The sequence below is a fragment of the Oncorhynchus mykiss genome, chromosome 7 (assembly GCF_057628025.1).
Source record: "Oncorhynchus mykiss isolate SJ-2025 chromosome 7, ASM5762802v1, whole genome shotgun sequence".
Classification (NCBI taxonomy): Eukaryota; Metazoa; Chordata; class Actinopteri; order Salmoniformes; family Salmonidae; genus Oncorhynchus; species Oncorhynchus mykiss.
Genome location: NC_143028.1, coordinates 71564927 through 71809284, shown reverse-complemented (window position 1 = coordinate 71809284; position 244358 = coordinate 71564927). Strand labels below are relative to the sequence as shown.

At 42.5% G+C, this 244358-nt stretch overlaps 9 protein-coding genes and 1 pseudogene across 14 annotated transcripts; 5 read left to right on the top strand and 5 right to left on the bottom strand.

Annotated features, from left to right (window-relative positions):
* Window positions 1–13577: 13577 nt before the first annotated feature.
* LOC110529034 (neuronal acetylcholine receptor subunit alpha-4-like) lies at window positions 13578–22078 on the top strand. The gene is made up of 6 exons (XM_090241891.1): window positions 13578–13706; window positions 14247–14398; window positions 14734–14778; window positions 14882–14991; window positions 19865–21215; window positions 21809–22078. The coding sequence occupies exons 1-6, from the start codon at window positions 13646–13648 to the stop codon at window positions 21944–21946; spliced, it is 1857 nt and encodes a 618-aa protein (XP_090098017.1). The 5' UTR covers window positions 13578–13645; the 3' UTR covers window positions 21947–22078.
* A 179-nt stretch (window positions 22079–22257) lies between these two features.
* Window positions 22258–33195, bottom strand: LOC110528537 (NACHT, LRR and PYD domains-containing protein 3). 2 transcript variants are annotated; one of them, XM_090241890.1, is made up of 12 exons: window positions 33092–33195; window positions 31554–31669; window positions 30688–30827; window positions 30369–30503; window positions 29772–29799; window positions 27442–29208; window positions 26968–27141; window positions 26152–26313; window positions 25895–26068; window positions 24617–24781; window positions 24406–24455; window positions 22258–24235 (listed from the first exon to the last, which is right to left on the bottom strand). In XM_090241890.1, the coding sequence occupies exons 2-12, from the start codon at window positions 31562–31564 to the stop codon at window positions 23586–23588; spliced, it is 3456 nt and encodes a 1151-aa protein (XP_090098016.1). In that variant the 5' UTR covers window positions 31565–31669; window positions 33092–33195; the 3' UTR covers window positions 22258–23585. The 2 variants fall into 2 exon arrangements, with proteins under 2 accessions (XP_090098016.1, XP_090098015.1); XM_090241889.1 differs by having other exon boundaries at window positions 30688–30929; window positions 33092–33184.
* A 10014-nt stretch (window positions 33196–43209) lies between these two features.
* Window positions 43210–49093, top strand: LOC110528536 (ADP-ribosylation factor-related protein 1). Of its 2 annotated transcripts, XM_021610649.3 has the most exons (7): window positions 43210–44383; window positions 44495–44582; window positions 44694–44776; window positions 44916–44997; window positions 45407–45477; window positions 47415–47515; window positions 48025–49093. In XM_021610649.3, the coding sequence occupies exons 1-7, from the start codon at window positions 44291–44293 to the stop codon at window positions 48110–48112; spliced, it is 606 nt and encodes a 201-aa protein (XP_021466324.1). In that variant the 5' UTR covers window positions 43210–44290; the 3' UTR covers window positions 48113–49093. The 2 variants fall into 2 exon arrangements, with proteins under 2 accessions (XP_021466324.1, XP_036840005.1); XM_036984110.2 differs by lacking the exon at window positions 47415–47515 and having other exon boundaries at window positions 43726–44383.
* A 5022-nt stretch (window positions 49094–54115) lies between these two features.
* Window positions 54116–90751, bottom strand: LOC110528534 (3'-5' exoribonuclease HELZ2). Of its 2 annotated transcripts, XR_016497439.1 has the most exons (21): window positions 90233–90751; window positions 72635–73789; window positions 72149–72332; window positions 71528–71635; window positions 70445–70959; window positions 68167–68805; window positions 66634–67432; window positions 66436–66511; window positions 62643–66126; window positions 62205–62290; window positions 61921–62058; window positions 61673–61828; window positions 61401–61545; window positions 60978–61094; window positions 58991–59183; window positions 57554–57606; window positions 56363–56506; window positions 55791–56000; window positions 55539–55695; window positions 55231–55398; window positions 54116–54935 (listed from the first exon to the last, which is right to left on the bottom strand). XR_016497439.1 is itself a non-coding variant. In XM_021610647.3 (20 exons), exons 2-20 carry the CDS (start codon window positions 73633–73635, stop codon window positions 54820–54822), a joined length of 8436 nt encoding a protein of 2811 aa, XP_021466322.2. In that variant the 5' UTR covers window positions 73636–73789; window positions 90233–90751; the 3' UTR covers window positions 54116–54819. The 2 variants fall into 2 exon arrangements, 1 of the variants encoding a protein (XP_021466322.2); XM_021610647.3 differs by lacking the exon at window positions 57554–57606.
* A 348-nt stretch (window positions 90752–91099) lies between these two features.
* On the bottom strand, window positions 91100–110490 carry LOC110528535 (stathmin-3). Its single transcript, XM_021610648.3, has 6 exons — window positions 110370–110490; window positions 109994–110047; window positions 94642–94737; window positions 94139–94314; window positions 93766–93957; window positions 91100–93103 (listed from the first exon to the last, which is right to left on the bottom strand). Exons 1-6 carry the CDS (start codon window positions 110425–110427, stop codon window positions 93044–93046), a joined length of 636 nt encoding a protein of 211 aa, XP_021466323.2. The 5' UTR covers window positions 110428–110490; the 3' UTR covers window positions 91100–93043.
* Window positions 110491–122270: 11780 nt separating this feature from the next.
* Window positions 122271–148233, top strand: helz2a (helicase with zinc finger 2a). 3 transcript variants are annotated; one of them, XM_021610645.3, is made up of 20 exons: window positions 122271–122551; window positions 127897–128515; window positions 130634–130820; window positions 133483–133590; window positions 134435–134946; window positions 135075–135728; window positions 136051–136843; window positions 136959–137034; window positions 137138–140681; window positions 140787–140869; window positions 141781–141921; window positions 142012–142173; window positions 142545–142689; window positions 142904–143020; window positions 143169–143358; window positions 143452–143586; window positions 143774–143986; window positions 144075–144231; window positions 144343–144510; window positions 147638–148233. In XM_021610645.3, the coding sequence occupies exons 2-20, from the start codon at window positions 127917–127919 to the stop codon at window positions 147811–147813; spliced, it is 8160 nt and encodes a 2719-aa protein (XP_021466320.3). In that variant the 5' UTR covers window positions 122271–122551; window positions 127897–127916; the 3' UTR covers window positions 147814–148233. The 3 variants fall into 3 exon arrangements, with proteins under 3 accessions (XP_021466320.3, XP_090098013.1, XP_090098012.1); XM_090241887.1 differs by lacking the exon at window positions 130634–130820 and having other exon boundaries at window positions 122294–122551; XM_090241886.1 differs by lacking the exon at window positions 122271–122551 and having other exon boundaries at window positions 127716–128515.
* Window positions 148234–166029: 17796 nt separating this feature from the next.
* Window positions 166030–178493, top strand: LOC110529033 (serine/threonine-protein kinase 35). Its single transcript, XM_021611174.3, has 3 exons — window positions 166030–167736; window positions 169870–170639; window positions 175825–178493. Exons 1-2 carry the CDS (start codon window positions 167244–167246, stop codon window positions 170589–170591), a joined length of 1215 nt encoding a protein of 404 aa, XP_021466849.1. The 5' UTR covers window positions 166030–167243; the 3' UTR covers window positions 170592–170639; window positions 175825–178493.
* Window positions 178494–196666: 18173 nt separating this feature from the next.
* LOC110528532 (fibronectin type III domain-containing protein 11) lies at window positions 196667–205604 on the top strand. The gene is made up of 2 exons (XM_021610644.3): window positions 196667–196909; window positions 204520–205604. Exon 2 carries the CDS (start codon window positions 204525–204527, stop codon window positions 205515–205517), a length of 993 nt encoding a protein of 330 aa, XP_021466319.2. The 5' UTR covers window positions 196667–196909; window positions 204520–204524; the 3' UTR covers window positions 205518–205604.
* A 19052-nt stretch (window positions 205605–224656) lies between these two features.
* Window positions 224657–226440, bottom strand: LOC110528530 (P2Y purinoceptor 1). The gene has a single exon (XM_021610642.3). It carries the CDS (start codon window positions 226081–226083, stop codon window positions 225064–225066), a length of 1020 nt encoding a protein of 339 aa, XP_021466317.3. The 5' UTR covers window positions 226084–226440; the 3' UTR covers window positions 224657–225063.
* Window positions 226441–229389: 2949 nt separating this feature from the next.
* LOC149982669 (CCN family member 1-like) lies at window positions 229390–242915 on the bottom strand (annotated as a pseudogene).
* Between the last annotated feature and the right edge of the window lie 1443 nt (window positions 242916–244358).

The window sequence follows — 244358 nt, the reverse complement described above, 5'->3', positions numbered from 1 at the left end:
GCCTACTCGCTTTACGCTTGGCTTTGTTTAGCATATTGTATTCATTTCACAGTCACATGGAGTTTGTGACATGCTGAAAGCCTTCCAAAGCTGTTATGAAAAGGTTGGCTATGTTTACATCTCTATGGTTTCAGCCATGATTGTTTTTATGTGTGCTGTGTTTACTGAAGAACTCCATCTTTTGGAAACTGCTTGCCGGCATGTTTTGAACCGCAGTATGCCATGAATATACATTTGATTTATTATGTAGCAAGTCCATGAACATATGGAAAATGTATAATAAACTTTGTTTATCATAAGATTTAGACGTGTTTTAGACTATGTTTTCATTGATTCAATCAATGTGGTTGGGAGTGTAGAATGACTGAATACAGTGAATGGTTCAGCCTATAACTAATCAGACTTCATTTTCATGTTGAAGAGAAGGAAATAAATGTTTTTTTCACAGAACACAAGTTGTTCCAAATTCATCTCATGAAGGTGAGTTTCACCACAACCCAGAATTAGGTAAGATACATGAGGAAGACGGGGCGGTAGGTAGCCTAGTGGTTAGAGCGTTGGACTAGTAACCGAAAGTTTGCAAGATCAAATACCTGAGCTGACAAGGTACAAATTCTGCCCCTGAACAAGGCAGTTAACACACTGTTCCTAGGCCGTCATTGTAAATAAGAATTTGTTCTTAAAACCTGTTGCATCTCTAGGGGCGCTATTTCATTTTTGGATAAAAAACGTTCCCGTTTTAAGCGCGATATTTTGTCACGAAAAGATGCTCGACTATGCATATTCTTGACAGTTTTGGAAAGAAAACACTCTGAAGTTTCAGAATCTGCAAAGATATTGTCTGCAAGTGCCCCAGAACTCATTCTACAGGCGAAACCAAGATGAAACGTCAAACAGGAAATGAGCAGAATTTCTGAAGCTCTGTTTTCTAATGTCTCCTTATATGGCTGTGAATGCGACAGGAATAAGCTTAGACCTTCTGCCGTTTCCCCAAGATGTCGGCAGCATTGTGACGTATTTGTAGGCATATCATTGGAAGATTGACCATAAGAGACTACATTTTCCAAGTGTCCGCCTGGTGTCCTGCGTCGAAATTGGTGCGCAAAGCCAGGTGCAAGTATTTTTCCATTTGATTGAGAGGAGAAACCATGCTTCCACGAACGATATATCATCGAAGAGATATGTGAAAAACACCTTGAGGATTGATTCTAAACAACGTTTGCCATGTTTTCAGTCGATATTATGGAGTTAATTTGGAAAAAAGTTTGCGTTTTGAGGACTGAATTTTCATTTTTTTTTGGTAGCCAAATGTGATGTACAAAACGGAGCTATTTCTAATACACAAAGAATCTTTTTGGAAAAACTGAGCATTTGCTATCTAACTGAGAGTCTCCTCATTGAAAACATCCGAAGTTCTTCAAAGGTAAATTATTTTATTTGAAGGCTTTTATGTTTTTGTTGAAATGTTGCGTGCTGGATGCTAACGCTAATGCTAACGCTAAATGCTACGCTAGCTAGCTACTTTTACACAAATTATTGTTTTCCTATGGTTGAGAAGCATATTTTGAAAATCTGAGATGACAGTGTTGTTTACAAAAGGCTAAGCTTGAGAGATGGCATATTTATTTCATTTCATTTGCCATTTTCATGAATAGTTAACGTTGCGTTATGGTAATGAGCTTGAGTCTGTATTCACGATCCCGGATCCAGGATGGGGAGATCAGAAAGGTTTGTTCTTAACTGACTTGCCTAGTTAAATAAAAAAGACCTCAAGATGTGATACTGACTGGAATAGAATGTAACCATGTACTTGCAGAGCTGAACCACAAGAGGGCTACTGAACACTCATCTGGAACTATTTAGGACTAACTTTTTCATTGCCACCCATTCTGAAACTAACTGCAGCTCTTTGTTAAGTGTTGCAGTCATTTCAGTCGCTGTAGTAGCAGACATGGATAGTGTTGAGTCACCCGCATACATAGACAGCCTGGCTTTACTCAAAGCCAGTGAGTGGCATTTCGTTAGTAAAGATTGAAAAAAGTAAGGGGCCTAAACAGCTGCCCTGGGGAATTCTACCAGGATTATGTCAGAGAGGCTTCCATTAAAGAACACCCTCTGTGTTCTGATAGACAGGTAACTCTTTATCCACAATAAAGCAGGGGTCTAAAGCCATAACCCATACGTTTTTCCAGCAGCAGACTATGGTCAATAATGTCAAAAGTCGCACTGAAGTCTAACAACAGGCCCACAGTCTTTTATTATCAATTTCTCAGTGTTCAGTGTGGTGCTGGTGCCGTGTCCTCGGGGGTTAACCTGGTGCCGTGTCCTCGGGTGTTAACCCGGTGACGTGTCCTCGGGGGTTAAGCTGGTGCCGTGTCCTCGGGGGTTAAGCTGGTGCCGTGTTCTCGGGGGTTAAGCTGGTGCCGTGTCCTCGGGGGTTAAGCTGGTGCCGTGTCCTCGGGGGTTAACCTTTCTGGGATATGTCGGAAGCTAGCGTCCCACTTGGCCAAAAGCCAGGGGAAATGCAGAGCGCCAAATTCAAATAAATTATAAAAATCAAACTTTCATTAAATCACACATGCAAGATCGCAAATTAAAGCTACACTTGTTGTGAATCCAGCCAACATGTCAGATTTCAAAAAGGCTTTTTGGCAAAAGCAAACGATGCTATTATCTGAGGATAGCACCTTCGTAAACAAAGAGAGAAAAGCATATTTCAACCCTGCAGGCGCTGCACAAAACACAGAAATAAAAATATAATTCATGCCTCACCTTTGACAAGCTTCTTTTGTTGGCACTGCAATATGTCCCACAAACATCACAAATGGTCCTTTTGTTCGATTAATTCTGTCGATATATCCAAAATGTCAATTTTTTGGCACGTTTGATCCAGAAAAACACTGGTTCCAACTTGCGCAATGTGACTACAAAATATCTCAAAAGTTACCTGTAAACTTTGCCAAAACATTTGAAACTACTTTTGTAATACAACTTTAGGTATTTTTTAATGTAAATAATCGCTAAAATTGGGGGTATGGCTGGTGCTGTGTCCTCAGGGGTTTGATATAAGAGCCTGTGTTCTCTGGTCTCTAACAGGATCTGAAGGACACCGGGTCCTCACATATGCTGGAGGCACTGCATAAACATACACACACACACACACACACACACACACACACACACACACACACACACACATTATTGAAAAGTGTTTGTGGTCTTACCTCCCCTTTCTCCTAGAAACAAACACACACACACACACAGAAAGACCCACGGACACCCAATTAGATATATAGGACATAAATTAATATTGGGACAAACTCTTATATTACTTATATTATCAGATTTACCATGCCAGTGGTTTCTCTTACAACTACTTTCCATATTGTTCTCTATATCACTGCATACTTATCATGTAAAACTCATTAAGATCTAGGGCTGAAGGAAGAGATATAGTGACAGGCTGGTAATATTTTTCAGATTATTCCCTCAATAGTAATTTACACAGTCAATTGTTATTTGTCAAAATAAAACCTGAAAATTATTATCAATGCATTTAAAGACTGATATATACTGAGTGTACAAAACATTTAGGAACACCTACCTAACATGGACTCTACAAGATGTCAAAAGCATTCCACAGGGATGCTGACACATGTTGAATCCAATGCAATCCAATTCTTTGGGTGGCACCTACTGCCATACCCCGTTCAAAGGCACAAATATGTTGTCTTGCTCATACACCCTCTGAATGGTACACATACACAATTAATGTCTCTATTGTCTCAAGGCTTAAAAATCCTTATTTAACCTGTCTCCTCCCCTTCATCTACACTGGATTCACCTGCTCAGTCTATGCCAAAGAAAGAGCAGGTGTTCCTAATGATAGGAAAGGTAAATATGGGAAAGGTCAAGTCTTTAGGTGAGATCGGTGTTTAGGTGAGATCGGTGTTTAGGTGAGATCGGTGTTTAGGTGAGATTGGTGTTTAGGTGAGATCGGTGTTTAGGTAAGATCGGTGTTTAGGTAAGATCAGTGTTTAGGTAAGATCAGGAGTAAGCCTGCTTGTTCTTGAGACGCAGTACAATGAAGGAAAAACATGTATAGGAGAATACCTATCGGCCCAAACTCTGCAACAGAACACACCATTGTCCTCCAAGGTGAGGTTGTGAATCCACGTAATTCGTGGATTTGGGCCTGGTCTCGGAGAAGCAGTATATCCTTTGCTTCGGACTCATTACAGAAAAAATCTTTGTCCAGTTTGAGATGAGTAATCGCTGTTCAACATATCCAGAAGCTCTTTCCGGTCATAAAAGGTGGTAGCAGCAACATTATGTACAAAATAGGATACAAACAATGCGAAAAAACTCACAAAATAACAGTTTGTTAGGGGTCCGGAAAACCGCAGCCATCCCCTCCGTCGCCATTATCCTCCTCCTCCAGACCTCTCTGATACCACTGCACTCTGTAGTTATTTGTTCCGTTGGGATCACACTTCAAGAGAGCACAGTCACCTCATGAGAATGTCAGGTGCATGGGGTCTAGCTGAACACAGGAAAATAGGTTATATTGTCTTATTAATGTCCTTGAAATGCATTCGTTTCCCCCCCGAGTGATTTGTTGTTAATTAGGGATTGTTACGTTCCCCAGTATCTGTGTTGTTGTGGGTTTGTATGTATATGTGTGTATTTCAGGAAATTGCTTCCTGGATTCCCCCAAGCAGATGATTGGTCGACCCCTTTGCTAATTGGAGCTGACCCTGCCCTCTCCTCAGAGAGCTGTCTGCCATTACAGACTCCTTCTCCAGCTTCTGGGTATGCCCCAGTATTGTTTGGTGTTCAGGGAGAGAGCTTCTGGGTATGCCCCAGTATTGTTTGCTGTTCAGGGAGAGAGCTTCTGGGTATGCTCCAGTATTGTTTGCTGTTCAGGGAGAGTGGCTTGGCTGTTGCTCAGAGAGAGAGCTTCTGGGTATGCCCCAGTATTGTTTGCTGTTCAGGGAGAGTGGCTTGGCTGTTGCTCAGAGAGAGAGCTTCTGGGTATGCCCCAGTATTGTTTGCTGTTCAGGGAGAGAGCTTCTGGGTATGCTCCAACATTGTTTGCTGTTCAGGGAGAGTGGCTTGGCTGTTGCTCAGAGAGAGAGCTTCTGGGTATGCCCCAGTATTGTTTGGTGTTCAGGGAGAGAGCTTCTGGGTATGCCCCAGTATTGTTTGGTGTTCAGGGAGAGAGCTTCTGGGTATGCCCTAGTATTGTTTGGTGTTCAGGGAGAGTGGCTTGGCTGTTGCTCAGAGAGAGAGCTTCTGGGTATGCCCCAGTATTGTTTGGTGTTCAGGGAGAGAGCTTCTGGGTATGCCCCAGTATTGTTTGGTGTTCAGGGAGAGAGCTTCTGGGTATGCCCCAGTATTGTTTGCTGTTCAGGGAGAGTGGCTTGGCTGTTGCTCAGAGAGAGAGCTTCTGGGTATGCCCCAGTATTGTTTGCTGTTCAGGGAGAGAGCTTCTGGGTATGCTCCAACATTGTTTGCTGTTCAGGGAGAGTGGCTTGGCTGTTGCTCAGAGAGAGAGCTTCTGGGTATGCCCCAGTATTGTTTGGTGTTCAGGGAGAGAGCTTCTGGGTATGCCCCAGTATTGTTTGGTGTTCAGGGAGAGAGCTTCTGGGTATGCCCTAGTATTGTTTGGTGTACAGGGAGAGTGGCTTGGCTGTTGCTCAGAGACAGGTTTTGTTAAGTATTTTGTAGCCTCTACTTCTGAGGTGTGTGTGTCAATAGGACGCAGTGTTTTTCATTGAAATTGTTTGTATTTGTCTGTTTCATGTGTTCCTGGAGGGGAAGGGGAAGGCACCTTGGGAGTGCTTAGGCTAGAGGCCTGCGGGCATACATATACCCGTAGTATGTACTCTGTCTATGCACACTAGGTAAGACCTGGACGGACCATCCCCTGTATTTTGTTTAGTGCGCCAGTTGGTGCTAGTTAGATAAGTTGTGGGTAGGTAAGGTAGGAAAGGGGGTTCTTTAACTTTCTTTGCTTTGGTTCCATCAGCCCCTTTCCCCCATATTACCGTGTGAAGGAATAAATTCCCTGTTAATGGTAAAATTCTTTGCCTTTGTCATCCTTACCCGCAATCCCATACCTCTTTTCACTCCATGGGGAGTTGAGTGGCAGGGTGTTACGTTCCCTCCAAGAAGCGTGCGTAACAGGGAGTAATTCGAAGAGGAGCTGGCATTGAGCAAGTACAGTATATGTGCTGTTCACTGCTATTCCCTCTGGACTGAGCGGAGGTTGGTAAAATTATTTTTGTGAATCTTTGATAAACCCATAGCTTCCATGCAAACTGTCCATTCAGTTGTCTTGTGTAGTAAGGTAAAATTACCTTCTCACCCAAACTTGAAAAGATGTTCTGATGTGTCACACAAACTCTTAGCTCTGATCTTTCGAAAGCACGGCATTGCTCATCATCAAAAATAGTAACCTCCATCATCTACTTGAACATCTGAGATATGGATAACTGATGCATTTCTCACTCGCTGGGAGATGTTCCATGGTTCTTATGTACTCTCTATCACAGCTCTTGCACAACTTCTGACCCTCCCTTACTATTGTGAAAGGGAACAGAGATGACTTTATATCAGACCACCAACCACTAGCTCTTTTCTTCCTCTCCTTCATTCTTAGCTAAGTTCTACTATTTGACGTTAGCTGTAAAGCTTTTGGGAAATGCATTTTGATTTATTAGGATCACCATTAGCCGAAGCCAATGGTGACAGCTAGTCGTACTGGGGTCCGACACTTAACAAAAAAGACAGAGACAAAAGCCTTTACAATTGACATATATTTAAAAACATTAACATGTAGTGAGTATGTGTGCATCTATCAGTTACACATACATGTCAGTACATACACACAAGTAGACCACAAAAGGGCAGAGAAGCGCATGAATAAGCAACGGGAGGAGTGTGTAAAAATGCTTACACTGCTGGATCTCAGCTGTTTGGATGACACATTTTTATTATCCTCAACCTAGGGCTCTATTTTTGGCTGGTGCTAAGAAGACGAAAGTTTCAAACGACGTTAGTAAAAACTGACACCCTGGCATTTTCCAGCATTTACGCCAGGTTCGGCAAATAACCTGTCTACCATCACCTGACTTGCGCTGAGGTGGGAGGAGTGGATATATTTATTGTATTTATTGGGATCCCCAATTAGTCGCTGCCTCAGCAACGCTTACTCTTACTGGGATTCAAACAGGAAACAAAACAACAAAGAAAACACATAAAATGCATAACACACATATCGTGCTATTTAATCTTGATATGCCACATCTGTCAGGTGGATGGATTAACTTGGCAAAAGAGAAATTCTCACTTACAGGGATGTAAATACATTTGTGCACAGAATAAGCAATTTGTGTGGGATCTTTTATTTCAGATCATGAAACGGGACCAACACTTCACATGTTGTGTTTATATTTTTGTTCAGTATAATATGACCCCACTATGGAAAGGGGAGACTCTCACGACTCTCTCTCTCTCTCTCTGTTTTTAGTTTTGCTCTACGACCCCCAGAAGTGTCACGGGAGTCATCTGAATGTAACCCATGCAGTGCCTTCCAAAAGTATTCATCCCCCTTGGCATTTTTTCTATTTTGTTTGATGGATTTTTATTTAATCCACATTGGTGAAGTGAAATTTAAAAAATTACTTATTTTAAAAAATTCTAAAGAATAAAAAATGAAAAAGGGGTGTGTGCATATGTATTCACCCCCTTTGATTTGAAACCCCTAAATAAGATCTGGTGCAACCAATTACCTTCAGAAGTCACATAATTAGTTAAATAAAGTCCACCTGTGTGCAATCTAAGTGTCACATGATCTCAGATCTCATATGTTCTGAAAAGCCCCAGAGTCTGCAGCACCACTAAGCAAGGGGCACCACCAAGCAAGCGGCACCATGAAGACCAAACAGGTCAGGAATAAAGTTGTGGAGAAGTACAGATCAGGGTTGGGTTCTAAAAAAAATATCAGAAACTTTGAACATCCCACGGGGCACCATTAAATCCATTATTAAAAAATGGAAAGAATATGGCACCATAACAAACTAGCCAAGAGAGGGCCGCCCATCAAAACTCACGGACCAGGCAAGGAGGGCATTAATCAGAGAGGCAACAAAGAGACCGAAGATAACCCAGAAGGAGCTACGAAGCTCCACAACAGAGATTGGAGTGTCTGTCCATAGGACCACTTTAAGCCGTACACTCCACAGAGCTGGGCTTTACAGAAGAGTGACCAGAAAGAAGCCCATGGCTTAAAGAAAAAAATAAGCAAACACATTTGGTGTTCGCCAAAAGGCAAGTGGGAGACTCACCAAACATATGGAAGAAGGTACTCTGGTCATATGAGACTAAAATTGAGCTTTTTGGCCATCAAGGAAAACGCTATGTCTGGCGCAAACCCAACACCTCTCATCACCCTGAGAAAAGCATCCCCAAAGTGAAGCATGGTGGTGGCAGCATCATGCTGTGGGGATGTTTTTCATCGGCAGGGACTGGGAAACTGGTCAGAATTGAATTAATGACGGATGGCACTAAATACAGGGAACGTCTTAAGGGAAACCTGAGATTTGAGACTGGGACGGAGGTTCACCTTCCAGCAGGACAATGACCCTAAGCATACTGCTAAAGCAACACTCGAGTGGTTGAAGGGGAAACATTTCAATGTCTTGGAATGGCCTAGTCAAAGCCCAGACCTCAATCCAATGGAGAATCTGTGGTATGACTTAAAGATTGCTGTACAGTACACCAGCGGAACCCATCCAATTTGAAGGAGCTGAAGCAGTTTTGCCTTGAAGAATGGGCAGAAATCCCAGTGGCTAGATGTTCCAAGCTTATAGAGACATACCCAAGAGACTTGCAGCGGTAATTGCTGCAAAAGGTAGCTCTACAAAGTATTGACTTTGGGGGGGGGGGGGGGTGAATAGTTATACACGCTCAATTTTTCTGTTTTTTTTGTCTTATTTCTTGTTTGTTTCACAATAAAAAAATAATTTGCATCTTCAAAGTGGTAGTCGAAAAACATTCCACCTCATGAAGCTGGTTGAGAGAATGCCAAGAGTGTGCAAAGCTGTCATCAAGTCAAAGGGTGGCTACTTTGAAGAATCTCAGATGTAAAATATATTTTGATTTGTTTAACACTTCTTTGGTTACTGCATGATTCCGTATGGGTTATTTTATAGTTTTGATGTCTTCACTATTATTCTTCTATTTAGAAAATAGTACAAATAAAGAAATCCCCTTGAAGGAGTAGGTGTGTCCAAATGTTTGACTGGTACTGTATGTAAATGAGATATTTCTATATTTAATTAGCAAAACTTTGCTAAAAATTCTAAACATGGTTTCACTTTGTCATTATGGGCTAATGTGTGTAGATGGGTGAGATTTTTTTTAAATCCATTTTGAATTCAGGCTGTGACACAACAAAATGTGTAAAAAGTCAAGGGGTGTGAATACTTTCTGAAGGCACCATATTTAGCCTCGACACACATTCAACTTGTTTAATCATCAAAACCCAGCCCTTTCGTGCCACCACCAGTTACTGCTCCCATAATTCCGATTGTGAAAACCCAACCTATAGCACTACTGCCAGCACAGATTTACATAATTTATTTGTGTTCGGTGTGTTAAAATGGAGCCCTTAGTGTCTGCATTTTCGTCATGTTATACATTTTGTCCTGCACATTTGAGAATGCAGCTACTCGGGGAAGCCATGTAGTGTAGCTACATGTGTATTTATGTATTTGCATCAGGTATAAATGCTATTAAGAGAAACTGGCAAAAGAATTACAGCTAAATGTCCACGGCTTTGCTAAATTAATAACACCCAATAACACAAAAAACTTGGCCCATTCTTTCACTGTCACCAGGCTTGCTTTCAAATATTTGTTTTCTGTCAAATACATTTAAAATACATTGCATTCTGTGTTGTTGTCAAATGATTAACAATTCTCAGAATTACTTTATGCAGAAATTACCATTCTACATCAACCACAAGCAGCTTGTTTTTTAGATTTGTTAACCCCCCTCCCCCCACCAACACACACACACACACACACATCCACGGTGGTGCAGTGATGCAGAATAGACTAAAACTACATGGCCATCCATGTAGCATCTTAAGCCAATGACCATTGGGAGGCAGAGAGTAAATAAGATGTGGGAAAACAAAGACATACCAACATGAATCATCTGTATACACGTAAATGCACTTTAAATGTATTTATTTTTTTAACACGTATGCACTTGTGACCACTCTGGAAAATACCATCACTCAGTAGGACTTTCAGTCACATGCAGTAGGAAGCCACATTTGCAGTATATATATGACACAAAAGTAACCCACATCTTAAACAAAATGGTCTGTTTTGAACCGAAAATGGTGCACTGACACACTTGCAACATACAGTAAAGCAAATGCTAGATTTTTCTTGATGTGTGTGGGTAGGTGGGGGTTGTTATGAGTGGAACAGCTTAGAGGAAAAGCACTCTAGCGTGTCCTTGGAAGTCAAACTGCCGCTGCTCCCCAGATGCCTTGGTAGAGTGGACTCATCGATATTTTGGTTTCTGCTCTGCTAATTCTGACATCCCATGGGTGGAATGCAGTCTAGTCTTCTAAGAATAAGTATTTCCCCCCCCCTCTCAGGTATTGTTCTGCTTGACTACCCACAGTGTACAAGTGCTAGCATTGACAGTTTGGTTAACTTAAAACCACACTACATGTTCAATTGATATACAGTTGAAGTCTGAAGTTTACATACAGTTATGTTGGAGCCATTAAAACTAGTTTTTCAACCACTCCACAAATTTCTTGTTAACAAACTATAGTTTTGGCAAGTCTGTTAGGACATCTACTTTGTGCATGACACAAGTAATTTTTCAAACAATTGTTTACACTCAGATTATTTCACTTATAATTCACTGTATCCCAATTCCAGTGGGTCAGAAGTTTACATACACTAAGTTGACTGTGCCTTTAAACAGCTTGGAAAATTCCAGAAAATGATGTCGTGGCTTTAGAAGCTTCTGATAGGCTAATTGACATCATTTGAGTCAATTGGAGATGTAAATGTGGATGTATTTCAAGGCCTACCTTCAAACTCAATGCCTCTTTGCTTGACATAATGGGAAAATCAAATGAAATCAGCCAAGACCTCAGAAAGAAAATGGTAGACCTCCACAAGGCTGGATCATCCTTGGGAGCAATTTCCAAATGCCTGAAGGTACCACGTTCATCTGTACAAACAATAGTACGCAAGTATAAACACCATGGAACCACACAGCCATCATACCGCTCAGGAAGGAGACGCATTCTGTCTCCTAGAGATGAATGTACTTTGGTGCGAAAAGTGCAAATCAAACCCAGAACAGCAAAGTTTCTTGTGAAGATGCTGGAGGAAACGGGTACAAAAGTATCTATATCCACAGTAAAATGAGTCCTATATCGACATAACCTGAAAGGCCGCTCAGTAAGGAAGAAGCCAGTGCTCCAAAACTGCCTTAAAGCCAGACTACGGTTTGCAACTAACTACACATGGGGACAAAGATGGTACTTTTTGGAGAAATGTCCTCTGGTCTGATGAAACAAAAATAGAACTGTTTGGCCATAATGACCATTGTTTTGTCTGGAGGAAAAAGGGGGAGGCTTGCAAGCCAAAGAACACCATCCCAACTGTGAAGCACGGGGGTGGCAGCATCATGTTGTGGGGGTGGCAGCATCATGCTGTGGGGGTGCTTTTCTGCCGGAGGGACTGGTGCACTTCACAAAATAGATGGCTACATGAGGAAGGAAAAGTACGTGGATATGTTGAAGCAACATCTCAAGACATTAGTCAGGAAGTTAAAGCTTGGTCACAAATGGGTCTTCCAAATGGACAATGACCCCAAGCATACTTCCAAAGTTGTGGAAAAATGGATTAAGGACAACAAAGTCAAGGTATTGGAGTGGCCATCACAATGCCCTGATCTCAATCCTATAGAACATTTGTGGGCAGAACTGAAAAAGCGTGTGCGAGCAAGGAGGCCTACAAACCTGACTCAGTTACACCAGCTCTGTCAGGAGGAATGGGGCAAACTTCACCCAACTTATTGTGGGAAGCTTGTGGAAAGCTACCCAAAACGTTTGACCCAAGTTAAACAATTTAAAGGCAATGCTGCCAAATACTAATTGAGTGTATGTAAACTTCTGACCCACTGGGAATGTGATTAAAGAAATAAAAGCTGAAATAAATCAATCTCTCTACTATTATTCTGACATTTCAAATTCTTAAAATAATGTGGTCAACCTAACTGACCTAAGACAGGGAATATTTACTAGGATTAAATGTCAGGAATTGTGAAAAACTGAGTTTAAATGTATTTGGCTAAGTTGTATGTAAACATCCGACTTCAACTGTATGTATATATGTTTTGCAATATCCCAAGTATTCTCAATACATTTAAGAATAATACATGTTGAATATTATCAACATTTTCATAATACGTGCCTGTTCTACACAATTCATTTTTCTGAACAAAAAAATGCCCACACTTTCAGTGAAGCGTACAGGTAGGTGCGTGCAGATGTGTTGTTTTCTCGTCCAAACCCAAGAGGTGAAGAATCACCAGGGAAACCAGAGGACATTTCACACTCTCAGGCTGCAGCTAGTGTCACAAAATGGAGGTGTTAGTCATTCTTCCTCTTCTCTGAGAGAAACAAAGCTGCTTTTCCTTATTCATCGGTGATGTTTTCACCTAGAGTTTCGAATTAAATACTTTAGTACGCCACTGTTTTTCTGAGGGAAAGCCTTGGTATACTATAATAATGTATATGCATGACTCCTATCATGACAATAAATCACATGCCTTAACTTAGTGCCATAACTAATTGTTGATGTACAGTAGCAAATTTTTCAGTCTCGATGATCTTGTACACGATGGCAAAGATGGACAAAAAATATATTAAGTTCAACATAAGTTCCATTTTGACCTGGGAAATACATTTGCTGAATACATGATCTAATGTTATATTTTTTTATATACAATTTTCCATGTACTTAAAAAATCTATGTTTTCAAATATGAATATGTATTGTATGGAGAGATAAAACACATTCTAAGGGATGCGTTTTCAATAGATAATGGTACGCATACAATACAGTACAATGTACCAACCCATTTGAAGTGAGAGTGTAAGTGCCTTAGGGTTAAGTGTCCTGGGTTGAAAGAGGACAGGGACTGGCAGCATTTGTCTTGTGTTTGAGTGAAAGGCAGTACCTTCTAAAGAGGACAGAGAGAGACAGGACCATCTGACAGCGTGGTGGCACAAAGGGAAACGGAGGATGGAAGTCCATTTTTTGTGCAACCTGCAGCCAAGGATGTGCTAAAGAGGAGGTTGGATTCCAGAGGAATGTCGTCAGAAACAAATCAACATACAAAAGGGACACGACAACCTTTTGCTCTTTTTTTACGCAGAGCGAAAAGAGATATCAATTGAATCATTTAAGTGCATCATGAAAATGAAGAAAGAGCACAGAAGGTGAACATGTAATTGATTTATGACAACAGTGGACGCAAGCAGATGAAAGAGTTTTCAAATCTGGGTAAAAGAAGAATTTCACATAGTCAAGATAATGTCTTCGGTCAAGTGTTATCCTCTTGTAGGAATTTTAATGTCTCTTCTTCCCTTTCAAGGTCAGTCCCTTTTAAACTAATGTGTTGTTGATATCCTTATGATAATTGTGATGCACACAAATGTATTGTACAAAGTACTTAAAGTTTTAATTAATGTGGATTCCACTTTCAGTCTTGTGTTTAGTATACAGGTCATTTACTGTATAACAATTTAAGAAATCATGCTGCCAAATAGTTGGAGGCATCTACTACATCGTAAGGACTGCTAATGACATTTTGAAGTTTAGAGTACATTTAATCATCTAAATTCAGTAAAATAATAATGTTATTTTATTTGATGATAACAGTATCTGTAGTTAAGTATTTATTTATTTATTATTGGTCACACTTTGGGTTCCTCATACATGGAATCAGCATTTTAGTGTCCTGTTTAAAAGTATATGAACTGCACATGGGTATAAAAAAATATATATATTTATAGGAAATAACCCAATGTGGAAAACAACAGTAATATTTTGGGAACATTTGAGGTTAACTATGATTCTGTTCTATTCTGTTCTATGATGACTTCCTTCCTCCTTTCTCCTCCTCCTCCTCCAGTGTGTAGCCACCCCAGGGTGCGGGCTCAGGCAGAGGACAGGCTACTGAGGACTCTGTTCAGCCATTACAACAAACTGGCACGCCCTGTGGCCAATGTCTCTGATGTGGTGCATGTGCACTTTGGGTTGTCCATTGCCCAGCTCATTGATGTGGTGAGGAGGAAATACAACTTTAAATCCTTCAAAGCCATGCATACGCCTGAGTGCCAAAAATGTTGATTTTAATTGACTAATTATTGTTTGGAGAATACTAATGGTCGATTCAGTCAAATCTGCATTTACACAGTAGCTCTTTTTCTTGAGATCAAATAAAATCAAACAGTGGTTCTGGACTGTACTGTTTGAGTGCATGGTCAGAACTAACACACTTTGAAAACATCGTTATGACAGGGTTCACTGAATCCCAGCCTGTCTATGCAGATACTACAATGAGTAGGTGCATACCATCATCAACCATCTTTATACTGTTTGTCTTTTCTCAAAATCAGGATGAGAAAAATCAAATGATGATCACCAATGTCTGGGTGAAACATGTGAGTCCAATCAAAATGACACAACGTTTCTGTGTCTGAATGATCTATTGTATCTGTAGTGTGATTTGCTCACACTGAGTTTCTATTGGTCTGTTTCCTCCAGGAGTGGAATGACTACAAGCTCTGCTGGAATCCAAAGGAATACGAGAATGTCACCTCCATGCACATCCCATCCCATCTAATCTGGAGACCAGATATAGTTCTTTACAACAAGTATGTAACGTTTTAATGCTAAGTATGCATGCTAAGTATATACTTTGAAACATGTCCTAAATGTTCACCCATATTAAGAAATTACTTACATGATTCCTTACCTTTAAAAGTTGTTTAATAGTTCCCTTCTGTGTTGTGTGTAGAGTACAGGATGGACTTCTGTCTGGATGGATTTTTGTTTTTATATATAGACATAACAGGCATTAGTTGCATGTGTCTAAACTGCCTGATGAATAGTAAGGGAGAACTGAGAGGAAAGTAACACTTTTCTTTTTTCCCCAATTACTCAGATCAATAGAGCTACAGACACAATTTGTTATGTCAAACAAATTATATACAGTGCCTTCGCAAAGTATTCAGGACCGTTGACTTTTTACACATTTTGTTACATTACAGACTTCATCTAAAATGTATTAAATAAAACAAATGATTCAGGAATCTACACACAATACCCCATAATGACAAAGAGAAAACAGGTTCATTTATTTTTCTGCAAATGTATTAAAATAAAAAAACAGGAAAAACTTGTTTACAGAAGATTTCAGACCCTTTGCTATGAGACTCAAAATTGAGCTCAGGTGCATCCTGTTTCCATTGATCATCCTTGAGATGTTTCTACAACTTGATTGGAGTCCACCTGTGCCAAACTGAGCAATTGGGGAAGAAGGGCCTTGGTCAGGGTGGTGACCAATAACCTGATGGTCACACTGACAGAGCTCTAGAGTTCCTTTGTGGAGATGGGGGAACCTTACAGAAGGACAACCATTTCTGCAACAGATGGAAGCCACTTCTCAGTAAAAGGCAAATGACATCCCGCTTGGAGTTTGACAAAAGGCATCTGAAGGACTCTCAGACCATGAGAAACAAGATTCTCTGGTCAAATGAAACCAAGATTGAACTCTTTGGCCTGAATTCCAAGCATCATGTCTGGAGGAAACCTGGCACCATCCCTACCGTGAAGCATGGTGGTGGCAGCATCATGCTGTGGGAATATTTTTCAGCAACAGGGACTGGGAGAATAGTCAGGATCGGGGGAAAGATGAATGGAGCAAAGTACAGAGAAATCCTTGATGAAAACCTGCTCCAGAGCACTCAGGACCTCAGACTGGGGAGAAGGGTGACTTTCCAACAGGACAACGACCCTAAGCACACAGCCAAGACAACACAGGAGAGGCTTCGGGACAAGTGTCTGAATGTCCTTGAGTGGCCCAGCCAGAGCCTGGACTTGAACCCGATCGAACATCACTGGAGAGACCTGAAAATAGCTGTGCAGAGACGCTCCCCATCCAACCTGTCAGAGCTTGAGAGGATCTGCAGAGCAGAATGGGAAAAACTCCCCAAATACAGGTGTGCCAAGCTTGCAGCGTCATACCCAAGAAGACTCAAGTTTGTAATCATTGCCAAAGGTGCTTCAACGAATACTGAGTGAGGGGTCTGAATACTTGTTTTTGCTTTGTCATTATGGGGTATTGTGTGTAGATTGATGAGGGAAAAAAACTATGTACATTTTTTTAGAATAAGGCTGTAACCTAACAAAATGTGGAAAAAGTCAAGGGGTCTCAATACATTCTGAAGGCAATGTATGTCCTCTACCATTATCAACTGTAATTTCATTTCTATTGTAATTGAGTTCAAATTAAATAGACCGAGAACAGAACTACCGCAACGTTACTTTTGTACCTGCCGGCAGGGCGAGAGTAACACAGCCTATTAACCATAATTTTCTCATCTCACTTTACTTTGAATGTTGTAAATGTTTTTCACCATTTTCAATGACTGTTCATGCTTAGCCCTACAAATCTGGTGCTCCAGCTGTCCTTGTCATGCACGCTCCTCGTGTCCTAATAGAATAAACGTCTTCATTCTCTTCATAAACAGCAAAGTCATCATGCATATCACATTTCCATGGCTTGACAGAATTATAAAGATATACATTGAGTGTACAAAACATTAAGAACACCTTCCTAATATTGAGTTGCACCCCCACCATCAATTTGTCGGGGCATGGACTCTACAAGGTGTCGAAAGCATCCACAGGGATGCTGGCCCATGTTGACTCCAATGCTTCCCACAGTTGTATCAAGTTGTCTGGATGTCCTTTGGGTGGTGTACCATTCTTGATAGAAACAGTAAAAAACTGTTGAAACAAAAACCGAGCAGCATTGCAGTTCCTGACACAAACCGTTGCGCCTGGCACCTACTACTATACCCCCTTCAAAGGCACTTAAATATTTTGCCTTGCCCATTCACCCTCTGAATGGCACACATACACAATCCATGTGTCAATTATTTCAAGGCTTAAAAATCATTTTTTAACTTGTCTCCTCCCCTTCATCTACACTGATGAGTGGATTTAACAAGGGACATCAATAAGGGATCATAGCTTTCACCCGGTCAGTCTATGTCATGGAAAGAGCAGGTGTTCTTAATGTTTTGTACACTCAGTGTATATTTTTAACCACTAACCTGTCAATAAAAGCTTATGTGAGAAACTGATCCATCAAGTCAATTGATTAAGGCATAATTCTAATGATGTCTTATATCATTTTCAAACATTCAGTCACTTGTTGATATTTTGCTAACAGCAACATGAACTAGAGGAAACATTGGCCTGAGCTTAATGGTTTTATTTGATTTGATTCTAGGTCATCCGTTTACATTGGGTTACTTTCATCCCACCATCTCTCCTGTAACTTCTCCCAGGCTAACAGCCAAAACCAGCTAGAATGATATTTGAAACCTGTGGTATCATTTAGTCACTAGATTGGTTAAGAAAATTACAAATGTTTGGAACCTTAAACAACTAAACACAACTCTACAACTAAAAACACCTCCCGGGTCCGTTTTTTTACTTACATCAAAACGTTTTGTTGATAACTCGGCGAAACATGGTCAGGTTAGACCGTTTTGTTTTGCAGGGAGGTCCTCCTCCACATTAGGAACATGCTGACTTCACTACGTCATTCTAGCTTCTGTGTTATCTGAGAAAATGGGCACGGTTACTTTCGCCCCTGCTCACCTAAAACAATATAACTCCGTGCCCATAGAGAATATGAATACTCATTTCGTTTGACCAACAGCAATAACAGCATAGCCACAACGCTAACATGCTGGGCTGTATAGCTAGCATAGAATGCTAAAAACAACACAGAGAGCTAGCAGCTCGTGCTCGGTGAACATTCCATTATGACTGTGTACAAATTGAAAATTCTAAACAAACAGAATTCAGACAAAACGTAAGAATAACGTTTACAGGAAACACTTTTCTGTTTTCACTTCTTTTACTGGACATGTAATGATATTGTCACTCTTTTAATGACAGAATTAGCAGAGCAGAAACAATACATACCTTTTCACAAGGTCATCACTAGTTACCACACCAACTCATAAATCCCACCTATTTCCCAGAAATCAGATTTTTTACCTTAACCACACTGCTAACCTTATGCCTAACTTGAATTAAGACCAAAAAACACATTTTTGTTCTCGTGATTTATTACGATATAGACTTTGTGACTGTGGTAACTAGTGGAAACCTTCTCACAAGAGCAGAAGGAAAGAGGAAGTAAAATGGGCAATGCAACAAGTTCACAGGAAATGGACCAAACCATTTTACAGTTCAAAGTTCATATTTTCTTATACCAACTCTTATGATCTTAGATGATAGGTACAGGTAGATTTTAGTATTATACCAACATAGTCATGGAAATATAATATGGCAATACCACAGTAGATCATTATTTCTGAAATAGAATAATCCCTAAAGTGACCTGATTGACCCAGTCCACTTTAAGATCATCCTGCCCAATCAACAGTGCCAGTCAACAATAGCGTTGCATGGGTAAAATCACTGGAGAAGCCAAGCAAGAAAAATTCCATATTACAACCTGTGTTGTGATAATTGCGTTGTTTGCTCTATAACCTGTTAGTTCATATGCCTTGTAACCATGATGTAAGACCTAAGGCCGAGACAATAAGAAGACAGAGTGGCAGAATAAATTCAACCACACCTTTGTTTCATCACAAAACCAGAGAGAAACATCTGTCTGGTGAAGTCCACACAACAAACAGTTACATGACAACAGCATGTTCAAGTAAGTTAATGTTTCCAACATTTTCAAACTACTAAACAACTATTGATTAGAACCATGGAGAGTTACCGCAACTCGCAAATAAAACAAGCCCTGCCTCCACTTTTCCAGCACCATTTCAACATCATCTAATCACCTATGTTAAGTCTACTACAATGACTAAAAGATGGAAGGACCATCCACACCTGAGCTCACTCAGTTTAGCTCAACGCTGATTGGCTATTATTTTAAAATAAAACAAATTCAAGGGAGGCCAAATGCTCGTTGGCTTCCCTTGCAATCTATGCTACTGGCGGCAACATCATAGACATAGATGGGCTACATATACAGAGACAGAGGAGCGCTGTTTCATTCGCTTGGATGCTTTCTCCGGTGAGATATATTCAGCCTCTTGCGAATTGAAGGAAATGTATGAAACACAAAGAGACGAAAGATACATTATTTTGTATATTTTCTTATTTTTTTCAATGTCAATTTTTGGGTGAAGCCTGACTTCACTTGACTTCACTTGGCTTCACTTGGCTTCCATGAATACACTCCACTAAGAGTCTAAGTGTCGTACCCCTGGTATATCCAAATAAAATCATATTTTATTATGTGGCGAACCCACTGCAATTCGACTTCAATAGGACATGCTGCAATACAAACACAATGTTTGTATATATAGCCACAGCCACTCTTTTCTACCATTGAGAGTGGACGGGCAATTTATCTTAATTGTCTAATCTGTCAGGCCATTCCTTAACATATAATCAAGCTCTATCATGCCTTCTTATCTCTAGTGCAGATGGTGATTTCTCCGTGACCCACCTGACCAAGGCCCACCTGTTCCACGACGGGCGCATCAAGTGGGTTCCCCCGGCCATCTACAAGTCCTCCTGCAGCATCGACGTCACCTTCTTCCCTTTCGACCAGCAGAACTGCACCATGAAGTTTGGCTCGTGGACCTACGACCGCTCCAAGATCGACCTAATCAGCATGGCGGGCAATGTGGACCAGATGGACTACTGGGAAAGTGGCGAGTGGGTGCTGGTGGACGCCGTGGGCAACTACAACATCAAGAAGTACGAGTGCTGCCACGAGGTCTACTCTGACATCACCTATTCCTTCATCATCCGAAGACTACCGCTGTTCTACACCATTAATCTGATCGTGCCCTGTCTGCTGATCTCCTGCCTGACTGTCCTGGTGTTCTATCTGCCCTCTGACTGTGGAGAGAAGATCACCCTGTGTATCTCTGTGTTGCTGTCTCTCACCGTCTTCCTCTTGCTTATTACCGAGATCATCCCGTCCACCTCGCTGGTCATCTCGCTCATCGGGGAGTACCTCCTCTTCACCATGATCTTTGTCACCCTTTCCATCAGCATCACCATCTTCGTGCTCAACGTACACCACCGCTCGCCGCGCACGGACACCATGCCCCGCTGGGTGCGCCGCGTCTTCCTGGACGTTGTCCCCGGCTTCCTGTTCATCCGGCGGCCTGCCGCGGTCAAGGACAACAAGAAGAGGCTGGCGGAGGCCATGCAGAAGAGGGCCATGCTATGGGGTGAGCTGGAGGCTGAGCTGGAGGTCCAGGAGATCCTGGCCCGCTCCCCTTCTCTCTTCTTGGGCCGACCCATGGAGGGTTCCCTGCCCCCCAAGCTTCCCCAGCAACAGCAGCAGCCCCTGGACAAGTCCAGCCAGTACTCCATCCTCCCGGAGGAGCCGACCACCTCGTCCCAGCCAGGCTGCTCTCCTCTGTTCCTCCACCCTCTCTTCCCGCCCATGGACAAGCACCACGCGGCCAGGCCCAAGATGCGTTCCCTCAGCTTACAGTACGGCCTGGGTGAGAGGGAGCAGCCCCAGACCAGCATCCGCTGTCGCTCGCGCAGCATCCAGTACTGCTGCCTGCATGAGGAGGTCTCCTCCATGGGTAACGACATGCAGCGGCCTCTCTCTCAGCACCCGTCCCTGATGGAGGAGAGGAAGCAGAGCTGCTCAGCTGTCTGCAAGTATCACTCAGGCCTGGCCAAGGAAGCCAAAGCAATGACCAAGGACCAGCGGCTCCTCGTCTTATCCCCGTCCATGAAGATGGCCATGGAAGGTGTGCAGTACATCGCAGACCACCTCCGTTCGGAGGATATCGACTTCTCTGTAAGCAAGGGTCTCATCATTAACATGTAAACTGAGGAGGCAAATCTATGAGCACAGACCCAGGCCCCTTCAGTTTATCTACAGTATTTGCACTCTGAAAATAGAGAATAGGGTGCGTCAGGGCACCCTCAGTTTTAGCAATTTGTATGCTGAAGATAATATTGTTTATTTCTACGGATAATTATTTAAAATATATCAAAAAAGGTACATGGCACAAAACTCAATCGGGCTTTACAGTTAGGAATGGATACAGTGGATACAGGACTTGGCCGCACAATGCTGCATACTGTATTTCAATGGTGTGGCAGGGTAGCCTAGTGGTTAGAGTGTTGGACTAGTAACCGGAAGGTTGCAAGTTCAAATCCCCGAGCTGTCGTTCTGCCCTGAACAGGCAGTTAACCCACTAGGCCGTCATTGAAAATAAGAATTTGTTCTTAACTGACTTGCCTAGTTATATAAAGGTTAATTTTTTTTATTTTTTAAATGGTGAACAACCTGAACCGTAGGAACACAAATTCTATCAAATTCAATATTTCAACAGTGATTCATTTTGTGTTTGAAGTAACTAAAAACACATTTCTGTCATTATTCAGGTGAAGCAGGAGTGGAAGTACGTGGCTATGGTCCTAGACCGGATCTTTCTGTGGTTGTTCATCTTGGTGTGTCTCCTGGGGACCCTCGGACTCTTCGTCCCTCCCTGGCTGGCTGGAATGATAGACCTATCTGTCTGACTCCAAACACTTCTGAAGCCATTGACCCTATGCACATTCAAGTTGTACAACTGATGAACAACTCACTTGCCACAATTTTGTTCTGCACAACATTAATTACACAAGCATTGTGGAGACACTGCACAATGCTTGTGTAAACATTTGTGTGCAGAAAATATCAGTTGTAAGGACAACCATTGTGTCAAATGCATTGTATATCAGTTGTGCAGACCTGAGTGTGAACAGGGCCATGGAGGATGTGACCAATGGACAGGAAACCTTCTCATTAATTAATTAATTGTGAAATGGCATTTGTAGATAAAAAGTGACACATAATTGTTTTGGCAATGCTTTATTTTCCAGAAGCCAGCAGATGGAGCCAAAGGTCTCTAATGTGAAGGACAGAAGTTACATTGGGATTGTGAAAACATAGCGATAACTGCCAAAATAATGAAAACAATTGAGAAAATGTGGTATACAAAGTATATTGAAAGCAGGTGCTTCCATACAGGTGTGGTTCCTAAGTTAATTAAGCAAATAACATCCCATCATGCTTAGGGTCATGTATAAAAATGCTGGGCAGGCCATTATTTTGGCTACTATGGCTCTGCCCCCATAGAATGACAATGCTCCCATCCACAGGGCATGAGTGGTCACTGAATGGTTTGATGAGCATGAAAATGATTTAAACCATATGCCATGGCTTTTTTAGTCACCAGATCTCAACCCAATTGAACACTTATGGGAGATTCTGGAGCGGGGCCTTGAGACAGGGTTTTCCACCACCATCAACAAAACATCAAATTATGGAATTTCTTGTGGAAGAATGGTGTCTCATCCCTCCAATAGAGTTACACTAGAATCTATGCCAAAGTGCATTGAAGCTGTTGGTGTATGTTGGTGTTCCCTTTATTTCGGCATTTACCTGTACCTGATACTATCCGGAAACAATAGGAATAATAAGCTAATAAAGTTTTATAAAATAATGTTTAAAAACAGCTTTAATAAAGCATTAGAGCATAATTTCTAACAAGATTTAAGCTAGTTTAAAACACAGAGCCTTAGGCTAAGTTTACAAAGGCAGTCCAATTCTAATCATTTGTCCAATTACTGGCAATGTTCTGATTGGTCAAAATATTAAAATTGGGCTGCCTGTGTAAACTCAGCGAAAGTAGCCTAGATGGGACATATTTTAATATCCAAACAAGGAACCTTATTCTTTAACAGAAGAGAACATAGAGGATAGTGGCTCTGTCCGGTAACAGTGGGTGAAAGGTAAATACTGTACATACTCTTGGAAATTAGATCTCAACAATATTCCTCTACTTCTAGCATTAAGTCATTTATACCTGAAACTTACGCCTATTCAATCCAGCTGTGCCCTACAGCAGCTACTATGTTACGTAGGTGGTATTTTCCTAAAGCTGTAAGGTTTAACGTGCTCTTAAATCTTGTTGTAATCAACACACTTTCACGTTTTATCCTCTTTCTCTGTGCTGTAGTGCTGTTGTTTTTTCACTTGCAAGAAAACTAAAATTCACAATGCAGACGTTTTTCCCTTTTGTAAATGTTGTTGTGATTTCTTCAGGGTCACCTTACAATTGAAACATCTACCACAATCATTGTGTCAAATTAGCAATAGAGAAACATTTGTGCTTCTTCAGTTTCTGTAATGGAAAAGATCTTTATGAAGAACTCCTCCAATTAAGGAAATACCACCCATTTCTTGAAATTCTTCCACCGATGGCCTCTTAGCCTCTACAGGATTACTGGCAACCCCAAAAGACACTGAGGAGTTTGTACTCTGGATTCCAAACGCTGGATAGAGGGGCTCAGTGAATGTGGTCTGAAAAGTGTAAAGGTGGGTCATTGTGTCAGAGGAGACCTCATAGAAGGACACAGTTCCAGCAGGATGGTCCAAAAACACTCCTACTCTCTTGTTTTGCTCAGATAGCTTTGGAGGGGAGGTTATTTTAGTGGTTTCATTATTGTAGTCGGCAGAGTCATGGTACTTGGAGCAGGCAAGACACCAGGAATTGCCATTGGATCCAAGCTTACAGACACGACCATTTCCTTTTCTGCTGATTCCTTTATATGCCACTCCTATGACAGTCAAGTGGCCACTCCCCTCTGCCTCCCAGTAATGGCGCCCACTCAGACCCTCTGTACACAGCACCTGTGGACAGTCAAATCTCTCGGGGTGGTCAGGATACAGCTGCTGCTGTCGAACCCCTGTCACCTGTCTGTTTCCTTGAGACAGTGATAGGAGTCTGCTTACTGTGTTTAGGTCTAGAGCGGGCTCACAGGCATCTGTGGATGAAAAGAGGAGGGGAAATAAGCTGGATCAACCCACGGGTGGGATCTGAACTACCTCATCACTAAAGTGTCTTACCTCCACTACATTTAGAGGAATAATGAATGTGTTATTTTAGTACATTGACCAAAATAGATGAGATGTTAAAACAAAGAAACATACATACACTGCTTAAGCAGCTGTGGTTCTATCCAGATCTCTTCATCGTGGTCCACACTGTGGCAGAGGAACAGAGAGTGAGTGAGTGAGTGAGTGACAAGGAATCAAGTAAAGTGTTGCCATTGGAATTACTGAAGGTCAGAATTCAATCTTGTGGTTCAAATAGGAGAGAAATATGCATACAAATGAAAAGATTGGCACAGATTTACTGCACTAACTTGAGATTACAATGGGCCTCGTCCAGTTTAGCAGAAAGAAGCTTCACGCCTGCGTCTCCTGGGTGATTGAAGCTCAGGTCCAACTCTCTCAGGTGAGAGGGGTTTGACCACAGAGCTGAAGCCAGGACAGCACAGCCTTCCTCTGTGACTTTACAGAATGACAGCCTGCAGAGAAAAACAATTTGGGCTTTTACAACATGACTGAGGCTGGTGAGAGCTGAACTATCTTTTCAGAGATACACTACTGTTAAAGCATTTACATCTACATGTTGGTTATTTAGCAGACTGTCATGATCGTCTAATGAATAAATGGACCAAGGCACAGCGTGCATAGAGTTCCACATGTTTAATTCATGAAACTCACCAAAACAATAAAGAACAAAAACGAACGTGACGCTATGCAGTGCACACAAGCAATAATACATAAACAAGATCCCACACCAAACAGGTTGGAAAAGGCTGCCTAAATATGATCCCCAATCAGAGACAACGATAGACAGCTGTCTCTGATTGGGAACCATACCAAGCCAACCTAGAAATAAATAAACTAGAATGCCCACCCTAACCAAAATAGAGAATAAAGGATCTCTAAGGTCAGGGCATGACACAGACACGCTTATCCAGCCAGTGCATTCAAATAGGGTAGTGTAGGTAAGAGAACCACATATCACAGTCATTGTAAGTATAAACTTTCTAAAACGTCTATCAGAGAAATCAGAGCAAGTGAGGAAAGACAAGTGTTAGAGCAAGAAAGACAGTAAGGTGTTTTTATGATCTAGGGCTAGATGACCTCAGAATGACATACGCATAGCTTTGTTTTGGAGGTGTCAAAGGTGGAACTGCGTTAGAGCTGTCAAATCCACAAGCAGCTCGTTGTGTTACCTGATCACAGACACTGCCATTGGATACAACGAAACCACACCTGACTATAATCCGACAAATCCCATGCAGCCGCATTACAAACACTCAAATTAGACTGATGCATAAATCCCCCATCTAAATGAACATGAAAACATGCATTAGCCTCACATCAATGGTTTGACATTGGAGAGTCATTATTTCTAACATCGATAGAGCCGACACTTTCTAGCGCCATTTTGAACATCTAACACAGTAGGGATATAAGAAAGGGACTGGTTTGTGACACAAAAGTGCAGCTGCTCACTGATATGTCACCTCATACTGCAGTTACACCTCCAACGCTGGCTGACGCTGGTTAACGCTCAATCTGATTGAATCCAAGCCATAGTAATGTACAGTATGTTCGTAAATACTGACCTCAGTATCTCTAGTCTACAGTTTTGATGGCCTAGTCCAGCAGAGAGCAACTTCACTCCTGAATCCTGCAGGTCATTGTGACTCAGGTCCAGCTCTCTCAGGTGAGAGGAGGTTGAGCTGAGAGCTATGGCCAACTCTTCACAACAGTCTTCTGTCAGACAACATCGATTCAGCCTAAATGAAAGAAATAATAATATTACAACATACTAGGCAACAAGTAGCCATAAAAAGAGGAAAATCACAAAGTATTGACTGACCTCAGTTTTTCCAGTTTACAGTGTAGGCTCAACAATCCAGCAGCAAGCAGCTTCACTCCATAATCCTTCAGTCTGTTGTAACTCAGGTCCAACTCAATAAGAGATAAGTTAAGAGAGACCAATATTTCACAAGACTCCCCTGTGATGCCACAGCCAGTAAGTCTATAAAGATGTGAGAACATACCATTGAAACAGGCTGGGATGAACTTCCCAAAAACATAAAGATCATCTTTAGCATTAAGATTATTGTTTCGTCCATTTTCTACCAATGTACTTTTAAGATGATCTTAATGCTAATTATGATCAACGAAAACAGAATGCAATGGAGCTTGCTCTGAAAATTAACCTCAAAGGGATTGTTTGGGATATTGGCAACGATGCCCTTTATCTACTTCCCAAGAGTCAGTTGAACTTGTGTAAACCATTTTTATGTCTCTGTGTTCAGTGTGATGGACGTTGCCAACTTGCGTTAGCGCAATTGCTAACTTGCGTTAGCGCAATTGAAACTAGCTTTAGGGCAAGCAAATGCTACTGTAGTTAGCATTGGCCTCTAACTTCCTTTACACTGTACAGTCATATAAATGGTATTCACAAGATTATCTGACTCTGGGGAAGTAGATAAAGTTCCAAACTATGTCTTTAACAAAACAATCCAACAATGTTACAGTTTCTGGTTTTCTTAAAACTTCTTAAAGCATTGTAGGTTAAGGGCTTGTAATTCAGCATTTCACTGTAAGGTCTACACCTGTTGCATTCGGTGCATGTGTCAAATACAATTTGATTTGGTGATATAAAGATGTCTCCAAATGTACTGACCTCAGTGTCTCCAGTTTGCAGTGTGGATCCTCCAGTCCAGCAAAAAGTATAAACTCTCCATCATCAAACAGCTCACTGTTCCTCAGGTCCAACTCTCTCAGAGGTGAGTATGCAGATTGGAGAACGGAGGCCAGTGTGTCACAGACCTGATTTGAAAGAGTACAGCCAGACAGTCTGCAGAAACAGAGAACATATCATTTCAGTCTGATGTTGTGCAGGCCATGGCAAACTGTTAAATCCTATTTTATTTGGTGTCTGCTGAGTAGGATTGGTTCATAATAACTTGATCTCTTGCAACCTGTTGTTCTGATAAAAAAATATAGATATATAAGTGAAATGAAAGCAAACGCACACAAATGGTTAGGGCTATTAGGTCTCTCAGCATACATACATATTATGAAAAATGTGGGCTAGAATTATTCAGATTTCATCATTTTCTGGTATGTGTGAGATTAGTATTGACTGAAGCCTTACATTGCCTTTCTGCAGTTTCTTACAGCTGGGAGCAGTCTGTCATGCCCCTCCTCTGATGTGTTGTATTTCACCAAGTCAAACTCATCCTGCACCTCCTCTGACATCAGAAGCACATAGGCCAGTGCTGAGCAGTCAGCAGGTGACAGTTCTTCTCCAGACTCAAGGAACTTCTGAACGTTCTCCTGAACTGAATTGTCCTTCATCTCAGTCAAACAGAGGAAAAGGTTGATGTACCTTTCAGGTGACACATGATGTGCACCAGGATTCTTGAGGTATTTTCTAATCTCCTCAACAGTCTCTGAGCTGATCTTTGTCTTTGGCAGTAGGCCTTGCAACAATCTCTGATTGGAATCCAGTGTTATGCCAACAAGGAAGCGGAGGAATAGGTCCAGGTGTCCATTTAGACTATTCATGGCTTTGTCCACCATCATCTTCAGCAACTCATGCAAGGGAAGCGCTGCAGAAGTATTCTCCAGGAAAGACTCAAGGGCCTTGATGTTGTTGCTCACACAGCAGTGAAAGACATGCAGTGCAGCAAGGAACTCCTGAAAGGTCAGGTGCACAAAGCAGTACACCTTTGAATACAACCCACACTCTTCTTTCAGGAATTCTGTGCAAAACTCTGAGTATGTTGAGGCTTCACTAACATCAATCCCACAGTTTCTCAGGTCTTCCTCGTCGAATATGATATTGCCCTCTTGCAGCTGTTCAAATGCTAATCGTGCCAGGTTCAAAATGAAGATTTTCTTTGATGCCAAGATCTTCTGTCTATCCCTCTCATTCTGCCCTTGATACTTTTCATTTGCCAGGTTTATCTGAATGACCATGAGGCGAGCGTACATCTCAGTCAGAGTTGTAAGGATCTCTCCTCTCTCATTTCTCTGTTTACAAAACACATCCTCTAGAACCTTTGCAGTGATCCAACAGAAGACTGGTATGTGGCACATGATGTGGAGGCTCCTTGATGTCTTTACATGTGTTATGATTTTGTTGGCTAGTTTCCCTTCACCGAATCTCTTCTTAAAGTATTCTTCTCTCTGCGTGTCAGTGAATCCTCGTACTTCTGAAATCCGGCTGACCAAGTCGCGGGGAATCTGATTTGCTGCTGCTGGTCTGGAGGTTATCCAGAGGAGCGCTTTGGGACACAGAGTCCCCTTGATGAGGTTAGTCAGCAACTCGTCTACTGATGAGATCTGTGTCATATCAAACAGTGTCTCGTTGTTTTGGAAATCCAAGGGAAGTCTGCTTTCATCCAGACCATCAAAGATGAACAGAACTTCACCATCAGTGTAGTTCTTTACATCTTCTATCTCAGAAAGTTCAGGGTGAAAGCCATTTAAAAGTCCATGAAGACTGCATTGTTTTTTAATCAGATTCAGCTCTCTGAAAGGAAGCACAAATATGAAATCTACATCTTGATTGGCTTGTCCTTCTGCCCAGTCGACGATGAACTTTTTCACTGAGACCGTTTTTCCGATTCCAGCGATGCCCTTCGTCAGCACAGTCCTTATGCGTTCCTCTTCTCCATGTGATTGTTTAAAAATGTTATTACAGTCGATAGGGGTGTCTGGTGATGTTTTTCTCCTGGATGTATATTCAATCTGCCGAACCTCATGTTCTTTATTAACCCCTTCACACTCTCCCTGTGTGATGTAGAGCTGTGTGTAAATCCTATTAAGGGGAGTTTGATCTACTGCAGTGCCTTCTAACACCAATGCAAACTTCTTCCTCAGACTGGCTTTGTATGTCTTGAGAATATCATTCGCTAGAATGAAATGTAAACAAAAACATGAAGTTCAAGTTATGAAGTAAAGCACCTTACTCTTATTGTAACCCTCTTTTGAATAAGTTTACTCTGTCACTCAGAAGCCACTCAAAGTCTCAGAACAAACATTCATGTGGAGTATATTGCTCCAGCCAACTGATTCTGAGATTCAAACTTATATCACCATTTTGAATTAACACCAGATCAAAATATATTTATGCTGAGTTGAATGAATTAGATCTGGGGAAAATGCCTAAATCTGTGGTGTTGTTTTTTTGTGCTGTCAAATACCAGGTCGTATGGTACGCCTGGGGCAGGCGTAATGAACTGATGCTCAACTCACTGGAGAAACAAAAGAGAGAAAAGACAGAGACTGAGTTAAAGTAGTCCACCATTCTATTCCTAAAGAGGACAATCATCATTGATATAAGGTGTCAGGAAATTGAATGTGCACAATAAAGTGTATAGGGCCTTACTTTAGTAGTATATAGAACAGTAGCAACACTTGATGGAGAATAGGCAGTAGATAGAATTACAAGAAATACAATGTTTGATGCCTTACCCTTGTTGTGTGGAACAGCTATGTGGGGCTTCTAGAAATAATAAAGAAAAACAATAATTATTGTAGGAATCCTACAGTTCTGAATATGAATTTAAGGAATCCTGGAGTAAGTAAATCAACCGTATGACAACACATCAGCTACCATCTGACCTGGGCAGAGAATAGTTGTAAATACCAACTTTTCAAATACTTACTGTAAGGTAGTCAAATATAGTTTACATAGAGTTTCAACTTAAAGGCAACTTTTTTCTTCGATATTCAAATACAGGTCTCAAAAAAACTAATCATATCTGAACGTATTTTGAATAACTCTCAGAAAACCAAATAATATTTGAAAGTATTTGATTATATGCAAGTTATTTGAAGAAAAAAAATGTATTTGATGGCTGACAAATACGGTATTCCAATAGTTGTAGTCACCTCCAAAGTAACTATTTGTTCCCCAGGGAAAATAGTTACTTTCCACAAAGCATAGTTAAAACTATAGTTATCCCAGGTCTGCACAACACAACACAACATAACATCTGACCTGAGATGTTTCACTAAAACCGGTATCTGTTCATACAGACATCAACTGTGTGAGAATGATAAAGTGTTCACCTGTTTTTGGCACAGTGATGATGATGTCTCTTACAGTAGAGTTGTAGATGAATGGGGCGATGATAGTGCTTCCATCCTGCGCTCTAATGGAGGTTGGGATAGAAACTACTCTATGCTCCTCAACATGCTGGTCTTCTGTTAATTGACAATCAAACAGAACAACATTGGCATAGTGACTTGAAAATTGGTGGTGAACATTCTAATTGCACGTAGATCCAAATGTACTTGGTCAATCATTTTGAGCCTTAAACATTATAAGGATACTTTTTCTTACAAATAAATCGGAAAAATAATCATTATTTTCATAAATGTGTCTTACTTTCTTGGTGTCTAATAACATGTTGTTGTAGTAGGTTCGGTTCAGAATGTGTTCTGGATCTCTTTCCACACTCGGGGCAGCCAGGGTCTCCTGATGGAGCAGGCTGGTCCCTGTAGCTGCCGATGCACTGTCTGCACACTCTGTGTCCACAGTTAAAAGAGACGGGGTCTCTCAGCCCCTGCTCACACACTGAACAGCTGGACTGATGCTCGTTCAGACCTTCCCTCCAGCTCCACTCACCGCTGAGCGAGAGAGAAGAGCTATTCAGTGTGTTTGTGTGTGTGTACTTGTTTTCCTACATTATCAGGACCTCATTGTCCTAACATTTCACCCTAATGTCCTGAAAAGGTAAGAAAACAAGTCAGGACATTTTTCAGGTCCTGAATTTGTTCAAATGCTATTTTAAGCTTTAGGGTTAATTTTAGGTTTTTGGGATTAAGGTTAGGGTTAGATTTAGGGTTAGGTTTAAGGTTAGGGAAAATAGGATTTTTAATGTTCAAGCATTTGTACAGTCCAAAAATTCTGGAATTTCACAAAAACATAGCTTTGTGTGTGAGTGTCATGTGTCTGTCACATGTCGTTATGGCTTCATTGAGGGATGTTGACGCAACATAAAAGACTGAAACAAATAAAAAAAACAGGAAGAACGACCAATTAAGAAAGCTTGTGCCATCCCTCTGCTGTGGCGAAACTGCCTGCTGAGCCAGCACGAGTGTTTAGCAATCAATACCATTAATAGGAAGTCATTGTTTATTTTCATGACAGGCGTCCACACGCAGGGTGTTGTATTGTTGGGAGGTAGAATAAACATGTGTATAAGCCCATGTATCCCCCTCTTCTTCAATACCCATAGGACAAAAACCCACCTGTGTTCCATTACAGCGGATTTTACTCAGCACATGCAGTTGGATCCTTCATCATGGTAGACCTTCAACATCTTTTCAACAATGTCTGTCACGCCTCTTGGGATGGGTGGGAAGTCCTACAGAGTCACAGAAAAACCTGAACCAACTCATCTCCAGGACACCCAGAAGGTCTATAAGGGAGTGTGTCATGTTGACAAGCTGAAACATACACGTTAGCATGGCCACCAGATGAGAACTAAACTCTGTAAAACTGAGACTCATAACCAATTTATTTATCTTTATCTACTCCTATTATTACTTCAGAACTAAAGGGCGCAATTTTGCTCTTTTCAGAACTCACTTTCTATTTACAGAATAAATCCATAGCAGCAACGTTTCGGTCCGGAGCAGTGAGATCTTTATTTTATTATTTCTTACACACAGTGGGACAAACACAGGTGTAAATAAAACTAGTTTTGATGCAGTGGAGCTGTGCCCTTTGCTTTTGTTCTATCAGTTTGGTGAACAAATATGTTGTTTTTCTCTAAAAGGGCAGCACTTATATAGTCATTAGTGCTGTGCACATCCCAGGCTGACTATATTTAAGATGCCTGCCAGATCTCACAACGCCACCACTGTTTTTATAATAGTCACGTTCCAGACAAACTACATTTCAGGCATTACATTGCATTAAACAATGGGCATCAGATTGCTATATCATAAGATGTGGTTAGCTGATATGTTAAATACCAATCCATGCGTTGTGAGATCTGGCAGCTAGGCGTCCGCAATCCAGTCGGCCTGGAACACGGCACTATCTTAAACTGCATTCTCTAGGTATGTGTTATCTACGGATATCTTACATAACATGGACATGTGATAAAAGAACACTTTGTTCGACTGGCCTGGCCTAAAGAGAGGTACGTGCACAGTCTAGCCACATGCTATTAACGTCATGTTGACGGTTGGTATGCAGCCATACCAATATTTCTAGTTTTGTCAAGTGGGCAGCATGAAAGCCTGAGACCCACACTGAAAACAAGTGTTGTATAAAAAAAACATTATTGTGTTATTCTCTATTTGATTTGTCCTTTATTAACTGTACAATTGTTTACTCTAAAAAATAAATGTTTTCTGATCAGTCTCATTGCACAAATACCAATCTGTCTGGATATGTTGAGGTTTATATGTCTCTTCCTGATAAATAACTTGGTTACTGTAAAACTTCTGTCAATCATTAGCCACAGTGGTGAGTAGCCAAATGCATCACAGAAAACAGTTGAACAATTCCTAAGCCGTGACGTCTGGAGCAGTAATACTTTACATCAGAGTAGAGGTATTACTATATCATGTGGACAACAATGAAATGCATTACTGGGCCAATAAGTAATCCCCAAAGCACATTCCAGTCCAACCCGCCACAACAGTATGTGCCCACAACTTCGTTGCCTAGGTCATAGTGAATCCTGTAATATAAAACCAAACATTTTCCCTTTTAAGAAAACAAAAACTAACCAACTGGAAATGTATAGTGATATCATCTGGTCTGTTCTGCTTACCCTCTGTTCGTTTGATGGTTATGATGTGCGATTTTCTTCCTTCTTATTACACCCAAGACCTCCTGAGTCTGACTTTTGGTTTCAGTTATTGTCAGGTTGATATTGACTGTACTTATCAACAGTCCGTCCTTACAAGCGCAAATCTGCATTTATTTTCTCTCTCTCTCTCTCTCTATTTACATTGCCAAAGCAAGTGAAATAGATAATAAGGCCGAGCAAAGATGAATTATAAACAAACAGTCGGTTAAATTCATGGTTAATGCATCATTTTCAGATATATTAAAAGTGATTAAGAGACGAAACAACAATGTCATTGAACCAATTCACTGTCCAGAGATCAGGGCATTCATCAGCAAAGACTGATAGTATTTTGGACAACCAAATTGAAGTCAAAATTATTGATGAAATCGAAGTGTGTCAGCTGTAGGGTGACTTGAGATTCATAATTTACATTTTACCGGTACTACCAGTAGTCTAGGCCAACCGTTAACACCAAGATGGAATGCATTTGAAGTGATGGTGCGCCGCCAAGAACAGCTAGCATGTCCTGCAAAGTACATTACCATTGGCACGCGCACACTAATTTGCGGGGGGGGGTACTGTCACACCCTGACCTGAGAGAGCATTTTTATGTTTTTGAGTAATAAAGAATCATGAACACTTACGACGCTGCGTTTTGTCCATGCCTTCCAACATGAGATGTTACAGAACTACCCACCACCAAAGGACCAAGCAGCGTGGTAAAAAGGACGAGTGGACATGGGAGGAGATCCTGGATGGAAAAGGACTATGGGCGCAGGCTGGAGAGTATCGCTGTCCAAGGGAGGAGATAGAAGCAGCAAGAGCGGAACGACGAAGATATGAGGAATTAGAGGAACGGCGACAACAACGGGAGCCCGAGAGGCAGCCCCCAAAAAATGTTTTTGGGGGACACGGGGTGATTGGTGGTGTCAGGATTTAGATCTGAGCCAACTCCCTGTGCTTACCGTGGGGAGCGTGTGACTGGTCAGGCACCGTGATGTGCAAGGTGTCTCCAGTGAGCATTCACAGGCCGGTGCGCTCTGTGCTAGCGCCCCTCATTTGCCGGGCGAAAGTGGGCGTCCAGCCAGTCCTGTGAGACCTGTTCCGGCTCCACATACGAAGCCTCCAGTGATAATCCATGGCCCGGAGCCTGTAGTGATGATCCATGGCACCAAGCCTCCAGTGATGATCCATGGCATGGAGCTTGTAGTTATGATCCATGACACGAAGCCTCCAGTGATGATCCATGGCCCGTAGCCTGCAGTGAAAATCCAGGGCAAGGAGCCTCCAGCGACTGTCCCCAGTCCGGAGCCTCCAGCGACGGTCCGCAGTCCGGAGCCTCCAGCGATGGTCCGCAGTCTTCAGCAATGAGCTGCAGTCCAGTGCCTCCAGCGGGGGCTCCCAGTCCAGAGCCACCGGCGACGATCTGCAGTCCGGAGCCTCCAGCGGTGGTTCCCAGTTCAGAGCCTCCGGCGATGATTCGCGGTCCGGTTCCACAGAAGCGGAGGGATCAGCGCAGGGAGCGGGGGCTACGTCCCGAACCAGAGCCGCCACTGAGGGTAGATACCCACCCGGACCCTCCCCTATAGGTTCAGGTTTGCGGCCGGGAGTTTTCACCTTTGGGGGGGGTACTGACCACAATCCTCATTCCAGCCCCTTTGGGAGGAAGTACAGAAGTATTTTAACGAATTCACAGCTCAGGTCAACGATCGCAGACATGGGGAGTACTTGTACTTACCTTTTTTGCTATATCAGTTGAGGATTTGCTTGACGCAGTGGAAAAGCGGCTTCCACAAGAAACTAAAATCCCATCAATAGAGTGGATAAGACTGCAGTTTACACCCAAGCATTGCTCTTGTGAGTGGGCCAGTTCTAGCAGCTGCCGACCATGGTTACCACATCAGTAGACTTGTACCATCTATCATGTTGATCCCAGCATCTCCATCTAGTTCATTCTATGATGGGAACGTTCATGTCACTGTCAAGGACAAGGATTTCCAGCCATCCAGCCACCTTCGACACACAGTTGAAAATCTCAGCATCCTCAGAGGAGAGAACTACAGTGAAGATGTGTCTCTCAACAAGTCAATCTTGATCATTCGATCTGATGGTGGGCCAGACCACAGAACTTATGCCTCTGTTCAAGCATTCCACACACTCCTGTTTGTTCAACTGGATCTTGACATGCTTATCGCTTGTAGAACAGCATCAGGTGACAGCTGGGCCAACTCTGCCAAGATAATTAATTCCCTTCTAAACTTGGGGTTTCAGGGAACAGCCCTGGCTAGTTAGAAGATGGAAGAATCAAATGAGAAGCGTGTGAAGAAGTGAGGCACAATGACAAGCCTACATGAAGCAGCCACCAAACAACCAGATATGAAAGAGGCTTTTGAAAAGCGTATGCATCCTGTTGCAGCTCTTGTGATTGGTCGGTTTGAGTGCCTGGAAAGGAACACACATAGAAGTACATCAGCCCACAACACAGGAAGAAATTGCCAATATTTCACAACAATTCAACATCATTGATACAAAAGTTGACATGATGCACGACCTCAGCAGAAAAGGCCTTGACAAGGAACAGTACAAGCAATTCCAGGACATACATTTCAAAATGTCACTATACATGGTACAGATCAATAAATGTGAGGGAGAAGATCCATGCTGGTACTGCTTAATGAATCCTTCATGCTTGCCAGAAGAACAGTTTAAGAAATTAAGGTTTGTGCCCGATCAAACATTGACTTCAGACAGACGTGAGTACCAGACATTTGATTATCTGTACAGCTTGGACACCACTGACAAGGATAGGCCTTCTCTGACGAGAAATATAGAACATGTAAAAAGGAGTGCTGCCATGATCAGTGCAAAGGTGAAAGCCACCATCAACTGTGTTGAATGTGAGAAACCAAGGTGCTTGTATGCCAAAATAAAGCTGTTTAAAGAAGAACAGAAAGCAGTCCCAACGCATTCACATTCTGAGCACACACCTTTGAGGGGCCTCTGTGTTGAGGGTCAGCGAAGTGGAGGTATTGTTTACTAACTTCACCACCTGGAGCGGCCCGTCAGGAAGTCCAGGACCCAGTTGCACAGGGCGGGGCTAATACCCAAGGCCCCAGTTGCACAGGGCGGGGCTAATACCCAAGGCCCCGAGCTTAATGATGAGCTTGGAGGGTACTAGGGTGTTGAAGGCTGAGCTATAGTCAATGAACAGCATTCTTACATAGGTATTCCTCTTGTCCAGATGTGATTGGGCAGTGTGCAGTGCAATGGCGATTGCATCTTCTGTGGATTTATTTGGCCGGTATGCAAATTGAAGTTGGTCTAAGGTGTCAGGTAAGGCAGAAGTGATATGATCCTTAACTAGCCTCTCAAAGCACTTCATGATGATAGAAGTGAGTGCTACGGGGCGAAAGTCATTTAGTTCAGTTACGTTTGCTTTCTTTGGTACAGGAACAATGGTGGGCATCTTGAAGCAAGTGGGGCAGCAGACTGGGATAGGGAGAGATTGAATATGTCCTTAAACACTCCAGCCAACTGGTCTGTGCAAACTCTGAGGACGAGGCTAGGGATGGCGTTTGGGCCGGCAACCTTGCGTGGGTTAACACGTTTAAATGTCTTACTCACGTCGACCGTGGAGAACGAGAGCCGACAGTCTTTGGGAGCGGGCCGCCTCGGTGGCACTGTGTTATCCTCAAAGCGAGCAAGGAAGGTGTTTAGCTTGTCCGGGAGCAAGACATCGGTGTCCACGACGTGGCTGGTTTTCCCTTTGTAATCTGTGATTGTCTGTAGACCCTGCCATATACGTCTCGTGCCTGAGTCGTTGAATTGAGACTCCACATTGTCTCTGTACTGACATCTTATGGAGGGAATAACTACACTGTTTGTATTCAACCATATTCCCAGTCACCTAGCCATGGTTAAATGCAGTGGGTCGCGCTTTCAGTTTTGTGCAAATGCTGCCATCTATCCACGGTTTCTGGGTAGTCACAGTGGGAACAACATCCGCTATACACTTCCTGATGAACTTAGTCACCGTGTCAGTGTATACGTCGATGTTATTCCCAGAGGCTACCTGGAACATATCCCAGTCCGCGGGATCAAAACAATCTTGAAGCATGGATTTCGATTGGTCAGACCAGCTTTGAATAGACCTTAGCACGGGTACTTCCTGTTTGAGTTTCTGCCTATAGGAAGGGATGAGCAAAATGGAGTCATGATCTGATTTGTCAAAGGGAGGGGGGGAGGGCCTTGTGGAAGTTGGAGAAGCGGTGGTCGAGTATTTTAGCAGCACGAGTACTACAGTCAATGTGTTGATATAACTTCGGTTGCGTTTTCCTCAAATTTGCTTTGTTAAAATCCCCAGCTACAATAAAATGCGGCCTCAGTATATGTGGTTTCCAGTTTGCACAAAGTCCAGTGTAGTTCCTTCATGGCCGTCGTGGTATCGGCTTGAGGGGGAATATACACGGCTGTGACTACAACCGAAGAGAATTCTCTTGGGAGGTAATATGGTCGGCATTTGATTGTGAGGTACTCTAGGTTGGGTGAACAAAAGGACTTCAGTTTCTGTACGTTACCACAATCACACCATGAGTATTTAATCATGAAACATGCACCTCGCCTTTCTTCTTCCTGGAGAGTTCTTTATTCCTGTCTGCGCAATGTACTAAGAACCCAGCTGGCTGTATGGACGGGGAAGGTCTATCCGGAGAGAGCCATGATTCCGTGAAACAGAGTATGTTACTGTCCCTGATGTCGCTCTGGAAGGAGATCCTCGCCCTGAGCATATCTACTTTATTGTCCAGAGACTGAACATTAGCAAGTAATATACTCAGAAGCGGTGGATGGTGTGCATGTCTCCTGAGTCGGACTAGAAGTCCACTCCGAATACCTCTTCTCCGCCGCCGGCATCTTGGAGCAGCCTCTGGGTTCAATTAAATTGCCCTGGGGGGTACGAACAAAGGATCGAATTCAGGAAAGTAGTATTCCTGATCGTAATGCTGGTGAGTTATCACCGCTTTGATATCTAAAAGTTATTTCCGGCTGCATTTAATAACACAAAAACAATTCTGGGCTAATAATGTAAGAAAGAACACGCAAAAATGTTTGAGCATAGAGTGAGATTATATTGGAGTGAAGTAGGGAATGTTACTTTTTTTTTTTAAATTATGTTTAAAAATGTATGAATTCCAGAAAGTCAGAACAGCCAGAAGGAGGCAGCCTGTCAAGGCAGGCATCCTGTGAAAGCAAACATCCTGTCTAGGCGAGGAAAGGTGGGTGCTGAGAAAGCACATTCTGAGCGATGGCTGCATAAGGTGTTAACCACTGAATGCATCATCGAAGCAGGTGTTAGCCTCAATGAGTTAGCAGAAAGAGAAATGGAGGGTTTAAAAGAGCCATGAATTTTTGGAGAGGTAAAACTCTTTGAGCTTGCTAGAAGAACCTGTCAAATGCTGGAAGATTTTTCTATAGCTTTTTAAGAATTAAATGACACATATTTTGTTACATTACAGTCTTATTCTAAAATGGATTAAATACAATCAATTCCTCAAATCTACACGCAATATCCCATAATGATACCCCATAAATAACCTATTTACATAAGTATTCAGGCACTTTGCTATGAGATTCGAAATTGAGCTCAGGTGCATCCTGTTTCCATTGAACATCCTTGAGATGTTTCTACAACGTGATTGGAGTCTACCTATGGTAAATTCAATTGATTGGACATGATTTGGAAAGGCAAACAGCAGTCTAAATAATATGTGGTCCATATATGGTCCCACACTTGACAGTGCATGTCAGAGCAAAAACCAAGCCATTGGATCAAAATAATTGTCCGAAGAGCTCCGAGACAGGATTGTATCGAGTCACAGATCTGGGGAAGGGTATCAAAACGTTTCTGCAGCATTGAAGGTCCCCAAGAACACAGTGATCTCCATCATTCCTAAATGGAAGAAGTTTGGACCACCAAGACTCTTCCTAGAGCTGGCCGCCCATCCAAACTGAGCAATTGGGGGAGAAGGACCTTGGTCAGGGAGGTGACCAAGAACCCAATGTTCACTCTGCCAGAGCTCTAGAGTTCCTCTGTGGAGATAGAAAAACCTTCCAGAAGGAAAACCATCTTTGCAACACTCCACCAATCAGGCCTTTATGGTAGAGCGGCCAGACGGAAGCCACTCCTCAGTAAAAGGCACATGACAGCCTGCTTGGAGTTTGCCAAAAGGCACCTCATGACTCTCAGACCATGAAAAACAAGATTCTCTGGTCGGATGAAACCAAGATTGAACTCTTTGGCCTGAATACCAAGCGTCACATCTGGAGGAAACCTGGCACCATCCCTACGGTAAAGCATGGTGGTGACAGAATTATGCTGTGGGGGTGTTTTTCAGAAGCAGGGAATGGGAGACTAATCAAGATCGAGGGAAAGATGAACAGAGCACAGTACAGAGAGATCCTTGGTGAAAACCTGCTCCAGAGTTCTCAGGACTTCAGACTGGGGTGAAGGTTCACCTTCCAACAGGACTACGACCCGAAGCGCACAGCCAAGTCTTTGAATGTCCTTGAGTGGCCCGGCCAGAGCCCGGACATGAACCTGATCAAACATCTCTGGAGAGACCTGAAAAAAGCTGTGCAGCAATGCTCCGCATCCAACCTGACAGAGGTTGAGAGGATCTGCGGAGAAGAATGGGAGAAACTCCACAGATACAGGTGTGCCAAGCTTGTAGTGTCATACCCAAGAAGATTTGAGGCTGTAATCACTGCCATAGTTGCTTCAACAAAGTACTGAGTAACGGGTCTGAATACTTTTTCAATGGGAAAAGTGGGCCATTTTGAGTCTGTAATCGAACCCACAAATGCTGATGCTCCAGATACTCAACTAGTCTAAAGAAGGCCAGTTTTATTACTTCTTTAAACAGCACAACAGTTTTCAGCTGTGCTAACATAATTGCAAAGGGTTTTCTAATGATCAACTAGCCTTTTAAAATTATAAACTTGGATTAGCTAACACAACATGCCATTGGAACACAGGAGTGATGGTTGCTGATAATGGGCCTCTATACACCTATGTACAGTGCCTTGCGAAAGTATTCGGCCCCCTTGAACTTTGCGACCTTTTGCCACATTTCAGGCTTCAAACATAAAGATATAAAACTGTATTTTTTTGTGAAGAATCAACAACAAGTGGGACACAATCATGAAGTGGAACGACATTTATTGGATATTTCAAACTTTTTTAACAAATCAAAAACTGAAAAACTGGGCGTGCAAAATTATTCAGCCCCTTTACTTTCAGTGCAGCAAACTCTCTCCAGAAGTTCAGTGAGGATCTCTGAATGATCCAATGTTGGCCTAAATGACTAATGATGATAAATACAATCCACCTGTGTGTAATCAAGTCTCCGTATAAATGCACCTGCACTGTGATAGTCTCAGAGGTCCGTTAAAAGCGCAGAGAGCATCATGAAGAACAAGGAACACACCAGGCAGGTCCGAGATACTGTTGTGAAGAAGTTTAAAGCCGGATTTGGATACAAAAAGATTTCCCAAGCTTTAAACATCCCAAGGAGCACTGTGCAAGCGATAATATTGAAATGGAAGGAGTATCAGACCACTGCAAATCTACCAAGACCTGGCCGTCCCTCTAAACTTTCAGCTCATTCAAGGAGAAGACTGATCAGAGATGCAGCCAAGAGGCCCATGATCACTCTGGATGAACTGCAGAGATCTACAGCTGAGGTGGGAGACTCTGTCCATAGGACAACAATCAGTCGTATATTGCACAAATCTGGCCTTTATGGAAGAGTGGCAAGAAGAAAGCCATTTCTTAAAGATATCCATATAAAGTGTTGTTTAATGTTTGCCACAAGCCACCTGGGAGACACACCAAACATGTGGAAGAAGGTGCTCTGGTCAGATGAAACCAAAATTGAACTTTTTGGCAACAATGCAAAACGTTATGTTTGGCGTAAAAGCAACACAGCTGAACACACCATCCCCACTGTCAAACATGGTGGTGGCAGCATCATGGTTTGGGCCTACTTTTCTTCAGCAGGGACAGGGAAGATGGTTAAAATTGATGGGAAGATGGATGGAGCCAAATACAGGACCATTCTGGAAGAAAACCTGATGGAGTCTGCAAAAGACCTGAGACTGGGACGGAGATTTGTCTTCCAACAAGACAATGATCCAAAACATAAAGCAAAATCTACAATGGAATGGTTCAAAAAGAAACATATCCAGGTGTTAGAATGGCCAAGTCAAAGTCCAGACCTGAATCCAATCGAGAATCTGTGGAAAGAACTGAAAACTGCTGTTCACAAATGCTCTCCATCCAACCTCACTGAGCTCGAGCTGTTTTGCAAGGAGGAATGGGAAAAAAGTTCAGTCTCTCGATGTGCAAAACTGATAGAGACATACCCCAAGCGACTTACAGCTGTAATCGCAGCAAAAGGTGGCGCTACAAAGTATTAACTTGAAGGGGGCTTGATTAATTTTGCACGCCCAATTTTTCAGTTGTTCCACTTCGTTCCACTTCATGATTGTGTCCCACTTGTTGTTGATTCTTCACAAAAAAATACAGTTTTATATCTTTATGTTTGAAGCCTGAAATGTGGCAAAAGGTCGCAAAGTTCAAGGGGGCCGAATACTTTCGCAAGGCACTGTAGATATTCCATTAAAAATCTACACTGTATTTCTCATCAATTTGATGTTATTTTAATGGACAAAATGTTTTGCTTTTCTTTCAGTAACAAGGACATTTCTAAGTGACCCCAAACTTTTGAATGGTAGTGTATTTTTGTTATTGTACTCAGTTAATATCACCTCATTGATGGAAGTGTGCTGAAGTAGCTCAGCTGAGTTTTTAGATGCCATCTAAGTGACTTTATACAGTTGTAGAACTTGGTAAGACGTTTTTTCTTGTTATTAAATATTGTGCTTCTCATAAAATTATAAAAGACAAAAAATATTTTATTGGCACACCCCGATAAGGGTTTAGTTAAGGGCACTGAAGGGGTCTATCAATTTAATTTACTGTTGATGTTTGCCTGTCATTGATTGGTGATATTGATTTGTGATTGATTGAACTTGGATTTTTTATTGTTTCTGGAATTTTGAATAAACCTGCTTTATTGTTCTGTCACCATGTGCATGTCGATTTACTCTTGGTTTCTGAAATAGACCTGATTAATTGAGTATTTTTTTGCATCTGGTTAATTAGCCTGTTGGGGGCCCGAGTGGCTGGTATAAAGGAACCTAACCTGAGACCCAACTATAGGTACTGAGTGCATTGGTAGGAGTCGTAAGGAGGGGTGTCTCTGGGCTAAAGCCAACCCAGAGGAGGGCGACCCGCTCATAGTGTGCTGAAGAGGAAGCTCTGGCCAGGACGATCCTGAGAAGGTGCCGAGTTTATAGGTTCAGGGTGAAGCACTTAAAATAAGGGTTGTGTTTCATGTAGGCTTACCCTGGCGTGACGTTTTGATAGCAATGTAAATCTCTTGGAAAATGTGACTTATCAACATATTCGGCTATATTTACTTTCAGATTCGAAAATGCTAATTAGCATCAAAGTAGATATCATGCAAGACTACAAATCCCTGCAAGCTCCTGCACGTTCTCTCCGGCTGACACCTTTGTTAACAGGTATCAATGTCAATTTAAACCTTGCACAAGACATTTCACAGAATTGACCATTTAAATGTAAATGTAGCTAATTTATTCATTACTAAAATTAGCTAATTAATCCAGAGATTCTTACCGTTGCCTCGATTCGTCAATCTTGCCCAGATTATTATGGTATTTGGGGGCTCAGTCTAAGTGGTGCAGCAGTCTAAGGCACTGCATCTCAGTGCTAGAGGTGTAACAGTATATTTTTAAACCGTCCCCTCGCCCATACCCGGGCGCGAACCAGGGACCTTCTGCACACATCAACAGTCACCCTCGAAGCATCGTTACCCATCGCTCCACAAAAGCCGCGGCCCTTGCAGAGCAAGGGGAACTACTACTTCAAGGTCTCAGAGCAGGTGACGTCACTGATTGAAACGCTATTTAGCGCCCACGCTAACTAAGCTAGCCGTTTCACATCTGTTACAGAGGCGTCACTACAGACCCTGGTTTGATTCCAGGCTGTATCACAACCGGCTGTGATTGGGAGTCCCATAAGGCGGCGCACAATTGTCCCAGCGTCGTTTGGCCGGGGTAGGCAGTCAATGTAAATAATAATTTGTTTTTAACTGATTTGCCTAGTTAAATAAAGGTTAAATACAAATTGGTAGTTCTTTATGATAGCCACATTAGCAGCTAATTAGCATTTCATTTTTCGGGGGTCAATACAGGTGAATATATTGACCAGGGTAAGCCTACACAAAACACAGCCCTTATTTTAAGTGTTTCTAAAATCCGCTACTGGAAAAATGAATGGTGGAAAAACGATAGGAACCATTTTCTTGTTTGACTGCTAAGTTTTATGGGTATTCTTACTCATAATGTGGTACTTTAGAATAGCATTTCCCAAACAAAAAAAGAGTGTGGTATATGTGGTAAAAACTACAAACGTGTAACTTTTTGCTGCGTACGTCCTAAAGCCACACGCATTATGGCCAATACTGGTCAGTTGCTATTTAATTTGCCACAAGACAACAAGTCCCACAATGCATTGCTTTCGTGCCTTCATACATTCAGGTGGCCACCGTGTTTACTAAAATGAGACTAGATAAAATACGATACCGCTGTCAAAGTAAATATAGCATGATGTCATGTTGTTGAGATAGCTAGCGTGCCCTTGATCTCCTTTTGCGATTTGTGAGTTGCTGAAATTGTCCGCTAGCAAATATCTGTTTATACTCGTCAGCGGCATTAACGAGATATACAGCTATAAAAGTTAGCATTAGCAAGCTACTGTAGTTAGCCAAGTATTTATGCCTTGATTGGCGCATTAGTTATATTTTACTTTAGTGTTTGGTGTCAAGTCAGCTAGCTAGTATCGATTACGAACTAGTAACGTTAGCTAACTTGCTTGCTTCAAACCACAGGTAACGTTAGCTAGCTAAACAGCTAGTCAGGTAACAGTTAGCTAATTCGACTTGCTAACTCTGGCTAGCCTCACAGCTGGATCTTTCCACGATGTGAGTTGGTGCTCGCCTTGCGCCTAAGCTAGTGTTTGTTTACAATCCTAAGATGTACACCTTATTATCTGGTCTGTACAAATACGTGTTCCAGAAGGACGAATACTGCATCTTGATCCTAGGACTGGACAATGCAGGAAAAACGGTTAGTCTTTTAGTTAGAAGAGCAGGTTGATATTACTGTTTATTGTTTGTCTCTTTGTTGGAGAAAGTGCTGCTGCTTGTTTGATTAGGCATGTCTTTCCTACACACACAGACCTTTCTGGAACAGACTAAGACCAAGTTCAGTAAGAACTACAAGGGAATGAATTTGTCCAAAATCACCACTACAGTTGGGCTTAACAGTAAGTAGCCAACCAGCAAGACCGACATTGTTGTGTTGCATTCAATTGTAGTACATTGCTTTCCATGAGTTCATGCCATTGTAATATGTTCTGCTACTCTCTCCTCACAAGTCGGCACAATTGATGTGGGCAAGGCTCGTCTAATGTTCTGGGACCTTGGTGGTCAAGAGGAGCTTCAGTCGCTGTGGGACAAAGTGAACACCAATATCAAATTACACACACTCAAAATAAATTATATCTAGCATGATGTAATATGCCTCATTATCTGTCAACTGATTACATTGATTTGAGGTTGATTGCTGGAACATGGCTTTGTTAACTTTGAATTCACAGTACTATGCTGAGTCCCACGGAGTGATCTATGTGATAGACTCCACCGATGAGGAGCGCCTATCAGAATCAAAAGAGGCCTTTGGTGAGTTTCTCACTAGGTTGTCCAAGGCATTTGGTGAAGAATGTCAACAAGGCTTATGGACTTATCTTTGTCATGGGCTACAGTCCGATTCACTTCCTGAAGTGTACACTTGTTCACTCCATATCATAGCTGTCAAAGGAATGGACTGGTGTGAGAATATGGTAGAAACTCCTTAGGCACTGCTTACACCAATCAAATGACTTTAAAGGGATAGTTCACTCAAACTGTCTATTAGTATTTTGTCCATTAGTTTACTCTTAATACAATCCCAATGCAATGACCTTTTCAAGATACAGCACTTTCAGTACAGAGTAGACACTGTTGAGAGGCTGTCAGCAGATCCACTCATAAGAGAAGGGTAGAGAATTTAACCTTAGCTTGGACTGACAGTTCTGTTTTCTTTTTCCAGAGAAAATGATCAGCAGTGAGGTTTTGGAAGGTGTGCCTCTCCTGGTGCTCGCCAACAAGCAGGATGTGGAGGTATTACAGTCCTGTCTGGTTGTTTTGAAATCATGAGTAGCCCTGTCTAAACTGACCACGTCTTGTATAAACAAAATATGAAGAGGCCTGTTAAAGAAATTGTTTTGCCCCTATGATCCATCGCTCATGCACACCTTGGTAGATGACAAAAACAGTGTTTAACATACTATATGTTGCCAAGCTCAGCATAATGCATCATTTTTTTAACTCTTTGAAATTCAGCCTGACAGTTAGACGCAAGCCAGCAACAGGAGAGTTAACAGTTTGAAACCCGGGTCTGACAGGAAAAATCTGTGGGGAAGTGAGCCGGCAACCAGAGGGTTGCTGGTTTCAAATCCTAGATGCCATTTGCCTGCTGTTGTACCCTAGAGCATGGCACTTAATCCCCCACTACAACAGCTCCCCGGGTGCCCAGTATGGCAGCCCCCTGCACCTCTCCAAAAACCTATATGTGTATGTATGCTTGTCTTTCAGAGGGGTTGGATTAGAAGTGGAAGTCATATTTCGTCTGGACTGTGTGTTTTTCAGAGGGGTTGGATTAGAAGTGGAAGTCATATTTCAGCTGGACTGTGTGTCTTTCAGAGGGGTTGGATTAGAAGTGGAAGTCATATTTCGGCTGGACTGTGTGTCTTTCAGAGGGGTTGGATTAGAAGTGGAAGTCATATTTCAGCTGGACTGTGTGTCTTTCAGAGGGGTTGGATTAGAAGTGGAAGTCATATTTCGGCTGGACTGTGTGTCTTTCAAAGGGGTTGGATTAGAAGTGGAAGTCATATTTCAGCTGGACTGTTTGTTTTTCAGAGGGGTTGGATTAGAAGTGGAAGTCATATTTCGTCTGGACTGTGTGTCTTTCAGAGGGGTTGGATTAGAAGTGGAAGTCATATTTCGTCTGGACTGTGTCTTTCAGAGGGGTTGGATTAGAAGTGGAAGTCATATTTCGGCTGGACTGTGTGTTTTTCAGAGGGGTTGGATTAGAAGTGGAAGTCATATTTCGTCTGGACTGTGTGTTTTTCAGAGGGGTTGGATTAGAAGTGGAAGTCATATTTCGTCTGGACTGTGTCTTTCAGAGGGGTTGGATTAGAAGTGGAAGTCATATTTCGTCTGGACTGTGTGTTTTTCAGAGGGGTTGGATTAGAAGTGGAAGTCATATTTCGTCTGGACTGTGTGTCTTTCAGAGGGGTTGGATTAGAAGTGGAAGTCATATTTCGTCTGGACTGTGTGTCTTTCAGAGGGGTTGGGGTAGAAGTGGAAGTCATATTTCGGCTGGACTGTGTGTCTTTCAGAGGGGTTGGATTAGAAGTGGAAGTCATATTTAGACGCAAGCCAGCAACAGGAGAGTTAAGTTTGAAACCCGGGTCTGACAGGAAAAATCTGTGGGGAAGTGAGCCGGCAACCAGAGGGTTGCTGGTTTCAAATCCTAGATGCCATTTGCCTGCTGTTGTACCCTAGAGCATGGCACTTAATCCCCCACTACAACAGCTCCCCGGGCGCCCAGTATGGCAGCCCCCTGCACCTCTCCAAAAACCTATATGTGTATGTATGCTTGTCTTTCAGAGGGGTTGGATTAGAAGTGGAAGTCATATTTCGTCTGGACTGTGTGTTTTTCAGAGGGGTTGGATTAGAAGTGGAAGTCATATTTCAGCTGGACTGTGTGTCTTTCAGAGGGGTTGGATTAGAAGTGGAAGTCATATTTCGGCTGGACTGTGTGTCTTTCAGAGGGGTTGGATTAGAAGTGGAAGTCATATTTCGGCTGGACTGTGTGTCTTTCAGAGGGGTTGGATTAGAAGTGGAAGTCATATTTCAGCTGGACTGTGTGTCTTTGACCAATAAAGTGATCTTAATCTAAATCCATGTGATTAGGGTACAGATGGGTGAATTCTCTCTTAGAAGATCCTCTAGGATTGTATTCATTTAGGCTTATGTTTTTGTTTCTCCCCTAGAACTGCATGTCTGTGCCAGACATCAAAACTGCTTTTAGCGACTGTGCTCCAAAGATTGGGAAAAGAGATTGCCTGGTGCAGCCTTGCACAGCCCTAACAGGGTAAGAACAGAGTCCGCATTACTCTGTTGTATATTGGGTCTGATTTGAGAACTCCATTAGGTGTGTGTGTCTGGCCGTAGGAGTGGTTAAGTTACTTTCTGAATGTAATCCGTTAGTTACAAGTTACCTGTCCAAAATTGTAATCAGTAATGTAATTTTGGATAACCCAAACTCCGTATCATCATTGTATTACTTTGAGTTATTTCTGGATTACTTTCCCCTTAAGAGGCATTAGAAGACAGAAAGCATCCCCACAAACATCCTTTCAGAGTTTAAAAGTACTCCAAGAAGTCATCTAGTTTTTCATATCTGTAATCTGATTACAATATTTTAGCTGGTAACGTAACTGATTAATTCGTTTAAAAAAATAATCAGATTACATGTAAATCGGTTTCTGTCTCTGTGCACAAATGAACTGTATATCATCATGGCTCAAAGAACAGCTGTACTCTTGCTGATAATGAATTATTTCTCAGATGGGGTTAATGAAGGCATTAATTCTCTCTTAGGCAGGGGGTTAACGAAGGCATTGAGTGGATGGTGAAGTGCGTCATCAGAAACATTCACCGGACACCGAGACAGAAGGACATCACATAGAACAAGCCATGACCTTCCCAACTCCAGAGCTCCCACAACCAGGATGTATTCATTTGCCACCAAATGGTAGAAAACAGACTGAAACAAGGAGGGACTATATGGACTTACTGTCTAATATGAACCGTTTTCGATTGAAATGCAACCTTAATGAATACGAACGACCCAGGTGTCCCTTTTACTACAATGTGACTTCCAGAAACCGTGATGAACCCTACCCTCTAGCCCCGGCTCCATGTCCTCTTATTTGGGTGCTCTGAACTAATTTAGTTTTCAGATGCAGCTTAGCGTCAAGGGGATACAATTGGGGAAACAATTGATTATTGTGTATTATTTGGTTATGTACCTTGAGGTGTAAAGCTTTTGAAGGCTTTTTCCTTTTGGCCTCAGCTAATGTGTGTCTTTCTGATCAAACTATTATAGTGTCATCGTGTCGTTAGTTTCTCCCTGGCTCTTAAGTACCTCCCTTCGGTAATATAATTCCAGGACCTCTATTCATAAAGCATCTCTGAATAGGAGTACTGATCTAGGATCAGTTTAGCCTTTTAGATCATAAAGAATCAGATTTATATGGATTATATTACTCTCAACCCAATTAGGCTTAGTAGTCTCATTTAACGGTCAAGAGGATGAAACATGACAACTTTATGATTCATATTATGCAACGACATTACATGTAATGGAATTGTACATTGTAACAGAGGGTCAACGATATATTCATAGACGGGAAATACTAGTTTTCGAGTTTGCAATGCCGTGTGTGGTGTTTGTGTATGGTTGAGTACCAAATGGCACCCCATAGTGCTCTGGTCAATAGTAGTGCACTGTATAGGGAATAGGATGCCATTTGGGACACTCCCTCTCTTTTTACTCGGTCAGTCTAACCTTGGTGACATATGTAAAGTAATGCCGATGATCAGGCGGAAAACTTATTTTAATTACAGTATGAAGAAGATTATGTAATAAACATTTCAGAACAGTTAACTGTAGTTTGACTTGACCTTTGGTTCTTAGATTTCCATTGGTGTGATGAATCATGTATAGAATGTCAGCATTTAAATTTTTTTATTTTTTAAGGAGATCGGAAATTCCGGTTCCTTTATTATATTCTATCTGAGACAGACCACTAGGAAGGTAGAGTGGGATACACATGAAGAGGGGAAAACCGACATGATGGGATTCAAAGCCTAGGCACCAGGGTAATGGTAATACTTTATCAGTTGAAGTTAGTTGATTTTTCATCAGAATGTTCTTACTCACCTGCATGTAATACCCACTGGAAAATGTATTAAGTTATTACGCTATTGAGAAAAAGGTATTACTTTCTGTTCATGTTCAACATGTTTATTATGCTATCTGGTGATTTATTACATAAAATAAGAAAACTTATTTTATTAGGGCAAGTTATGCAGTGTTACTGCGATATCCGTTGTTCCAGGGTGTAAACTTGTTTGAATACATTTGACCACCAATCTCTTATTATAGACCTTACTTATACAAATGCTTGCATTCCTAAATATTGGACTGAGGTAGTGGTGGTCTCCCATCGCTTTATTCAAACATATTGCTTCCACTTCACAAGTTCCCTGGATTTATCTATTTGACTTAGTGCCTTCAGAAAATATTCATACCCCTTGACTTATACCACATTTTGTTCAACATGGATTAAATGTGTTTTTTCTCATCCATATCTTATAAATGTAACTAAGCAAGTCAGTTAAGAACAAATTCTTATTTACAATGACGGATTACCATGATGACGAAGTGAAAACATGTTTTTAGAAATGTTGGCAAATTTATTGAAAATTAAATACAGAAATATCTCTTAATGTACATAAGTATTCACACCCGAGTCCAAAATGTTAATCACATTTGGCAGCTATTACAGCTGTCAAATTGGTTGTTGATCGTGGCTAGAAAACCATTTTCAGGCCGTGCCATAGATTTTCAAGCAGGTTTAAGTCAAAACTATAATTCGGCCTCCCCGGAACGTTGACAGTCTTCTTGGTAAGCAACTCCAGTGTAGATTTGGCCTTGTGTTTTAGGTTATTGTCCTGCTGAAAGGTGAATTCATGTCCCTGTGTCTGGTGGAAAGCAGACAAACAGGTTTTCCTCTAGGATTTTGCCTGTGTTCAGCTCCATTCTCAATTCTGACGATGGGTTTCCTGGATGAACTGTTGAGATACTGCAGTGTCCACCACAGCTGGAGGATGGCTTTGCAAGGAAATCTGGTTTTGTTTATCAGGAAGGGATTCCCACACCAGTTATATAATGCTTACATGCAAAACTGGCACAATAATAAAACCATAAAATATAAGAAATCGCTCCAATTTAACCCGTCTTTGTATTTAATGTATCCTCTGAAAAATGTAATTCCTTTTAACCCCCTAGAGTCGATGTCCTCACCCCCTGTGATAATTATCATAATAATAAAATAAAATCCTTAAATCTGTCAGTTTAAGCCAGAGATATGTTTTGTGCATTGGATGCGTCTCAATCCACCACATCATCTGCGATGAAAGGTGACAGCTAGAGCAGTGTTTGTCAGACCAAGAGACATTCTGAAAATCGTCTTTAGCGTCTGAATGGTGTGGCCTACAAACTATATATTATGACACCTCTATGGAAAGGTGAGACTCTCTCAAACTTTTTTGTGTTCTACGTTTTGCCCTGTGAGCCAGTATGTTATTTTACTGGGTTTATACTTTGATGCAGGTTGGACTGAATCAAAACGCAGGTATTTCAGATGTATTTGCAGTATACCTTCATTCACCTTCATATAGGTTAAATAGTAATATTTACTTAAAGGATCATTCCGTAATTGCTACATTTTGACTTATAAATGAATATGTACCTATTAATTATTGAAGAATATAACTTATAAATGCCTCCATGAGCTTAGTTTAACTATCATACCCCATCAGATCCCAAATTATAAACTTGATGTACTCCAACGTTGTAAACCAAAGTGAAGGTAAACAAACACTGTACAGCCTCAGAACATGGTTAGAACTTCAATGTTGATGTCATGGATGGTCAGTCCATCCATAGCTCTATCTCTGAATGTAATAGTAATTACATTTCTCCAGCCTCAGCCCTCAACTTGTTACAGAAACTAAGGCGGGGAGGGGATGTTCCAGCAAGGTAATAATCCCAAAATCAACATTTTGAATTGTCATCTCAGTCTCCGAACTTGAATCCAATTGAAAACCTGCGGTTTGAATTGAAGAAGGCAGTCCATAAGTACAGACTAAGGATATCAAGGATCTGGAAAGATTCTGTATGGAGGAATGGTCTAAGAACTCTCCCAATGTGTTCTCCGACCTCATAAAAGATTTTAGAAAAAGGCTCAGTGGGCCTCCTGAGTGGTGCAGCGGTCTCAGGCACTGCATCGCAGTTCTAGCTGCGTCACTACAGACCCTGGTTTGTTCCCAGGCTGTGTTGCAGCCGTCCCGACTGGGAGACCCATGAGGCGGCGCACAATTAGGTTAGGAGAGGTTTTGGCCGGCCGGGTTGTCATTGTCCCATAGCGCCCTAGCGACTCCTGTGGCGGGCCAGGCGCAATGCACGCTGACACGGTTGCCAGGTGTATGGTGTTTCCTCCGACACATTGGTGTGGCTGGCTTCGGGGTTAAGCGAGCATTGTAGAAGCAGTGCAGCTTGGCGGGGTTGTGTTTCGGAGGACACACGGCTGTGGACCTTCTCCTCTCCCGAGTCCGTACAGGAGTTGCAGCGATGAGACAAGACTGTATACCAATTGGGGAGAAAAAGGATTGAAAAAAGAGAAGGCTCAGTGTTGTTATCCTCGCAAGACAAGACAAGTATTGAAATCAGGGGTGCCAATAATTTTGACACCTATCCTTTTGAGATTTGGTTTTATTACTTATTAAACAAAATATATTTCTCTGAGTAATTGTATTAGTTTAAAATAATATAATTTCCCTTTTTTTTTTTGCATACAATAAATAGCTCTGTATTTGTATTGTTTGAAATAAATAGTATTTTATGCTCATCTTTATCAATGGTGCCAATAATTCTGAACCTGACTGTATGTCAGAGAGGATAGAACGTGTTTTGACAGGAAATGTCATGTCAATTGTGTAGCTGTAAAATCAGATCTGACCAAATTACTTCCAGAGAAATGAAACTAGGACAGGAAAGAGTTGAAATGAAAAACCTGAGCAGTGGGCAATATTATTTATCACATATGATTTTATAAATACCTCCCATGACTCGTAATACGACGAAGCAATTAGCCTACTAAAATGTTTATCTGACTACATAAAGATCATTAAAATATACATGCAAGCATTCGGCAATGAGTTGATGTTGACTAGCAAGAATTGATCTGATAATTGTCTATATTAAAGGCAGATATTTAATTAACATTACAAAGCATACTTCTAGGCATATAGATCCTAAGGTTAACTGAGAAGACAAAGCATGAACAAAGACATTTTTAAAAGGCCCGAGGCCTAAAAGCCTAGGAAATGAGAATAGATCATACAACCTTCCTCCATGGACTGGATAGAGGATAAGAGAGAGAACAAAGGCTATTTAATTCCCTTTATAACATCTGAATGTGTACCCTTCCTACCCCAAACCAACCACCATTAACCAATCAAAACAATACCAAGTTTACAGTAACCTAAACACACCCAGGCCCAATCTCCACAGGGTGTCACAGCATTTAAAGGATTGTGTGGGGGATGAAACCAATGTAAATAAGACAGAATTCCTGAGAGGACCATAACACCTTTTTGCATATAGTAATTGAGTTCACCCTATACAGATAACCACAGAGATCATAAATACATATAGATAGCATCAGAGTTTCAGATAGAAACCCTACATGGATACTATAGTATTATTCTATCACAGTCAATATTCAGTGGTCTGGATACTGTAACAGAGATATACATTTTCGCCCCTCAGAGGGCGAAGTGCTGACTAGTCCTATGTTCCTTGACCATTTGCCATGCAGCTCCAGGTGTCAGAGAGCACATCAATTAGGGCCGAGTATACACCTGTAACAGCAAGCTGTTTTACAATATGCTAAAGCATGTACACACATTAAAGGTTACATGTTGTATTGGACCTTAAAATAAGTTCAGATGCCAGAAGGAATTTGACCAGAAGAGGCTGGTGGGAGGAGCCATAGGAGGACATGCTCATTGTAATGGCTGGAATGAAATAAATGAAACGGTATCAAACACACCAAACAAATGGAAACCACGTTTGACTCCGTTCCACCAATTCCATTCCATTCATGTTATTTATATACGTATTCATGTTACATTACAATGAGCCCGTCCTCCTATACCTCCTCCCGCCAGCCTCCTCTGGTATATACGTATTCATGTTATTGTATGCTTATGTTCCGACTGGGTTGATGAAGTTGTACTGAATTGAAGGCACAACCTATTTTAGTTCCCATAGGAATAGTCATCAGAACCCCACATTTATGTCAAATTAATATCTCAGCAAATTAATATAAGCACCATATTAATGTCATACTCCTTTGTCACTCATGGATGTGGCGGCAGACACACAATCATGAATAAAGTACATGTGAAGCAGGAAGTAGTGTTTCAAAGCCACTAGAGGACATCCTCCCTCTGGTCCAATTGGATTCCATTTCATCCATCCAGTGATGAGTGATGACATGCCAGAACATGATCAGTCAAGCCTTGACTCACTGTAGTCATTATTAATCAGTAGTGGACCAATTCTCAGTGTGCTGGCCAAGGTCCAATCAGACTAATACCATGCCCCCTAGTCTACAATGCATACAATCATAATCTTTCCTCTAGCATACTATTTGTATATGACTGGTTAGATTTGCATAAGTGTGGGGATTACTATTAGTCTGTCAGTCAGTGATTCTTTGATATTGATATAATAAATGTAATGTATATAAGGTTAGTTTTAGACATGGCAAACAATATTCAGGTAAAGTCCTGTGAACAGAAAAAAAACTGCTTTATCACAAAAAGAACAAAGCCATTTTTATGATCAGCTATTACTTTATTAAATGATTTAGATCAAAAAGAATCCAATTTTTACCATACTACATCTAATATAATCTATATCTAGTCTACACACTGGAATACACCTACAGCAGTCAGACTAGGATTAACTAATGCATAGTTCTTTTACTATGAAACCTATTTTATAGCGTAACATTTCAGTCAGATTTAAGCTTCATTTGGGAAAATACGATCATTTATAAATGGAATGCGATACCTTGAAAAATTTGACCAAAAAGGTCTGCAGTAAAAAACAGTGTAGAACACAGTTGAAATGAAATTGTAAAATACAAATAGTAAAAGAGAATACAGCCATACGAATGTACACTATCTAGTACAGTTGATTTTAAAGATCACAGTATTTGATTCAACAAAAATATAAAACATTTCTCAAAAAATATAATTTCAACTTCACTGTAAATAATTGCAGAACAACATCTCACAGTTTAAACACAAAAACCAGACATTAAGAGCATAGGTGGTAATTAAAAAAGGAGACCATTGAATAACATTGAAAGGTCACATTAAAAATGACAGTGAGTGCAGTATTTAACTCATTTGACTCAACATTGAAACTGAAGCAACATCATAAATGTATCCTGAAAAAAGTGATTTTTACTCTTCATTGTGCACCGAACCGGTGCCGAGACCACGTCGCTCAATGTAGACAGTGCTTACAGGCTATTTTGCTACTTTGCGCACAGAGATCTTTTTAGCTTCTGTGACAAAGTTCCTTGCCGTATAATGTTTGAGGAGTTGTCTCCAAGCGCCACTGCGGCTCAACAACTCCTGGTTACCTTTGAGAAGGGAAGAAAATAAACGAGTACAATGACACTGTAATGTCAGTGTTTCCCAACCCTGGTCCTCCAGTACCCCCAATAGTACTCATCTTTATTGTAAGCCCACCTGATTCAACTTGTCAACTAATCATCAAGCCCTCAATGAGTTGAATGAGGTGTGTTTGTCCAGGGCTACAATGAAAATGTGTTCTGTTGTGGGTTACTGGAGGACCAGGGTTGGGAAACATTGGTTTAGATCATACTCGTTCCAGTGATCTTTAACATTTATCCCTTGAGGAAACATCTCTCTCACCGATAATGCACAGTCCCTCTTTGGCCCTGGTAATGCCCACGTTTATCTGGTTGGGGTCACGAACAAAGCCCACATGTTTGGACAGCCAGGCCCAGTCCGGCTCTGTCTCGATCTCCTTGCTGGGTAAGGAGCGCACAGTGGACAGGATGACATAGCGCCATTCACTTCCTGCATGGGAGACGAAGCAGCGTTGGTTATACCCAGGGCTAACCTAACCAGTTCAAAGTTCAAAAGGACAGCGGGGGACAACCATAGAATCACAATCAAGATGGAACTGAAGGTAAAGTAAGAAAGAGTAAAATTATCACCTTGACTTTTTGTGATGGTGGTGACCGTGATTTCGTCCAGTTTCATTTTTCTCAGTTCTTTCTTAATTTCGGCCACCTGGGCATTGTAGGGAGATAGGATCGCCATACTCTGTTGTTTTACTTTGGATTCTGTCACCAGCTGCTCGGCGAGCCGAACCTGTAATAAACAAAAAGTTGATTTTGGAATCTCGGTGTACCAGTGGCATGGCAAGATTTGAGTGTTGGAGTTGAGAAAACCAATAGGTTCCTTACCACTATGTCTCTCTCCTCCATATTCGCTTTGGAGTTTTCATTTCCTTTTTCTGTGCTCACAACCAGGCTGACCTCTTCTCCACTGACGTTGCCGAAAACAATGTGCGTCTGCCTGCCGTCAGCCTGAAGGACACTATTTGGGCGATCCACGTCAGTCTTCAGTTTGCCTTCATAATACTCCTCTGATGGGAACTTGCATATATCTTCATGCTACAAAAATATATAAGTATTTGTATTTTCTCATTGGATATCAATCTATCTCTATCCGTATCTGTATAGTCAAAGGCACCGTAGCATTTTACCCTTGATCAACAATCATGAGATTTTATGATGTGAATTAAGAGTACCATTTTGAATGAATTCATGAAAGACTAAATATGACCCCCTCTGAAATCAAATCACAAATCAATCATGGGTAACCTACACAAATTTAGCAGATGTTATTGCGGGTGTAGCGAAATGCTTGTGTTCCTTAGTCCAACAGTGCAGTAATATCTAACAATTCACCACAATACACAAATCTAAAAGTAAAAGAATGTAATTAATAAATATAAATATGAAGACGATATTACCATTCTGTACTGGGTATCCAGCATCACTGTCTGGGACCGGCGTTCAAAGTAGCGCTCAAACAGAGACTTTGACATCCCCAACTTCCTCACAAGTTCATTCTTGATGATGGGACGTAGTTGTTTGTGGTCACCAAGCAACACAATCTTGGAAGTGGAAAGAGGTTATGTCGCCATCAATCCTCATGACTTGCAAAAACGATGATGACTTACATTGGCCTTGGCATGCAGTTGATAAAACAGGGTTGCTGTTAAAGCTTAGTTTAAAATAAGATCTACTTTATTAGTCCATATGAGATGGAATTTTGTCTTCTCCCTTTTTCCAACCGATCTGATATACTGAGAGTACAAAATATTAAGAACACCTTCCTAATATTGAGTTTCACCCCACCTTTGCCCTTAGAACAGCCTCAATTTGTCAGGGCATGGACTCTACAAGGTGTCAAAAGTGTTCCACAGAGATGCTGGCCCATGTTTACTCCAGTGCTTTCCACAGTTGTGTCAAATTGGCTGGATGTCCTTTAGGTGATGAACCATTCTTGATACACACAGAAAACTGTTAAGCTTGAAAAAAAAAAACACAGCACCTACTACCATACCCGTTCAAAGGCACTTCAATATTTTGTCTTGCCCAGTCACCCTCTGAATGGCACACAAACACAATCCATGTCTCAATTGTCTCGAGGCTTAAAAATCCTTCTTTAACCCGTCTCCTCCACTTCATCTACATCTAAGTGGATTTAACAGATGACATCAACAAGGAATCATGGCTTTCACCTGGACTCACCTGGTCAGTCTTTGTCATGGAAAAAGCAGGTGTTCCTAATGTTTTGTCCACTCAGTTTACACACACACACACACACACACACACATTAGGTTTGAGAAGCTGGAGCAGAGAGCAGCTGCAGTGCAGTGCCCAGTGAGCAGATAAGGGGGTTAAATTCCTTTCTTAAGGGAACATAGGGAGTAGGTAGCACCTGAGAAATTGATGCCAGCAACCCTCCAGTTGGGTTTACACAAGAATCTATAGCCACAGTCAAAATGTGCCTTTTGGTCTTTATTTAAGGTTAGGCATAAGGTTAGCAGTGTGATTCTATAACAATGCACTGTTTCCATGTCCAAAATCAAGGGTTAGACAACATGCCAAAAAATCAATTTTTTTACCGAACATTTTTACACAAATGAAAATCTTACTGAGGAGCCCCACTGAGATGAACATTGTATGGCCCAGGCCTAAACAGTTGCTGCTGGATTGAACACCGATGGAAGACAAAGTCATTCTACTACATAATGAACAAGCAGCATCACAAACATAGGCCTATAAATGTTTTACCTTTTATTTTAAACAAGTACACACCATTCTATAAGAAAAGGTAACTAAATATTTATGGTATATATTTAAGCAATTGGCCATATATATAAAAAAACAGAGGTGTCTTATTGCTATTATAAACAGGTTACCAATGATATTAGAACAGTAAACAAGTAGTTTTGTGTCATACCGTTGGTACACTATATATACACAAGAGTATGTGGACACCCCTTCAAATGAGTGGATTAGGCTATTTCAGCCGCACCTGTTGCTTGCCGGTGTATAAAATCGAGCACATCGCCATGCAATCTCCATAGACAAACATTGGCAGTAGAATAGCCTTACTGAAGAGCTCAGTGACTTTCAACGTGGCAAAGTCACAGGATGCCACCTTTCTAACAAGTCAGTTCATAAAATGTATACCATGCTAGAGCTGCCCCGGTCAACTGTAAGTGCTCTTATTGTGAAGTGGAACCGTCTAGAAGCAACAATGGCTCATATGCGAAGTGGTAGGCCACAAGCTCACAGAACGGGACCATTGAGTGCTGAAGTGAGTAAATGTCGTCGGCCCTTAGTTGCAACATTCACTATCGAGTTCCAAACTGCCTCGGGAAGCAATGTCAGCACAAGAACTGTTAGTCGGGAGCTTTGTGAAATATGTTTACATGGCCGAGCAGCCGAACACAAGCCTAAGATCAAATTAAATTCTATTGGTCACATACACATATTTAGCAGATGTTATTGTGGGTGTTGCGCAATGCCAACCATTGGCTGGAGTGGTGTAAAGCTCGCCGCCATTGGACTCTGGAGCAGTGGAAACACGTTCTCTGGAGTGATGAATCACACTTCACCATTTGGCAGTCCGTTGGATGAATTTGGGTTTGGCGGATGCCAGGAGAACTATCTGCCCCAATGCATAGTGCCAACTGTAAAGTTTGGTGGAGGAGGAATAATGGTCTGGGGTTGTTGTTCATGGTTTGGGCTAGGCCCCTCAGTTCCAGTCTGGAGGCTTTTATAGCAGCAAAGGGTGGACCAACTTATTAATGCCCATGATTTTGGAATGAGATGTTTGACAAGCAGGTGTCCACATACTTTTGGTCATGTAGTGTATATTGTCTCTTATAAACTGGGTAGTTCGAGACATGAATGCTGAAAGCTGTATACCACGGGTAAGACAAAGCATAGATTTTTACTGTTCTAATTACGTTGGTAACCAGTTTATAATAGCAACAAGGTACCTCGGAGGTTTGTGCTATACGGCCATATACCACACCTCCTCGGGCCTTATTGATGAATTATATTACCTTATATTAACTTACCTTTTCTGGTTTGTTGCTGACCAATGGGATGAGGGCCTGAGGTTCCGTTGCCATAGCACATTCATCAATAAGGATCTGGCGTGCACTGACTGTTTTAATCAGGTTAGGAGTGGAGGCTGCTGTGCAGGTGCACAGAATGACATCATGTCTCTGCAGCTCATACACACGAGCTTTATTCAGAAGCTTTTTGTAGCTAGAAAAAAAAACAATGTATATACAGTACATTCATAAAGTATTCAGACTTCTTGACTTTTTTCACACTTTGTTACGTTACAGCATTATTCTAAAATGTATTCAATTGTTTTTTCCCCCCTCATCAATCTACACACAACACCCCATAATGACGAAGCAAAAACAGTTTTTAGAAATGTTTGCTAATTTATAAAAAACTGACATCACGTTTACATAAGAATTCAGACCCTTTACTCAGTACTTAGTTGAAGCACCTTTGGCAGTGATTACAGCCTAGAGTATTCTTGGGTATGACGCTACAAGCTTGGCACACCTGTATCTGTGGAGTTTCTCCCATTCTTCTCTGCAGATCCTTTCAAGCTCTGTCAGGTTGGATGGGGAGCGTTGCTGCACAGCTATTTTCCGTTCTCTCCAGAGATGTTAGATTGGGTTCAAGTCCGGGCTCTGGCTGGGCCGCTCAAGGACATTCAGAGACTTGTCCTGAAACCACTCCTGCGTTGTCTTGGCATTGTGCTTAGGGTCATTGTCATGTTGGAAGGTGAACCTTTGCCCCAGTCTGAGGTGCTGAGCTCTCTGGAGAAGGTTTTCATAAAGGATCTCTTTGTACTTTGCTCCGTTCATCTTTCCCTAAATCTTGACTAGTCTCCCAGTCCGTCACTGAAAAACATCCCTGCAGCAGAATGTTCCGCCACCGTGCTTCATTGTAGGTGGTGCCAGGTTTCCTCCAGATGTGACGCTGGGCATTCAGGCCAAAGAGTTCAATCTGGCTTTCATCAGACCAGAGAATGTTTCTCATGGTCTGTGAGTCCTTTATGTGCCTTTCAGCAAACTCCAAGCGGGCCTTTTACTGAGGAGTGGCTTCCGCCTTGCCACTCTATCATAAAGGCCTGATTAGTGGAGTGCTGCAGAGATGGTTGTCCTGGAAGGTTCTCCCATCCCGACAGAGGAACTCTGGAGCTCTGTCAGAGTGACCATCGGGTTCTTGTTCACCTCCCTGACCAAGGCCCTTCTCCCCCAATTCCTCAGTTTGGCAGGGCGGCCAGCTATAGGGAGAGACTTGGTGATTCCAAACTTCTTCCGTTTAAGAATGGAGGCCACTGTGTTCTTGGTGACCTCCAATGCTGCAGCAATGTTTTGGTACCCTTCTCCAGATCTGTGTCTCGACACAATCTTGTCTCGGAGCTCTACGGACAATTCCTTCAACCTCATCGTTTTGTTTTTGCTCTGACATGCACTGTCAACTGTGGAACCTAATTTAGACTGCTGTGTGCCTTACCAAATCATGTCAAATCATTTGAATTTACTACAGGGGGACTCCAATCAAGTTGTAGAAACATCTCAAGGATGATCAATGGAAACAGGATGCACCTGAGCTCAAGTTCAAGTCTCATACCAAAGGGTCTGAATACTTATGTAAATAAGGTATTTCATTTTTTTATTTTTTTTACAGTTGCTAAAAATAAAAATAAACGGTTTTCACTTTTTCATGATGGGGTATTTATTGTGTGTAGATTGATGAGGGGAAAAAACAATTAAAACATTTTTCAGAATAAGGCTGTAACAAAATGTGGAAAAAGTCAAGGGGGCTGAATACTTTCCGAATGCACTGACTCATTTATTTAATTTAATTTATTAGACTAATTCTATCAGGTTTCAAAGAAATTAGAATGTACTGTATATTACAAGGGAATACTGTAATACATATTACCAATTCTATCAGATGTAGGTTTCACAGAAAATTCAATAAGAATGTACTGTATATTACATGGGAATACTGTAATACATCTTTACTCACTCCTCAACTTCTTCGTCTGTCAGCTCCTCTCTCTCCTGTATTCTGCGGTCAAACTCTTGTATTTCCCCAGAATGCGGATTTTGTTCTTCCCGTATGCGATGATGCAAGGTAATAGCTCTGAAAATGGTACATAGTGTGAGATCCAAATTCATTAACAATTGCAGGAAACATTTGACAAAAAACTTGTTGACACCGGTCAGACAAATGATGAAGCCAGCACTACGACCAGGTTATCAAAGACAAGTGAGATGGTTTCCCTGAAAAAGTGGCCAAAAAAACATTTAATTTGTTTTCATAAAAAACATGTAAACAATTTATATTTTTTTTCAGTTGAGTCGATATTGGAAAATGACCCGAAACAACTAAAAAGCTGAATGACTTTTTACAGTGCACAACTGCAGAGTGATTTCATGTGTTTTATACCTGAGTTTTGGCTTGGACCGCTCTTGGCGAAGTGACCTGGGAGACAGCTGAAGGATACTGCCTGGGTATGGGTACTCCAGCATCTCCATTTGTCGGCTGTACAACCTGAGGGGCTTCAGCTTGTCTCCAAACCTCAACAGGTACTCTACAGAATGTTCACAATTCATAGAATGCTAGAATGTTCCCTACAGAACTTTACTCATGTTTAAGCTGTGAATGTATTATACATTATTTTGTAATGACAATTTAAATGTATGCATTAAGAAACTTGCCAGCAACCACATCAACAGACTTGTTGGAAGGACCACAGTAGAGAATAACTTCTTTCTTGTCCTTGTCCTTGGGATCTTCAAATATCCTGGGGTTGTGGGAGTTTAGCACATGGTACCAGTACACAATGTACACTCCTACAACGGTCTTTCCAGTCCCTATGAAACAGGTGTGGTTTTTATTCCAGTAAACATATCAAAGAGCCATATAACAGCTTCATGTACTCTGGTAGTACAATTTAATAATTTACCAGGTGGTCCTTGTATGAGTGTGAAGTTGTTATTCAGAGCTTTCTCCACTGCATCATATTGACTCTTATTCAGCTCTGGGAGACCTTCTGGTGCCTTTTCTCTCATGCGTATGTGTCGTGGTACAACAGATTGCGAAGCTACAATCCCAAAAAAGACAACAAAACAATACTTTCAAACATATAGTTTAACAATGACATTGTGAACTGTAAACCTCCTCAGATGTAAAATGGGATTACTTGAGACACTTTTTTTTTGTCTATTTATGTTATTGTCCAGCACTTACCTCCTTTTGGAATAGGTTGTCCTAGGGCTATTTTCTGCACAAGCTCATTTGCATGCACAACATTGTTCACAGCCATTTCTTTACGTCTAGATAGTAGAAAATGTTAAACACCATTAATTATAATATACTGAATTAATATAGGAACATTATGCCCATCCAATACAAATATGGGATAGTACTTTTACATTAGGACCTTATTTTAAACAGAATGCAACGTTGGTAACAATGTATTTTATGGTGCAGAAATTATCAGGTATTTACTAAAACATTACATGTTTAAATGGTAATGACATTTTAAGCAACATTTTGTTGACTTAGTTTTAAATAAGTACCGGAACTGTAATATAAAGTGTTACTGAAATGTCTATACATTTGAAATGACAATTGATAAATTCATGGCTCTCTCTTCTTTCTCTTACTAATGAATGTAATACTTACACGTCTGGTAGAAGCTTTGGGATTATCTCAACTGTATATTTTGTCTTTCTCTGGGAGACACACTCTGGAATGGTAACCATTGGCAAATGGTTGATGTAGAAGTGCACTTTTCTGGCTTGATTTGGAGAGTTCTTCTTTGGTTCGTCGAACTTGGTTGTAAAACCATGGGCCACCCATGTGTAGTTTTGAGGGTCAACTACTTCATCTGATTGGTCAGGGGTTGAGGCCAGTTTCAACCCTCTTTTTCGGATACACAGTAAGCACTTGTTAAGGTTGCATTCAATGGCCCATTCTTTAATGTATACGAGAGGAAGGTCAAAACTTCCTTCTCGTTTGCTTGCTTGCAAGTTCAGCTCCAGGTCCTCAATGATTATGATGTCACTTTCATCCACAGCATTGGCTGCAGACTCCATCTCACAAAGTGGTTTCCAGATTCCCACATACTCTTCAGCGTTTCTATATTCACTCTTGGATGGACGGTCTGCACATTTGGAGAAGCATGTGATAGGGCTGTGCGCATGGTCTACACACACCTCAAATGTTGGTTTGATGCACACCAACTGAAGAGTGGGTGTCCAATAACCTCGCTTTTTTTCAGATGTAATTTGGACCGGAAGTGTGTCTCCTGGCTTCAACCGGAGAGTAAGATCAACATAGTGCTCCATTTCAATTTTTTCATCTTGTCCATGTGCAGTTCTATGAGAGTCATTCCCAGTGTCAAGCAAATCCATTGTGGTATGTTTTGGCACACTCTTAAAATGTTCCATTTGCTTTGTTGTGGCGCTTAGTATGAGAGACCTTGCTATGTTCCATTTTTCCTGGTCAATTGCATCAACAATGTCTCGCCAAGTCTTTTGTGAAAGCTCGGTACATGCAGAAGAATTTTGCACCCTTTTTAGCTCTTGGTGAGTTTTGGCAGTGTCAACTGAGTACACTCGTCTTCTCCATGTTAGAGTCATGTGATTCTCGTTTGAGTCGTACAGTGGTTGATCCTCCAGTTGCAAATCTCTGTACATAACAGGCAAACTGTCTGGAAATGAGTGACTGTCAAATGGAAATGACAGCTTGAAACTGTCTCCTACCTCAACACCAACAACAAATGCTATCTTCAAAGCATTTTGTTTCTTCATGTCCATGGCAAAGGAAATCATCTCAGCCCTCTTTTCATACTCATTGGCCTTCTTGTATCTTTCTTCATTCTTCTGACCCAGAATGTCAATGTCTTGTGGAGAATATTGGACTGGAGTGCCGCTTAGAATTGAATGCAAAAGCCTTTGCAGGATAACATCCATGTAGCGACGTATGGGCGAGGATGCTTGTGTATAGGACTTCAGATGCAAGGAATAGTGCCCAACAGTTGCCTTAGGGGATGAATTGGAACGGATGACATACGCTTTGCCAAGACACTTCCTAAACTTATATATCACTGGAAGGAGCTGGGGATAGATGTCATCTGTAGCTATCAGATCAATCATTCTGTCAGTGTCAACTTCCCCGTTCCCAGCAGCTGATAGGATCTCATTCCACACTGATGTTAGCACGGGGAAGCTTTTGCTCTCCAAGACCTCTTGGTCGTGGTCAAGGTTGTGCCTTAGGTGTGAGGACAGTGATATGATGTCTTTGCACTGCGCTTTCAAGTCTTTGACCATTTTAGGGTCAGGTCTTGCTTGACATCGGAGAGGAGTGCAGTGCGTGGTTTCTTTTGCGTTGATCAAAAATTCAGACACAGAATTGTTGAACAGTACACTAAGCTCCTCAATCATCTGATGGGATCTCCTCTTCCCCGGCATCTGGTGATCATCCAGTCGTTTATAGTTCCAATCCTTGCCAAGCCTGGCCTTCCTTTGGACTTTGGCAAAACGATATGCCACAGCAACACAGTCTTCTACAGTATCAAACTTGGCCTCTTCTCTTGACTGCTTACTGATGATGTCCTCCGCCTCTTCATAAGATAACTTTCTATCAGAATTGATCTGAGAAAGATTGAAGTTCTTGTCAATGATTTTGTCTGTTGCCTTGTCTACTTGTACCACTAATGAAATCACCATACGATCTCGACCAGGCAGGAGACTCAAGTGGTTGAGGCTAAATGGTTTTGGGAACATGTAAACTGGTTCTTTAGGACTGTAAAATGTAGCACCCTGTTTTTGTGCACAATCATCCAACGAATCACCAATCTTCACGAAACTTGCCACATCTGCTATGTGGACTCCAATCTCATAATAGCTGTCCTTGTCAATGACACTAATTGCATCATCCAAGTCTTGGGACTTCTTTGGGTCAACAGTGAAAGTAGTCAACCTTCGGAGGTCCTCTCTGTTACCAATGTGGGTGTCTTCCCAGGAACACACTTCATCTAAAACATGTCTGGGAGGCGATGGTTCGACTTGAAATTCTGCGTCCAAAATCTTTAAGCCCTCTTCCAAAGATGATCCTATGGGAACAATATCTATCACGTTCCCTAACGGAAAGGGATAGATTTCATTGCTTTCTTTTTTCGTTTTCCAGTCAAAGACCTCCACCACAAAGACATGATTGCGTTTGATGTCTTCATCAAGGTATTGACGTCTGACAATCTCCCATTCTCCGTCATCGTGCTTCCATATTGGAATAAAATTGCGACTCTTCTTATTGACCAAGGTGCAAATTTTGGTAGTGTTCTTATTGAGGGGTACCATTATCTTTCTGAGATATTGATATTCAGACGTTTTGCGTTTATGGTAATCTTCATCTTCGAGGGTACAAACAAACACACGAGAGGATTCAGCTGCCTTGATGGTGCCTATCACCTTTCCCTGTGAATGGCCCTCACGAAGAAATTCTTCTACCACCACTTCGTCACCAGCGAAGGACTTGCCGAGGTTAGCTCTACCTTTGATGATAATGTGCTTAGTTGGGTTGTCAGATGGTATGATATAACCGGCGTTATATTTCTCCATGACCAATTCACCTTGCTTGTACACATTTGGCTGCTCTCTCAACAACCGCAACAACTCAACTCTTTCATCTTTGGTACTATCGTATGGTCTTTTTTGGTCTACATTTTTCGATTCCGATTTGTCTCCATCAGATGAATTGTACATTGCCATGTTTTGCTCCTCTTGCAGCTGTTGGAGAATCGCATCCACGTTGTTCCCTGTGCCGAACATAACTGACTGAGCGCTGGTCTCATCCAGGTCTTCTGACCGCTGGAATCTTGACATTTCCTTGATATCACTATCAATTATGTCTTGTGTAAGGTGTTTCGGTTCAGCACTTCCCTTTGTTATACACTGGTCAATGTAGTTCCTCCAGATTCTTGAGCACTTTCCAAAGTAGCACAGAGCGGCAGCATCTCCAACCACAACAACCTGGGATTGAGCCCTAGTCATGGCCGTGTTCAGCACGCGAGCATCGTTGAAAAACTCCACACAATGTGAGTCAGAAGGGTGAATGCTGTCACGGGTTTGAACGGCTGTCAATACTATTGCTCTAAACTGTTTGCCTGTCAAGAAATAATGAAAAAATTGTATGGTTAAGGACTCATTATTTTGACAGATAAAAAGGTTTCTATACAAAGATCAAAATTACATACCAGTAGTTAAATCTACAAAATAGTGTTATTTAATGTACATGTCTAGGAAACAATAACAAATTATTGGAACCAATGTTTGCAAATGAATCAAATCACAACATTTTATTGGTTGCATACACATATTTGGCAGACGTTATTGCGGGTGTAGCGAAATGTTTATGTTCCTACAATACACTAGCTCCAACAGTGTAGTAATATCTAACATCTAATGATAAATACCTTGAACATTGGCAATATTTTCCACAGTCACTCGGCTCAGGGATATTTTCCGAAGCTCTTTCCTGATCATTGGAACCTACGAAAAAAGACAAACGATGATACAAAAAAGTCACCATTTTTTTTTGCTGTTCCCCTATTTACTCAAGAAATTTATTAGATTTCCTAAACTAAGTTCAAATGACAAATAACAATTTTTACCTGGCATCCTTCAGAGAGAACACAGACTGAGCGTTGATCCTTATTCCCCCATGCGGGTGGCCAATCTCTGAGTAGATTTTGCACTATTTTAACCACGCATGTAACCTCTTCAAGATTAAACCACGACATGGATGTGTTGTCCAAGTGAGATTCTCCTCTGACATGGTGGAACCTCAGGGGGTGGCAGTTCGGATGAGCTGGGACATTACCTACAGCCTTGATGGCATCAGACTTGCCAACATAGAAGTTAGTGGACACGAATTCTACTATCTCTTTGGTGGAGCGATAGTTCTCGTTGAAAATGATTCTGCTTTTCAAAGCTGCACTACTCTCTTGGGCTTGATAGTAGTGGAACAGACGGTTCAGCAAGGTGTGATTGGAGCGTTGGTCATCGTCCACTGAAAAGAGCTTTGGTCCCATCTGCATGTGATCTCCAGCTAGAACCACTCGAGTTACTGGCCCAGCCAGACCAAGGGCCATCAGAGCTTCACATTCAAGCATCTGGGACGCTTCGTCAATCAGGATGTGGGTGAAGTAGCCGCCAGGGAGCTTCAGGTCCTGGAAGTGCCTTGCCATTGCAGTAGTTGTGATGACTATTCGATGGCAATCTAAATCACATTTGGCAGGAGGTAGGAAAAACTGTCCGTTTTCTGATAGAAGGCAGTACTTCTGTGTGATCTCATCTGTGGCACTCACTGGAACCCCTAGTTTATTTGCTTTTATCCTCAGTGGCTTCATCTCAGGGTGTCCAGAGTTAATGTATGAGTGGAAGTGGTCTTTGACATACAAATCTGCAGAGCTGACAAGAGAGAGTTTAGTCGTGCTTAACTTTTAACAGTGATTGTCCTTAAACCCAGAACTGAAAATTGCTTGCCCTACTTTTTTAAATGAAATTGATGCTTACACTGTAACTACGAGTGGAATTCAAATATGTATTAACATTGGGATTAATACATGGCATACAGATGTGCCATCTTAATTTGATCATTCTGTTGTCGCAGAAAATGCCAATTTAAGAGTATATACAGTTTGTAATTTCCACTTTAACATTTCAGACTTGATTTGTCCTAATGAAAAATGCAACAAAATGTCAATTTATTATAATCCACATAATTCAAATTTCCTGTTGCTGCAGGATTATTAACCACAGTGTATTTTCACAATTTGTTACATAATACTTAAATGTCAGTGTATACTGTAACTGTCAAACTGATATGAGGCTTACACAATACAAATGATTGATGGACCCACTCATAATAGTGCAACAGCCTCACTGTGTTCTTTTAAGTAATCATTACAAAGATGTCAAATAAACTTCCTTTGTTGCTAATCTAATGTTTACAAAAAGCTCGCATAAGTAGGAATACTTGCACAAACAAGTTTTTACCAGTCTTAAGCACTATGTATTATGTAAAGATGAGTATCTGTGCCAGTCAATGAATTGCATTAGGTAAGACTGAAAATACATGAAGGGACTAGAAAGTTGAACTCGGTGTAAGTGAATTGGGGTCAATAGAACATTGGGGTCATTACCTGTTTGTAAGAGTGCAGATCAGTACTCTGGTGTGAGGCTGCCGTACCAGCTCTTTGGCTGCTGTAGCGAGCGTGAAGGTTTTTCCAGTTCCAAATGGTCCATAAATGAGGAGGGGGGCCACACTTTCTCTTCCATCGGAGTCCCCTATGATGAAATCAATGGCTGCCTGCTGCTTTGCATTGAGTTTGGGGTATTGTATTTTGTTAACAGGGACACTGCAGTTCCTGAAGTCTGGTAACACTCTCTCTGTGTCTGGAAGGAGATCTATGGCTTTGTGCATCTCACAAAACTTCAGACGATTCAGCTGGAACTGAACTTCCATTTCACATGTTTCATTTTTTTGGAGCTTCAGGTCAGAGCAGCATCTTTTAGACAGCTGCAAGTGTATTTTATACTCACTGGTGGCGTCTCTGAGAATGATGGCTTCGTAGACCTTGTGACTTTGATTATCTGAAGATACTGGTGCTATGAGAGCTGATTGGATGCCTCGTCTCAGCATCAAACCCTCTGGGGTGTCTGGGGTGAGATTATAAGGAACTGAGACGGCACAGAATAGTTCCCCCAGAGGAGCTATCTTCATCCCGAACAGAGGGTTGTCTAGGGTGGCCGACAAGGTGATGGTCCCTCGAACATTGAGTCTAAAACACAAAATAAAATGGAGGGACTTTGAGGTTGTTGTCCTTTTAACCGAAGATAATTTATAATAGGGTCGTTCCCCCAATTCGTTGTCTTTTGAGATGTGTAACTTGGTGAGAAGAAAAACGTTTGATGTCACATAAATGTAACATTCTGTCATAAAGAGCACACATTCAACCTAATAAAACATGCGTTTTCCCATCTCAAGAGGTTAAATAAAAAGAATATATACTATAGTATAAGTGCCAAATAAAGTCACAAGGTTGACTGTAACCGGGTTGACGATTTAATCTTAAATCAGCCATAAATCCCTTGTGAAAGAGGAAATGGAAGCTTGTCTGCAACAGGGAGGGACAATTGAATGCAAGCTTCACCAAAACAAATGTATTGTTGAAAAAATGTCTAGCCTACCGATCTATAGGTAACAGGGTTGGAGTGTTATGCGTGATCCACTCAGTTTTCTAACACAAAACACCAGAAAATGGCCAAATAGAGTAGAACCAGCTCACCTGCTTTTACACTATGATTTGACTATTACATGTTCAATAAAATAAAAGGTATTTAAAAATAGTCTCACCATATTAAAACGAGAGTTCAGTTCGCGTAACAGGGTTGAACTTACATTTTTTTATGAATCACTAGGGGCGGAATGTAGCCTAGTGATTAAGAGTGTTGGGCCAGTAAACGAAAGGTCTCTGGTTTGAATCCCAGAGCTGACTAGGTGAAAAATCTGCCAATGTGCCCTTGAGCAAGGCACTTAACCATAATTGCTCCATGGTCGCCATTAATAATGGCTGATCCCTGGCCACGACCCCACTCACATTTCTATCTCACACTCGTGCAGGTTATCCCCTATTTGACCTTTGACCTTAAACACATGAAATAAATAAAAATCGAATAATAATAAATTACTTTGTCAAAGCAACAAAATAACTAGGTGAAATGTTAGGGTGATGTGGGTTCAAATCTTCCTGGAACTCACAGAAGGACATTTTGGGACTTTAGCATATCTTTATAGATCATCATAAATCTCTACTGGGGCCACAGGGCAGAGCCTACTGGAGTATAGTGTCATGAACAGACTACAATCTGATTCATTGAATTCTCCATGTGGTCTATAATAATGGGCACTTCATTGAATAAAACAGGCTTTTAAGATGTAATATTAGTGAACAATTTCTATTTAAAATATCAAAGGGATATTAAAATGTGCACTCATTTTGTGGAATGACACAATACTATTAAAGATGATGACTCCTTGCTGTCCCCAGTCCAACCTGGCCGTGCTGCTGCTCCAGTTTCAACTGTTCTGCCTTATTATTATTCGACCATGCTGGTCATTTATGAACATTTGAACATCTTGGCCATGTTCTGTTATAATCTCCACCCGGCACAGCCAGAAGAGGACTGGCCACCCCACATAGCCTGGTTCCTCTCTAGGTTTCTTCCTAGGTTTTGGCCTTTCTAGGGAGTTTTTCCTAGCCACCGTGCTTCTACACCTGCATTGCTTGCTGTTTGGGGTTTTAGGCTGGGTTTCTGTACAGCACTTTGAGATATCAGCTGATGTACGAAGGGCTATATAAATACATTTGATTTGATTTGATGATCAGCTAGGAATTAAAACCATGAAAAAAAAGTTACCTTGAAACCACCTGATCTTCTGCCTGCTCCTCTGTGTACAGGAAGCTGTGCATCCTCTCTTTGTAATTCTGGTGATTCATGGGCGTGTTGCGGTCGTCAAGTGGTTTATACCGCAAACTAATCTGAGGAGGCTTGTACTCCTTCAGAAGCTCTTCCTGTACTTCTGTCTTTTCCAAGCAGGGGATGAAGACCCTGTTCCCCCGATGCCAGCGTTCCAGATTCTGGGAAGGGGGCCCAACGTCCTCAGGTGGCTCCTCGAGCTTAGGGGATAGCTGCTGTCCGACTTTAACCTTCAGTTTCTGCAGGAGCACTGGCCTCATGTCAAAGTCGAACACCAACCACTGTTCGTAAAGACCCGGGTTGTTGGACTTGAAGGACACGGTGATGTCATAGGTCATGTCTGAGTTACAGAACGATTCACCCATGGAGTAAGTGCAGGGCTCAGGACTGTTTTCATCCAGGGAGAAAGAGGCTCCAGGTTCCTGTTTCAGTAATGCTACATGTGCAAGTAGTCTCTGTGAAGACACAGGCAAAATATACAGGTGACCAATGACACTTAAACACAATACAATATGAATTATGTTTGCAAAATGCTAAATTCGCTCATGAGTCACCTCATCCTTGCTAGTTCGCTAACTTGGCTAGCTGAGGGGCGAAAATAATTCATTTATTGTTTTGTACGACAAAATTAATTAGTAGTAGCCCAGTTTGTTTCCACCCCAGCCAGTTGATAAAAATCACGAATATGAGAATCATTCCACTTGAAATTAGAGGTTGGACATAGAAACTTTAGTGGAGAGAATGTACTCTTGTTTCCCAGAGCCCAAAGAGATAGCAATGAAGGACAAAAAAGTGGAAACAGTTGTGAGAAAGAGCCCTGGCCTTGAATCTTTTACTGCCAACAGTAAACTTAGATGGAGTGGACACAAAGAAAAAGCACAGCGTATTATATTCACAGACACTGAGCAGATAAATGTTCTCACAGTGTATTGACTGTATTCAAGAGCCCTATATATTGACATAACGGGCAGTTAGGAATAACCATCAAAACAACAGAATGTCATACTTCTGGCCAACTGTTACCTCTGTTTTGATCTGGAACTTCCATTGGAATTCTGCATCAGTCTCCACACACTCCACACACAAATCCTCTTCAAAAGTGACAGTCACGTCATCAACTTGCTCTGACATCTGTAACATTTAGTCACACTGTTAGTTGTTTGGGGACAATGAGCATTTTATAGTAAACAAATGTAGATAACATGTAGTAGGTAGAATATCTAAAAGTTATATCAGTGTGCTGGAGGGCAGTAACAAAACGGTATAACAGTGTCATATTAAATGTATTGGAAACAGTTATGACCGGTGTTATTATGGCATATGTTGACAGATGTAATAGTTCATGTCACTTGTTCACTTGAATAAATCAACCATTTGTTCTTTACATTGAAACATAACTGACACTCAATGCAGGAAACCTGTGTTGCTGACTAATCACTCTGTTCCTGGAAGAATGCACCACTTTGTCAACATTTAATATTGATTTGTTAATTTCACACGTGAGGCATCATCTAATTATTTGCCTCAGTGGAATTGTGCAGGAACATTATTATTATGAAGCAGTGCAGGTTTATCAAGTACAGGTTTGATTGAATCTCAATTGCATGGAGACATTTGTTCCTGATCTGAACTATGATGACTTACAATGTGCACTTCATTGCTGCTGTGTCTGTACTCCTCCAAAAGACGATCCCTGTAAGACATGAGGCCTTGAGCCTCTATGTTGCGCCTTATCTCCTTGTCCTCTTTGGCTCGCATTACCCACTCTTCAAGCTCCTCCTCAGAGTGAGCTTTCACACAGTTGGTGCCATATTCACAGGTGTCAGGCCTGAGAAGAAATGTCAGTACAAACTATAATGAGACGCTAAAGGCACAACCAGTAAGATTTATTGCTGCTTATTGATCATTTCAACAAATTACATTTCCTGTATATCCCATGATTTGTTAAGAAAATGGCTTATTGATGACAATATAATATAGACAATAAGGGCTATTTACATATGCATCTATCATACAAATGGCACTTTTAGGCTTTGCAGTGTTCGCAGTCACTCAGGTGTATACAAAAACGTTCTGGAATGTGCATTGTGTGTGGAGGTTGTCTCCTTGAGTTTACAAAAACATGTTTACCTCTCGCACAGCCAAAACTCTGCTTTGCGGCCGTGGGGCGGGGGACGATGTTTCCAATCTGTGGTCGTGTCCCCGGAGATCATCTGGGCATGCTCCAATGAGGCACAGTGCTTGAAAAAGCTCTCCCGGGAGGAGAGGGTTACGAGGCAAGCCTTGCAGTAGATCGCCACCTGCAGGTTAGGGGCGGGCACTACGTCTTGAGCCGACTGTTGCTTCTGACGTTGCCTCTCCTGGGAGAGCTGCAGGAGTTCCTGGCGACTCCCCCCATGAGCCTCTGCTCGCCAGACAGCCATCTCCACCTCGCTGTGGGCAAACTGGCACTGTCTGGGCCCATGCCAACAGGGCATACCTTGCATGACATGGTTGCAGTACTGGAAAGGGCAGACTGGGGGCAGAGGCCTTATCTGATTGTAGACTTGCTTCCCCTGACTTTCTGCCAGGTGATGAACCAAGACTGGGCTCCAGACATGGGCTGCATCCACTGAGCAAGTGTTGTTCCACCGTTTACCTGTAATTGTTGGTGGAGTGCCGAGGAAGCAGTCTTTACAAAGCTCTTGAAATGTCCCTGAGAACTCAGTGAGGATGTTTTCAGCCATGTTTTGCAGTTGGACGGCACTTCTATCCGACTCGGTTATCAGTCTAATTAACGTGCTGTGATCTATCCTCTGGTGCTTTACAAAGTTCCATACTGTGGCCTCCTCATGACTCCTTGCGAAGGTGCAGCGGTTCCTGTGCTTCATACACCCAGAGCCCTCCTTGAAGAACCAACAAACTTCATACTGGCTTGGGTTTGGAAATTCAGGGCGACGGGAAACAAGCCTCCATTTGTTAGTACCTTTGCCTTTAGCCAATAGAAGTTCCCTGCTGCAATGGTGGTCGACTGCTTTAAGGGTGTACGAGATTTCGTTTTCTTTTACAGAGCATGCAGAACACACAACTTTGAAGTTATATGTCAACAAGAGACCAGTCAGGTTGGACCTACTTGTCCCTTCGGCTGGCATTGTTGAATCTTCATAGAATCCGATATAAAGACAGTGGGATTTACGTTATGGAGGGAACACAATGATGGTGTTCAAGATTTGCAAATGTCAAGAATGTGGCAATTATTCAAAGACAATGTAATCTATGTCCATGGCCTCCTTTCGCCAGTTGATTCTAGAGGAGATGAAAACACCAGGCAAGTTAGTTAAGAACACATTTTTATTTACAATGACAGCCTACCCTGGCCATACCCTAACCCTGACGACACTTGGCCAATTGTGCACCGCCCTATGTCGACTCCCAATCACGGCCGGTTATGATACAGCCTGGAATTGAACCAGGGTCTGTAGTGATGCCTCTAGCACACAGATGCAGTGCCTTAGACCGCTGCGCCACTTGGGAGCTCCAACACAGTGAAGTCAAAATTGACTACAAAAGGATACTTTTGGTCATAAGGTCAGTCTCATTAAAAACTGAGTTTTGCAAGTGGTAACTTACTTAAGGGTTTGGTGTTGATTCGACAATGCTCACTTGCCCACTAATACAGATACACAGATGCGGTGATTGTGCTCTATCCAGTCGTATGGCAGAACACACGGACAGTGAAACACCTGCCCAGCGCAGCAGATCATTACATTTTACTACTTTATTTCACCTTTATTTAACCAGGTAAGCTTGACCTGGCCAAGATAAAGCATAGCAGTTCGACACATACAACAACACAGATTTACACATGGAATGAACAAAACATACACTCAAAAATACAGTAGAAAACAAAGTCTATATACAGTGAGTGCAAATAAGGGAGTTAAGGCAATAAATAGGCCATGGTGGTGAAGTAATTACAATATGGCAATTAAACACTGGAATGGTAGATGTGCAAAAGATGGATGTGCAAGTAGAGATACTGTGGTGCAAAAGGAGCAAAAATAAATAAATACAGTATGGGAATGAGGTAGATAGATGGGCTGTATACAGGTGGGCTATGAACAGGTGCAGTGATCTGTGAGCTGCTCTGACAGCTGGTTCTTAAAGCTAGTGAGGGAGATGGGAATCTCCAGCTTCAGTGATTTTTGCGGTTCGTTCCAGGAAGTGGCAGCGGAGAACTAGAAGGATAGGCGTCCAAAGGAGAAATTGGCTTTGGGGGTGGCCAGCGAGATATACCTACTGGAGCGTGTGCTACGAGTGGGTGCTGCTATGGTGGCCAGCGAGCTGAGATAGGGCGGGGCTTTACCTAGCAGAGACTTGTAGATAACTTGTAGCCAGTGGGTTTGGCGACGAGTATGAAGCGAGGGCCAGCCAACGAGAGCGTACAGGACCCCATAGAGACTGCCAGAGGTCCGGACAACAGGCCCTCCGATTTCACACACTGAGCTCTATCAGAGAAGTAGTTGGTGAATCAGGCGAGGCAATCATTTGAGAAACCAAGGCTGTTGAGTTTGCCAATAAGATTGACAGAGTGGTGGTGATTGACAGAATCGAAAGCCTTGGCCAGGTCGATGAATACTGCTGCACAGTAATGTATCTTATCGATGGCGGTTATGATATCGTTAAGGACCTTGAGCGTGGCTGAGGTGCACCCATGACCAGCTCGGAAACCAGATTGCATAGCGGAGAAGGTACGATGTGATTCAAAATGGTCAGTAATCTGTTTGTTAACTTGGCGTAAGACAACATGATGCACATGATGCACCAAACACCTTAGCTAGATGTAAAATTGAGTAACTAAAACCTCCTCGGCAATAACGTCAAAATTAATTCAAGATTTATTGAGTTATCTTAGATTCATTCTGGCTGTATTGCATTAGTGGAAACCAAGACTGTTCTCAGGGCAGGTTCCCATCTTCAGAAAACGTCCGAAACCCAACTTCGAAGAGTATCTTTAAAAAAAACAGAACTCGTCTTTCCCATTAGCACAAACTTTGCTGATAAATACTATGTTGAGGGAAAATGTACTTGATACAATTGTAAGTCGCTCTGGATAAGAGCATCTGCTAACTGACTAAAATGTAAAAATGTAGCTACAACCAGGCCTGTCCTGAGAACAGTCTTGGTTTCCACTAATGCGATGTTGCTTCATTCGGACTATTTTGGGTTATTAAACAATTACTTGAATTCCATTTAGTTTGTTTCTTTGTGAGCCCAACGCACCGTTTCTCGAATGAGAAATCAAATCCTTCCCTTTTTCATTTTTTAACTGGATGAAGATGGCGCCAACGGAGAAGGGTGACATCTTACGAGTTCCAACCCAACTTTGCTATTTAGTTAGTTTTATTGTATGTATCTTTACTTTATTTTATACAGAATGTTCATACTATTATCCAGTAGCGGTGCGTGGGTAAAATAGCTGGGGAAGCCAAGCCAGAAAAAAATACCATTTTACAACGTATGTGTTGTGATAATTGCATTGTTTGTTCTATAACCTGTTAGTCCATATGCCTTGCGACCGTGATATATAGACCTAGGGCCGAGACGACAAGACAACACAGTGGCAGAATTAATTCAACCACACCTTTGTTTCATCACAAAACCAGAAAGCAACATCTGTCCGGTCAAGTACACAAAGCATACTTAGCATGTAACAAACAGTTACATGACCTACAGCATGGTCAAGCAAGTTAGTGTTTCCGACATATTCGGACTACTAAATTTATTTAGAACAACGGAGAGATACCACAAGTCACAAAGAAAACAGGAGCTGCCTCCTAACTTCAGTTCATGAAAATAAATAGCTAGCCAGCTACTTAACCCTGTTGCCCAAAGCTAATGTTATAAGCAGCCAGATAGCTTCATCTGGCTAGTGAGAATCAACCGGACCAGGTTATGTTTTGTGAAGCTAGCCACAATAACGATTAGGCACAATAGTGGATTTGCGGTTTGCCTTCAAAATAAAAGTACCTCTTTGAAAGTTACAATTGGTGGAATCATGCCATAAATAGACTAGATAATGTTAAACAAGTTTGGAATGTGAAACAATGAAATGAGGTTTCAGTCTACTCGGTAACACCCACAGAACACAACTCTGAAGAGTTTACGCAAATATTAGCGTTGTTGCTCTTATCGCGGGACTGTGATTGTGTGAAATCACTTCTCCAGTCAGCCTATTATGTGTATTGACATTAATATTGCACTGTACAGTTTTACCTAAGGATTGGGGATCCATGAAATGAGGTATCAGTCTCTCAATACCCAATATATTTTTTTCTAACGTCCTCCTCAGAGTTATCAGACTCCAAAACATCCACGCAGTATTGTTTATCCTCAGGAATAGTGTTCAATACACATAGGTTGAAAATAAATGTGGCTCAATTCACAGTTGTTTCAGAGTCCCGCAATAAGAGCTACGACGCTAATGTTCTCTGGGTGTCACTGAGTAGACTGATACCCCATGTCATTGATCCACAATCCATAAGTAAGGGTGTACAGTGAAATACGTTTGCCCCTAATGCATTTCTAAAGTATAATACATCCAGTGTGATTTCAACAGATTTTTGTTTAGCAGATTTTCGTTTAGCATGATCTATTCAATTAAGGCATAATTCTATTATTTGTATTAATTTGCATAAATGTCAATGACATACTTTTATTTTGAAGGCTAACCGCACAATTCACTATTGCGGCTAATCCTTATTGTGGCTAGCTTCTCATAGATGGGTCCGACCACCAGTTAATCAAATAACAACTGTTTTATAAATTAGGGTTATTTTAGATGACACCTAGCTATATAGTTAGCTAGCTAAATATAGCTACTGAACCAGATTGTCGTTTTGCTATGTTTTTAGGAAGAACATTGTTTGCATCCATTAGCTAGCTAGCTTTTTTTATGACCAGCACTGTAGGTGCGCGAGACAACTGTACCAGCATCATAGCATACGTATCGATTAATCGTTGTCACATATGAAATATGAGTGATACTGTAATCAATGTGTAATAACTACGTAAAAAATGTATTAATGCATTAAATTATTATGTGACATGCAGTCATATTTAGGTCCAGATTGGCCAACAAGCTTATTTGACACGTGAAAGTGTTATTTGACACGTGAAATAGTGTTATTTGACTCTAGTATATTTTTTGACACGCAAAGACCCAAACGGCGTTCCATAGAAATCCTGGTTGAGAATGAAACGACTGAACAAATCAACAACGAAACAACACAGCAAGTAAGTGAAAGAAATAGGTCTAGATTATGTTTTACTGGTAATGGGGACATACAGTTGAAGTTGGAAGTTTACATACACTTAGGTTGGAGTCATTGAAACTCGTTTTTCAACCACTCCACAAATTTCTTGTTAACAAACTATAGTTTTGGCAAGCCGGTTAGGACAACTACTTTGTGCATGACATTAGTAATTTTTCCAACACTTGTTTAGACAGAATATTTCACTTATAATTCACTGTGTCACAATTCCAGTGGGTCAGAAGTTTGCATACACTAAGTTGACTGTGCCTTTAAACAGTTAGGAAAATTCCATAAAATGATGTCTTGGCTTTAGAAGTTTCTGATAGGCTAATTGACATCATTTGAATCAATTGGAGGTGTACCTGTGGATGTATTTCAAGGCCTACCTTCAAATGCAGTGCCTCTTTGCTTGACATCATGGGAAAATCAAAAGAAATCAGCCAAGACCTCAGAAAAAAATTTTGTAGACCTCGAGGTCGGTTAAGATATCGTTTAGGACCTTGAGCGTGGCTGAGGTGCACCCATGATCAGCTCTGAAACCAGATTGCATAGCGGAGAAGGTATGGTGGGATTCAAAATGGTCGGTAGTCTGTTTGTTGACTTGGCTTTCGAAGACCTTAGAAAGGCAGGGTAGGATATATTTAGGTCTGTAGCAGTTTGGGTCAAGAGTGTCCCCCCCTTTGAAGAGGGGGATGACCGCAGCTGTCTCAAAGGCGGTTAACATGCAGACGAATACATCCTAATAGTACTGGTAAAGTTCGTCGAAACATGTCAAACGATGTTTATAATTAATCCATAGGTTGGCAGTTGTCTAATTAATCAATAATATTTCAACCGGAAAATAGCATATTCAATAGAAAGAAAAATAACGAAGGGCTCGCACTCGGTCACGCGCGCAACCCAGCACTGCATGATTCTCCAGTCCACTGACAGAAAGGTCACATTCTTCTTCATTTTTCAGAAAACAAGCCAATGTCTAAAGACTGTTGACATCTAGTGGAAGCCATAGGAACTGCAATCTGGGGCCTAACCCATTAGATACTCTATAGGCATTCAATTGAAAACTTCCCACATAAAAAAAAAATCCCACTTCCTGGATGGATTTTCCTCACCTGCCATATCAGTTCTGTTATATTCACAGACATTATTTTAACAGTTTTGGAAACTTTAGAGTGTTTTCTATCCAAATCTACCAATTATATGCATATCCTAGCTTCTGGGCCTGAGTAACAGGCAGTTTACTTTGGGCACGCTTCTCATTCAGATGTCGAAAATACTGCCCCCAAGCCATAAGAAGTTAAACAATTTAAAGGCAATGCTACCAAATACTAATTGAGTGTTTGTAAACTTCTGACCTACTGGGAATGTGATGGGGGGAAAAGCTGAACATAAATCATTCTCTCTACTATTATTCTGACATTTCACATTCTTAAAATAAAGTGGTGATCCTAACTGACCTAAAACAGGGAATTTTAACCAGGATTAAATGGTAGAAATTGTGAAAAACTGAGTTTACATGTATTTAGCTAAGGTGTATGTAAACTTCCAACTTCAGCTGTATTTATTATGGACATTGAAATGTTAGCTACTAAAATCAGATCCAACAATAATATTAAGGGATTCGAAATCCATGGCTTAAAAACAAAGGTGTCGTTTGTTTTTGATGATTCATGTTTTTTTTAATAAATCCACAATTTGGATCCCTCCACAAGCCTTACAGAGGATCTAGATACTTTTTCTAACCTCTCTGGATTACAAGTGTACTATATTATGTATTATAAAACTGGGTGATTCAAGCCTGTGCTTGATTGGCTGACAGCCATGGTATATCAGACCGCATACCAAGGGTATGACAAAACATTTCATTTGACTGCTCTAATTACATTAGTAACCAGTTTATAATAGCAATAAGGCACCTCGGGGGGTTGTGGCATATGGCCAATATACTACGGCTAAGGGCTGTATCCAGGCACAGTGCATTCGAACAGCCCTTAGCCATGGTAAATTGGCCATATACCACTCCCAATCGGGCCTTTATTACTTAATTGGATCACAAAAAAATACAACTTTGACATTACCAATAAAATGGTCTGACGGTGATGTGGACATACTCGGTATACAAATCCCGAAAGAAAGAAATGTCTGCAGCATTGAAGGTCCCCAAGAAGACAGAGGCCTCCATCATTCTTAAATGGGAGAAGTTTGAACCACTAAGACTCTTCCTAGAGCTGGCCGCCCGGCCAAACTGAGCAATCGGGTGAGAAGGGCCTTGGTCAGGGAGGTGACCAAGAACCTGATGGTCACTCTGACAGAGCTCTAGAGTTCCTCTGTGGAGATGGGAGAACCTTCCAGAAGGACAACCATCTCTGCAGCACTCCGCTAATCACGCCTTTATTGGTCAAGTTGCCAGACAGAATCCACTCCTCAGTAAAAGGCACACAAAAGCCCGCTTGGAGTTTGCCAAAAGGCACCTAAAGACTCTCACACCATGAGAAACAAGATTCTCTGTTCGGATGAAACCAAGATTGAACTCTTTGGCCTGATTGGCAAGTTTCAAGTTTGGAGGAAACCTGGCACCATCCCTAAGGTGAGCATGGTTGTGGCAGCATCATGCTTTGGGGATGTTTTTCAGTGGCAGGGACTGGGAGAGTAGGATTGAGGCAAAGATGAACAAAGAAAAGTACAGAGAGGTCCTTGATGAAAACCTGCTCCAGAGCACATAGCCAAGACAACGCAGGAGTGGCTTCGGGACAAGTCTCTGAATGTCCTTGAGTGGCCCAGCCAGAACCCGGACTTGAACCCAATCTAACATCTCTGGAGAGACCTGAAAATAGCTGTGCAGCAACGCTCACCATCCAACCTGACAGAGCTTGAGAGGATCTGCAGAGAAGAATGGGAGAAATTCCCCAAATACAGGTGTGCCATGCTTGTAGTGTCATACCCAAGAAGACTCAAGGCTGTAATCGCTGCCAAATGTGATTTTTTCCAAAGTACTGAGTAAAGGGTCTGAATACTTATGTAAATGTGATATTTCAGTTTTAAAAAATGAAACATTTGAAAAAATGTATAGAAACCTGTTTTTGCTTTGTCATAATGGTGTTTCCTCATTCTCTCTTCAGTTAATCTGACCGTGACTTAATTCTCCTGCTTCCTGTTTACAAACAAAAGCTCAAACAGGAAGTACAAGTGATCCGCTCAATACGGAAGTGGTAAGACGAATTAGAAACAAGTCTACAAGACTGTTTTACTTGTACAAGCCTGGGATATGTCCTGGGATTCATCCGATAACATTGAGGAGTTTACCACAACAGTCACAGGCTTCATCAATAGGTGCATAGACAATGTCATCCCCACAGTGACTATAAGAACATATCCCAACCAAATCCATGGATTACAGGCAACATCAGTGCTGGGCTAAAAGCTGTAACTACCACTTACGATGAACAACACACAGACATGAACGTATACAAGAAATCCCGCTACGACCTCTGACGAGACATCAAACATGCAAAAGGACAATATAGGAGGAAGGTGGAATCCTATTTCACCAGCTACGAAGCTCATCGTATGACTGTGTGATCTCGCTGTCCGTTGCCAAACATTTAAACCGGTTAACAGACGGAATACCAGGGCGCGTTCTCAAAGCATGTGCAGACCAGTTGGCAGGTGTCTTCACAGACATTTTCAATCTCTCATTGTCCCAGTCTGTAATCCCAACATGTTTCAAGCTGACCACCATTGTCCCTGTTCGCAAGAGCTCCAAAGTACCCAGCCTAAATGACTATCTGTAATGATGAAGTGCTTTGAAAGGCTGGTCATGACACACATCAACACCATCTTCCTAGACCCACTCCAATTCGCATACCACCCCAACAGATCCACAGATGACGCAATATCAATTGCACTTCACACTGTCCTCTTCCACCTGAGGAAGAGAAATAACTACGTGAGAATGCTGTTCATAGACTACATCTCAGCATTCAACACTATAGTCCACTCCAAGCTCATCCCCAAGATACGCACCCTGGGACTGAACTCGTCCCTCAGCAACTGTATCCTGGACTTCCTGACGGGTCGGCCCCAGGAGGTGAGGGAAGGCAACAAGACCTCCTCCACGCTGACCCTCAACACGGTTGGCGGACAGCCCAGTACATCACTGGGGCTGAGCTTCCTGCCATTCAGGACCTCTATATAAGGTGGTGTCAGAAGAAGACCCCAAAAATTGCCAAAGACTCCAGCCACCCAAGCCATAGACTGTTCACCCGGCTACCATCCGGCAAACGGTACCGGAGCATCGGCTCTCGGACCAACAGGCTCTGAAACAAATGCTAAATAGCTAATTAATAGTAACCACACTATCTGCACTGATTCTATCTTGCACTGACCCTATGCACACTCACTAGACTTTATATACACACTAACTCACACACACTCCACTGTCACTTCCACAGAAATCTCTCCAACATTCAAACACTACATACGCGCACACACACGCATACCGACACAACACAAACATACTGTACATACACACACACACACACACACTTTTACACTCATCGTTTGCTGCTGGTAATCTATTTTACTCTTATTATTATCTATCTGGATGCCTAGTCACTTTACCCTGGCTTTATGTACATATCTACCTCAAGTACCTAGTACCAATGCACATTGATCTGATACTGGTACTTCCTGTATATAGCTCCATTCTTGTGTATTTTATTTTATTCCTCATGTTAGTTACTATTTTAACTCTGCATCATTGGGAAAGGTTTGTAAGCAAGCATTTTACTGTAAAGTCCACACCAGTTGTATTCGGCGCATGTGATAAATACAATTACATTTTATTTTATTTGATGTAGGATGCTGGGCTGGAGGGAGTTGTAGTTTTCATTCAGCAAATATTCAATCTAGTTCTGCTCAGAAATGCAGTAACTACAATGACAATAATCCATTGCGGCAGTTTTTTTCAAGACGGAGATGAATCATAGAGCAAGAGGTGAAGAGGGAGATTTCACTATCACCAAAAATCTATCAAAAATAATCCTAATGCATTTATTTTTTTGTCGCCTGCCTTCCCGCCTTTGGGACAACGACCCCATTGTAAGGGCGGCGACATGAGCATCTTGTCATAATATGCAGATCTCTGGACGAATACACTTTTAAGCCTGCTACGTTAAGCCTTGTTCATATTACCCATAAGCACTCTGTTACGATGCGCTGGATGTCATGCATTTCAATGGGGACATCCACAATAGAGTGGAAACGCAATTTGCGGTTGAAGGACACCGCATACTTTGACATTTTTCTAACTCTACATTGTCTTCAGTCCAGCCGGAGTTCGTCGATGAACAAGAAGTTACTAAACCACAGAAAATATGAAAATATATGTATATTTTTTTATTTCACCTTTATTTAACCAGGTAGGCCAGTTGAGAACAAGTTCTCATTTACAACTGCGACCTGGTCAAGATAAAGCAAAGAGTTACACATGGGATAAACAAACGTACAGTTAATAACACAATAGAAAAATCTAGAGTGTGTGCAAATGTAATAAGATTAGTGATTTAAGGCAATAAATAGGCCATAGTGACGAAATAATTACAATTTAGCAATTAAACACTGGAGTGATAGATGTGGAGAAGATGAATGTGCAAGTACAAATACTGGGGTGCAAAGAAGCAAAAAAAATAATGATATGGGGATGAGGTAGTTGGGTGGGCTATTTACAGATGGGCTGTGTACAGGTGCAATGATCGGTAAGCTGCTCTGACAGCTGATGGTTAAAGTTAAAGAGGGAGATATAAGACTCCTGCTTCAGAGATTTTTGCAATTCGTTCCAGTCATTGGCAGCAGAGAACTGGAAGGAAAGGTGGCCAAAAGAGGACTTGGCTTTGGGGATGACCAGTGAAATACACCTGCTGGAGCGCTTGCTACGAGTGGGTGCTGCTATGGTGACCAGTGAGCTGAGATGACGTGGGGCTTTACCTTTACCTACTATTTTAATAGTTCATGTTAAATAATACACATTGGCTGTTAAGCCAATTATATTATATGACTGTTGCCTCCCGTTTAAAGCTGCAATACTTAACTTTTTGGGCGACCCAACCAAATGACCATAGAAATTTGTGTTATAGATCTGTCATTCTCATTGAAAGCATGTCTAAGAAGCTGTAGAACTGTTCTATGTGCGACATTTCTATGCTTCCTGTTTGTCTTGAACTTTAGGTTTTGTACACCAACTCCAGACAGATGAATCTACAATATTTTGGGTTATGGAAAATATATTTCACAGTGGTTAAGGTGGTACAATGATTCTCTACACCAGTGGTCACCAACCTAGTTGATTACCAAACATTTCTGTAAAAAAAAAAATATGATAATGCCTTGCGTTCCAATTTTTTTATTTGTTTTGCGCTGTTGGCGGTAGATGCACTTCCTTCAGCAGCCTTATCGACAGGAAGGCAAAATGTTCCCATTTTGACCAATTTCATGTGTCTGTAGAAGGAACTCCACCTATCTGGCAGGCCCAGAGAGCTAATCAACTGCACCTATAAACTGGCCCAACAGATAGCTCAGATCACTGTGCCTGCAAGGTTTCCTCGAGACATAGACTGTAAAAACAAGTATAAGAAGACTGTAAAACGTTGATACTGTGAGATTTCAAAACTTTTAAAACCATGACTAGAGAGACACAGCAAGTTAAAAAAATTCTCAAAATGGTCTGAGAAGAAAAACATTGGCAGGGCAATTCTATGTGCAGTGATAATGTATTGGGCCTATAGCCTACTGCGCAAATCGTATTGCTACAGAACTGTTTTGAATTGGTCAAAGTTGAATAGGCTTATGTTTTTTTAAGTCTTTTTTTAAATATTTTTTTTTTACCTGAGCGGTAGATCTTGACTCAGATTTTTGACTCAGAAAGTGATCTTGACTCAGAAAAGGTTGACAACCACTGCTCTACACTATACTTTCTTGTTTTGTCACATAAACTGAAATTTTAGCAATGGCAGAGCTATTTCTGCATAATGCATCTAAGTTTATTGTGATTGTAATGACATTTGCTTTTTGATGATAATTATTAGGTATTATCGGTATTTTCGCTAGCTACAATGGTATCTTCAACCTAGCCTAGCTTTTAGTTAGCTAGTTGTTCTGCAGTGCAAGTTTGCTTGACTTGCTATACATTTTGAGAAACAAGTTGTGGATAAAGTAGTTAAACAAAACATGTTTAATCTTTTATCACCTGAAATAATATATGTATCCTGTCTTGAATTTAAAAAAAGTCTCTCCTCCATTTTGCACAAACGCTAAACTTGTTCGTTCAGTAGCGGGGCAAGACTGAGGAAGACTTACTGCATAATGAAATACTTTAAGATGTAAACGTGTCATTAGTTTAGATACACACAGACCATATAGACCGCATGAGAGAGGAATCTACACAATGACGAGAGGGACAGAGACAGTTCGTGAAAGTATGCCTTTGAAGAAGTAGTAAAATGATTTTGTCAGACAGCTCTTTGGCATAGACTACTTAGGCAAGGTAGCTAAATAGGATGACTAAAGACATACAATACAGTATGGGGAGCACATAGATAACGTTAGGTCTGGCTGGCAGACTGCTACTGCCTGAGCAGAGATCAGATGAAGACTTTATGAAATGAAAAATAATAAAGTCATCAAATAAAAACTAAGTAACATACACACCTTAAATATTGTATTATTTCATATTAATTTCCTATTTCCCTACTGATGTCTACCTAATGTGGACTTACTTACAATGTTTTGGCAGTTGAATGCTAACTCTTTTGGGCCTTGTAATTTCCATCAAAAAGCTCTATTTCATAATGCATTTAATGTTTTAAAAAATTATCAAAATTGAAATCAAAAACCATTATACATGTTTTATAATCGAACCGAAATGACCTCAACACTAAATCGCTCAGCACTACTATTTTGAGGAAGTAATAAATACTGGCTTTGTTACTAGGGTGTCTCATGGGAGACAAACATCAGTAACTGCCACATGAACCACACCCCCAAGACTGAAATCTTGTTTTTCTTAACACATCTGTGCATTCAGTCGCTCTTTAAAGAAAAAAGACAGTGTATACTTTCCCATCACATTTCACTTCCAGTCCCAACAGTCCAGCAATGTGCTTCCAGTAACAGTAAAATATCTGAAGTTGCTGTCATGTAGGCTACTTCAGAGGAAACCTTTGTCTTTGACTGTTCAATCTTAAGCGTTAATGAGGAAGCGATAGTCCGGCCCCCACCATCCACGGGAGTCGCACAGCCTGAATGCGCACCTCCCCACAATACCCAAGCAACGTGTCTCTTGGTTCCTGTCCTCTATTCATTTGAATGTGTTGACAGTTGGAGAAATTGCTGGAGCTGCGCTGAGAATTAGAAAAGTATGAAAGCCAACGGTCCAATATTCTATAACTCTGCTGTGCTTATGTGTACAGTTTGGTACTCTGATAGCACAGGAGGCTGTTGGGGGGGGAGAACGGCTCATAATAATGGCCGGAACTGAGCAAATGGAATGGCATCAAACACTTGGAAACCATGTGTTTGATGTATTTGATACCATTCCACTAATTTCACTCCTGTCATTACCACGAGCCTGTTCTGCCCAATGAAGGTGCCACCAACATGCTGTGTCTGATAGACAGTCTATCAGTGTAGCAAACGTGTACGCGTCTCGGAACATACAGAGAAGGAACTGTCAGATGCGTCAAAATACCCCCGGAACTAGCTGCACTGGGAGCCAAATTTGAAATCGAATACAGTGAATACATGGAGCAGGGTGGGAAAAATCGCATTAGAACACGATTCAGAGGTATTTTGAAGGGCTGTGGTCACCATTTATGTATTAAATTAAATTTATTCATCAGACGGTATTGGGGAGCTACAGTGCATTCGAAAAGTATTCAGACCCCTTGACTTTTTCCACATTTTGTTACATTACAGCCTTGTTCTAAAATTGATTCAATTCTTTTTTCCCCTCAGAAATCTACACACAATACCCCATAATGAAAAAGCAAAAACAGTTTTTTAGAACTTTAGCAAATGTATTAAAATAAAAAAAACAGATACCTTATTTACATAAGTATTTTGACCCTTTGCTATGTTTGACAGGCTGACCACACCGGTCGCGTACGTATTGCAAAATAAATTTAGAAATCTACGTTATTCAATTATTGCGCGCTCCAACAAGCGTCTGCGTTAACAAGGGCTAAAATATAAATCAGTTCTATTTCTGATGCAGATCACGCTGCAAGTCCTGCCTCTCCCATCTCCTCATTGGTTTATAGAAGCAGGTACCAACGTGCCATCTCCTCATTGGTTATACCCACGTGGGTGACTGAAAGAAGAACGAGGTCAGTGGCGGTAATGCATCTAATTTATGAAAGTTGCCAATTGCAATATAAAGTCAAGAGAAGAAAAAGCCTGGAAGAAAGAGAGATGACTAGAAACGATTCGGTTGACCGTTTTATGTGTGGATTAATTGGCAGAGTAGAGGACCTTGTGCATTTCAGGTAAAATAACAACTCAATGTTTATATCCCAGGACAAATTATCTAGCAACAGCAAGCTAGCTAAATAGGCCAAATTAGCTATCAAGTGCAAGCTAACTAGCTAAATTGCCATAAATGTTTAATGGTTTTCGACCTGTCCCCGAATTAATATAATTGGTTGAGAGTTTGTTTTGATATTTTTAACCTGCTTGTCGTGATCATATTTGGTGTGTGTAAATATAAATATATATTTATGCACGATGGCGCACGTGCGCAGCCAGTTTGGTGTGTGTGAGACTCGAAATTGAGCTCAGGTGCATCCTGTCTGCATTGATCATCCTTGAGATGTTTCTACAACTTGATTGGAGTCCACCTGTGGCGAATTCAATTGATTGGACATGATTTGTAAAAGGCACACACCTGTCTATACAAGGTCCCACAGTTGACAGTGCATGTCAGAGCAAAAGCCAAGCCATGAGGTCGAAGGAATTGTCCATAGTTCTCCGAGACAGGATTGTGTCGAGGCACAGATCTGGGGAAGAAAACTAAAAAATGTATGCAGCACTGAAGGTCCCCAAGAACACAAGTGGCCTCCATCATTCTTAAATGGGAGAAATTTGAACCACCAAGGCTCTTCCTAGAGCTGGCCATCCTGCCAAACTGAGCAATCAGGGGAGAATGGCATTGATCGGGGAGGTGACCAAGAACCTGATGGTCACTCTGACAGAGCTCCTCCTAAAAAGCATATGACAGCCCGCTTGGAGTTTGCCAAAAGGCACCTAAAGACTCTCACACCATGAGAAACAAGATTCTCTGGTCTGATGAATCCAAGATTGAACTCTTTGGCCTGAATGCAAAGTGTCACGTCTGGAGGAAACCTGGCACCATTCCTACGGTGAAGCATGGCGGTGGCAGCATCATGCTGGGGAAGGCTAGTCAGGATCGAGGCCAAGATAAACAGAACAAAGTACAGAGATCCTTGATGAAAACCTGCTCCAGAGTGCTCAGGTGTGCCAAGCTTGAAGCGCTATTGATGAGGAAAGATTTTACCTACCTACTCTATTAAAAGATATTCATCGTACAGCATTTCTCCAATGCCAAACCTGTGTGTCTTCTTTGCAAAGAAACTATCGCTGTTTTGTAAAGATTTAAATCTAAGATGTCATTATGAATCTAAGCATTGTACTTTCAGAAGTTAATTTTCCACCCCAGACATGAGGCCTGAGTCCAATGCAGAAAGGAGGTAGGCCTATTTAAAGACAAATAGTGTACAAAACATTAGGAACACCTGCTCTTTCCATAACAGACTGTCCGGGTGAGTCCAGGTGAAAGCTATGATCCCTTATTGATATCACTTGTTATATCCAATTCAATCAGTGTAGATGAAGGGGAGTAGACAGGTTAAAGAAGAATGTTTAAACCTTGAGACAATTGAGACATCGATTGTGTATGTGTGTGCCATTCCGAGGGTGAATAGGCAAGACAAAAGATGTGTGTATCAAGAATGGTCCACAATCCAAAGGACACCCAGACAACTTGACACAACTGTTGGAAGCAATGGAGTCAACTAAGACTGATCCCATTTAGTCGACTGGTCGATTGTTTGGTCGATAGGCTGTTGGCCAACAGAGATTTATTTAGTAAAGCAGTCTGTGGACTATTGTTTACTCTTAAATCATAGTTCACAGACGCTGAGACACCAGTGTCCGATTGCGATAGCCGAGATCCTTTTAACTCGTAAATTCAGATAGTCAAGATTTCTTCGCCCTCATGTTGGTGATAGCAAGCTAAAAACCAGGCTAGGTAGTGCTAAGTATCAACAGCCAATCCACTAGGGGTTGGAAACTATAGTGAGAGTTGATTGGTCAATAGCAAGTACAAAGTTTTCCCAACTTTGGTCCAGCCCTGTTCAAGCTCCCTCGCCCATTCCAAAGACTATGGATATACTGACAAGATACATTTCTCTCCGCCCTAAACAATGGGAGTCTTTGTCCGCAAAGCCCCACTGCGGGCTGTCTAGCTCCCACCTATCCTTTCTTTGGATTGGTGAATACATCTCATTATTTTAATGTTTTTTTTTAAATATATATTAGATTAGGTTGTTGACGTCAACCACCAGTATTCAATGGAAAGATATGCTAAGCTACGAGCCTCATGTCATGAATATGCAAAACCATATTGAGACAACTCTGATATTGATGTTAAGTTTTTTTTCTCTCAGTGACCGGGATGTCACGTGTCCTATTTATATCAGTACATTCTTACAAAACGCCTATTCCATCAAATAAGCCTCGTGTAGCAAATAAGCCATAAATGTTTTTGTTGACCAAACTACTTGCTTGGTGGGCGAAACAACGAAAAAACGCCACCTGCTAGAGGGAGACAGATTTTCTGCCGAGCTGGGCCTCTCTTCCTCTCCCTCTCTGGCCATTCTAGCATCGCCCAACGGTCCTCCCGCGCACTTCGCTTCATTCATTGAAAATTAATGTGCTTCTGTTGTTTCATCGCCCCCAACTTGCTATATGGATCTATTGACCACGGTCCACGATGGACGCACAGCTCAAATTCCCAACCAACGCGGCTCCGTACCCGTCCTCTATTAATTTGAATGTGTTTACAGTTTACAGAAATTGTTAGAGCCGAGCTAAGAATGCGAAAAGTATGAACGACACATATGGTCCAATATTTGTGCGTACACGTTTTGGACGGATCTTATAGGCCGCTTTACCTTGCATACCTTTCACCAGGAAACAATTAGATCATTTGTTTTCATAAATAAAAAAAAATACAACATCAAGTAATTCCTGGTTTGATCTAGAAGGAAGTGGCAGGTTCGTCACATTTACAATTATTTTCAAAACGTTCGCTTATAACCCACACATGGTTAATTAAGTCATTTTAAAATGCTGAACTCACCGCAATAGTTTCAGGAGTTTTAACAGTCAGACATTTCACATTAAATTGAAACTCCAGTTTCTTCCGTTGTATCTGTTATAGTGGATATGGGGCCAATAAATCCCTCCCATCGCTGGAATATAATTTCGCGAACGAACGGCTCTTTTTGAACGGATCTTTTTGGTGAACGTCGGCAACCGAATCGCATCGGTGAAAGAGCCGATCATTTGGCTCCCTGATTTGCATACTGCTAGTACTGCTTTTTCCCTCCTGCTACTGCTTTTTGAGCACAAAATAACTTTTTTCTGCAGAGAAGTTACAAAATAATTATCTAAGGAGGGTGAATATTCAGGGCAGAAACAACAACTACGGGGGAGAATACGTCAATCTAGTCCAGATTTCTTTGCAGGCCATCTAATTTGGCCCCAGGTAAACGTTTATTTGAATTCAATTTAGCTATTTTTTGTGGTTGTAGGTCGATTCTTAAGCATTTTCAACGAAGAACCGTTTGGCCTACACCGAAAAGACTCGGAATGCCCATCACTAGTATTGTATGCACAGTTAAGTTTCGTTTCTGTCATTCTGGGCGTCAGCATGAGGGCATCATCATATGATACTGTGCAGAATGACTCTAGTATAAACAAACAGTTGATAAATAATACGAATAAGACTAGAGAATTCTTCCATAATCTCTGCTATAGAGCCTCGATTATATCCGTTATCACATAACACATTTTACTGGTCAAACGTTATGACAGACAAATCATGCAAACGTCTGGGAAATAGCAGATAACTATCACATGATGATTCATCATCCATTTCGTTACCTGTTGATGATTTGGCACCAGTCCCCTGCTCCTCTTCGGATGAACCAGAAAATCAAAAATGTTTGAACGTGCCATGAAGGGTTTATTGATCCAGTGAAATTCATTCTGAAGCATAATTTTTTTACCAGGCTAGATTTTTCAAAGACGTGTGAAGGGTATGATATCAGATCTCAGGTGATATATTTTACTACAATTGTAAACAATACATATGTAAATTATTAAATGTCACAAATGTAAATAAAAACATAAGGTATCACCAACTTTATTATAGTTTATCAGACTTTATATGCAAGCCACAACAGCTGACCTTGTATCAAAGGTGAGCTATTGTTGATTTATTCACATAGAGTCGTATGTGCAGAGACTGTGTGTATGTAAGCATAATGGACTGGTGGACCCATCTTAGACAAAGATAATTAAACAGTAGTTGGCACGATGTCAAGGTTACTTAAGGCGACAACCAACCAAGTCAAGCACCAGCATAATGGGATTGTGTCCTAGCATAACCCCACTGAAGCTTAGCAGCATTATCCCAGCATTATCCCTGTATAATACTGTATAGGGAAACCTGGCACGGGTAACCTAGGCCTGCCTATATGCTGCTAGAAGGGCAAGTGTGTCTGGTAATACATTCAGGCTATGTCAGCATTTGATACCTCTACATCACATGCCAAATTTCACATCATAATCCTTCTTATTTGCATAAAACTAGTTCTGTCACATTGACTCTAACTCACTGCAAACTAACTACAGCATTCTGTCGTGGAGTCATCTTGTTACTCAATGTAGTCCCCTACAGTGGTACTTACTCAACAGTCACAAGTGAGTGACTCTCAGAAATAAACAGACTGTGTGGGAGATTTCAGTAGCTCGGAAATGAAACTGAAGCGAGAACGAAAGCCACTCTTCAAGCAAATTAAACATATGTGTCGTAACCTAATTCATTTCCTGACCTACAGCAACGTGAATACTGAACTTTATTGAACTGAGGCCTAAATGTGACTATGCTCCATTTTATACACTCAATTGATTAACTTTACAAGTTTGATTGAAGACAGCTACACAAACTGACAATGGGTGTCACTATACATGATGAATGGCCAGGTTAGTGTGTTTGCCTGTAGATTGTGCTGAATATGGTATATTATCCCGTTTCACGAGGTCTGAGCAAGCCTCTAGCACAGGGGCAACTTTTAGCGTGGCTCTGCTCCCATGTCATAAAGTACCTTATGCAATAGAATTAGGGATTGTGTTATGACCTCAAGCTCATTTTTCAAGATAATGACAGTTTGGAAATATGTGGAACAAATTCACTCACAGTACAGTACAGATGCAGTGTAGACATTGACTTCCTATGAGAATTGAACATTACCTATTGTTTTGAATCGACTCACAGCCTTTCTCTCTGACATAGGCGCAGACACACCCTTCTGAAAAGGTGTGCATGAACACACATAAAACTAGCATCTGTACAAAATCCCCAACATCCCCAACACAGAAACAAACAGTAAAGATGTACACACACACACCAGCTCTTCTCGCCTGCCCCATGTGCCAAAACAATCAAATATTTCACCATATGCCACACTTTTACAGTAGCTTTTTAGGTCTGACACACAGACAGATTTTCCAAGCATTTACACTAGTGCAAAAATTCATAATTATTTTAAACAAAAGGTTAAAAAAAAAGGTCAGAGAAATAACTTTTCAATTGTTATCATGTTGTTCCTTTGTATGAACTCACAGGTGCAGTCTTAACACAGGTACAAAGGTTTAGTAAATCTGACCTTTGACCTACTGTGAATCGCATTTCAAAATGTTTGTCGTTTAAAAAAAAAAATACACACAGAGATGAGAAACAATCTGTGTAAATTATTAGCTTGTGAAACCAGTGCATACTGAACAATGCAAGAGCCTTTGAGACATTGACATTTTAAAAAGTAGCATTTCCTCCAACCAAAACCCATCAGTTGAGAATCTCTTGACAAAACTGTAGAAAATGTTTTCAACCACAGAGGTCAGCTTGGAGCTCTTTGTTTCTACGGACCTCAGCGGCATGGATTTCCTGTGATGAAACAAAGTGAAAATTAGAGAAGATGTGCTATAAAATACTGCAATAGAAGGTCATTTACATAGTCACCACCATTGTTCTCTATTCTCTTTTTATTTCCATATTTTAAACAGAAATTTAGTCGCAGGAAGTAGGGGTGTTGAGGGTACTGCAGTAAAAAAATATATATATAAAAAAATCCACCAAATTAGTGAACTAGGCTTTTATTACTCCTGTATGAGTGGAGAGAAATACTCCTCAGCGCCCTTCTTTCCTTTGTTCTTCTAACACTGGTTAGAGTTTCAACATCAACTGCCATCAAACAAAAGTGAAGAATGGAGGGATCTGATTGTTTCTGCATTCAGCAATGCTAAATTGTTTCCTTGCCAATTTAAGTTACAGACTGGTCATCCATTTACAGACTGGCGTTCAGGCTAATAATTTCATGCTAATGCATATCCTCCTGTTGCCAGAAAGGCGGCTAGGTCATCACACTCCTCCAGTAAGTATTCACAATGCCCATGTCTATGGCCTTAGTTCTCCTTGTTTTTTCATTACAGTAGACCCCTAAACAAAAGATCACCTCCAATCCTGTTTTGGATACTCTACTCTCTACCCACAAAACACTTTTTCTAAGTTAGGCCATAGCTTTGATTGACAGTCAGTGGGTGTCTTACCTTCTCCCGGAGCCGCTGCTTCAGCGCATTCAGCTGGGCCTCGCGGTTCTCTTTGTTGACCTCCATCTTGTAGTTAAGCTTCTCTTCGGCCATCTTGCTGAAGTTGTTGTTCTCCTCCAGGGCCTTGTGGAGCACCTGTCGCTCGTGCTCCCGCTTCTCAGCTAGCTGCTTCAGCACCAGGGCCTCCTGAGACTGCAGAGAGAGACGAGGGAGAGAGATGGTGAGGGAGAGAAGGAGACAATGATAGTGAAGAGGGAGAAAGAGAGAGGGGCGAGAGGAAAGGGGATAGATGATGAGAGAGATTGTGAAGAGTGAGAAGAATCGAAGGGTGAGAAGAGATGTTGACCCATTCTCTGTCATGCTCTCCATTTACCTTCCTCCTCTCCTCCGCAGCTTCCAGCCTCTTCTGGAGCTCGTCCGGGGAGAGGTCCTTCTTGGGAGCAGAAAGCAGGGGCTGGGGCCTGTCCGGAGAGAGGTCAGCAGGGGCCTTCAGGATGATCTCGAAGGCCTGGCCGGATGCCCGCTTGTTCAGGGACTTCACCTCCATGTCTGTGGAGAACAGCAGGTATTAGGGCAGTAAGGCTGTGGCGGCCAGGACTCAGAATTACTGGCCTGTTTGTACACATTGCTATGGTACTAACACACATCAGCTTAAAGAGAGAAAGAGAGAAAGAGTGAAAGACAGACAGACAGAGAAGGGGAGGACAGACAGACAGACAGACAGGAGAGAGAGACAGGAGAGAGAGACAGACAGGAGAGAGACAGACAGGAGAGAGAGAGAGAGAGAAGTGGAGAGAGACAGACCATAGAGAGATCATACAGAATTTATATAATCTCTATGGGGCACGGACAAACACAGAGCTCTTCACTACTAACCTCCATATTGGTAGAGGCTGTTGGGGTGTGGTTGTGAGTAGAAGCAGGAGCAGATCAGAGACAGCATGGACATCTCTTTGATCTTGTCGGAGTAGGCTGAAAAACAGGGAGACGAGAAAAGACATCCACGGTTATCCTTACATCTACATTTAAATTGGCATATGTAATTTATTGTGAATGCCACAGTAATTTAGCATTTGCTAAACTGGCTGATATCGTCATATGACTAGATAATGTATGCGTGAACAGTCTAATGGTAAAATGGTGAATCAAGGCTGTACTGTACAGTGCATTCGGAAAATATTCAGATCCCTTAACTTTTTACACATTTGGTTACGCCTTATTCAAAAATGTATTAACAATTTTTTTCCCCTCATCAATCTGCACACAATACTCCATAATGACAAAGCTAAACAAACAAAAAAAACACCTTATTTACATAAGTATTCAGACCCTTTGCTATGAGACTCGAAATTGAGCTCAGGTGCATCCTGTTTCCACTGATCATCCTTGAGATGTTTCTAGAACTTGATTGGAGTCCACCTGTGGTAAATTGATTTGACATGATTTGGAAAGGCACACACCTGTCTATATAAGGTCCCACAGTTGACAGTGCATGTCAGAGCAAAATTAAGCCATGAGGTTGAAGGAATTGTCCGTAGAGCTCCGTCACAGGATTGTATCGAGGCACAGATCTGGGGAAGGGTACAAAAAAATGTCTGCAGCATTGAAGGTCCTTAAAAACACAGTGGCCTCCATCATTCTTAAATGGAAGAAGTGTGGAACCATCAAGACTCTTCCTAGAGCTGGCCGCCGGGCCAAACTGAGCAATCGGGGTGAAGGGCCTTGGTCGGGGAGGTGATCAAGAAAACAATGGTCACTCTGACAGAGCTCCAGAGTCCCTTTGTGGAGATAGAACCTTCCAGAATGAGAAACAAGATTGAACTCTTTGGCCTGAATGCCAAGCATCATGTCTGGAGGAAACCTGGCACCATCCCTATGGTGAAGCATGGTGGTGGCAGCATCATGCTGTGGTGATGTTTTTCAGCGGCAGGGATTGTGAGACTAATCAGGATCGACTGGAAGACTAATCAGGATCGACTGGGAGAAACTCCTCAAATACAGGTGTGCCAAGCTTGTAGCGTCATACTCAAAAAGACTTGAGGCTGTAATCGCTGCCAAAGGTGCTTCAACCAAGTAAAGGGCCTGAATACTTATGTAAATGTGATATTTCCTTTTGTAATTCATCATAAATTAGCAAACATTTCTAAAAACCTGTTTTTGCTCTGTTATTTTGGGGTATTGTGTGTAGATTGATGAGGACATTTTTTTAAATAAAGTTTAGAATAAGGCTTTAACGTAACAAAATGTGGAAAAAGTAAATGGGTCTGATTACTTACCGAATGCTGTATATGCCAGGAGGTATTTCATTCATTTAAATTATTTATTTTTTTACCCGACTTCCAGTAACGTGAAGTATTCTCAATTATTCATACATATACTTTTATCTCTGGTTTTAACTCCACCCACTGGGACTGTGATGTGTGTGTGTGTGTGTGATCGTGTGTGTGTGTGATCGTGTGTGTGTGTGCAGGTGGGTTAGGTTCCCTCCACTCTAAATGGAAATGGATGAAGCTTGCCAGAAAAAAACGTTCAGCCAAATTACTAGGGAGGCCGTCAGTCAACTTACTAAGGAGGCCGTGCAGACAAGTTACTAAGGAGGCCGTTCAGTCAACTTACTAAGGAGGCCGTTCAGTCAACTTACTAAGGAGGCCGTGCAGACAAGTTACTAAGGAGGCCGTTCAGTCAACTTACTAAGGAGGCCTTTCAGTCAAGTTACTGGGAGCACTGCCACAAAAACAGCCCAAGCTGCCAGTAGCATCTCCACTGAACCCTGTGCCTCGTGTAAATAATATATAATTATAATAAGTGTTTATTCACAACCGCAGAGAATTATATTTTGTTTCACCTCTTGACACCTCTTGCACACACACACACACACACACACAATATCATACGCACTATATACACACACACACACACACACAATATCATACACACTATACACACTATACACACACACACACACACACACACACACACACACACACACACAATATCATACGCACTATATACACACACACACACACAATATCATACACACACACACACACACACACACACACAATAACATAACGCACTATACACACACATACACATGCATTTAGTACTGTAGATACAGTATGTGGTAGTGGTGGAGTAGGGGCCGGAGGGCACACAGTGTGTTGTGAAATCTGTGAATGTAATGTTTTTAAAATTGTATAAAACTGCCTTAATGTTGCTGGACCGGAGGAAGGGTAGCTGATGCCTTGGCAACATCTAATGGGGTTCCACAATAAATACAAATATACATCTTGATGTTCAAGTAAACGTATTGATTCAGCTTTGGGAATGACGCTAACCATGTTGACATTTGGAGTCAGCGGTTGGTTCTGCTCCATTGTCGTCGACAGTAAGTGACAATAGAACTGGTTCATGCTGAAAAAATACTTCCAACCAACTCAACAATGAACATAAAGTAAGTTGTTCAGGCTTTAGTCAACTCCCTTGTCATTTTCATGCCAAATCATGTTTGGGCAGCGATGAAGGATTTGACTGAGGCAGAAACAAACTGGCGCACAGGCTACAAGTTCAATGACGTTAAAGTAATACTTGTATGCCGCAAACCTCCTACTCCCTCTCGACTCACTGTGCTTTGGCTCATGTAATATTTATATAGTGTAGATGAGCAGAAGGGCCCTCACGAAACGCATGTGCCAGGCTTCCCATGTTAGCAAGGATAGCCTCAACACAACTGAACTTGGCTAGGTTCATCAAGTTCATTTGTCTTTGTAGCAGCGACTTTTACTATCACAGCGACTTTTAGTATCACAAGCTCTTTCAACAGGGGTTTAAGTTACTAGTTTTAGTTGGGGTCACTTAGAAATGTCCTTGTTTTTAGAAGAAAAGCAAATTTTTTGTCCATAATTTTATTTAATTTTATTTTATTTCACCTTTATTTAACCAGGTAGGCTAGTTGAGAACAAGTTCTCATTTGCAACTGCCACCTGGCCAAGATAAAGCATAGCAGTGTGAACAGACAACACAGAGTTACACATGGAGTAAACAATTAACAAGTCAATAACACAGTAGAAAAAAAAGAGAGTCTATATACATTGTGTGCAAAATAACATCAAATTGATTAGAAATACAGTGTAGACATTATTAATGTTGTAAATGACTATTGTAGCTGGAAACGGCTGATTTTTTATGGAATATCTACATAGGCGTACATAGGTCCATTATCAGCAACCATCACTCCTGTGTTCCAAGGGCATGTTGTGTTAGCTAATCCAGGTTTATCATTTTAAAAGGCTAATTGATTGTTAGAAAACCCTTTTGTAATTATGTTTAAACAGCTGAAAATTGTTGTTCGGATTAAAGAGGCAATACAATTGGCCTTTTTTAGACTAGTTGAGTATCTGGAGCATCAGCATTTGTGAGTTTGATTACAGGCTCAAAATGGCCAGAAACAAGGAACTGAAACTCGTCAGTCTATTCTTGTTCTGAAAAATGAAGGCTATTCCATGCGAGAAATTGAAACTGAAGATCTCGTACAACGCTGTGTACAGTCGAGAATGACACAAATATTAATTTTCACAAAGTCTGAAGCCTCAGTTTGTATGATGACAATTTGCATAAACTCCAGAATGTTATGAAGAGTGATCAGATGAATTGCAATTAATTGCAAAGTCCCTCTTTGCCATGAAAATGAACTGAATCCCCCCCAAAAAATTCCACTGCATTTCAGCCCTGCCACAAAAGGACCAGCTGACATCATATCAGTGATTCTCTCATTAACACAGGTGTGAGTGTTGACAAGGATAAGGCTGGAGATCACTCTGTCATGCTGATTGAGTTCGAATAACAGACTGGAAGCTTCAAAAAGAGTGTAGTGCTTGGAATCATTGTTATTCCTCTGTCAAGCATGGTTACCTGCAAGGAAACACGAGCCGTCATCATTGCTTTGCACAAAAAGAGCTTCACAGGCAAGGATATTGCTGCCAGTAAGATTGCACCTAAATCAACCATTTATCGGATCATCAAGAACTTCAAGGAGAGGTTCAATTGTTGTGAAGAAGGCTTCAGGGCGCCCAAGAAAGTCCAGCAAGCGCCAGGACCTTCTCCTAAAGTTGATTCAGCTGCGGGATCGGGGCAACACCAGTACAGAGCTTGCTCAGGAATGGCAGCAGGCAGGTGTGAGTGCATCTGCACGCACAGTGAGGCGAAGACTTTTGGAGGATGGCCTGGTGTCAAGAAGGAAAGGAAAGAAGCCACTTCTCTCCAGGAAAAACATCAGGGACAGACTGATATTCTGCAAAAGGTACAGGGATAGGACTGCTGAGGACTGGGGTAATGTAATTTTCTCTGATGAATCCCATTTCCGATTGTTTGGGGCATCTGGAAAAAAGCTTGTCCGGAGAAGACAAGGTGAGCGCTACCATCAGAACTGTGTCATGCCAACAGTAAAGCATCCTGAGACCATTCATGTGTGGGGTTGCTTCTCAGCCAAGGGAGTGGGCTCACTCACAGTTTTGCCTAAGAACACAGCCATGAATAAAGAATGGTACCAACACATCCTCCGAGAGAAACTTCTCCCAACCATCCAGGAACAGTTTGGTGATGAACAATGCCTTTTCCAGCATGATGGAGCACCTTTCCATAAGGCAAAAGTGATAACTAAGTGGCTCGGGGAATAAAGCATAGATATTTTAGGTCCATGGCCAGGAAACTCCCCAGACCTTTAATCCCATTGAGAACTTGTGGTCAATCTTCAAGAGGCGGGTGGACAAACAAAACCCACATATTCTGACAAACTCCAAGCATTGATTATGCAAGAATGGGCTGCCATCAGTGGCCCAGAAGTTAATTGACAGCATGTCAGGGCTGATTGCAGAGGTCTTGAAAAAGAAGGGTCAACACTGCAAATATTGACTCTTTGCATCAACTTCATGTAATTGTCAATAAAAGCCATTGACACTTATGAAATACTTGTAATTATACTTCAGTATTCCATAGTAACATCTAACAAAAATATCTAAAGACACATGTCATTCTCAAAACTTTTGGCCACAACTGTACTACTCCCTTCACAGAACAACGCAACTTGTGAATTAACACAATAATAATTTTAACAATGTAAAATGGCTGACTAGAATAAAAAAAAGAACTGTATGATTCTTCAAAAGGATCCACAAAGAACCTATCAGATTGAGAAAGGTCTGTTATATAACCTGGGGCGGCAGCGTAGCCTAGTGGTTAGAGCGTTGGACTAGTAACCAAAAGGTTGCAAGTTTGAATCCCCGAGCTGAATCTGTCATTCTGCCCCTGAACAAGGCAGTTAACCCACTGTTCCTAGGCCGTGATTGAAAATAAACAATTTGTTCTTAACTGACTTGCCTAGGTAAATAAAGGTATAAAAAAACATTCTCTATAAAGGTTCTATAAAGAACTCAAAAAAGTGTTCTATATAGCCCCAATCAGGGTTGTAACCATAGTAGAACCCATTTTTGGTGCTTAATAAAATCTTATTTAATGGTTCATTATAGAACCTTAGGAAAGTTTTACATTTTTTTGTAGCACCATACAGGTTCCATTTAGAACCTTATGAGCATGGTTCTTTATAGAGCTTTTTAAAAAGGGTTCTATATAGCACCAAAAAAAGGTTAAACAATGTTTATAAGCCAAATAACCCCTATCTGGTACTGTTTAGAACCATTATTTTTGTGTATACAACACAGTGTTAGATCTGGACATACTGGTAGGCCCACAACTGACACAAACGTTAGCTTTTCTCTGAAATGAGTCATGACGCTGTATGAACAGAAATCACCCCAGTAGAGTATGAACAGCACATCTTATCTGAATGTACAACAAACACTATGCTAATGAAACCAGCTTCTAGCGTTTATATCACCTTTATAGAGGTAATTGTTATGCATGTGTATTACTCATTTCCTCTCCCCAAAATATCACTTTATCCAAATGAATCATATCTAAACAACATCTAAACAATCTAAAATACCGCAAAGATCCAGTCATTGTGTTGGTATGTAGCCTGCCTTGGGAGGGGGAAGCCACAGAGATTTCCTCATATCAAAATAATGTTGTGAAAATATGCAGAGTGCATCCTCATTGTTTGACTTTTTTGTTGTTGTTAGGTGTTGGACACAGTCAGGCAGCAGTCATAGAGAAATGTTAGGATGACACAATGAACCTTATAATCAAATCCAGGCAGGTGTTATCTAGCAGGAGTCCAAAGGAACAGTCTTCCTGCTTTAAGAAACCGTATACTTAGATGAATGTACTTTTTTATCATTGAATGCATGTTCGTAAATTCTCACAGACACCCCAGGTAATTTAATAGAGGCGGATGTAATCAGACAATGGCACACACAGGCACCGTTTCCCGGGCGACACAGTATGTGGGTCAGTGGGTTCGTGCTGTGCCGAGTTGAAAGCATTGTCACTGCGGGTAGATGTCTGATGGGCGTGGGCGGCAGCAAGGCACTCTGGAAATCGCAGTCTTAGCTAGGCAGAGTGCAAACCCAACCCAACCCTCCCTTTCTCTCCACTCACTGCAGCAGGAGTACTCAAATCAGCAGCTCAGAGACGGGAGGGTGTGTGTGTGCATTCGAGTGAGTGAGAGAGCTAGAGCGAGAGAGAGGGAGAGCGAGAGAGAGAGCTAGATAGAGAGAGAGTGGAGGGGTAGCTTGTGTGTCTGTGAGTTCAGTGCTCCTAAAAATTTCTACAATCACAGTGTGCTGCCAAGATGGCATCTCTGGCTGCTAGGCAGGGAACAGGTTCTCTATATCAGCTAGAGGAGGCCATGTCTGAAGCAGCAGGCATAGACAGAACACCCTGAGGCTGTGGTCTACCTCTAGTACTGTGCCCCAACAATAACACCTGGCTATCGGGCTATTCAAGGGCCTCTTTTCACTGACGAATCTATTTATCAGTTTCTTTATTCTGATTCGTCATTCATTATTCAAATCATACCACATACAAGTCAAATCAAATCAAATGTTATTTGTCACATGCGCCGAATACAACAGGTATCACCTTACAGTGAAATGCAAGAAAAAAATAACAATAGGGAGGCTTTATACAGGGGGTGCCGGTACAGAGTCAATGTGCTGGGCCACCGGTTAGTTGAGGTAATTGAGGTAATATGTACATGTAGGTAGAGTTAAAGTGACTATGCATAGATAATAAACTGAGAATAGCAGTAGTGTGTCAAGTATTGTCATTACATGGTTCATTTATTTATTTATTTATTTTATTTTACCTTTTATTTAACTAGGCAAGTCAGTTAAGAACAAATTCTTATTTTCAATGACGGCCTAGGAACAGTGGGTTAACTGCCTGTTCAGGGGCAGAACGGCAGATTTGTACCTTGTCAGCTCGGGGATTTGAACTTGCAACCTTTCGGTTACTAGTCCAACGCTCTCCCAAGTACTACTTGAATTAAGAACTGTATATATATATATATATATGTGTGTACTCTCTGTCCATGGCCACTATTCAAACAATCCACACTGTGCTCTAATCTAACCCTAACTCAAATCCTGCTTTGGGCCCCAAATAGCTTGAGCCGTCCGTGAAAATGCAGACTTTTCTATGTTTGTTGACGTTTCAGGGTGTTTCTCACAACAATTCTCAATGGGCAATGCACTGTAGTTAACAAATGAAAGTGCGTGGGACAAGAGAGCGGGATAAAGTCCCAAAAGGACCTTGGACAACAATTGTTCAACTCAAGGTGGGATCAACCCTAGACACAACATTCAATCATCATCAATACATACATAAAGCTATTTAGATATACAAATCAAATCAAATTTTATTTGTCACATACACATGGTTAACAGATGTTAATGCGAGTGTAGCGAAATGCTTGTGCTTCTAGTTCCGACCATGCAGTAATATCTAACAAGTAATCTAACCTAACAATTTCACAACAACTACCTTATACACACAAGTGTAAAGGAATGAATAAGAATATGGACATAAAAATATATGAATGAGTGATGGCAGAACGGCATAGGCAAGATGCAGTAGATGGTATAGAGTACAGTATATACATATGAGATGAGCAATGTAGGGTATGTAAATGTTATATAAAGTGGCATTGTTTGAAGTGGCTAGTGATACATTTATTACATCAAGATGGCAAGATGCATTACAGCTAATGGCCTAGTGATGTAATAACAGTGGAGCAGATTGCTAGTTTTATGTTCCTTGCTTACATCACGGATAAAGGGCATCCTCACAGGCACCATCATCAATTATTGACACGCTCGGCTGAGTACGATGCACATTAGACCCACTCAGGAAAAGATGTGTATATGTGTTTGCTTGTGCGTGTGTGTGTGTGTGTTAGGGTTAATTTTAGGGTTAGAAGCTAGGGTTAGGAGCTAGGGTTAGGAGCTAGGATTAATTTTAGGGTCAGGAGCTAGGGTTAAGTTTAGGGTCAGGAGCTAGGGTTAGGAGCTAGGATTAATTTTAGGGTCAGGAGCTAGGGTTAGGAGCTAGGATTAATTTTAAGGACAGGAGCTAGTGTTAGGAGCTAGGATTAATTTTAAGGTCAGGAGCTAGGGTTAGGAGCTAGGATTAATTTTAAGGACAGGAGCTAGTGTTAGGAGCTAGGATTAATTTTAGGATTAGGGTGTTCTTGCATGTGTGCATGCATACGTGTGGAGAGGGGGTAGCATGCACAAAAATTCTAGAATTGTACCCTAGAATACCAGAGGGCAGCTTCTGACAGGACCAAATGTTCAGTACCTCCACAGAGATGGATCATGGTTTTATCTTCTGTCACGATCGTCGTAAGAAGCGGACCAAAGCGCAGCGTGGTGTGAATGCATCATTTTAATGGATGACGAAAACACAAAGTAAACTGAACAAAACAATAAATGAACAATGACCGTGAAGCTATATACCAAATGTGCTGACACAAGCAACTAACATAGACAATCACCCACAACGACAAAACAGGCTACCTAAATATTGTTCCCAATCAGAGACAATGACTAACACCTGCCTCTGATTGAGAACCATATCAGGCCAAAAACAGAAACAGACAAACTAGACATACAACATAGAATGCCCACTCAGATCACACCCTGACCAAACAAAACATATAAACATACAAAGCAAACTATGGTCAGGGCGTGACAGTACCCCCCCCCCCCCCCCATAGGGGGAGGGTCTGGGTGGGCATCTGTTCGCGGGGGTCCTCTGGCGCTGGACGTGGACCCCACTCCACCATAGTCTTAGTCTGCTTCTGTGGCCTCCTAGGCCTCTTTAAAGCAGCGACCCTCGCCACCGACATTGGACTGGGGACCCTAGACATGGGTCCCGAATGGACGGGGGATTCCGGCAGCGCCTGGCTGACTGGCGGCTCTGGCAGTTCCTGGCTGGCTGGCGGCTCTGGCAGCTCCTGGCTGGCTGGCGGCTCTGGCAGCTCCTGGCTGGCTGGCGGCTCTGGCAGCTCCTGGCTGGCTGACGGCTCTGGCAGCTCCTGGTTGGCTGACGGCTCTGGCAGCTCCTGGCTGGCTGATGGCTCAGGACAGACTGGCGGCTCTAGTAGCGCTGGACAGACGGGAGACTCTAGCAGCGCTGGACAGACGGGAGACTCTAGCAGCGCTGGACAGACGGGAGACTCTAGCAGCGCTGGACAGACGGGAGACTCTAGCAGCGCTGGACAGACGGGAGACTCTAGCAGCGCTGGACAGACGGGAGACTCTAGCAGCGCTGGACAGACGGGAGACTCTAGCAACGCTGGACAGACGGGAGCACCTGTAGGCAGAAGACGGAGAGACAGCCTGGTGCGGGGGGCTGCCACCGTTAGGGCTGGTGCGTGGAGGTGGCACTGGATAGACCGGACCATGCACTGGAGCTCTTGAGCACCGAGCCTGCCCAACCTTACCTGGTTGCATGCTCCCGGTAGCCAGGCCAGTGCGGCGAGGTGGAATAGCCAGCACTGGCCTGGGCTGTGCTGGCGAACCGGGGACACCATGCACAAGGCTGGCCCAAGGAGACGCACTGGAGACCAGATGCGTAGAGCCAGCTCCATGGCACCTGGCTCGATGCCCACTCTAGCCCGGCCGATACGAGGAGCTGGAATGTACCGCACCAGGCTATGCACCCGCACCGGAGAGCGGTAAGCACGGGGAGTTGGAGCAGGTCTCCTACCTGGCTTCGCCACCCCCCCCAATACATTTTTGGGGCTGCCTCTCGGGCTTCCTACCAAGCCGCCGTGCTGACTCCATTCGCCGGTATCCCTCCTCACACTGCTCCAGGCGGGGTCCAGGACTCTCCCTGGGTTGACCGCCCACCTGTCTATCTCCTCCCAAGTAGTGACACAGTCCAGATCTCGCTCCCATGTCCAGAAATCCTGACATCGCTGCTGCTGCTGCTGCCCGTTACCACGCCGCTTGGTCCTTTTGTGGTGGGTGATTCTGTCACGATCGTCGTAAGAAGCAGACCAAATCGCAGCGTGGTGTGAATGCATCATATATATATATATATACTTTTTTTTTTGTTTGAATTTTACCCCTTTTTCTCCCCAATTTCGTGGTATCCAATTGTTGTAGTAGCTACTATCTTGTCTCATCGCTACAACTCCCGTACGGGCTCGGGAGAGACGAAGGTTGAAAGTCATGCGTCCTCCGATACACAACCCAACCAAGCCGCACTGCTTCTTAATTAACACAGCACGCATCCAACCCGGAAGCCAGCCGCACCAATGCGCCGGAGGAAACACCGTGCACCTGGCCACCTTGGCTAGCGCACACTGCGCCCAGCCCGCCACAGGAGTCGCTGGTGCGCGATGAGACAAGGACACCCCTACCGACCAAGCCCTCCCTAACCTGGGCGACGCTAGGCCAATTGTGCGTTGCCCCACGGACCTCCCGGTCGCGGCCGGTTACGACAGAGCCTGGGCGCGAACCCAGGGACTCTGATGGCACAGCTGGCGCTGCAGTACAGCGCCCTTAACCACTGCGCCACCCGGGAGGCCTAATGCATCATTTTAATGGATGACGAAAACAAGAAGTAAACTGAACAAAACAAGAAATGAACAACAACCGTGAAGCTATATACCAAATGTGCTGACACAAGCAACTAACATAAGACAATCACCCACAACCCACAATGACAAAACAGGCTACCTGAAAATATGGTTCCCAATCAGAGACAATGACTAACACCTGCCTCTGATTGAGAACCATATCAGGCCAAACACAGAAACAGACAAACTAGACATACAACATAGAATGCCAACTCAGATCACACCCTGACCAAACACAACATACAAAGCAAACTATGGTCAGGGCGTGACATCTTCATACATCAGTCCCTGTGGTCAGCTATCTATGAAACGGAGTGGAGAAACATCATGGCTCTATGGCTGAAAAATGACCCCTCTCTAGACAGGTAAAAACCTTGGACTGATACAGCCATATTATTACCTCTGAGCTGTATATTGTATATAAGCTGTATATTGTTACCTCTGTGAGCTCTATTAAAACAAAACTAAGCTGTATATTGTTACCTCTGTGAGCTCTATTAAAACAGAACTAAGCTGTATATATTGTTACCTCTGTGAGCTCTATTAAAACAGAACTAAGCTGTATATATTGTTACCTCTGTGAGCTCTATTAAAACAGAACTAAGCTGTATATATTGTTACCTCTGTGAGCTCTATTAAAACAGAACTAAGCTGTATATATTGTTACCTCTGTGAGCTCTATTAAAACAGAACTAAGCTGTATATATTGTTACCTCTGTGAGCTCTATTAAAACAGAACTAAGCTGTATATATTGTTACCTCTGTGAGCTCTATTAAAACAGATCTGAGCTGCAGAGGACATAGTGGTGAATCATATCCAGCCTCTCAGCCCCAGGCCGAAAACATGTCATTTCACTGCAGATTGCCCATCTGCAGCCTTCACTGTATATTACAAAGAGTGAGAGAGAGAGAGAGAGAGAGACTAAACAGACTACACCTGTCTCTCTCTCTCTCTCTCTCAATGATGAGCTGAGATGCCTATGGATCTATGACATACTGTATATTGTTATGTACCTAATGTGAAAAAAGTGAACGCCTAACGAGACACCTACTGTGTGAGCTGTAAGTCATTATTCCCCGAAAATACTTCAAAATGGCCGCCTTGTATACCAGGTCATTTTCAGGGTGCTGACTAGGTTGACCAGAATTTACCATGACCAGAATTTACTTTTTAGGAGGTTAAGAGAACGTACTCAGCAGGTTAGGAGAATTAACGTAGCAGGTTAGGAGACTGGGGTTAAGGTTAGGAAAAGGGTTAGTGTGTTACACGGAGTGGAACAGAGAAACCCAAGAGCAGACTCAGACGAGGAGACTGGGATGAAGTAACCAAGGTATTTATTGAAACACAGGGGGAAGATGGAGTGCAGGCCAGGGGAAGCTCAGGCGGGTTGCAGGAAACCAGGTTGGCTGAGGCTGGAGGGGGAGGGGTTGGGACAGGGTAAGCAGGTCCGGAGGGGAATCAATATGGGACTGGATACAGGGACCAAAGTAGCGGGGCAGGACTGTAGCGGAGAGGAAAACCGTGTCAGGCAAGGAAAACAGGCACAACAGGATAACAGGATCTAAATAGTAACAAACGGCTAGAAACTTAGACTGACTGAGCAGAGATTACGATCTGGCAGTGTGGAAGTGGCAGGACTAAGTATTTGTAGAGGTCTTGATTATGGAACAGGTTGCAGCTGGTGGGGATCTGCTGTGACTCCAGCACACCTGTCTCCGCCCACACAATCACACACACACAGAGAGAGAGGGAGAGAGTACTGGGGGAGTGGTGGCAGGTCAAGGAGACACAGGATGAGCAGTAGAGGGTGTGGCAGGAGCAGATATAACATAGGGTTTGTATTTGTATTTATTATGGATCTCCATTAGTTCCTGCCAAGGCAGTAGCTGCTCTTCCAGGGGTCCAGTGAAATTAAGGCAGTCATACAATTTTAATTGCATTAGCTAAGCTGCTCTCCTAACCTGCCACGAAAAGTCCCTTCCGGCCGTTGCTGCACTCTATCTAATCACAACCCATTTTCAGGTTGAAAATATAACTGACATATTTCAAGGCCTGTTTAGGAGATTAAGGAAATGTTTCAGTGATTCATTTTCAGAATGTGAACTCTTGTCTTGCTCGACAATCTGGGCATAAATTAGACACATTCACATGCATCTCTTTTCTCCTATAGTCTTTCCTTTTGACTCCCTACTGTGTGATAGAGATGTGTTTAACCAGTAGCATATAACAATCTGTGTGTTTGAGAACAGGTTCAAACCACAAAAGGAGTATCTCTAGCTGAATGATCAGTGCTAGGCCACTAGGGCCATAGGCTATGAGCAAATGCATAATTCACTGGGTTTCTGCAAATAAATGTTTTAGCGATTTTTGGGGATTTACGTTGATCAAACGCTTCAATTTCATAAACGGATACTATGAACGTCCTATTAACAGGATTTAAAATGTATATTTACCATGGTTTTAGCTAAAAGATCACTAATGTGAACGTACAGTATACTAGCCTCGTACAACCACCCTGAAGCTTTGAGAGCGCAGCGGTTAGGATAACACCATACTCCCACAAAATACATTATTGACTGACAGGATATTGTTATGTAAACGGTTACTTGAGACATTCTTTTGACACTGTAACAACAGTAATGACAAGAAAGGATGATAATCCACATTGCCATAAAATGTTTACTACTTTTTCCCGTGCTGTATATATACTTCATCAGTAATACCTGTGCAGAGAACTGTTATTCTTTGATGAAAAAGTGGTGAAATTAGTATGGTTGTTAATCTGCCTGACTTTTAGCTGGATGCATGGGGAATGATGCTTCCAGATCCTATAGCTGTTGTCAATGAGGTGCCTATTGTCTTTTTCCTCAATCAAGCGTGGAGCTAATTATACTGTAGGTCAATGTTCAGACAGAGATGAGACTAATCTGTGTGAACAGATGAATGGAAGGACAAGACCTAAAGAAGCTGCACAGAGCATGGAACACTGAGTTAGCGCTGGTTAATATCCCTCGTGTTAATTCGGTGGCCCATGGGGGTTGCAATAGACCATCAATAGTTAAGGAAAATGTTTGTATTTTAAATATAAGGTTGCAAATTACAATTCATAATAACAGAAATGTTGGATTTAACTTTTAGGGCTGAAAATGTATATGACATCCAACTGAACTGACATCCTATGTACATGTCTAATTGGATGGGGTAATCATGTCAGAGATCACTGCAAATTACCCACATGCCAACTTAAACCATTAGGCCTTTCAAAGACAATTCATACACTAGGGTTAGGGTTAGGGTTAGGGTTAGGGTTAGGGTGCCCCCCCCCCCCCCCTCCCCCCCCCCCCCACACACACACACACACACACACACACACACACACACACACACACACACACACACACAAAAGTGAAATGTCATGATCATGAACGCCATCAAAAGAGGGATTAGCAAATAAAGGTCAGTATCAAACTATATCAAATCAGATGAATTCAATATAATATTTTGTATCCGATACTGTACCATAGTTTTGTCAGAGGTTTACACCCCTGGTGATTCCTATATAATGAACTGTATAGGACCTAGAATTTGAACTGTATAATCTGCTGCGTGCACTGCAAGACACAATGTGAGATTCCTTTTTTCAGATCTGCGTCATCAAGCCGGCATTTTACCAGCAGGCACACCTTGGCTGTGTCACAAATGGCCCCTCAGTTCCCCCTGGGGCCCTAGTCAAAGGTAGTGCATTACATAAGGAATAAGGTACCAATTGAGACGCAGCCCTTGGTATGACTAGATGTAAATCCCTGAGATCTCTAATCACAAATGGAAACCATCTGATCCCCTGAAATAATCCACACAAAGTCATTTTAGAGAAACATACTCAGTTTCAACATACGACCGTTAGAAGCACTCAAATGAAACAAATGCGAAACCTAGATTTTGATGTGGCCAGACATTAGATCAAACAAAACATGCTCTGAAGATCTATTTTACATGTAAAAAAAAAAAAAAAAAGACATATAAAATGAAGAAGCTATTTGAGCAATCAAAATACACCCCAACCATCAGCGCATCTCCCATAACATCTAGATATTCCATCTAAAACATACAACAGAAGGATTTTATCTGATAAATACATACCCCCCCCTTTTATAAACGATAGGTTGTAACATATGCCTTACCTGATACAGTGCTGGACATGGTTGCTGGAGATGGAGGCGAGAGCAGGATGTTGCCTGATAGAGGAGAAGAGAGAATGTGAGCGAGGAGGAGGAGAAGGAGAGACAGAGGGCTGAGTGTATATATCTGCCCACGAGTGGCGCAGTGCACAAGCTTTTCTGCGTGGCTGCGTTAACATTGTGCAGCCGGTTCAGCACTAGGGGCTGCTGCAACCTGCCGGGGTGGGGGGGCACATACCATACCCTGTTCAAAGGCACATACAGTAAATATTTTGTCTTGCCCATTCCCCCACTGAATGGCACACATACACAATCCACGTCTCCTCCGCTTCATCTACAGTGATTTAAGTGGATTTATCTCTGACATGGGGCGACGCACCTGACCAGGTCGCCAGGTGTACGGTGTTTCCTCCGACACATCCGGGTTGGATGTACATTGTGTCAAGAAGCAGTGTGGCTTGGTTGGGTTGTGTTTCGGAGGACGCGTGGCTCTCAACCTTCGCCTCTCCCGAGTCCGTACAGCAGTTGCAGCGATGAGACAAGACTGTAACTACCAATTGGAAACCATGAAATTGGGGAGAAAAAAACGGGTAATAAAAAATAAGATGGGTGACACCTGGAGGGGGGTGGAGACAGTCACAAGTGAAAAGTGAAAAGGTTACTTAGAAAGCCCTTAACCAATGCAGTTTTTAGAAAAATACCTAAAAGAACAAGAAATAAAAGTAACAAATAATTTTAGAGCTGCAGTAAAATAACAATAGCGAGGCTATATACAGGGGCTACTAGTACAGAGTCAATGTGCGGGGGCACCGGTTAATCGAGGTACATGTAGGTAGAGTTATTAGAGTGACAATGTATAGATAATAACATAGAGCAGCAGCAGTGTGAAAGAGGGGGGGGGGGGTCTGGGTAGCCATAGTCTGGGTAGCCATTTGATTAGAGTGTCATGGCTTAGGGGAAGAAGCTGTTTAGAAGCCTCATGGACCTAGATGTGCTCCAATACCGCTTGCTGAAACAAAAGAGTATGTTGGCGCTAGAGCATTTGTATGATTGATGCCAGCAAGCATTTGGCCTCCCTGAATAAAAATATATCAGAGTTAGCCAAACAGGAGAGGCCAGTTTGGATTTGGCTTCACACCAATGAAATCACATTATAAGCAAAACATCATCACTGTCAGAAAAACGTGTCGGACACTCGTCGGATGTGGCAGGGTTTGCAAACTATTACAGACTACAAAGGGAGGCACAGCCGTGAGCTGACCAGTGACGCAAGCCTACCAGACTATTTAAATTACTTCTATGCTCGCTTCGAGGCAAGCAACACTGAAGCATGCATGAGAGTATCAGCTGTTCCAGAAGACTGTGACCACACGCTCCGTAGCCGATGTGAGTAAGATCTTTAAACAGGTCAACATTCACAAGGCCGCAGGGCCAGACGGATTACCAGGATGTGTACTCGAGCATGCGCTGACAAACTGGAAAGTGTCTTCACTGACATTTTCAACCTGTCTGTAATATCAACATGTTTCAAGCAGACCACCATAGTCCCTGTGCCCAAGAACACTAAGGCAACCTGCCTAAATGACTACTGACTCACAGCACTCACGTCTGTAGCCATGAAGTGCTTTGAAAGGCTGGTCATGGCTCACATCAACACCATTATGCCAGAAACCCTAGACCCACTCCAATTTGCATACCGCCCCAACAGATCCACAGATGATGCAATCTCTATTGCACTCCACACTGCCCTTTCCCACCTGGACAAAAGGAACATCTATGTGAGAATGCTATTCATTGACTACAGCTCAGCATTCAACACCATAGTGTCCTCAAAGCTTATAACTAAGTAAAGACCCTGGGACTAAACACCTCCCTCTGCAACTGGATCTTGGACTTCCTGATGGGCCGCCCCCCAGATGGTAAGGGTAGGTAGCAACACATCCGCGACGCTGATCCTCAACACGGGGGCCCCTCAGGGGTGATTGCTCAGTCACCTCCTGTACTCCCTGTACACTCATGACTGCATGGCCAGGCTCGACTCCAACACCATCATTAAGTTTGCCGACAACACAACAGTGGTAAGCCTGATCACCGACAACGATGAGACAGCCAATAGGGAGGAAGTCAGAGACCTGGCCATGTGATGCCAGGATAACAACCTCTCCCTCAACGTGATCAAGACAAAGGAGATGATTGTGGACTACAGGAAAAGGAGGACCGAGCACTCCCCCATTCTCATTAACAGGGCTGTAGTGGAGCAGTTTGAGAGCTTCAAGTTCTTTGGTGTCCACATCCCTAACAAACTAACATGGTCCAAACACATCAAGACAGTTGTGTAGAGGGCACGACAAAGCCTATTCCCCCTCAGGAGACTGAAAAGATTTGCTATGAGACCTCAGATCCTCAAAAAGTTATACAGCTGCACCATCGAGAGCATTCTGACTTGCATCACTGCCTGGTATGGCAACTGCTCGGCCTACGGCCGCAAGGCACTACAGAGGGTACTGCGTACGGCCCAGTATGTCACTGGAGCCAAGCTTCCTGCCATCCAGGACCTCTATACCAGGCAGTCAGAGGAAGGCCCTAAAAATGGTCAAAGACTCCAGCCACCCTAGTCATAGACTGTTCTCTCTGCTACCGGCAAGCGGTACTGGAGCGCCAAGTCTAGGTCCAAGAGGCATCTTAACAGCTTCTACCCCCAATGAGACTCCTGAACAGCTAATCAAATGGCTACCCAGACTATTTGCATTCCCCCCCCCCTTTTACTCGGCTGCTACTCTCTGTTTGTTATCTATGCATAGTCACTTTACCTACAGTACATGTACATATTACCGAAATTATCTCGACTAACCTGTAACCCCGCACATTGACTCTGCACCGGTAGCCCCTGTATATAGCCTCGCTACTGTTACTTTACGGCTGTCTTTATCTATTTCTTGTTTTTTACTCATCTATTTTTTATTAACACTTATTTTTTCTTAAAACTGCATTGTTGTTTAAGGGCTTTTCGCTGTAAGGTCTACAACTGTTGTATTTGGCACATGTGCGATTTGATTTGATTTGATTTGACATTTACAAATTGCAAGTGTAGAGGAGTACTACTTCAAGCAGTTATTTAACCATGTTATGGTGTGCTATTGGTTTACCAGTTGAGGTGAGGAAACCACGATGTTGCCACAGGGTTCCAAATATGCTACAGACACCAAAAGCGTACTGAGAGTCAGCATACACTGTGAGGGATTTTCCCTTTTCCCAACACACATGCGCTTGTAAGAGCAAAAAGCTCTGCTGCCTGTGCAGAGAAGTGGGAGGGCAGTCTAGCTGCCTCCTCAATACTGCGGGGTGTACACACAATATAAGATGCAACTGGATCACCTGAAGAAGAACGTTAAGCACAACCATCCACAAAATAGATTGAATCACTGCTAGGAATTGGCCCATCTTGGAGATCAGGACGTGGTTTACAAAAGAGGTCAACCACCTCACTGCAGTCATGTGCATCACCGTCAGACTGTGTGGGGAGTAAGATTGCAGGGTTTAAGACAGTGCAGAGTTTCAGAGTAACTTGGGGCTTTGTTAACAACACGTTCTTCCAATGTAACAGCCTTGCGGGGGTGAGTTGTTCTGTCCTTTCCTGTGAGATAAGGAAAAATACAGAATGAAGCACATGAACAGTCATTGGCCGCATAGCTACAATGTCAGCACAGGACAACACTGCCTCCGTCGCTGCCGCCACAGAGCGGAGGCAGGGGAGCAGTGTGGAAACGTTTCCAGTAGAAACCAACAGGTCTCATCTTACCACAGTTTGTGTCAGTACCGATTACATAAACCCATTATTTTCTGAAACGAACAAATGGAAAGGTTTGGAGTGATCAGATAACCCCAAACAAGGTGACAACGGGAGTGCCCGTTTAAGCCGAATTAGCGCTTTTTCACCATCTTTAGTGCACTCAAACTGATCCCCATGGCCAAGGGTTTCAAATGAATGAGATCAGAGAGAATTTTGACAATTTCAGAGTAATCAATTAACCACACTCTACAATAGCCTGTCATTCCCAGTAGTGACAACATCTGTTATTTTGTACTTGGTTTAGGAACCCTGTCCGTAGCCAGACTCCTGCCCCCTGGTGTAATCACATGGCCTAAATACTTAACAGTTTGTTGGATACATTGACATTCGTTGTTTTTTTTTTCAGGCCTTGTGGCCATTATTAGCTAGGAAATTTTAGCAGTGCAACAGTATCAATTTATGATTATTTGTCAGGAGAGCAAAGGAGGAGTTTGTCAATGTACTGAACAAGAGTGCTCCCTTTAGGGGGCACAAATGGCAGCAAGTTGGCGCTCATTGTGGAGGGGCTTGCAACGTAACCTTGGGGCAGAACCGCCCACTGATAGCGCTGTCTTTGAAAAGAAAACACAAACTAGTACTGAGAATCTGGGTGCACAAGAATGCTAAAAAAGGTATTAGCCAAATCAACAACAACAAATCAACAACTGTAAACCAATTTGAACCTGGCGGGACAGAAGAAAGGATAGTGGCTGGACTGGGGCCCTGGTGTACACTACATCGTTAACAGCTCTAAAATCTTGTACCATTCTCCATTCACCAGATGCTTTTCTAACAGGTCAAATTGGCATGTTGCAAGGTGATGACGTACAGGTGACAACAGCCCTCCTGCTCAGAAGAGAGGTGAGGATTTTTGCCAATGCCTGCCTCTGCCTACTTATGCAAGGGGTACTACGCTGTGTGGGGTCAATATGTGCCTTTAGGAGAGACGGTCACAGGCGTTGCTCCTCTCATCTTCCCTGTGTCATATTCCTCCTTTGCCCATAAACAGTCCGGAACCTGAGACAACAGTGCGCTGTCAGGGGCTGGTTAGGTGCAAGGGGAACAGGAACTTTATTGTCCCATCTGTGCACTGCCTGCGTGCCCCAACCACAGAGGAGAATTCTCTCCCATCTGGCTGAGCCTCCCAATGCATTGCCAACCTCAAGCCCCTCACCCATGTACCGAATTCTTCCCATTTGGTATCCTTTATCTTGGAGATAGAGATACGGGGAACTGATTTGGGGCACAGAGAAAAACTGTTGCAGTTCAATGGTTACATCAGCTACCACACCCAAAGTTCCTTCATATAAATAACATATTTTCAACTCTTCCTGCTCTTTCTCATAATGGCAAAGCGATTCAAACAAATGGCCCTTCGACCATGACTAAATTTGGCAGTGCAGTGTAAGTGTTCCCACTTAGTTTGGCCTGGTCGAGCAAATGCATTCAGTGGGTCAAAGGGGTCAGGAAAGTCCCATGAATAATACCAATGGTGGCCTGGTACTTCCAGCGTGGTATAGACACCGATGCTTGGAGTTACAACCAGGTCCTCCTCACTGCAAGAAATGCTAACTCCTAATTTACTCAATAGGTCTCTTCCCATTAGATATACAGGGCAGGTAGGACAATAAACAAAAGTTTTATCACCAAGTTTGACCAAGAGAGGTTTAGTAAGGTTCTCTACCATTGGATTGCCAGATGCCCCAATGGTCTTAATTACATATTTTGACATCAGAACTTTTAAATTGTTACATTTAGATCAAATAGAAATGGTTGGCCCTGAATCGATCAGGAAGGAAATATTCACACCGCCCACACACACATTCCTATTAGGTGAATCTGCACTGTGGCATTGTTGGCTGTCTTTTCCTTCTACTTCCTCCTCATCCTACCTCGAGTTTCCCCCTCTACCCTGCGGGTTAGATGCTGTCACATGTGGTGGTGATGGATAGCAGGTATCATTGTCCTCAGCTTCATCATAACCACCCATAGCACCCCTGTTCTGGGGGCAATTTCTTGAAATGTGGCCAGGCTGTTGACAATTATAACACCTCCATGGCCCTCTTCCTCCTTCACCTCTTCCTCCTCCACGGCCCCTTCCTTTTCTTGCTCTTCCAGCCCCCCTTCCTCTTCCTTTGTCTCCCAAGTTCCCTATGTTCCCTTCCTCATAAAACATCAGCTGGGCACTTGCCAGTTTCTTCTGTTGTTCCTCCCTTCCTGCAGCTTGTGTACAGCATGAGGCCAGACTGTAGTCTGGGGATGAGATTATGGTGGAAAACTGGGTCCACCATTGTGCCCCTCTATGAGGGGGAGGGGGAAGATCCTTCATGATGTCCATCCTTTCTCCAATTTCCCAATTCCGCTGGACTAGGATGGTTGGAGCGGCGTTCGCCTCATGACCCGCCAATGGATGTGGTATTTGACGGGAAACAGTGCGGCAGAGGTTGGTGTGAAAACAGGAGGGGGAGGGGTTGTAAATCTGGATAGAGTTCACAAGTCATTTCGGTGACTAGTCGCTCAGGGGGCTTAGGGTCTTGACAGGGGCGGTCCTGAGGTGTCGGAATTCTACTCTGGAACTCAAGTGTGTATGGTGGTCAGAGGTGTGTGCTGGGGGTCCATGTTGTGGAGGTGGTAGCTGTTGTTGAGGTGGGGAAGCGTAGGGTGTTGGACGATATTGATACAGTTCTTATTTACGTATGTTCCTACTTGCTTTGCCTTTCTTCAGCTTTCATCATTACCTCTGCACCCTTCTATGCACGTTTCCTCTCTCTCTGTCCTTGTCTCTGCTTCAACTTCCTACTTTCTAAAATGATCCCATCGTATATTATTTTTCTTGCCTTTCCCTAGTTTTTCCAACTGTTCTCTGACTAATTTCAACTTAACGACACTGAGGGTGCCTTCTTCTGGAAAGTCTCCATTCGTTAAGCAGGGCCATTGCGACACATCCTCGGCAACACTCAAACCCCACTCAAACCCTGTTGAACCACTGGAGAGCTAGTCCAAATTGGTATCGTGCCTACATAAAAAGTAAACACAGTTTTTCTATGATACTTAGTTTCTTTCAACTGTCCCTAATCTGATATTCTGTTCTAACATTTTCAGTGTATTAAACCGTATAGCCGTATAGATTTGATGATGTTTAATTGTTTAAGTTAAAATGGTGCTGGAATAGAGGAGGCAGTGCTCCTGATGTCTTTGTGCTGACTTGCGGTAACTCTGTGGTTCTAAATCAGTAGTTTAGTAAACTGTCAAACATTAACCATGATGCAGGTCTGTTACATGCAATATTTGCTTTGTGGACAAATGTTCTTCTCCGGTTTTGTGATGAAACAAACATATGTGCAGTTGAATTTATTCCACCACTGTGTGACTGTTGTCTTTTTGTTTCACAGCCTTATTGTCTTTCACGTGGGCTTGTGAACGAATGGGTTATTGAGCAACAACGCAAATACCACAATATGTTTTTTTTACTGGCTTGCCTTCCCCAGTGATTTTACCCAGACACCACTACTACATACATGACCGAAGACATCACAAGGGTCTTAATACGGTACACAAGATGAGATATTCATTTGACAGACATAAATTATGAATATTCCTATGGGAATTCAAATAGGTTGTGCATTCAATTCAATACAACTGTATCAAACCAGTCATGGCAATTATGGTGGCATTGTCAGAGCATCCAATCTTATACTGTACACAATGACATTAATATATTCAACTCAAACCTACTCATACAACTCAAGCTGTGTCTACACTTGACACTCACATGCGACTTCTGCTCTCAGAATACAAAGACCGCGTTGAAAAGACAGGTCTAGACGCACAAGGTTGCATTGTGGATGGATTGTGCTCAGATTTGGCTGACCACTTCAGAAGGTGATCAGGGATGCATTGTGTGCAGATTCATCCTCAATCTGGAAGCAATCAGGCTACCGAAAGCTCATACAGTGGGAAACCTGGTCTCAGAGCATTTTGTATGATTCTGTATGTAAATCTGGAGACACTCCATTTAGTATGATACACTCTTAGAAAAAAAGGTGCTATCTAGAATCTAAATGTTTGTCCGCCACTGTCGTCGTACCTGGAGGAGAGCCCGGTCGGCACTCATCAAGACCACCTCCAGGTATCAACGACAAGCGGGTCGCCATTGGACGCCGGCTGCCCGGTGTCGTCTTGAGTAAAAGGAATGGCTATCCACCCGGGACCTACCCCTCCGGATGGAAACCCGCAAACTCTCCTCCCGGTTTATCGGCTTCTTCCCCATCTCCAAGATCATTACCCTCTGCTGTCCGTCTTCTGTTGCCCCGTATCCTTCGTATACATCCCACCTTTCATGTGTCCAGAGTCAAACCCATGTCTCACAGCTCTTTGTCTCCCATTTCCAGCTCCTGCTTTTTCCAGTCTCTCTTTCCTCGCCCTCCTGGTTGTGACCCTTGCCCTTCCTGACTCCGAGCCCGCATGCCTGACCACTCTGCCTGCCCCTGTTGGTATAGTAAACTATTGTTTATTCCATGTGATCTGCATCTGGGTCTTACTGTAACGGATCTCGTCCTCCTCTTCTGAGGAGGAGTAGCGAGAAGGATCGGAGGACCAATGCGCAGCGTGGTAAGTGTCCATAATGTTTAATGAAACACAACAGAACACTGGAACAAAACAATAAACGTGAATAAACGAAACAGTCCCGTGTGGTAACAAATACTGACACGGAAGACAAACACCCACAACTCAAAAGTGAAACCAGGCTAACTAAGTATGATTCTCAATCAGGGACAACGATTGACAGCTGCCTCTGATTGAGAACCATACTAGGCCGAACCCAGAAATCCCAAATTATAGAAAAACGAACATAGACAATCCACCCAACTCACGCCCTGACCATACTAAAACAAAGACATAACAAAGGAACTAAGGTCAGAACGTGACACTTACCTTCATACCTGATAAATACAACTTATTATGTGACTTGTTAAGCAGCTTTTTACTCTTGAAGTTAGTTAGGCTCGCCATAACAAAGTGGTTGAATTGAATTGAATTGACTCAAAACATTTCATATTTACATTTTTTATTAATTTTGTATTAATTTGTAAAACATAATTCCACTTTGGCCTCCCGAGTGGTGCTGCGGTCTAGGGCACTGCATCAGTAGAGACCGGGGTTCGATCCCAAGCCGTGACCGTGAGACCCATGAGGCGGCGCACAATGGGCCAGTGTCGTCTGGTTTAGGGGAGTGTTTGGCTGGCCAGGGTTTCCTTGTCCCATCGCGCTCTAGCAACTCCTTGTGCTGGGCCGGACACATTGGTGCGGCTGGCTTCCGGGTTAAGCGAGCAGTGTGTCAAGAAGCAGTGCGGCTTGGCTTAGTCGTATTTCGGAGGACGCAAGGCTCTAGACCTTCCCCTCTCCTGAGTCCGTAAGGGACTTGCAGCGATGAGACAAGACTAACTATCAATTAAATATAACGAAATTGTGGAGAAAAGAAAAATCCACTGTGGCATTTTGGGGGTATTGTGTTTAGGCAAGTGACAAATTAATTTTTTTATCAAAATGCTTTCTTTGGAGACGCTTCTGTCTATTTGGGCTGGTAATCCTGTCTAGCACAGCTTCATATATATATATATATATATATATATATATATATATATTGATAAGTGTTGCTTTCCACTTTCTGGAGGACCGAGTTTTGAAATCAGTGAAATTAGAGTATGATAGCTAAGGAGATTGAGAAAAAATACCGGTCTCCAGATTATATCTTCAAACTAAGGGCAACCATGGAATCCGTGACAGGGAGAAGCATCCATCCATGATGTATACGGGTATGTGTAACGGTTTTCTTGAGTTGAAGGAAAGGCGGACCAAAACGCAGCGTGGTTATTATTCATGGTTCTTTAATAAAGAAACTATACATGAATAGACTAACAAAACAATAAATGTGAGAAAACCTAAACAGCCTATCTGGTGAAAACAGAGACAGGAACAATCACCCACAAAACCCAACACCAAACAGGCTACCTAAATATGGTTCCCAATCAGAGACAATGACTAACACCTGCCTCTGATTGAGAACCATATCAGGCCAAACATAGAAATAGACAAACTAGACATGTAACATAGAATGCCCACTCAGATCACACCCTGACCAAACAAAACATAGAAACATACAAAGCAAACTATGGTCAGGGTGTGACAGTAAGATAGTCCAGCTTGCCACATTTTCAGATATTACACGTTTCTAATTTTGACAATGTCGTTTTCATTTCAAGTTAAAAGTGTACTGTTAGCTAGCTAGCTAACATTAGCTGGCTGGCTCGCTAGCTAACATTACGTGTATGAACTTATGATTCATATCTCAGAGCCATTTGCTCTGCTAGTTATAGCCTAATGTCAGTTAGCTAACATTGAACCTGGTTGGTTAGCGACCTACAGATACATGCAGGGTAGTAAGGTCATGAGTTGGGATTATGGTTCATTGTTTAGCTAGATGTCTTAACAAAAGACTCCAATATGCAAGTAACCATTTCAATAGAATGTCTCTGCGACAACTGTTGATAGACTTAGCTGGTAAATTCGCTCTGGCTATCTACTCTGATTTCAGAGTACTCTCACTGGTATTGCCAGAGCTCAGAAAAACTGACGAAATTATGAACACTCACGAATATGGCCGGTGTCAGTAAGCGTAAATTGTTGCCAGCAGCACAGTTGCAGTCACCAACAGCCTAACCAGCTCTGCTAGGGTGAGTAAAGTGGTCAGTGAGCTGTTTTCTCATTTGTGTCTGGAAGTAGCTAGCAAGCTAGCCAACTTAAGCCAGTTAGCTGGGTGCTTGAATGTTTTGGTACCTACTGGAGAGGTCTGTCAAGGCTGTGGGTAACTGGTGAAAGGAGTCAGGCGCAGGAGAGCTGAGATTTGTGGACAAGGTATTTAATACAAGATAACACCAGTATAAACACAACATTACGATGCGGGAAAAATACCGGTACCACAAAATAACAAAACCCGGCAACAAAATACCAGCCGTCAGTAACAGCCTGAACAATAGAACAAACATGCACACAAACATGGGGGAAACCAGAGGGTTAAATCATTAACATGTAAAGGGGAAATTGAAACCAGGTGAGTAGAAAACAAAGACTAAACAAATGGAAAATGAAAAGTGGATCGGCAATGGCTAGAAGGCCGGTGATGTCGACCGCCGAACGCTGCTCGAACAAGGAGATGGACCGACTCTGGCAGAAGTCGTGACAAGCTCTTCTTTGTCTAAAACCATACAGTATTGTTCACACCCTCTTAAGCTTTAGCCTGTTGTGGCATTGGTAAATAAGATGTTTTATTCATTTTCATAAGTATGCTTATGTGGGAAAAGTTACTTGGGGCCCAGAGAGGTGATAGGTCAGGTTTGTCTTATCTGTGAATGTGTCTGTAACTATTCCTAAACCATGTGAAGGGATGGTGTGATTAATGGGGAACCAGTTAGATGGCTCCACAATCTCTGTGTGCCAGTCACTCCTCTCCGTAAGCTTGTCCAGGAGTGGTTGTATTTTTTATGGGAGTGTCTAGAATTGACAATTGATATATGCCATTGGATAATGTTTTGGTCCTAAGTGGTACCAAGAACGAGATAAGAGCTTAGTCTAAGAGGGCAAACTAAATGATAATTTATAGCCAATGCTGTCTGGCTATGGGATACTCACTCCTCTCTGAAGTAAAATCTTTCTTTGTGTAATGTTCCTAAGATCTGTTATTTGTCATGTGAGTTTAGATGGGTGTGTCTTTGCTATAAAGCATCTCAGTTGCCATTATGTTGACACTCTCAGATAATTAATTTATAGACACTGAATTGATCTGAGAGTCACAGGGCTATGGTGAAGCTCATATAATTAAATATGGACTTTATGATAACTCTGACGTGTGTGTGGTTTGCTCTCTCATGATTTGGTAATACAGGAAATTTCCACAACAAGCCCTGCCCATCTCTTTAAGGATTGATCCGAGCAATCTGCCCTAACAAAAGCAGTCAAGGCCGTTTTCTCAAAAGTTTATCAGCTTCCAACGCAGAATTACTTCCCCATTGCTCCTCAAATGCAGTGTATGATATACCATTGTGTAGCTCTGTCACTGCTTTTATCCAATGTAAAAAACACAATTTCAAATGTTGCTACATAAGACCGAATCAAGGCGGTCGGTCACAAATGTGGAAAAAGTCAAGGGGTGTGAATATTTTCTGAAGGCACCTGATACCACAATGTTATCATGCTGACTTTATGGTTTAATAACAGTGCCTATTTTGCATGTCAGCAAAGTATGACCTCACAATACGTCACTGTTAGACCTTGGTGTGTGCATTCCTTCCTGATAAATGAAACCTGATTTCCCTGCAAAGCCATCCTCCAGCTGTGGTGGTCAGTTATCTCAACAGTTCATCTATGTTCTACGCCCACTTCATAGTGAAACCTACAGTATGTTTTAGGTTTCATTTCAGCATAAAAACGAAACTGACAGAGTAGTGTTGTAATGTTGTTGTTGTTACTAGGGAGGGATCTAGTGGTTGTTGACATACACCATAAATACTGCAGCACTTCCTGAAGTGTTTCTAATCCAATACAAGACATTATGACATTCAGCCTAGAAGTGTGTCGGAACTGTAGTGTAACATGAGCTTATGAATAACTTCACAGATTTTATTTCAAGAGGACAACACATCATAGCCATGGTACATTTCACATTTTCCTAAGAGGCAAGTACATTTTTATATTCCTGTTGTTGTTCATTATGTTGATAGTGGAAAGGTAAATGGTTCATACACATGAAGTAATATAGACAGATGGCCTAATGATGTCTATAACATGTTTTTTAATACTTCATTGAGATTGCTCTGCATTCATGTGTCATACCACATCCAGCTGTAGATGTTGTCAGACAGTGTACAAATTAATCAATTGGCAGTTAATGTTACTATTTTCTTGCTCGCTTAGTGTGACTTACAGTATACCTACAGAGATTTGAATTGAATATCTCAGGAGTCACAGAATGTTTTTTAATGAGATAGGGGGATACCTAGTCAGTTGTACAACTGAATGCATTCAACTGAAATGTGTCTTCTGCATTTAACCCAACCCCTCTGAATCAGAGAGGTGCAAATGGCTGCCTTAATCAACATCAACAGTGCCAGAACGACAGATTTTACCTTGTCAGCTCTGGGATTCAATCCAGCAACCGCCCAATGCACTAACCACACACCTGCAGTTCATAGCTATATCTGTATTGCTTAATGTTAATGTTGTCTGCAATTGGTTAATTGAGACCAGTTAGCCTGTTGAATTGAGAATAGCTTTATAGCTATATTAATTAACAAAAAATATATATGTATACATATTTCTTAATCATATATTTTGCTATTTAGAGGATATTGTTTTGAAGAAACTTTTATTGAGATCATTTGATCATTTTGGTGACAGGTGCAAAGCAAGGTCCAAGTCAAGCAGAGTAAACTTATAGATATTTCTGGTTACAGCCAGTCCTATTTTACAGATACTATAACAATTAAAGGTGCAATATGCAGAAATCGCACCGCCATTTCCTGGTTGCTAAAATTCCATTAGTTTGCCTAATTTCAGTTTATGTGACAAAACAAGCAATGTATAGTGTAGATATTCAATTGCTTCCGGCGCCGACAGAGATGGCCGCCTCGCTTTGCGTTCCTAGGAAACTATGCAGTTTTTTGTTTTTTTACGTGTTATTTCTTACATTAGTACCCCAGGTCATCTTAGGTTTCATTACATACAGTCGAGAAGAACTACTGAATATAAGATCAGCGTCAACTCACCATCAGTACGACCAAGAATATGTTTTTCGCGACGCGGATCCTGTGTTCTGCCTTACAAACAGGACAACGGAGCGGATCCCATGCAGCGACCCAAAAAAACGACTCAGAAAAAGAGGGAAACGAGGCGGTCTTCTGGTCAGACTCCGGAGACGGGCACACCGTGCACCACTCCCTAGCATTCTTCTTGCCAATGTCCAGTCTCTTGACAACAAGGTTGATGAAATCCGAGCAAGGTTAGCATTCCAGAGGGACATCAGAGACTGTGACGTTCTTTGCTTCACGGAAACGTGGCTCACTGGAGAGAAGCTATCCGAGGCGGTGCAGCCAACGGGTTTCTCCACGCATCGCGCAGACAGAAACAAACATCTTTCTGGTAAGAAGAGGGGCGGGGGCGTATGCCTTATGGCTAACGTGACATGGTGTGATGAAAGAAACATACAGGAACTCAAATCCTTCTGTTCACCTGATTTAGAATTCCTCACAATCAAATGTAGACCGCATTATCTACCAAGAGAATTCTCTTCGATTATAATCACAGCCGTATATATCCCCCCCCAAGCAGACACATCGATGGCTCTGAATGAACTTTATTTGACTCTTTGCAAACTGGAAACCATTTATCCGGAGGCTGCATTCATTGTAGCTGGGGATTTTAACAAGGCTAATCTGAAAACAAGACTCCCTACATTTTATCAGCATATCGATTGCGCAACCAGGGGTGGAAAGACCTTGGATCATTGTTACTCTAACTTCCGCGACGCATATAAGGCCCTGCCCCGCCCCCCTTTCGGAAAAGCTGACCACGACTCCATTTTGTTGATCCCTGCCTACAGACAGAAACTAAAACAAGAGGCTCCCACGCTGAGGTCTGTCCAACGCTGGTCCGACCAAGCTGACTCCACACTCCAAGACTGCTTCCATCACGCGGACTGGGACATGTTTCGTATTGCGTCAGACAACAACATTGACGAATACGCTGATTCGGTGTGCGAGTTCATTAGAACGTGCGTTGAAGATGACGTTCCCATAGCAACGATTAAAACATTCCCTAACCAGAAACCGTGGATTGATGGCAGCATTCGCGTGAAACTGAAAGCGCGAACCACTGCTTTTAATCAGGGCAAGGTGTCTGGTAACATGACCGAATACAAACAGTGCAGCTATTCCCTCCGCAAGGTTATCAAACAAGCTAAGCGTCAGTACAGAGACAAAGTAGAATCTCAATTCAACGGCTCAGACACAAGAGGCATGTGGCAGGGTCTACAGTCAATCACGGACTACAGGAAGAAATCCAGCCCAGTCACGGACCAGGATGTCCTGCTCCCAGGCAGACTAAATAACTTTTTTGCCCGCTTTGAGGACAATACAGTGCCACTGACACGGCCTGCAATGAAAACATGCGGTCTCTCCTTCACTGCAGCCGAGGTGAGTAAGACATTTAAACGTGTTAACCCTCGCAAGGCTGCAGGCCCAGACGGCATCCCCAGCCGCGCCCTCAGAGCATGCGCAGGCCAGCTGGTCGGTGTGTTTACGGACATATTCAATCAATCCCTATACCAGTCTGCTGTTCCCACATGCTTCAAGAGGGCCACCATTGTTCCTGTTCCCAAGAAAGCTAAGGTAACTGAGCCAAACAACTACCGCCCCGTAGCACTCACTTCCGTCATCATGAAGTGCTTTGAGAGACTAGTCAAGGACCATATCACCTCCACCCTACCTGACACCCTAGACCCACTCCAATTTGCTTACCGCCCAAATAGGTCCACAGACGATGCAATCTCAACCACACTGCACACTGCCCTAACCCATCTGGACAAGAGGAATACCTATGTGAGAATGCTGTTCATTGACTACAGCTCGGCATTCAACACCATAGTACCCTCCAAGCTCGTCATCAAGCTCGAGACCCTGGGTCTCAACCCCGCCCTGTGCAACTGGGTACTGGACTTCCTGACGGGCCGCCCCCAGGTGGTGAGGGTAGGCAACAACATCTCCTCCCCGCTGATCCTCAACACTGGGGCCCCACAAGGGTGCGTTCTGAGCCCTCTCCTGTACTCCCTGTTCATCCACGACTGCGTGGCCACGCACGCCTCCAACTCATCCTGGCGGGCTGTATCACCGCCTGGTACGGCAACTGCTCCGCCCTCAACCGTAAGGCTCTCCAGAGGGTAGTGAGGTCTGCACAACGCATCACCGGGGGCAAACTACCTGCCCTCCAGGACACCTACACCACCCGATGTCACAGGAAGGCCATAAAGATCATCAAGGACATCAACCACCCGAGCCACTGCCTGTTCACCCCGCTATCATCCAGAAGGCGAGGTCAGTACAGGTGCATCAAAGCTGGGACCGAGAGACTGAAAAACAGCTTCTATCTCAAGGCCATCAGACTGTTAAACAGCCACCACTAACATTGAGTGGCTGCTGCCAACACACTGACACTGACTCAACTCCAGCCACTTTAATAATGGGAATTGATGGGAAATTATGTAAATATATCACTAGCCACTTTAAACAATGCTACCTTATATAATGTTACTTACCCTACATTATTCATCTCATATGCATACGTATATACTGTACTCTATATCATCGACTGTATCCTTATGTAATACATGTATCACTAGCCACTTTAACTATGCCACTTTGTTTACATACTCATCTCATATGTATATACTGTACTCGATACCATCTACTGTATCTTGCCTATGCTGCTCTGTACCATCACTCATTCATATATCCTTATGTACATATTCTTTATCCCCTTACACTGTGTATAAGACAGTAGTTTTGGAATTGTTAGTTAGATTACTTGTTGGTTATTACTACATTGTCGGAACTTGAAGCACAAGCATTTCGCTACACTCATATTAACATCTGCTAACCATGTGTATGTGACAAATAAAATTTGATTTGATTTAGAGAATCATTCTACCATCTAAACCTCTGTGAAAAGTATTTTCAATAACAATGTATAGTGTAGAGAATCATTCTACCATCTAAACCTCTGTGAAAAGTATTTTCAATAACCAAAAATATTGTATTTTCAGCTGTTTGAAGCTGGTGTGCAAAACCGAAAGTAAAAGATCCAAAACTAAACTAAAGAAAGGGAAGCATAGAAATACTGCACAATAGAACAGATCTACCACTTCTTAGACTTGCTTTCAATGAGAATGACTGATCTATAAATAGCGAACACAGGACAGATCTACCGCTTCTTAGACTTGCACTTTGGCAAAGGTTAAAGGCTACAAAACATAGTACACACTGCTCATAACCGATTTTTTGTTTTGGAAACAGAAAACTAAGGTCAAAAGTTTAATCTATGCGAAAATTAGCAGAATGTCGGCCGAGTTTCAGCTTGCTCCATCTTATCCTACTTGCGGTCACTGGTGGGGAGTGGAAGCCCCCACCGTATGCTTCAGATCTTTACCCCTTGTGACACATTTGAGTTTCCCCTTTTATCTGTTGGGAAACAGCTATGGAAACTCCAACTTTATTTGCTATAATGTGCCTCTATGAAAGTAATATAAAGCTAAAGGCACTATTACCTTCTGTTTGCATGATAATTAAATGTGCAGCTAGTGTTAGCCGAGTTACATGGACCAGTAGAAGGAATGTTGCTGGTTCACACTTCAAAGCAATTTTCTAAGCATTTTCACTAGTTTTTGGATCACACTACTCAAATTGCTGTGATTAATTATTAATGTACTTATTACAAGAAAGGTTAAGACATAACTAAACTATCTCTTTAGTAAAAGCTTAGATATGCATGATATCAAGGACTGAAGTGTCACACAACCATTTGCCTCTATTAATAATCAATAATGGACTAAATGAATATTGTCACGCCCTGACCTTAGAGATCCCTGTTTATTCTCTATATTTTGGTTAGGTCAGGGTGTGATTAGGGTGGGTACTCTAGTTTTTGTATATCTATGTTTTCTTTTTCTTTGTTGGCCTAGTAGGGTTCCAAATCAGAGGCAGCCGTCTATCGTTGTCTCTGATTGGGGATCAGACGTAGGCAGCCCTTTTTCCCACCTTCTGTTGTGGGATCTTGTCTTTGTTTGGTTGCATGTGTTTTGCACGACAAAGCTTTTCGTTCGTTGTAAATGTTTTTGTTTTTTTGCTGGTTCACATTTTAAATAAATATGATGAACCCAAATCACGCTGCGCCTTGGTCTCCTTCCAACAACGGACGTTACAAATATTGATATATGTGCAAAAACCTGTCATGCTTTGTCTTTTAATTTCAGAGAAAACCTGGGATCACGCTATGACTACGAAAGAGAGAATTCAGCGCCAGTTCCCTGGCACGTTCATGGAACTCTGCGAAACTTGCTTGCATCACAGACCACAGCAGTTCTCCTGTAAGGGCATCAACTTGAAGTGCAATTCCAGACACAGGCATGTTTGGAAGGCAACTCTAGTTCTTTATGACAAGAAAAATACACGGTTGTATGAGGAAGTCAGGCCGCTGCCCATCCTGCCCCACTTGAACATCAGCTCATGGCTGTACTGTAAGTACGTTGTGAATGGTGAGCCATGCTTGCATGGCGCCCATCGATGCTGGTTTGCACACAGTGAGGTAGAGATGACCGTGTGGACAGCTGAGAGCCAGGAGGGGTTTGTTCGGGCTGAGCTGCTTCAGGCTGTACAGAAACATCAGCCGGTGGTGGCAGCAGCTTCTCGGTCTCTGCCCCAGCATTATTGCAAAGCCTGCGATCTATGGTTTCCATCATGGGGAGATTTCCAGAACCACCTCAACACGTTCAATCACATCAAAAGGACCAACGAGTATAACAATGAGACAACAACTGAGTGGAAGTATCGAGACCCACCTCAAACCAACCAAGCCTACAAATTGTGTGAAAGGTACATTACACCCAGTCAGTATCACACAACACATACATTGAGTATACCAAACATTAGGAACACCTCCCCACCCGCCCCCTTTTTGCCCTCAGAACAGCCTCAATTCGTCGGGGCATGGACTCTACAAGGTGTCAAAAGCGTTCCACAGGGATGCTGGCCCATGTTGACTCCAGTGCTCCCCACAGTACTGTAACCCTTATTTCTTGTTGTAGGTATTTAACCATATCTCAATCGGAGGACTTGTGGGTTCAGCAGAACTTTTTTTAACATGGGTTATAACAGAAAAATATTGCTTGTAGTTTAATTTCTCCTGGACCAAGAGATATAGCCAAGCAGTCTCCTTCCCCCTCTCTCAAAATTCGCAGGTGCTCCTATGAATACTATTGCTTTCACAATAAAAGTCTCCAGGGTACAAAATAACAGTGCCTCAATACATTTAGGCAAAATAAAAGTCATAACAAAAGTAAGGCTGGAGTTGTCAACATAGCTGGATGTCCTTTGGGTGGTGGACCATTCTTGATACAGACAGGAAACTGTTAAGCATGAGAAACCCAGCAGGGATTCAGTTCTTGACACAAACCGGTGCACCTGGCACCTACTACCATACCCCGTTCAAAGGCACTTAAATATTTATCTTGCCCATTTACCGTCTGAATGGCACACATACACAATCTCTCTCTCAATTGTTTCAAGGCTTAAACATCCTTCTTTACCCTGTCTCCTCCCCTTCATCTACACTGTTTGAAGCTGATTTAACCTCTCTGGTACAAGTGGGACGGTAGCGTCCCACCTCGACAACAGCGAGTGAAATTGCAGGGCGCCAAATTCAAAAGAACAGAAATCCCATAATTAAAATTCCTCAAACATACAAGTATTATGCACCATTTTAAAGATAAACTTCTTGTAAATCCAACCACAGTGTCTGTTTTCAAAAAGGCGTTACTGCGAAAGCACACCATGCGATTATGTTAGGTCAGCACCTAGTCACAGAAAACCATACAGCCATTTTCCAGCCAAGGAGAGGGCTCACAAAAGTCAGAATTAATCACTAACCTTTGATGATCTTCATCAGATGGCACTCATAGGACTTCATGTTACACAATACATGTATGTTTTGTTCGATAAAGTTCATATTTATGTCCAAATACCTCCTTTTTGTTCACGTGTTTAGTCCAGTAATCAAAATGCACAAGGCGCGACCACAAAGTCTAGACGAAAAGTCAAAAAAGTTCTATTACAGTTTGTAGAAACATGTCAAACGATGTATAGAATCAATCTTTAGGATGTTTTTTTTAATCATAAATCTGAAATAATATTCCAACCAGACAATTCCTTTGTCTTTAGAAATGAAAAAGAACGGAGCTTGCGCTCAAGGCCGCGCGTGTGACTAAACTAATGGCTTTCAGCCAGACCCCTGATTCAAACAGCTCTTATTTGCTCCCCCTTCATAGTAGAAGCCTGAGACAAAGTTCTAAAGACTGTTGACATCTAGTGTAAGCCTTAGGAAGTGCAATATGAACACATGGACACTATATATTGGATATAAAATCACATGAAAAAGATTTCCCACTTCCTTGTTCGATTTTTCTCAGGTTTTTGCCTGCCAAATGAGTTCTGTTATACTCACAGACATCATTCAAACAGTTTTAAAAACTTCAGAGTGTTTTCTATCCAAATCTACTAATAATATGCATATCCTAGCCTCTGGGCCTAAGTAGCAGGCAGTTTACTCTGGGCACGCTTTTCATCCGGACGTGAAAATACTGCCCCCTACACCAAATAAGTTTTAACAAGGGACATCAATTAGGGATCATAACTTTGACCTGGATTCAGTCTATGTCATGGAAAGAGCAGGTATTCCTAATGTTTTGTATACTAAATGTATATTCCACAGTAGGCCTATATAGCAAACAAATTAGTAAGTAGACAGCACACTGAAAATAAGACAATGCCGTTTTTCAACACAATATACACTAAGTCTCCTCTGACTAGATCACAGCCCAGCATAACCGTGCCAGTGATAAAATGAGTCTGATCCTATTCTTCAGACACTTATAGTTGGATATCTAATGCGATTCATATTTCTAAAACATTAAATGTAATGTAATTTATCCATAGGAGGGCCTCTACATGTGAGCTTGGGAGCAACTGTGTTGATGCTCACTCAGCGGAAGAACTACAGGAGTGGCGCACAAGAGACAAGACTGATCGGAAGACAGTTATTGCTGCTGAAGAGCAGGGTTTACTTTCATACCAGGGCAATCTACTGAGAGAGTACAAGGATATAATTAAAAAGGCTGATATTGTAAGGCCATTTCTATTAAATATATATATATTTACACTACCGTTCAAAAAATGTCCTTGTTTTTCAAAGAAAAATAAATAATAAATCCATTAAAAAAAACATCAAATTGATCAGAAATACAGTGTAGACATTGTTAATGTTGTAAATTACTATTGTAGCTGGACTATTGTAGCTGATTTTTAATGGAATATCTACATAGGCAGACATAGGCCCATTATCAGCAACCATCACTCCTGTGTTCCAATGGCACGTTGTGTTAGCCAATCCAAGTTTATCATTTTAAAAGTCTAATTGATCATTAGAAAACCCTTTTGCAATTATGTTAGCACAGCTGAAAACTTTTGTGCTGATTAAAGAGGCAATACAACTGGCCTTCTTTAGACTAGTTGAGTATCAGGAGCATCAGCATTTGTGAGTTCGATTACAGGCTCGAAACTCTTTAGTCTATTCTCGTTCTGAGAAATGAAGACTATTCCATGCGATAAATTACCAAGAAATTGAAGATCTCGTAGAACGCTATGTACTACTCCCTTCACAGAACAGCGCAAACGGCCTCTAACCAGAATAGAAAGGAGTGGGAGGCCCCGGTGCACAACTGAGCAAGATGACAAGTACATTAGAGTGTCTAATTTGAGAAACAGATGCCTCACAAGTTCTCAACTGGCAGCTTCATTAAATTGTACCCTCAAAACACCAATCTCAACGTCAACAGTGAAGAGGCGACTCATGACATGCCATTGGAACACAGGAGTGATGGTTGCTGATAATGGACCTATGTACGCCTATGTAGATATTCCATTATAAATCAGCTGTTTCCAGCTACAATAGTAATTTATAACATTAACAATGTCTACACTGTATTTCTGATACATTTTATGTTATTTTAATGGAGAAAAAAGGTGCTTTTCTAAACAAACATTTAAAATTGACTCAACTTTTGAACGGTAGTGTACATTGTTCTGATTATGATTTATGTGTATTTTATTTCTTTGTTTATTCGGTTTTTGTTCATCCGACACTGTGATTGGTTTATACAAAGGGGTGACAACGCATTGAAGTGGGGAAGGACACAACTTGAGTGAAGTCATGATTTTTTTCTTGCACAACTGAACAGTTGTAACACAAATCATAGGAAAGTTATTAGAATCTTATCAACCTACCACATTCAATAAATTATCTAGCTAATGTTGTCAATAGCTAACACAAAGATAGGCCTACTATTGGTTAGCCAGTTTTTTATATTAGTAAAATAATCATTAGCTATCTCAACAAGTTAGCCTACTAGTTGTCAAATCAGATCTAGCCTACTCACCAGCCAGCTAGCTAGATTCAGTTGTTGAGAGATGTGCATTTGCAAGCACTAATTAGTGTTAGCTACATTAGGTAATTTTTCGTGTGAAACATAGCTACTATGAACTAACTTTCTAGACTAGGTATAAAAATGGGCCAACCAAGAACAACACATTGTCTCTGTCGGAAGAAAACCTTGTATCTCCAAAATTGAAATTGTTTTGTAAATTGGATAAAAATGAGCACACAAATTCGAAACTTCAAACACTTTTTTAAATACATGTTCTTTGTCCTAGAATCATGAAATGTGCAGGGTACATTGAGGGGAGGTACTGGGAATTAAGAGATTTTCTTCCGACAGCAACCTTAACATTAGCTAGATTGACTTAGCTAGATAGGTAGGCTGCTTAGTCCAAGAAAGCATGGCTTATTTTCTCTGTACTGCTTTGTATCAACTAATCACAGTGTAGTCAAATAAAATAAATTGAAAAAATTGCTATTTAATAACCTGTTTAATGTTAATATTAATATTAAGTGGTTGGCCATATAAAACATATCTATCTTCATGAGAGGGCCATGAACAGTACCTAGTAATGCCTTATACTCCTAGAAATCTTTACATTTTTATTTGTTAAATATATTATTTATCGATGATTTCTATGGACTTCCAGCTAGCACATTTGGTTCCTTGGACTTATATTTGTGGTGTCCCATTGGTTCTGGGAACAAAGCCATACGTTTCCTGACCGTAAAAGCTTTTTTTTTTTTACCCCATTTTTCTCCCAAATTTCATGATATTCAATTGCTAGTTACGATCTTGTCTCACCACTGCAACGGACATGGGAGAGACATGCGTCCTCAGAAACATGACCCGTCAAGCCACACTGCTTCTTAACACACTGCTCGGTTAAACCGAAAGCCAGCCGCACCAATGTGTCAGAGGAAATACTGTTCGACTGATGACCAAAGTCAGCTTGCAGGCACCTGGCCCGCCACAAAGAGCCGCTAGAGCGCGATGAGCCAAGGAAAGCCCCCTCTGCCAAACCCTCCCCTAACCCAGATGGCGCTGGGCTAATTGTGTGCCACCCTATGGGGCTCCCGGTCATGGCCAGCTATGACACAGTCTTGAATCGAACCCAAGGCTGTAGTGGCGCCTCAGCACTGGACCGCTAGACTGCTTCGCCTGGAATGACCCCGGAGTCATTCCAGGTCAACTGATTTGAAGCATGGAAGGGATTTGGTCCAACAGAAGTTGATTTTTAAGCAAATTACCTTGATACAATAATTACATCAACACTGTATAAAATATTGCCAGCTTTTTAACACAAACTGAAACATTCTGTGCCATTGTGATTATACCTTCCATTTTCAGATGTCTGAGGCAGTGTCTGGTGTCAATATCAGCTGTGACAAGGACATGATGATTTCAGGTCAAAGAGAAAATGTGCCGCTGACATGGAAGTTCAGAATACAGTCGGAGGTAAGGCTAACATACCATTATTAACTTGTTGTACTTCAAAGAGTACTCCATGCAAAGTCGCCACTCAGTGCTACAGTACAACTACAGTTATTCTGCAATTACTGCGTCCAAAATACCACAGTTGACTGCATTTACTGCACTTTTACTGCATCTAGGTTGCTCAGTGTTGTCATCGTCGTAGTTGCATTGCATCGCAAGAGATAGAAATCCATCCTATTTCACAGAAATGACTGTATGCAATGTCCAGTCAGCAGGAAAAGGTTTACATGACTCGTCATATCGTTCTGATCGGAACTCTGACCCAGTTGTCATGTCAACACAACTGTCAGTGCTGCTGTAAACCCTGACCAAAGATACATGGCAAAAAAATTATAGACACCATGGCTAGTCATGGTTCATGTACATAGTCTGGCAGTCAATACATTTAATTTGAAAAGTGAACCCAGACCTTTCTCTGTCCAGTTTTAACTGACATTGTTCAACATCAACTGCACTAGCTAGCAAGCTTAGCTCGTCGGTCGCTTGATTAACTAGCTAGCTTGTGAAAACATGATTGGCAATTAGGCAACATTTTGGCTATCTAACTAAATTGTACAGCCAGCATTTTGTCTATATTGATGGTGTTACAATTATCAAATGTTTGGATAAACAAATAATTTATGATACCATGATGTGATGTTGCATGCAATTTCCATTGCATTTGAATTGCTTTGTGTAGCTGCAAAGTTGCTTGAGATGATGTCACTTGCAACTTCCATCTGCAACAGGAATTGTGTCCAAATTGCTTAACTCACAATATTGTAGTAGTGGCACCTAATGAATTGTGTCCAATGCTTTTTTACAGAAACTACTTGCACATGTATCACTACTGAAACAGGAACCTGGAGCCTCTTTCTCCCTGGATGAAAACAGTCCTGAGCCCTGCACTTACTCCACGGGTGAATCGTTCTGTAACTCAGACATGACCTATGACATCACCGTGTCCTTCAAGTCCAACAACCCGGGTCTTTACGAACAGTGGTTGGTGTTCGACTTTGACACAAGGCCAGTGCTCCTGCAGAAACTCAAAGTTAATGTTGGAAAAGAGCCTTCCATTCAGCTAGTGGTGCCACCAGAGGACGACATCCATCCATCTTTAAATCAAGAACGCTGGCATCAGGGGAACAGGGACATCATCCCATATATGGAGAAGACAAAGGCACAGGAAAAGCTGCTTACGGAATACGAGCCTCAGATTTGTACGCCATATGAACCACTTGATGACCGCAACATGCCCATAAATCACCAGAACTACAAAGAGAGAATGCACAGCTTCCTGTACACAGAGGAGCAGGCAGAAGATCAGGTGGTTTCAAGGTAATGAGAGCAATTATAGTATTTATTGAGTACTATATAGTGAAACATTTACAATGGTAAATATACATGAGTTAAAATGGCAATCAACCTACTACAGTAACTCTCTCCACATTCTAATACCTTTTTAGACTCAACGTTCAAACAACCATCACTTTGTCGGTCACCCTAGAGGCCACTGTAGACGACCCTCAGTTTGGGATGAAGATAGCTCCTCTGGGGGAACTATTCTGTGCTGTCTCAGTTCCTTATAATCTCACCCCAGACACCCCAGAGGGTTTGATGCTGAGACGAAGCATCCAATCAGCTCTCATAGCACCAGTATCTTCAGATAATCAAAGTCACAAGGTCTACGAAGCCATCATCCTCAAAGACGCCACAAGTAAGAATAAAATGCACTTGAAGCTGTCTGAAAGATGCTGCTCTGACCTGAAACTCCAAAACAATGAAACATGTGAAATGGAAGTTCAGTTCCAGCTGAATCGTCTGAGGTTTTGTGAGATGCACAAAGCCATAGATCTCCTTCCAGACACAGAGAGAGTGTTACCAGACTTCAGGAACTGCATTGTCCCTGTGAGCAAAACACAGAAAAATTACAACCTCAATGCAAAGCAGCAAGCAGCTATGGAATTTATCATTGGAGACACTGATGGAGCAGGAAGTGTGTCACCACTCCTCATTTATGGACCGTTTGGAACTGGGAAAACCCTTACTCTAGCTACGGCAGCTAAAGAGCTGGTACGGCAGCCTCACAATAGAGTACTGATCTGCACCCTTACAAACAGGTAGGAGATGATTTGATGTAAGTCACTCTTGATAAGACCTTGTGCTAAATTACTCAAATATAAATGTAATGTAAGTATAATATTGGTTATTCAATGGGTTGAATATACACTATGTGGCCTCCAAATGTTCAATATGTTTATAATCATAACAAGTATTTGTAATTAGAGCCTGTAATAGTACAGTAGAAGTTATGAAAAGTAATAGTATTTTGTATAGTTGGAACATGGTATCCTTATTAAAACCTGGTGAATTATTATTGTTGCAACAAAAGTACATAGCAGGTGAAACCATAGAAGACATTACACTCATTATTTTCTTCAGTTCTGCAGATTTGTATGTGAAAGGTCATTTCCATGAGTCTGTCAACTCTGGAGATCTTGAAATCAAACCTCTTAGAATAAAGGCAGAGGAATCATCGGTACAATCTACTGATGTGATCACCTTACAGTACTGTCATCGTTCCAAAAACGGACAATTCTTCTCCCTACCTGACAAAGATACAGTCGACTCCTGTAGGGTGGTCATAACAACCACCTCAATGGCAAGGCACTTACATGACCTGAAGCTCCCTGGCGGCTACTTCACCCACATCCTGATTGACGAAGCGTCCCAGATGCTTGAATGTGAAGCTCTGATGGCCCTTGGTCTGGCTGGGCCAGTAACTCGAGTGGTTCTAGCTGGAGATCACATGCAGATGGGACCAAAGCTCTTTTCAGTGGACGATGACCAACGCTCCAATCATACCTTGCTGAACCGTCTGTTCCACTACTATCAAGCCCAAGAGAGTAGTGCAGCTTTGAAAAGCAGAATCATTTTCAACGAGAACTATCGCTCCACCAAAGAGATAGTAGAATTCGTGTCCACTAACTTCTATGTTGGCAAGTCTGATGCCATCAAGGCTGTAGGTAATGTCCCAGCTCATCCGAACTGCCACCCCCTGAGGTTCCACCATATCAGAGGAGAATCTCACCTGGACAACACATCCATGTCGTGGTTTAATCGTGAAGAGGTTGCATCCGTGGTTGAAGTAGTGCAAAATCTGCTCAGAGATTGGCCACCTGCATGGGGAAATCAGGATCAAAGCTCAATTTGTGTCCTGTCTGAAGGATGCCAGGTAAATTGTCCTTTGAACATACCACCATTTTTATAATGTATATCTTGAGCAAATGATAAACTATCAATAATATTGTATTTGAAGCCTTACATGTCGTAATTTTATTGGTTGATAGGTTTCACTGATCAGGAAAGAGCTTCGGAAAAAAAGACATGGCCAAGTGACTGTGGAAAATATAGCCAATGTTCAAGGTATATTTTTGACTGTAATTTTGACTTTCATATAATCTTTTCCTTGAACATAATAATGGGTTGTATACTTTAAAAACATTGACATATTTTCATTTCTTAACAGGCAAACAGTTCAGGGCAATAGTATTGACAGCCGTTCAAACCCGTGACAGCCTTCTTTCCTCTGACTCACTTTGTCACGAGTTTTTCAACGATGCTCGCGTACTGAACACGGTCATGACTAGGGCTCAATCCCAGGTTGTTGTGGTTGGAGATGCTGCTGCTCTCTGCTACTTTGGGAAAAGCTCAAGGATATGGAAAGCCTACATAGACCACTGCATCAGCAAAAACAGTGCAGATCCACAAACCCTTACTGAAGATTACTTGAAACAAGAAGTAAGAGAGATTTCAAGATTTGTCAAAGGGGACGAGGAGGACAACAGTGATAGTGAGTCATCCATATCTGAGATACCCGACATAGATGACCCAATACTGAGGGAGCTTCTTGACGAGGGTAAAGATGTACGAGTCACTGTAACAGCTGACGGCCTGTTGGGTATCACCCAGGGGGAGCCAATTGTCAACCCATTAAATGGACTTGAGATGAACACAAGCCAAGACAGCTCCCCTTTGTACCTTCAGGCATTGATAAACAGAGACCCGAGTATCTACAAACACTGTCACTTGAGTTTGGAGAGGTTTGACTCAGGCTACGCCATACCTCTTGAAGAGCCCTCCCTCCGCATTTCTATCAAAGGTAGAAAGAATATTGGTCGTTCTTTTCCTGGAGATCAGGTTGTTGTGGAGATCTTGGACAATGAGTGTCATCCCCCAAATGGGAAAGTGCTAGATGTGGTGAAGGATGAAAATGCCTCCTTGGTGTTTGTCTGTACCATTGATAACTATGACAACCAGGTGATGACACCCATCAACAACTGCATCTCCAAAATTTACACCCCAGTTTGGAGGGACAAGCCAAACTACATTGCCGTGCGAAAACTGGAGGATCTGAGAGTTGAAAAATTTGTGAAGATAAATGAGGAATCCAAAAGAAACAATCTCTTTGTTGTCAAAGTCTTGAAGTGGCGAGAGCAATTTCGATACCCTTTAGGAGTTGTCGTAAAAGTCCTTCCCAAAGTGGCCTCTTTAGATAGTGGACTAGAAGTATTGGACATAGAGTATCAACTGACAAGGGCCACTTCTGTTGAGAATGACCAGGAAATTCTCAAGGAACTGAACACAGATACGCAAAAACGAAGGTGTTATCAAGAATTCATAACATTTACAATTGACCCAGCACATTCCAAGGATCTTGATGATGCCATCAGTGTAAGAGATTTAGGTCAACACTACGAGATTGGAGTTCACATTGCTGATGTTGCAAGCCGTGTGACCAAGGGCAGCCTATTGGACAAAGATGCACAACAGAATGGAAGTGCTTTTTATCCCCCTGGAAAGGAGCCTGTTTATATGTTCCCACTTTGTCTGAGCACCGAGCATTTCAGTCTACTCCCTGGATGTGAACGAAATGCCATATCACTGATGGTGCAAATTGACAAGAAAACAGACCGCATCAAGACAAGTAAGTTTAGCCTATCTAAAATAAAGTCTGATAGAAAGTTGTCATATGAGGAAGCTGAAAACATCATCCAAAACTCTGATGATAATGGCCAACGATATGACACTTTAGAGGGCTGCCTCGCCAAAGCATGTCACTTTTCTGAGGTTCACAGAAAGGACAGGAAACAGGGAGACTGGCACTATAAATCCCCTGATGATGATGTAATCGTTGGTAGAAGACGGTCTCATAAGATGGTGGAAGAGCTCATGGTTATGTTTAACCACGCTGTCACTGAACTGTTGCTCAAAGATGCAAAGACAGTCAGCTGCACCCCAGTCAGATGCCAAGACAAGCCAAACACAGAGAAGCTTTGTCAACTAAAAGATAAATACAGTTCTCTGATTCCCCTGTCCATTCATTTCTGCCACTGCATTGATCAGATTGGTAACGTTGATGATAACCAGAGGGATGCGGTTTCTAAACCTTACCCAGATGTGTCCAATCAGATGCTTGCAACGAGAACAGAGAATAAAGACCATCATGGTCAAGTTGTCCAGCCATCTGAGACATTCTCTCTATTAACATCCATTGTGAGGAGTCTTGAGTCAGCATTTCAAGACAAGGATATCCCTAGAATTGTGGACCTGATAGCAACTGATGACATTCATCCCCAGCTACTGCCTTTGATCATTGAACTCAAGAAGACGATCCATAGAGCATATGTTCTACGCTCTAACTCAACATACCTATCTAGAGTTGGCCACTATGACCTTCAGCTTGAAAGCTACACTTGGGCTTCCTCGCCCATTCGTCGGTACGTGGACGTTATTGTTCAGAGGCTCCTGCACTCAGTTCTTGAAAATAAAGCAGTCAGGTACACTTCTCTGGAAATTGACCATGCGTGTCTGAGTTTTTCGAGAAAATCTGAAAAGCAAAAAATGTATGAGAGGAAAGCACGTTGCTTGAGTTTTGCATCGCAGCTGAACAATCAAAGTGCCCAGAAGATAGCCTTTGTCATTGATGCCTCCTCAGCTGGAAACAGTTTAAGAGTGTATTTTCCATTTAATCGATCCTCCATGCCAGAAAATATCCTTATCATGTATAGGGATCTGCAGTTGACAGACCAACCAGAGTTCAATGAACATGACAACCATGTGGTTCTGAAATGGAAGAGAAGAGTATACTCCTTCACAAATGAGAACATCCATGCTGAACTGCAACAACAGTCACCTCATCCATTTGTGACATCAGTGCCAACAGACTTGTGGAAAGGGATGCTGTCAGCTCTGAAGGAGGAGAATTTGGACATCATGTTCCAATCCCTACAGACCATCAGCTCAAGTGTCAAAGATAACCAACAGGTCTGCTCAGGTCTGCTCCAATATACACCAACGGCCAGAACCAATCCAAATCCAGGTCATTACATTGAATTGCCATTGAGGGTAAAGTCTGGTGAAACACTGGAGGTGCAACTGGGCACTGACACACAACGGGGATTATTAGTACCTGTGGTTCAGATGCTGGTTGTACGTAAAAAGTTTGAGATTTGCTTGGAGCACTCAAAAGACCCAACTCTGTGTTTCTCCAAGTATGCATTCCATTCATCGAAGAAAACATACACCACTTACCAGGAGTATCAGAAGATATGGAAACCATTGTGTGAGATGGAGTCAGCCTCCAACGCTGTAACAGAAAATGACAGCATTGTCCTTGAAGATGTGCCTTTGACATGGAAACAGATACAGAAGGAGAGTCAACTCGGTGGATTCTTCCAGTTGTCACTTGAGAAGATGAAACAGTGGGCCATTGAGTATGGTCTCAAACACAGCTTTCTGTGTATCCGCATGAGGTACCAAAATCGAGTGGATTTGCCAAACAATGGCGCTGATGATGATCAGCATGTGGACCTCAGCAATATCCCATCTCTCATTTGGGTTGCTCATGGAATAACCACTGGGGTCACTGATGAGGATGAGGCTAAAAACCTCTCCTATGTCCAGATAGACTTCCGGATTAATCACATGTGCATGGCCAAGATTCCAGACAGGGTCTTCGGGAAAGATACAAGATTCACAGTAGAATTAATTCCAAAGCTGTTACCTGATGTGTAAGTATTTGGACTATTTAATATTCAAATACAAATGTGTTTTTTAGAGTCGAAAGAAGATAAAATGTGAAATTTAATGAATTAATGATTCTGTGTTATTTTCAGGCGTAAAGAGGCTGCCGTCGACAACCTCACTCAGGCTAATGAACTTGTGAAGAACATTGCTCTTGGCAAGAGGACAAACTCTGGTAAATACAACTACAGTGCCTTGCAAAAGTATTCATCCCCCTTGGTGTTTTTCCAATTTTGTTGTATTACAACCTGTAATTGAAATTGATTTTTATTTGGATTTCATGTAATGTACATAGACAAAATAGTCCAAATTGGTGTAGTGAAATTAAAAGTATAACTCATTTTAAAAAAATCAAAAAAATTAAAAACAGAAAAGTGGTGTGTGCATATGTAGTCACCCCCTTTGCTATACATGTCTTGGAATGGCCTAGTCAAAGCACAGACCTCAATCCAATTTATGAATCTGTGGTATGACTTAAAGATTGCTGTACACCAGCGGAACCCATCCAACTTGAAAGAGCTGGAGCAGTTTTGCCTTGAAGAATGGGCAAAAAACCCAGTGGCTAGATGTGCCAAGCTTATAGAGACATACCCCAAGAGACTTGCAGCTGTAATTGCTGCAAAAGAAGGCTCTACAAAGTATTGCCTTTGGGGGGGGGCGGGGGGGGGGGGGGTGAATAGTTATGTACGCTCAAGTTTTCCGTTTTTAGGGGGGTCTAATTTCTTGTTGTGGTATATAGGTATATATATAGGTATGTAGTGGTATATGTTGTGTAAATCAAATGATACAAACCCTCCAAAAATCTATTTTTAATTCCAGGTTGTAAGACAACAAAATAGGAAAAATGCCAAGGGGTTGAATACTTTCACAAGCCACTGTAACACATTTTATTTCAGAACACAACACTAGACAAGCCACCATCTACAGTATACCAGCAAATTAGATTTAAGCGCAAATTCAATTTCCGTTGAATTTTTACACATTTTAGTTTTAACTTTGACAAATAGATTCATGGTAAATTCATGTCTCATGTCTGTTGGTAATAAGTGAGGTTGTGAGGATGTTATGTGGTAATATTTTACACAGCACCTGTAACTAAAGAGCTGAGACCTGCCAGGTTTGAGATCAAACTTCCTTCCTCCAAGTTTCCTGATCTGAATATTAGTCAAACCAAAGCTATTAAAGAGGCCCTCGACAACCGATTCACTCTCATTCAGGGGCCACCAGGTAAGCACTTTGATGTTTTACAAAGCCTATATTACCTTTCTCCTCATGAAGTTCAGTTAGAATCTTAATACATTCTAATCATTTTCTTAGGCACTGGGAAGACGGTGGTTGGAGTCCACCTTGTTTATTGGTTCTTTCTGCAAAACCAAAAAGACCCAAACCACCTAAGGCCTAAAGCTGCTGGGGGGTCTTCAAAGAGGAGGTGCATTCTATATTGCGGACCCTCTAATAAATCGGTGGACGTTGTAGCTGGTAAGAATTTACCCCCCTTCTCCTTATCCTTAGATGATGTTAGGTATGCCTGCATCTGCTATTTCAATGTGGGCCTGTGTCGCTGTCTCTTTTTATGAGGTCCCATTGAGTCAGATACATCTGCAGTCAGATTGCCATACCACTGTCACAGCACCAGTACTAAGCTTTGGCAGGTGCTTACCGGAGCTGACTACCGGCACCTCAAATTGTTTTGAGTTCCTGCACCTCTTATAGAATATTAGCTCAGAAGTAGAGGAGTTCCTGCACCAAAATATAAACAGTACTGACACCCAAAATGAGTAACGGCATCCATTTCAGTATAAGTCAAGCACTGCATAGCATTAAAACTTGTCTCATCATATTTGTCAAAGGTCAACTTCTGAAACTCCGGAAGGTGTTGAAGCCACTTCGTGTTTACAGTGAGCAGATGGAGATGTTGGAGTTTCCCTACCCTGGCAGCAACCTGAAGCTATCACGCAGGTCAATCAGGGAGGAGAGACCCAAGAGAGAGCTCAGGTCAGCTAACTTTTATCTAAGTGCAGAGAAAGAACTGTCAGTGTTTATTTTGGTTGTGCCAAGGAAGTGGGACTATAATGAAATTTGAGGCTTTATATTTGCATTGCGCAACTATTTGTTTTATTACTGATCATTACTTGGAATAAACAGTTATGACATGAAGTCAGCATATGCATGTGTAAAGTATGGTTTGCTTTTTTAAAATTGTTTTCAGTTCCATCACATTGCATCATCTTATTCGGATGGCTGAGAACCCATTCTCCAATGAAATTAGAAATTTTGATGCAAGAATTAAAAGGGGAGAGGAACTCACAGACATGGAGATTGAGAGGTAACTTACTTTCATGTAAATAAATAACCACATAGGATTTTATTTGAAGAGAAAACGTTTACCTAATTCATGTATAATTATGAAATACATTTTATGATTTTTCTATCAATTTGGTGTTTTATTTTCCCATATACCTTTTAACTTTAAGCTACAAAGACCTCCTAAGTCAAGCTCGGAATCATGAGTTGATGAGGCATGATGTCATTCTCTGCACTTGTACTGCGGCGTCAAATCCCAACTTCTACAAACTGGACTTGAAACAGATTATCATTGATGAGTGTGCCATGGCAACTGAGCCTGAAGCCTTCATCCCCCTTGTGACACATAAACCTGAACAGGTAATTGATAATCAATTGCTAATTCGTTTCTCAATTTGCAAGCAGGGAAAGGTTATATATAACCTATTTTATGATTATGCATTCTCCTTTCAGATTGTTTTACTCGGCGATCACAAGCAATTGCAGCCCATCACGCACAGTGATCTTTCAGCAAGGTTGGGCATGAGGAAATCTCTGTTTGAGCGTTACATGGAAAAGGCGTTGATGCTTGATACGCAGTACAGAATGGTATGAAGCATGGATTGGTTTGGGAAATATTTCCATGTTCTATTGTAGAAGTTGTGTGGTTTGATTCTTCTCTAACATTCCACATCTGATTAGAAACTTGCACAAACATTCTCTATTCTCTTTGTCATCGTTTGCATTTTGTTCATATAGAACTAGGGAAGCACTCACTGCAATTTTGTCTTTTCAGCAAGAGCGCATTTGTGAGTTTCCTTCAAAGGAGTTCTACAATGGTATTCTCAAGACTGGAGCAACTCGGAAAGACAGTGTCCTGCTCGCTCAGTCTCATCGTCTGACGCCCATCCTTTTTGGACACGTTTACGGAAAAGAGATCAGTCTTGTGGTCTCCACCGAACGGGGGAATGAAAACTCAAAGGCCAACTCGGCAGAGGCTGAGGAATCGGTGAGCAACCACCACCAAGCAATGTTTGGAAACACTGTCAATGCATAATTCCGTGGTAACAGTGAAACATAAACATTTTGTTTGTCAGGTTCGCATCGCCTCTCTGTTGATCAAGCGTGCTGGGGTGGCGGCTAGCGACATAGCTATTCTGACACCATACAATGCCCAGGTAGCCAAGGTGAACGAAACCCTGGAAATGAACCATATCCAGAACGTCAACGTGAATACCATCACAAAGAGTCAAGGTACAGTTATTTTGACCATGAGGCACAAAGTTACAGTATAAAAAAAATACAATATATGGAAGGGAAGGAAAACTGAACTCCAGCTGAGTGTTTATACTTTTTTTTCTACAGGAAGTGAATGGCGTTATGTCATCTTGTCTACTGTGCGCTCTTGTCCCAAGTCGGAAATTGAAACAGAGCCAACCAAAGCATGGCTCACCAAGAAGCTTGGTTTTGTCATGGACCCAAACCAAGTCAATGTGGGCATCACTCGGGCTCAGGAGGGACTGTGCATTATTGGTAAGAAACTGTTCCAGGTGGTATTATATGGCCAATGTCTCTCTGCTCACCTTGTTGACTCATATCAGGCACCTCTGTAGCACACAAAGAGACAATATCCCAGACAGATTTAGTCTAGTCGTGTACTAAAAAGCATTTTAATGAATAAACTCTATTGAACATGCTATTCGGGACTAGCTTTGATCTGTTGCCAGGAAACCGGCCCTTAGAGTCTAAATTAAGATAATAGTGTGCACTGAAAATGTTAAATGTGCAACCAAAGCATGTTAAATGTGCAACCAGGGCCTCCCGGGTGGCGCAGTGGCTCATATTGTACTGTACTGGCACTGTACTGCAGCGCCAGCTGTGCCATCAGAGTCCCTGGGTTCGCGCCCAGGCTCTGTCGTAACCGGCCGCGACCGTGAGGTCCGTGGGGCGACGCACAATTGGCCTAGCGTCGTCCGGGTTAGGGAGGGATTGGTCGGTAGGGATCTCCTTGTCTCATCGCGCACCAGCGACTCCTGTGGTGGGCCGGGCGCAGTGCGCGCTAGCCAAGGTTGCCAGGTGCACGGTGTAGCCTCCGACACATTGGTGCGGCTGGCTTCCGGGTTGGATGCGCCCTGTGTTAAGAAGCAGTACGGCTGGTTGGGTTGTGTATCGGAGGACGCATGACATTCAGCCTTCGTCTCTCCTGAGCCCGTACGGGAGTTGTAGCAATGAGACAAGATAGTAGCTACTACAACAATTGGATACCACGAAATTGGGGAGAAAAAGGGGTAAAATTAAAAAAAATTTAAAAAATGAAAAATAAATAAATTGTGCAACCAGAGCATGTTAAATGTGCAACCAGAGGGGAAAAAACTCTAGACCACCTTTACTCCACACACAGACGCGTACAAAGCTCTCCCTCGCCCTCCATTTGGCAAATCTGACCATAATTCGATGCTCCTGATTCCTGCTTACAAGGAAACATTTAAGCAGGACGCACCTGTGACTCGGTCTATAAAAAACTGGTCAGATGAAGCAGATGATAAACTACAGCACTGTTTTGCTATCATAGACTGGAATATGTTACAGGATTCTTCCGATGGCTTTACCAACAAGTGCATCGATGACGTTGTCCATACAGTGACTGTACGTACATACCCCAACCAGAAGCCATGGATTACTGGCAGCATTCGCACTGAGCTAAAGGCTTGAACTGCAGCTTTCAAGGAGCGGGACTCTAACCCAGAAGCGTATAAGAAATCCCTATATGCCCTCCGATGAGCCATCAAACAGGCAAAGCGTAAATACAGGACTAAGATCGAGTCGTACTACACCGGCTCTAATGCTCGTCGGATGTGGCAGGGCTTGCAAACCATTACAGACTACAAAGGGAAGCACAGCTGAGAGCTGCCCAGTGACCTGAGCCTACCAGACAAGTTAAACAACTTCTATGCTCGCTTCGAGGCAAATAACACTGAAACATGCATGAGAGCACCAGCTGTACCGGAAGACTGTGTGATCACGCTCTCCGCAGCCGATGTGAGTAAGACCTATAGACAGGTCAACATTCACAAGGCCGCAGGGTTAGACGGATTACCAGGATGTGTACTGCGAGCATGGGCTGACCAACTAGCAAGTGTCTTCACTGACATTTTCAACCTCTCCCTGTCTGAGTCTGTAATATCAACATGTTTTAAGTAGACCACCATAGTGCCTGTGCCCAAGAACACTAAGGTAACCTGCCTAAATGACAACCGACCCGTAGCACTCACGTCTGTAGCAATGAAGTGCTTTGAAAGGCTGGCCATTGCTCACATCAACACCATCATCCCAGAAACCCTAGACCCACTCCAATTTGCATACCGCCACAACAGATCCACAGATGATGCAGTCTCTATTGCACTCCACACTGCCCTTTCCCACATGGACAAAAGGAACACCTATGTAAGAATGCTATTCATTGACTACAGCTCAGTGTTAAACACCATAGTGCCCTCAAAGCTCATCAATATGCTAACATCCCTGGGACTAAACACCTCCCTCTGCAACTGGATCCTGGACTTCCTGACGGGCCGCCCCCAGTTGGTAAGGGTAGGTAACAAAACATCCGCCACGCTGATCATCAACACAGGGGCCGCTCAGGGGTGCGTGCTCAGTCCCCTCCTGTACTCCCTGTTCACTCATGACTGCACGACACCAACACCATCATTACATTTGCTGATGACACAACAGTGGTAGGCCTGATCACCGACAACAATGAGACAGCCTATAGGGAGGAGGTCATAGGGAGGAGACCTGGCCGTGTGGTGCCAGGACCGCAACCTCTCCCCAACGTGATCAAGACAAAGGAGATGATTGTGGACTACAGGAAAAAGAGGACCGAGCACACCCCCATTCTCATCGACGGGGCTGTAGTGGAGCAGGTTGAGCGCTTCAAGTTCCTTGGTGTCCACATCACCAACAAACTAACATGGACCAAGACAGTTGGGAAGTGGGCACGACAAAACCTCCCCCTCAGGACACTGAAAAGATTTGTCATGGGTCCTCAGCTGTAGGTTTCTACAGCTGCACCGCACGGCAAGCGGTACCGGAGCGCCAAGTCTAGGTCCAAGAGGCTTCTAAACAGCTTCTACCCCCAAGCCATAAGACTCCTGAACATCTAGTCAAATGGTTACCCAAACCATTTGCATTGCCCCCCCCCCCCCCCCAATTCTGTTTTTGTCTTTGCATTGTCACTTTAATAACTCTATCTACAAGTACATATTACCTCAATTACCTCGACACCGGTGCCCCTGCACATTGACTCTGTACCGGTACCCCCTGTATATAGCCTCGCTATTGTTATTTTATTGCTGCTCTTTAATTATTTGTTACCTTTATCTCTTTTTGGGGGGTATTTTCTGAAAACTGCATTGTTGGTTAAGGGCTTGTAAATAAGCATTTCACGGCGCATGTGACAAATTAAATTGGATTTGAAGTGAATTAACAATCTTCCCATGTCTATTGTTAGATTCTCATTCTGTTACATTGTTTTGTACACTTGAATTGAGAAGACTGTAGAACGGGACAAATGTGTTTTATTTTCTAATTCCTCATTCCTTACTGGCAGTGCTTTAACATGCAAATTGGCGGTTTAAATTTGCTCTTCGTTTCCTTTTAGGAAACCAAGAGTTGCTGAGGTGCAGCTCACTGTGGAAGAGTCTGCTGGTTCATTACCAGCAATGTGGCTGTGTGGTGGATCCTGCTAAGGACATTCAAGTTCAAAACCCACACGTCAAAACCAAATCAAAGGACAAAAGAGCCTCAAAGTTTCAAAACAGAAAAAGAAAATGCTAGAGATTCTGCAGTACCCATAATTGACTGCTGGGGATCAGTTAGAAAATTGAGATATGCATTGCTATGGTGCCGCTTGAAATCTTGATCTTTAACGCTTCTGAGAAACTGAAGACTTTTGCACTACTGATGAGAGCTAATGAATTTTTGACAAATGAACATAATATGTACTGTTACACATACAATGTTATTGTAATGATATTTCAGAACTATGTATAAAAGAAAAGCAACAATCATTGCACTGGTAATACAAGACATTTAATATATATTTCTACATGTTTGTTGCTAACCTTGACATTTTACACATTTTTTATTCGCTTTTTAAGTGTCAGACGTGCTTTATACTCAGTCAGATGTTTTGTATGTTTTAGAATGGTTGTGAAATGTTTTAATCATTGTATATTAAACTAGCCATACTATGTATTTACTGTATATTTCACTTCATTATTTACTACTAGAAGGAGATAAGACCTCAGCACACTATATTTTCACCATATCACCCTGAGCCATTATTCATAAGTATACTGCATGTGTGGATGGGAGTGAATGGGAGTTCAACTGTAACCTCACTGACACTCAATTTGATAGAGGCAATGATTCAACTACAGTGATGTCGATCTTGTAGGGATAGTTGAAGATATATATATATATATATATATATATATATATATATATATATATAGATATACATTCCTCTATCACACATTTGATTTGTAGTAGTTAAAGTCATGCCATGATTAATTTAATAATACACAAAGTTATACATTTTATTGCAATACTAATTACCAATACCATGTACTGTCTGGGTCAACCAACAAGAGCCAAGGCAAGTACAAAATCATGTACAATTTATTATCTGTTAACTATCCCTTTAAGACTGTAGCCTACTTGTATGTGAAGGTATAAGTGTTCTGTTAAGAGGTCTGAAGCTTTATGGCACAGGTGCACTCCCCTTGGCTGTTTCCAGCCCCACTCTGGCTGTTCCCAGACCCACTCTGGCTGTTTCCAGCCCCACTCTGGCTGTTCCCAGCACCACTCTGGCTGTTCCCAGCCCCACTCTGGCTGTTCCCAGACCCACTCTGGCTGTTTCCAGCCCCACTCTGGCTGTTCCCAGCCCCACTCTGGCTGTTCCCAGCCCCACTCTGGCTGTTCCACTCTCTACACTCTTAGAAAAAAAGGTGCTATCGAGAACCTTAAAGAGTTCTCCGGCTGTCCCCATTAGGATAACCCTTTTAAGAAGCCTTTTTGGTTGCAGGTAGAACCCTTTCTAGAGAGAGTTCTCCATGGAGTCCAAAAGGCTTCTACCTGGAACCAAAAGGGTTATTCTATGGGTATAGCCGAATAACCCTCTTTGAACCCTTTTTTCTAAGAGTGTATCGCTGCTACTACACTCGCTTTTCTAAGAACATAGGACAGTATATAGCATTTAGTTACAAGATACAGACACAATTCACAGAAATAATAATGTTACTGAATAAGATTCAACAAATTATACAAAAGAATAGTCCTGACCACTGTTGACATTTGTTGTAATGCATATTTTAAAACAGAAACAATGGAGCTCAGAGTAACCAATGTCTAGATATAATTTTGTCTCAACACTGATTATGGTGTTCCCCTCACATAGGGAAGAACAGGAAACCACTGAATAAACAGCCATTATCGCTATCGCCATAGAGACTGAAGCTTGAGGGGAGGCGCGTGTAGACCAAGTCTCCCTCTATCTCTAGAATCACTCCATTGGATACACTCACAACATTTCTGTTACTGTTCCACGGATGAGGCCACATTATACTCTGGTCAATCTTGAACAAGCATACTCTCAGGTATTGCGATTTGCGCTTATCTATGGCACTGACCCTGAAGTAGTATACTCCTCTCACTGGTGCTGTGAAGACACCTGCATTAGAGGAAAGGCAGGGTGAGATCAACACTGTTCATCTCTCATAGACGCTGGAGCAGCCTCTTATAGTGATGGTGGACTCTATAGTTGGCCCCTGTGGACACTTGTGTTATACTATATCGAGTGGTGTGTGATCAGTACCTGTAATTGGACTGTAGGCTTATGTGGGTGAGGACTTTGGGGTCAAACAGAGCGGTATCAGTATTGAAGGGTCCAACATTAATACCTTAACCAGCAGAGAATGCCACCTTTGGCCTCTCTGTGAACACATTTTTGTTATTGAACACACTGTACTGCATGCATGCCATCCCCTAGTGCTAAACATTTCAGAACTACACTATATATACAAAAGTATGTGGACACCCCTTGTAATTAGTGGATGTGGCTATTTCAGCCACACCTGTTGCTGACAGGTGTGTAAAATTGAGCACACAGTCATACAATCTCCATAGACAAACATTGGCAGTAGAATGGCCTTACTGAAGAGCTCAGTGACTTTCAACGTGGCACCGTCATAGGATGCCACCTTTCCAACAAGTCAGTTCATCAAATTTCTGTCCTGCTAGAGCTGCCCCGGGCAACTGTGTTGTTATAATGAAGTGGAAACATCTAGGAGCAAGTGGTAGGCCACAAAAGCTCACAGAACGGGACCGCCGAATGCAGAAGCGCATAAATATTGTCTGTCCTTGGTTGCAACACTCACTCCCGAGTTCCAAACTGCCCCTGGAAGCAACGTCAGCACAAGAACTGTTTGCAGGGAGCTTCATGAAATGGGTTTCCATTGCCGAGCAGCCGGACACAAGCCTAAGATCACCATGCGCAATGCAAAGCGTTGGCTGGAGTGGTGTAAAGCTCGCCGCCATGGGACTCTGGAGCAGTGGAAACACGTTCTCTGGAGTGATGAATCACACTTCACCATCTGCCAGTCAGACGGATGAATCTGGGTTCGGTGGAAGCCAGGAAAACAGTACTTGCCCCAATGCACAGTGCCAACTGTAAAGTTTGGTGGAGGAGGAATAATGGTCTGGGGCTGTTTTTCATGGTTCAGGCTAGGCCACTTAGTTCCAGTGAAGGGAAATCTTAACATTACAGCATACAATGACATTCTAGACATTTCTGTGCTTCCAGCTTTGTGGCAACAGTTTGGGGAAGGCCCTTTCTTGTTTCAGCATTCATTTATTTATATTTTTATAGGTAGTTACAGTCTTGTCTCATCGCTGCAACTCCTGTACGGACTCAGGAGAGGCGAAGGTCGTGAGCGAAACACAACCCAACCAAGCCGCACTGCTTCTTGATACAATGCCCACTTAACCCGGAAGCCAGCCGCAACAATGTGTTTGAGGAAACACCGTACACCTGGCGACCGTGTCAGCGTGCACTGCGCCCGGCCCACCACAGGAGTCGCTAGTGCACGATGGGACAAGGACATCCCTGCTGGCTAAACCCTCCCCTAACCCGGACGACGCTGGGCCAATTGTGCGCTGCCCCATGTTTTTCCCAGTTGCGGCCGGCTGCATCAGAGTCTGGACTTTAACCCAGAATCTCTAGTGGCCCTAGTGCCTTAGACCACTGCACCACTCGGGAGGCCCTGGAATGAGATGTTTGACGAGCAGGTGTCCACATACTTTGGTAATGTAGTGTATATTGATCATTGTCTAATATGCTACATTGGAAGAAATAAAATCATAAAATTATTCAATTTTTCTATGTACAAATGTTTGACAACACGTTACATAGTAACAAACTTGACTATTATAATAACAGTATATTATGTAATTAATGTATAGTTAAGAAAAAATAGTAAATGGATTACAAAGCTTAGAATGTCTGTTTTCTTATCTGTATTCTCTCTCGTCAGCTCCTCCACCTCTCTTCACTGGCTGTCACTCTGACCCCCATGGCAGACAGTTCTACTAATTCAGCTGGAAAAATACATACAAGAAAAAAGTCTAGAGCACTCAGCCTGATCAAATGATCAATAAAACCCTATTTTATACTTTCATATCCATACCATACCTGCATTCTCTCTCTTCAGCTCTTCCACCTGGCTCTCACTGGCTGTCATGACGTGCCCAAATGTCTATCCTCTGCTTCACTCCATGTTCACCCACGACTGCGTGGCTTTGCACGGCACCAACTCCATCATCAAGTTTGCTGAACAAAACCACAGTTGTAGGCCTGATAACCAACAACAACGAGTCAGCCCATAGGGAGGAGCTGAGTTTACTGGCATTGTGGTGACATGACAACAACCTCTCACTCAACGTCAGCAAAACAGCGAAGTTGATTGTTGACTTCAGGAAGAAGAGGAGAGAACACGTCCGATCCACATCAACGGGACTGCAGTAGAGAGTCATGAGTTTTAAGTTCCTCAGCGTCCACATCACAGAGACTTGTCATGGACCAACACCACCACCACTCTTGTCAACAGGGCACAACAGAGTCTCTACTTCCTAAGGCGGCTGAAGGAATTTGGCATGCTGCCTCTCCAAATATTACCGCTGTACCATTGAGAGCATCCTGACCGGTTGCATCACAGCCTGGTACCGGAATTGCTCCATCCATGACTGCAAGGGCCTCCAGCGAGCATTGAAGATGGCCCAGTATTTCACTGGGACCATGTATCCCACCCATCCAGGACAACCACTCTAAACGGTGCCTGAGGAAGGCACGGATCATCATCAAGGACCTTAAACACCCCAGCCACGGGCTGTTCTCTCCCTTAACGTCAGGCAGATGGTATCGGAGCATGAGGTCTGACACCAACAGTTTCTATCTACAAGCCATCAGACTGTTGAACACTGTTGAACTGGACAGATCACCTGCTCTGATTCTCCACACCTTAGCATACATGCACTCACTCATGCACTCCTCCACACACACACATATACATTCATGCTACACACACACATCACAACTGCTGCTACCAGACTCTTATTATACGGCTCAATTTATACACTTACCCCCCATCCCCAAAACACATGTAAATATTGGACAATATATTGTACCTTCCTGTATTATACTGATGCTAAAATGTTTAATCTATCCTACTAAGGCATTTACTTTATGTTCGTATTCTTATCTTTTATTATTTCTCATTGTTGTTGCATTGTTGAGAAGGAACCTGCAAGAAGGCATTTTGTTGGGCAATGTATCCCATACATACCACTAATAAGACTTAATGAAAACCACTAATAAAACTGACCCTCTGGCCTCCATGGCTGACAGTTCGGCTGCTTGGGCTGAGAAAACATGTATGTCACCTTTGTAAGGTTTGTATACATGCTTTTGTTAGTCTCTTCTCATTTTTGACCTCTTATCTTATTTTAAGAATGTCATAAAAAGCTAGCTGCTGCTATTTATTTTTTGTTCAGCAAGACCAGCTACAGTAGTATTAGGCCTTTCAATTTACAATGAACTGACTGGGGTGACTATGGTGACTGGTGACAGGGGTTACTCTGGATGCAGTTCTTTTGAAGTACACAGGGGGGCATCAAGACCCAATAAGTAGGCTACCATCTCAGTTGGTGAGTGGAACAACAAAGCAAAATATTATTGTTTCAATACCAACGTCGAAGAGGAGATCTGTATGATGTACAACAAAAGAATGAGTCATGTTTAATGAGGATATATTTGAAGACTAATGATATTTTAGCATTTGTATATCTGTCCAATTGCGAGCAAGAACACAAATTAGTGTAGTAGACAAGAATGAACTCCAGGGCCTGTCTACAATCAAAATAATTTGCTATGTTTAGTGCAATAAAATGTAGGTTACGTTGCTTTGTATCACCATGTCAACATGATTTAGCATATTTCCTAATAACTACTAATAACTAGTGATTGCAGGAACAATGTTATGTGAATTGAAATTTAACCAAAATTGGGCCAGTTCAAATAAATGCCTCCTTATTCTGGGAATAATGGGTAGTTTGTTTCCCTCCCCCCCCCCCCCCCCCCCCCCGAGACATTCTCTCACCAGAGACTCATCAGGGTGGAGGGTTGTGGTCATCTGTGGCCATCTTATTTTTGTTTTATAGAGGCTGATGTCAGCAGTGTATAAGGCAAGGCTGTTTTCTAATGAATTACTTCAGCAACCCACATGAAGTTATTGCAGACACGAAGAGGCACATGGGAAATGGGATGGGTTGACTAACCACAGTTCTGCCTTCAACCTACAGGATGGCTGTATTATTATGAATGAATAGTTCTAATCCAAAACATTATTGAAATGTCAGCTAAACATTTTTAATCATTTCCCTAAAATGTACTGTTGCCTTATTTTAAAAGTCAGTGCAGGTTTGATTTTAGCAGGATAGTACCTAATGGCTTCATTGGTCCATATGGAAGAAGCGTTCCCAGTTAAAGGTTTCCCCAACATGCTGTCATATAGCTGTGATATAACTCAACCTTGGTTTCTGGAAATTGAATGTGTATCTGACAGCACAACTGTACTTTGGCCAGTTTGTCACTATACACAGGTACACTCTTAGAAAAAGGGTTGCAAAAAGGTTCTTTGGCTGTCCCCTTAGGAGAACCCTTTTTGGTTCCAAGAAGAACAATTTTAGGTTCCACTTAGAACCCTCTGTGGAAAGGATTCTACATGGATACAAAAATAGTTATATCTGGAATCAAAAAGGGTTCTTCAAAGAGTTATCCTATGGGGCCAGCCAAAGAACCCTTTAAGGTTCTAGATAGCACCTTTTTTTCTAAGAGTGTAGGCCTAACTGTAAGTTTCAGAGAACCCGAATTTGCAGCAACAGGCGGGTCACAAATATGTGCCACCAGAGGGAAAAAAATTCTAGATCACCTGTACTCCACACACAGAGATGCGTACAAAGCTCTCCCTCGCGCTCCATTTAGTAAATCCAACCACAACTCTATCCTCCTGACTCCTGCTTACATGCAAAAATTAAACAGACTGGAACATGTTCCGGGATTCTTCTGATGGCATTGAGGAATACACCACATCAGTCACTGGCTTTATCAATAAGTGCATCGAGGACGTCGTCCCCACAGTGACTGTACGTACATACCCCAACCAGAAGCCATGGATTATAGGCAACATCTGCACTGAGCTAAAGGGTAGAGCTGCCGCTTTCATGGTGCAGGACTCTAACCCGGAAGCTTACAAAAAATCCTACTATGCCCTGCTACGAACCATCAAACAGGCAAAGCGTCAATAGAGGGCTCCGACGCTCGTCTTATGTGGCAGGGCTTGCAAACTATTACAGACTACAAAGGGAGGCACAGCCGATAGCTGCCCAGTGACACGAGCCTACCAGATGAGCTAAATCACTTCTATGCTCGCTTTGAGGCAAGCAACACTGAGGCATGCATGAGAGCATCAGCTGTTCCGGACAACTGTGTGATCATGCTCTCCGTAGCCAACGTGGGTAAGACCTTCAAACAGGCCAACATACACAAGGCTGCGGGGCCAGACAGATTACCAGGACGTGTGCTCCGGGCATGTGCTGACCAACTGGCAGGTGTCTTCACTGACATTTTTAACATGTCCCTGATTGAGTCTGTTATGCCAACATGTTTCAAGCAGACCACCATAGTCCCTGTGCCCAAGAACATACAGGCAACCTGCCTAAATGACTACAGACCCGTAGCACTCACGTCCGTAGCCATGAAGTGCTTTGAAAGGTTGGTAATGGCTCACATCAACACAATTATCCCAGAAACCCTAGACCCACTCAATTTGCATACCGCCCAAACAGATTCACAGATGATGCAATCTCTATTGCACTCCCACACTGCCCTTTCCCACCTGTACAAAAGGAACATTTATGTGAGAATGCTATTCATTGAGTACAGCTCAGCGTTCAACACCATAGTACACTCAAAGCTCATCACTAAGCTAAGGATCCTGGGACTAAACACCTCCCTCTGCAACTGGATCCTGGGCTTCCTGATGGGCCGCTCCCAGGTAGTGAGGGTAGGTAGCAACACATCTGCCACGCTGATCCTCAACACTGGAGCACCCCAGGGGTGCGTGCTCAGCCCCCTCCTGTACTCTCTGTTCACCCACGACTCCAACACCATCATTAAGTTTGCAGATGACAACAGTGGTAGGCCTGATCACCGACAATGACGAGACAGCCTATACGGAGGAGGTCAGAGACCTGGCCATGTGGTGCCAGAATAACAACCTATCCCTCAACGTAACCAAGACTAAGGAGATGATTGTTGACTACAGGAAAAGGAGGACCGAGCACGCCCCCATTCTCATCGACGGGGCTGTAGTGGAGCAGGTTGAGAGCTTCAAGTTCCTTGGTGTCCACATCAACAAAAACTAGAATGTTCCAAACACACCAAGACAGTCGTGAAGAGGGCACAACAAAGCCTATTCCCCCTCAGGAAACTAAAAAGATTTGGCAACATCGAGAGCATCCTGACTGGTTACATCACTGCCTGGTATGGCAATTGCTCGGCCTCTGACCGAAAGGGGGTACGCACTACAGAGGGTAGTGCGTACGGCCCAGTACATCACTGGGGCTAAGCTGCCTGCCATTCTGGACCTCTACACCAGGCGGTGTGGGAAGAAGGCCCTAAAAATTGTCAAAGACTCCAGCCACCCCAGTCATAGACTGTTCTCTCTACTACCGCATGGCAAGCGGTACCGGAATGCCAAGTCTAGGACAAGAAGGCTTCTCAACAGTTTTTACCCCCAAGCCATAAGACTCCTGAACAGGTAATCCAATGGCTACCCGGACTATTTGCATTGTGTCCCCCCCCAACCCCTCTTTTTACGCTGCTGCTACTCTCTGTTTATCATATATGCATAGTCGCTTTAACTATACATTCATGTACATACTTCCTCAATTGGGCCGACCAACCGGTGCTCCTGCACATTGGCTAACCGGGCCATCTGCATTGTGTCCCGCCATCCACCATCCACCAACCCCTCTTTTACGCTACTGTTCCTCTCTGTTCATCATATATGAATAGTCACTTTAACCATATCTACATATCTACATACTACCTCAATCAGCCTGACTAACCGGTGTCTGTATATAGCCTTGCTATTTTTATAGCCTCGCTCTGTATATAGCCTGTCTTTTTACTGTAGTTTTATTTCTTTACTTACCTATTGTTCACCCAATACCTTTTTGCACTATTGGTTAGAGCCTGTAAGTAAGCATTTCACTGTAAGGTCTGTTGTATTTGGCCCATGTGACAAATAAACTTTGATTTGTACTGTATTTTATTGCACATTACAACAACAACAAAAAGTTGTCATGGTTTTCAAAACAGTCTTTCCAAAATAGCCTATTATTTCTGTATCATAACACAGACACAAACATACTTCCACATACGTTGCTACAGTCTTATCTATCCTGTTGCCTAGTCACTTTACTCCTACCTACAGTCTATTATCTATCCTGTTGCCTAGTCACTCAATTAGAAGCAGCTGTTTATCGTTGTCTCTGATTGGGGACCATATTTAGGCAGCCATCTTCTTTGGGTATTTTGTGTGTTATTGTCTATGTGATGTTGCCAGCCAGCCAGCCAGCCAGCCAGCCAGCCAGCCAGCCAGCCAGCCAGCCAGCCAGCCAGTCTGTCTGTCTTAGTGTATTTCGTGTTCATCAAATCATGCATTCACACCACGCTGCGCTTTGGTCCGCTTCTTACAACGACCGTGACAGAGTCAATACATGTTAGAATCACCTTTGGCAAGGATTACGGCTGTGATTCTTTCTGGGTAAATCTAAACTTTGCACACCTGGAATGTACAATATTTCCTCATTATTCTTTTCAAAATTCTTCAAGCTCTGTCAAATTGGTTGTTGATCATTGCTAGACAACCATTTACAGGTCTTGCCATAGATTTTCAAAGTTAAAGTCAAAACTTTAACTCGGCCACTCAGGAACATTCACTGTCTTCTTGGTAAGTGCAGACTTGACCTTGTTTTGGATTTTGTCCTGGTCTGGTGGAAAGCAGACAGAACCAGATTTTCCTCTAGGACTTTGCCTGTGCCTAGCTCCATTCTGTTTATTTTTTTATCCTGAAAAACTCCCCAGTCAATAATGATTACAAGCATACCCATAACATGATACAGCCACCACTTTGCTTGAAAATATGGAGAGTGGTACACAGTAATGTGATGTATTGGATTTGCCCCAAACATAGTACTTTGTATTCAGGACAAAAAGTGAATTTCTTTGCCACATTTTTTTTTGCAGTATTACTTTAGTGCCTTGTTCCAAACAGGATGTATGTTTTGGAATATTTTTTTATTCTGTACAGACTTTCTTCTTTTTACTCTGTCGAAAAAGCCTTGGTTTCATGCATGTCAACATCAGAAGCCTCCTCCCTAAGTGTGTCTTACTCACTGCTCTAGCACACTCTGCTAACCCTGATGTCCTTGCCGTGTCTGAATCCTGGCTCAGGAAGGCCACCAAAAATTCTGAGATTTCCATACCCAACTATAACATCTTCCGTCAAGATAGAACTGCCAAAGGGGGAGGAGTTGCAGTCTACTGCAGAGATAGCCTGCAAAGTAATGTCATACTCTCCAGGTCCATACCCAAACAGTTCGAACTACTAATTTTGAAAATTACTCTCTCCAGAAATAAGTCTCTCACTGTTGCCGCCTGCTACCGACCCCCCTCAGCTCCCAGCTGTGCCCTGGACACCATTTGTGAATTGATCGCCCCCCATCTAGCTTCAGAGTTTGTTCTGTTAGGTGACCTAAACTGGGATATGCTTAACACCCCGGCAGTCCTACAATCTAAGCTAGATGCCCTCAATCTCACTCAAATCATCAAGGAACCCACCAGGTACAACCCTAACTCTGTAAACAAGGGCACCCTCATTGACGTCATCCTGACCAACTGGCCCTCCAAATACACCTCCGCTGTCTACAACCAGGATCTCAGCGATCACTGCCTCATTGCCTGTATCCGCTACGGAGCCGCAGTCAAACGACCACCCCTCATCACTGTCAAACGCTCCCTAAAACACTTCTGTGAGCAGGCCTTTCTAATCGACCTGGCCCGGGTATCCTGGAAGGACATTGACCTCATCCCGTCAGTTGAGGATGCCTGGTCTTTCTTTAAAAGTAACTTCCTCACCATTTTAGATAAGCATGCTCCGTTCAAAAAATGCAGAACTAAGAACAGATATAGCCCCTGGTTCACTCCAGACCTGACTGCCCTCGACCAGCACAAAAACATCCTGTGGCGGACTGCGCTAACATCGAATAGTCCCCGCGATATGCAACTGTTCAGGGAAGTCAGGAACCAATACACACAGTCAGTCAGGAAAGCTAAAGCCAACTTCTTCAGGCAGAAGTTTGCATCCTGTAGCTCCAACTCCAAAAAGTTCTGGGACACTGTGAAGTCCATGGAGAACAAGAGCACCTCCTCCCAGCTGCCCACTGCACTGAGACTAGGTAACATGGTCACCACCGATAAATCCATGATTATCGAAAACTTCAACAAGCATTTCTCAACGGCTGGCCATGCCTTCCGCCTGGCTACTCCAACCTCGGACAACAGCTCCCCCCCCCCCGCAGCTACTCGCCCAAGCCTCTCCAGGTTCTCCTTTACCCAAATCCAGATAGCAGATGTCCTGAAAGAGCTGCAAAACCTGGACCCGTACAAATCAGCTGGGCTGGACAATCTGGACCCTCTATTCCTGAAACTATCCGCCGCCATTGTCGCAACCCCTATTACCAGCCTGTTCAACCTCTCTTTCATATCGTCTGAGATCCCCAAGGATTGGAAAGCTGCCGCAGTCATCCCCCTCTTCAAAGGGGGCGACACCCTGGACCCAAACTGTTACAGACCTATATCCATCCTGCCCTGCCTATCTAAGGTCTTCGAAAGCCAAGTCAACAAACAGGTCACTGACCATCTTGAATCCCACCGTACCTTCTCCGCTGTGCAATCTGGTTTCCGAGCCGGTCACGGGTGTACCTCAGCCACGCTCAAGGTACTAAACGATATCATAACCGCCATCGATAAAAGACAGTACTGTGCAGCCGTCTTCATAGACCTTGCCAAGGCTTTCGACTCTGTCAATCACCGTATTCTTATCGGCAGACTCAGTAGCCTCGGTTTTTCGGATGACTGCCTTGCCTGGTTCACCAATTACTTTGCAGACAGAGTTCAGTGTGTCAAATCGGAGGGCATGCTGTCCGGTCCTCTGGCAGTCTCTATGGGGGTGCCACAGGGTTCAATTCTCGGGCCGACTCTTTTCTCTGTATATATCAATGATGTTTCTCATGCTGCGGGCGATTCCCTGATCCACCTCTACGCAGACGACACCATTCTATATACTTCCGGCCCGTCCTTGGACACTGTGCTATCTAACCTCCAAACGAGCTTCAATGCCATACAGCACTCCTTCCGTGGCCTCCAACTGCTCTTAAACGCTAGTAAAACCAAATGCATGCTTTTCAACCGTTCGCTGCCTGCACCCGCACGCCTGACCAGCATCACCACCCTGGATGGTTCCGACCTTGAATATGTGGACATCTATAAGTACCTAGGTGTCTGGCTAGACTCTAAACTCTCCTTCCAGACCCATATCAAACATCTCCAATCGAAAATCAAATCAAGAGTCGGCTTTCTATTCCGCAACAAAGCCTCCTTCACTCACGCCGCCAAACTTACCCTAGTAAAACTGACTATACTACCGATCCTCGACTTCGGCGACGTCATCTACAAAATTGCTTCCAACACTCTACTCAGCAAACTGGATGCAGTTTATCACAGTGCCATCCGTTTTGTCACTAAAGCACCTTATACCACCCACCACTGCGACTTGTATGCTCTAGTCGGCTGGCCCTCGCTACATATTCGTCGCCAGACCCACTGGCTCCAGGTCATCTACAAGTCCATGCTAGGTAAAGCTCCGCCTTATCTCAGCTCACTGGTTACGATGGCAACACCCATCCGTAGCACGCGCTCCAGCAGGTGTATCTCACTGATCATCCCTAAAGCCAACACCTCATTTGGCCGCCTTTCGTTCCAGTTCTCTGCTGCCTGTGACTGGAACGAATTGCAAAAATCGCTGAAGTTGGAGACTTTTATCTCCCTCACCAACTTCAAACATCTGCTATCCGAGCAGCTAACCGATCGCTGCAGCTGTACATAGTCTATTGGTAAATAGCCCACCCATTTTCACCTACCTCATCCCCATACTGTTTTTATTTATTTATTTTTATTTTTCTGCTCTTTTGCACACCAATCTCTACCTGTACATCACCATCTGATCATTTATCACTCCAGTGTTAATCTGCATAATTGTAATTATTTGCCTACCTTCTCATGCCTTTTGCACACAATGTATATATAGACTCCCCTTTTTTTCTACTGTGTTATTGACTTGTTAATAGTTTACTCCATGTGTAACTCTGTGTTGTCTGTTCACACTGCTATGCCTTATCTTGGCCAGGTCGCAGTTGCAAATGAGAACTTGTTCTCAACTAGCCTACCTGGTTAAATAAAGGTGAAATAAAAAAAAATAAAAAAAAAATTAGGTTAGTATTGTGGAGTAACTACAATGTTGTTCATCAATCCACAGTTTTCCCCTATCACAGCCACAGGGTTGGGCATGTTACTTTCTGAATGTAATCCGTTACATTTACTAGTTACCTGTCCAAAATTGTAATCTGTAACGTAACTTTTGGATTACTTAAACTCAAAGTAATCTGATTACATTTAGTTACTTCTAGATTACTTTCCCCTTAAAAGGCATTAGAAGAAGACAAAAATGTATGTTGCCAAATGATAAATCTATATATTGCAGGATAAATCAATGTTAAAGTTTACATAGCTGGCAATACATGGATGTTCAATTTTACTTTATGGGTTTGTTATGTAGTCTTCTTCTAAACCATCACTTTCTAATACATTTAATAATACAATTAAATTATGTCTTTAAATTAATTAATTATTCTATAATTTAGAAATCCAAAAATGGATGTAGCAACTACAGATTGCCCCTTTAAGTATATCAAAAGTGTGTGTGTTTGAGCATGTGTCCATTAGGTCTATGGATGTATTTTTTTATCAACATGAATTAGATTGAGAAATAAAAGCCCTACTTTAATTCCATAGGCACTATACAAGTGTTGCAAGAGAGCATTTTTCACTGGCTGTCCACTGGTTTCAAAAACAATGATTGATAGGCAGCTTAAATTTCTTGAAATCAACCATTATTGGGTTCAAATATACATTTAGATTTGTGAACAGACATCCATAACAAGCACAATCCGTAAGGTGCAAATAGCTAAATGAGAGAGCAGCAGTGTGATTCACATCAATGCGCTATGTAGTTATCAATAATAAGTGATATCCTTATTGCCATAGACTACACCATTGCTGTCATCCTTATCTGCAAGCGTTTTTTCAAGTTGGACAATCTTTGGAATGCCGACAGCAGTCACACCATTGGAAGACATGGCTTGGACTGTAGCCTACAAAAGCCCATTCCTGCTCTTTTCCCATGATCCATCAAACACATTTGGTGTGTCATCATAATGTTCTCTGACTTGTGGTCAGACTCATTCCGTGGGAACAAACTTAAATTTGTGCCTTTTTTCAATGCTGATTTGAATGTCATTGAGAAAACATAGAAGTGTCAAATACTTTTTTTGCAAACATCCTTTCTGAATTTAAAAGTAATCCTCGAAGTAATCATCTAGTTTTTCAAAAGTATCTGTAATCTGTTAAGAAGCCTTTTGGACCTAGACTTGGCACTCCAGTACCGCTTGCCGTGCAGTAGCAGAGAGAACTGTCTATGACTAGGGTGGCTGGAGTCTTTGACCATTTTTAGGGCCTTCCTCTGACACCGCCTGGAATAGAGGTCCTGGATGGCAGAAAGCTTGGCCACAGTGATGTACTGGGCCCTACGCACTACCCTCTGTAGTGCCTTGCAACAAGTCAGGATGCTCTCGATGGTGCAGCTGTCGAAACTTTTGAGGATCTGAGGTCTGAGGCCAAGTCTTTTCAGTCTCCTGAGGGGGAATAGGTTTTGTCGTGCCCTCTTCATGACTGTCTTGGTGTGCTTGGATCATGTTAGTTTGTTGGTGATGTGGACACCAACGTGTTCGCTCAACCTGCTCCACTACAGCCCATCGATGAGAATGGGGGCATGCTCGGTCCTCCTTTTCCTGTAGTCCACAATCATCTCCTTTGTCTTGATTACGTTGTGGGAGAGGTTGTTATTCTGGCACCACCCAACCAGGTCTCTGACCTCCTCCCTACAAGCTGTCTCGTTGTTGTCTGTGATCAGGCCTACCACTGTTGCGTCATCTGCAAGCTTAATGATGGTGTTGGAGTTGTACCTGGCCATGCAGTTGCGGGTGAACAGGGAATATAGGAGGGGACTGAGCACACACCCCTGAGGGGCTCAAATGTTGAGGATCAGCGTGGAAGATGTGTTCCTACCTACCCTCACCACCTGGGGGCGGCCCATCAGGAAGTCCAGGATCCAGTTGCAGAGGGAGGTGCTTAGTCCCAGGATCGTTAGCTTAGTGATGAGCTTTGAGGGTACTATGGTGTTGAACGCTGAGCTGTAGTCAATGAATAGCATTCTCACATTGGTGTTCCTTTTGTCCAGGTGGGAAAGGGCAGTGTGGAGTGCAGTAGAGATGTCATCATCTGTGGATCTGTTTGAGCGGTATGCAAATTGGAGTGGGTCTAGAGTTTCCGGGATAATGGTGTTATGCGAGCCATTACCAGCCTTTCAAAGCACTTCAAATAAAGTTTAAATAATAAATAAAATTTTAAAATGTCAGTGAAGACACTTGCCAGTTGGTCACTGCATGCTCACAGTACACGTCCTGGTAATCCATCTCGCCCTGCGGGCTTGTGAATGTGACCTGTTTAAAGGTCTTACTCACATCGGCTGCAGAGAGCTTGATCACACAGTCGTCCGGAATAGCTGGTGCTCTCATGTATGTTTTAGTGTTGTTTGCCTCGAAGCGAGCATAGATGTAGTTTAGCTCATATGGTAGGCTCATGTCACTGGGCAGCTCTTGCCTGTGCTTTCCTTTGTAGTCTGTAATAGTTTGCAAGCCCTGCCACATCCAACGAGCTTCGGAGCCGTTGTAGTACGATTTGATCTTAGTCTTGTATTGCCTGTTTGATGGTTCATCGGAGGGCATAGCGGGATTTCTTATAATTTTCCAGGTTAGAGTCCCTCACCTTGAAAGTAGCTCAGTGCGGATGTTGCCTATAATCCATGGCTTCTGGTTGGGGTATGAACATATGGTCACTGTGGGGATGATGTCATTGATGCACTTATTGATGAAGCCAATGACTGATGTGGTGTACTCCTCAATGCCATCAGAAGAATCCCGGAACATGCCAGTTTGTGCTAGCAAAAAAGTCCTGTAGATTAGCCTCTGCTTCATCTGACCACTTTTTTGTTGACTGAGTCACTGATGCTTCCTGCTTCAATTTTTGCTTGTAGGCAGGAATCAGGAGGATAGAATTATAGTCAGATTTGACAAATGGAGGGCAAGGGAGAGCTTTGTACGCATCTCTCTGTGTGGAGTATAAGTGGTCCAGAGTTATTTTCCCTCTGGTTGCACATTTAACATGCTGATAGAAATTTGGTAAAACTCATTTAAGGTTCCCGGAATTAAAGTCCCCAGCCACTAGGAGTGCCGCCTCTGGATAGGCATTTTCCTGTTTGCTTATGGTGGAATACAGCTCATTGAGTGCAGTCTTAGTGCCAACATCGGTCTGTGGTGGTATGTAGACAGCTACGAAAATTACAGATGAAAACTCTCTAGGTAGATATTGTGGTCTACAGCTTATCATGAGATACTCTACCTCAGGCAAGCAAAACCTTGAGACTTCCTTAGATATCGTGAATCAGCTGTTGTTTACAAATATACATAGTCCGCCCCCCTTGTCTTACCAGACACTGCTGTTCTATCCTGCTGATACAGCATATAACCAGCCAGCTGTATGTTGATAATGTCGTTGTTCATTACGACTCTGTGTAGCATAAGATATTACAGTTTTAATGTCCCTTTGGTAGTTTAATCTTCCTCGCAGGTGATTGCATGTTAGCTAGAAGAACGGAATGCAGTGGGGGGGGGGTTATTTGATTGCCTACGAATTCTCAGAAGCCAGCCAGACCTTCGTCATCTTTTTCTCCATCGTCTTTTTACGCAAATGACAGGGATTTGAGCCTGTTCCCGGTATTCACGTCGGACTCGTTAAAGGAACAAAAAGCTTCTGCCAGTTCGTGGTGAGTAATCGCTCTTCTGATGTCCAGAAGTTATTTTCGGTCATAAGAGACGGTGGCAGCAACATTATGTACAGAATAAGTAAAAAAATAAGTTACAAACAACGCAAAAAAAACCCACAATCGGTTAGGAGCACGTAAAACTTCAGCCATCTTCTTCGGCACCATGATACGAGCAGTTTCCTTCCTCTTCGGGAACTGAGTAAGGAAGGATGCCTGTATCTTTGTAGTGACTGCGTGTATTGATATACTATCCAAAGTGTAATTCATAACTTTCCCATGCTCAAAGGGATATTAAATATCTGCGTTTTTTTACCCATCTACCAATAGGTGGCCATCTTTGTGTTTAATTGGAAAACCTCCCAGGTCTTTGTGGTTGAATCTGTGTTTGAAATGTACTGCTTGACTGAGGGACCTTACAGATAATTGTATGTGTGGGGTACAGAGATGAGGTAGTCATTCAAAAATCATGTTAAACACTATTATTGCACACAGAGTGAGTCCATGCAACTTATTATGTGAGTAGTTAAGCACATTTCTACTCCTGAACTTATTTAGGCTTGCCATAACAAAAGGGGTTGAGATGAGTTTATTTTTACAGGGACAGTTCACATTAATCAACGTTTCAGTGAAAGTGCAGGTTGAATACTTATTAACTCAAGAAATTTCAGCTTTAACAGTATGTGGTATTGTGTGTAGGTCAGTGACAAAAAAAATCTAAATTGAATCCATTATAAATTCAGTCTGTAACACAACAACATTTGGAAAAAGTTATCTGAAGGCATTGTAGCCATGTTGTTTTCTACTCCCTATACAGTATATAGCCATGTTGTTTTCTACTCCCTATACAGTATATAGCCATGTTGTTTTCTACTCCCTATACAGTATATAGCCATGTTTTCTACTCCCTATACAGTATATAGCCATGTTGTTTTCTACTCCCTATACAGTATATAGCCATGTTGTTTTCTACTCCCTATACAGTATATAGCCATGTTATTTTTGCAAATTATTTTTATTCGTTATTCACTATGTATATATTCCTTGTATCACTATTTCAATGATTATTCTTTTTTTTATTGGATAATTTTTTTGGGGGGGGGACTTTTTGTCTTATACAACTCTGCATTGTTGAAAAGGGACCCATCAGTAAGCGTTTCACTGTTAGTCTACAATCTAAGAAGCATGTAACAAATAACATTTGTCACTACCAGGCTCCAGAGTGGTGCAGCAGCCTAAGGCACTGCCTCTCAGAGCTAGAGGTGTCACTACAGACCCAGGTTCGATTCCAGGCTGTATCACAACCAGCTGTGATTGGGAGTCCCATAGGGTGAAGCACAATTGGCCCAGCGTCGTTAGGGTTTGACCGTCCATTGTAAATAAGAATTTGTTCTTAACTGACTTGCTTAATTAAAGAAAGGTTAAAAAACAACCCACTTTATATTTGTAAATACATCCCATTATTATATGTATACTACCTCTTCTATTTACTTATATTAGGCCTACTTGTTATTTTGTATTTTACTATTTTACTTATTATTGAAATTGATCAACTGCACTGTACCACAACTCAAATTTGATTTGATTTCCTGTCCAGCTACCCTGGGGCAGGGCTGCGTGTGCTCCCTCACGTGTTCTCCTGCAAGGAGATGCACCCACGTTGAAGACCATGCTGGAAGGAAGAAGCCATATGGGGAAAAGATGAGGGGGGAGAAAAGTACATACATGTGTCCAGGACACTTGGAAAAATGTAAGATTGTCCCGGATGTGCACGCAATTTTCATCCAAAGTATGAGTTCTATTGCGTAATTTAATTGTTGATAAAAGTAGGCTGTTTTAAAGGCATTGGACCTATTTCAAGAAGCCGAATTGAAGAAAGGGCCTCCTGTTAGCAACGCCAGCATCATTCTTATCAATTATAAATAACGTTTGCTGTTGCGCAATTTGTTATGTAGGCCTAGTTTATTGGAGGTTTTATACTGGAAATGCATTCACTGGCAAATGTTGAAACCAGCAACAGTAGAGAAAGCATTGTGTTAATTTCCCATAACCTCATTCCTACACCCCTACTTTAAGAGAATGGTATAGTCTTTAGATTTGCCCTCCCCTCCTTGAATTTTTGCTCCGCTAGGCTCAAATATTGATTGTGTGTGATAACGCCATTGAGCAGTGTAATCAAATCATCCTCACAAACATTGGAAGGTGTATAAATAACAAGCGCTCGTTTGCTTTTTAGTCGAAAGGTATGAAAGGAAAGCAGTGTATACCTCATTTCCTCGTGTATTCGCTTTTAACGTGAAGACATCCATGGATACAGGTGACAACAAACGTAGACGGGCGAGGAGTGTGAGAGGCAAAATAACTGGTACGCAAGATGCGTCTGCGAAAAGGGAAAATGCAAACGTCCTAAGATCTTTGAGTGTTGGGAATACAGACGACAATGATGCCATGGAGGATGACGCTGGCTTTATCAAAAATTGGAGTTTGGAGCGAAAGGTCATGGCTCCGCGGTACAGTTTACTCCGTGAGGTCGGAAGGGGCAGCTATGGCGTGGTCTATGAAGCGATTGCACGGAGGTCGGGTGCAAGCGTTGCAGTAAAGAAACTTCGATGCGATGCACCAGAAAATGTCGAGCTTGCCTTGGCAGAATTCTGGGCCCTGGCTAGCCTTGAGAAACGACACGAGAATGTGGTGCAATTGGAAGAATGTGTGCTACAAAGAAACGGTATGGCTCAGAAAATGAGTCATGGGAACAAGAGATCCAAACAATACTTGCGTTTGGTGGAGACGTCATTAAAAGGTATGCTGCCTATGATTGTGTGGAAATCAAAGTTCCATATAGTTATATATATCAATTCACGTTACGTCATTTCTCTATGCCGGCAGCTGTCTTGTGGTATATGGTGGGCATTTTGTGTCGGTTCCATTGTCTATTCAGTTCAACGAAAGTGTAAAATGAAACCAATGCGTGGAAGCGATTATTTATTTTTGTCCTCCATTGATGACGTAACCTAATTTAGATGTATTATATTGGCCTCTTTTTGTCAAGCTATTGATTATCATATCCACTAGACTGGGACGTTTTAATATTCTAGTAGTATGAACACCGTAGATTTTGACGCTCGCCGGTAATTTTCAAGATCAGTCGAGACGATATAGCCTAGGTCAGGTTGAAGTGAAATGCTTGGAAACGATGTTACAATGAAGCAGCAATTGCATCAGTTATTGTCCGGTCTTGGGAGCTGTTTTTTTTACGTGAATACTTCAGTCTGAATGCTTTTGAGCAAAGCCATTTGAGATACGTGAGTTGGTGTCACGTACCAGCTCTCATTGGGGGTCTTTGTGAGTGTCGTCATCTTGGCTCACTGAATGGAAGCCTCTTTAATGGCTGTGTCGCCCTCTTGTCACAATACTGGCCCTCTCTGTTATGCAAGTGCTATTAGCCAGGCCATACCATACTCGGTAAGCCCTAGGGTTCACCCTGAAATATTTGTTTTCATTACAGTATAGAATGTCGATTTGCTTTTTGTTTTGAAGCCTTACGTTTACTTGCGTACAGTTTTATACCACTTGATTTGGTGATGGAATCAGTATTCAAAATACTTATTCGAGTGGGATAATTTATCCACAGAGGACAGACAATGATTGAGGTTCTCATTCTTCGCACGTAGATAATTGGATCCTGTTTTCAGGTAGGACCAGGACGATACCAGTAATCGCGATACTCATTAGTATTGTGGTAAGGAAATAAAACATGAACAGGTTTTAACAACCGCCCTAATGTTGTAAATAAACATTAATTATGGTGTCATCTAGTCACATTTATTTATTGTCCCCAGGTAGGGCACACAATATTTAGCATGTATCAGGTTTTAAAGGACTAAAGAATAAGGTCTGCTTCAAGAATATCGCAATAAGGCTATTGTCACAGCCCTAGTTTCTGGTAGGCATAATTCCTGTATTTTATAGTGGGTCAAGGTCTTGACAGTTTGCTATGAGTGCATTCTGTACCACTCTTTCCACTCACAAGTTCAACAGCCTTGTCATGTGAAGTAGTTTCTCTTGTTTGTATTCAAATTAGTACCTATGATAGTTTCACAGTTCGCCTGATTTGATTGCCTCAGTAATGTTGTGTTTAACCTTTTCACCCAGCCCGTTTGTCTTTAAATGGGTATCCATTTGATAAACATTCCTTCTGATTTCTTGAGGTCTTGCTTTGTTACAAAGCTTTGCATAAAGTTGCTCAAGGTTAGATTGTTGTTCAAGTAACAGAGGCATAGTGAAGAAAGCATTTGCAGATATCACTGTCTATAATATAGCCTAGGTTAATATGTATTAATGTGGGCCCAGGTTAATATGTATTAATGTGGGCCCAGGTTAATATGTATTAATGTGGGCCTAGGTAATATTAGGCATATAAAAAGTTTGTGTAGCACCATAGTCATATCTGTACCTGTTAGACGGCATTGTGTTGACAGTATACAAACGAGAACATTCAAGCTACTCCAAACCAGTTTTTTTTAACAGCCTAGCCCACTTGTAATTCCTATAGTTGCAGCTTGTCACAACCTTTTTTCCTGGAACACACACACACACACTAGATAATGGGAGTTGGATTAACTGAGGGTATAGACTGAAATGTCCAATATGACTTCCTTGGCGATGCTGCGGCGATGGATTTTGTAATTAAAGCATCTTATGTGTACATTTTGTAATATTATCCCGTTTGGGTATTAAAGTGTGATCAGAAAAGAAAACCTCTTCATTACCTAGTCATGATTGTCTTTTTGTCAAGCAAATCATTCATCTGTTTATAATTTCCTTTATTTTTCACAGTATTGGCTCATTTGGTATCCATGGTTCTGTAAGGTCGGGGTTCATTTTACTGTTTAGTACTGCTGCACTTTTTTTGATTCATGTCCATCCATTGCAGGTGAGCGAGTGCTGAGCCACCCAGAGGAGCCCTGCTACCTTTGGTTCGTCATGGAGTTCTGTGAAGGTGGAGACCTGAACCAGTTCATCCTGTCGCGACGACCTGACCCGCTGACCAACAACAGTTTCATGCTCCAGCTCACCAGTGCCGTGGCCTTCCTGCATGAAAACAACATTGTCCACCGAGACCTCAAGCCTGACAACATCCTCATCTCTGAAAAGTCGGGGACACCAGTTCTCAAAGTCGCCGATTTCGGCCTCAGCAAGGTGTGTGCTGGCCTAGGGGGCGCTGGGAAGGACAACGAGGGTGAAGACAAGAACAAAAACGTTGTCAACGTCAACAAGTTCTGGTTGTCGTCGGCATGCGGCTCAGACTTCTACATGGCACCCGAGGTGTGGGAGGGCCACTACACAGCCAAGGCGGACATCTTCGCCCTTGGCATCATCATCTGGGCAATGCTGGAGCGGATCACCTTTATCGACGCTGAGTCCAAGCGCGAGCTGCTGGGAACTTACGTGAGGCAGGGCGCCGACATCGTGCCAGTTGGCGAGGCACTGCTAGAGAACCCAAAGATGGTACTGAACATCCCGCAGAAGCGCAAGTCCTCCATGTCAGATGGGGTGAAGAAACTTCTGCAGGACATGCTGTCGGTCAACCCGCAGGACCGGCCCGATGCGCTTGAGCTACACAACAGGATGGACCAGCTCACATGTGCTGCGTGACCCCCCCCCCCCCCCCCCCGAGCATCGGAACTAGAACTCTTTCCCCAGGTACTTATCCATACATTTCAATCAATGGTTGTTTCACGCTGGTTGTTTTGTCTAGATGTACTTTATTATCCACAAGCACTGTTCTGTTGACAGATTGGCTTTGAAAGATGTCTCCGTAGCCCAGTAGCGAGGTATGCTTAGTGACAGAAGGTTCTGGTCAGGGCATCGGCTCATAAGTTCCAAATGTTTGTGCTGCCTGCTCCCCAGATGTTTTCAACTGAATTCCTTTAGCTCCAGCAGTTTAAACTGGTTGAGGAGTCCAGGGCTTTCTTCCTCATCCCAGCTGAAGGGCAGAGTTGTTTCTATGTAGAGAGACACTAGTGAAAACATAAGTGCAAGCCAGCAAAGAGATTAATTAATGGAAAATGTAATACATTTTTTATAATCAAGGCACGTCTTGCATATAACTGCCAGAAGCATCCTTGATTTGTTTTGTTCATAACACCACTTAGGAAAAAGTGTTATCAGAACAGGAAACACAAACTGCTGTTAAGTCAATGCTCCCTATGGGAAACGGCTTGGATTATGTCAGGGCTTGACTGAACAGCGTGTACTGTAAGTCCTCCATAGGTGTATCCATGTGTAGAGAAGAGCGCTGTTCTCAGTAGATATAGACCGTGTTTGTGTGAGGGTCATTTCCATGACCACCAACATGTGAAGTTCATAGGAGCATGGAGCGCAGGTAGTGGTTAGAGTGTTGGGCCAGTAACCGAAAGGTTGCTGGATCGAATCCCGAGCTGACAAGGTGACAAATCTGTCGTTCTGCCCCTGAACAAGGCAGTTAATCCAGTAGTCCTTCATTGTAAATAAGAATTTGTTCTTAACTGACTTGCCTAGTTAAATATAGGTTCAATTAAAAAATCTCCATGGACAGAGAACTGAGGCTTTAAATCCCCTTTAAACCAGTTACATAACAGGTTGGTGAGAAATAGGACAGCATCAGTAGGCAAGAATCTGCCACTGGCAGCCAAACAATGACAATCTGCATACAGTCCTCAGTGGTAAACGCAATGAATTTCAAATAACTGCAGAATATATGGAATACTAAAATTACTCTGTGGATTGATTCATGGGGATCCTAATAAAATACTAAAATATTATAGAACCTAGGCCTTCCTTCAGCAAAGGACCATGTGGATTTAAATCTCTCATGAGTCTTAATAATTCACATACAAGCGACTGTACTCCGACTGTAGAATTCGGCCAGTGTATAAATCTACCCTCCCCATCTGCCTAATTGTCAAATGTGACCCGGTGGAGCTCCTGTCACTAAAGTTCAAGTATAATTTTCCTATTCCTTTTTGATGTATATGTCATGTTTTATAGAAGGGTTCAGACTTTTCCATTTTTGGGGGGGTGGGGGTCTTGTTTTTCAGAAACAATGAACTTACTCGTGTAGTATCAAGGCATGTAAAATACATGAATAAAAAACACCCAGATACGTCCTTTTAGAAACGTCACTCGGTATAGTGATGGTCTTTAGATGTATTATGCATGAAATCACAAGCCGTTTCCTCTACCAGCTGTGCTGCGTGGGCTGTGTCTGTACTATAAAGACACACTCGGTATAGTGATGGTCTTTAGATGTATTATGCATGAAATCACAAGCCGTTTCCTCTACCAGCTGTGCTGCGTGGGCTGTGTCTGTACTATAAAGACACACTCGGTATAGTGATGGTCTTTAGATGTATTATGCATGAAATCACAAGCCGTTTCCTCTACCAGCTGTGCTGCGTGGGCTGTGTCTGTACTATAAAGACACACTCGGTATAGTGATGGTCTTTAGATGTATTATGCATGAAATCACAAGCCGTTTCCTCTACCAGCTGTGCTGCGTGGGCTGTGTCTGTACTATAAAGACACACTCGGTATAGTGATGGTCTTTAGATGTATTATGCATGAAATCACAAGCCGTTTCCTCTACCAGCTGTGCTGCGTGGGCTGTGTCTGTACTATAAAGACACACTCGGTATAGTGATGGTCTTTAGATGTATTATGCATGAAATCACAAGCCGTTTCCTCTACCAGCTGTGCTGCGTGGGCTGTGTCTGTACTATAAAGACACACTCGGTATAGTGATGGTCTTTAGATGTATTATGCATGAAATCACAAGCCGTTTCCTCTACCAGCTGTGCTGCGTGGGCTGTGTCTGTACTATAAAGACACACTCGGTATAGTGATGGTCTTTAGATGTATTATACATGAAATCACAAGCCGTTTCCTCTACCAGCTGTGCTGCGTGGGCTGTGTCTGTACTATAAAAACACACTCGGTATAGTGATGGTCTTTAGATGTATTATGCATGAAATCACAAGCCGTTTCCTCTACCAGCTGTGCTGCGTGGGCTGTGTCTGTACTATAAAGACACACTCGGTATAGTGATGGTCTTTAGATGTATTATGCATGAAATCACAAGCCGTTTCCTCTACCAGCTGTGCTGCGTGGGCTGTGTCTGTACTATAAAGACACACTCGGTATAGTGATGGTCTTTAGATGTATTATACATGAAATCACAAGCCGTTTCCTCTACCAGCTGTGCTGCGTGGGCTGTGTCTGTACTATAAAGACACACTCGGTATAGTGATGGTCTTTAGATGTATTATACATGAAATCACAAGCCGTTTCCTCTACCAGCTGTGCTGCGTGGGCTGTGTCTGTACTATAAAGACACACTCGGTATAGTGATGGTCTTTAGATGTATTATACATGAAATCACAAGCCGTTTCCTCTACCAGCTGTGCTGCGTGGGCTGTGTCTGTACTATAAAGACACACTCGGTATAGTGATGGTCTTTAGATGTATTATACATGAAATCACAAGCCGTTTCCTCTACCAGCTGTGCTGCGTGGGCTGTGTCTGTACTATAAAGACACACTCGGTATAGTGATGGTCTTTAGATGTATTATACATGAAATCACAAGCCGTTTCCTCTACCAGCTGTGCTGCGTGGGCTGTGTCTGTACTATAAAGACACACTCGGTATAGTGATGGTCTTTAGATGTATTATACATGAAATCACAAGCCGTTTCCTCTACCAGCTGTGCTGCGTGGGCTGTGTCTGTACTATAAAGACACACTCGGTATAGTGATGGTCTTTAGATGTATTATACATGAAATCACAAGCCGTTTCCTCTACCAGCTGTGCTGCGTGGGCTGTGTCTGTACTATAAAGACACACTCGGTATAGTGATGGTCTTTAGATGTATTATACATGAAATCACAAGCCGTTTCCTCTACCAGCTGTGCTGCGTGGGCTGTGTCTGTACTATAAAGACACACTCGGTATAGTGATGGTCTTTAGATGTATTATGCATGAAATCACAAGCCGTTTCCTCTACCAGCTGTGCTGCGTGGGCTGTGTCTGTACTATAAAGACACACTCGGTATAGTGATGGTCTTTAGATGTATTATACATGAAATCACAAGCCGTTTCCTCTACCAGCTGTGCTGCGTGGGCTGTGTCTGTACTATAAAGACACACTCGGTATAGTGATGGTCTTTAGATGTATTATGCATGAAATCACAAGCCGTTTCCTCTACCAGCTGTGCTGCGTGGGCTGTGTCTGTACTATAAAGACACACTCGGTATAGTGATGGTCTTTAGATGTATTATACATGAAATCACAAGCCGTTTCCTCTACCAGCTGTGCTGCGTGGGCTGTGTCTGTACTATAAAGACACACTCGGCCTCCACAACTGCGTGGGGGAAACGACTCAACCAAAATTGATTTATAACGTTGCGGATAAAGTTTGTAATGACACAATTTAATGTTTACAACATCTAAAGACTTGCATCACTATACTGAGAGTGTGTCCGTTTCGAAAAGGATGGTGGGTGTTTTTTGTTCCATGTCTTTTGTGTGTCCTGATACCGCACAACAAGCAATCAGGAAGTGATTCGCAGCTGGGCAAAGTTTCCACACAAAAAAACAAACAAAAAATCGCACAAAAAAAAGAGTCTGGACCCTTCTATAACAAGCCATTTACATCAAAAATAGAGGTTTTCTTCAGAAAAAGGCAAATTCTCCTTTAACCCGTTCCTTATTCCTTTTATAGTACCTTCTATCAGGAAGCCAGGCTTTAGAAGAAGCAAGGTTGTCATGTCTGGAAAATGGTATCTGTAATCAATTTAATAAAAATTCCAGTGCAGTGCCTAACTAACAAAATCACACTGTCACAAACTAGCTTCTTCATATTTAAGGCGATGTCACATACAACCCAAATATGACCCTATTACCGGGTTGTGTTTTTGCTGAGTAATGATATGATAAACAGTGCTATTGCGTCTTCGTGTCATGTTAGGGACAAATTTCAGTCAGCTGGGGTTTGTGGCTCAGACCCAGACAATGGTCCCACTGCAGTGGCTGCTGCAGATGAGTGGGACATGTAGGTAGTAGCCTGGTAATGGTCTGCAGCAGGACGGACCACTGCTGCATTGACTCAGCAATACTAAACACTGACCTAGGCCACACAAGTCTGGTTTTGTAGGCTATAGTAAGATTAATGTATTTATTGTAGTGAATATGGCTGTTTATCAATCTGTTTTTACACAGTCCATACCTGTCTTTCAGACTATGTAAACGAACTGGTGAGTGTATAGCCCCTCAGACTAGCTGGTGGTTTGACCAGTTCAGATGTCCTCCGTATGGCCAGTGTGAAAGACCTGGGTGTTTGTTTACCCTGACCCGCATTCAGAGAAGGATTTCTGTGTGCAGTGTTAAGAGCCTCTAGTGTTTTAATATCTCACGCTAGCTGCCGCTGACCCATTTGCGCTTAAGCCACACATTTAGGTCATGCAACCCATTTAGGTTATGCAACTGAAAAAGTCAGCTGGCTTGACATAACAGTAGGTTTTTTAATAGCTTAGTCATTGAGATTAAATTGTTTATGGTTAGGTGTGAATGCTCTCAATTGTAGTTTTAGATTGTGTTCTTTTGTCTTGGCCCTGAACTCCTCCTCCTGCCACCCACACAACCTCGTGATGGAGAGGTTGGAAGGCCTAGCTACAAGGCTACATCTCTTTTTCCTGCGCCCCTTTGTTTTTTTGTGTTTTTTTTTAACAATCTTGCTTAATACAATATTTGGATCGAATATATCCACTTTTTTGTTTTAACTGAACATTCTTTGCATGTTAGCTCTGACTTAAATTATGCATTTCATTTTTTTTCCCCCCTTGTCTCCTCAGGTACCACTTTCAAACTTCCTGGACCCAATGAATCAGTGAAAGTACACTTTACTTTGGAAGACTGTGAAATATCTACCGTGAGAAAAGAAAAGGGAAGCATTCGAGCCAACTGCTAATTGATACCGCAAATGGAATTAGTATTCTATCAGTACATTTCTCTCAACCTATATTGTTACAGGGAATGTTTTACATGGCCTGAAATTAATTGTAGAATAATGATTACACATGTACTCCATTTGTATTGATATACCTGTTATATCTGCTGCTTTGTAGTAGGATGGCCATGTTTGTTTGTTTGTTTGTCCTGAATGTGTCTGTTTTGGGTTCACCCTGTGAACCGGTGGCACTGTGTATCAAGACACGTTTGATATATGTTCAACACCTCGGCCACTTTGTGTGCATGCTTCACTGACACCCTACCATCTTGCCCCATCTTCCATTGACAAACTACATTATCCTACTGACAGCTTTTCATCCCGTTTCACTTTACCTTGTCCATCACTTGAAGGCATGACATAAAATGGTGAGCAAATTGTTGATTTGAAACCAGTGGACTGAAAATATATATTTTTTACAGATGGTCTGTGCACCTTTTGCTTAAATGATTTAAATCCAAGTAGCCTTTTTTATTATGCCCCACCGTGCCTTGATAATCATCTGAAAGTGGGATTGAAATTACCATTTTAACTGTTCTTTCATTTGAAATTTGACCTTTTTTTTTTGGTTTGGAAAGTGTGCATTTAAAGCCGATGGGTGCCATTTGAGATGTGATGAGATCGATGCTGTGGATATGGTGACATCACCCATAGGGATATTCTTTGATTTAGACTGAGCCCAGTCGTTGGTAAAAAGAAAAAGCTGTTTAAGGTGTACTGTGTTTTTAAACTATTGGATTGCTCCTAAGAGACTGGCTACCACCCTATATCTCCTCTCAACTCAGTATATTGACTGGTCATGTATTTTTGTGAATTGTTTTTGCCATCTCACACTTTATATAAGAGCAGCATATTGATCTGTTTGATTCTGTTTTAAGATTGTTTGTTCTAAAAAAAAATGTTTTTAATGATTTTCTTTTTGAGCCATTTTGTTGAAGGGTATTTTATCTTTGAGCTTCCCAAACACCTGGTAGGATCTTACATATCGCAAATGTGTGACAAACACGGGATGGCACAGTTTTTTTTTTATTCGGGATAGTGATCGTTGACTATTACTGAGAATCTTGATCACATTTAGAGAAATTTGATCGGAGGAAATTACGACTGAAATTCTTTAGTTCAATTATTTTAGTTCAAAGTTAATTTTAACTACCTAACAAAACTACAATCTCAGATTTTTGTTGTTGCTTTGTAAATCGTTGCCATTAATTGAGATCACTTTTAGTTCTGCATCGAAGTGTTTTCCTCTTTTGTGGTTTAGTCACTAAGCAGCCATATAGACTTGTTTCCAATCCTCCTTTGTGTATTATGCTACCTCATTTGCCTGCACGTTTGCAGAGACTTTCCTCAACTGAGCCATCATGTTTGTCTGTGTATATATCTTTTTTCTGATTCTTTGGGAAGGGCAAGGTTGCGAATCCCATTGCTATCAGAACTAAGTTTATGTAAGTTGTCTGTTCTATTCAACAGTATTTTTCATATGTGTTGCTTAGTTTTCATTTAAGCAAAGAAAATGGGTCATTTCTTGTTTAACCTTAAGATCTAAAGGGTTATCCAAATTACACAACTTCTGTCATTTTACACAAGTGGAACGGGTCAGTTAGGTTTTTTTTTTGTCTGTACCCATTTTGAGTTTGGTTTGCATTTAGCTGAAGCTTACTTTTTAAGGCAGGCAGTTATCTTTCTAATACAATTGTCATCTTTCTCTTATGGTTTCTGCCATGTTTTGATCACCCTTCCCTTGAGAAATATACCTCATGTTCCACTACTTGTTTTCTGCCCGGGGTTGGTAAACTGTATGACCTGTCAGCAAGCTCAAGGTCAGAATTGTTGTTTTTTGAGATACCTAATTTAACGAAAGGGACCATGGAGACAAGTATAAGAGACTGTATTTTTTTTTTTTTAAGAATCTTATTTATACTACTTTAATTCAGTCTATTTCAAGCTCTTCATGCAATCTTTTTACTCAACTGAAAATATTCCTGTAGTGTACTGTGGCAGGTTTGCTGTACAAGAGGTGACACCAAATATCCCAATAGTCTCAGATGTACAGTAAAACTAACTCTTCTTTTGCTGCTGGGTTTGGTAAATTACAGATCTACCTGTCGATGTTTAGTAACGTGTGGTTTGCTGCTGATTTAGAGACGCACTTTCGTCTCATGTTCTTTACTTTCTCAATCATGCAGAGATGGAGTATTTTAGAGTTCCATTTGGTGATTCACACAACAGGCTTCTATGCAACCGTCCCTCACTAAAAACACTGTGCAACGAAGCAGGTTCGACCTGTTCTAATTTTTTGCTATTTTAATTGCTTGTCATCTTTCTCTGAGGGTTTTTAGAGGAGGAATCTCCATATTATCGTGATGTGAATTATGCTTCCTATCATTTCAATGGAATTCACTGTCCTTGGTCTGGTCTTAGAGCGTACTAGAGATGTTAGCTTCAGTGAAGACTTCTCTTTGGTATTGTTGTACATCTTTTGGTTTCTCTTCCAATAAAGTCTATGAACAAAAATATGTTTTTTTTGTCCTTTCTGTAAGAGTTCTAGGAAGTGTGTAGTCTGCCTGGTGAGACTGCAGTAAAACAGTTCCTACCAAAGCACTTTGGCATTGGTTTTTACAACAGTTAGATGATGCCTGTGCTTGTTTAAACATGCCTTAAGCCCAATACCCAAAGGATATTTTCACATTATCATTATCGCCTAGTTAAGTAAAGATGAAATATAAAATTAGCTGGGAAGGGGCAAGTCTTTTACAAAGAGAAGCTGTCTCCCTTGAGGCTTGTCTTTTTTGTATTTATTATGGATCCCCATTGGTTCCTGCCAAGGCGCCAGCTACTCTTCCTGGGATCCAGTGAAATTAAGACAGTTATACAATTTTAAAAACATTTCACAACACATTGTGCCCCCTCAGGCCACTACTCTACCACATATCTACTACAAAAATCTGTGTGTGTGTGTGCATGTGTCTGTGCATGTGTGTGTGTGAATGCATGTGTCTGTCTGTGCATGTGTCTGTCTGCATGTGTCTCCACAGTCCTCGCTGTTCCATAACGTGTTTTTTTATTTTTATTTTTTTATTTTTTTTTACTGCTTGCATGAGTTACTTGACGTGGAATAGAGTTCCATGTAGTCATGGCTCTATGTAGTACTCTGCATCTCCCATAGTTTGTTCTGGACTTGGGGATTGTGAAGAGACCTCTGGTGGCATGTATTGTGGGGTATGTATGGGTGTCCAAGCTGTGTGCTATTAGTTTAAACAAACAGCTTAGTGCATTCAACATGTCAGTACCTCTCAAAAACACAAGTAGTGATGAAGTCTCTCTCCTATACTTTGAGCCAGGAGAGATTGACATGCATATTATTGTTAGCTCTTCGTATACATTTAAGGGCCAGTCATTCTGCCCTGTCCTGGGCAAATTGTACTTTTCCTAAGTCCCTCTGTGGCACCTAACCACACGACTGAACAGTAGTCCAGGTGCGACAAAACGAGGGCCTGTAGGACCTGCCTTGTTGTTAGTGCTGTTTAGACAGTGCTTTATTATGGACAGACTTCTCCCCATCATAGCTACTGTTGTATCAATATGTTTTGGCCATGACAGTTTACAATCCAGGGTTACTCCAAACTGTTGAGTCTCAACTTGCTCAATTACCAAATTATTCATTACAAGATTTAGTTGAATGAATGATTTGTCCCAAATAAAATGCTTTTAGTTTTGGAAATATTAAAATCAAATTTTAATTGTCACATGCGCCGAAAATAGCAGGTTTAGACCTTACCGTGAAATGCTTAGTTACAAGCACTTAACGACCAATGCAGTTCAAGAAATAAGAGTTAAGAAAAGATTTACTAAATAAACTAAAGTAAAAAATACAATAAAAAGTAAACCAATAAAATAATAACGAGGCTTTACACGGGGGTACCGCGGTACCAAGTCAATGTGCAGGGGTACAGGTTAGTCAAGGTAATTTGTACATGTAAGTAGGGGTAAAGTTAGTCCTAACTTACCCATTCTGAATGCAGCTCTTAAGTGTTGTAGTGGTTTCACCTGCTGTGATAGCTGGTGTGTATAGTGTTGAGTCATCAGCATAACTGTTGATTCTCATGAAATACTGGTTTTGTTCATTCTAGAATAACCCCCCATCACAACAGATGGGCCTTTGGCGCTGCGATGTCAAATGGCCGTCTCCCTCTAAGCAAGTTCAACAGAGGGAGTCTTGTGTGACTTCCACAAACACTGCATTCACACAACAGAAGTACAGTATGTAGCTATTCAAACGTGCTATTGGCACCTCTGACTGCACAATTCAAATTGAAATGCAGCGAACCCAGAGAGTCTGAGAGTCTCAGAATCTAACACCCTAAAAAAATGTAACATTAAAAAGATATGATAGAACCAAATCATTGCAGGCAGGGCGCAGTGGATCTGCGGATTTCAAAGAGATGTTAGAAGGTGCCAGACTGCCAGTAATGATGTCAACAAGCCCACTCATATTACGCTTAATTAGAATCACCTCATGAAAATCATCTCGTAAAGAACACGGGTAACATGTCACAACACATCCCAAGTCAAGTCACACCAGGTGAATTCCCCTCAGGGGTGATGCTGTATTCATATGAAAAGGAGGAAAAACAAGACAGAATAACACAACTGCCGTTTTGTGTCAGGAAGAGGAAACCCCTCTCCAACGGTCTTAAGAACTCTCCATCCTGGCAACTGAAAAGAAAAGGTGATATATAATGAAGAAAATACAACTGTAAAAATAATGCATGGTTTAGGTGAAATTGCCATGGGCCACTGCCTCAAAAAAAAAAAAAAATGGTGGGGGGTCAGGAGGGCGGAGGGCCACAGATTGTATATGAACACGTCATTGTGTCGAAATGTGAAGAATTGCAGAGAATTTGCTTTAAAGTAACTGTCCACCGTTTCCAGATTTTGAAGAAATATGTCCTATAGTTAATTACAAAATGCGTGAGTTCCACTTATACTGCATTTTCAAAATACCACTCCATATACACCCCTCCAGATACCCCTCCAGATACCCCTCCATATTCCCTCCATATACCCCCTCCATACCCCCTCCAGATACCCCTCCATACCCCCTCCAGATACTCCTCCAGATACCCCTCCATACCCCGTCCAGATACCCCCCTCCAGATACCCCTCCATACCCCCTCCAGATACTCCTCCAGATACCTCGCCATACCCCCTCCAGATACCCCTCCATACCCCCTCCAGATACTCCTCCAGATACCCCTCCATACCCCCCCCAGATACCCCCCTCCAGATACCCCTCCATACCCCCTCCATACCCCCTCCAGATACCCCTCCATACCCCCTCCAGATACTCCTCCAGATACCCCTCCATACCCCCTCCAGATACCCCCCTCCAGATACCCCTCCATACCCCCTCCAGATACTCCTCCAGATACCCCTCCATACCCCCTCCAGATACCCCCCTCCAGATACCCCTCCATACCCCCTCCATACCCCCTCCAGATACCCCTCCATACCCCCTCCAGATACTCCTCCAGATACCCCTCCATACCCCCTCCAGATACCCCCCTCCAGATACCCCTCCATACCCCCTCCAGATACTCATCCAGATACCCCTCCATACCCCCTCTAGATACTCCTCCAGATATCCCTCCATATACCCCCCTCCAGATACCCCTCCAGATACCTCTCCAGATACCCCTCCATACCCCCTCCAGATACCCCTCCAGATACCCCTCCATACCCCCTCCAGATACCATCCAGATACCCCTCCATACCCCCTCCAGATACTCCTCCATACCCCCCCATACCCCACTCCAGATACCTCTCCAGATACCCATCCAGATACCCCTCCAGATACTCCTCCAGATACCCCTCCATACCCCCTCCAGATACCCCTCCAGATACCCCTCCATACCCCCTCCAGATACTCCTCCAGATATCCCTCCAGATACCCCTCCAGATACCACTCCATACCCCCTCCAGATACCCCTCCAGATACCTCTCCAGATATCCATCCATATACCCCCCTCCAGATACCTCTCCAGATACCCCTCCATACCCCCTCAAGATACTCCTCCAGATATCCCTCCACATACCCCCTCCAGATAGTCCTCCAGATATCCCTCCACATAACCCCCTCCAGATACTCCTCCATAAACCCTTCAAGAGAATAATAATTTGTCATCTCTAACAGTGTATAATTGCAGGATCTATGTTTTAAAATGTAAAAAACATTCCGGGTAGGACCTCTATTGTTCGCCCCCCAATATCTACACCACAATTTTGCCTTATGACGCATAGTAAACACAATGACAACTTTATATTGGTACTTTGTCCACCGTAACTGAGTTTACTAGTTGCTAATAGTTTCTGCAAGTGGCCATTTCTGTTGATTTCTAGAGATAGAATATTAATTATGGGAAAGGCTACAAAGGTTTCTGCCTTACTGACTACATGTATGAGTCTGGCAGAGCACCAGTCTCCCGGGGTACCCTGGGGTGTGACACCAGTGGCAAAATGACAAAAACAAAGGATTTCTTCCATTGTTCTTTGAGAAACGTCCTTACAAGTCATTTCCCAGCCCATTGTCATTGAGGAGCATTAGTAGTGCAACACATGGTCACCTGTGTAGATGACATAAGCATAATGTCCTAACCATGCATGCCTCTGCACAGTTCTGTCCTAGATAACAAAGACAGTGTGAGAAAATGGAGGGTTGTGCTCACTGCTCATCCTGGCACCAGAGCACCACATTCGGTCCCCCTCTAATTGTGTCACTCCTCCCAGTACAGGCAAGGCACCGTGGGGAGGGTTGTCTAAGAACCACCCCACTCCCTTCAGTAAGAGCTCCAACAACATGTCACCTAACAGTGTACTAACATGGCCATAAAAGCCAGGGTCAAAAAACCCACAACAGCCTACCAAAGAGCTGCTGACCTCGTAAAAACCTATACACTGCAAACATGCCTGGGTTCACAATAGTCATGTGTGATCACTACTGGGGGGATATATTTTTCACTTTATCAACAAAAGGGTCATTAGATACAGTGCCTTGCGAAAGTATTCGGCCCCCTTGAACTTTGCGACCTTTTGCCACATTTCAGGCTTCAAACATAAAGATATAAAACTATTTTTTTGTGAAGAATCAACAACAAGTGGGACACAATCATGAAGTGGAACAACATTTATTGGATATTTCAAACTTTTTTAACAAATCAAAAACTGAAAAATTGGGCGTGCAAAATTATTCAGCCCCCTTAAGTTAATACTTTGTAGCGCCACCTTTTGCTGCGATTACAGCTGTAAGTCGTTGGGGTATGTCTCTATCAGTTTTGCACATCGAGAGACTGACATTTTTTCCCATTCCTCCTTGCAAAACAGCTCGAGCTCAGTGAGGTTGGATGGAGAGCATTTGTGAACAGCAGTTTTCAGTTCTTTCCACAGATTCTCGATTGGATTCAGGTCTGGACTTTGACTTGGCCATTCTAACACCTGGATATGTTTATTATTGAACCATTCCATTGTAGATTTTGCGTTATGTTTTGGATCATTGTCTTGTTGGAAGACAAATCTCCGTCCCAGTCTCAGGTCTTTTGCAGACTCCATCAGGTTTTCTTCCAGAATGGTCCTGTATTTGGCTCCATCCATCTTCCCATCAATTTTAACCATCTTCCCTGTCCCTGCTGAAGAAAAGCAGGCCCAAACCATGATGCTGCCACCACCATGTTTGACAGTGGGGATGGTGTGTTCAGCTGTGTTGCTTTTACGCCAAACATAACGTTTTGCATTGTTGCCAAAAAGTTCAATTTTGGTTTCATCTGACCAGAGCACCTTCTTCCACATGTTTGGTGTGTCTCCCAGGTGGCTTGTGGCAAACTTTAAACGACACTTTTTATGGATATCTTTAAGAAATGGCTTTCTTCTTGCCACTCTTCCATAAAGGCCAGATTTGTGCAATATACGACTGATTGTTGTCCCATGGACAGAGTCTCCCACCTCAGCTGTAGATCTCTGCAGTTCATCCAGAGTGATCATGGGCCTCTTGGCTGCATCTCTGATCAGTCTTCTCCTTGTATGAGCTGAAAGTTTAGAGGGACGGCCAGGTCTTGGTAGATTTGCAGTGGTCTGATACTCCTTCCATTTCAATATTATCGCTTGCACAGTGCTCCTTGGGATGTTTAAAGCTTGGGAAATCTTTTTGTATCCAAATCCGGCTTTAAACTTCTTCACAACAGTATCTCGGACCTGCCTGGTGTGTTCCTTGTTCTTCATGATGCTCTCTGCGCTTTTGACGGACCTCTGAGACTATCACAGTGCAGGTGCATTTATACAGAGACTTGATTACACACAGGTGGATTGTATTTATCATCATTAGTCAATTAGGTCAACATTGGATCATTCAGAGATCCTCACTAAGCTTCTGGAGAGAGTTTGCTGCACTGAAAGTAAAGGGGCTGAATAATTTTGCACGCCCAATTTTTCAGTTTTTGATTTGTTAAAAAAGTTGGAAATATCCAATAAATGTCGTTCCACTTCATGATTGTGTCCCACTTGTTGTTGATTCTTTACAAAAAAATACAGTTTTATATCTTTATGTTTGAAGCCTGAAATGTGACAAAAGGTCGCAAAGTTCAAGGGGGCCGAATACTTTCGCAAGGCACTGTACATGATGGAATGGTCTGTTGACTTCAAGATGAGTAATAAGAAACATGATGTGCTCTATGACAAAGCGCTATTGACATTGATGTTGTTTTAAGGTCAACGGTGACAAAGGAGATAAAGGAGTGGGCATGTTTCTTTCCCATTTGCGGAAATCCCTGAAGAATTTCCTGGTCTAGAAAACAGGCATAAGGAAGGGTAACGTTCCAACTGAAAACAAAGGACCGAAAAAGACTTCAATTAACACATTTTCCTCCTTTTATTGTTGTTTTCTCGTCCGGATGGCTGTTAATTAATGAATAAATAGGTACAGAATATTACATAACAATTCACACAAGTTCTATTCCAAGTTCTAGACCCACTTTTCTCAGGGGTTACTGATATAGAGGCCCTTGTTTGTGAGGAGCAATCAAACCAGGTGTTCAGTTGGTGGTGCATTTACAAGCATTTTGCTACACCCATAATAACATCTGCTAAACACATGTATGTGACCAATACATGTTTGTTTTTTTGGTGTCATATACATATCTACTAGTTTAAAGGAAAATCCACTGAAAAACGTTTTTCATGTTTTTCTTCATTAGTCCACTGTTAAAGCTGCAATATGTAACTTTTTGGGTGACCTGACCAAATTCACATAGAATTGTGAGTTATAGATCTGCCATTCTCATTGAACACAAGTGTAAGGAGTGGTACATCGGTTCTATGTGCTCTATTTCTATGCTTCCCATTCTTAAGTTTTTGCATCTTTTACTTTCAGTTTTCTACACCAGTTTCAAACAGCTGAAATTACAATATTTTGGTTTAATGAAAATATATTTCACAGCGGTTTAAATGGTACAATGTTTCTCTACACCTTTCAAACTCAACTCGGGACCTCGAAGCCAGTTTCACTGCATTTTGTCATTGTTCCCCTCTAATCAGGGACTGACTTAGAACTGGGACACCAGGTGTGTTTAATTAACTTTCAGGTAGAACAGAATACCAGCAGGCAACGGACCTTGTAGGGTAAAAGTGCTCTACATAATCCATGGCTTGTTTTGTCACATAATCTGAAATTAGGCTAACTATTTGTACTTGCAACCAGGAAATGGCGGAGCGCCTTCTGCATATTGCACCTTTAATACAGTCCCAAAATGTTTTGCATGTCAGCAGTCACGATATTGGACACGATATTGGCCTTTCAAAAAGCGAAGTGTCACTTGCCACATCATCATGATGATGCAAAATGCGTCATATGATTCAAAACGCATCATCATGATGATGTGGCAAGTGACACTTCGCTTCTTGAAAGTCCACAATCTTGAAAACTTGACCGCTAACATGCAAAATATTTTGGGACTGTGTCAACAGTGGACTAATGAAAAAAATACCAAAATATAGTTTTCGAGTGGAATTTTCCTTTAAGAGGACCAGACTGACATGTGGTAGTAAGTAAGGCCTACACAACAGCCAGCCAACAACCACACAGTACAGCTAAACATGGGAGACAAAGACAAAAACAGGAAGCTACAGCAAGCATATGGTGGAAGGGGATTTCGCTAACAGGGGGAGAGTGTGGACAAAGTTAGGTATTTGCTCACTGAACATGGGGGAGGGGTATCATCTATGAAAATGAGAGGGTGAGTGGAGAAAGGCTGCTAGGGTAGAGGAAGAGCGTGTGAGTGTGTGTGCGTTTCTATGTCTGGGTGTGTGTGTGCCTGCACATACATCTGTGTGTCTGCACTCAATGACCGGGCAGAGGGAGGCACCTAGGGAATGGCAGGATCACAAGGGTGGGTTTGCAGCCTTGTGTGTGAATGGAGTCAGTTGCTGATGATGTTATGTCAGCTGACTGACAAACACTGGTGTGTGGAAGGCAAGTCTGATAGACAGTAACTGATAGCCCAGTGTGTTAGAGCTTAGTAGTGCTTATTGTGACTGAGCAGTACTTTCAATGTAAATGTGTTGTATTGTTTACGCCACACCTAGACTAATAGGTCTAGAGGCAAAATAGAGGGGCAATAGTACTACTGTAATGGGGAATTAAACCAAACGCTGTAGCTCATTTTTTGACGTACGACATGTTTGTTTGTTTGACAGATTATTCGATTGTATGTCTTGATCGCTAGAATGGCCAACACGCAGTACAGTTCCGTGATAATACGCAAACACATACTGATGTAAGCATTATCATATTACAAAGCCAGAAACCGTTTCCAAGTACAGGTATTCAAATATATTTTCTCTGCCAATAACCTGTCAGGTAAACTCACTAGGCACACGGCCATCAAATATCTACTTCTCTCACATTACATGCCTCAACGCTCATAGAAAAACAAACAAAACTTCCACTAATTCATGAGCACAGCCGATTGGGCCTTTGAAGCTGTCAAATGTGTTTAACAGGTGATTTAGGCTGATATGGTATGACAGATTTCTGTGGCTATTGATCAAAACAAAACAGTCTGACAGAGCGCACCAGTATAATCCCATTTAGCAGGAGCACGTAACCCCAAACCCCTAACCTTGTACTTTTTTTCACACTACTGAGCTATTCCTGGGCTGGCTACGCATCCATCACTACTGTACTATTCCTGGGCTGGCTACGCATCCATCACTACTGAGCTATTCCTGGGCTGGCTACACATCCATCACTACTGTATTATTCCTGGGCTGGCTACACATCCATCACTACTGTACTATTCCTGGGCTGGCTACACATCCATCACTACTGTACTATTCCTGGGCTGGCTACACATCCATCACTACTGTACTATTCCTGGGCTGGCTACACATCCATCACTACTGTATTATTCCTGGGCTGGCTACACATCCATCACTACTGTATTATTCCTGGGCTGGCTACACATCCATCACTACTGTACTATTCCTGGGCTGGCTACACATCCATCACTACTGTACTATTCCTGGGCTGGCTACACATCCATCACTACTGTACTATTCCTGGGCTGGCTACACATCCATCACTACTGTACTATTCCTGGGCTGGCTAGGCGTCCATCACTACTGTACTATTCCTGGGCTGGCTACACATCCATCACTACTGTACTATTCCTGGGCTGGCTAGGCGTCCATCACTACTGTACTATTCCTGGGCTGGCTACACATCCATCACTACTGTACTATTCCTGGGCTGGCTACACATCCATCACTACTGTACTATTCCTGGGCTGGCTACACATCCATCACTACTGTACTATTCCTGGGCTGGCTACACATCCATCACTACTGTACTATTCCTGGGCTGGCTACACATCCATCACTACTGTACTATTCCTGGGCTGGCTACACATCCATCACTACTGTACTATTCCTGGGCTGGCTACACATCCATCACTACTGTATTATTCCTGGGCTGGCTACACATCCATCACTACTGTATTATTCCTGGGTTGGCTACGCATCCATCACTACTGTACTATTCCTGGGCTGGCTACACATCCATCACTACTGTACTATTCCTGGGCTGGCTACACATCCATCACTACTGTACTATTCCTGGGCTGGCTACACATCCATCACTACTGTACTATTCCTGGGCTGGCTAGGCGTCCATCACTACTGTACTATTCCTGGGCTGGCTACACATCTATCACTACTGTACTATTCATGGGCTGGCTACGCATCCATCACTACTGTACTATTCCTTGGCTGGCTACACATCCATCACTACTGTACTATTCCTGGGCTGGCTAGGCGTCCATCACTACTGTACTATTCCTGGGCTGGCTACACATCCATCACTACTGTACTATTCCTGGGCTGGCTAGGCGTCCATCACTACTGTACTATTCCTGGGCTGGCTACACATCCATCACTACTGTATTATTCCTGGGCTGGCTACACATCCATCACTACTGTACTATTCCTGGGCTGGCTACACATCCATCACTACTGTACTATTCCTGGGCTGGCTACACATCCATCACTACTGTACTATTCCTGGGCTGGCTACACATCCATCACTACTGTATTATTCCTGGGCTGGCTATGCATCCATCACTACTGTACTATTCCTGGGCTGGCTATGCATACATCACTAGTGAGCCATTTCTGGGCTTGCTACGCATCCATCGCTACTGAGACATTCCTGGGCTGACTATGCATCCATCACTACTGTGCCAAGTCGAGCTATCTTGAGCTGGTTACGCATCCATCACTACTGAGCCAAGCCGAAGTGTCCTGGGCTGGCTACAAATCCATCACTAGTGAGCCAATCCTAGCCGAGCTGTCCTGGGCTGGCTACAAATCCATCCCTACTGTGGCATTCCTGAGCTGGCTATGCATCCATCACTACTGAGCCAAACAAGGCAGCGCTGTCCTGGGCTGGCTATGCATCCATCACTACTGATGGAACCGCACTGGAAGGGACAATATGAAAATAAAAATATCAGAGCCAGCACGGTACGATTTGGGGCGGGCCAACGTGTGACTCATGCATTCGATTCCTGTGCTACGACAGGAAACATACTCAGACATACTCAGACAAGTGCACTTTGTCGACATGCAATGTAAACCTGGTCAGTGGAATAAAGTTAACAGACTATTTCATTAAAACCCATTCATAGTTTGTGCATCTTTATTTTATTACATACCCCCTACCCCCAAGGGCCTAGGCCTGTCATGTAGATCTGAAAGTGTTGGATAGGTAAAAGGGAAATGGTGGTAACTCCACCTTCCCCTATGTGGAAATTTTGCCATATTGCTTCATACCAATTCCATCCTTTCTGATCTGCTATGATGGTTAGGGCTAGTCAGGGCCTATGGGTTGTCACTGGACAGTGCCAAACAACTCAGGCACTCAAAACAAACCACTTTTACATTCACCTCCCTCCAGATGCTCAATTTGAACCCTGTGACCTCTAGTATAATCCACAAAAGGCTTCCTTTCCTCAGTGTAAATCCTAGAGCCATAACACCACAGTGTCATTCCAAACCACGTGACTGGGGCCTTCCTCATAATCTCATACATGGTTAGTTTAGCTTTTCCATTTCCTCTCACTGCAGTCTTACAGCTGTAACAGCAGCAGGTGGTTGGAAGGCACAGTCCTCTTCTATTTCAGGAAGTCGACATGCAATGTAAACCTGGTCAGTAGAGTAAAGTTAACAGACTATTTCAATAAAACCCATTCATAGTTTGTGCATCTTTATTTTATTACATGCACGTGTATACACTGAGTGTACAAAACATTAGGAACACTGTCCTAATATGGAGTTGCACCCCCTTTTGCCCTTAGAACAGCCTCAATTTGTCAGGGCATGGACTCTACAAGGTGTCAAGCATTCCAAAGGGATACTGGCCCATGTTGACTCCAATGCTTCCCACTGTTGTGTCAAGTTGGCTGGATGTCCGTTGGGTGGTGGACCATTTTTGATACACATGGGAAACTGTTGAGAGTGAAAAACCCAGCAGCGTTGCAGTTCTTGACACACTCAAACCGGTACGCCTGGCACCTACTACCATACCCCGTTGAAAGGCACGTCAATATTTTGTCTTGCCCGTTCACCCTCTGTATGGCACATAAACACAATCCATGTTTCAATTGACTCAAGGCTTAAAAATCCTTCTTTAACCTCTCCTCACCTTCATCTACACAGATTGAAGTGGAATTAACTGTAAAGCATCAAAGCTTTCACCTGGATTCACCTGGTCAGTCTATGCCATGGTGTGTGGAGCAAAGCTAAGGTGAGAAGATGGTTGCCTTGACTGTTCGTGACAGGACCATTTACTGCTGGAGTGAATATCTGACGGTGATTGGAAAGGAGAGACGTTCTGTGTAATTACAGTAAAAAATACTGGATTTATTTTCCTGGGAGTCTATCTATACAGGACGGACAGATGGAATCTTGGAATGTGACAGTGGGATTTCGTGAGTTCAATTATGGAAACGATTTAACCTTGTAATTGCTCACACAATCTGTCACCCACAGTATTCACTGTCATTACAATTACCATCATGGCTAAAATATTTTCTGGCACAACCCACCTGCAGGTGTGATCTACCAACACGTGAGTAGATGTCAGAACACTGGTTCCATTGTTAAAATGCTCAGATTTTCTGACTATCAACCATTTACTTCCCTTTTGATTTTGAGGAATCTCTTTATAGTTGTGCCACTTGACTGAAAGTACAGTACCAGTCAAAAGTTTGGACACACTTACTCATTCAAGGGTTTTTACTATTTTCTACATTGTAGAATAATAGTGAAGACATCAACACTATGAAATAACATATGGAATCATGTAGTACCCAAAAAAAGTGTCAAACAAATCAAAATATATTTTAGATTTTAAATTCTTCAAAGAAGCCACCATTTGCCTTGATGACAGCTTTGCACACTCTTGGCATTCTCTTAACCAGCTTCATGAGGAATGCTTTTCCAACAGTCTTGAAGGAGTTCCCAGATATGCTGACCACTTGTTGGCTACTTTTTCTTCACTCTGCGGTCCAACTCATCCCAAACTATCTCAATTGGGTTGAGGTCGGGTGATTGTGGAGGCCAGATTATCTGATGCAGCACTCAATCACTCTCCTTCTTGGTCAAATAGCCCTTACACAGCCTGAAGTTGTGTTTTGGGTCATTGTGCTGTTGAAAACAAATGATAGTCCAACTAAGAGCAAACTAGATGGGATGGCATGTCGCTGTAGAATGCTGTGGTAGCCATGCTCGTTAAGTGTGCCTTGAATTCTAAATAAATCACAGACAGTGTCACCAGCAAAGCACCCTCACACCTCCTCCTCCATGCTTCGCGGTGGGAACCACTCATGCGGAGATCATCCATTCACCTACTCTGCGTCTCACAAAGACACGGCAGTTGAAACCAAAAATCCCAAATTTGAACTCATCAGACTAAAGGACAGATTTCCACCAGTCTAATGTTCATTGCTCATGTTTCTTGGCCCAAGAAAGTCTCTTTTTATTATTGGTGTCCTTTAGTAGTAAATTCTTTGCAGCAATTCGACCACGAAGGCCTAATTCATGCCGTCTCCTCTGAACAGTTGATGTTTATTTGTGTCTGTTACTTGAACTCTGTGAAGCATTTATTTGGGCTGCTAATGAACTTATCCTCTGCAGCAGAGGTAACTCTTGGTCTTCCTTTCCTGTGACGGTCCTCATGTGTGCCAGTTTCATCATAGCGCTTGATGGTTTTTGCAACTGCACTTGAAGAAACTTTCAAAGTTCTTCAAATTTTCCAGATTGACTGAACTTCATGTCTTAAAGTAATGATGGACTGTTGTTTTGCTTTGCTTATTTGAGCTGTTCTTTACATAATATGGACTTGGTCTTTTACCAAATAGGGCAATCTTCTGTATACCACCCCTACCTTGTCACAACTGATTGGCTCAAACGCATTAAGAAAATACATTCCACAAATGTACTTTTAACAAGGCACACCTGTTAATTAAAATGCATTCCAAGTGACTACCTCATTAAGCTGGTTGAGAGAATGGCAAGAGTGTGCAAAGCTGTCATCAAGGCAAAGGGTGGCTATTTTGAAGAATCTCAAAAATATAATATATTTTGATTTGTGTAACGCTTTTTTGGTTACTATATGATTCCAAATGTGTTATTTCATAGTTTAGATGTCTTCACTATTATTCCACAATGTAGAAAATAGTAAAAAATAAAGAAAACCCCTTGAATGAGTACGTGTGTCCAAACATTTGACTGGCACTGCATGTATGTGTCCCTCAGATGTTGTAACACCAGGATATGGACACTTGCCCTTACTTCCTCTCCTAGTGTCTGTGGCACTGTTGAGTTTCCTGTTTCAGCGCACAGACAGGGTGAAGTTGCTCCTAGACGGTGATCTTGGGTCAGTTTTGCATTTCCCACACTAATGGTTAAGGTAGGATTGGGGGAGAGGAAGTACCTTGGGGAAACTTTACCCTGGGGCCATAGAGAGAGGCACAATAGAATGTATTTTCTTCTTGCCACTCAAACCAGGTTAACCCTAATCTCATTGGTCCTATTATAACATGGCAGGGCTAGGATTCAAGTTTGTAGTGAAATTGGTGGGTAAGGATGAATAGGGACACTGACTGGAGCAGTGATTAATATCTTCATATATTGGGCCTATATGTAGCCTTGGCTTGTGCAAGCCAGAGCAGCTCGTAGGAGCAGGAGCCTATATCATGTTTCTATGGCGTGAGGCATCTTAATGGCAGCTTTGGATAAAAATGTCTTCTAAATGGTATAAATAGTGATGTACATGTACACCCCCTGGACAGGATGCTAGTCTGTCGCAGAGCCTTACCATAGGTTATGGAACATGTTGAGACATCACACTAGTTATGATAGTGATGATTCACAGTTTGTGCAAATTCAAAGTGGTGACTGATATCAAACCAATTGAGGAGTCTAAAGCAACATGTTTACGTCAATGTGCCAGGCCATGCAAAACTGAAAATGCAAAACTGATCCCAGATCAGCATCTACGGGCAACCTCACCCTACACCCGTATTGTATAACCAGGTAAGGCCATGTAAAGTCATTATCTGAATTTAAGTTAATCTCTACTGCTGCAATGTTAGTTTGACCTCATGAGGATTATCACCCGGCAGAGTGCAGTTCCGTTGCTTTAGCAGGGAGTCATGGTTAAAATTGGATCATTGAACCAGGTGGCCTTCTCCCCACCCAAGGGAAAGAATGGAACTGATAGGAATTGATTTGTCAAATCTCATGATATTTGTCAGACAGCAATAATAAATAAAAAAATGGTTTGTGACTAAACAATGTTTGAAACTAAACATACATATTTTATCTTAAATTGTCTTTTAGACCTAGCAAACAAGAGTACTTCTCACGGTTGTGCTGCCAATCATTTATATCCAAATCTTCAGTCATCTTTTTACAGTAATTGATTAGTTCAATGATTTCATGGACGCACTCAAAAACATTCTGGTCAGTTTGTATTCAGATGTTGCATTCCCACGGCTGCTACCAAAGGAAATTAGGTCACCTATGGAGGGTGTGTGTGTGTCAGTCACCAAAAGGGTTGAGTTCAAAATGGGTTATGACTGCTTCCCAAATGGAATACTATTCCCTATATAGTGCACTACTGTTGTAGAGCTCTAAATGGGAAAAAGTGTGCCATTTGGGATTTACCTAGTTCTTCTTCCTAGAACAGAAAGAGTGAATAGCGAGAGGACTACTGCACATTTAAAAGAGAAACAGTGAATGATAAAAGGACTACTGTACCTTTAAAAGAGTAACAGTGAATGAAGAGAGGACTACTGTACCTTTAAAAGAGTAACAGTGAATGAAGAGAGGACTACTGTACCTTTAAAAGACTAACAGTGAATGAAGAGAAGGCCACTGTACCCTTAAGAAATAAACAGTGAATGAGGAGGGGGTGGGAGGAGGGGGGGGTCCTGGGCCTCACAACCAATGGAGAGGTACACATTGTACAGAGACAAAGGTTACCTCACAAATGGCACCCTCTTACCTCTATAACCCGCTACTTTTGACCAGGGCCCATCAAAATCTAAAATCATATCAGAGTTTTGTCTTATGCACAGGATACAGTGGTGTGTAAACTGTACAATTAAATGTTTACTGGTCTGGCAATAGGGGTCTGGTCAAAAGTAGTGCACTGTCTATGTAGGGATAGAATGTAATTTGGGACTCACCCAGAGACAGAGACAGACAGTCTGTCGACATGTAGGCCGGATGCTCATATTTCGCCTTATCAGGCTTGCCATGAATGGGCAAAATGTGACCATGTGCTGACAAGCAGAGACAAAACTGGTGCGCTTTGGGGGAATTTTCCTCTTGTAATCACTGTATGATCTGAATAACCTTTATTGGTTTCTTGGTAATAGATTATCTCAATGGTGTTTTTTGGTCTGAATAGAAGGTCATTGGGTTATTAAGATCTCCGTGGGAGAGGTCCATCATCACAGATCAGTCCTGGAAGGCAATGGTGTTGCTGATAACAGACTGCATAGACTTTTACTGAAATACCTCCCACATAAACAATGTAAAACATAATAGACGCTGCCCCCTAATAGTAGAATCTATACATTGCCATATTCATGCTATCTATGGTTTATAAACAAATCTCAACCTAATTGGATAAAACAAATGTTTTAAATTGGGTGTTGGATGAAATGCAATGTGGAATCCAATAGAAATGACAGATTTATTAGTTAAGGCGAAACAAAACAACTATGTTGACAAAGTGATGGCAATACCATTATAGAATAGAGCTTATATAACGATTCATCCAATTATAGCCTTATAAGATGTCAGAGATGTTGTCATTTCAATATGTAAAAACACTGGTGACATAAGACTTAATCATGTAGCTAGAATAAACATTTGGAATATTCTCTTGACAAATCCAGTCATATGATTGAATATAATTGTTGAAACAAGCCTATGTAATGATGATGTAGTATGTGTCCCAAATTGTACTTTATTCCCTACATTATACACTACTTTTGACCATAGGTCCTGGTCAAAAGTGGTGCACTATATAGGCCAGGGAATAGGATGCCATTTGGGACGTAAACCCCAGCTTTTAACGCTATCTCACTCAGCTGTGCAAACACAACTATCTTCCATTGAACAGACAGTGATCAGTAATGTAGTAGATCTACACTTGATAAATCTGATATACTCATATTATGAGTACATCAAAGTTATCAAGTGTAGACCTACTACATTACTCACTGGACTATTACAGTCACAGTTTGGAATGAATGCATTAGAGGTTGATAATGTCATCTCTGTCATAATGTCATCTCCTTAATGTCATGTTCATCCAATAATGTCAGGGGTGAACCATTATCCCATCTTATCAAATCAATGTTTATTGGTCGTGTAGGCAACACAGATTTGCAGATGTTATTGCACGTGCAGCGAAAATACTTGTGTTTAGAGGTTATTCTCCTGGCACCAGTCCGCCAGGGTTCTCACCTCCTCCGTGTAGGCTGTCTCATCGCTGTCTCATCGCTGTTGGTAATCACCCCTGTTGTGCCAGAAGAAGCCTTATAGAGATGCTTTGCAATCGGAACTGTCTATAGGCCTATGGTCATTTATGATCATTTCAATTAATATAGAACATAATTCTTGGTCTTACATTGTGAAACAACAATTCATTTCCAACTGAAATGCAGCTAGCCTTTTGATTCGGAACCTGGGCACCCTTGAAAATGACCATTTCCTTCAGCTGATTTTTCAGTAGGCTACTTTACCTCATAAGTTTGCTATTCATTTTATAATTACATGTATTAAAAGTACATTTCTTCTTTGAGAAGTTTTTGGTACAAGATGATGCTGACAGACATGGAAGCTCTGCTTCTAGCTCCTAAGTCCAAGCATTTAACTACACCCACAATAACATCTGCCAAATATGTGTATGTGACCAATAACGTTTGATTTGATCTTCCCAAGTGCACTGCTCCATGGTATGATTAGCCTAATGAACACGCAAGTGAAATGACTTGGGACTGGTTTTCCAATGTTAGGCTATATTTGTGCGTGTATACGGCTTTAGATCATAGTCCTAACAATTGTTTTGAAGGTTCAAGCCTATAAGTCTATTGTTCAATCAGATGGTGTGATTAACAAGTCATTACTGCAGTGCCAGTGACAATTGTATAAAGTAACAGATGGTCTTTACTGCCACTTTGTGGTCGTCAATAGATGGTGCAGGTCTCAATATTCTCTCCATCATAGGTTTAAATGTCGGATTGCGTCCTTTTCTCTCTCTAAAAAAATGGTTGTATTATCTACTGGAAAACATAGATTTTGGAATGAAAATGTCTTGCATTTCATGGTATTGGGGTAGGCCTAACGGGTGTAAAAATAGACTACTAGTGCAAAGTCATTCGAAAAGACGCATGATCTCGCAAATGATTAATAGGCTAATAATCAATGTTATCGAACATTCAGTTTGCAACGCATTATAAAGAGGTATAATATGTAAAATATATATATATATATATATATATATATATATATATATATATATATATAAAGAAATATTCGTTTACAATCTGATAGGTTACTGGAAGCAGAAGATGATCCATTATATTGTAATGAAACAGCAGGGAGCAGGTCTGGAGTTGTACCTAGAAACTAAGCCAAGACCTCTGGCTACTGTAATCGTCTCAACATGTATGCAAGTATGACCTCACAATGTTGCACATGTGCCATTTGAGTTCGTAGCTATGGTAACTTTTAAAAGCACCAATTAAAAACAACATTTATTTTCAAACTATTCGTGGTGCAAGACGGCAATGCATTAGACCGAGCAGGTAAGAAATTAAGTTTGAATAAAGTAGGCCTAATGAACACCGTCGGTTGGTCAGAGAGTTGAGCTTCTGTGAAATGAGCTTCGCCGTGCATGTTTTGAACACTGCATCGAAAGCCTAGCCCTTCTGTACATTTGCACAATGTTTTTAGTAGAGGAAGAGGCGAAGCGAGAGTGATAACTGGGCCCCAAATCTGTCTTGTCCAGCAGGTTACGGTTTTTAGTTGTTTCGCTCAACAACCGATTAGTTTTTGTATGGAGGTCAGTGAGTGTCGAATTTGGTCCACAAAAAAATGTAATGGCGTATTTGATCGAATAGAAGTGCCGTACTGCTTACGTTGTTACGAGTGTACCGGATAGCTAGCTAAGTACGACACGTGACATCCCGGTTACTTTGAGAAAAAATATTTTTTATTGGAGTTGTGCCTATTGTTCACATGCTTATTTGCCCTTTCATTGGCTAGAAGGGTCCCACCTGATCTCGACTCCTCCTGACTGCCTCCCATTTTCGAAGGCATTTATTTTAATTGTTAGAGCAGCCGTTTGAGTATCTGGTCAATAGTGTAACGACCCTGGGTTTATGAGCGCGGAAATCAACCCCGCCGCACGAGCATGCTTTTGCGGCACAGTCGATAGCGCGCTGGACCTCGGGCTAGAAGGTCGCGGGTTCGAGACCTGCACCCTGCTGTTTCATTACAATATAATGGATCATCTTCTGCTTCCAGTATATGATCAGACCTATCAGATATGAATTGTCTGGATACCGTCTCAGTCATTTGAGGAGTGAAGATTAATATATTTTTAACTGGGAGAATTTCCTGGTGCTACTGTAGCTAAGAATTAATCATGACTGAAAATCTATTAGCCTACAATTTGATGAGCAGGCATAGGCCATAGCCTACAGATTCAGTCAAATATTGGCAGACTGACCCTTGCATGAATCACTATTTCTTTTAAAATACAGTACCACTCAAAAGGGGTTTTCTTTATTTTTACTATTTTCTACATTGTAGATTAATAGTGAAGACATCAAAACTATGAAATAACACATTGAATCATGTAGTAACCAAAAAAGTGTTAAACAAATCAAAATAAATATTTTAGATTCTTCAAAGTAGTCACGCTTTGCCTTGATGACAGCTTTGCACAGTCTTGGCATTCTCTCAACCAGCTTCATGAGGAATGTTTTTTTAACAATCTTGAAGTAGTTCCCACATATGCTAAGCACTTGTTGGTTGCTTTTCCTTCACTCTGCGGTCCAACTCATCCCAAACCATCTCAATTGGTTTGAGGTCGGGTGATTGTGGAGGCCAGGTCATCTGATGCAGCACTCCATCACTCTCCTTCCTGGTCAAATAGCCCTTATACACCTGGAGGTGTTTTGGGTCATTGTCCTGTTGAAAAACAAATGATAGTCCCACTAAGCGCAAACCAGGTGGGATGGTGTATCGCTGCAGAATGTGTTCCCTGAATTCTAAGTAAATCACTGACAGTGTCACTAGCAAAGCACCATCACACCTCCTCCTCCATGCTTCACAGTGGGAACCACTCATGCATTCACCGACTCTGCGTCTCACAAAGACAGAGGTTGGAACCAAAAATCTCAAATTCGGACTCATCAGACCAAAGGACAGATTTCCACCAGTCTAATGTTCATTGCTCGAAAAAGTCTCTTTTTCTTATTTGTGTCCTTCAGTAGTGGTTTATTTGCAGCAATTCGACCACAAATGCCTGATTCACACAGTCTCCTCTGAACAGTTGATGTTGAGGTGTGTCTGTTACTTGAACGCTGAAGCTTTTTTTGGGCTGCAATCTGAGGTGCAGTTAACTCTAACGAACTGATCCTCTGCAGCAGATTTAAGTCTGGGTCTTCCTTTCCTGTGGTGGTCCTCATGAGAGCCAGTTTCATCATAGCACTTGATGGTTTTTGCGACTGCATTTGAAGAAACTTTCAAATTAACTGACCTTCATGTCTTAAATTAATGATGGACTGTCGTTTCTCTTTGCTTATTTGAGCTGTTGTTGCCATAATATGGACTTGTCTTTTACAGGGCTATCTTTTGTATACCACCCCTACTTGGTCACAACACAACTGATTGGTTCAAACACATTAAGAAGGAAAGAAATTCCAGAAATGAACTTTTAACGAGGCAAACCTGTTAATTGAAATGCATTCCAGGTGCCTACCTCTTGAATGTGGTTGAGAGAATGCCAAGAGTGTGCAAAGCTGTCATCAAGGCAAAGGGTGGCTACTTTGAAGAATCTCAAATAAAAAAATGTCATTTGTTTAACACTTTTTTTGGTTACTACATGATTCCATATGTGTTATTTCATAGTTTTGATGTCTTCACTGTTATTATACAATGTAGAAAATAGTTTTTAAAAATAAGAAACCCCCTTGAATGAATAGGTGTGTCCAAACTTTTGACTGGTACTGTACATTGAAATTGAAAAATCTTTTGGTGTTTACATGTGTATTTGTTTAACTTGTTACTTTATTCCTAGTTATTTGTACTGTACATTTCTATTTCAATTACCTTGTGCCCTTGCACATTGACTCAGTACTGGTACCCTGTGTATAAGTTATTGTTACTCTTTGTTTATTTATTATTACTTTTATTATTACATATTTTTCAAAGTACCCTGCAATCACACCTGCAACCCTGTACATGTGACTGTTAAATCATCTGAATCTGTTATTTCTCTATTTTCTTTCTCAAAGCATTGTTGGGAAGGGCCCAAAAGTAAACATTTCACTGTTATTCCACACCTGTTGTTTACGAAGTATGTGACAAATAACATTTGATTTGATTTGACATACAACTGCACAGGACCAAGCATCAAAAAATCTCAACTGAAATTGAGATTTTTCACTTCAAAGTCAAAAATGTCCTGGACTAAATGATAAAAAATTCTGATGAATTTAGTTGGAGGCAGTTATTCTCATTTACTGTATAATGTATCTCACATGTGGTAAGTTGCAGGTGCCTACAGGGGAAAAATAACAATTCAACCAGTTTTGAAAAGATTAAACAGAACATTCTGCTCCATTCAACTGTGCCAATATATTTGACCGCATCGATCTGTAAATAGCGATTTCATTGTATTTTTCATTTATTCAGACATGTTTTTACCAACAAGCTGTCAATGTATTATTTAATTTCCTTTTGGATTTCATTTAGCAATTTTTGTTCAAGCAGGTAAAAAAAATGTTTTTTTATTAAAAGGCCAAACATTGTCCAACTTACTTTCGGTCTTGCTGTATTTGTTTTGAGGGCGGAAAAACATTAACGTTGATCATTGGCTAGGCCTACTTCTTACCTGCTATACATGTGTTAAAGGGCTCTGTTTGGTCTAGCCTATATCTCAGTCTGACCTTTGGATCTGGAATTTTTCACACTCCTTCTATACAACTGGAGCTCTCCAATATTTTGAATGTGAAACATGCTGGCATGCAATTGTGATGGAAATTATCATGTTAAAGGGAAAGAAAAATTCTACCATTTGTACAAAAAATCATCAAAAAGAAAACACTAATATATCTTGATAAGATAAGCATTCTTACTTACTTACTTACTTACTGACTTTCAACTCCCTGAGTCAATACATGTTAGAATCACCTTTGGCAGGGATCACAGCTGTGAGTCTTTCTAGGTATGTCTCGAAGAGTTTTCCACACCTGGATTGTGCAACATTTGCCCATTATTATTTTTTTAATAGTTCAAGTTTTGTCTAATTGGTTGTTCATTGCTAGAGAACCATTTCAGGTGTTTTTATAGATTTAAAATCAGATTACAGTCAAAACTGTAACTCGCCCACTCAGACACATTCACTGTTATTGGTAAGCAACTCCAGTGTACATTTGGTCTTGTGTTTTAGGTTATTGTCCTGCTGAAAGGTGAATTAATCTCAAAGTGTCTGGTGGAAAGCAGACTGAACCAGGTTTCCCTCTAGGATTTTGCCTGTGCTTATCTCCATTCCATTTTTTTTTATCCTGAAAATCTCCCCAGTCCTCAACAATTACAAGCATACACATAACATGACGCAGCGACCACTATGCTTGAAAATATGGAGAGTGGTACTCAGTAATGTGCTGTATTGGATTTATCCCAAACATATCACTTTGTATTCAGGAGAAAAAGTTAATTGCTTTGCCACATTTTTTTGCAGTATTACTTTAGTGCCTTTTTGCAAATGGGATGCATGTCTTGGAATATTTTTATTCTTTACAGGTTTCCTTCTTTTCCCTATGTCAATTAGGTTAGTATTGCGAGTAATTATAATATAGTTTATCCATCCTGTTTTCTCCTATCAAATCCATTAAACTCTGTACCTGTTTTGAAGTCACCATTGGCCTCATGGTGAAATCCCTGAGCGGTTTCCTTCCTCTCTGGCAACTGAGTTAGGAAGGATCAGTGGTGTAAAGTACTTAAGTAAAAATACTTTAAAGTGCTACTTAAGTAGCGTTGGGGAGTATCTGGACTTTACTTGACTATTTATATTTTTGAAAACTTTTGCTTCACTACATTCCTAAAGAAAAATATTTACTTTTTACTCCACACATTTTCCCTGACACCCAAAAGTACTCGTTACATTTTGAATGATTAAAAATGGTCCAATTCGCATACTTATCAAGAGAACATCCATGGTCATCCTTACTGCCTCTGATCTGCCAGACTCATTAAACACAAATGCTTAATCTGTAAAGTATGTCTGAGTGGTGGAGTGAGCCCCTGGCTATCTGTAAAGTATGTCTGAGTGGTGGAGTGTGCCCCTGGCTATCTGTAAAGTATGTCTGAGTGGTGGAGTGTGCCCCTGGCTATCTGTAAAGTATGTCTGAGTGGTGGAGTGTGCCCCTGGCTATCTGTAAAGTATGTCTGAGTGGTGGAGTGTGCCCCTGGCTATCTGTAAAGTATGTCTGAGTGGTGGAGTGTGCCCCTGGCTATCTGTAAAGTATGTCTGAGTGGTGGAGTGTGCCCCTGGCTATCTGTAAAGTATGTCTGAGTGGTGGAGTGTGCCCCTGACCATCTGTAAAGTATGTCTGAGTGGTGGAGTGTGCCCCTGGCTATCTGTAAAGTATGTCTGAGTGGTGGAGTGTGCCCCTGGCTATCTGTAAAGTATGTCTGAGTGGTGGAGTGTGCCCCTGGCTATCTGTAAAGTATGTCTGAGTGGTGGAGTGTGCCCCTGACCATCTGTAAAGTATGTCTGAGTGGTGGAGTGTGCCCCTGGCTATCTGTAAAGTATGTCTGAGTGGTGGAGTGTGCCCCTGGCTATCTGTAAAGTATGTCTGAGTGGTGGAGTGTGCCCCTGGCTATCTGTAAAGTATGTCTGAGTGGTGGAGTGTGCCCCTGGCTATCTGTAAAGTATGTCTGAGTGGTGGAGTGTGCCCCTGGCTATCTGTAAAGTATGTCTGAGTGGTGGAGTGTGCCCCTGGCTATCTGTAAAGTATGTCTGAGTGGTGGAGTGTGCCCCTGGCTATCTGTAAAGTATGTCTGAGTGGTGGAGTGTGCCCCTGGCTATCTGTAAAGTATGTCTGAGTGGTGGAGTGTGCCCCTGGTTATCTGTAAAGTATGTCTGAGTGGTGGAGTGTGCCCCTGGCTATCTGTAAAGTATGTCTGAGTGGTGGAGTGAGCCCCTGGCTATCTGTAAAGTATGTCTGAGTGGTGGAGTGTGCCCCTGGCTATCTGTAAAGTATGTCTGAGTGGTGGAGTGTGCCCCTGGCTATCTGTAAAGTATGTCTGAGTGGTGGAGTGTGCCCCTGGCTATCTGTAAAGTATGTCTGAGTGGTGGAGTGTGCCCCTGGCTATCTGTAAAGTATGTCTGAGTGGTGGAGTGTGCCCCTGGCTATCTGTAAAGTATGTCTGAGTGGTGGAGTGTGCCCCTGACCATCTGTAAAGTATGTCTGAGTGGTGGAGTGTGCCCCTGGCTATCTGTAAAGTATGTCTGAGTGGTGGAGTGTGCCCCTGGCTATCTGTAAAGTATGTCTGAGTGGTGGAGTGTGCCCCTGACCATCTGTAAAGTATGTCTGAGTGGTGGAGTGTGCCCCTGACCATCTGTAAATTAAAATAACATGAACATTGTGCTGTCGGATTTGCTTAATATAAGGAATTTGAAATTATATATACATTTACTTTTGATACTTAAGTATATTTTAAACCAAATACTTTTAGACTTTTACTCAAGTAGTATTTTACTGGGTGACTTTCACTTTTATTCGAGTCATTTTCTATTACTTTTACTCAATTATGACTATTGGGTACTTTTTCCACCACTGGGAATGCTGCCTGTATCTTTGTTGTGACTGGGTGTGTTGGCACATGATCCAATGTGTAATTGATAACTTCACCATGCTCAAAGGGATATTCAATGTCTGATTTTTTGTTTTTACCAACCTACCAATAGGTGCCCTTCTTGGGACGCATTGGAAAACCTGCCTGGTCTTTGTGGTTGAATCTGTGTTTGAAATTCACTGCTCTACTGAGGGACCTTACATTTAATTGTGTGGGGTACAGAGATGAGGTAGTCATTAAAAAATCATGATAAACATTATTATTGCACACAGAGTGAGTCCATGTAACTTATTATGTGACGTGTTAAGCACATGTTTACTCCTGAACGTATTTAGGTTTACCATAACAAAGGGGTTGAATACTTCTTGATGCAAGAAATTTCATTTTTTTTCATTTTTTATTAATTTGTAGAAATTCCACTTTGACATTATGGGGTATTGTGTGTAGGCCAGTGACAAAAAAACATTCATTTAATCTATTTAAAATTCAGGCTGTAACAAGACAAAATGTGGAAAGAGTCTAGGGGTATGAATACTTTCTGAAGGCCCTGTACTTAGGCCTATTTCATGACCTCAAGCATTGTCTTAGGTCAGATGGCACGACAGCTTTTACGTTAGAATAACACCATCTGCCGGAAGACTGTGGATCTCTAGCCTATTAGTTTTTTCCCTTAATGTTGCATCATTTCAACTGTCAAGTGGTGAACCACAACATTTTTCTTTACAGGTTGACAGTTTGTGGCTTTTCTCTTGAAAGAAGAAGTCTCAAATCTGTCTTCAATGAAAAGCCTGAACAAAGAAATAACTAGCCAAGTTTGTTGTTGCTTATCAATCTTCAGAGTACATTCATTGTAAAGAAAAGTTTGTGGTCATATGCTTAAAAAAAGTAGGCGCCTGGCTAATGAAGTATACTTAAAAATAACAGAAAGTCCTGCACGCTGTGTATGCGTCCAATTACCACCTTTATTGACGATGTTTCCATCCACAGAAATCTTCTACAGGTCAAACGGGCTGAGTGCTCACATACACAATTATATATACACATTTCACCCATAGGTTAGAGTGTACAAGGTGGAAAATTGGTCAATGTGCCCTTGAGCAAGGCATTTAACCCTCATTTGCTCCAGGGGCGCCGTACTATTATAGCTGAACTTGTAAAACAACACATTTCACTGAACCTATCCGGTGTGTATGACAATAAAACATAATGTTTTTTTTCATTCAGTTTAATCTTTACATAAGAGAGAAAACATGTAGCTTGCCAAAGTAATACAGACAGATGTTTAATTATATGACGAAGGAAAATCTCCTTGTGTGTTTTGCAGCTGACATGAAAAGAATGATGACCCCCCCGAGCGATGACAGTGACGTAAGCGATCAGCGCCACCCCATGAAGACACGCTGCGCTGGTGGCCAGGGAGGAGACAGCCCCGGCATGGACCCGAAAAAATGGATCACCTTCAAAGACCTCCATGACCGGGTCACGCAGCTGCTCTCCACTAAGCTCAACTCCTGTAACATCAAGCAGTGCAAGTCCAAACTGGACATCCTCAGTAAGTGCTCCTATTACCTGGAGGTCATGCGCCAGGACACACTCCACCAACCAGACCCGCAGCAGAACTACCTGTCCAACTCCACCATCCTCCACCTCATCGATCCCTGGAAGTTCCAGCGGATGAAGAAGCTGGGCCACAGCCAGGTGCAGATCCAGCTGAGCCTGCTGGAAGAGCTCTACGAGCAGTTCTGTAAGGGCAAAGTGGAAATGGAGGCCATAGCCAGCCAGAGCGACTATGGCGATCAAGAGGTCGCCCACATAAATGGGAGGATAGCGCATCTCATTAAGGCGTTCACGGACTTTGACTCGACACTGATGCCCGGGGAGCTGCACACAAAGCACCGGCTCATCTCCGAGACGGGCAACGCCAAGGTGCCCCAGATCCATTTGAGGCTGTCCGTCAAAATGCCCGTGATGTTCAACACGTCACGCTCGGAGGCTCTGGCCGACTGCGCCCGGCTGCACTGGGAAATGGCCGGGCAGGAGCAGCAGGAGCCTGGGGAACAGTTTGAGATCCGCTACAAGCTCCTCCAGCCGACCAACACAGAGGAAGGGAACCAGCTAGGAACGGTGACCTGCAACTCCTACTGCATACAGGTCAACAACCTGTTGCCGCAAAGGTGCTACGAGTTCACAGTGAAGCGGGCTGACGCCTGCTGCCTGGTCTACGGGTTCTGGAATGACACCATGGTGCTCAGAACCATGCCACTATCCCCAGGGGGCTTCACCGGGAGCCAGGAGAAGAGGAGGAGGCTGTTCCCCTGGTAAAGGGCTAGCGTGGCGTGAGTGCATAGCAATATGAAAATAAAGACATTTTAATTTTTTTTATCTCTCTAATAAAATACATTGTCAAGATTTTGGGGATTCGAGCCTAGTCCTTTAATCATGATACAGAGCAAAACAAATATTGTCCTTGAGAATGTGTCTGATATGTTGTTATGACATTGTTATGTCATGTTATGCCACCTAGCCATATGGCCATACCAGACATAACTGTGGAGAGAGTGAAGAAGGTTTTTCATTTCCAATGGCAGCATAAACATGGACATTTCAATATAATAGCGGATGTCCATAATTATGGCGGCTCCCATGCACTTGTCACAAATGCCTTGTTCGCCGTATTGTACATTGATCTCTTTTTGTTTCTTTGCATTGTCTTTAGCAGAGTATACTGTACATGATCCCAATTTTAGCTCCAAGACCGTGGAATTAAAAATAAAAAACGATACAGTATATTGGCGTATTGAACCATGTTGTGCACCGTAGTTTCATAACTCTGTGGATTATGCTAAAACAATGAAGTCATATCTGAATCCCACTATCTTTACGCAATTTTGCCATTGCAGATGAAATACATTGTTGATACTTTGCGTTCAAGCAGTGCTTTGACGGTGAAGAAAACACCGTGCACTTTGTGTGGTATAGCATCTCTGTGGTCAGGGTTACTCACAATCAAACAATCTGATGTTTAACTTAATACACTGATGTTTAACGTAATACACTGTTTAACTTAATACACTGTGCTTATGCAATCATATAGGTTATTATTGTACTAACAATGACCTATATTAATTGGGTAACTAATGACTATGACCAGCTCGCCCAGCTACTCACTGGACCCAATGATAACTTGGTTACGCATGCCTCTCCCTAATGTCAATATGCCTTGTCCATTGCTGTTTTGGTTAGTAATTATTGCTTTATTTCACTGTAGGGCTTCTAGCCCTGCTCAATACTCCTTAGCTAACCCTTTAGTTCCACCTCCCACACATGCGGTGACCTCACCTGGTTTAAATTATGTTTCTAGAGACAATATCTCTCTCATCGTCACCCAATGCATAGGTTTACCTCCACTGTATTCACATCCTACCATACCTTTGTCTGTACATTATGCCTTGAATCTATTCTACCGTGCCCAGAAACCTGCTCCTTTTACTCTCTGTCCCGAACGTTCTAGATGACCAGTTCTTATAGCCTTTAGCTGTACCCTTATCCTACTCCTCCTCTGGCCCTCTGGTTATGTATAGGTTAATCCAGGCCCTGCAGTGCCTAGCTCCACTCCCATTCCCAGGCGCTCTCATTTGTTGACTTCTGTAACCGTAAAAGCCTTGATTTCATGAATGTTTACATTAGAAGCCTCCTCCCTAAATTTGTTTTATTCACTGCCTTAGCACACTCTGTCAACCCGGATGTCCTAGCCATGTCTGAATCCTGGTTTAGGAAGACCACCAAAAACCCTGAAATTTCCATTCCTAACTATAACATTTTCCAACAAGATAGAACTGCCAAAGGGGGCGGAGTTGCAATCTACTGCAGAGATAGCATACAGAGTTCTGTCTTACTATCCAGGTCTGTGTCCAAACAATTTGAGCTTCTACTTTTAAAAATCCACCTTTCCAGAAACAAGTCTCTCACCGTTGCCGCTTGCTATAGACCCCCCTCAGCCCCCAGCTGTGCCCTGGACACCATATGTGAATGTATTGCCCCCCATCTATCTTCAGAGTTTGTACTGTTAGATGACCTAAAATGGGACATTCTTAACACCCCGGCCGTCCTACAATCTATGCTTGATGCACTCAATCTCACACAAATTATCAATGAACCTACCAGGTATAACCCCAAATCTGTAAACACGGGCACCCTCATAGATATCATCCTAACAAACCTGCCCTCCAAATACACCCTAGCTGTCTTCAATCAGGATCTCAGCAATCACTGCCTCATTGCCTGTGTCCGTAATGGGTCTGCGGTCAAACGACCACCCCTCATCACTGTCAAACGCTCCCTAAATGTCATGTATTGTCATATTATGTCTTGTTCCTGTTCTTTCTCTTCACTCCGTCTCCCTCTGCTGGTCGTATTAGGTTACCTTCTCTCCCTCTCCTTCCCCCAGCTGCTCCTCATCTTCTCTAACTACCTCGTTCACCCTTTTCCCACCTGTTCCCTTTTTTCCCTCTGATTAGGTCTCTATTTCTCTCTCTGTTCCTGCTTCTGTCTTTGTCAGATTCTCGTTTGAGTTTCTCATGCCAGAACCAAACTATCGTCTTGTTTGCTTCAACCTTGTCCTGTCCTGTCGGAATCTGCCTGTTCATCTGAGGCTACGTGTGATCAGGTACCTCTGTCCTCTACAACCCAGCTATTCTCCTCTGCTGCTAGAAGGGGACTCTAACCCAGCTATTCTCCTCTGCTGCTAGAAGGGGAACTCGTCTGTGATATTCAGAAGGACTTTATGTTTCATTTGTCGCCCTCTCTGCGGGTTGTTTATTTTGCCATCGTAGTGGATTTGAAGAGGATCTATGTCTTACCTGTGTTTTGACATTAAAGGACTCTGTTTTTGTTAAACCGCTTTTGGGTCCTCACTCACGTGCATAACAGAAGAATCTGACCAAGAATGGACCCAGCGACTTCGGATCCTCTCCACTCAGCCGTCGAGATCCAGGGAGCGATGCTAGGCAGGCACGAGCAGGAATTGTCTGCTGCTCGACATGCCGTTGAGACCCTGGCCGCCCAAGTCTCCAACCTCACAGAACAGATTCACCATCTCCGCCTCGATCCACCGGCCACTTCCAGGGCTTTCGAATCTCCGGAGCCCAGAATCAATAACCCGCCGTGTTACTCTGGGGAGCCCACTGAATGCCGCTCGTTCCTCACCCAGTGTGATATTGTGTTTTCTCTCCAGCCCAACACTTACTCCAGGAGCACAGCTCGTATCGCCTACGTCATATCTCTCCTTACTGGACGGGCTCGTGAGTGGGGCACGGCAATCTGGGAGGCGAGGGCTGAGTGTACTAACCAGTATCAGGACTTTAAGGAGGAGATGATACGGGTTTTTGATCGTTCTGTTTTTGGAGAGGAAGCTTCCAGGGTCCTGTCTTCCCTATGTCAAGGTAATCGATCCATAACAGATTACTCTATTGAGTTTCGCACTCTTGCTGCCTCCAGTGACTGGAACGAGCCGGCTTTGCTCGCTCGTTTTCTGGAGGGTCTCCGCGCGGAGGTAAAGGATGAGATTCTCTCCCGGGAGGTTCCTTCCAGCGTGGATTCCTTGATTGAACTCGCTATTCGCATAGAGCGACGGGTTGATCTTCGTCACCGAGCTCGTGGAAAGGAGCTCGCGTTCTCCGTTGCCCCCCTCTCCGCATCACTACCATCTTCCTCCGCCGGCTCGGGTGCTGAGCCTATGCAGCTGGGGGGTATCCGCATCTCGACTAAGGAGAGGGAACGGAGAATCACCAACCGCCTCTGTCTCTATTGCGGTTCCGCTGGTCATTTTGTCACTTCATGTCCAGTAAAAGCCAGAGCTCATCAGTAAGCGGAGGGCTACTGGTGAGCGCTGCTACTCTGGTCTCTCCTTCAAGATCCTGCACTACCTTGTCGGTCCATCTACGCTGGACCGGTTCGTCAGCTTCCTGCAGTGCCTTGATAGACTCTGGGGCGGAGGGCTGTTTTATGGACGAGACCTGGGCTCGGGAACATGACATTCCTCTCAGACAGTTAAGGGAGCCCACGGCCTTGTTCGCTTTGGATGGTAGTCCTCTCCCCAGGATTCAGCGTGAGACGCTACCTTTAACCCTCACTGTCTCTGGTAATCATAGCGAAACCCTTTCTTTTTTAATTTTTCGTTCACCTTTTACACCTGTTGTTTTGGGCCATCCCTGGCTAGTTTGTCATAATCCTTCTATTAATTGGTCTAGTAATTCTATCCTCTCCTGGAACGTCTCTTGTCATGTGAAATGTTTAATGTCTGCTATCCCTCCTGTTTCCTCTGTCTCTTCTTCACAGGAGGAGCCTGGTGATTTGACAGGGGTGCCGGAGGAATATCACGATCTGCGCACGGTGTTCAGTCGGTCCAGGGCCACCTCTCTTCCTCCACACCGGTCGTATGATTGTAGTACTGATCTCCTTCCGGGAACCACTCCCCCCCGGGGTAGACTATACTCTCTGTCGGCTCCCGAACGTAAGGCTCTCGAAGATTATTTGTCTGTAGCTCTTGACGCCGGTACCACAGTCCCCTCCTCCTCTCCCGCCGGAGCGGGGTTTTTTTTTGTTAAGAAGAAGGACGGGTCCCTGCGCCCCTGCATAGATTATCGAGGGCTGAAGAATCGTTATCCGCTTCCTCTTATGTCTTCAGCCTTCGAGATCCTGCAGGGAGCCAGGTTTTTCACTAAGTTGGACCTTCGTAACGCTTACCATCTCGTGCGCATCAGGGAGGGGGAGGAGTGGAAGACGGCGTTTAACACTCCGTTAGGGCACTTTGAATACCGGGTTCTTCCTTTCGGCCTCGCTAACGCTCAAGCTGTCTTTCAGGCATTAGTCAATGACGTCCTGAGAGACATGCTGAACATCTTTGTTTTCGTTTACCTTGACGATATCCTGATTTTTTTACCGTCACTCCAGATTCATGTTCAGCACGTTCAACGTGTCCTCCAGCGCCTTTTAGAGAATTGTCTTTTTGTGAAGGCTGAGAAGTGCACTTTTCATGCCTCCTCCGTCACATTTCTCGGTTCTCTTATTTCCGCTGAAGGCATTAAGATGGATCCCGCTAAGGTCCAAGCTGTCATTGATTGGTCCGTCCCTAAGTCACGCGTCGAGCTGCAGCGCTTTCTCGGCTTCGCGAATTTCTATCGTCGTTTCATCCGTAATTTCGGTCAGGTGGCAGCTCCTCTCACAGCCCTTACTTCTGTCAAGACGTGCTTTAAGTGGTCCGTTTCCGCCCAGGGAGCTTTTGATCTCCTCAAGAATCGTTTTACATCCGCACCTATCCTTGTTACACCTGACGTCTCTAGACAGTTCGTTGTCGAGGTTGACGCGTCAGAGGTGGGCGTGGGAGCCATTCTTTCTCAGCGCTCCCTCTCTGACGACAAGGTTCACCCTTGCGCATATTTTTCTCATCGCCTGTCGCCGTCGGAACGTAACTATGATGTGGGAAACCGCGAACTGCTCGCCATCCGCTTAGCCCTAGGCGAATGGCGACAGTGGTTGGAGGGGGCGACCGTTCCTTTTGTCGTTTGGACTGACCATAGGAACCTTCAGTACATCCGTTCTGCCAAACGACTTAATGCGCGTCAGGCTCGTTGGGCGCTGTTTTTCGCTCGTTTCGAGTTTTCTTATCGTCCGGGCTCTAAGAACACCAAGCCTGATGCTTTATCTCGTCTCTTCAGTTCTTCAGTAGCCTCCACTGACCCCGAGGGGATTCTCCCTGAGGGGCGTGTTGTCGGGTTGACTGTCTGGGGAATTGAGAGGCAGGTAAAGCAAGCACTCACTCACACTCCGTCGCCGCGCGCTTGTCCTAGGAACCTTCTTTTCGTTCCCGTTCCTACTCGTCTGGCCGTTCTTCAGTGGGCTCACTCTGCCAAGTTAGCCGGCCACCCCGGCGTTCGGGGTACGCTTGCTTCCATTCGCCAGCGTTTTTGGTGGCCCACCCGGGAGCATGACACACGTCGTTTCGTGGCTGCTTGTTCGGTCTGCGCGCAGACTAAGTCCGGTAACTCCCCTCCTGCCGGCCGTCTCAGACCGCTTCCCATTCCCTCTCGACCGTGGTCTCACATCGCCTTAGATTTTATCACCGGACTGCCTTCGTCAGCGGGGAAGACTGTTATTCTTACGGTTGTCGATAGGTTCTCTAAGGCGGCTCATTTTATTCCCCTTGCTAAGCTCCCTTCTGCTAAAGAAACGGCACAAATCATCATCGAGAATGTTTTCAGAATTCATGGCCTTCCGTCAGACGTCGTTTCGGACAGGGGTCCGCAATTCACGTCTCAATTTTGGAGGGAGTTTTGCCGTTTGATTGGGGCTTCCGTCAGTCTCTCTTCCGGCTTTCACCCCCAGTCTAACGGTCAAGCAGAACGGGCCAATCAGACTATTGGTCGCATCTTACGCAGTCTTTCTTTTCGTAACCCTGCGTCTTGGTCAGAACAGCTCCCCTGGGCAGAATACGCCCACAACTCGCTTCCTTCGTCTGCGACCGGGCTATCTCCTTTTCAGAGTAGCCTCGGGTACCAGCCTCCGCTGTTCTCGTCTCAGTTCGCCGAGTCCAGCGTCCCCTCCGCTCAGGCTTTTGTCCAACGTTGCGAGCGCACCTGGAAGAGGGTCAGGTCTGCACTTTGCCGTTATAGGGCGCAGACTGTGAGAGCCGCTAATAAGCGTAGAACTAAGAGTCCTAGATATTGTCGCGGTCAGAGAGTTTGGCTCTCCACTCAGAACCTTCCCCTTAAGACAGCTTCTCGCAAGTTGACCCCGCGGTTCATTGGTCCGTTCCGTATTTCTCAGATCATTAATCCTGTCGCAGTGCGACTTCTTCTTCCGCGATATCTTCGTCGCGTCCACCCGGTCTTCCATGTCTCCTGTGTTAAGCCCGTTCTTCGCGCCCCCGCTCGTCTTCCCTCCCCCCCCCATCCTTGTCGAGGGCGCACCTATCTACAGGGTCCGTAAGATTTTGGACATGCGTCCTCGGGGCCGTGGTCATCAGTACCTAGTGGATTGGGAGGGGTACGGTCCTGAGGAAAGGAGTTGGGTTCCCTCTCGGGACGTGCTGGACCGTTCGCTGATCGATGATTTCCTCCGTTGCCACCAGGTTTCCTCCTCGAGTGCGCCAGGAGGGTCCTCACTCACGTGCATAACACTAAAACACTTCAGCGAGCAGGCCTTTCTAATCGACCTGGCCCAGGTATCCTGGAAGGATATTGACCTCATTCCATCAGTAGAGGGTGCCTGGTTATTCTTTAAAAGTGCTTTCCTCACCATCTTAAATAAACATGCCCCGTTCAAAAAAATTGAGAACCAGGAACACTCCAGACCTGACTGCCCTTGACCAGCACAAAAACACCCTGTGGCTTTCTGCATTAGCATTGAATAGCCCCCGCGATATGCAACTTTTCAGGGAAGCTACGGAGCAGTATACACAGGCAGTTAGGAAAGTAAAGGCTATCTTTTTCAAACAGAAATGTGCATCCTGTAGCACAAACTCCAAAAAGTTCTGGGACATTGTAAAGTCCATGGAAAATAAGAGCACCTCCTCCCAGCTGCCCACTGTACTGAGGCTAGGAAACACTGTCACCACCGATAAATCACGCGCTCGCGCTCCAGCAGGTATATCTCACTGGTCACCCCCAAAGCCAATTCCTACTTTGGCCCCCTTTCCTTCCAGTTCTCTGCTGCCAATGACTGAAATGAACTGCAAAAATCACTGAAGCTGGAGACTCATATCTCCTTCACTAACTTTAAGCACCAGCTGTCAGAACAGCTCACAGATCACTGCACCATCTACATAGCCCATCTGTAAATAGTCCATCCATCTACCTCATCCCCATACTGTTATTTATTTTATTTATTTTGCTCCTTTGCACCCCAGTATCTCTACTTGCACACTCATCTTCTGCACATCTATCACTCCAGTGTTTAATTGCTATATTGTAATTATTTCGCCACTATGGCCTATTTATTGCCTTACCTCCCTTACCCTACCTAATTTCCACACACTGTATATACAGTAGACTTTTCCTATTGTATTATTGACTGCATGTTTGTTTATTCCATGTGTAACTGTGTGTTGTTGTATGTGTCGCACTGCTTTGCTTTATCTTGGCCAGGTCGCAGTTGTAAATGAGAACTTGTTCTCAACTAGCCTACCTGGTTAAATGAAGGAGAAAAAAAAAGAATAAATAAAAATGAGCAGTAGGGATTGATTCTCCGCTAACAAATGGAAAATGCTAATATTTATAATGTGTTTATCTACGAAAACACGTGTGAGGCCTTAGTAAGCCCTAGACAAAACAATGTATGCATCCCAAATGGCACCCTATTCCATATAGCACTCTATTCCCTATACTATTCCCTATAGCACTCTATTCCCTATACTATTTCATATAGCACTCTATTCCCTATACTATTCCATGTAGCACTCTATTCCCTATACTATTTCATATAGCACTCTATTCCCTATACTATTCCCTATAGCACTCTATTCCCTATACTATTTTATATAGCACTCTATTCCCTATACTATTCCCTATAGCACTCTATTCCCTATACTATTCCCTATAGCACTCTATTCCCTATACTATTCCCTATAGCACTCTATTCCCTATACTATTCCCTATAGCACTCTATTCCCTATACTATTTTATATAGCACTCTATTCCCTATACTATTCCCTATAGCACTCTATTCCCTATACTATTTCATATAGCACTCTATTCCCTATACTATTCCCTATAGCACTCTATTCCCTATACTATTCCCTATAGCACTCTATTCCCTATACTATTCCCTATAGTACTCTATTCCCTATACTATTCCCTGTAGCACTCTATTCCCTATACTATTTCATATAGCACTCTATTCCCTATACTATTCCCTATAGCACTCTATTCCCTATACTATTCCATATAGCACTCTATTCCCTATACTATTCCCTGTAGCACTCTATTCCCTATACTATTTCATATAGCACTCTATTCCCTATACTATTCCCTGTAGCACTCTATTCCCTATACTATTTCATATAGCACTCTATTCCCTATACTATTCCCTATAGCACTCTATTCCCTATACTATTCCCTATAGTACTTTATTCCCTATACTATTCCCTATAGCACTCTATTCCCTATACTATTCCCACTCTGGCACTCCAGATTGAATTTACGAACGCACCCTTAAGATGAACATGCCATTATTGTGCCATTACCTATATTAATTGGGTAACTAATGACTATGACCAATGATAACCAACCAATAACAATTCTTATGAGGCCTTAAGAACCCAAACTTTCATAACCAGCATAATACAGAAAACACTAACACTTAGAAACAAAAGCAACATGTACAGGTATGCTGAGACAGAAGAGCAAATTGTCTAAAATAGGCAGAAAGCAATATAAATGTGATGACAGATCATTGATATGCATTTCACTCACACTGGTGAATCTCAGAGAATGTATCTCTTCACATACTGTATATTTCCCAGAGCGAACAGACTTGTTTTGAAGATCCTTTAAAATACTCCATTGTTCATTATTATCAAGCAGCTGCAAACTGCTTTTTGTTTTATTCCACAAATCCCATGGTTTAGCCTGCCTGTTATCAGACAGCTGCAAACTGCTTTTCGTTTTATTCCACAAATCCCATGGTTTAGCCTGCCTGTTATCAGACAGCTGCAAACTGCTTTTCGTTTTATTCCACAAATCCCATGGTTTAGCCTGCCTGTTATCAGACAGCTGCAAACTGCTTTTCGTTTTATTCCACAAATCCCATGGTTTAGCCTGCCTGTTATCAGACAGCTGCAAACTGCTTTTCGTTTTATTCCACAAATCCCATGGTTTAGCCTGCCTGTTATCAGACAGCTGCAAACTGCTTTTCGTTTTATTCCACAAATCCCATGGTTTAGCCTGCCTGTTATCAGACAGCTGCAAACTGCTTTTCGTTTTATTCCACAAATCCCATGGTTTAGCCTGCCTGTTATCAGACAGCTGCAAACTGCTTTTCGTTTTATTCCACAAATCCCATGGTTTAGCCTGCCTGTTATCAGACAGCTGCAAACTGCTTTTCGTTTTATTCCACAAATCCCATGGTTTAGCCTGCCTGTTATCAGACAGCTGCAAACTGCTTTTCGTTTTATTCCACAAATCCCATGGTTTAGCCTGCCTGTTATCAGACAGCTGCAAACTGCTTTTCGTTTTATTCCACAAATCCCATGGTTTAGCCTGCCTGTTATCAGACAGCTGCAAACTGCTTTTCGTTTTATTCCACAAATCCCATGGTTTAGCCTGCCTGTTATCAGACAGCTGCAAACTGCTTTTCGTTTTATTCCACAAATCCCATGGTTTAGCCTGCCTGTTATCAGACAGCTGCAAACTGCTTTTCGTTTTATTCCACAAATCCCATGGTTTAGCCTGCCTGTTATCAGACAGCTGCAAACTGCTTTTCGTTTTATTCCACAAATCCCATGGTTTAGCCTGCCTGTTATCAGACAGCTGCAAACTGCTTTTCGTTTTATTCCACAAATCCCATGGTTTAGCCTGCCTGTTATCAGACAGCTGCAAACTGCTTTTCGTTTTATTCCACAAATCCCATGGTTTAGCCTGCCTGTTATCAGACAGCTGCAAACTGCTTTTCGTTTTATTCCACAAATCCCATGGTTTAGCCTGCCTGTTATCAGACAGCTGCAAACTGCTTTTCGTTTTATTCCACAAATCCCATGGTTTAGCCTGCCTGTTATCAGACAGCTGCAAACTGCTTTTCGTTTTATTCCACAAATCCCATGGTTTAGCCTGCCTGTTATCAGACAGCTGCAAACTGCTTTTCGTTTTATTCCACAAATCCCATGGTTTAGCCTGCCTGTTATCAGACAGCTGCAAACTGCTTTTCGTTTTATTCCACAAATCCCATGGTTTAGCCTGCCTGTTATCAGACAGCTGCAAACTGCTTTTCGTTTTATTCCACAAATCCCATGGTTTAGCCTGCCTGTTATCAGACAGATGTAAGATTGATATGTTTCAATGATTCATTTTCCAGACATGATTAATCTTCTCCTGTCTATGTAAAAACCTCATTTCTATTTTGCATACTGTCTATCCGGCGTTCTATATTAACCGTTGAAGTAGCAGTCTTGTGTGACAATAAAAGGAGGAACTCTCTACGACCTTCTCCTAAATCTATGGGTTTATAATACTCTGTCATGTTCTCCAGTGTACATCATGACATTCAAGAAGTTGAAGTGAAGTTTCAATTGTCGTCCTCTCCAATCTTTCACAGTCAATCTCATATCCGGCCTCCCACGTACCAGACAGATAAGAGGGTATTGTGAAATATGTGCATGTTTATAGTCAAATCAAATTTCAAATCAAATCAGCTGATATCTCAAAATGCTGTACAGAAACCCAGCCTAAAACCCCAAACAGCAAGCAATGCAGGTGTAGAAGTACGGTGGATAGGAAAAACTCCCTAGAAAGGCCAAAACCTAGGAAGAAACCTAGAGAGGAACCAGGCTATGTAGAGAGGAACCAGGCTATGTGGGGTGGCCAGTCCTCTTCTGGCTGTGCCGGGTGGAGATAATAACAGAACATAGTGCATAAGAACCTTGCAGCATTAAGCCCAAGAACACACCCATACTTCCTAGTTTTTACATTGTGTCATGTTGGCTATGTGTCAATTATTTCACCAGAAGGGCACTGGGCACTAAAGTGCAGCATTATTGTGCGGAAATGTCTCCAGTTCATTTCAAGTTCAAGTTCTTGAGTCCAGGGGGTTACTCTGTCTTTCCCTAGCCTGATCCCATATCTGTTTGTGCTATCATATCACATCCTCCTCTTCAACTGTGTAATCCTGTTTACTGCCGTGTCATGAGCCAAAATGCAAACCAGAGAGGAAGTGCTGTGTGTCATGGACTGCAGATTAATGAATGAGCAGCTTCCAGATCCTGTTGATCACTGCAAAGACAGGACACGTTGACTACAAGGGGCCAGAGTTGTTTGTGACTAGATGGAGTATAGCCAAGACCAGAATTACATTTACGTAGCAGGTTAGGAGACCATTTTAACTAATCCTAACCCTAATTCCCTTAACCTGCCATGTTAATTCTCCTAACCTGCTGCGTAATTCTCTTAACCTGCCATGTTAATTCTCCTAACCTGCTGCGTAAATTCTCTTAACCTGCCATGTTAATTCTCCTAACCTGCTGCGTAAATTCTCTTAACCTGCCATGTTAATTCTCCTAACCTGCTGCGTAAATTCTCTTAACCTGCCATGTTAATTCTCCTAACCTGCTTTGTAAATTATCTTAAACTGCCATGTTAATTCTCTTAACCTGCCATGTTAAATCTCCTAACCTGCTCCAAAAAAGTAACTTCAGGTCATAGCTGTATACCCCCTACAGATGTATGATCTTAATTTGAGCCAGTTTGCTACAGCAGGCAAATAATCCTGCAGCAACAGGAAATGTGAATTATTCTGGGCATTGTAATTAATAGACATTTTTGTAGGGATTAATACATTTTTCATTTGGGCAAATCAAGTCTGACATTTTAAAGTGGAAATTACACACATTTGAAGCCTTCTTAAACCCTGAATAAAAACGTGACCATGCCCCCATGTAGCCTACAGCCATAGGGTACTCCTGTTACTCCCATGTAATTAGCCTAACTTTGGCATCATCCTAAACTGACACTTTTTTTGTTGTTTCAATAAACGCTTTCAGCTGCCTCACGTGTCATTATTAACATACTTGGATGTTACAACAACAAATGACTTGGATGACACTAATTTGTTACCTGACCTGCTAACACTGACAGTAAAGCTAGTAAAGCTGTCGCATTAAACTGACGTCACTGTTTGTTCACCTCTAGCTTTTTTGCCAATTAGTTGACGTTAGCTAGAGAAGTTAATCTTGTTCTAATTCGAGTAGCTACTTCGATCTCGATCAACTGGTCGATCTCCAAGCCAGTCCTAGTGACTCATCAAACATTTCTGTAAAAAACAACAATGATAAAACCTTGCGTTCCTATTTATTAAAATGTTTTCCGCTGTTGGTGGTAGGGGCACTTGATTCAGCAGCCATAGTGCTGGGAAGGTGAAGTATTCCCATTTTGAACCATTTCATGTGTCTTTTTATTTATTTTATTTAACTAGGGAAGTTAGTTAAGAACAAAATATTATTTACAATGACGGCCTAACAAAAGGCCTCCTGTGGGAGGCAAAACACACATCACGACAAGAGAGACAACACAGCACTACATAAAGAGAGACCTAAGACAACATAGCAAGGCAGCAACACAACATGACAACAACATGGTAGCAACTCAACATGGTAGCAGCACAAAACATGGTACAAACATTATTGGGCACAGACAACAGCACAAAGGGCAAGAAGGTAGAGAACAATACATCACGCAAAGCAGCCACAACTGTCAGTAAAAGTGTCCATGATTGAGTCTTTGAATGAAGAGATTGAGATAAAACTGTCCAGTTTGAGTGTTTGTTGCAGATCATTCCAGTCACTAGTTGCAGCAAATTGAAAAGACGAGCGACCCAGGGATGTGTGTGCTTTGGGGATCTTTAACAGAATGTGACTGGCAGAACCGGTGTTGTATGTGGAGGATGAGGGCTGCTGTAGATATCTCAGATAGGGGGGAGTGAGGCCTAAGAGGGTTAAATAAGCATCAACCAGTGGGTCTTGTGACGTGTATACAGAGACACCACTTTTATATGTTTACATACCCTACATTACTCATCTCATATGTATACACTGTACTCTATACCATCTACTGCATCTTGCCTATGCCGTTCTGTACCATCAGTCATTCATATATTTTTATGTACATATTCTTCATCCCTTTACACTTGTGTGTATAAGGTAGGTGTTGTGAAATTGTTAGGTTAGATTACTCGTTGGTTATTACTACATTGTCGGATCTAGAAGCACAAGCATTTCGCTACACTCGCATTAACATCTGTTAACCATGTGTGTGACAAATAAAATGTGATTTGATTTACAGAGTATAGAGTGTAGTGATGTGTCCTATAAGGAGCATTAGTGGCAAATCTGATGGCCGAATGTTAAAGAACATGTAACGGTTTTCTTCCGTCGAAGGAGAGGAGGACCAAAATGCAGCGTGGTTCATGTTCAACATGTTTAATAAAAGACAATAACATGAACACTACACAAATACGAAATAACAAACCTGGTAAAAACCCGAAACAGTCCTATCTGGTGCAGAGAACACAAAGACAGGAAACAACCACCCACAAAATACCCACAGAATATGGCTGCCTAAATATGGTTCCCAATCAGAGACAACGATAGACAGCTGCCTCTAATTGAGAACCAATCTAGGCAACCATAGACATACAAAACTACCTAGACAGGGAAACCGCCCCATAAACATACAAAACCCCTAGACCGGACAAACACATAAATCCCCCATGTCACACTCTGACCTAACCAAAATAATAAAGAAAACAAAGATAACTAAGGCCAGGGCGTGACAGAACATCTAGCTGCTCGAGAGCACCCTTACCTGCCGACCTATAAATTACGTCTCCGTAATCTAGCATGGGTAGGATGGTCATCTGAATCATGTGGAGTGAAAGAGGAGCAATTACGATAGAGGAAACCAAGTCTAGGTTTAACTTCAGCCTGTAGCTTTGATATGTGCTGGGAGGACAGTGTATCTTCTAGCCCCACTCCCAAGTACTTGTATGAGGTGACTAGCTCAAGCTCTAAACCCTCAGAGGTAATCACACCACATTACCTTTGTTTTGGAGGTGTTCAGAACAAGGTTAAGGGCAGAGGAAACTTGTTGGACACTAAGAAAGCTTTGTTGTAGAGCATTTAACACAAATCCAGGTAGGGGCCAGCTAAGATGGTAGAACTCTGCCTACCCGGCAGGCCAAGAGGACTAATCAAGTGCCTGTATAGGTCTACCGCTGGCCAATCAGATAGCTGTCTGCACAGTTTCGTCACGCCATAGACTTTGAAAATAAGTCTTGAACACACAGGACACTTTTAAAACCATGAATAGAGAGAGACTCAATGAATACAGCAATGGGCTGCTGTTTATATGAGTCAGCTAATATTTAACTTGTTATTCAGCACTGTCAACACTTTGTTCAACAGTTTTATATGCCATAAAATGCGTGTTCTCCCTACCTCCACTCACGCTACAACTAGAACTGCAGGTGCTATGAATGATAGCAAAGTGTTTCAATAAACTTGCGTTGTTATAATTTGTGTCTTGTCTTTTTTTTTATATCAAGGAATATTTGACTTTCTCTGGTCATTGGAGTAACAACGTGAATTGGTGCACGAGGCAGAAATAATGCAGTGTGACTAAGTTTCTCCATCAGCTGGAAGACTGTGTCCCTTCAGCAGAGGGAGGGAGAGAGGAGGGATGGTGAGTGGGATGAGAGGCAGCCTCAGCGCTGCTCTCTCCCCTCAGACTGACCAGCAGATGCAGGCCATCAGTCCAGTAAAAAACATATATATATATATTATGCTCACTCAGCTGTGCCTAACAAGTATCAATGATCTATTTCCAGTGTGATCATATACCTAATTTGTAAATATAATTTCAAAATGGTCTGAGAATAACAACATTGTCAAGGCAATTCAAGCATAGCCAATATGCAGTGATAATGTAGTGATAGCCTACTGCGCAAACCTCATTGCTGCAGAACTATTTTTAATTGGTTAATGTTGCAATGTTTAAGTCCTCTTAAGTCCTCTTTTTAAGTAAATCTGAGCGGTAGATCTTGGGTTACATTTTGATCAGAAAAGGTTGGTGACGCTGGTCTAGGTACAGTAAGTGGACTTTATAAAGGGACATAATGTTTCTAATAAAACAATGGCCAGTTTGGGTCGCAGTTGCACATTATTTTGTAAAACCAAATAGGCTATGTCTGGCCCTCGAATTAGTTATGTTTTTTCAATATGGCCATTGCACTGATTGCGTTTGACACCCCTGGGCTAGCGTATATATTTATGTATCTAGCTATTTATTTAGCAAGCTAGAAACACGGAGCCTAACGTTAGCTAGCTAGCTATCTGCTGGGAGGATGTCATGTCATTGGAGGAGTGGGTAAGCGACCGATTTTTTCCCCTCATATCGTTTTTTGGTGACTACAGCTAGAGATGCAGGTGTCATTTGGCTAGTTAGCAAAGAAATTTGAATCATGTTGCTAGCTATGCTGAACTTGTACGACTGTTATCCACAGTTAGCATATCTCTTAGTTGTCAATAAAATGTATTTGGCATTGATCAAATGGGCGGGCAGGCAAGTTGCAGGAGGACAAGTTTCATAGTCCAGTTCAAAGTAAATGATAGCAGCATTGTGTGGGAAATGGCTTATTTGCATATAGGCCTACTGTAGCTCTGATTGGCTATGGCGCACCGGTCTGCATAGACTCCTGTCCTGGACAAGACCAATGTTTTTATTAGGTTTTATTTACTGCAGTGTCTATTAATTGTCCAAACGCACGGCCACTTTCCCACTCTATATTACTATAGAATTTTCACAAATACCTTACTATACATCATTCCCAAACATTCTATGAATTTCTAAACACATGAAAATGACCATTTCTCAGTTCTCGCTTGTCAGAGAATGTTAAAAAAAAGGTGTAATATTCTTCTTTAATAAGATTTCATGTCGCTACAACCCTGTCAGTTCCACTTTAAGACTAGATGGAAGTATGTTAAAAATTAGCAACCAAGCATATCCAAAATATTTATAGAATGACGTTAAGTCACGCCTCGCCGTGTGTGTATCTATCTATACACTACAAATTTGCACTTCCTGCTGTGCAGAAACATTCTCAGCAACAAAAGAGTGAACAAAGTAAGATCCTACATCTGTAGTCAAAACTGCCATGGCTGGACATCAGACCTGGGTTCAAATGCTATTTGAAATCATTCAAAAGCTTTCAAATACTTTAACTGTGTTTGATTTTCAAAAAGCATTTGAACCCAGGTCTACTGGACAGGACAAAGAATATGACAGAGATGCTGTAGAAGTCAAAAAGAATTAATGACAATTTTGCAGTCATTATGGGTTTTCCCCCCTCATTATCTCCACACACTCTCCTGTTTTACTTTAGGTGATTAATGGGTTTGGGAGGGAAGGGTGGGGTTGCTTGTTTTATTTACCAGAAACAGCTGTTGTGAGGGGAACAGATTTTATCAGGTCTGTTCTTGTAAATGGTGGCCATTTTAATTTCAGATTAAATGAAAATACCATTTTGACTTTTATTTACAGTCACCGCTGGAGACAAGCAGGTGTTTGGAGTTTCCCTTGTCTTGCATGGCCAGCCCTGATCACGAAACACGTAGAGTCTGTGCACTGTACACACTCTACAGCATGCCTCTGTCCTTGGCACTTGTCCAGTGTATTATTGAAATTGGTGTATTGTGGTAAGGCTTTAAAAGGGCAATCAACAGTTGCTACATACATTTCTGGACTTAAATTAACGATATGTAGCCACCGATTCTTGAAGAATATATGAGCTTAGTTCAACTATCGAACCCTGTCAAAACCCCAAATATAAGCTTCTTACTCCAATGTTTACACCAAGTAAATGTAAACAAACACAATATAGCCTCAAACATGGTTAAAAAGACAGGTTTTATATAATGGATGGTCAGTCCTTGCATCCATAGCTATGTCTATGAATTTAAGAGTGGTTACAGTAACTTAAGCTATTGGCTTAGTCTACACCTGTTGTTTACGAAGCATATGACAAACTGAATGTTCTACAGCAACATCCCTCAGCTTTTTACCAAAATATGGGCGTGGAGTACGCTTTGTTATTGTTTCCACTGCTGATCGCCACTTTAACAAGTGTTTTTTAGATAAATGAGTACATTGAACTCTGTTGTACAGTATGTGTGACTGATAGAAGTTCCTTAGCCTGGTCACAGATCTGTTTGTGCTATCATGTCAACTCCTTGTCACTCATTGTCACACTGTTATTCTTAGCTGATCTTGTGTAAATTCCCATCGGTGTACATACAGTACCAGTCAAAAGTTTGGACAGAGAGTGTGCAAGGCTGTCATCAAGGCAAAGGGTGGCTGCTTTTGAAGAATCTCAAATATAACATCTATTTTGATTTGTTTAACACTTTTTTGGTTACTAAATGATTCCACATGTGCTATTTCATAGTTTTGATGTCTTCACTATTATTCTACAATGTAGAAAACAGTAAGAATAATTTTTAAAAACCCTGGAACGAGTAGGTGTGTTCAAACTTTTGTTTGGTTCTGTACATGTAGATTGCATTTGATTACTGCTACAGTGTATTTGGGTTGTTAATCAGATTGGTCCTTCCGTTTTAGATTTTCTTCCCCCTTCATTTGAATTGTTTGACATTTGACTCGATTGTTAGAAGTTAGTAACATAACCACTTTGCTGCACCCACTATAACACCTGCTAAACTGAGTACACAACCAATAAACTTTGATCTGATTTAATAGCAAATCGTAGGTTGATGGTTTTCTTAACCTGCTGACCTGGTGAGGTCATTCCCTAGCTATAAATGATCAATGCCGTAGATTCCAGTCATTGCACTGCAGACTTCAAATTAAATTGGACTTATTTTGGCACCGTTTTCTCATAACACAAACAGTCTAGGCCTGCACTAATGTCAACCCCAGCGTCCTCAGAAATTCTCTCAGTGGTCTGTGAAAGTGACAGAGTGGAGAGAAATATCACTGCATGCTTTTGCTGCTGGAGAATGAGACTTCTGAATACGCCTGGGTGAATTAAATTAGATTATTTATCATCAATCTCTAACTTTGACTTGGAGGATTCAGTCATTCACTATTTACTATTACTCCTGCTCATAAGTCTAAGTGGACAATGCCACTAACATTAGCCTAAAAAACAGACTTGTTTTGTGCTGACAAGCCACTCCTTGTACTCGAATGCTAGCATACTTGTGGTTTGTTTTGTTTTTATCAACTGTTCTTACATGAAAGTTATTTATCCAGGGTATAAACTGCTATCATCCTAGCCAGTCAAACAGTCTCCCTCTTTTATGTAAGGATGAGAGAAAAAAATGTCTGTGTCTGCTAAGAGAGAGTAGACACATTTTTATATAAGATAGCTCTGGAAACTAGTAGTTGTTCTCTTATTTTCACTACTCTATTTGCCATTAGGTTATAATTAAAAATAAAACAAATTAACACTATGTTTGCTCAGTCTTCTCAATGAAGTGAGCCTCAAGTCCCCGTTCTGTAACCCTCACCTGAAAAGCAACTGACCAGTCATATGACATTAATAAACATATAGGACATAGATTCCCAGTGCATGTTTGTGTTGAGGGATTGTAAGGGAGTTCAAATCTTCTGTTTCCCCTGGGAAGACAATAATTGTGGAGGAGTAGATATTATCTCAAGCACAAGGTAAGATGGACAGTCTTTTGAGCTTGATACCTTTTTATTATTTATGGACAACAGAGATGAATGAATAATCCAGCTGGTAGGCTATGTGTAATAAACTGCTGGAATGCATGGAATTATTATGCAATATCTGAAATGCATATTGACTAAGGGCATTTACACATTTTTATCTAAGATAGTTATGGAAACCAGTAGTTAGCTCTGCATATCACTGACTAAATGCATGGCACATTATTTCACTTTACACAAGGGCATTCAACCACAAAAAGGATCTCACGTTTACACAATAAAATACTATGAGAATGATACATAAAGTGTAAAGAAAAGCATATGTACATACTTACAGGCCTTTGGTACAATAATGGCGTAGACAACATCAAATACTAGAATAGCTGACAGTCAAGTTTAGGTTTAAAGTTTACTGGTTAAGATTCTTCTGTTGCTGGATCTGCCTCGGGTGTATTGCGGTAAATCACAGCACCAGTCCATTGAACAAGAGACATCCTGGCTTGTTTGCTGAGATTATGAAAACGCATGATGAAATCATCATTTCCAACTAAATAAATTAACGGATTGATTGCGCTATTCATGCAAACCAAACCGCGGCTGATTTGATGAGCAACATAAATATCATCGAAGCTTGCTTTGCAGGTGCCTTCCATTTTCAAAATCCTTATTTTCAAATTTAGATTTCTCAAAACATGATAAGGGATAAAGCAAATTGAGAACAGCACAGTCAAGATGATGACTAGTTTTAGACATCGTTGTTTCAACAAAGTATTGACATTGGCTTTGGTGGCAAGGACCACTACTATATGTCCATAGCAAGCCAGAATGATCAGTAATGGTATAACGAATCCGGTAATGGTCCAGCCAATACTGTACGGAAGGTAATCCTTGATAAAGTCGTCGGCTGTCGAGTCATAGCACGAATATGAGGAATTTTGCGCTGTCTTGTCAAAGAACATATCGGGAAGTATCTGAATGAAAACCAAAATCCAGACAAGAAAACTTATTGACACTGAGTGGCGAGTGTGGATTTTTCCCATCACTTTCATTGGGTGCACAATACCGAGGTATCGATAGATACTAATGCATGTCAGGAACCCAATGCTGCCATAGAGATTCAAATTGAAGCAGAATCTCGTGATCTTGCAGAATGTTTGTCCAAATATCCATTTACTGTTTAGCGCGTAATAGACAACCAAAAATGGTAAGGTAAATAAGTACAGCAAGTCAGCTATTCCAAGGTTGAGAATGAATATGTTTATACTCCCAATTTTCTTCCAGCTTGTACAAACAGTTTTTAACCCACAGAAGTTTGCAAATGTCCCGACGACAAACACCAGCATGAACACAGCAGGTAAAAATCTGTGCGTAAAACGAAGGTTAATTCCTTCACATGCGGTCATGTTGAGAACGTGTGTGCTGTTGTCATCTGACATTTTCCCCGTCTTTTTGATCAAAGTGAAGTTTAAACACAAGCTATAGAATATGAATCGATGACGCCCAGAAGTGAAAGAAATGAAACTTGGTAATGGAAACACATCGTAAATCGCAGCCGTCCACCATCATGTTGAGCATGGTGAAACCAAAGATATTACACCCAGTGAGTACAGAAATCCATGGACGTTGAAAAGACATACGCGTTTGGTCAGTTGGCCCTGGCCTTGATTTTAACGTCCACAAATGTCGTTTTTTTTGGTCCAGATTGGTATTGATTTCAAAGTCCACAGACTTCCGGACAGGACCGAATCTGAACCAATTATAGACATCCATATTTGGTTCAAATTTGGTCTTGATTTCACCCACTGGGGAGCCAGGCCCAGCCAATCAGAATACGTTTACCCCCACCAAAGGGCTTTATTACAGACATAAATACTCCTCAGTTTCATCAGCTGTCCAGGTGGCTGGTCTCAGACGATCCCACAGGTGAAGAATGTGGAGATCCTTATCTTGGCAAAGGAGAAATGCTCACTAACAGGGATGTAATCAAATTTGTATGCACCAAATTTGAGACAATTTTTTTGTTTGTGCATCTGAAATATTTCTGGTATCTTTTATTTCACCTCATGAAACATGGGACCAACACTTTACATGTTGCGTTATTTTTTTGTTCAGTATAAATGTAAGTGAATGTATGTATGATTTAAAGATGGCCATAGGAACAATGACCAAAAAAGGACGTCTTTCAACATCTGTAAAATACCTATTTTCAATGTCTGTAAAATATGTATCTTCAACATCAGCAAGTTACATATTTTCAATGTCCGTATAACACACTTAAAATGAACCTGATTCAAAATTCTGGAAATTAATTCTAAAATATGTATTTTCAATGTAATTTTGCTCATTGAGCGCCCACTTCCTGCGTGGGCACTTCCTTAATTCCATAGTTTACTGGAAGCAATGTGATACTGTATCCAGAAGGAAATTAGCAGAGCTAGAGTACAGTTATTTTTGCAAGATATAAGTAACAATAGGCTATAAAGGCTTGAATGTGAGACGTTCAATATTTTATTGGTGATGTTTTAGTTATTATCAATACCGATCTACAAGATAGTAATCCAGGCATCTTTTTGGTCATTGTATCATAACATAATAACAATATTACTTAAAATATAATATACAGTTGAAGTCGGAAGTTTACAAACACTTAGGTTGGAGTCTTAAAACTTGTTTTTCAACCACTCCGCAAATTCCTTGTTAACAAACTTTAGTTCTGACAAGTCGGTTAGGACATCTACTTTGTGCATGACACAAGTAATTTTTCCAACAATTGTTGGAAAAATGACAATCACTGTATCACAATTCCAGTGGGTCAGAAGTTTACATACACTAAGTTGACTGTGCCTTTAAACAGCTTGGAAAATTCCAGAAAATGATGTCATGGCTTTAGAAGCCTCTGATAGGCTAATTGACATAATTTGAGTCAATTGGAGGTGTACCTGTGGATGTATTTTAAGGCCTACCTTCAAACTCAGTGCCTCTTTTCTTGACATCGTGGGAAAATCAAAAGGAATCAGCCAAGACCTCAGAAAAAACATTGTAGACCTCCGCAAGTCTGGTTCATCCTTGGGAGCAATTTCCAAATGCCCAAAGATACCACGTTCATCTGTACAAATAATAGTACGCAAGTATAAACACCATGGGACCACGCAGCCATCATACCGCTCAGGTATGAAACGCGTTCTGTCTCCTAGAGATGAACGTACTATGGTGCAAAAAGTGCAAATCAATCCCAGAACAACAGTAAAGGACCTTGTGAAGATGTTGGAGGAAACAGGTACAAAAGTATCTATATCCACAGTAAAACGAGTCCCTTATCGACATAACTTGAAAGGCCGCTCAGCAAGGAAGAAGCCACTGCTCCAAAATCGCCATACAAAAGCCAGACTACGGTTTGCAACTGCACATGGGGACATGTCTTCTGGTCTGATAGAACAAAAATAGAACTGTTTGGCCATAATGACCATCGTTATGTTTGGAGGAAAAAGGGGGAGCTTGCAAGCCCGAAGAACACCATCCCAACTGTGAAGCACGAGGGTGGCAGCATCATGTTGTGTGGGTGCTTTGCCGCAGGAGGGACTGGTGCACTTCACAAAATAGATGGCATCATGAGGTAGGACAATTATGTGGATATATATATTGAAGTAACATCTCAAGACATCAGTCAGGAAGTTAAGGCTTGGTCGCAAATGGGTCTTCCAAACGGACACTGACCCCAAGCATAGATCCAAAGTTTTGCCAAATGGCTTAAGGGCAACAAAGTCAAGGTATTGGAGTTGCCATCACAAAGCCCTGACCTCAATCCTATAGAAAATTTGTGAGCAGAACTGAAAAAGCGTGTGCGAGCAAGGAGGCCTACAAACCTGACTCAGTTACACCAGCTCTGTCAGGAGGAATGGGCCAAAATTCACCCAACTTATTGTGGGAAGCTTGTGGAAGGCTACCTGAAACGTTTGACCCAAGTTAAACAATTTAAAGGCAATGCTGCCAAACACTAATTGAGTGTATGTGAACTTCTGACCCACTGGGAATGTGATGAAAGATATAAAAGCTGAAATAAATCATTATCTCTACTATTATTCTGACATTTCACATTCTTTAAATGAAGTGGTGATCCTAACTGACCTAAAACAGGGGATTTTTTACTAGGTTTGAATGTCAGGAATTGTGAAAAACTGAGTTTAAATGTATTTGGTTCAACTGTAATTTTATAGGAATTATGACTCACAGCTAAGCTTGCAGACAAAGGTAATTTGGAATCCACAGTAACCTATTCTTACTTACAGTAACTACCTACTGTAGTTTCAGTTCCATGTCTACTTTGAGGTAACTGACACAGCTGCAATAGACTTCCACCTCAGCATCCACCACCATCCATCAATTAGTTGTCCTCTCTCTCTCTCTCTCTCTCTCTCTCTCTCTCTCTCGCTCTCTCTCTCTCTCTCTCTTTCTCTCACTCTCACTCTCACACACAAACATTTAAATTAAAGGGACCCAACCATTGGTCAAAAATTAACATTGTTATTACACATTCAAATGTATTTGAAGTAATGCAAAGAATTTGAGCATGTTTCCAGGGCAAAAATGAATGGTGCTTTTTCAGCAGTGCAGGAACCACGCAGTGCAAGTTTGATTTAATGCTACCCTTCGATTCGCTGCTTAGAGCGCTGTCCAGTATCTTCACTGACAGGGCCTGCTTACCTCTGGCGTTGGGGCTGTTTCACTCTTCATGGTCCTATACTTTAAAGCCAGGGTGTGGCTCTCCTGTAGGCTGTGACTGGGGACAGTTGTAGTGGTGGCAGGAGCCGAACTCAATCATCATCACCTGCTGGTGGCTCTTCTCGCCCTGGGGGCAATGAAAGGCCATGCAGACAGTCCTGGTGCAGTATGGGCTGCAGCAGCGGCCGTCCGGACACTGTAGGCCACAGAACCGGGGTCTACAGACCCGCGTGCTGAAACAGCCCTGGTGCTCCAGACGAATGGGTCAAGGAGACCTATAGCTGCTCTTGCAGGTACCCGTTCCCTTGAATAGACATACTGTACCTAGCCTAGTGGGCATCAGACAGTTATTGATAACATTGAATGATTCTGATTGATCTCTCGCATGAACTCGTATTTGATCAATATGAACTATGAAATATTTCGATAACTTTCACTGCTGTTCTTCATAATGCAATTCTTCTGATGGTATAGATGTATGATCAATTGATGGTGAATGTAAGTAAAGTTAAATCTAAGTAAAGGTATAATTGTAAACCATATCAAGTAATTATTCCCATTTGCCAAAAAGTGAGGTACGAGAATGAAATGCACAAACTGTCTATCCATCTGGAGTGGCAATCCATCCTACCTGAACCAACCATCTGGAGTGGCAATCCATCCTACCTGAACCAACCATCTGGAGTGGCAATCCATCCTACCTGAACCAACCATCTGGAGTGGCAATCCATCCTACCTGAACCAACCATCTGGAGTGGCAATCCATCCTACCTGAACCAACCATCTGGAGTGGCAATCCATCCTACCTGAACCAACCATCTGGAGTGGCAATCCATCCTACCTGAACCAACCATCTGGAGTGGCAATCCATCCTACCTGAACCAACCATCTGGAGTGGCAATCCATCCTACCTGAACCAATCATCTGGAGAGGCAATCCATCCTACCTGAACCAACCATCTGGAGTGGCAATCCATCTTACCTGAACCAACCATCTGGAGTGGCAATCCATCCTACCTGAACCAACCATCTGGAGAGGCAATCCATCCTACCTGAACCAACCATCTGGAGTGGCAATCCATGCTACCTGAACCAACCATCTGGAGTGGCAATCCATCCTACCTGAACCAACCATCTGGAGTGGCAATCCATCCTACCTGAACCAACCATCTGGAGTGGCAATCCATCCTACCTGAACCAACCATCTGGAGTGGCAATCCATCCTACCTGAACCAATCATCTGGAGAGGCAATCCATCCTACCTGAACCAACCATCTGGAGTGGCAATCCATCCTACCTGAACCAACCATCTGGAGTGGCAATCCATCCTACCTGAACCAACCATCTGGAGTGGCAATCCATCCTACCTGAACCAACCATCTGGAGTGGCAATCCATCCTACCTGAACCAACCATCTGGAGTGGCAATCCATCTTACCTGAACCAACCATCTGGAGTGGCAATCCATCCTACCTGAACCAACCATCTGGAGTGGCAATCCATCCTACCTGAACCAACCATCTGGAGTGGCAATCCATCCTACCTGAACCAATCATCTGGAGTGGTAATCCATCCTACCTGAACCAACCATCTGGAGTGGCAATCCATCCTACCTGAACCAACCATCTGGAGAGGCAATCCATGCTACCTGAACCAACCATCTGGAGTGGCAATCCATCCTACCTGAACCAACCATCTGGAGTGGCAATCCATCCTACCTGAACCAACCATCTGGAGTGGCAATAAATCCTACCTGAACCAACCATCTGGAGTGGCAATCCATCCTACCTGAACCAACCATCTGGAGAGGCAATCCATCCTACCTGAACCAACCATCTGGAGTGGCAATCCATCCTACCTGAACCAACCATCTGGAGTGGCAATCCATCCTACCTGAACCAACCATCTGGAGTGGCAATCCATCCTACCTGAACCAACCATCTGGAGTGGCAATCCATCCTACCTGAACCAATCATCTGGAGAGGCAATCCATCCTACCTGAACCAACCATCTGGAGTGGCAATCCATCCTACCTGAACCAACCATCTGGAGTGGCAATCCATCCTACCTGAACCAACCATCTGGAGTGGCAATCCATCCTACCTGAACCAACCATCTGGAGTGGCAATCCATCCTACCTGAACCAACCATCTGGAGTGGCAATCCATCTTACCTGAACCAACCATCTGGAGTGGCAATCCATCCTACCTGAACCAACCATCTGGAGTGGCAATCCATCCTACCTGAACCAACCATCTGGAGTGGCAATCCATCCTACCTGAACCAATCATCTGGAGTGGTAATCCATCCTACCTGAACCAACCATCTGGAGTGGCAATCCATCCTACCTGAACCAACCATCTGGAGAGGCAATCCATGCTACCTGAACCAACCATCTGGAGTGGCAATCCATCCTACCTGAACCAACCATCTGGAGTGGCAATCCATCCTACCTGAACCAACCATCTGGAGAGGCAATCCATCCTACCTGAACCAACCATCTGGAGTGGCAATCCATCCTACCTGAACCAACCATCTGGAGAGGCAATCCATGCTACCTGAACCAATCATCTGGAGTGGCAATCCATCCCACCTGAACCAACCATCTGGAGAGGCAATCCATCCTACCTGAACCAACCATCTGGAGAGGCAATCCATGCTACCTGAACCAATCATCTGGAGTGGCAATCCATCCTACCTGAACCAACCATCTGGAGAGGCAATCCATCCTACCTGAACCAACCATCTGGAGAGGCAATCCATCCTACCTAAACCAACCATCTGGAGAGGTAATCCATCCTACCTGAACCAACCATCTGGAGTGGCAATCCATCCTACCTGAACCAACCATCTGGAGTGGCAATCCATCCTACCTGAACCAACCATCTGGAGAGGCAATCCATGCTACCTGAACCAATCATCTGGAGAGGCAATCCATCCTACCTGAACCAATCATCTGGAGTGGCAATCCATCCTACCTGAACCAACCATCTGGAGTGGCAATCCATCCTACCTGAACCAACCATCTGGAGTGGCAATCCATCCTACCTGAACCAACCATCTGGAGTGGCAATCCATCCTACCTGAACCAACCATCTGGAGTGGCAATCCATCCTACCTGAACCAACCATCTGGAGTGGCAATCCATCCTACCTGAACCAACCATCTGGAGTGGCAATCCATCCTACCTGAACCAACCATCTGGAGAGGCAATCCATCCTACCTGAACCAACCATCTGGATAGGCAATCCATCCTACCTGAACCAACCATCTGGAGAGGCAATCCATCCTACTTGAACCAACCATCTGGAGTGGCAATCTATCCTACCTGAACCAACCATCTGGAGTGGCAATCCATCCTACCTGAACCAACCATCTGGAGAGGTAATCCATCCTACCTGAACCAACCATCTGGAGTGGCAATCCATCCTACCTGAACCAACCATCTGGAGTGGCAATCCATCCTACCTGAACCAACCTTAAAACAAATCCGGCAGACAGTTTGAGCAGTAAGAGTATTTGCAAAGTGTTTGAGGTAAAGAAAGGTGAGGATAGCTCCCACTCACCTCAAGCGACCTGCTGTGCTGCAAGACAGTGGCCTGCCATAACCTGACTTGGCACAGTCTGGTCTGGGTCTATGAGCGGCAGGCCAAGTTCTGGTTTGAGCTGCGGGTGAAGACACCTGGACCACAGCTGTGGGAGCAGAGGCTCCAGTCTGGGATCTGCTTGATGCAGTTTGTAGCTCAGGTACTTGCCCTGAGAGTGAGCTGCATCACCACCAAAGTCCTGATGCAACCTCTCCCTCTCTGGTGGTCTTTCCACTGGGTCGTGTTGAAAGACAAGGGCAATGTGATGCCTTTTGGCCTCATGGGGTTTGGCATGTGACGTTATTGTGGTTGGATATGGCTTTGCTAATACACACAAAGGACATTTTATGAATAATTAATTAAAAACATGTATTGTTCATTAACCAGTTTAATGTAACTAAATTTAATTTTAAAAATGTAATCAAAATAATCCCCAAAAGGAATTATTTACCATGAGAGGGCCATAAACAATAACTAGTAATGCTAGTCCAAGAAAGGCTGAAATCTCACCTTTCTGGTAAAAAATAGTTATAAATTGCTGAGGTGTAGTCACAGGACACAAGCTCAAGTACACAGTACAAATATGATAAAAATATCAAATATTTTATATGATGTATTTCCTATTCAACAAAGCTGTATGAATAAGGCTTGGAATGACTTCTATTATTTCTTAATATAGTATAATACAAAAGCTCTGACAAAGGCCAAGAGGCCACTATGTAAAGCTTAATAAAGAGTGATACTAGCAAGAGCAGCGTGCGGGTTTCCCTTTTCTCACGTTATTCAGTTGTTTACATGCACCTGAAACAAAGACATTTTGAATTTTAAATATAGTATAATCAAACTATAGAATGACTGACTAAAAGATTTCACCTTCCTTTACCAACTGTAAAATACATATTTGTATGTTTAGTGCATATTTTCTAACATGCTGAACACACCGCTCGTGCGTCTGAGCGTCATAATGCGTCCGAGTGTCTGAGCATCCGAGTATCCGAGCGTCCGAGTGTCCGAATGCGTCCGAGTATCCGAGCGTCCGAGTGTCCGAGTGCGTCCGAGTGTCCGAGTATCCGAATGCGTCCGAGTATCCGAGCGTCCGAGTGTCCAAGTGCGTCTGAGTGTCCGAGTGTCCGAATGCGTCCGAGTGTCCGAATGCATCCGAGTGTCCGAATGCGTCCGAGTATCCGAGCGTCCGAGTGTCAGAATGCGTCCGAGTGTCCGAATGCGTCCGAGTATCCGAGCGTCCGAGCGTCCGAATGCGTCCGAGTGCGTCCGAGTGCATCCAGGTGTCCCAGTGTCCGAGCGCGTCCGAGTGTCCGAGTGCGCCCGAGTGTCCCAGTGTCCGAGTGCGCCCGAGTGTCCGAGTGTCCGAATGTGTCCGAGTGTCCGAGTGTCCGAATGTGTCCGAGTGTCCCAATGCGTCCGAGTGTCCGAATGCGTCCGAGTGTCCGAATGCGTCCGAGTGTCCGAATGCGTCCGAGTGTACGAGTGTCCGAATGCGTCTGAGTGTCCGAATGCGTCTGAGTGTCCGAGTGTCCGAATGCGTCTGAGTGTCCGAGTGTCCGAATGCGTCCGGGTGTCCGAATGCATCCGAGTGTCCGAATGCGTCCGAGTGTCCGAATGCGTCCGAGTGTCCGAATGCGTCCGAGTGTCCGAATGCGTCTGAGTGTCCGAGTGTCCGAATGCGTCCGAGTGTCCGAATGCATCCGAGTGTCTGAGTGCGTCCGAGTGTCCGAGTGTTCGAGTGCGTCCGAGTGTCCGAATGCATCCGAGTGTCCGAGTGCGTCCGAGTGTCCAAGTGTCCGAGTGTCCGAGTGCGTCCGAGTGTCCAAGTGTCTAAGTGTCTGAGTGCGCCAACGCACGCATGGTGATTTTGTCCACCCACACCAAACGCGATCAGGACACGCAGGTTGAAATTCGAGTATCCGAGCGTCCGAGTGTCCGAATGCGTCCGAGTATCCGAGCGTCCGAGTGTCCGAGTGTCCGAGTGCGTCCGAGTGTCCGAGTATCCGAATGCGTCCGAGTATCCGAGCGTCCGAGTGTCCAAGTGCGTCTGAGTGTCCGAGTGTCCGAATGCGTCCGAGTGTCCGAATGCATCCGAGTGTCCGAATGCGTCCGAGTATCCGAGCGTCCGAGTGTCAGAATGCGTCCGAGTGTCCGAATGCGTCCGAGTGTCCGAATGCGTCCGAGTATCCGAGCGTCCGAGCGTCCGAATGCGTCCGAGTGTCCGAGTGCGTCCGAGTGTCCGAGTGCATCCAGGTGTCCCAGTGTCCGAGCGCGTCCGAGTGTCCGAGTGCGCCCGAGTGTCCCAGTGTCCGAGTGCGCCCGAGTGTCCGAGTGTCCGAATGTGTCCGAGTGTCCGAGTGTCCGAATGTGTCCGAGTGTCCGAATGCGTCCGAGTGTCCGAATGCGTCCGAGTGTCCGAATGCGTCCGAGTGTCCGAATGCGTCCGAGTGTCCGAGTGTCCGAATGCGTCTGAGTGTCCGAATGCGTCTGAGTGTCCGAGTGTCCGAATGTGTCTGAGTGTCCGAGTGTCCGAATGCGTCCGGGTGTCCGAATGCATCCGAGTGTCCGAATGCGTCCGAGTGTCCGAATGCGTCCGAGTGTCCGAATGCGTCCGAGTGTCCGAATGCGTCCGAGTGTCCGAATGCGTCTGAGTGTCCGAGTGTCCGAATGCGTCCGAGTGTCCGAATGCATCCGAGTGTCTGAGTGCGTCCGAGTGTCCGAGTGTCCGAGTGCGTCCGAGTGTCCGAATGCATCCGAGTGTCCGAGTGCGTCCGAGTGTCCAAGTGTCCGAGTGTCCGAGTGCGTCCGAGTGTCCAAGTGTCTGAGTGCGCCAACGCACGCATGTTGATTTTGTCCACCCACACCAAACGCGATCAGGACACGCAGGTTGAAATATCAAAACGAACTCTGAACCAACTATATTAATTTGTGGACAGATTGAAAAGCAAACATTTATGGCAATTTAGCTAGCTAATTTGTCCTGGAATATAAACATTGTGTTGTTATTTTACCTGAAATGCAGGTCCTCTACTCCAACAGTTAATCCACAGATAAAAGGGTAAACCAATTTTGTTTCTAGTCATCTCTCCTCCTTCAGGCCTCTTCTTTATATGGAGTTTCGCAACCAACTTTAAGGTGCATTACCACCACCAACTGGACTGGAGTGTGGACCCCAGTTCATCTTTCAATCACCCACATGGGTATATGCTCCTAAAGATCAATGAGGAGATGTGAGAGGAAGGATTTGCAAGGCGTCAAGCATCACTAATAGAACCAAGTTCCAATAGAACCAAGTAAAATTGCTGGCTATAAATCGATCTCTGAGTGTGCTACAGCAACGAAACCTCTCTCTCCAGCTCCACTACGATGTAAGGATTCTATTAGTGGCTGTGACGTAGGGTTCAGCCTGGAGTTGAAGAGCCAATGGAAATGGTAGGAGCGACATCCCAGCTTCAAGTGGTGTCAGATTTCACATCCTGCTGTGCCCGTGAGAATCAGGGTGACCGCTCAATGCAAGCCATTTCAATCTATGCTGTCCACAGATCGATTTATAAGCAAAAATGCTGGTCGGAACCGGTACCGGAACCATGCAGGTCCCCAAAACAGGGTCTTTACATCTAGGAGGTTTTCAATGCTTTATTACAATTGACTTCAGGATTCAATACAGCCTGTCTACTGCTGTGCTGTAACTACTGGACTCCTTGCACACACTCCACACCTTTGAAGCATCTACAGTAGGCTAGCTGCAAAAACGGGTAGTACTTTACTTGAAGGGGGTATCCGTACATAAGGCATTCATAACACCTTCATGAAACCAGTCATAACATGTGTTAAGAACGTTGTTATGAATGATACTGTAACATTCATAAACTGTTATGACTGCTTTCATAAAGGTGTTATGAATGCTTTATGTAAAACCTGGTTCAATGAAAGTGTTAACCAAAAACAGAGTCTCAATGATGTTATTACTCCATTGGAATGCTACTGTGTAAATACTGCCTTGCAGGTTCAATTGAACTGCTCCCTTTTGTCAAACAGGAAATATCTGAAATGCATCCTAATTCCTCTGTGTTTTGCGTTTCAGGATGTTTTGTCATGGCAAACAAGCAGTACATGTCTTTGCAGCACCTAAGTTATTTCAAGACTTTAAGCAAGTAGTTACTACATTTCAACATTTTGACCAAGGGATACAGTTCTCTGTGTATTTTGTTGCTTATGTTTGCATCTGTGCTATTAATATACACATACAGAGTGCAGTGTTGTAAGTTACAGTATACGAATGTTTAGCTAATGTGGGGTAACTAGTAGGCTACGGCTGTCAGTGTTCAGAAAGTTGACATTCAGCAATTTGAAATCAATTAACTCAGATAGATTTTTGTACTTTAACTCAAAACGAACAAGTGTTATTATCAATCTGTTAATGTTACTCAAAAGATGACCACAATTTGCAGATTGCCTGTTTGCTATCGTAAAGGTGTAAGAAATGATAGCTACCTAAGTTACTTACTGCAGAGTAGGGCTAGCCATGATCTAACTAGTAACTTAGGCTGGTAGTTGATTTTAAGGTACAGTCATGACAATGGGGATTTGTAATTAAGATTGAGATTACACTAAAATGTGGGTAATTGGATGCTTACATGCTGACCAGACCGGACACGTCGTGCGCACCGCAAAATAAATGTAGAAATCCATGTTATTCAATTATTGCACCCACACTGCTCGCGCGCACCAACGAGCATCTGCGTTGTTTGGGGTTTTAGGCTGGGTTTCTGTACAGCACTTTGAGATATCAGGTGATGTAAGAAGGGCTATATAAATGAATTTGATTTTATTTGATTTTTGATTTGATTTGATTTGTATGTTTAACACTTATAGACCCAGATGATATATTCATGAAAACAGAGTGACCCAAATCTCTCCAATGTGTGTGTGTGTGTGTGTGTGTGTGTGTGTGTGTGTGTGTGTGTGTGTGTGTGTGTGTGTGTGTGTGTGTGTGTGTGTGAGAGAGAGAGAGCTGTAATTCAAACTATCTGCCACTTTGAAGAACTCTGGATTAAATGAATTATCACTTCTACTTCTAATCAGCAATCATAGGATGCATTTTCTGTCATGGCCATTGGACCCCCTGAAGTAACCTTGACCACCCCCTGGCCACCCCATGTATAAAATTCTAGTTCCGGCTCTGGGTGGAACACATTGGAGTAGGATTCTATTGTGCAAGACTTAGCCTGTATTCTACACAGACCTGTGCGGCATAACCAATTAGAGCTGCAGTAGGCCTATATGTAATTAGACCATTGCCATATATGGATCTAAGACATTTACTTTGAACTGGATTGTTTTTACAGCTGTGGTGAAAGCAAGAGCTGCATGTAGCCACATGTGCACATTTTGTTCATATTCTTTGCTAGTTAGTGAGTTATTAGCCCAGTTATAAATAATTTGTAGTCAGCAATGGGGGAGTGATTGCATCCTACAAGAGCACAAAACGTGTACATTTCTAGACATCTTTGAAAAGAAAGTCAGGTAAAGAGCTTTTTTTTGCCTTAAAGGGTCAGTGTTGTATTTTGAGTCAAGTATATGTAAGCTAAGTAGCCAATAGGCAAAGGGTAGCCTAATTTGTCTGATTCTCTGTAACACTGGCATGGGAATAATAATTCATTTTATTTGTGGTTTCTTGCATTAAATAACACAAAAACATTTTCAGTCACCTTCTTGTCTGAACTCCACACATTGGCTGCTACTGTAGGCTGAATGATAGAACAGCTACTTCCATGTTAAAATGTTATGGGATGCATTTTCTACATAGTTTTTGATGGTAGACCACTCTGGTAGGCCTACATTATAATCAAATAGCCAAAGTAGCCTACTTAGCCACTGTTAAAACTGTAACTTAAAGCGGGTACAACCTCAGTCACAGTAAATGCGCACTGGAAGTTGCACAGAATTTTCACAATGTTCGTTTGCGCTCAGCAGACCAGAAATTTGCCCCCCAAAATTAGAGGGAACATTGGTTGGGAGGTGTAGTATTTGCCATCAAGTGTGCAGTAGAATGTGTATTAATGAAATTGTAGCAGATTTGCTTGCTAGGGTTTTGTGGCAGGGTGGGTAAAGGGCGTGAACTGTGGCTTAGACTCCAAACATGTCACGGTGTGCCTACTGGTGGAGATGTCAGGTGCAGGAGAGCAGAGAGTTGTGAACAGGAGCACACTTTATTAAGGCAGAGGCAAATAAAACAGACGCCACTGGGTCAAAACCAGTGGTAAAAGCCAAAGGTAAAAGTGCTATGCGCGAAACATTTACAAAAATTGAGCAAATGTTGTACAATTAACATCCCTCGTGAAAAGCCACAGAATAACGGGAAAAACACAGCCTGGCGCGTACACACGAACATGTAACAAAAATTATTTCACACAAAGACATGGAGGGGAACAGAGGAATAAATACAGGCAGTGTGATTAGGGAATGAAAACCAGGTGTGCAGGGAACAAGACAAAACAAATGGAAAAGGGAGCGGTGATGGCTAGAAAGCCGGTGACGTTGACCGCCGATCGCCACCCGAACAAGGAGAGGAGCCAACTTCGGTGGAAGTCGTGATAAAACATTGCCAGTTTGCTTCCCATGAGGCTCTCAAAACATTGTTTCTGTTTTTCTACAGTATTTCAAGCTTTCCTACAGCCTTATGCTAACCTTAACTTCACAGGTGTTATGCCTTGAGTGAACCATAGAGGTTCTTGCATTTTGCAAGTTAAAGTTGGACCATAGAATGTCATGATTTTGATGAGCAAATGAGCCCTGCATCTTGTTCGTGCATTTGGAAATATGCTAATTAAACGTGTGTCACCCAATTACTCATTCAAATAGGAAAAAGTTGAAGTCTTATTTGCCTTTCGCCTATTGAGTACTGTCCTACTGCTATGGTGTCTGGGTAAATGTTGTTGCCTAGGCTGTCACAGACCCATTCCCTGCAGCACCTCCCTGGCTGGTGCACTAGCTGGGGGTTGGGGCAGTTGGCTGCGGCAGGCACCTGGAGGTCATTACTGCACAGTGACACGCAGGTCACCCCACCAACCAGGCAGTGGCACAGCTGTGCACACAACTGCTGGAATGTCTGGCCCTCCTCGAAGCGCATTCCGTACACTTCACAGCCCAGCGAGTTCCAGCCTGGGCACAGAGAGAGGAGTAGACAGGCCGTGAGACGGGGAGGGGAGGGGAAGAGTGAACTTTGATCAGTTTAGTACTTGAGGCAAATGGATAGTGTATGTGGTCTAGGGAGAAGATACTGTATGGCTGCCCTCTATTAATATCAATGCTGATAATGCTTGTTGTGTCCGTCAGGAGATTGTGGGATTATTACCCTTGGCTGCTGTTCACAATACAAGAGAATTTGGAAGTAGTTAGGCTATGTTCCTATTATTTATGGAATTGGGTAATCAACATTGGTCTCAGTCAAAGACTTGCTGTGCATGAAAAAATGGGATACAGTCTTACATCTCACTCCAATCTAGCTCTTATTATCATTATCATGTTCATATAATGGATTTGACTGTCACACACAAACCTCTCTGTTCAGCCTTCAACCTCCTGCCTGGCACACACCTAGCAGTAGCTCCGCTTGTCCAGCACCGTGGGCACCTCTGGAGGGCATGGGACCCCTGCACAGCTGGCACCACACCTAACACAGAAGGGTTTACAGTAGGAGGATGAACTGCAGTGACGTGTGTGGAAGAAAGGTTTTATCCAGCTGCCTTTAGTTGACTGAACGCTGTAAGGCTTTTTTGTGTGCGACTGTACTGTATATCTTATTGTACTTTTGTGTATATTTGTTTGATTAACTTGTTGCAAGGCTGGATGCTGGTAGATGAGAAGCCAGTACAGGGAGGGAACATTGAATTAGCAACGGACATGGAACAGGACAGGACAGCATCTGGACATGAACATATAATGACATTAATGGTTGAGGCGTGGTGATGGGCCGGCTAAAGTATGACGTGGGGTGAGTGCCTCTCGAGCCAGCTAAGGAGTGGATGCCTGACGAGCTAGCTGAGGCACCCCCGGTTCCCTCGGCAATGGCACTCGGATCCGACTTCACCAACCAAAACAAAAACAAAAACTCCCTGATGCTTCTTTTAGTGGTGTCAGCATTCTGTAAGGATCGACGCTGGTAGACGAGAAGCAGGTACAGGGAGTGAACATTTAATTAGCAACGGACAAGGAACAGGACAGGACACCATCTGGACATGAACACATAACGGAGCAGACAGAAATAGGGAAGGCAATCAACAAAGTGAAGGAGTCCAGGTGAGTCCTGTGAGCGCTAATGATGGTGACAGGTGTGCGTAATGAAGGGCAGCCTGGCGCCCTCGAGAGCCAGGGAGAGCGGGTGCAGGCGTAACACTTACAGGGTTGTAATGTAACTTCCGGTTCGACACAAAGGAATCCTCCTACCGGAATTTTTAACTCGCTCTCTCTATCTCAGGAAAGCTGCAATGCCATTTATGGTGGTGTGTTAGCAAACTGCCTGCCTCTGTCCATTCATTTATAAAGTCTGCCTTCTGATGTCACAGATGGTGGACTATAATATAAATAGTTACTGGACAGGAATCAAAAATAGTTCTAATTCCACATTCCTGCTACCCAATCAATCATCAATCAAATGTATTTAGAAAGCCCTTCTTACATCAGCTGATGTCACAAAGTGCTGTATAGAAACCCAGCCTAAAACCCCAAACAGCAAGCAATGCAGGTGTAGAAGCATGGTGTAGAAATCTCCCTAGAAAGGCTGGAACCTAGGAAGAAACCTAGAGAGGAACCAGGCTATGAGGGGTGGCCAGATTATAACAGAACTGACATTTTCTCCTGAGGTGCTGACCTGTTGCACCCTCTACCACTGTGATTATTATTATTTGACCAGCAGGGTCAAATAATAATAATCACAGTGGTTGTCGAGGATGCAACAGGTCAGCAACTCAGGAGTAAATGTCAGTTGGCTTTTCATAGCCGATCATTCAGAGTATCTCTACCGCTCCTGCTGTCTCTAGAGAGTTGAAAACAGCAGGTCTGGGACATGGTAGAATGTCCGGTGAACAGGTCAGGGTTCCATAGCCGCAGGCTCAGGTCCTCTGAGAGAGAGAGAAAAAAAAAAGAGAGAGAGAGAATTAGAGAGAGCATACTTAAATTCACACAGGACACTGGATAAGACAGGAGAAATACTCCAGATATAACAGACTGACCCTAGCCCCCCGACACAAACTATTGCAGCATGAATACTGGAGGCTGAGACAAGAGGGGACCCAATTTCCTCTCTCTCTCTCTCTCTCTCTCTCTCTCTCTCTCTGTAAAATCTTTGCCAAGGTGGCTCGTGGTGGCTCAATGCCCTATTAAGATACTTTACATTGGTGTTTCCTTTATTTCAGCAGTTACCAGTTCTACAGCTGCACCATTGAGAGCATCGCTGCCTGATATGGCAACTGCTCGGTATCTGACTGTAAGGCGCTACAGAGTGTAGTGGGTACGGCCCAGTACATCACTGGGGCCAAGCTTCCTGCCATCCAGGACCTATATACCAGGCGGTGTCAGAGGAAGGCCCAAAGAATTGTCAAAGACTCCAGTCACCTAAGTCATAGACGGTTCTATCTGCTACCGCACGGCAAGCGGTACTGGAGCGCCAAGTCTATGTCCAAAAGGCTCCTTAACAGCTTCTACCCTCAAGCTATAAGACTGCTGAACAATTAATCAAATGGCCACCTGGACTATTTACATTGTAAATAGTAAATATTAGTAAATTAGTAAATATTAGTAAATATTTATTGAACTGCACTGTTGGTTAAGGGCTTGTAAGTAAGGATTTCACAGTAAGGTCTACACAGTAAGGTTGTATTCGGCGCATGTGTTTTTCACAGAGAAGGCAAAAACCTACAGAGCAAAGACCAACCTTGCCACTGTGGACACGGTCCATCGTTCTAGATACTTTGATAATTACAACATCTAACATCTAGAATAGAATAACATTCTATTATATCCCCTCAAGATGGAGCAATTGTAACACTTTGAAATCAAGTTTCTACTGAATTTCCATTGGGGAAAAATAGTTATACTTTTTATGGGCCTATTTATTTTCCTGGTGCGACACTGAAAAAACATATACAACCAAAAAGTAGGCTATGGTGCAAAGGTGCGTTCATAGAACTTTATTTTATTTTTATTTTTAGAAAATAAAGTCTCTAGTGGTCGGGGGTTGGGTATCCTACGTAGGTGTATAGGAGTAGCATCACGCAGCAACACTAGCACATTCAGACTTCCGGTTTTCGGAAGTCTTAAAAGTCTGTGGTAAAATGCTAATCGTATGGCACATTGCTTATATTTTCAAGATCCTCAGTGGTTACTGAAAACAGTTTCCTCTGAGTTGGCTTAGAAATGTCTTTATGTTGAGAGGAATCACAGTCCTTCAATTCGACAGTGCATAAGTAAATGACTTATTTCAGACCAAAGTGTATGTGAACAATGAAATGTGATTTGACTTGAAGTGGAGGACCTCTACACTACTTATCCTGTCATATGCAACTAGACAAAATGTGTCTTTGTACAGCAATTTGTTGAGTAATTCTAAACTATAGCCCACTGACAATGTTGATGTCTCAGTGCAGTTTATGTGCCAAAGTTGGCCATGACTTGAATGCAATTTCTCAAGTGGGTATTCGTCTGAAAATGTGACTATACTGGAAATAGTATATGTATGTTTGCTAAATATGCAAGGTAGAATAAAGCTTCTAGGTCATTTGATCCTAGCCATGTCCATTTTTACAAGCAGGCTGTGGGGCATAGGTTACATAACAACTTGAATGTTGAGAGCCCTTTGAATTCTTAGATATATCACATGCTCTGTTCTGTTGATTTTGATTGAAACCAACAAGGTATTGGTCCATGCTGTCTGTAGAAATGTCCCTCAGTTCTACTATCAGTTGTTTTGTAGTCTGGCCATACACTGCCTGGGCATCACACTTACTTGAAAGATTTTAATATAGACTCTGAATGTATCGTCGATAATTTGCTAAGAAATTTGTAGGTAGAATTTCCTGAACAAAACGTTAAACTATGTCCTTTACACCACTGTAATTAAGTTGTTTATGAACCATGGATTGTGAAAATGCCCCTGAAATCAATGCTTCAAACTGTGAAATGGCCTTATTGAAGTGAGGAGACTGTTTCACTTGATCAGCTCTAAGTAATCACTCAATGCATTCAGAAAATAGTGATGTACAGTATACGGAATAAAAAATATAAACGCAACATATAAAGTGTTTGTCCCATGTTTGATGAGCTTGTTTACATCCCTGTTAGGGAGCATTTCTCATTTGCCAAGATAATCCATCCACCTGACAGGTGTGGCATATCAAGAAGC

Coding starts and splice junctions, on each gene's coding strand:
- LOC110529034 (XM_090241891.1), top strand. CDS start 13,646: ATGTCTTCGGTCAAGTGTTATCCTCTTGTAGGAATTTTAATGTCTCTT. Junction 13,707..14,246: donor GTCTCTTCTTCCCTTTCAAG/GTCAGTCCCTTT, acceptor CTCCTCCTCCAG/TGTGTAGCCACCCCAGGGTG. Junction 14,779..14,881: donor CCAATGTCTGGGTGAAACAT/GTGAGTCCAATC, acceptor TGTTTCCTCCAG/GAGTGGAATGACTACAAGCT.
- LOC110528537 (XM_090241889.1), bottom strand. Junction 29,800..30,368: donor CATCACTGTGCCAAAAACAG/GTGAACACTTTA, acceptor TATTATTTCTAG/AAGCCCCACATAGCTGTTCC. Junction 26,069..26,151: donor TGTAAACTGGAAAAACTGAG/GTCAGTCAATAC, acceptor TCTTTCATTTAG/GCTGAATCGATGTTGTCTGA.
- LOC110528536 (XM_021610649.3), top strand. CDS start 44,291: ATGTACACCTTATTATCTGGTCTGTACAAATACGTGTTCCAGAAGGAC. Junction 44,384..44,494: donor TGGACAATGCAGGAAAAACG/GTTAGTCTTTTA, acceptor CTACACACACAG/ACCTTTCTGGAACAGACTAA. Junction 47,516..48,024: donor CCTTGCACAGCCCTAACAGG/GTAAGAACAGAG, acceptor ATTCTCTCTTAG/GCAGGGGGTTAACGAAGGCA.
- LOC110528534 (XM_021610647.3), bottom strand. CDS start 73,635: ATGCCAGCCGAAGGGACAAGTAGGTCCAACCTGACTGGTCTCTTGTTG. Junction 59,184..60,977: donor ACAGACGAAGAAGTTGAGGA/GTGAGTAAAGAT, acceptor TTTTTTTTCTAG/CTACAAAAAGCTTCTGAATA. Junction 56,001..56,362: donor TGGATACCCAGTACAGAATG/GTAATATCGTCT, acceptor ATATTTTTGTAG/CATGAAGATATATGCAAGTT.
- LOC110528535 (XM_021610648.3), bottom strand. CDS start 110,427: ATGTACATCCAACCCGGATGTGTCGGAGGAAACACCGTACACCTGGCG. Junction 110,048..110,369: donor ACACCTGGCGACCTGGTCAG/GTGCGTCGCCCC, acceptor CTCCTCTATCAG/GCAACATCCTGCTCTCGCCT. Junction 93,104..93,765: donor AGCAGCGGCTCCGGGAGAAG/GTAAGACACCCA, acceptor GTTTCATCACAG/GAAATCCATGCCGCTGAGGT.
- helz2a (XM_090241886.1), top strand. CDS start 127,716: ATGTGTTTTGCACGACAAAGCTTTTCGTTCGTTGTAAATGTTTTTGTT. Junction 135,729..136,050: donor ATCTGCACCCTTACAAACAG/GTAGGAGATGAT, acceptor TATTTTCTTCAG/TTCTGCAGATTTGTATGTGA. Junction 143,021..143,168: donor ACAGACATGGAGATTGAGAG/GTAACTTACTTT, acceptor TTTAACTTTAAG/CTACAAAGACCTCCTAAGTC.
- LOC110529033 (XM_021611174.3), top strand. CDS start 167,244: ATGGATACAGGTGACAACAAACGTAGACGGGCGAGGAGTGTGAGAGGC. Junction 167,737..169,869: donor GGTGGAGACGTCATTAAAAG/GTATGCTGCCTA, acceptor CATCCATTGCAG/GTGAGCGAGTGCTGAGCCAC.
- LOC110528532 (XM_021610644.3), top strand. CDS start 204,525: ATGAAAAGAATGATGACCCCCCCGAGCGATGACAGTGACGTAAGCGAT.
- LOC110528530 (XM_021610642.3), bottom strand. CDS start 226,083: ATGTCAGATGACAACAGCACACACGTTCTCAACATGACCGCATGTGAA.